General features: G+C 36.8%; 1 protein-coding gene and 1 long non-coding RNA gene across 3 annotated transcripts; both read right to left on the bottom strand.

Annotated features, from left to right (window-relative positions):
- Positions 1-69,451: 69,451 nt before the first annotated feature.
- Positions 69,452-152,902, bottom strand: VEGFC (vascular endothelial growth factor C). The gene is given in 10 exon segments (XM_050896261.1): positions 69,452-70,240; positions 74,760-75,090; positions 75,344-75,453; positions 79,486-79,637; positions 90,445-90,635; positions 92,634-92,847; positions 152,213-152,464; positions 152,466-152,530; positions 152,533-152,801; positions 152,844-152,902. Coding segments are annotated over 10 exon segments (1,758 nt in total). The 3' UTR covers positions 69,452-70,125.
- Positions 152,903-153,434: 532 nt separating this feature from the next.
- On the bottom strand, positions 153,435-185,377 carry LOC127015985 (uncharacterized). 2 transcript variants are annotated; one of them, XR_007766409.1, is made up of 4 exons: positions 185,274-185,377; positions 183,811-183,890; positions 157,412-157,440; positions 153,435-153,527 (listed from the first exon to the last, which is right to left on the bottom strand). It is a non-coding gene; the product is annotated as an uncharacterized LOC127015985 (long non-coding RNA). The 2 variants fall into 2 exon arrangements; XR_007766408.1 differs by lacking the exon at positions 153,435-153,527 and adding an exon at positions 155,118-155,923.
- Between the last annotated feature and the right edge of the window lie 102,981 nt (positions 185,378-288,358).

The following is a 288,358-nucleotide window of genomic DNA, read 5'->3' as shown; positions in this document are numbered from 1 at the left end:
ATTGACTGCAGCTATGCTTTTCATGCTTTGACAAAGGCAAGGTTCTGGCCTGAAACCTGTTTTAAGTTGAAGTGAAGAATAGTTTAGATATTAACAGAATAGGATTGTGGCTGGTTTCAGCTGGCTCAGGGGTTTACAGACTTCAGTGCCTGTAGTACAGCCATTCATGTTTTCCCCCTTCATTCTTCATTTGGGCACTGCTTTGGGATGAAGGAGCATGAATAATAAACTCTCTGACATCTGCAGAACGCAGTAGCTGTAACTCATGGCAGAGGTCACTGGTGGGACAGGAGGTTTGTATTGTGTCGTCTTTTCCTGCTGCCAGTTATTTACTTTTTATAGGTATTAAACGTTAAAATAAAAATGATTGTATATTATAAGCACTTCCTTTGATGAAGTATACAAATGTCATTTGAAACAAAGTGACCTAATTCTATGACTGATTTAGATTAAACATTCCACTGGAGTAGCTTTATGTTAGGACTTGATTCATTTGCATCCCAGCTCTAACTACCATTTTAACTGATTTTCCTATTAACAAAACCCAAATGATAGCTCCCAGGCTAGCCTTTAGAAAAGGCCTTAGGTGAGCCTACTAAATGTGTTAGCTTTAGAAGGGCTGTATTTCATAGAATCATAGAGTGGTTTGGGTTGGAAGGGACCTTAAAGATCATCTAGTTCCAAACCCCCTGCCATGGGTAGGGACACCTTCCACTAGATCAGGCTGCTCAAAGCCCCATCCAGCCTGGCCTTGAACACTTCCAGGGATGGGGCATCCACAACTTCTCTGGGCAACCTGTTCCAGTGCCTCACCACCCTCACAGTGAAGAACTTCTTCCTTACATCTACTCTAAATCTACCCTCTTTCAGTTTAAAGCCATTACCCCTTGTCCTATCACTATATGGCCTTGTAAAAAGCCCCTCTCCAGCTTTCTTGTAGGCCCCCTTTAAGTACTGGAAGGCTGCTATAAGGTCTCCCCAGAGCCTTCTCTTCTCCAGGCTGAACAACCTCAGCTCTCTCAGCCTGTGCTCACAGGGGACGTGCTCCAGCCCCCTGATCATCTTCATGGCCCTCCTCTGGACTCGCTCCAACAGGTCCATGTCCTTCTTATGTTGGGGGCCCCAGAGCTGAATGCAGTACTCCAGGTGGGCTCTCACAAGAGTGGAGTAGAGGGGCAAAATCACCTCCCTTGACCTGTTGGTCATGCTTCTTTTGATACAGCCCAGGATACGGTTGGCTTTCTGGGCTGCAAACTCACATTGCCGGGTCATGTTGAGCTTCTTGTCAACCAACACCCCCAAGTCCTTCTCCTCAGGGCTGCTCTCGATCCATTCTCCACCCAGCCTGTATTTGTCCTTGGGATTGCCCCGACCCATGTGCAGGACCTTGCACTTGGCCTTGTTGAACTTCATGAGGTTCACACAGGCCCACCTCTCAAGCCTGTCAGGATCCCTCTGGATGGCATCCCTTCCCTCCAGCGTGTCAACCGCGCCACACAGCTTGGTGTTATTAAAGCAGGATACATTTCTTAAATGGCTGTATACAGAACCTTATTCTTGTAGGTCTATCTCTAGTGAAATTTTTTGAAGAGACTTGTAACTTAATTTTGAACAATATTAAGACAAACATACTGTCAGTCTCTTTTCTAAATTCATACTTTGTTATTTCTTGTTGTGGTTAAACATACCTTTTGTTCATTCTTAGTATCTGTACTGGATCTCATGGGATGGAATTAATTTTCCTCATAGCAGCCCATATGGTGCTACATTTTAGATTTGTGACCAAAACAGTGTTGATAACATCAATATTTTTGCTGTTGCTTATCACTCGCACAGCATCAAGGCCTTCTCTGTTTCTCACTCTGTCCCCCCAGGGAGTAGGTTGGGGGTGGGCAAGAGGTTGGGAGGGGACGGCGCTGGGACAGCTGACCTGAACTGACCAAAGAGTTACTCCATGCCATATAATGTCATGCTCAGCAATAAAATTGGCAGTGGAGAGTTTTTCCAAGGTAGCCTTTGCTGGGGGATTGGCTGGGCATTGGTCTGCTGGTGGAAGGCGGTGAGTGACTGCCTTTGCATCACTTGGGGTTTTTGTTTGTTTTTGGTTTTCTTCACTTATTAAATTGTCTTTATCTTCATCTGTGAGTTTTTTTCACTTTTACCCTTCCAATTCTCTTCCTCATCTCACTGGGAGGGAGTAAGCAAGTGACTGGGTGGGGGTTTAGCTGCCAGCTGGGGTCAGCCCAACACAGTATTATATGTCAATTTAAAGCTTGTGCGTTCCGTTTTTGTAAGGTTGCTAGAACTTTGACATTACATTGTAGCTTAAAATTTATAGATTTATGAACTTTGTACAGAGGGAGAAAGAGCCCAAGTATAGAAACTAATGCAAACCCTCTTTTCTTGTGCCAAATCTGAAATCCCTTGATATGGCAAATTTCTTTATATGGGTATAAAGAAGTAGTGTCAGCTGCAAAAACAATGAAAGCTTTTGAACAAACTGGGGACCTCCCCAGAAACTTCACTATGTTTAGGTGAAAATTGTTATTTGCCAACTGAAATATACATAAGGTATACTTTATTTCTTCATTAATGAATGTACATACATTTAAGCCAAGATTAATTCTGTCAGTTGGTTTGGATTTAGTGTAAAACAAATATAGGCACAGAAACTAGTCATAGTGCCTGTGCTTTCACATTATATTAAGTTAGTCAAACACTTTCAAACTTTAAACCAATGTAATCTTAAATCTAAAGGTGTTTGAAATACTAATCCAAATTAATTCTTGGTTCCTGATCTCTCTGCTGCAGGGCTCAGAGGAAAATGTAATTTAATAAGAAAAATGGGCCATTGTAGAGGTAAGCAAAAGTAGTAACTTTGGGGGAACCTCCAAAGAATTCAGGTTAGAGCAGGACCTTCTAAACTGTGGTATGTATATCACTAAATGTACTGAAGTGAAATGTGGCAAGGTACAGAGTTAAGCATCAACTACTAATGCTGGTAGTGGTTGCAAGTGTAACTGCTACTACTACTGGAAGAGTTTTGTCAACTCCTGAATGGGAAAGTAAAATTACAAAATACATTCAGTAAAGACAGCTGGGCAAATTAAATGGCAAATAGATCTGTGAGAATGAGAGGCATTAAAAACAAACGGACAAAACCCAACATTCCAGAAACCTAAAACTAATTAGTGGGGCTCGGTCTACATTTCTGTAAGTAACTCACAGGGGTTCTTAGAAAAAGTAAACTTGTAAAAATGAAAGGCAAAAAATATCTGTTATAATGATAATGTTACAAAAACAGAGGCAGAGGTGATATTCTTTCTCTATCAAAATTCTACTCTTTGCAAAAAGATTGATTTCATCAATGGAATAATTTCACCTGTGACGTGCATCAGACAAAGCTTCGCTCAGGCTTTTCAGATCATCAGGTGGTGCATTTAGCTGGTACACTTCAGGTTATTCATTGTGCAAACTTGTCTGCAGACACACTGTTCAGCTGGAATCAGACACCTGAATTATTATATAAAGAATGAGCTATAAAATGCCTTTCCTTTCCAGTGACTGTGAGGAGGAAGTTTTCAGCTAGTTCTTTTCTTTTTACTTTAAAATGTGTAGCATTCTCCTAAAGATTAAAGAGCTACAAGGTATCTACTAAAAACCATTTTTTTTTTTTTTTCTTCTTCTCTGGTATGATCTACAGCTGTAACTCAACACCTTATATGATAGAAAGAGGGTTCTGTAGTATGGCAAAAATTAGAATATATTAAGCATAAGGATACAAAGTATTTGAATTTCACTGGTTTAATAGGTATAGCAATATGCTGCTTCTGTTCTCTTGCTTCTGTTTTGTCTCTTTCTGATGTTGATAATTTTTATGATAATCTGAGCAATGTCAACTGTTGTCTGAGACTGCCATTTGGTTACTTTTTCTTTCCAGCATTGTTTTGGTCACTTCTTTAAGCAAAATGTTATGAATTATTGTCTTCAAGTATATTTAAGATTTTTCTTATTCAATACAATAAATGTGAAAGAAAAATATTTAAGTGCAAATGCTTATACCCTTCCCCAGAAGACAATTTTCATGTGCATTGCTTTGGTTATTGTGATAATATAAATAAAGTTTGCAGTTTCGGTGTTTAATAGATATTATCTGGTTTAGAATCAGGTTTATAATCCTTGGTAATTCTGAGATTTAATTGGATTTCCCACCAGAGGATGAGTTTGTGCAGGTTGTCTCCATTCTCAGTTTTTCTCTCCATCTCTGCTTGCTTTTGGGTGTGTTCTACCCCTACCTGCTTTTTTGTAGGTCTTTTTAACCAGATCACTTAATGGTTATGTGTTAGAGAGCAGTTGCACAAATAGTTATAGCGGTAAAGCTGAGGAAGTGGCAGGATAGAAGTGAATGGGTGAGAACTTGTCAAGTCTGATAACTTAACCAGATACCTTGCCATTGAAATAGCTTGTTTAACTATCAGTGCTAGAAAGAGGTACAATCTGAGAAAATGATTGTAAAGAAAATATATTTAACAAAGTTGAAGGAAGAGGAGAGGGAAATCCAAACAATTTATAAATAGAAATGGAGTATACTCAGAAAAATGTTGACGTGGTAGATTTTTATATACTAAAACCAGGAAAGATGCACTTTCCTATGGTTTAGCTCAAGGAACCAGAAAATCTCACAATAGTCTTTAGATTTGCCAAGTTTGCAGGTTTGAGGTACTAACAGAACAAGTGTTTTCTTTCATATGTTACATAAGTGCACATCTATATATGCGTTGTAGGTATAAAACCTATAATGTGCTAGATACGCTAGAAGACATAACCTAATGGTATTTGGTTAAAAAAAGTTACTGGTTCTTTCTGCATAGTTCACAGTTATTTGTACACAGGCAAAAATATCTGAATGCATTCAATGTTGGCATAAAAATGGATATTAAAATATGAAGATCAAGATTATAGTAAAGCAAAATGGATTTTTATATGTTATAAAAAAAGATCTCCATCGTCTTGTCTGTTAATTTTTTTTCAGTTTAGGGCACATGTTCTGCAGCACAGAGGGATTTTTACAGTTTAGCAATTGGAACATGAAGCTCAGTTGGTGAATTTATGTAATCTAGAAAAAATTTGCCTTTTTAGTTTTCAGCTGGTGAAAAGATAAGTAATGTAGGACTGATACTCCTACATTACTTCAAGTAATACTTGAGGGACTACAGAAGTTAATTAAAATCCGAAAAATTACTCATCTGTTTGTTCTTATGTTTCTGTTTGTACACTGATTTGTTTTTTGTTGGTTGTATTGTTCCTTTCTTTCCATGTGTGTTGTTTTCTTAACTGGATATTGACTTGGTTTCGTGATTTAAAAAATTGCTGGATTTTCCCCAATAACAATCTCTCTTCCTAGATCTTCCTATACCAGCGGTTAGAAGTGCGCAAAATTCTATACCACGAAGCATAAGTGACATAATGCAAATCACTTCCACAAATTTCAGAACAAGGTTCCCTGGCATCCATATGTGATTTAATGCCATACCTCCCCTTTTGTATTTTTTCTACTAGACTCCAGTAGAATACAGTTTGCTCCAAGTAATCAAAAACTTGAGCTTATAAAACCTTATTATTATGTACCCATACAACCTTGTGATCCAATTTAAAGGTAAATTGTTACTTCCCAAGGTTTAGAACTGTGCTTTGATTTCTGCCCACGTCTTTCATCTTTTCTTAAGTCAGATGCAGCCTCTCGTTATATTTAACTGAATACACAGAAAGTGTAATAGAAAGAACATCATCTGGTTCTAACCTGCAGGTTTCACAGCAAAATGGTGAAGACAGTAGGGTTTCAATTTCATTTGTGTTGTCACGTTGACGGATTAGCCAGTGCTTGTCATGGGTTATGTGCCAAGTGATGTCTTTTGAATCTGATTCCAAAGAAAACAACAGGCTTTCCAATCAATGAAAGCCTTGAAGGGGTTCTTCCTGGTTGTTAGAAATAATAGATGACTGAAAAACTCAGGCACATAAAAATGTACACACTGCTGTGTTCACTGCTGAACATATTGGGTGGAGCATATGAAATAGCTTAATATAATCTCTTGATTTCATTAGAAAAAATTTCTCTAAAAATACTAAAATTAATCTTCTGAAAAACAGCTCTACAATATGGTGATATTCTACACAGGTACTTGAGGTGGAATGTATTTTTCAGACCTGTATGAAGGAAATAGCTATGAAAGCTTCTTTTGTGGGGTTTTGTTTGTCATGTAAGTAGGAGCATGTTGCATTTACAGCCTGTTTGCACCATCAATATGTGGGTCAGAAGTTACAGCTTCTCTAATGGGAATTACATTAGAACTGTGAGATTAACCTTTTGATCCTGAAGTCTTTTTTTTTTTTTGGTGATTCTGGACTCACTCCTGTGCATGGAAAAAAGAATGAACACAAGAGCATGAGAAAGTAGAGAAAGAACTAAAGAAGCTGGCAGTATTGCTGCACTGAAGAGGCCTTAAGGAAAGATTAGTAAAGCAAGGTTTAGACTCACATGAACGCCATGCAGTTTCTGGTATCTGCTATTGTGACTATTTCTGATAACCAGACAAACTCATTTAAAGATAATCATTTTCTTTACCTTATGCTGAGAAGTGCTGTTGTGTGTATATTTAGGGCAATTACCTCAACACATAGTTGAATTCTCTCAAGTAGGTGAAATAAACAGGGCAAAACACTACAAAACGTGGAAAACTGTGACGTCTAATGGACTGGATGTTTTTGGTACCCATAAAAATATACACTTTTTTTTACTCTGTCAAGTTTTACCTTGGTATCATTAAGTCTCATTCGCACAATTTTACCAGCATACTGTAAGAAAAATATTTCCTTTAGTTGGTTTAGAAATGACAAATGTAGATTAGATGTAATCTTGTTCTTCTGCAGTGAACTAAAGCAGAGATATCACAAAAATATCACTGAAACTTGTACTGCTGCACTTGTAGAAACGCAATTTATCTGCATCTCTTTCAAAACTGATGAAAGGTTTCATGCGTTGTATTTTGGAGCTTTCTATTCAGTGCACTGTCTTTAACAGCTGGACTTCTTAGATCAAATTCATTGTTCAGGCACAGATAGTGACAAGAAGTATGGGTGAATTAGAAATTTTGCTTCAGATATTTTCAGTCTTCACGTGACATGTTCATGAGGTTCAACAAGGCCAAGCGCAAGGTCCTGCACCTGGGTCGGGGCAACCCCCAGTATCAATACAGGCTGAGGGATAAAGGGGTTGAGAGCAGCCCTGCGGAGAAGGACGTGGGGGTACTAGTGGATGAAAAGCTGGACATGAGCCAGCAATGTGTGCTTGCAGCCCAGAAAGCCAACGGTATCCTGGGCTGCATCAAAAGAAGCATGACCAGCAGGTCGAGGGAGGTGATTCTGCCCCTCTACTCCGCTCTGTGAGACCCGCCCTGGAGTACTGCATCCAGCTCTGGGGCCCCCAACATAAGAAGGATATGGAGCTGTTGGAGCGAGTCCAGAGGAGGGCCACGAAGATGATCAGGGGGCTGGAGAACCTCTCCTATGAAGAAAGGCTGAGAGAGTTGGGGTTGTTCAGCCTGGAGAAGAGAAGGCTCTGGGGAGACCTTATTGCAGCCTTTCAATACTTAAAGGGGGCTTATAAGAAACATGGGGACAAACTTTTTAGTAGGGCCTGTTGTGATAGGACAAGGGGTAATGGTTTTAAACGAAAAGAGGGTAGATTCAGGCTAGATATAAGGAAGAAATTTTTTACAATGAGGGTGGTGAAACACTGGAGCAGCTTGCCCAGGGAGGTTGTAGATGCCCCATCCCTGGAAACATTCAAGGTCAGGATGGACAGGGCTGTGAGCAACCTGATCTAGTTGAAGATGTCCCTGCTCATTGCAGGGGGGTTGGACCAGATGACCTTTACAGGTCCCTTCCAACCCAAACTATTCTATGATTCTATGTTTACTTCCCTGTTCAGTCACTTCATATTCTTGATAAATACTAGGTCCTTCAAATACTAGTTATCTATCATAAACCAAAGCAAATCCACATACCGCTGTCTGATTTGGTTAAAACTATACCATGATAAAAGTGTCAGACTCTTCATGATATTGTTGGGAAAGCTTGAGGGATCATTTTGATTTTTTCATATGACAAAAAACAACCTCCAAATGAGAAGCTGAACACAAACTAGCTGTCAAAGTGACAACCTAATGACATCCAAGCATATTCCAAAAAGTTATGTGGTTTCATATTGTTCAGTGTGTATCATGTAATAATTTGTTTGGCTAATGTGGTAGACACTGCCATTTAGAAAGGATTCCATTTTAATTAGCGATAATAATTTGCTATTAAATTATTTAAACAGATTGTAGCAGCCTGGCTTGACTCTGACTGTTGGAGGTATTAACAGCATTCTGGCTTTTTCTGTAAGAGGAGAAAAAATTATTTTTAGTTTAGAATGCATTCAAGTTTAACTATTCACGAGAAGAGTGCGTAGTAATCTATAGGCTCTAGGAGAGATTACAATGAGAAAGCATGTTGGGAAAACTTGAAAGTGGTCCACCAGTGCAAAATGAGATACCAGTGTAGCATGTTACTTAAAGATCTGCAAATAAGTTGACATTTGTTAATGACCTTACTAATAATAATTTTATTAATGCTGTGAGGCTCCTCCACTCTGAACTGTTTGTTTCTTCTGTGCGTGTATTTTATTCACTTCAAAAAAATGACCCCAAAGAATTGGCATTGGTTCCATAATGCCAGTCATGGGGCTTACAGAAGAATAAATAAAATTCTTTTAATCAAATTGAAGAGGCTTTGGGTTAGGCTTATAGCTAGGTAGGAGTTATACAGGCATAACAACATACTCCTGCTTTATTCTATTTGATGTCTGGAATCCTCTGTGCTGACATTGTTGCTCCAGCAGAAAATATAGGACAGTGAAGAGGAGATGTAAAAATGACTCACAGCGACATTTTCTTGTTTGATATCTGGTGTCTTGGTGGTACAATATAACCAAAGGTGGCTGCTTCGCAGAGTGGCCTACCCTCCATAAGGTTTATAGCTCTCCTTGCCTTTACCCAGGGCTTGGCTTTTCCTTAATGGTACTCCAGAAGTCAAAGCTGACCCTTCAAAGTGGAGTTCTGGCAGGAGTCAGGGATGGTGAAGCTTTGAAAGTATTGGCTTATCTCAGAGTCAAATAGAAGTGGCATGTGATCCTTTTTTCTTTCTCTGCTGGGTCACCAGATAAGTGATCTTTGCATCTTTTGGTAGCCCATTATATATTTATGGTACTGCCTTTCAGCTCCTTACTAGCCAAAATAGACAGCATGAACAATTTCCAAATGAAGACCAAAAAGCGAATCTGTCACAGGAATGTAAAGACAGTTGGTTTAATTAAAAAAAAAAAAAAAAAAAAAGTTGCTTCCCTTCTGAAACATGCCAAGAAAATGTTGGTAGAGTGTTTTATAAAGGGATGTGATGAAATTGTAAAACTTCATAGCCATGTGAGTTATAGGAGCTTAGAGAAGCTGCTGCTTTTATGAGTCCAACTGACAAAAATTACCATTTTTTTCTCCCAACTTTTTGGCACACAAGTCTTTATTTGTAATCCAAGATGAGTTTGCAAATTTCAATTTAAGAGCAAGTTGGGAGCAATTTCTCTGAGGTGAGTTATGGTAGTCAGGCAGACAAGCTGAGAGAAAATAGTATTGAGTACGTGTGAGGAAGGGGGCGCAGATCCTTTACCCATGAAATCAGGTGCAGGTATTTTAATGCTTAGATAAGCAAGGAAATAATGAGAGGTGATATAGGAGGACATTTGTATTGGACACTATGTATTTTCCTTATACAATCCCTGGTGATTTCTTATGGTAATGAGAATACTCAGAACTGAGATATCAATATTTCTTACTTGAATTAAATTGAACTTGATATTATGAGTTTCAGCAAGTACGTAAAGACAACACTGAACTTTGTTTTTCCCAAAATCTTGTTAGTATAATCCTGTCAAATACTGTGTTTTTTAAGTGGATGGTTATAACTAAGTGTCATTTTGCTGCTGTCCTATGAGCTTTAGGTTCTTCTTTTATCCTTCTGAAAATTTGGGCTTGTATGGTGAAAATAACAGAGAAGAATTTGGAGTTGCTTTTTGTGAGTTAAAGTCTTTGTGAGTTCAGTATGATGTTGTAAATTGCTTTCAACCAGTGAAACATTCCAGTGCTGATGTTTGTAACATAGACTATGGCAGGGGCTTCTGTTTGGAATATCTAAATGCAGTGTAAGTTATTAAAATGACATCTTTTCTAGGCGAACTTTTAGGACTATATATAGTCTTAAAAGTTTATTTCTAAATTAATATAATTTCATATTGTCAGATTATTGTATATTTTAATTTTTATAGTAAAAAGCTGTGTTAATTTTTTAAAAGTTGGTATTCTGTTAAAGCAGAGCTTTCAAGTCAATGCTGCAATTAACTTTCAGCATTAATCTGCCTCTTTTGTAATTAAACTATACTCGAAAAATGAAACACTTGAAACAATTTAAGAAAGGAACTTGCTTGAAATACTTGATGAATGTGAATGTGGTCCAGTTTGGCAATCATAACTAAATAAAGAAACAGTCTTGTAACTGTGTTCCCCCCTCTTCTCCGCTAACTGTGACTAAGAGGGAGTGTTTTCTTCCTCACAATAAGAGGAAATCTCATTTGTTACATGGCAACTTTTAATGTTATCTCTGTAAGCACTGTTTCAAGACAAATTATAATACCAAACACAGATTTAATGGAAAAAACATGTATTGAACATGGGAAAAATGTATAGTTTGGCCTTATGAAAATCCCTCAGGTTTTTTTAGGTAACCAGTTCTATATTGAATATAAAAAACTTGAAGAAATTGTTTTCTTTCATGCCTCCAAAGTGTTTTCAACAGATGTTCCATGTTTCATCTTGTAAGTGATACTTTAAAGCCATCTGTGGTGTCGTAAAGGCTGAGGATAGTGACAGAAAATTAAAGCCTTCATTTTAAATTTTGGAAGAGGATCTTGGAACTAGTTCTGATATCTATATTGGTGATCCAAGAACAATTTGCCACTGAGTTTAATAAGCCTGGAATGAAACCTTGAGTCTCCAGTCAGTGCATGCAAAACCACACTTAGTTAACTATGGTAGTTTAAGGAAAATTAGGAGATGTAACACTTCTTAATCTCAATAGTTAAAATATTTTTTGTATTAATATTTTCTTACAAAATGTGATATTGAGTGATATGGCAAATAGGAGTCAACACAGAAGCTTACTCTTGTAGATGACATGTAATGATTATTTTAATCTGAATTTCTGATCCCACATAAACCTGTGGAAATACTTGGATAGTCTTTTATAATATATAATCTTTTTGGTTAGATTAATCTTAATGACTTATTGATAATAAAGATGCTTAACTGATGTACTTCTTATAAAAGAAAGGATAATCATTATCAAAATCAGTTGATTTATGCAAATTGTACAAGAAAGTAAACTAGATGTAAGCACCTCCATTTCTAGTTCTGTTTTGAGGTTTTCTGTGTTCCGCCACTGGCAAGTCATTTAGCCTGTTATACCTCAGGTTCTTATTCTGGAATATGAAGGGACTTATTCTTTCAACAATATACGGTTTTATAAAGATTAATATATATTAGCGCTACTGTTTGGTATAGTTTTGTATACAATTCAAATGCTTTTTTCAATTTCTTTTTGACTTTGTTAAATTAGTTTATGATATATTCTGTTAAATGTAGGGACAATTAGGATCTTTCACTTGAACAAAGTAAAACAAAAAGAAGAAAATATCTATAGAAAATAGAAACTGAAGTAAAAGAACACGAATGTAAGTGTAGTATAGAACAGCTGTGTGATCATGATCCAGAAGTTATTTTAGTGCCTTACTGCGTATTTCTTTCCTTTATGTATTTAGATTTCTTTTCAGTGTAAATTTTACTTTGAATTTTCTTGCTTTGTAATATTAGATTTTGAAGTAATAATTTCACATCCATATAATGTTTTTATTTCTCTTGCAATTGCTGATGCATACTGTTAAACTTAACATTCCTCCAGAAAAGAATCTATGTTGAAATATTGAAATAATAGGCGGTTTTGTTGTATTGGTTTAATGCTGTTTAAATTTGCAGTCAGCAATTAACAGAAGCAAAATAAAACATTTGGTTTGAATTTTGCAATTTTATTTAGTGAAAATTTGTTTGATTGAATTCATTGAAATAAATGGATGTAGAATAAGGGTAATGTCTCAAACGTTGTCTGATCACTGAGGGGAAGGGAGATCATCCATCAGCAACAGGAGCCTATATAGAGAGCAGATACTTTTGATACTTTTTTTTTTTTAATTGACAATATTCTCTAGAAGGTAACAGAAGATACATCCAAATGTTGCCAGAGACTTAGAGCTCCTCTCAGGAAATTGTATTGCTCTTTGGAGGTTATATGTTAGAAATGGTGCAAATGGACACATGATACACAAAACTAGAAAGAGAATCTGAGAAATGGACATACAGGGGTGAACCCAAGTAACCTTACAGAAGTAAAGTTGATTCATTGCTTTGGTGACCAGTATACCTTATGTTTTTCTACTTCTTGCAACTGAGTCAGAAGCACTTTTTATTTTTTCTTTTTTTAAGGAATTTATTCTATAACAGAAATCATAGAAAGACATAGAAAGTAGGCCTTCAAAGCATGTCAACAGTTTGTCTAGTTTATTCTCTTACGCCAAAGCAGTATCATTTATATATTTGTCTTCCCTAATGAATATTTAAGATCCAGCTGGGCACCGAACTCCAGCATCCCTAGACAATTTGTGCCAGTGCTTTGCTGTTCTTACTTCTAGAAACCATCTTTGTGAAACTGAAGTCTTGTTGACTAATCTCTTCTTTACACCCTTCTGTAAAATGATATTACAATTTATTTGATCACCCTAGGATCATCCAAATTTTATAAGACACCTCAAAGGCAGTTACTTTTATGTATTTGAATAATGTTATATTGGCTAAACAAGGCTTCTTCCAGCTTGTTTCCACTAATTTAAGTTATTTCAGTCTTAGTTCACAGTGTTTTCACCTGATCATTCTTGCTGCTAGCGAGCAGAACAGAGGCTAAAATGATGCCTCTATGTAAAACCTACAAAAATTTTTTGTTGCTGTTCCTCGTTCAACGCAAGTGAAATATCTGAAAAACACTAATTAACGCAGAGAGCCTAGAAGAAAATTAACATTTTCAAACAAACACTTGTTGATATCAGTAGTGTTGGAAACAGAAAAGTGGTTTGCTGTGTACTGGCATTATGTTATTTAGCTAGCCATGATAGCAATGCTTGTTAAGACTGGTAGGGCTTCAGACAGAATAATGTCTCTGAATATAAGCAATAAGGATTGTTATGAAATCAGGAAAACAGGAAACATACTATCTGTCAGGCCACTTTTCTTAAGGATGAGATCCTTTAAAGGTCTTAGCATTCTTAGCTAAGAATCTGTTTTCCAAAGAGGGAAAGTGGTCAAAATTCATTGTTTGGATGAATAATAAAAACAAAGCATTCTTTTCCCTGGATTCTCCTTTTGCATCAACAGACAGGTAGATGAGAAGGTATTTCTTGTGTACTTTATAGTAAGACTTTCCATAACTTCATTTTGCAGTTGTTTTATTACTAAAGTTTCAGAAAACCATGCCACTCAGATACTTGCTTTTGTGGATTGTTCCAAATATAATCCAAGTGTCACAGCCATGTTCAGCACCTTCATCTTAAAACAACATTTACTTGACTAGATCTCCAAGATTATATTTAAATTAAATGGTTTTATACAGTTGTTTGAAATAAGTATTTTTTGGAATGATTAGCTGACTATATTATAGTCCTGTAAAATGCAATTGTTCTGTAACTAGTTTTATTTTTAACCTCTAAAAACAGTCTGAGTTAAAATTCTCTTCCTATTTTTTGTAAAATAAAATGCCTAGTATGTGCTAAATTAGAGGTTTTCAGAAATTGTGATTTCTATAGTAATCATATTTTCATTAGTGAATGAATGATTAGGAAGCAAATTCACAGGGGAGGAAAAGAATCTGTGGATTTATGAAAAGCAAAAATTATTGCCTGGATTTAATGAGCGAGAACGATGGCATATTTTGCGCAGTAATTGCAACCTGTTTTATCAAATCATATGGTACGTAAATGAAAGTCTTTTATTGACTGCTATGCCAAAACAAACTAAATTAAAGCGGATGTCTATTCCCCTTCAGATTTATTTCATCTGAAACTGAGATAATAAATTGTTGAAATGAGGCCAGAAAGACAATCAAGATAATCACATCACCATGCCTTAAACAACTACATTCCTCTATTGGAAAGAAGCTTTAATTTCACTGATTAATTAATTTTAATCTGTTTTAATGTTTTATTCACACTGTGTCTTTGATTAAGCTGTACTGGCAGTATTAAATGCTTTGGCAGTGTTCTGATTAAATGACAACTCGGATACCAATAAAGATCAAAACACAGGAACAGCTAAGTCTTATTTCTACTTGAACACAGTACAGTAGTTGTTACCTTAAATGTTCAATCCAGTAATTAGTTTTGGTATGTGCACAAGATGATTGTAATCAGCCATCTTTGCAGGTTATGAAGTAGTAGCTATGTTTTGATATTCAGCTAGTTATCTCTTTCTCAGTTAGATAGCAAACCAAAAACTTACTAGTGTAATAGTAAAAAATATTTTACATGATGTTGTATTGCTCTTTGGGTTTTTCACAAAAATATGAAACAATGTTAGAGATACTGCATGGAAAGTGTAAGAAGATTGATTCTTGCATTGTACCCAGAAAGTCACTGCTGTCCTGTTCTGAAATATAATAAAGGAAACTGTTTCTTGAGACATAGAAAGATTAATTTCTCATTTTGCACTGATGAAGCTGAATGGATTTCTAGGACAATTTGTTTTTTCAAATGACAAAAAAGACTGGAATGTTCAAAGTACAGTTTCCATTAGGTGATAAATATAAGGTTTTAATTTGAAATTTTAACTTCAGAAACTATCTAAATTTAGGAGCTTCTGAACAGCAACTTAAAGTGTCTCCAAGTATAAAAATGAAGCCCGTATGTTACTGGATTAAAAGTGTTTGGGTTCACAGAAGCTTTCTCTATTCCTGAAACAATCATTTGTAGGCTAGCTAGAGTTTCTTACTGGAATTCAAGAATAATGTAATGTGAAATCATTACAGCAGTTACAGCTGGGTGGGTTTTGACAGCCTGAAATTAAACTGGGGCTTGTAAAGATGTAAGTCTTTATCTGCAGTATCTAAGAACTACCATCACTTCTGTTTGAAATATTTATCAAAATAAGCTGTTGTTCAGGCTAAGAAGTGCTGGGTGAAAGATGATCTTCTTGTCAGGACATCAGGATACTCCTGATGAGTACCATGTGATATTCATCTACCTAGTAGTGAAATGTGTCAATATCTTGCACTTGAGTAGATGCTGAAAATACCTTCCTTTCTTTTACATCCAAACAGTTGGGAAACCATGATACTGTAAAGTCTAAATTTGATGGTGGGGAGAGTTGAACCTGGTAAGTCTTCTCTACCTACTGACAGACTGTGCAACAAGTCACCAAAATAATTGTGAAGAGAACAGTAAAATCGCTAGCCAGGGTTAGATTGTTTCAATTCATTTATTTGCTTCTGACCTTAACCTTTTCAAATGACTACTTTCTCTAAGAGACACAAATCTGTTTATTAAAGTGAAAATTTCATGAGGTTTCTGAGGAATTTCTTTCTCTATTATGTAGGAATAGGTGGTATCTTACTCATGCTGGGGAGCAACTAACCACTATTTTACAAAGAAGTGACTACCAACTTACTGTTATCAATAAGGTGTGTGATATTTCAGTGGACACACGTCCCAGGCCCATGTTGTCAATAGTTACCAAGGAAACAATTTTGAGAAACTTTTGAAGCATAATGTCATGTTGCAAAGAACCTGGCTCTTCAGCCTGCTTCTTAAAATCACCATATATTTTCTGGCTTTTGAGGCAGTTGGTAATGAAGCCAGAAACACGATGAATATAATGCAAGGAAACTTCTTTATCAACAGTCATCCCCAAAGTTTCATCTGAAAGTAATTGTTTTCCTTCTCTAGATGGACTCTTCACAACCCAGCCAGTATGGGAATCTCTGATCTTAAATCAGACCTATTAATAATTTTTAGACTGACATAAGCATGTTAAATATTGCCAAATTCACATCAATTAAAATATATTTTGTTTAAGAACTGCATTTTTTTATAACTAACTCCCTATCTCTTTCTCACACACACCCATACACATGCTTTTCATTGTATTTATTAGATAAGATGTCACTTGTGGATATTTCAGCACAGTTTATATAAAGCATTAGTCCATACCCTTAAAACACTCTTTGAATATTCAACAATACTCTGGCTACTATAGCATTTTAAATTCTTGGTACATTTTCCTAATGTCAAAGTTTACTTTACAAAGAGTTGTTTCACTTAGTATTTCTAAAAAAGCAAACAAAAAATGAACATTTTTAAATGTTTTAAAACACTTATTTGAGTTTGAAAGGAAACATGAAAAGAAGGTTAATTAACATTAAGGAGTGTAAATCATGCAACACTTTATTTGTTTAGGTAGGCAGTCAGAGTTACGTGATAGGGTGGAGGCAGGATATCCTAGTCATCATAAATTTTTCCCCTATAATTATGAGCCCTAATCAGCATTTTGTGTGCACTTTTCTTTTCCCTTGTGCAAACACCCAGCTAAGTTGATAGTACTCTTTATGCAGTCTAAAATCCTATAGTGATTAGTGCTAACACTGTTATCTTTGTATGTGTTGCAAAGGCCTAGCTAGCTCAAAGAGGAGTATCAGAATTCATGTGCATAGATAGTTTTCTTAAATTTATTCGTTTGAGCCATGATGAAATGAAAAAGGCTTTTTCTGTTTTTCTCCAAGTCCTATTCTAATTAGTCCTATCTGCATACAGAAATCTGGAAGTCTTGGCTATCTGCTCTGAAACATACATTATAGCTATACTACTGCTTTTGTGACCTCGACTTGAGTAGACTTCCAGCATACTTGCTGACTGCCCATGACATTAAACCTTTATTTATGGGATACAGGGTCTTGAAGGCCTCCTAGGTTTCTATGGTCACAGAACAGAAAGCTGGCTGAAATTAACTGGAGCTTCCTCTCATTTGTGAAGTGCATAGAATGGCAAAATGCTCAGAAATAGCTATGAAGTTTATTAAGATCTCGCCACTCTCCAGATTAGCATTGAGTGTTATTCTGAGGGTCTCTGTCCTGTTTCCTGGACACCATGTGGTTGGGCAGTGCCTCAGCCATAAAGTAGAGACTTCCTTCAATAGAGACTGATGCCTGCCTGCGTGAATACTTTAATTATTTGCCGCTCCAGCTATCCTTTATACAGAGATTAGTAATATCTGAAAGATGGTATTGTATTGTATTGATTGGTATTGTCTTCTGTTGCCCAGCTGAATCTAGTGCCTGCATTTGGAGAGACCAACCTAAATTGTGAGTAGACCAGAGCAGAGTAGAGAATTCCTCGCACACAAAGTTGGGGCTGAGCTGAATGTGGGAGCCCCCGAACTGATAAATTTTGGGGAGAAGAGGTGGAACAGTTTCAAAACAAGAAAAAAATAATTCTGTGGTGATAGCAGAATGAATCAACAGTAATAATACAATTTACTCACTTGGCCTGGCAGCCTTTCAAAGTAAGAAGGTAAATTAGCTGAGCTAGTTAGCTAAACTTAGGGGAAGTCTGAGTAGCTCTGAAAAGGTGCATGGAGATCATTGTTAATACACTGCATTCTCAGAACGCAGAAAGAATTTTTCTTTTCAAAAGTAGTGAAGTAAAAACATTTGTCAGATGCACCTTTTAAGGCAAAATTGTGACGACAATTTTAAACCCAAAATTTGTATTATATCTTTTCATATGTACCTGACAAATACTTGTCATCTATAACAGCAATCAAACTATACTTATTTGGTACCTTAGGTATCTATTTAGATATCTAGCTTTTATTTTATTTGGCCTCAATACTGAGATCCTTACCAGTGCTTAAGAAGAATATTATGAAACTGATAGAAGATACATAACTGAATTTGTGAAAGGACCTGGCCTGAGAGTTATTTTCTGGAAATGTTTTTTCTCAATGCATTACCATTGGTGTTCCTTCACATTCTCCTTTGCAGACTGCAGTCTTTTTCTTTGTGGAATGTTTTTTTTTCCTATTCTTCATTTATTTTGGTTACTTTTTTCCATGTTGTTTCTTACTCTAGCTCATGTCTAGCATTGTTGCTGAAGTTATGAGTAAAGTGGAAACTACTAAAGAATTACTTCTTAAAAGTGCACTGAGTTTTAGTAACTGTTATGCCATTGGCAGCAAAGTAATGGTTGGTGCAGCTGGAAGGGAGAACAGGCAATGTTCATAAGCCTGTTCTAGAAAGGTTACAGCAATGGTTTGAATAATTTTGTGGCTTATTGTTGTGGTTTAACCCCAGTCAACAACTCAGCACCACGCAGCTGTTTCCCCCTCCCAGTCGGGTGAGGAGGAGGAAACCAAAGGGAAAAAAGTAAAACTCGTGGGTTGAGATAAGAACAGTTTAATAACTACAGTAAAATAGAATACTAACAATAGTAATAATGAAATATAATAATAATAGTAATGAAAAGGAATGCAAAAAAAAAAAAAAAAGGAAGGGGGGGAAGGAAAAAAAACAGTGATGCACAATGCAATTGCTCACCACCCACTGACCGATGCCCAGTTAGTTCCCGAACTGCGATCTGCGCCTCCTGGCCAACTCCCCCCTGTTTATATACTGGGCATGACGTTCCATGGTATGGAATACCCCTTTGGCTAGTTCAGGTCAGCTGCCCTGGCTATGCTCCCTCCCAGCTTCTTGCACACCTGCTTGCTGGCAGAGCATGGGAAACTGAAAAGTCCTTGGCTTAAGATAAGCGCTACTTAGCAACAACTAAAACATCAGAGTGTTATCAACATCATTCTCACACTAAATCCAAAACACAGCACTGTACCAGCTACTAAAAAGAAAGTTAACTCTGTCCCAGCCGAAACCAGGACACTTATCTTTTTAATATAGAAACCTCATTTGAGAAGAACACAGGTACTTCTCAGTTGGCAGAGACAGTTACTGCGAGTTGATCTTGCAGATTTCTATAGGAGAGAGACTTTCTTTTTTTGGTCACTTCCTTTGGTCAAGAAGCAGCAAAAATATAAAGTTGGCTCAACAGCAGAAACATAAATTATGTTTGAATATCAGATGTATCCTTGAATATGTTCTCATATATTAATCATATAAAATATTATTAACTTTATGGCTTTTTTCACTCAGGATTATTTTTATAGAAATCGAGATTTTTTTCAGAACAATATTTGTTAACAAAAACTAGTCACTTCAACAGAAAAGTTACACATTTGCTTAAAACACGCCCCCCCCCAGTATTTTTTATAAAACATAAATATTTTCTGACTCGATGATCCTGTTTTACAACCAGCTGTGAGTTGACATTTATCAAGGCTGAATTTATTACATAAAAATATGAAAGCAATAAGTTTCTATAGAGATTCAGTATAAATCAGGTTTATTTTTAAAATAATTATTTAATCAAAACCAGCTGTGTCTTCTAATGCCTGATCAGCCAGAGACTAATAGATGAAAGCTAAAACTTGAATATAATCAAATGTGAATGTATAGAACAATCAAATACTCTTTTAGAGTGCATGCCTGTTTGCAAGTAAATGTCAGATTACAATAAAACTCAGAATTCAAGATTTTTCCAGAGAAAAATAGCATTTAATCAGTTACAGCTCCAAAATGGCATGTGATTAGTTGCTTTTCTAGGTCAACGAAGAACAGTAGTCAATTGTATATAAATGAAAATAAAAGCAAAGCATATCAATAAAACAATTCTGAAATGGCAGATCACAAAGAAGGAGATGAATTTGGAAAAAAAAAATCAGCTGGAAATTACATATGACAGAAATACCAATATGTAATGTTGATTTAGTGTTGATTTAGACTTCACTTACAACTTCATTTCTGTTGAACAAATAAGTGAGTTCAGACTGGTGCATTTGGATATGTTTTAAAGTCTTCCTAAATTAATTTTATTAGAAACTCTAAAACAGTAGGGCTTTTTATTATTTAGTGTGCTCTTATCCATGCTTTCTCTCTACATTGTTTGTGCACCCTTTCTGAAACTGTTATTATATTAGATATACACTATATTCAATGTATTATATGTACAACACAAATAGTATTGTATACTTATGTGCATATGTATATTTAGATGGTGTTATAACTGACAAATTTCTACTTTTTGTTAGTATTTCCTTATCTTGTAGGTTTTCATAGGATATATAGTAGCTAATAAATAGGAGTTAACTACAGTAACTGATTTTTAATTTCAGTTCAGATTCACCTAGGTCTTTTTTATTTCATTAGGATCTTTCACCCTAACAGCTTCAATGGACTGAAGTAGTTGATGATAATGTTTGGTCTCTCCAGTTTCTTTGGGTTTACAAATGTAAAAAGCAAGACAGGTGTTCTGTTAAAATAATCAAAATTCATTTAATATATATAATTACACACATATAATAAATGTATGTATAGTGTATAGTATATACTAATATATGTAATCTAATATTTAAGATGCATGTATATAAATATATACATATTTTCTACATATTCTACAATATTTCTTTTGTACCATCTCAAATATAAACTATGCTGCTCTGGTGTATGTGACTTTTTAGATATAAAAATTCTTAGTCTGGTCTTGTTATTTTGGTTTATGTTCTATACACTCTTCTCATCACTGAAAAAAAACCCAAAATATTTTAATAATCACTGTTGCTGTAGAATATTTTTGTGTCATTGGAAACCATTGATCACACTTCACTGGCTTATGACCTTTTCTTAAACTACATAGCAGTCTAAGTCTCATGCCAGCCTTAGAAAATATTCTTTGATTAGTATGTGTGCAGATAACCAAGTGTCCTTCGTTGCTTTCCTGGGTTTTTATAAGCAATTTTTTGAAGGATAAATATTTTTCCTGAAGATTTTTTGTCGTCTTTTTCCTACTGGGCAATATTGGAGCTGCTTCTCAAAGTCAGTCATTGTCACTGAAGATGGATAAGCTGGTCTGGTCACTTTATGGCACCCAAAAGAGTGAAATAAGAGTTTTGTGGGGGGTTTTGTTTGTTTGTTTGGGTTTTTTTAAGGCTGTGTTTCTGAAGAAGACAGTCCCAAAGAATACTGCATTGGTTAACTGACAGTACTAAGCATAATTATTAGGAAAACTAAGGCGTAGTAACTAAATTGGCTGAGATCTCATTTCATTTCCTTTGTATTCCTGTAGACCTCTACCCTCAGGAACTGAGCTGTTGGTTTTACTTGTGAGAGTAGAAGGAAACGGGATGTCGTATTCTCTTGTCCTCAAGGCTTGAAGAGAGTTCATCTGCAAATTGTTTGGTCTAAAATTTTAAGTCCTGTTGCAAGACATTTGAAAGTGGGGGAAAAACCCCTGTATAGTGTGTGTCTTCCTTCCATTACTTCCTGAATGCCTTCATTAGCAGCCTTGTAAAATCCTGTGTTTTATCAGATTTCATTTATCTGCATTAAGGGTGACCCCATCATGTTTGCCCATTGTCTGCTTGCTCATACATTAACTCACAGCTGTCAAACAAGTAATAGGTGGAGGTCCAGTGGGCTGGTACTTCCTGCTCACTTCCAGATGTACTGATAAAAGAGTCTTTGCTTGGATGTCTCTCAGGGTTTGAGAGGCTGTCAGACTAAGGCTGAAGGGCTGGTTTTCTCCCTCGCCATATCTTTAACACACACACACACATATCTCAATATCAACAGTGTGAAAGCAAAACTCCAAAAGCCAGAAATACAAGCTGGTTTTGATATATATTTTCAGTCAGAGTTTCTTGTCCTTTCTTGAGTCTTAACAAAAAGTGCTAATAATGTCCTGTTATTGTTTATGAAACATCTAATCAGAGGCAATAAAAGTAGTTCTGAGTGACAAGCAAGAAAGCTACTGCCTTAGAATATTTTGGTATTTAAAAATTTCTCCTTGCTCCTTATTCTTATGCGCATCCTCATGGCTGAGTAAGAAAAGTAAATTGAGCACTACCTATTCTATTCTACTAGGGTTTTCTCCTTGATAAGAATATAATGCTGAAATTTGGTGCATTGCTTCAGAAAATTTTGTCAACACAGATGATTATTTAAGATCCAGAAATTATTTAATAGACAAAACCTGCCATTAATTAGAGAGGCAACTGAATGATAATGGGAAAAAAAAGATACTTTTGTATATATTGACTTGATTCCAATCCTCAAGTAATGTAAAAGCTTCACATTCAGAAAATGTTGTATCAGTTTTGACATTGAAATTGGATATCATTAGTATAATATCTAACTAGCTTGCACCGTAGTAGAAAATAATTTAAAAATAATCTTGGCTCTGGAATATTGTACTGGAACTTGGCAGCTCTCTCTGGCTATTGTGACGCTTGAATTGAGCAGCTCAATCCCCACTAGGGTGTTAACTAACTTTATCCACAAATAAATTGAGAAATTATAGGTAATTATAAATGCACACAGTTGGCTCTATATATCTGTAAAACTTCTACATTGTTTGAAAGTCTATTGTAAAATTATTTTTCTGGGAATTAGAGGGTGGGGTGTTTAGTGCTTCAAAGATAAATAAATAGGAAAGGGAAAGGATGTGTTGTTCCTTGATCAATTCCAAGCCCAAGTTGGTAAGCCGAGACTTTTATACACTTGGACTTTAGTAATGGATTGACTGGCTGAGTATAGTTATGGGGAAATGCTAAATAATTAATGCTTGACTGGAAATTTTCCCCAAAGATATTGATCTTCCAAGGTGTAATGTGCCTTCTACTTAAATAGATGTGTATCAGTGGTAATAACATTTGGGAGAGTCCCTCATAAAATTCTGTGTGTAACAGAAGTAGAAAGAGGCGAACTTCTGTTAACCTTTTCACTGCCCACCCATGACCAGATATTTACATTTTGGAAAAGTACACAAATAGAGAAACTAAAGGGTTACTTGGTGCAAAGTGATGCTTTCCATTATTGATGCTTATTACAGCAATGAAGACATTCTATCCAACTCTATCCTGGAATGTCAATGTTGTTGGTATCTCCATGTGAAATGGAGACTCCATTTGGCTTGTTGGGGAGTCTGTTGCTGAAACTCATCTGAAGAGGAGATAGAAAGCAGAAGATGGCCCAGGAGGTAAAAAGGCAAGGCAGACAGGGACAAGCTGGGTGGTTAGGCATAGATCAGAAGTAGGTGCACAGTCTAAGCCTAAAAGTGAGAAAAATTGTCATGGAAAATAAAGTTTTTATTGAACATAAACCATTTTTTCCTATATATAAATTGTGAAATATTTTAAGCATTGACTTCCTTACTTGATCAAAGTTTATTTGACTTTGACAAGTACTATTTTAGCTTAGTTAAGGATATAGGATTTGGTCTATGGTTTAAAATAGACATAGAATATATCTGGTAATGGGATTTTTTTTTCTTAATAAATCTGTTGAAACAGAAGATATTGAAATTGTCTTTCTGGTGGTCAATGCCAGGGTGAATCTTTTCACATTTTTGTGCTGTAAAGACAAAAACCTATTCAAAGACAAGGGGTTTTTTTTTCAGGATGTTACTTCTGAGTCGCATAAAGTATTTAAAAAGCATGCATTGACTTAGGAAAACTTGTCTGAGATTAACAGCCTGCTGTGCTGTTCACATTTTTTTTTCGTTGTAGCTGAAATGTCAGATACACATCTGAATGCAAGTCTGAGCTTGCAGAATAGTAGTATTCAGTAAGAAATTGAAGTTTGTGGAAAACATTTGATCCATTGAATCTGTGGGATTAGAACTAATGAAAAGTGATCTGCAAGACTTTCAGAAGTATTCTTCCCTACATTTTCAGCAGTATGAGTATGAATCAAAGACATATTTCTGCCTTTTTTTTTTTTTTTTTTTAAGATAATTAAATGATAGTGTGTCTCAGTCTGTTTGACAGATAAGTGTGCGGGTATCATCTGAAATGAAACTTGTGGTAGTTTATCAGGGTAGAAGGAAACAGCTAAAAACTTCCTTGATTGTTGAATGTTCTAGATGATCTTTGTAAAAATGGACATTACCAAATATTAATCAGTTCCACCCCTTATGTGGCTGAAGACAAATGATGAAAAATAGCCGGACCTACTCTGGCCCTAATTTCCATCAAGTTTGTACATGGTTTCTTGAGGGGAAAATTAAAAAGCAAACCTCCTTAAATACGTCCAGTCAATTACTGATAGATATCAGATGTTACTTAATAACTAGACTTTATGTAATGGAAAAAAGAATTAAATCTTTAGAACAGAATTAAATGTATTTAAATCTGCAATGGGATTTTATTTGTAGTGGTCAGTTTCCTGTCTCCTTATGGCATCAGACAGAATAACTAGACTCTGTGGCATGTAGTACTGTCTAAAGAGGGTTGCTCTTTAACATTTTGTAGGGAGAATTTGAAGAAAATTTGGTGACTTTCTTAAAGATGGGGAGAAAAATACAAAATGCAAATGTTTCATTTAATTTATTCTTGGGATAAAACAGTAGTCTTTTTCATTTTGAAATGATCATTTCTGCTTTAGAAGTCAACTTAAGTTAAAAAATAAAGGAAGAAAAGGGGAAAAATTTTAAATTCATCAAAATAAAAATTGCAATGACATGTTACATCTTGGATTAAGCTAAATATTTCAGGTAGATTAAAATACACTTCTCCTCCCTGCCCCCATTTAGAAATATCCTTTTTAGAGCTGAAAGACGTTTTTCATTAATGTCAACTCTACCAGCCAACTGCTGTTGCTCTAATTTTGAGAATTTTGGTACAGAAGGAAACACTATAATATAGTTCCATTTGTTCTTCTTTGAGACATCACAGAAGATGGTTTATAGGCAGTTACTCTTCTACTTCCAAAAGCCACAACCTCAGAAATGTTCAGAACAACAGACATAATTTGTTTTGTTGTGGTTTTTTTTTAATCTTTTCTTTTCAATTACTACAGCAGATCTATGGGTGGATATGAGTTACCATTACCATGGGTTGTCATTAGTATTTCTGAAGTTTGTTTTGTTTTGTTTTATTTCCTCTTCAGCTAGAAGTGTTGCCTTCCTTTACGTTTGGCTGATTACAAGCCTTGGACTAAGGCCATCTGGCTTAGTTGCAACCCAGAGGACGTTGACAAGGAAGAATCTTTTGAGCAAATGTCAAAATCTGTAGCTGCTCCCTCAGTTGAGAGTGTCCGCCTGCAAGCTGGTCAAATTGGCTTACAGTAGTTTAAACCTTTTCAGTGTCATTATTTTCTCCTTACTTGAGACACAGTTTTTAATTTTTTTTAGTCTTATGGTGATTTTTAACTCCTGATTAATAAATGGCTGAAAGAGAGATTTAAACCTTAGGTCAGTTCTCTGTGGGCAATCTGTTCTCTGACAGCTCCTTGTGGGCAATCAACCACTAGAAAAAGACTGAACTTACTTTACTTTAGACAGAAGAAGATGAAGTTGGAGCAGAGAGGCAGATCTTATTTGTCAGCTTAAAGATGATGACAACAGAGTTTATGCTTCTTTATGAAAGTATCTTTAGGCATAGAGGAGTTGCAGACAAAGGCTTTAGGGAATAAACCACAGGTTCAGAATAGGGGAAAAGAAGAGATGTTTTCTGGAGGAGTTATGAAGAAAGCCAAATGACAGGTGTGAAATACAACTGGAGTCTCCTCTCTTGAGAAGAGAGAGCTGTAACTGTCCTGGACTCTAATATTCAGTATTATTGTGCAATTCCTTAAAGGCTAAAATACAAGCTTTTAGTTTCCATCTACATACATGACACCAGGTGCTGCTTACCGAAAATGGTGTGTTTGAATTGTAGGTTTCCTGAAAGGGCTTGATACATGCCTGCATAGAAGACTGGAAGGTGGTGGATCACCTAGGTATGGTTGAAACACTCTTACCTAATCTTGGCTTCCAAATGTGAAAAAATTAGGATAAATAGCCTGTTCTTTTTACCTGTACTCATGTGAGAAGGATCATGGTAGTCTGTATGGGCAGTGGCAAGGCAGTAGGTGAGTTACTCCTTTACTAACTGTCCTCATGTTGAATTCTGGTGCTACGCCAACCAGACGTTAATCCCTAGCTTACTATTTAGTGATGATAGCTGTCTCCAAGCTGACTTCACTAACACACCCCTGAAAAATTCACAGGCTACATCACGTGACTAAAAAAATTAACCAAAGGAAACCTATCCTTGTGTGGTTGGGATAAAGACAAAGAGCAGCAACAACTTCATCCGATTTCTGCACTGCACAGTCTCACTTTGAGGGCCTAAAGACTTAGTTGACTCATAAATTTTCCATTATTGTTTTGCATTTATAAAAATATATCTATTTCTATAAGTTAAAATGATGTGGTGTTTCTATATCTAAGTCTTTGTGAATACTTTTACAGCCCAAGAAGGTAGTAAGTGACTTCAGCAGAAGCTTAATAGGCCATCATAGGCAAAATATGTGTGATATTTAGGTAAAATAAGAAATAACTGAATAAATCATTCAGTAAATAGCATCCTCAAGGGAATTAACTCAAGGTCTTGGGAAGACAGCTGTGCTCCTTATATTCATGAGGTTAGCGTTTCATAAGAATCAGCCCAGTTTTGATTCGTGTTTGTATTGCTATTTTGTTTTAATCATTTGTTGCTGCTTCTTGATTGATACTGTTTTTAGTAAGCTTGATTTAAGTGTTATTCACGTAGTACTTGATTGCAATAGTACTTTTTAGTTTTTCAATTTTTTAATTTTCTTATTTTCTATGAAACTCATAAGCCCTAGAGAAAATTTTCACAGCAATGTTCACGTGCCCGGAAGGTCAAATACGCTTCCCACTGATACATTTTCAGGCTTTATTTCCAAATTAATACTTAGCTTCTTTACACAATAATGATCATGCTGTGCATGTAAAAACATGTTTCAGCAGGCACTTAGCAAGTCTTTACAGATGATCCATCTTTTAGCAATGCAGCCAAACACTTTAAAAAAAAAAATGACTTCAGGGAAAAAACAGGTTATATAGTAAAGGCAGAGAAACAATAACATCTTCAGTTGCCAGCATATGTTTATACTGGGTGGGCTATTGGCACAAGTAATCCTGAACTCTTTTATTAAGTGCATTTTTCCTGTAAATTCCCTGTAGCATGTTATATTTTAGTTGATACTGTACCTAACCTGTCTCTAAGGCAACCAGGCTTGCTTTTTAACTTCTAAGAGGGAATATCATAAGACACACATATGGATATGCTAGAAAAAGAGACATCTGTAAGGAATTTAAATACTACCCACAGACTTTTCATTCCTATCCTGCTGTCTGATTCTCTTTGTTTATACATAGGGTCCATTCTTGTAGATCTGACTCAGATGAATATACTAGTCATATGAGTGAAGACTTTATCAAATGATTCAATAGAAAGGTATGCAAGGGATGGAAAGTGAAATGGAGTAGGCATTTTAAATACTCTATACCAGGGAACTTAAAGCTCTCAGGATTTGATGGAGATCACCAAGAGGTCGAATTCAGATAGAGCAAGTATTACCTAGAGAAAATGTAATGGTGTTACATTGAAAAAATCTGAAAGTTCAAAGGCATCAGCAAGACCCTGGTGCTAAAATGGAAAAGGTTTAGACGAACAAGTAGTGTATTGTCATTTTAAGGCCTCTTGGAGGAATGGTCAATTTATTATGAGTAAGTAAACGTATGATATGATTTTATTTAGAATTTTACTTTTACTTTTTACTCGTAGTTTTACTTTGCTGACTTTGCTTTATCTCATACATGAAAAGAAAGTAAGACCTAGGGCATTTATAGTAGGCATTTACATCAGGCAACTTCTCCAGCATTTTCTGTTATAAGAGAAAATTAGGGGGAAGGACTTCATGTTTTTACCTATGCTAGTGTTTGGAGTTTTTATTTTATTCATTTCATCTTCAAAAAAACTTTACTATTTTCTGAGGTGCTGGGTGCTGGTAAATTGGAGGATGGTAAATTTATAGAGTGGGTGAGTTCGTCTTGATGCTACTTTCCTGCAGAAAGGAGTGCCATCAGGGAAATACGTTATTAAACTTCTCTATTAAACAACTCTATAAATTTCACATACTGAATTTCCTACTGGAACTGAGAAAATAATGTTAATAATTATAGCAATGATTAGATAAATAATTGAATAATGACTGGACAAATAAAGCAGTTTTTGCATATTCACAGTGAAAGCTGCTGCAATGTGGTAATTGTATTTCAGTGCAAGGTAGCCTATCCTCTTTCTGTTCCAGAAGGTTACTGTCCCCAGCTCTCATATCTGTGAGGAACTGAAGAATAGTTCAAGCAGAGAAGTTCATTTTTTATTCAAATATTTTTAATAGTATACAAGGAAAGACAGTCTCTCTTTAAACTTTATTTGTTCCCCTTGAAAAGTTTAGTTGAAATTCAAAGACTGGACACATCTTCTGATGGAAGAAGGCTCACAGAAAGGTTTTTTTATTACATTTCATGGTTAATTGATCTTTAATGAATACAACTGAAGAAAAATTGGGGCCTTAGCTGTTCTTAAAATATGCCGCTGTAATACACTATCGCTGAATATTGCCAAGTTTCTGAGCTGTCAAGTGGTCTTTGTACTCATGGCTCCATGGAAAAAAAATTGATTTCATGCCATATGATGACATATAAATAGGAAAGCCTGTTTCCTTGGAGGATATAATTTTCTTTTTACTTGAGAGAATATTTTATCATCACAATATCACAAATAACTCTAAACGTTATCTTGCACTTCACGTCTGTTTCTTTGTTTTTGTCTTCTGTCTTTTGTGATGAATGTGTTCTCCAGGGCTTATTGTGTGTACGCATCTCATTTATGCATGATAAAAATTGCTGCTAGATTTAATTTGATTGTACAGCTGTTTTCAGTCTTTACTTCAGTTTCCTTTGATTGATTCATTGCTTTTCTTTATTTGGTGCCTTGCCGCAAGCCAGATATTTCTGTAACCCATATAAAGAAAAGTGCTAGTATATGATTAGGATATGGTCTTGTTTCACCCTTTTATATCATCACATAGTCTACAGACATGTTAATTTAAATAAGGATTTCCAAGTGGGTATAACTGTATTTTTTCTTATCACTCCATTCCTCCTACACCTCAACAACTCCTACTTCACATATTCAATGAAAGATATTGTCTTGATGATGTATAAATTATTGCCTATCAACTTCTGAGAATCTGGCCTTCTTAACCTACTTAGTACTCACTTCAGACAATTCTTTTTCTCCAAATCCTTAATTTAATTAGAATTTGGATAGCAATGTAGATGAAAGAAAAATTATGTCTTTAAATATTCAGTATAATTTATATCCCCTGAGCTATTTTTCCTAAACATTGCCATATTTGAAACAACATTGCTGTTCTGAACTCCAGTATTTGTCAGCTTTAAAACTTAAGGATGATTTTCATCCCAGTTCCCAAAATGTGTTGACTTTTTGTTGTTGGGATTTGTTTTGTTTTGTTTTGTTTTTTTTCGTGGGAGAATGTTCCCTCATGTTTGAACATATTAGTTTAAAAAATGTTTGGAGACTCAAAGATTCAATACTGATGGACTGTTGAAGTCAATTGATCCATTAACTTATATATTTATATTTTTAAACAAAACTAGTCAATTTAGTTATCTCTTACTAAGAACCGGATACTGCTGTTTATTTTGTCCTGTGATCATTTAAATGAATCATTGTAGCACAAAGTATCATGCCAATAATATTGTCAGTGAAACATGATGTATACAGTTCCCAGAGATTCAAACTTAAAAAAATATAAAAAAGCCCATAGAAATAATACTTTTATTGACAACTGCCACTCCAGATTCAAACTGATATTTCTAAGGCACACTAATAATGTGTAAGGTAAAAGTTACGGTTAAGATATTTTGCTCCCAAGTCACAGATGTTAAGTCATGTATGTCTTCAAGCCAGAAAAATTGCTATTCCTGCTGTAAAAATGGCACAAGGAGGAAAGACAGTTGGTTTGGGATTTATCTGACCAAATATTGACATCCATAATACAGGTACTGTCATCAGAATTAGTCATCTGGGTTCATTTATAGGCAGAAGAAAGAAACAGGCATTTCTATGGCATGACTAATCTCATTCTAAAATTGGTAAGATAAAACACACCCTTTCAGTACTCTCCATTGTCTATGAAGGGACACAGAGGTAACTAGCTCAGGTACAGCCAAGCTGTCGTGTTACTGTCTACAGAGTTGGGAGAGATCACCATTCAGCTACCCATATGTACAGTGTGTAATTGAAGCCAGATGTGAATATATACTACTCTGCATAAATAATACAGGGTTCTATTTTGCTGCTAAGAGTAAAATTTAATTAGATTTTGTTTTTATATTTTATTACATTTTCTTGACCTGCCAGGCTTCTTGTCCAATAAAAAAACCAAGGGCAACTCTTCATGAACTTCTTAGAATCCTTTCTTAAAATCTGAATTACAAGTACTATTATCGTAATTCTCATTCTGTGTTCCTGCTAGGTTATAAAGTTCAGGCTTGTTTTAGCTTGCTAATATAAACTTTGGAAATATATAAAAAAAATTACATTAAAGCGTCTAACAGCTTGGTGGAATATTGTTGCTCCAGAAATTTATGATCAGTGGTGAAAAATAAGTAATGCAGGTAAAGCTGATTGTGATGAATGCAACTACGGTCAGGTTTGCAATTTTCCCCTTACATATTTGGGCTGTCTTTGGTCTTTATTTATTTAGGAGTTAGTAAATGACATATATTTATTTCTGAAAAAGTTGAAGAACTTCAGCTTTGCAGCTTTGTGGTGAAGTAAATTCCACTGGACAGAGGAGACTGCATCTCTGATTCCTTCATAAGCCATCCTTGGAGCAATTTGCTTAGAGGCATTGAAAATAAGCGCACAAGGGGGACAGTGAACAAAAACAAGACCTCAGAGCTTCCCATGGGAAATGTCTTTCTTGTTAGGTCACACAATCAGGCTCTCTCTTGTGCACTAAATATTTGAATCTTTTCAGCACAGAGACCCATTTACCACAGAGGGCAAGGAGACTAGTCCTGTTATAGCTCACTCATAGCTTATCAGTTAGGAAGATATGTTATTTCTTGGAAAGGTACTCTAATCAGAAGGTGATTGTACAAAGGTAGTTCCTACCATTTGCAACTGGTTTTGACCTTCTTCAAGGCAAAACCCCTAATCTAGAAACCTGACTACCTTTATCTTCAGTATTGGGTTTGAACAATGTACAGTAAAAGAGCAAAGCTCTACATAAAGACTGTAAGGAGAAATAGTCATTTTTTGAGCAGCGTTTATGTTCAGCAATAAGTTCACTGTATGAAATGAGTGCAATGAAAAGAAAGTCTCATACAATCATATGCATACTCCCTTTTTGCAATTAGCCTAGACAACTTCAAATTAGCATTTACATATTAGATTTCAATGGGTCTTTTCAACTTCTAAATTTTTAAATATATTTAAATAGTACATATACAAATACACTGTGGAATGCTTGAAAAGGTTGCAGTTTTCCAGTCCTTCTAATTATTCTCTCTTATGGAAAGCAAACAAAAAACCCCACCAATACATCCATTTCAAATCTGGAAGTAGCCGGGTGGTACAACTGAACTGTGACCTCACAAATATGTGAAAATTCAGAGGCTTGCGCAATCACTCTCTCTGTTCTTCCTTTTTAATTCTAGCTCTGTTTTTCCTTCTTGATAAATATGTAAATAAACAACCTACCTTCCCTATCCAGACCTTCCACTGTCCTCCCTTGTATATGCATTGCAATCAGAGAAAAAGATATGAAAGATAATTTATCAAGTATCATTATCAAATTGTGCCCAGGGTTATCTAGGATTATCCTGTTCTGCAGGGAAAAAAACCTAATTGCTCAGTATGGGGTTTATTCCATAGTCTCTCAGAATGCTCAGGATAAATAGAAAGAAGAGGGTGTCCTTTCACTTCTTGAGAAGTCTGAAAACCTAGAGAGCCCATGTTCAGGTGCTTATGAGGGTAGCCAGTCTTGCCGCTGGGCTATCTCAGTTCCTGCAGACAGGCTCCTCCTTCCATGCCTGAAGAAAATTACATTCATTTCCTTAAAAAGAAGGTCAGAGGAAAAGAAGGTCTTGTAGATCCTTTCATTAGGCGATGGAGTAAGTCCTGTCTTGGCACTGGAGCAGGAATTAGTGTAATAATATGTAACACTTCCTCTGGTGATGTTCTTGTGGAGTCAAAATCCATGAATTTAATGAAACCCAGACTGCAATTTTATAATACAAATTACAAGAATTATGAAAAACAAAAAGATAGTGACTTGATTTCAATTCCAAAGGCAAACATAAGTAAAAAATAAAAAAGCTTCTCTTAGGAGCAGTTCCAGAACACACTAGGTGGTGCTGTAATCCCAACAGCAATTGCTGTATATGCTTTACCTGTGCTTTCCTACTGTCAAGGTATAACTTGTTGCAGTTAGCTTTTTACAGATTTCCTAATACTTCTGAAATATTTCCTGTGTATTTTAAGATGTTGTCACTGATCTTTTATTTGGTAGGAACAACATTGAATGCTTTTATTTTTCATGTTTTGATTTTTGGTCTAGTGAAATAAAGTCCAATAGATTTTGATTCTAATTGTACTTAGGACGCAGGTTTTGGACATGAGTTTTCCTTCTGTTGTATATTTTCAGGAAAATTCTGGATGTCATGCCAAAAAACTTCTAACCATCAACATTATAAACTGTGCCTGCATCTGTATTGCCACTTTACCAACATCAGTGACAGTGAATCACACTGCACATAGTCTGGAATAGGAATATCAGAAGTGCAAGAGAACATATCAGATTCAGCTTCCCAGTACCATCCATGTTACAGTCATGTAGCCTTGTAGCCCCATATATAAGGTGTTGCCGTTGCTAGAAAAATGCCATGGGTCTTTGTGTTAAGCTAACGGCATGAGCCTCAGGTTTATCAGGCACTGTCTGGACCTTGTCTCGGTCTTCCTGGAAGTTTGTTTTGGCTTGTTTAACTGTTAGGGCAATTACCTAATGACTAGATGACTGTGAATGATTTGTTCTATCTTTTGCTTAGCTTTGTGCAATTTTGTGGTATGGTGCTTACTGTTATGTATATATTTTGACAGTAGGTAATAATATAACAAAGTTATTCTATGTAGAATGAACTATGTGTGATCCTGGAATAAAATGTAGAGTAGAGGGGGCGGGGGATGACAATGGAAGCCTTTTAAATTATACTAGAGGCCCCAGTGCTATAAACCACTCCATGTGGTTGGTCACTGGTCACCACAGAATTGCAGCCTTGGGACTGGTCAAAACCAGTGTTGGGGATTGCAAAGAGAACAGAGGAGAAGTATCCAATACGTTAAAACATGCTATATATAGCAAATTTGGTTGTAGTGTGGAATTGTAAACCGGTGATACGAGCAATGTGTAGAGCATGCTAGAAAGCACATCAAAATAGTGCTAAATAGACCTTAGAGGGGAGGAAGAAAACTGCAACATCGCACTCCTCCTAGAGAAGAGAAGAAAGCAGTCATCAGGTTCCATTGTAAGCCTTTGTCCTCTCCCAAAAGAAGGGTGAAATAACACCAAAAGTAAGATGTAGATACTAGGAAATGTGTGGACTCAATTTTAACTAGTATTTTGGAAGCTTTTTCTATAATAATATTATTTTTCGATTTTTCTCTCTTTTTTTCCCTGTAATAAGCAGATCTGGGCTAATAATTCCTTGATTAGACTGTTATGATTTGAGCTTTACAGAAAGGAGTTGTAATTTTTAACCTGTAAGGTGTTTCTTTAGCCCATGTAAACTGCACAACTTGTAGCTCAACAAACTGATGTGCAGCTTAGATTGTAATCTGGATGCAGCTTTTTGGCAGCACTGCGTTTTACTTTCCCCTCTTGGGGATCGTTGCATGAGTAGGGGAAAGAAGATAAAGAAAATATTTGGAAGTGGCAGGATGAAAGAATGAGACTTCATACATGCTATGTATGTTTTCAGATGATGTAATGTTTAATAACTCTTCTATAGCACTTTCTCACTTTTCTGTAATCCGAGTATGCGTATTTAAGCAAACGTTAGTAGGGTACCATCGGTATACCTAACGTGGCAACTTCTCTATTCATTGTTAGTAAGAAGAGTGAAAATTGAATACAACTTTCAAAGAAAATAAGTCATTGCAGGGCTGAATGAAATTATCTTGGAAATATTACCCATGCTCCTTTTTATATGTATGGCTTAAAAAATAGTAAGCATTCACAGTGGTCCTATTAACATATCAGTAACAGCTGGAAATACTCTCTAGTCATGATGTGAATTGGGAATGGTGTGGGGAGATGTGAGAGCACTCCAGTTTAACATTTAGATTAATATTTTTAGACAGTTTGAACCTATACCCTAGAAGCAAATCAAAAGAACTATATATTTTTATTAGTTCTACACAAGTCATATATTACTTTACTATATCAGATTTTGTTTAGGTTATTTAAATAGAATTGTTCTCTTGTCATGTGTCCTGTATTAAACTATAGTTACATGTTGACATGCATTGAGAAGGAAAGGTTTCATCAGATGTTTACTATCACGTCAGAAGGACTTTGCTTTGGGTAGGCAAATATTGCAGAAATTAACTCAGCTTAATTAAATCTAAAAATATTGAAGAATTAATAGAACGCTTGTTAAAGTACTTAGTATGCTGTCAGCACTGATTATTTTTGAATTCTCTAAGTTGGTTTTAACACAAAAACTGCCAACCTCCATATCAGGAAAATATTTGCTCCTACTTTTTCTTTTCAGTTCTCTGTCTGAAAACTTGTTTTATCCAGTGTTTTATCTATTACCCTTATTTATTAGGGTACATTTTGAATCACCTTTCTGATGGTATTTTCACCTTATAATTTCTTTAATTTCTGAAAAATTTTAACTTAATTTTTTTTATGTTTTACGTGCAAAACTATACACAGTTAACTCAAAATAGGTGTCTGCACTCAAAATTGAACCAAAATGGAGACACGAATTCAATTTTATTCAGTTTTTTTCATTCTAATCAGAAAGTAATCACCCACTATCGTCTTTTCCGATATTTCAAAATCCATATTAAAAAAAAAAAAAAAAAAATTCCAGTCAAGCTCTCTCTCTTTTTCTGATAAATTTTGAACCAGTTGGCCTACTTCAACGGATTTTGAAAAAATAATAGAAGTCTCAAGGCTATTAAGTTCATACAGGTTCATGAAAAAGAATTTGAATTGCATGTATGGGTGATGCTTCCTGAGTGAAATGCTGTGGTATGAGGTTAGCCAGAGAAATCCTGTGGGCTTTTACGTTGATCCATCTGTGGGAAAAGCCTCAACTTACTAGGCACCTGAGCATCTAACCAGGAGACCCCTAACCATAAGAATCTAAGTGTCCTGAATTCCACTATTTTTGTGAGAGTTCCAGCAATATGTCAAGGTTTATTTTTTTTCCATTCCACAGTGGTAGTGGTGGGGATAAATAAAATTCTGTATTAATAAATAAATAGAAAGCAAACATTTTTCCTAGCATGCTCTCTCCTACCTGCAAAGCTGCTTCTGCTTGAAACTGTAAAATCCTCATCAGCATCTCTGAAACAAAATGTTTACTTTCAGTGTACTGCAAAAACCTAATGTCTTTCTTTTGAATCAGTCTAAAATCTGCTTCCTTAAGCTACTGTGGTGCTTCATGAGAGTTGAGGTCACGTATCTCATGCTTTCATTATATCTGTTTGCCAGGCTCCCCCTCTAGACTATGTATTCTGTGGCTCACCGTGATCACGGTGAAGATGCTTCATTATAGCGACTCAGGCAAAGGGACAATTGCAGTGGCACCAGGAGCTGTAGTCTGTTAGGTGAACTTCTTGAGCACTGTTAGTTACGAGACTATATAAAATCCTTGTGCATTCTTTCCCCCCCCCCCCCCCTTTTTGTAAAGTAGAACTTACATAAGATTCCAGATTAAAAAAACAATCCAAAATTTCAAATTTCCTTTTATTTCTATAGCAGGAACAGAGACCTCTTGTCTTCTCACTCTATGGCTTCTGAAAGAATTCCTTTACAGTTCTGAGTAGTATTCAGTAACTATAAAAGTTTCTTTTTTTTTTTTTTTATCATCTCTTCAGGCTAATTTCAGTAGATGAGGAAAACTAGATAACTTGTAATAATTTGAATGAGCTGGATTGTTACATCATGTAATATAGCATGCCAGGGTAAGGAAATGCCATTTCCCCATAGGAAATTAAAACAATGAACACCTATTTTGAGATGAGAAAGATGCTATCAGTTTATGTAGACAAAAGATCATCATATCTCATAATTTTATGATTACACAATAAATATAATTAAAGATAGAAAAAGGATCTTGTAGATAGTACTTTCTACTGGTACACTGCTAGCAGCTTAATGAAGCAATGTTCAAAAAGTTCTCTGTAAGCAATTTGGAAAAGTTCATATTGCATCCTTCCTTGTTCCGTAACTGTTCTCTGCAAAATGTGATTTTTGCCAAAACCTTTTTAGCTTTAGTTTCACATCCTCTATGTACTTTTTGCTCAGTTGATACAAGGTGAAGGTTCTTTCTGTTTGCTTAAGAAGTAAAAGACATCCATACTTATGTTCCTTTGATATACAAAGACAGGACAAGAGTTAGGCCACTATAGGGTTTTTGTCTTACTTTTTTTTTTTTTTTTTTTTTTTTCCAAAACAAAGGCTGAATACAGGTTGTCATAAGCAGATATCACTTCAGTTCAAAGGCTAAATCTGCAGGGTCCCTCAGACTTCATACCCTCCAGTGCATCTCGCTTTGATATCTCTCATGATACTAACATTCTGCTGGAAAAAAATTAGCTGTTGGTTAACACAGTGAGGTTTGGGAAGACCTAACTTTTATAGGAGTTTGACCAAAATTATGGAATTCTTCCTGCCAAAGATGATGATGTTCAGCAATTGCCAACCTTCAGTAAAAACTACCAAATGTGCTTTTGATTAGTTCCTTGGCATACATGGAGAAAAACCTGCCAAGGGTGCAAGCAAGCAAAACCAGAGAAACTAGGTGCAGCCTGTTTTCCACCTCCCCTGCCCCCAGGATTAATATGATAAAAACAAAGATGACTTTTGTGACTCTAAGACATAAAATGTTTTGGAAGTGCTCAGGTAAGTAGAGGTTTATATTAGTTATAATCTTCTAATGCTGGCTTTTAAAGCAAATAACCTCAGGACCTTATTATTTATAACTCATAACTTAACAAATGAGTTGTTAGTTTGGCTAGTAACAATCCAGATATGCAAACAATATTATTTCCATCTGAGAATAGTCTTTAATGACCTAATCTGTTGCTTTTTGTCAAAGTGCCTAGTGACATTACATCTTTTCAATTTACAATTAATATAGGATAATGGCAAGATTAAAAAAATGGATTATAGGTTTAACTCTGAGAACAAATCTGTAGTTCTATAGAAATCTGTTGAATTCAGGTTTGGGAAACTGCATTCAGAATCCATGCCATAACAAAATTCCTAACATTTTTTGCATGCTAATCACAGATATCAAGGTGCCCTAAATACACTAGCCAGCCTTATCCTCTAGCTTGCAGGTATTTGAAAGTTTTAGCTTCCTGCTTTCAGGCCCATACTTTACTGAAGTTACTGAGAAACTTGCATTAGTAACGCAGGATGGTGTTAAGCTTTAGCTTTTCTATTTAAATCTATTCCATTTTCTTTAGCAGTTCTCAGGTTTTGGAAAACTAGAACCATCCTGAATTCTTTAAAAAAGAGGAGAATTTGGGGGACTATTTAAACTCAGCATCAGACTAGGCTATGTACACTATCAAAAATAGTCATAATTACTGCAAAATAACAATGGATAGTCAGGCTATGTGATATTTATTGATCTTACATCTGTAAAAACTAAAAATGAACATTCAAAAGCCCTTAGGGTAGAAGTCTTACAATGTCACACTTGGTTTATATCAGTGAAACCGAGAACAGGCTCTAAGGAATTTATTTCTACAGAAAACATACAATGTACAGGAAACATGCAAATGTACTCATTCTGTTAACAATTTTCATTTTTACATTGCCTTTCAACCTAAAAGAGCTCGGAAGTTTTAGAAGTTTCACAGAACAATTTGTAAGAGCAGCTTAGATCTGAATTGTGGTCAATTTGCCAAATCTTTATTTTTGTGGCACTTTGAGTGTTTTACAGTAGTTTAGTTTACTTTTAAGGTGCAATCAGAAGGACAGGATTAAAAGACTAAGTTGTTAAACAGAATTATATTCCTGTGGGAGTGATGGTGATACATTCACTTTATAAAGAAAAATTAGAAGGCTCAACAAAAGTAAGAGGAGAATTTATTTGGATAAAACATGTAATATTCCTTTGAGTAAATACAAGTCTTAAATCTTTCAAGCTCTGAAGGTCAGGGAAATCACTCACATGATCAATTTAATTCCTTCTCAAAGTATGTTAATGGGGGTAAGTGTAATGTAGAAAGAAGCAAACAAGGAAGGCATAAATATTTGTGCTTATGTCTGTCATACTGAGTTGAAACTTGTAAACTCAAGGTGAATTAAAATTTTTCTGCTTATTCGTGAGGATTAAGGATGGACCTTGCAAGAATTGGCCTGTCATATTTTAGTAGGAGATCTATTGATTTTTCTCTCTGATTTATTCTGTCCTGTCAAGCTCTCAAACGGCGTCACCAAATCAGAACAGGCTGTGGCTCATTTTTTGAAGAGTTTTCTGGTTTGTGCAATCCAACTGCGATGATAATAGCTGTGACTATTTGCTGGGTTAAAATGTAACCCTGTTAAATATCAACCAAAGGCTTCTGCAGAAGGCTGCCGTCTTCAGCTGGTGCGTGACTTGGCTGTTTACAGAAAACTGACTAGATGTTTCTGGCTGTTTACAAAGTGGCTCTGAAGGTTTACTTAGCAGTGGTCTGCTTTCAACAAAGTTGTGCACGCTATTTCCGACTGGTTTGGTGTTTGGTTTTTGTTTTTTGGTTTTTTTTTTTTTTTTTTTGGACATCCATGAAAAGGGGGAACAGTTTGAGTTTGTTTAGGCCTATGTTTCACTTGTGAGCTGGCTTTAGAGCTTAGTTCAGAAGAAAGCATGTGCCCTTCAGTTGGAATGGTTTCTAGAGGAATTATCTTCTGGGCAGTTATAAAGGGTTTAGATTTGTTGGTACCTACCTCAATTTTGGATCCCAAAGAAGACTTGACTGGGTGTGTTTTAGATTTACCTTTTACATTTTACTTCTTGCTTCTAGTGGGACTTAGTATTGTTAGAAGGTCCTCAGTGAACAGGAAGATGACAGCAGCACACATTTCTTGACCACTTTCACCCCATCATCCATAAAAATCAACCAGAGTAGTTTATGTCTTTTTCTTAAATTGTTCTGAAATATAGTCGTACACATCTAATGATATTTTGTTTCTAAAAAACAGTTCTTCACTTGACTGTACTTCCCTCTCCCCCTCCCCTGCCCCTTGAGTTTATTTATCAATTCACAACTCTGTTGCTTGATATCAAGGCTGATTTCTCCTGTATGTTGTCTCATGCATTCCTGCAGGGAAATTGTCACCCCCAATGATAAATTTATGATAGTACAGTCCTCTCCACTCACAGATTTGATCATAAACAAAAGGTCTGTACCTTCTCCTGCAGGATCAAACAGAAGAAATCTGGATTGTAAGGAAAAGAACTCCTTTTCCAAAACAAATATTTTGAATGACTGCATTGCATTGTAGGAAATACATAACTCTTACATATTCCGTACTATGAATTTTTTTCCTAGTTTTCACTGAACTGAAAGTTAGTCTTTATATTTAATTACGAAAATAATAAAGTGAAAATCAAAGTACACCTGTATTACTCGTAGGCTATTCCATCTCTTATTTGATTTCCTGCTGAGGAAACTAGTCTCTTTGAGGTGGAGAAAATAGGCTAGAATCCATAAGAATTTTATTTAAAAAAAACTAGCAGTCATATTAGGTCAAAACTGTAAAATAAATGTATGCAACTTTTTACATTGTGAGTGGAGTGGTTTAGATGATTCTGGTCCTTTAACGTTCTGTTTTAAAATTTTAAAATTACTTCTGTATGTGTGAAGAGATTTTGGAACATCTCTGTTCTTGGATAGCTATTTTGAGATACCTTTAAATGTGTGACAAAATGTGACGAATCCATAATCTCATTTAAAAATCTTGGTCTTTATTATCCTTATACCATGGATATGAGAAATAAAAGCAAATTGTTTTTACAAGATACAAAATCATTATCATAGAATATCTTGAGTTGGAAGGGACCCATAAGGATCATACTCATTCTTTCAGTGTGTTTGCTGTTTCAGACTGTGTTTCTGTGGTGATTCTTCAAATTTCCATGGCCTCTTCTTCTTACAGGGTACATAACAGAAATTAAATCTTAAAAATACAAAGAAGGAATAAATTAATGACTAATGGCAGACATATGCAATTTTAGTATTTGTTTTCAGAATCAGTGTAGGTTGTCTTAGATTTACCACTTGTAATTACTTAGAATCATGAGTATGACTTCATCAAAAATATGCAGTGAGGAGTGAATAAAATAATAACAAAATCAGTACCTGGATTTCCTAGCAATATGACATGAAATAGTTCAGTGCTGCAATGGGGATGTATTGAATGGCATTCTTCAATCATCTATCTCAAATCTGGTACTACTTGATATTAATTAATGGCTTGAATAATGGAATAAAAAGAATATATAGCATACTAGCAGATAACAATGACCTAGAAGGAAGCTATAAAGCACACAGGATGAGACAGTAGAATGGTTTTTAAAAATGGAATACAATATTACAGAAATATATGATAGAAGGAAAAGTTGTACACTTAAATGAGAAAAATCACAAGGTTGGTGGAATAAGGTAAGTGGAATGCAAAACTTCATGTTGGGAAATATGAAGAGAGGGTTACATATAAAATATGTCAGATGGTCTTTTTGCTTTAAACTAAGCTAGAAGGATGCAAACATGCTTTTAGAAGACACAATTCCATGAAGGAAAATGGAAGGACTTCAGGTTGTTTAGAATAAAAAAAGAGAAGACTAGGTTGAATGGTGTTCCAATAAATACAGGGAAAAACTGCTTGAAAAGAGTATTTTTTTCTTGAATTCAGAGCTGATAACACAGAAATCGGTTGGATTCAAATTGCAATAAGGGAAAGAAAATAAGGCAAGACAGAAAATTATCAATGGTAAGGGCAGATGAATAGATTGCTTAGAGGGTTATGGAATCTCTGTCGTTGTTTATTTAAATATTTCTTTATATTTTTAAACTTTTCTGTTTGAGAATTTTTGTGAGTGTGGGTGATCAACACCTTAACATATGGGAATTTACTAGAAACTATCTCAAGGGCACTTGTAGAATCTTTCCACTACTCTTCTTTTTCGTTTTTCCTGCCTGTGTTTTCAGTCTACATATAGTCTATGATCTTACATATGACGTATTGTAAGTGCAGATTGCCAGTTTAAATAGAGTGGGATAGAATTGGAGATATTTTGTTCCCTGTATGTAGAAAAATCCTCAAGATATTAAAAAAAGGAACAAGATAATTTATCACACAGAAATGAAGAAGCATATTGCTAGATATTCTTGGGTGCTGCGAATATTATGTTGTCAACAGTTCATGGAGTCTTTTACAAACTTTGGCTTGTAAAAATAAAATAAGAAATTAAAAAGTTGTATTGAAGTGCAAAGTGATGTCAGAGAGGATGACAGACTTCAAGCTAACCATAAAATCACTGCCTGGCAGTAGCAACAAAACTTAATTTAAAGACATTTGTAGATGCTTTGAAAGGCATCCCTGGCGTGATTACATTGCAGATAATCAAATATGGCAAGTTCTAAGCTTTTGAGGTTGATATTAGATGGCAGACAAATAAGAGTGAGAAACTAAGCACTTCTGTGTTTAAAAAAAAAAAAAAAATCCCTTAGATGGCCATGGCACTGTATATAAGAAAATATGTAGTCTGTTTAAAAAAGAATAAGGCAAATTGTGACAAAACAAAAAGAGGTATCTTTATGTTCTGGATCAACCTCCATGTCTAGAATATGATGGTATACACCACATCAGATGTACACGCAGTTCCATGCAGAATAGCATTGTGGGTGATATATGCAGAGTAATTCTATAATCAGATATTAAACTAGTATTTTCTAGGACTAAACAATAGAAGAACTGGTTATTTAAAGAAGCAACATGCATCTACTCTTAGGTTCCCAGCTGAAAATAGTTAAATTCAAGTTCATTCCCAGTGATATAAAACAGTCATTATAAACTAGCAGGTTCCTCTGAGCAGAAACAGGAGGGGAGACACAAAGAGGAGAAAACACTCTGTAAGACCTGAAAAATGAAATAATATAGGAGCTTTGCTTGACTTCAAATTCTCCTGACTGGTGTGCATTCTGCGTGTTTCATGCATTTCTTTGGTTCATAATAATTAAGATAGTTTCAGTCCAAGTCACAGAAAAATGTGGATGTGTTGCTTGAGAGAGTTTGATTACATGAACAATTGGTGGTATATTTAACTCCTCACTAAATCTCACTTACTGATTAAAGAGAAAGCACCCTTGATTTATTAAAACCAGGCTTGCAGTCCTCAGGAGCCCAAACAACCCACATACAGTTAGTGATTTAAGTGACTCTTTGATTCTTTTGAATAACTTGGTGTCCTTTATAAAATTTGTAATGCAAACATGATCCTCCAGTACATGCATTGGAGCTGAAATATATTTTCTTAATTAGACAGTATGGGGAAGTAATCCAAATTTGCAAAGATGCTAGTCTAGCTCAATATAAATATTGAAGGAAGTGATGAAGTATTTGTTGTGAAAAATGCATGTGGATAGAGCTGTACTATGGAGCTGGGAAAAATGACCTGAACCTACTAAAATGCTGCACTAGGTTGCTGACCCTTGGAAAACAGGTCATTTGTTCTTCAGCACTGGCTTATGCTTCGTAGCCATGTAACACTCCATAAAAAGTTCCAAAGTCATACAAGAGCTGAAATCCTAGTTCTGAAAGCTATGTATTTGAACACTTTGGAACCTAAATGTCATTGAAAATGGAAGGTAATACTCGAATTTGGGCACACTTAAAAATTATGCTGTCAGCCCAGTCCCTGAAGAACAATGGACAGTTGACATAGCTTTCAAAAGACAATAGAAGGAAATGCCTTTAAGGGAGCTGTTAAAGAAAAGCCTTTTAAAATAGCCACTAAGTCTTTTTTGACTCTGCCTTCAGTTCTGCCACAAGACGACAGCATCTCAGGACGTGACTGCTATGGTGCTGTTGAGGGGTTTTGTACGTGAATGTTCAGTAAGGCTATGGTGTAACATTAGATAAAGGCGTGAACTAAGAATAACAGTAATTTTGCAAGGGAGCATGCAGAATTACTTCTTTATGAAGTCATAGAGGTGAAGAGGGCAATTCTAGCCCATTTTCCTATGAGTCCCATTAAGAGTGAAATAAAATCAAATATTTGCCTTGAGACTTCGTTCCAATGGAAGTCAGCTATGGGGTGAGAAATACGCCTAGACAGAGCAACAGATGTAGTAGGTATCTGCTCCTGCTAACACCATTATGCTGTTGGTATGAGGCTATGTCACCTGCAGATAACTTCTACACACTGCTGTTTAGTGTCACTATCTTGATGCCATCACAGTGTTTCAGTATGTAACTGAAAACATAATTTAGTTGGTAGATGAAATTATAATTCATGTGAACTTTGAAAAGTATCTTCAATTAAGTAAAAATACAAAATTAATCAGCTTTTATCAGAATTGAACAGCATTTCTCATCAGGCTGCATGTAATCAGTATTGCCACATATAACCTTTTGACCATGTTTTTTGTAACTCCTTCCTCACCTCTCCTGGGAAATAAAGAATCCCACAAACAAAACACTGCAAAAAACCCCTCCTCAACAAAAAGCTTTCTACAATACATGAGAAAATGCTCCACTGTTCACCAGGTAGAGCTTTTTACCCCTAAACTCCACATGGGCATACATAATTTTTCCCTTTCTGATGCAGACTGAAATATATGGAAGTCTTGTTTGATATGGCTTCCAAGAAAAGCAGGAGTGAGGGAGGGAAGCTTTAAGGAGTAATTTCACTTATTGTCTTTAACAAACAGGGCTGATGAAGGTCTCACTGTTTTTACTCAGTAGAATAAGTACAAGCAAAGATTTGGGAGATTTTTCCTGTTTAATTTCTGCCCTCTGACTAGCTTTTTGAGATTCTTTCTTTGCTCCTCAAAGAACAGTTTGCTGCAAGCCAAGGAAGGGAACTTGATGTATTTGTTACAGTTTAGGAAGCACATGAAGTTTCACTTACTGCAAATAAATATGTGTGGTGGGTTGACCCTAGTTGGATGCCAGGATCCCACCAAAGCCGCTCTGTCACTCACCGTCCTCAGCTGGACAGGGGAGAGAAAAATATAATGAAAAGCTCATGGGTTGAGATAAGGACAGGGAGAGATCATTCACCAATTACCATCACGGGCAAAACAGACTCGACTTGGGGAAAAATTAGTTTAATTTTATTACCAATCAAATCAGAGCAGGATAATAAGAAATAAAACCAAATCTTAAAAACACACCTTCCCCCCACCCCTCCCTTCTTCCTGGGCTTAACTTTACTCCCGATTTCTCTACCTCCTCCCCCCCTGAGCAGCACAGGGGGATGGGGAATGGGGGTTTGGGTCAGTTCACCACACATTGTTTCTGCCGCTCCTTCCTCCTCAGGGGGAGGAGGACTCACACTCTTCCCCTGCTCCAGCGTGGTGTCCCTCCCACGGGAGACAGTCCTCCACGAACTTCTCCAACATGAGTCCTTCCCACGGGCTGCAGTTCTTCACGAACTGCTCCAGCATGGGTCCCTTCCACAGGGTGCAGTCCTTCAGGAACAGACTGCTCCAGCGTGGGTCCCCCCCGTGGGGTCACAAGTCTTGCCAGCAAACCTGCTCCAGCGTGGGCTCCTCTCTCCACGGGGCCACAGGTCCTGCCAGGAGCCTGCTCCAGCGCGGGCTTCCCACGGGGTCACAGCCTCCTTCGGGCATCCACGTGCTGGGGCGTGGGGTCCTCCACGGGCTGCAGGTGGATATCTGCTCCACCGTGGACCTCCATGGGCTGCAGGGGGACAGCCTGCCTCACCACGGTCTTCACCAGGGGCTGCAGGGGAATCTCTCTCTGCTCCGGCACCTGGAGCACCTCCTCCCCCTCCTTCTTCACTGACCTTGGTGTCTGCAGGGTTGTTGCTCTCACATAGTCTTCTCTCCGGCTGCAATTGCTGCTGCGCAGTAACTTTTCCCCCTTCTTAAATATGTTATCCCAGAGGCGCTACCACCGTTGCTGATGGGCTCGGCCTTGGCCAGTGGCGGGTCTGTCTTGGAGCCGGCTGGCATTGGCTTTATCAGACATAGGGGAAGTTTCTGGCATCTTCTCACAGAAGCCACCCCTGTAGCCCTCCCCCGCTACCAAAACCTTGCCACGCAAACCCAATACAATATGGTACATGGAATTGTGTCCTTTTTGGCCAATCCTATGAGGATAATAATTGCATTCCTGGATATTAAGAAGCCAGAACAAAGAGACTCCGTAGTGGAAACTGTTTTCAGAATGTCTGCAAGCTTCATAAGGTGCATTTCATGTAGAGATTGGTCATAAGTAGGATTGTAATTTCTGTGAAACCAGCCTGTTGGATGAGTTCATATGTGAATATGGGTATTTTGAATAGCTCCATGGGGTGAAAATGGGAGGAGAAGTAAGATCTCTGACGGCATATGCAACATCTTTAGATTCTGGCCCGTGGAACTCACTTCTAGACTTGCTTCTAGATAGTAATTCAAAAGAATCCTTTACCTGAAAGAAATGAATGTCAAACAGTGTATAGCTTTGCTTATGATAGTAGTTCAGATGCTTAATTTCATTAACCACATTTTAGACCACATTCCTTACTTGCTGCTTTTTCTGAAAGGATGGTGGTTCCTCCAGAAGGATGAATGTCTTCTCAGTTTCTCCTTTGAAATGCATATCGCAAGTCATCTTGGCTAAATGCACTGCTCCTTTTCGTGCAATGACAGCATCCTTTGAGGTAATTCTTCCTCCCTGCTCTTCTCATTTTGTTCACTTTCAAAAACAAAAGGTTTACTGCTGGGATTTTTATATTCTTCTTGGGGCTTTTCCAACATCTATCACATAGTATGTATGAGGTGTATGGAAAAGCCAAGACAATGCACATTTTGGAGAAGCAGCAGCATAAAATATAGCTCCTATTTCCCTTTAAAAATATATTGATATTCACTTTTATATTCACTTTAAATATAAATTAAATTTTAAGGGTAAGACATTGCCTCAGAAGAGATTTGTTTAAATACTGACATTAGTGATTTGATTCTGTAGTTGTCTTCAGAAGATGTTTAATTAAACAAATGCTTACTAGCTTATCCTTACAGTTTAGCAGCTGTCAGAATATGTAATTTTAAAGGTCAGTGCTTAGGTAGTTACCTTCTAAATGTCGTTGGGGGAAAAAAGAGGGACAAAGATCACTGCTTGGGTACTTTGCCTTGCTTTGAATGGAAAGAAAAACCCAAACAAACCATAAAGTCTTAACAACCACTTTGCTTTCATCATGTTTTAAAAGGCTTGTGCAAAGCCCTTCTCCCTTATGAAGCCAAGCAGGATTTGTCCCTTTATGATGATTGTCTTAGAGCAGTTAAAATGCAGGAAAAGGAGCTTAACAGCTGTCAAAATTAGTGCAACAACTCCAGGGACTAATAAAAAGAAAAACTGTAATGTTGACACATCAGATAACATCCTTGGGATGTGGGACAACACCTAATGTGCGTTTTGTCTGACCTACTATATGCGTGTGTGGCAGCCCTTGAGTATAGTCATTAACTTGAAGAGGGACATTATGCTTAGGTTTCAAATTGTATATACTACTTAAAGGAGAATAAACATTTTACTGTAAGTCTGGGGGATCAAAACATAATCTGAATTTGTGGAGAGCCACATTGCAGTACTGATGCATACTTAAATGCCCCTTACAAAATGTGTGTGCGTTTGTTATTTCTTCAGTGTGTGAATGTGTATATGTCTAATAATGCTCATATTTATAAAATATTTATTGGGTCTATGAGTGACAAAAGCCAATACATATGTACATATATATTCAATGTATAGCAAGAAATGATAAGAATTACTAAGGATGTGTTCTTCAAAAATATTTCCAGATGCTAAAACAAGCAATAAGAATATTGGTAGAAAATATAAGTATGAAAAAAGCAAAATCGTGTTTTAAGAGGATTTTGTTTCCAAAGTACTGGTTTAATTACCTTGAACTAAACAGGTCAAGGACTTGAATGCAGAAAAGGATTGCAAGTCAAAATGCAAAAAAACCCCAAACCATCACCCTTGTAGGGAAGGTCTCCAGGCTTATCTGGATGAATAGTGACCTGAGAAAGAACCTCTTCCCTCCCACCCTAAAGACAGCATGAAAGAGATGCCTATCTTGTAGGTCAGAGAAAGTAGGAAGAGGTTAGAATTGCCAGAAGTCAAGCTGAAGCGACCTTTGCAAGGAAATTAAAACAAACAAACAAAAGATTCTTTAGATATATAAATAAGAAGAGAATAAGATCTGTTTGCATGAGGTAACCTGTATTGGCCCCAAATTAGAGTAGTATTTTGATTCACTTTTAAATAGTGATACAAAAAAAATCTGCAAAAGCCAGATGGCTAATGGTTATAACATGTGGCAATGGAAATCACCCCCTTAATGATGGTAACAAAGCTCAGAATGTACCATACTCCAAATGGATTATGAGTGGGAATTGGATAGGTGCTTTCAAGAGTTTTGATGTTTCAGGCCTGGTAGCAAGTATTAAGAAAATGGGATGAGGAGTAAAGGAAAAGAAAAAAAAAAAAAAAGAACAACAGAATAAGGTACAATTTCAGTTCATCAAAGATATATCTTCCTAAACTAATGTAATCTTTGATAAGATAACTTCTAATTCTGGTAATGTGATTAGGTATTTTCTAATCTCCCTTACTAATGCTGTTCAAGCATAAGGCATACGCCTTCTGTGCTGACTGTGGTCATTGTGGTTTGTGTTTTGTATTAAACTCTCTAAACTTGTCGTGGAGTAGTGGAGTGTTTTATGGCTTGTTTTGTGCTGGGGGAGCAAGAATTGTTGTTCCGTGGACTCTCAAACTTCTTTTTGCTGGGTCACTTTGATTCTGGGGATGAAACCTGATGCCTGGAGGGAGTTCCCCACCAGGGAACTTCCCTTTCCTTGTATAGGGTGCTACATAAAGTCCTCGGTTTGTGTCTCATCAAAAGACATGTTCTATGTAAAGATACATAAACAGTTAGTCTTGCCTTTACTATTGTAACCCAATGCCTCCTGAATGTGATTCTTGGACTACTAATGGGATGCAAAATAATAGTAAATGGCTTCTTGCTTGCCTGCTGAACCAACCTGCCTTCACAGTGTTCTCATTTGTGGGGTTGAAAGCAGATCTCTGGTCCTCAAAATATAGGAGCTGCACCGCTACTGCTTTTAAAGCAAGAACTAATCAATGAGGCCTGGAGTGGGATTAAAGGCTGTGTTATGAACGCATTATAAACACTGGTTATTAATGGAAGTTACAGCACTGGCTACGGTGAGAAAATCTTGTTCTCCAGGGAGATCGGAGAAAAACTGCTTTCCAAGGCAGAATTTACCTCCTGTTTCAAGTGGCACTGTGGAAAAAAGCCAACAGCTCTGAACTATTTCTTTTTCACAAGCAACTGGAGACAAATTTGATTAGATTTTTTTTTTTTTCCCCCAAGAGATATTACCTACTGCTGACTGACTGTATTCAGAGAAAGGAGAGGATAGAGGACTGGCCAACAAACAGGCTTTCATAACATTTTAACTAAGGGCTGGGATGCCTCCCATCTTGCCCCCCCGCCCCTTCCTTGCTTGGGATGATTCATATTGTAAGTCTTCTAAAAAACCACACACTGCCTTCTCTGAAAGTACCTTTTTGCTATTCTCAGGTAGACTGAAGCAGGCCAATCAGTAACAAAACAATCCCTTGGCTGGTCTGTTTGCCTCGATGCTTTCACTAGAAAATCTGTTGGCTATGCTACCAGATAGTTATAAAATTACTTGCCCTGAAGTATTAAATAGAAAATAGGTGGATTTTGAAATGACCAGAGCACGTAACTGTAAACTCAGATGCTTTCCTAACTCATACATCTTTAAAGTGCATTCAGTATTGATGAAAGGCTTGTAAGCCTTATGGATATAACATTGTTACTGTAAACGTCTTGCATCATCTTGATAAGTAAAAGCAACCTCTGGATGATAATTTAGCCTATTTTAATTTTTAAAAGGGATCTGTATTGACACCCTAATCATGTGAAATGTGCTGGTAGACTTTGTCAGATTCTTCTTTGCAGACGTTGTCTGAATCGTTGTTTCCACAGCCACACAGGCTACACCACAACCTTCTCTCTGAAAGATATTATCTTAAAACCTGTTGTAAATCTAATTGCTTTTTTGGAATTCAGACCTCTGTAATGTGGATTTTGTACGGAGAGCAGATAAAATATAAAGCCAGTGTCAATAGGCTGTGGTAAAATTTTCCCTTCTTAACACATATGTGGTGGCAGGGCATGAAACCAGCAAGAGACCAAGGAAAATGGAGGAGGAGTACAGACCTAGTAATTAGGTGAGAGGAGAGAACTTACATCTCTGCTGGTGCTGTACTTGGGTAGAAAGAGGTTTGCGTTAAACACCTAATTGCTGTCCAGTTTTCAGTAGAGGAGTTTGGTTTGGTTGCATTCAAACAAAAATCTACACTGACTCCAGTGATTTCATACAGGGAAAGCCCTTGGGTTGTGGGAGTTACTCTTCAATCTGTCCTGAAATTGTGGCAATCCACATATTATCTGCCTGTCAATATGGAAGTAGCACACAAGGGAGAGAAAGAGATCACCTCCTGTATGTGATCAGCAGTCAACTTCTTCCCTAACATCACCCAAAATTATATTTCGTGCTGTGGTAGAGAAATGTACTTTGTCCCCCTCCAGTAACCTGGACAGTAAATATGTTTCTTTGGGGGATTAACCCTCCCCATTGCTGATGATTCATATATGTCCTAACCCTAAGAACTCCTGTGTTGTCCTACTGCACTCCCTGCCTCAGCATTGCAGTACTAGGAAAAGATCTTACACCTCCTCTAAACCTCTCTGTGCTCTGCTACTTAAGCCAACTTTTTTCCAAATTCTGCAAGAGTCTTCAGGAGGCTGCTTTGTGGATGGCAGTGGATGCAGGAGGAGTATGCCTGGTATGCCATTTCAGGTGTGACTCTCCAAAGCTCTCCATCTGCAGCGCCTACACGGAGGAAAACTGACTCTCATGACTTGTTCAGTGGCTTCTTGTGGCATGCCCTTCCTGGTCCCTTTGATAGTGGAAGCTGAGCTTAGATTAGAAGTAGTTCAGCACAGCTCTGGCTAGACAAACAAATAACACTGATGCATAGAGCAGGTGAAGCAGTGGAAGAGCTGGTGGGACTCTTCAAGGAGGGTCTGCAAAGATTTGAAAATCTGTAAAGCAGGTTTACGATGTCCTGAATTTCAGTCTGTGTCTATACACACATGGTAGTTGCGTATTGGGTGAAAAGAGTATTACCTTTTCCCTCTGAAGTGAAACACTCTAAAATTATCCCTGGTTTTATTAAACACAGCTGCAACTATATGCTACATAACCTAAAGCTTGGCACACTCAAAAGTCAATGCTAGTAGAGTGTGCTGCAGTTTGCCTGCTCAGGGATGTGTGCTGTAACCATGATGAACCTTTACCTTCGAGAATATTCTACCATATTCTTTCTTTGTCATATTTACTCTTCTACTGATTTATCTGGAGAACACAATTTGCAGATTTTTAACAGTGGTGTTTAATTGCTGGGATATCTTTATCTATTTTTCAACATCTGAGGACTTACATTCAAGATTGTCTTTTATTTAGCAGAAGTTATGGCTTAAATGGAAGTTTTGACTTGGAGGCAAAGCCTGTTGGTTGGGTGGTTTTGGTCTCTATTGTGCTCACAGTTGGATTAGATTGTTTTCATAGTCTTCTTGTAAATATGAATTAGGGTTTTTTTGTGAATACTTGTTTGCCATTGACAGATTCTTGAAAAGTGGTTATAGGTTATTTTTGCTTTAAGAATGTTTTAGTTTGGGTTATATCTTCAGAAACAAAAAAAGAGAAAATTGCATTGTATTAAGTATTTTCATTCCAAATGTAATTTTCATTTCAGAAGAGAAAATTGTCTGGAACATTCGCAAAAGAAAATAATTATTGATATATGGAACATTTTCTGTGTTTATACACTCCTTACAGGTTTAAGGAAATTAAATTTCATTCATGTTTGGCATATCATATGCATAATCCCATAGAGTTCAAAGTCTTGTTTTACACTTCAGCACTGGGAATCGGGATTTCCCAACACAATGCGGTCACAAAAAATGAATTAGCACTGACGCAGAGCTCACGACCTCCTTGGCGCCAAGGGGCTACATTTAGCCAATTTCCTGCAAGGATATAGTTCAGGGGAAGTTTCTCACCGATGCCTAATGTAATTTATATGATCACATTTACTTTTTCTTTTAACTTTTATAGGAGTGACTTTAAAAAAAAATCCATTTTTAATAGTTACTTGAATACCATTCCCTCATTGAAAATAAGATTTAATTCCATTGCCTTTGTATATGCCCTGTTTGACTGTTAAAGTCCAGCGTTTTGTTATTTCAGCAGACTTCAAACGTGTAATAAATAAATTTCCACTGGGTTGGCACTTCCTTTTTGCTTCCTGATGTAGGGATTGATTGTTCTTTGCAAGTCTCTCGGGATTTTATGAGCTTTCTCAGAATGACTGACTTGACCACAAATTCAACCACCATAATTTTCAGAAACCGTTCACACAGAAAAGCCAATAGAGGCAATTTTTAGAACAATAGCGACTGCTGCATATTGTATGAGATCAAATTTCTTCTCAGGTGTAACAGGAGATACAAACAATGATGGAATTGACTCAAAATATTGTTAGTCATGGGATTAGAGTCAGTTGCAGGGAAGGTTGTTAATATGAAAAACTGTAGAAGAGAATATTCTTAGAATAAAGATTTCTCATAAGGGGTGTCTTTATATATGCATAAAAATACTAATGTGGTCGCTTAGGCTACTCAGCAATTTGGAAGTTTAGCAAGTACTATGGAGATGAAACAATATTAAAACTACTTACTGAACCCAGCTTAGGATAAGAAAGTAGTAAAATTTTAGTAAAATCTAAATTAGCTAAGTAATGTAATTGAATAATTAAATATCTCAAACAGAAAAAAAAAAGAAACTGAAGTAATAAAAATGGTTAATTGAGAAAGTAAAAGTGCAGGGTTCAATCCAGGTGGTGAGAGAGAGAGATGTCCAGTGGCATTTTAGATGTCCAAGTGAATCCTGGTCTCCTGTAGACCTTGCATTTACACCTGACAGCCCTGAACTGAAGTGTCAGATATGCTTGATGTCTAAAATGGCAAGAAATAGCTATGTTTAGTCTCAGAAATCACCTTCTAATATTCTACTAACTATTCAATAGTATTAGTGTATACATATATATTTATTTAACTGGTCGGTAATAAAATATTATCTCTTAGTTAATAAAAGAGGGTGAATAAAATCAGTTCTTCGGGATAGTTCAACAGAATTGCTAAACATCTGAGATTTAATATATCCTTCTTTCTTAAGCACTTTTAGCCACAGCTGGCTTAACTTCTCTTCTGTGCCAAACTGCGTGAAATATTTGGGAAGGTGTCTGTGTCCAATGAATCATAGAATCATAGAATCACTTAGGTTGGAAAAGACCTTTAAGATCATTGAGTCCCACCATAAACCTAACACTGCCAAGTCCACCACTAAACCGTGTCCCTAAGTGCCACATCTACACATCTTTTAAAAATCTGAGGGATGGTGACTCAATCACTTCCCTGGGCAGCCTGTTCCAATGCTTGATAACCCTTCTGGTGAAGAAATTTTTCCTAATATCCAATCTAAACTTCCTCTGGCACAACTTGAGGCTGTTTCCACTCGTCCTATCACTTGTTAATTGGGAAAAGAGACTGACACCCACCTCGCTACAACCTCCTTTCAGGGAGTTGTAGACAGCAATAAGGTCTCCCCTGAGCCTCCTTTTCTCCAGACTAAACAACCCCAGTTCCCTCAGCCGCTCCTCATAAGACTTGTGCTCTAGACCCTTCACCAGCTTTGTTGCTCTTCTTTGGACACGCTCCAGCACCTCAATGTCTTTCTTGTAGTGAGGGGCCCAAAACTGTTTCCACGATTGCAACTGTATCATAGTTTTCAGGCTGCACAACGGCTTCCAACTCCTCCTGTTCGTTGCCCATGCCACATGCATTGGTGTAGATGCACTTCAGTTGGGCTATTGATCCTGCCACCTTTTTTGGGTGAGAAGCCCTAATTCCTACGTGACCGTTCTCAGGCACTTCCATGATTTCTAACACATCAATAACCCTTGTGTCTTCGCTGCCACATGGATCTCCATCCCCTACCTCCACTGAGATGGCAGACTGAAGGACCTCGCTAGCACACTGTCCCTCAAACATTGGTGTGCTGCCCCCAGGCTTATCTCTAGCAAGCCTGGTTTTATCCCTTTCCCCCTGCGGTCACTTTTCATAGAATCATAGAAAAAATTAGTCTGGGGCCCCTAGAGCTCATCTAATCCAACCTGCTCAAAGCAGGAGCAGCTTCGGGTTACTCAGGTCCTTGTCCAGCTGAGTTTTGAAAACCTCTAAGAACGGAGATACTGAAACCTCCCTGGACAGCCTGTTCCAGTACTGAAATGAACCTCATTGTGAAATGCTTTTTTCCTTTTACCTAGTCAAAATTTCCCTTGCTGCAACTTGCAATGACTGTGTCTTGTCCTCTCTGTGGACCTGCAAGAAGAGTCTGACTCTGAATGTCTCTTCTCTACAGTCACCCACTAGGTAGTGGAAGAGAGTGGTCAGACACCCCCCTTAGCCTTCTTTGGGCAGAACAAGCCCAGCTCCCTCAGCCTCTCCTTCCATGCCTTCTGTACCACCACCATCTCAGTGGCCTGCCACTTGATTGCCTCCGGTTTGCCCAGGTTGCTGTTGAACTGGGGAGCCCAAAACTGGTCCCAACAGGTCAAATATGCTCCTGCAGGTCCTGACCAGAGGGAAATAATCTCTTCCGTTTTCCTTCTGGCTATATCTCTTCACACAGCTCTGCTTCATTGCTGCAAGGGCACTTTTCTGGATCATGTTCAACTTGTTACCTGCCTGTACAAAAGGATCTGAAGATCCAAAGCTGCTTTTTTAGACTGTCTGCCCTCAGTCTGTAGCGTTGCATGGGCTAATTCCATCCAAGGTGTGGGGTTTTGTATTTGTACTTCATGAGGCTTCAGTCAATCCTTGTCCTTCAGCTTGTCAAGATCCCTCTGAATGACAGCTCTACCCTACATGACATTGACCACTGCCCCCAGTTTGGTGTCATTCCTGAACTTTATCAGTAATGTTCTGTTCTGTTCCATCATACAAGATATTGGTGAAAGTGTTCAATCATATTTGCCTGAGAACTGTTGACCCCTGGTAATCATTATGCACCTAGACTTCAAACTATTAACAACTAGTGTTCAAACTTGGCAATTGAGCTGGCAAGCTGAGTTTTTTCACTTGGTTCAGCTACAAGGATGCTATGGGGACACTGTGTTGTAAGTCTTGTTAAAGTAAAGACACCCACTGCTCTCCCATTGTCCCCAGAGCCAGTCATCTCATGATAGAAGAAAATTTGGTTAGTCAGGTGCACTTTGCCTTTGGTAAAGCCATTCAGGTCACCTAAGAAGCATAAGACATGTGTGGTTCATAATGAATTTTTATTTTCAGACTACATGGAAAAAAGTTTTGTACTTGAGTCTGATAGATTGGCCTCTCTTCCTCTTCTCCTGTTAGCACAATGTAGGACAGGGAAAAATGTCATTATTCATAAAACATAAAAAGACAAGCTGACTTTACCTGGTAATACCAAAGATTGTCTGTAGAGTTAGTGGACTGAGTATTCTAGAGTGGAACAATAAAAATGAATTAGTTCTGTAGTATCATATAACTAAGTTTTTGGATGTCTGATTTGGATTTCTTATTTTTTTAAATGCCTTGACCAATTAGAAGGTTTCTGTGGAGCCAACTTGGCACATATCTGGGTCGGACTACTATTGCCCTATGTCCTGATTTTGGCTGGGATACAGTTAATTTTTATTCTTAGTAGTCGGTACAGTGTGTTTTGGATTTAGTGTGAGAATAATGTTGATAATACGCTGATGTTTTAGTTATTGCTAAGTAGCGCTTATCCTAAGTTAAGGACTTTTCAGTTTCCCGTGCTCTGCCAGCAAGCAGGTGTGCAAGAAGCTGGGAGGGAGCATAGCCGGGCAGCTGACCTGAACTAGCCAAAGGGATATTCCATACCATAGAACATCATGCTCAGTATATAAACTGGGGGGAGTTCGCCGGGAGGGGCAGATCGCTGCTTGGGCATCGATCAGCGGGTGGTGAGCAACTGCATTGTGCATCACTGTTTTTTTCCTTGGGTTTTATTTAATTTTTTTTCTTTTTTCCTTCTTTAAAAATTATATTCCTTTTCATTACATTATTATTATTATTATTATAGTTCATTATTATTATTATTATTATTATTATTGTTATATTATATTTTACTTTAGTTATTAAACCGTTCTTATCTCAACCCACAAGTTTTACTTTTTTTCCTGATTCTCCTCCCCATCCCACTGGGAGTGGGGGAGGAGTGAGGGAGCGGCTGTGTGGTGCTTAGCTGCTGGCTGGGGTTAAACCACGACACCCTATCAGACCTTATTGGCAGATTTTTAAAGAAGTCAATGTTCACCAATACTATGAAGCAGAAAATGAAATTGTGCAGTTATTTCCTATTCCAAATATACGGTAAAACTGGTTATATATTTAAACACAGTAATTGTTGGAAAATATGTTTTGTAATGGTGAATGATGCATAATTAGCATTCCTAGACTTACTATTAAAAATATTTCTGGAAAGCATTTTAAGTGACGCAGAAGTAAGTGTCAAATATGCATTTCATTTATACTTAAAAAAAAAAAAGCTTTTTTATGATAAACACAATATTTAACAGACTGGTTTTCAGTCTTAAAATAGAAGGATTGTTATTGTTACATTACGTATTCTATATGGATTAGAAGCTACGTGGTCATTCTACAGGTATCAAATGCATACTGTATTTTCCATGCTAAGCAGTGTAACTCCTGTTGGCGTAACAAAAATATGTCTGTAATCTCTGCTTATTAATTCCTAATTTATATTTGAATCAATTATTGTTGGAGTGGTCCATATGTGACCCTTGGGAGTCTTGGGTTTTAAGGGAAGCTCCCCTGCTCTTAATGCAGCATGTGAATGGCACTAGCAGAAGGTGGTGGCAGAGGCTGCACAAGGCTGAGGTCATCCTTGGTACAGGTCTGGACCTGTTGCCCTGGGGCACTGGAGGACCAGTTGTCCCCTCCAGCTTCTGCAGCACTTCCAGGGCCTGGGCTTCTCTCAGCTTGTTTGGGAACCTGGCGAGTTATGGCTCTTGGCAATGTGAAGATTTGGGTATGTGACTCGTGGATTAGTGCCTTGCATTTGAAAAATTAAGATGTAGCCTTCCTTTGCTCAAATGTTAAAAAGATGCTGTTGGCACAGTTGGGAATAAGTGGTTACTTGACTGCTGTGCAAATGTTATACTAATGAACGGAGTATAACATCACGTAATTTTCCTACGTTCCTACCACAGAAAAAAACATTGAGGGCTTTGATCCAAAGTAATCATGTTTCCTGTTTTCATCCACCAGTTGTACAGTTTTACCATGTTGTGTGGAAAGACGGCTGGAATTATATATCCTGTATAAGCAACTACTATACAAGTTTGTACTTGGGAAGTAAATGAGCTCAGAAATATTTGTACAGACTGCCATTTGCTGAGAAGAACTGAAACTACTTATTAATTTGTCAATGTATCTATGCCCTATATAATCATGATAATTCAGCCATTCTAATGAGAATTTTTTGCCCAATGGCATAACCTTCAGTCTTCAGTTGTAACTAATGTGGAACTAGTACCTAAAATGAAATTGGAAAGGTAAAACTATATTCAGCAGAGCGCTTTTTCTCATCCACCTGCATGAATTTAGAAAATCATTATTAAGAGACCAGAACTGAGAGTTTGATCTCTGTTGCTCAATAATTAATTCCAAGCGGGAGAAGCTGCATGTAGAGTAGTATGAAGACTGATATTTTCATTATCACAGCTTTTCAAACAGAAGGTGAGTCTAATTGGAGGAGATAGATACTAAATATCAGTCCTGCAATGTAAATATCTGAAGTTCTGAATCACTGAGCTCAATTTTGAGACTCTGCTGCTTTATTAGGGGAGAAACTATGTGATGCCACATTCAGACCTTCTTCATGACAGCTTACTACTATGGAAGACAGAAGAAGTAAACAAGAGGTTGGGTGCCACGACACTGGCTGTGGTATGATCCGGGGTACTGATCTACAGCAATCAGTCTCAGTTTTGGAAGTGGGGAGATTATCTTGAACACGGAACCAGCCAGTGACTAAAGAGACAATGGTGGGACATAAATCACTGTACAGTGATTGTGTATGAAATTAAGTACTGAAGCTAAAAGGTGAGAGAAACTCAGAGAGACTTGAGGTAACATTTTACATAAAATTAACTTCCAGTAATACTACATACAGTATACTTACAAAAAGCTGAACGTATAGTTCTCTTACTGGTTGTATAATAGTAGGTAAAAAAATATGTCTTCTCTAAATCATTCACAATATGTACTGGGAGGAGTGGTGCATCATGGGACACACTTGAAAAGGTTTGGGAACTGCCGCAGTATCAGAGCAAGACTGAAAATCTCAAAGACCCACTACAGGGCTCATGTCTGCTCAGGGTAAAATCTTGTCATTCTTATTGTAAGGAAATCATGATACTTGGAAAGAGATACTTTCTATTCCTGGTAATTTTTTTTTTTTTCTATTTGTATTTTATCTAACAAAATAGGAAGCACTTAAAAACAACAGTTTTTCCCCCGATTTCCCTTCATTTTGAAACTCAAATCTGGTATTTTTTTACCCTATCTACCTATATATACACACATTATATATACATATACACACATACATATATATACATATTTATACTTCATTTATATATACACATTTATACATATATCATATCTGTAGAGATATTATACAAGCTTCCCTGGTTATCTAAATATATCTGTAGGAATTTACCAGGTGTTGTTAAAGGTATTTAGAAAAACAGTTATATTCTATACTTTAAAGGGAATATTCATTTTCTTTTTATTTTTTTTAAACAGTAAGTAAGAACATAAAATATAGCATACTTTTTGGAGACCTCTCACAATGATACCATTTTTTAGCCACAGATCAAGAGAGGAATTAAACATCTTTTTGTTTGACTTAGATGCTGGTACCTAAATTCTGCCTATGAAGCATTTTCCATTTAAAGCATGTCAGAATCTAAGACCTACTTCTGTATGCAGATTCACTGAAATCATTGATTTCAACAGAAAGCAGTGGGAAGGAAAAAAAAAAAGCCTTCCTGAGCTACAATTCTGGCACTCTTGTGGGAAGGGGAAAAGATGGTTTTACTACTGATCTGGGATTGTTATGCATTATTTTTCTTGCTGTTTTTCCTGCTGTCTTTCAAAGAAAGACAACCATTCCCCCTTTCTCAAGAACTGGACCGTGATGTGGATTTTGTTGGATGTGGGTACCTTCTTGCAGTCAGTTGGGATTGTGTAGGAAACTAGTCGGGCATTTGAGTTAGGCATTGAAAACTACCTGTAAGGGTTTGTAATATAAAGGAAGAACTTCGCTTCTTAGTAGGATGTGTATAGATGTGGGGTTTTGAAATTCCATGTGGAAGGATGCACGAACCTAATGGAGCCAGAACGGAGACTGTTGCTCTGCTCTTGTGAAAATATTGGTGTTTCTCACAGAAAGAGTAGCTGTGGGAAAAGGATAGAAATGGATGAGAAAAGTTGGCCAGAGGCTGTATCGTTAATGTTGTAGGGGATCAGACTATATATAAACTGTATATTATATATGAGCTATATATGATATATAGTGAGACTACCTGTCTCACTAGTGCTGGATACGAGATCTTAATACCTGGTCGTGCAACACTTCAAGCGTTTTTAATTCCCATCAAAGTTTGCAGTGAAATAGAGGATATGTCTTGTTTGAACGTTGTCATGGGAATTAGTCTACTGTTTATGGACCGTTTAGAAAACAGCCTAATGCTGGTCTGAAAAGGCTTATGCAAGAGCAAAAAGCCATTTCTATTGGTTTTATTTTTCAATGCATCTGTCATTAAATATTTTTTTTTCATTTGTTGAAAATTTATGAAATATATGAATAGCACTGGAACCATGATTTTATTGAGTTATATGAAAACCTTGCAGAGTTCTCTTATTTGTAGTTAAGCATCTCTAGAGAATATGTTTAACATTGTTTTTTCTATATTTGGCATGAGAGGGAGATTAGATCTGTTAGAAATGCATAATATTTGGCATAATCTGGAAGTAAAACAGGATTTATCAGAATTCTAACTAAAGAAAAAAATTAGCTATTGCAGTATTATTTTTTTAAGTGCATTAAGGGCATATTTGATGTTCTTCTCATACACAGTGTGTCTCAGTAGATGGAAGGATCCAGATGAGTAAATGTCTCTGCTTATGAAAATGTTTTCTGCTCAGCAGATGACGATTTAGATCAGTGATTGTTTTCATTGGTGTAAAGACAAAATAAAATGTATGCAATGCAAGTAATAAATAAACAAAAATTAACATTCTCAACGGGGAAAAACATACTTTCAAGGCTTTAGAGGTAGAATGGATCAGCTCTCATCAATTCCAGAATATTGTTTTTGACTTTGAAAGACAATTACATTTTTCTTCATTTCAGCTAAGATATATTTGGACATGTGAGTGCTAAGTATCAATGCACATGTAGGTTTTGAAGATAGGCAAGCAGAATGTTATCTGATTGCTGCAATGATGGCTTTTTACTGCAAGATAGTATCAAATTAAACAGCTTTCTCATTTAGCAGATAGCTTCATCAGAAACAATGCAAATAAGACTTAAAATAGATTTATGGGCCATGTGTAGATCTCTCATATCTTACACAAACTCCGGTTAAGTATTTTTGAAGCCCACTAAGTGAATTGCTAGCTCTTGTGACTCCAACTCTTCCCCCTTCCCTGAGAATCCTGTATTTTCTTTAGTATTCAAAGTGTGTGATGAGAAGTTAAAAAAGATGAAGACGGATTTTCAACCTTTTTCTCCCATCTGGAGACACAAGTTAAACATTCATCACCTCAAAACATCCCACCAGAATGACTGGTGTCAATGATATGGTATTGCTGATAAGCACCGTGAATATGAGTGTGTTTCATTCTTTCACATCAAGCACTACAATAAAATGTGCTCTTAGTTTGTATGAGCACGTATAAATCCTTGTGAATGTTATTTCAAGAAAGTTTCTTTTGTAACATTAGTGGTAGATACAGTGCTCACCATGCGAATTGACCTGAAGTCCAGAAAACGGCAGCTGTACCAGTGAGTTTTGCACTGGCTTGCGGCAGTTTTACTGCATGGAGTGCAATTACAAGCAGGACTCACGGGGAGGTTACCACAATCAGCCAAAGACGAATATGTGTTACTGTACTGGTGTCAAATTGGAACTTACCCTGACTTTCGCCCTGAGTTTGTACTATGAAATTACTGATAATCTTGGGGATGAATGCTTGACAAAATCTTCATGTGTATAAATAATGCAGTATTTTGCCTTTTAGATCTCTGATTTCTGAACGAAAAACCCCAGACTTTTATTATTGACATAAGAGGAATTACTCCCATCTTATTCACCTCTTTAATAGATTTTAAACCATTGAAGTTTAAGTTCAAAATGTTTTTCTTTTCTGAATTCTTTCAGTGGTTATACCTGACTAAACATGAAGATGATAGCTTAGGAAATGAAAATTTATTACTTTCAATGAAGTATATAGAGTATTAAATAATCTTATCAACAGTTAGCATCATAAACCAAGAAATGCTCTAAAAGAATCAAGTGCACACCAGGCAAGGCTGAACAAGGCAGATGGAAATTTAAGTATAAACAAGTTCTAACTGTCTCAACTTACCCTACAAACTAATGAAACCACAGCAAAAATACAAAAAGATGTGGAGTTTTTTTGTACATTGCAGAACAATTGCAACTCGCAACAGTAAGACTTTCTTAGTCAAAGAAAACAAAACATGTCATATCCTAGATAAGAGAAGCATGGCAAAAGTGAGAAATGGGAATTGGTCACATGAACTAGATGAAGAGGATTTATTCCCGTACTTGTCAAGTCTCCAGAACTATAAACTAATAGCAAGTGGTAACATCCAGGACAGTTTAGTCCCTTCTCTAACGTCTGCTAGTGTGTTACAAGAACATGATAGTCAATTAAATAGTACTGGAATCCAGGTCTTCTATTTTAAAATCAACAACAATAGTTCAGAATATTATATTCTCCATTTCTGACCTGAATTTTATTTACTTATTTCATACAAAGTATAACAACTCAAACAGAAGGGAGCGAGAGAACCTTTTCCATGTGTTTTGGGCATAAAGACGTTGTTAGTACTTTCTGAATACCTACCGCATTTTACCTCACAGGGTAAATAGAGATGTCATCAGTTTATATATCTTGATGAAGTTTAGGTGTATAGTTATGCTGCACTATAGATATTTGCAGAAGTGCATCTTCAAGTTAGGGAAACCTACTTTGGAAACTTGCCTCCTATGAATTGGGGGCAAATGAATGAGGATTTTTAGGGTCTAGGTTTAGGATTTAGGTACTGCTCACAGTGATTATAAAGTCAATTGTGGATATAATCCCTTATATATATTTCCTTTGTGTGTCCTTTGGTTTTCCTCTTTACAGAGTCTTCAGTGATAAATAAGGAAATTTTAAGTGCTGACTCATGAGTATTCGTAAGACTTGACTTAATTAGTTTTTGGTATGGCATTTCACTATGTTGCAAACTCCCACGGTAGGAACAATATAGTTAAGAGACCACAATTTGGTCTAAACTATTCTTTTTTAAAACTTCCTGAACCTTATATAAAACAGTTTTGCTGTTGGGGTGGGGGGGGGTGGGGTGTGTTGTTTTGAATGTACTTAATCTTAATTAACACTTCATTAATGGTGGGATGTTTAATTTTTTCTGTCTTATTTTTTCAGTCCTTTTCCATGAGGCATGCTTTGAGCTTCGCAGTGTTGCTCACTCTCTTGAAAAGCTAACAGAAATTCTAGTAGATATCTGGCACTTCATTTTGTGTAAAAACAGTAACAAAAGTTATGGAAAACACCTTCTCAAGCTACAGAGTTCTAACAGCTGTAGTTACCTATTTGGTAAATGTAAAGAGTTTTCAGGTAGAATATTCATGAGTATATGTAGTTCTTCCCTCCTTGAGCAATCAACAATGTTAGAACAACCTGTAAAGAACAGGAGTGCTTGATGACATTTACCAGGCCTTGCTACGCTGAAGACTGATCACAGTCTTACAGTGATGCCATTAAAATGAATAATACCATTTAAATCAGAAGAAAGAATCAGTGATGTCAGCAACAAGCTGTCTCCTGCAGATGTAATGGTTTTGACTTGCCTTTAGCTAACCTCTTCTTGATGTTCTTCTCAGCAGCCAAGAGAATTATTTATTTATTTGTTTGTTTGTTTTTGCTTTCCTGAGTATTGATTTTTCTTCCTGGGAGTTTGAGAAGCCCCCTAATACAGATGATCTTCAGTCTAAGCTAAAAGCAGGTCCAAGAAGCTGTCCTACGTGTAAGTCACAGAAGCAGCCAGAATCTTGGCAGCACTGGTGGCTGCAGCCGCATGCCCAACTTGAAACCACTCGGAGAGAGTATGTTGGTTTAGGAACCCGCGTACTCTGCAGTTCTGCAGGACCCTGGCTGGTGATAGGGTGAATAACTGAACTGGGACTGTGGGCTGTGAAAGGTGAAGTTTTATTAACCTGCTCGTTGTTTATGGGCTTTTTGTCATATCATTGTTAGAGTTACTAAAATAAAAATAGTTATTTTGGAAGTATTTTCAAAATAAACTACAGTTAAAGAACATAAGATACACTTCCTGTATGTTTTAAAGAACAATGCCAAGTAACTAATAAAGTAAAAGGAAATATTAACTCGTAGATCTTCAATAGCTAAAGACTTGTGATTGTAAAGATTTGTAAAATCTGAATGTTTGTAACCTTAATACAGTATAAATCTAATGCAGTAATGTACTGAATGAATAGATGGAACTTCTAACACTTGGATTGTCTAAAGCGTAACCTATTACTGAGTATTAATCTTTCAAAAGGATAAAATACTGATTTTTTTTTAATATATATACTTGCAGCAATATTAAAACATCTCATCGTTGCACTGTCTGTTCTTGCAAATAAATACATGAAAGTGCTGTCAGACAGTTTTACAGTTCCCCCACAGATGACACTAATATATACTTAATACGTATTTGAAAACTCACTCTCTTATTTTTGGAAATTATCTTTGATAAATGCTTAATCTCTGCATAAAGCATATATTTATATTTTTTTCATAGTTTGGAAATGAAGGTAAATGTTAGTACTACATCTTCCTCTCATGGATGTAACTGACTTGATTTAGCCTCAGAAAAATATTTCAGTGTTTGGTTTTTTTAAGCTTACCTTAATTTTACTTGAGTTTAATTCCAGATAAGCTTCCAGGCAGCATGTCTGCTCGTATGTTTAGATTTTTTATTTTTTTTTTCTCTGAAAGCAATACAAGTCCAAGGTATTTTAGTGCTTCACTAACAGGTTATTTGCTGTATTTTAAAATAAGTGTCTCTTAAATGGTTTCTTAAAAACTGATTGGAGCAACTGAAACCAATATAATATCTACCTTGATACTAACCCATGGACTAACTTGAGCCTAAAGTGTTCTGTGATTCACTAGCTCTCTGCATCCAAATTACTGGACAGGGTGCAGGCTGGTGAAAAGCACATTCATCTTATTGAAGGCAAACTGAGCTCACAAATACTATCTATCCTTAAAAATCGCATTATCCTTCTGGGAAGGATCCTGTGGCCACATTTCATCTGTCTTCACAGTGGTGTAAAGCATAGAGGTGGGTACATCTGTGCTAAGGAAGAGCACAGACATCAGGTTTTTTGTGGTATGTTTGAAAAGTCTCCTTACCTGCCCCTGGGCCCTGGATTTTTTCCATACAGTGCGAATGAGACATGAACATAACCTCAATTACAAGGCTGAATTTAGTTCCAAAATGCCGCGCTGGACATCGTTGAGGACTGCATGAATGCAATGTTAGACTGCAGAGACAGTATCCAGCATCCAGCAGAATTAAAGCTTGTGTTTTGTACAGACAGGGTGATATCATAAATTGTCTTTTATGTTTCAAGTGTAATCTGCTAGGGTGATTTCTGCATCTGTTATTTTTATTTTCAAGTTTGCTTTGGGAGGCTCCTAACTGTATTGATTTTTATTATTATTATTTGCTTGGGGAGATTGGATTTGCACACTTGGAATGTGAAGTTTCAGACTTCTTTTTAACACTTGTTCTTTCATGCATGTATAGTTAAGAGTATCACTAGACATCCAAAAACAGATTAATCCCCATGTTGGCATGATTACTTAAAGTAGAGAGAGGAAAGAGGTCTTAATGGTAATAGAGAGGAAAGCAATGCCATTTTTAGTGAGAGATTGGACATTAAAGGGAAATGGAAGGGTTAGAGTTAACAGTGATACGTGAGGAAGGCTGAAAGAGAAATACAGATATTCTTATGGGGAGACTGAGATATGGTCCAGAAATCTAAGAGAAGTAATTAGTTGAGAAAGGGGGCAAAGGGGAAGAGTTCAATGACCACATACGGCTGATTATAAATGTAGAAAATGGATAGAGTTTGCTGAAACTCAGTTGAAAGGTCAGTGTCTGTCAGGAATGGATACAGTACCCTTACCCAGGAATCTACAAGATGTTATTTTCATGACAATGTTTTGCTGAGAAGAAAAGGGAATAAATAGTAATATACAATTTTCAGAGATTTCCATAGTGGTTTGCCACAAGTAGCAATGCTTATACAAAAGAACAAAGCATTGCGTTTTAAGATTATTTTTTTTTCTGGAATGTGCTATGTTTTGTAATTCAATACATTCTCAAGCTGAAATAAGGTCCCCTGATTCATAGCTTCATACTATAGATAAAATATACATTTTTATAATGATAAATTACTGAAATTTTAGAAACTGTGTTATTGTAAAACTGGTGACCTCTTAATGCTTCCTACTGTTCAGATTCCATTACAACATTTCGACATGAAAATACAGATGAGTCCAGATATGTTATTCTATAAAAATGTTTTGATCTATCCAGAGCTTTTAAGAACTCTAGTGTAATCTGGAGTCTTAAACCAGCATTAAACTGGCCTAATTTTATTAGTCCTTCATATTTATTACATTAAAAAAAATTAAATACCTGGTCCATTTGATCTTAGTATCTCATCACTCAATCAGAAGGTTGTCCTGTGTTCTTTCCCAGAAGTTTTATCTGAAATGGGAAAGGAAAACAGAAAGAGAACAAAAGGAAGCTATTAAATAAATTATCAACTATTATTTTTCATTTTTCTGATAAAGTAAAAATTCTATAATATTAAAAATTATTACTATATCATATTGACTAAATTACAAAAGTTCTGAAAATTCTGAGTTGATCATCTTTAAACTTTTCTACTTGAAGGCAGCCTTTGGACCTCCAAATAATCCAAAATTAAATAATATTTAACAAATTAATCTTTAAAGAATATATTCTTAAATTAAATATAAATTAAATAATATTTAAAAGAAAATAGTCTATTCCTCAGGCTAATCTGTTGAGGAGCTTACTGGCTGCATAAATTATTCCATTCCTAGCTTTTGGCATAGATGTGATAGCTAGTTCTACTTCCAGAAAATCAGAGAGAGAGAGAGAGAGAGATGTTAAAATTCAAGGGCATCTGGAGTTGTCACTGAGATCTGAAGACTGAAAATGAGAATACTGAAAGCAACTCAAACACTAAGCCTTTCAAGATGATACAGTACATACGCAAGATTTCATGCTGGTCTTTCAAATAGAACTAAGAGAATTGATTTACTATCAACTTGTTCAACATGAATTAAACAAACATGTCAGCAGACTAACAACACTCATACTGTAAATAGTATGTTCTTCTGTTAATACAGGTAGAGAGGGGTTGCTCTGCATAATTTATGGTCTTCATATAGTACAATATTGAAAGAGTACAGAAACTGTTATAAATTCCTGACAAAATGCAAGCATAAGTCTGTTTACTATTAAATGTGATTTACTGCAGAGTTACACATGGTCTCTCTCCCCCCCGCCTTGTATTTTTTGTGGAACGTACAGGGGTTTTAGACAAATAACAATATAAGCTTTTTATTCAGCATTCATCAAATATAGAATTACCACCTATATTTTTAGATCTTCTAAGCTGTATAGTTTCTTTTTTATATGTTTTAAGACTACTAAATTAAGATTTGAAATGAAGATGAAAATTGCAAGGAGACTATAATCAAATAACAGTTCAAAACTGAAAATGGTGTAAATCTATCAGCTACTTTATATAATAGATGCAAGGAAGACCTGCTCTGCAGATTATGCCACTACTCTATATTTCTTCATAGATAAATAATTGCTTAAATATAGATAATTTTGTGACAGTACTGAGATAAACAGAATCACATTTTATCACACAGAATGGGAAATCTGTAGCCTATACTAATGATAATAATTGTGATATTTATTGTGTTCTTGTGTACAATGCATTTTAAAAAAACCTGCTATTTTCATGTAAAGCAGAATTGGAGACCCTAATTACCAGAAAATGCTATCAACTGCTTGCATAGATTATTCTACTAATCTGCATACCTTTGAGAACGGTTGACCCGTCACTTTGCTCAGACATAAACCTGATTTGTGGTAACTTTTAGAAGTCAGCTCTTTGCTGTCTTTAAATCTTAGTTTTACTTATTGATTTCTGTAATTTATGTCCAAAAGTCTCAATATTTGGAAAGTTAAGAAACTGAAAAAATTGCATTCAAGAAAGTCATTCTTATTGAATGCTGATGTTTGTAATAAAGTTGGAGCTTCCTGTTCAGTGCTCTCATTTTCAAACTCCCTGCCTTCCCTTCCCTACCCTGATGGGTTTTATCATTTTGGAGTGTAGCATGCTCAGTGGAAATCCAAATATCTGCTTAGCCAGAATGGTTTTATTAGCTTTGTTTTCATGAACTCCTTTCAAATAGTTTAGACATGTAACGTGAGCATTGCTCAGTTTAGTAGTTTTTTTATTTGCACAGTATTGTAACATGCACTTTTTATAGTCAACATAGAATTACTTGTTGGAATGCAGTTTTGATCTGTCTTCACTTGTGCCCTCTTCCTTTTTAACCACAAGTACATATTTTATCAGTTAGATACTGGCTTACTTAGCCTCTATTCCTGGTTTCAGATTTGGTTTGTCCTTCCCCCACTGCCTCTCTTCTGTATTGGGCTTGAATAGAAATTAAAAAACTTATTTTGGGATCTTCACCTATAGTTTTTTTTTTCTCAAGTCTTCATTAAAGTTTGCTCTTTAATTGATTTCTTAAGGTATTTTATGCTTCCTTCAAGCAGCTGACATATAGAAGTGGATGCCTGGATCTTTAGAAATACTGAAGTTTTGACTATTAACCTCTTGCTATTAGATTGACATTGCCAGTTTAGACACTGATGATTTGCAGGACTACTAATCCAACTGATGGGAACTGTGTGTTGTTATACTAGCTAAAGTTGTATATCAACATTAAATTGTCACCCGGAGTTCTACCTGCGTTTGGTTGCTGAGGCAATATAGTAATAAAGACATTCCTTAGTATTTGTATGCCTAAACTGCATCCTGTTACCCTATTTGCATAATAAATAGCTGGCCTCTTAGGAAGAACATTGAGGCCACTAGACATACAGTGGAAAGTGTGAACTCTCAAACTGCCTCTCATCCTGCCTACTTGTTAGACTGTCTCAACCTGCGATGGGGACTGAGTAATTACAAGTAGCTTTCACTCGTTTTAGGAACTCTGATATATAAATATGCAAGAATCTAGAAAAGCAACTGCCCCACCACCAACTTTCTAGGAAATAGTCAGAAATGATACTCTTTCATTAATAACTCTTTTAAGAACAGCTGCTTAGAACCAGCACTGACATCTAAAATTATTTTTACAAATCTGCCCACTCCTGTCACAAAAATCGTACTTTGCAGCTTTGCTTGTTCCATTTCTGCACCCAATAAACTTTCCATAATCTAACAACTTCCTTCCAACTTCTGAAATATTTTAATTTTGAATAGATTGTTCTATGCACATTGCTCTTCCCATGCAAGTTAAAAAAATCTTACCTCTTTTTAGAGTTATAGATGTTTGATTTCGCATTCTCTTTAATAAAGAGAAGTCCTGACAATTTTTTATGTAGAGATTATGTCAATCCATACGAGACTGGTAGAAGCCCTTCATGTCCCCATTGGAATATAAATTGTATTTTTTTTCCTTCAAAGTATTTTTGCACACACATACATTGTTGATCAAGATATCTGATTAACTATATGAAGGAGTAAAGTGCATCAAAGCATTCTGAATTATTTTGTTGTAAATTTTACGATATAGTCGGTAATACTAAATAAAAAGCATAGTTGGCATTTCCACTTTCATACTAATAACCTTCAACAGACATTATTTTTATATTATTCTTTAGGAATGCTAACAAGAAATAAAATAGAAAGTGAATATATTGGAATGTGAGTAGTTGCTGCTGTCCTTTAAAAACAGTCCTCATCCTTGGCCAATGTACAGAATCTCCAAAGTTTTCACTAGTTATTAGTTGTGCTTGCTTTGCTAGTTTCATTCTAGAGACAGAAATATCACTGGGTCATGAAACACTAAGTATAACTCTTTGTATTGCAAATGACATATACAACAGGTATGAGAAAATGGCTGTAGTCTTCCTTTCATAAAAGTGCTTTCTCTTAATCGCCTTTCCCCCTTTTAAGAACCCTGACAATAAAGCTGAATTGTAGTTCCTTTCTTTCGGCAGATGATTAAACATTCTCACCATTATATAATACAATTTCCATTTTATTTTAAACATACTTTGCATGATATAAAAATATTGATCACAGTGAGCTTTAACAATTGTTACTGCTATAAACAGAAATGCTGCACAATGGTTTTAGTGGAAATAAATTATATAGTCATTATCTCTTTAAAAAAAAAAATCACAAGAAGGAGAACCTAGGCTGTTTGGTCATTGGCAGAAAATAAGTCCTTATTGAGTTCTTTACAAAACATGAACCCCAGTTATTTTCTACATTTGCTTTCCACATCTTGAGAAAAGCACAATGAGACTGTCTCTGAAAGCCCCACAGGGTCTCTGGTGAACATTTAATTCCAAATATTAGCAAAGTTTCTGTTGTTCTTTTGTTCTAATGGAAAAATGTACACCGAAATAGCAAGTAGTGCTCTCGTCACTAATTCATAAGTGGTCTTTTCCAATATGTGGGTACACAGCGGCACACTTCTTCACTAAAATAAAATCCAGCATCACAGCGTTTCGTTCGGACTGTACATGGCGGTCTGTAACAACTAAAGAAATGAAAAAAAGTGGGCATTAATATAACATCATCATTTATATTAACCTGGAGTAGAAATCTGTGTGCATTTAGATTGCCATTTCTTGATGGGATATTTAATTCCTACAAATACATATCTTTTAACTTCTGTTTATGTTCTTGCAACTACTTTTAATTGGACTATTCTTCACAAAAGACAATGAAAGAATAATGAATGCTAGTGAAGAGAAACTACTCTATTGCAACAGATACTCATGAATATTTTTAACATATTGCCTGGTTGTAGTCGCATTCTAATCTTGAGTAATATTTTTTTAAATTTGATTTTGAAAATACAGTAATATTTTTCTGTACTCAGATTGCTTTGTTATGACTTACTGCATGCTGCCAGTTTGAGGTGGCAATCCAGAATCAGGTGATAATCAAATCAGCCATCTTCTTACCCAGGCCTGTTTCTCACCTTATTGACTAATGCAATAAGCCTGAGAGAGATTTGTCTATGTATGTTACACTGTGACTCTGATCTTGAAAATAAGAACATACTTCCTTTCAAGTTGCACACTCCTATAGCCACTCTCTGAGGCCACTTCATCTTGCATCTACGTGCATTCTGAAGTAAGATCAGAGTGCATGTTTACGATAAATCTTAAAGGAAAAAGAACAGAAATAGACCCTATTTGATTAAAATAAGTTTAACATAAATAGAGAATTAAACCACAAGTCACATCTACCTAAGAAGCAGCAGAATTTTTCTTCACAGATTCCTTGACTGAAAAATAGAACTTATACGAAGATAATATCTGTGGTTGTTCCTGAACTCTTCCTTTTCCTATTTTATTTTTCTATTAAAACAAGAACTTGACCTAAAATAACCTTACAATAACAATGCTAAATACTTTCTGGTGTATAATGGAGACAAAGTACAAGTCTGGGGTTTTTTTCAGACACTGGCAATGAGTCAAAAGACAAAAGTATATGTTTTGCATTTCAACACAGTTATACTTAAAACTTGTATTTAAATAATGTGTGCCTGTTTGTGAAACACTGATATTATGATCTATTACTATAATTCATACTCACTTCAGTTCAAAGACACTACAGTAAACTTTATTAAGGCAATGTCACTATCCTCTTCCCTTGTTTCAGGCTTGTGGCTACTCTTACTAACATTGCAGATAAGTTAATACGTTGTGTGCTTGTTTTGGATACCAAGTGACTACTTTGCAATAATTTGTTTATGATATGAGGTCTGGATTACAGTTACATTAATTCACGCCAGCTAGTTCAACCAATGAACCTGGCTATGAGGAAAACAATAAGGAATGAGGAAGACTGCAGACATGACATTTATTAACTAGTCACATCTTGTTCAGTGGTTTCAATGTCATTAATCATAGATTAGTTCACCAATATGGTCTCTGTAACTAAGGGAGTAACATTATTTTGTGCCACTTAATATAGATATTTGAGATCAGTGTAACAGCTCATGGGACTCTCTCAAAGCCCTACTGATCCTTTGCCCAATAAAGTTTCGAAACAGTGGTAGAAGGCAACAAAAATGTTTGCCAAAGCATCTAATACTCTGAGCAAACAGACAACCAGCAGTAGGTCTGTCCTGGGGAAAAAGGTACTCCATAGAGATGCAATGGATGAAACACTGAACTCACTTGCCTTTTTGCCTGTCTCTGCCATGAAAGTTAGACTATTTCACACACTGAATGACCGTAAAATGAAATAAGAGAAAGGTAAGAAAAAAAAAGACAAAGCCAAACTCCTCCACCCACCTATGACATGCTGTACAAAATGAAAAGCAGTCACGTAATCATTAAATATGAGGAGTTCACTTTGTTCAGGATGCATGCCTCCTAGTGAACTGTGAACTTCAACCTAACTTACAGCTGAGAGTGCTATAAAGCATCTCTCCCATGTGAGTTTGTGTCGAGCAGCAGTCAAGGTCAGGTTACTGCAGTCTTATCCTTATTTGGGACATTTCAACAGCGCAAGAAAGCCCCTCTCCTCTGCTAAAACGGTTTGCAGCTGAGGTGCCTAGTTATCTGGCCCTGCCAAAACTGACCAAAATAAATTTTTGAGGGGATAGCACAGGGTGAATAGCAGCAGAGTCATTGTAACTACATAAATGTGGTTTCCTTAGGAAACTCTGCTGAACAATAGGCCAGGTCTTTCAAAAGATTTGGGCTGAATGTTGTTTACGGAGTGCTTTCATGTGACAGATATCTGTTTTGATGAGGACAATCTGAGCATGCTGGAGCTAAGATAGATGTTCAGTCAATACGAATATAGTGCTGGGTGAGTCAGGGGCAACTTTCTCTTTATGGTCAGTAACTGATTTTTTGCTACCAAATGCCCAGGTTTGTCATTTTGGGCAGTCTAACAACTCCACAGATGAAACTGAAGTAGAAATGCTACTTTTAGTGGTGGTAACAGCATGATAACCTTAAAAACCAGTATGGTTTATGGTGGGGGTTTTTCCTTTTTTTTTTTTTTTTTTTTCTTTTTTCTTCCTATCCTGTGCTTTGTAAATGACTTTGTATTCCTTTTCTCTGGAGCAGGGTATAACATTAGAGGCAGAGGCATTTTAGGTACAGTGCATAAAAATGTTGGTGCTTCAAAACCAGAACCTACAAGGACTACTTCTCTGTATGGGGAGCTGTCTAGGACATGGCTACAGGATTCTGCTCACGTCTAGGTCTCAGGCACCTTGCACAAACTTACAGAGTGGTACTTCCATTTACGTGGTCTCATAACAGCAAGGATCCTTCTTGCAAAGACAAACAGGATGTTGCAGGGTTTTTATTACTTTTTAGAGAAAGTTTGTGGTGGACAGAGCCAAAATGTGAGAAACCTATGCTAAGTCCTTTCTTCAGAAGGAGGAGAGATTGCATCCTCTATTTTCCTTGACAGTGCTAACATCTACAGGGCTATTGGCTGTAGAGCTAGAGAGTAACACCATATACAAATCTTCCTCTGCACAAAGACAAACTGCTTAGAAAAGAGAAACGGCTAAAAGCATCTTATATCACATTGTCCTTGGAAGTGAGAAAGCAATTCAAACTCTTTATCGTATCCAACCACAACACCACAGAGAAAAGCTGGGCTCAATTCCCTACTTCAAATACTAAGTCTTTAAATCAATAGAGGTGGCATCAGATGTTTCTTATGGCATTTCTTAGCTTTTTAAATGCCTGACTTTTCCAGTTGTGAATATCCTTTTAAAATACACATGGTTTACAAGTGTAGCACTGCTGGAAGTGCACACTAGAGTAGTGCTAAGGCTTTGTGACATGCTAAAGCTCATGTAATCAGGTTGGTTTCTTTTCCTCTGCAAACATAAAATTGAAATAAAAACTGAAGGATAGAGAAGAAATTATTTCTTATGTTTCTAACAACTCTTCTATTCCATTCAAAAGGCCAAACATAGGAAAACAGGTAATGCCAGTTATTATTAATCTTTTCCCCTATTTTAGAGACTTCAACACAGGTCTCATTCCTAATATTAGATATTTTTTCTTTATTCAAGATGAACTAATGTATATATATCTGGCAATACATTTATGCCAACGAATTACATGTTATATTAAAAAAATACATAAGGTTTACTTTTGATAAGCAAGAAATTACTACAGAAGTTTAAATGTCCCAATTTGCTATTTTCCACTTCCAGTGCCTGAACGTTTCTGGAATTGTTATTTGTCATTAATATAATAGAAATAATTCCCATATATTAATAAATAAGTGATCTTTCTGCTCCAAATGGCATTGTTTCTATTTTAACAAATTCACTTTGGAGGAAAACTTTCCTCACAAAATATACAAAGCAGAAATAATATTGTTTGTTTCTCAGAACCTAAAATCATTCATATTTTTATATATAGACTGCTACCGCTACGGGTGTAGCAGTTGTGGAAGGAAAAGCTCCTGTGATATATAAAGAAATTGCAGAGTTTTCTTCCTGACCAATTCCCATTTTAAATGATGAATGTAGGCAGTCTGTTTTATAGTTATATATGTCTCCTTTTCACAGAAATCACCCAGAGCTATAAGACTTTTTATGCACTCATAAATCTTTAGTATCAGTTGAGTGAAATGAAGGATATGCAAAAATTTAGGAAGTGAAAATGAATGGTGGTATCTCCAGAACTAACCCCTGAAATCTAATTAGGAATATTTCAGTTAGTTGAATTGCAATATTCAGTTCTTGGGAAAAATAGAGTGGGATTTTAAGTGGCATAAAAAAACAGGGAGCTTGAACTTACAGCTCATTTTCATCAAAAGAAAAAAGAAAATCACATGAAGTAGTAGTAAGAGTACAAGAAACTAAACATGCTTTAAAATACTTATTCTGCCTAGTAGTTTCCTCTTAGAGATGATAAAAGTCACACAAGATAAAACTGAATTGAAGAGAGGCTTACTGTTTACTTAAGACTACAAAGCAATTCAACAAGACAGCTAATGACACAACCCAAAATTTTATACCTTAAACACAATGAAAGGGCTAAAGACTGAGTTTTTACCTGCATGTCTGGTGATGGAACCTTTTTCCTTTTAAGAAGCATTTATTGGGAGATTCTATACATTCACAGATGCATTTTGCAGGATTTAGTGGCTGATGTTTAGGACAGGACTTTTTACATACACACTGGCACTTATCTTCATCAAATTCCTTGTTGGGCCCACAGGAAGAGGGGAGAAGTTTGTTTTTGCACATGCACTGACATGATGATCTGTCTAATTCTTTGTGAGGTCCACAGCTTGAGGGCCGCACGCCTCCTTTGCAGACACATTGACAGGTTTCTTCATCCAGCTCTTTGTTTGGTCCACAAATATGGAATCCTTCAGATGTGTCTAGAAATACAGCAGAGAAGATGCACAATTATCAGAATTTTGTGTCTACCCATTCACCTATTTTTAAGTGAAGAAATGATAGCAAATTCATACCTTTTAAGGTGTTTTAAGAACAAGCATATGTCAAAAGACAGGCAACAACCAGTAACAGTATTAATAAAGATTCAACTATTTAGTTTTCATGTTTTTAATTTCTCCTTTAGGTACATCGAAACATGGAACTACATTTAATCCTTTAAGTAAAACTGCTTACCAGAATCTCCAAGGTGAGAAGAGAAACCAAAATCATGCTGTGCCAAACATCTGCAAATTTGATTATTCCAAATATGATTTTTTGGACAGGTCTTGTTTGCCACATGACACCTGTGGAATGAAATATACTGTTGATTTACTACCATAAGAACTCCAGAAAAAAAAGTATTCCATTTTAGGTGCTGATTGCTTTTGTTTCCCTCCATTACAAAAACCTTTCTAAGAGCTTCAGCTCATTCATAATCTTATTTTTAACTCCTATCAAATCTGTTCCTAATTAAGGTTCTCCCCACTACAGGAATCTTCAACCATTTGTTGAAGATACCTTCTCATACTTCAAGTTTTAGCTCTAACTTCTAGAAGCTGATATTTGTACTTTCCTAATGTAGTTTGGAAACAGATCTAACCCTTGAATGTAAGCCCCATACAGAAAATAAGCCAGTATAAAAAATATTTGCATGCCAAATACCGCATAGGTGGTAACAGGCATAATTTTCTATGTTGTTTTTTGAAGTACAAAAACGTTTTCACACATATAGATGTCAAAAGACAGCTGATAATAGTTTCTGAATGAATGCTGTAGACAAAACTCTTAATTTCTAAAATAAAATCAGCTTATCAGATTCCTTTCCCCTTTATGTGAAAGTTATGTGCCATTAACTGACACTTTCTCATCAGCCACTCAAATCCTGGACAGCTTTCTTGAATCTAAAGATTTGGACTTCAGCAGTGATGCCTCTTCACTTCAGAAATGAAAGGCAATAAACAATGTAACAGTTTAGTGCTCTTTACCTGACAGAGTTTTGCAGCCAAGGTAGTGGTACCAAAGAAAGCAGAAAATCCTAACAGCAGCTGGTGCCTTTTTAAAGAATGACTGAACTTAGCTAGTGGGTGCACCACAGATAGAATACTTATGTGTATTAGCTCATCTTCCTTGCTTGCAATTTCTTTATCATCACAGGTGACATTACAAATTTTAACAAGTCATGCCTAACTTCCTGCATCCAGGTTGTGTCATTTATTCATTGTTTCTGTAGTACTTCTAAAATCTTCATCTGTTAAGGCAGCACATACGTTACACATTTTAAGTACTTTTCGTTCCCCTGAGCACCATTACTCACGCATTCAAAAATGCAGGTGCTGGGACATTCTTCCGTGATCATCACTCAAGTATACCACTCCCGTTCACCACATGAAACGACTCTTTGCTTGTAAAGACTGCTGTAGTTCAACATCACCCTGCATCACCTCATGTTTTATCAAGCTGGTGTTTCCTGATTTCATTCTGCTAATGATCTCACTCTTGCTCCCTCACTTGGCACATATGTCCTACTGCCTGACTCCCGATTCTGCTTGAGAAATGGTATGGATAATTTACAGATGTATTATTGAATTCTGTTTTAAAAAAAAAAAAAAACAAACAACTCGCACCTGGAACAGCCTAGCTTTAGCTGGGAGTGTTTAAAACTAACTACAGAAGGAAGCCAGGGTGATAGTATGAAGAAAACACCAAGCGCACATGAACCCATGAGAAGACAATGTTGATACAAAACCCAAGTTACCAGAACTTGAAGAGAACGGTATCTATTTCAGCATCAGGGTTGCTGAAAGGAACCAGCAAAAGGAATTGGAACTGCTTGTTTACAAACTCTGCTCTGGTTGCTTGTACAGAAGATTACTGGGGGATATGGCTGAAATTTTAAAATGACTTATTGTAACATTTTAGGAAAGTTCAGGAAGACTAGAAAAAAAAAAATCAGAGGCAAAACCACTTTGCAGAAAATTTCACTGTCTCTTTCCAAATCATTGTCAACTCAACTTAAAAAAAAATACAAAAAAATACTTGTTACCTGTCGGTGTCAGGACAGATAATGCACAAGAGGGGGAAACATTTAATGTGTACAACATACATTCAAACCACATCTAAAATATGCTTATCAGCTCTGTAAGTGCCTACCTACAAACCACAGGAAAAAAAGGTCATCACAGAGACTTGATCTGAATTACGTATATTGAAGGTCCCTCTGCTCCCCCCACCCCAAATCGCTAAACTTCTAAAATAGAGTGACAATCTTCTAACTCAGTTGCATGTCTTGATGACATTCTGTATAAACAGAGAAGAGTACAACTTAAGATACCATTAATCCAGGAGGTATTCTGAAACACTGGTTAACATGAACTGACATGCCTCAGCTCTGCAAGTATGTAGAGGTAGCTACTACTTTTTAGAACGAAAAAAAGGAAAAAAGTGGGAGAACAGGCAAAGACCTAGACCTTAATTCTCAGGATAAAGTTGTGCAGAAAATATATTTTATATAAAAAGAGATTGACTATTTGTACTCTATCTTACATGTCATTTCTCTCTTCTTTCTAACATGTGCCTGTGCGTCGTGGCATAATCCAGCCTTGAATTCTTATTAGATCCCAAGTGTTACTACCCTAAAACCAGAGATTATACTCTTAGGCTTTTCTTTTCAGTAATACATAAGAAAGTCATTACTATATTTCTGTTAAAATGAGCATGTACATAAATACATGCACACATGCAGATCTGCCACTGTGACAAGAAAGTACATTTCCAAGTTTTGGCTTTACAACAGTTTCACTAGCATTCAAACCTATAAATAAAAATGTTAAGGAAAAATAACAAGTTGAAAAGAAATTAAGAACTTTAGTACAAATTAAAAAAACCCTGTGGGATTCTGAAAAGCATCCAGGCACCCACCAGGAACATGCAAGTATCTTTACTTTCCTTTCTAGAATCTAGAAGCGCTCAGCTTGGGTTTTTGGGTTTTTTTCTATTTTATTGTAAAAAGCCATAGATTTTAAACTTAAAGACAGTACTTAACAACAGTAGAGAAGGCCTATATATATTCCCACCTAGTACTACTCTGTCTTACCTTTGTTGAAGCATGATTCCTTACTCACAGGACAGCCAGCTACCTGCGAGTGCTGGTCAAAGTCTTGTATCTGTACGCTTACTTCCCTCTAACTACAGGTAGCTGTTTCCTAGCTAGAATAAACTCTTGCACTGGTGATTACAACTGCTCTTATTCTGGAAGCACTGAGAAGCTGCCAACAGTCAGCATAATTTGACTTTATTATTGACTCTTGGCTCTTGATTTTTTTAATAATTTGTTAATTATGCAAATTAATTAAACTATTAATAGATTTATTTCCTAATATTTTTCTAATCCACTGTTTATGATCCATGTTTTGATGAACAAATCCAATAATTTGAATTCAAACAGAATATAATCTGTGTTTAGCTAGAACATGTCAGAAAACATCCAGACTTTAACTGAATGAAAACACAGAGAAAATGACGTAGCTTACACCTCTGGGCATTCTGCACTATTCACTCACCTTATTAAAAATGTCTACAATTAATTCCAGTTCAGCTTCTAGTCATTGGTTCTTCCATAAAGCAACTGTTAGCCTGTTATGTATTTTTGGCCTCCTAAATATTTATACATCATGAAATCATCACTCAGTCCCCTAAAATGAAGGAAAGGAGTTCTTCAAGTGTTTTAATAACACTTGCTTCAGTGCCAGATTTCTTCTGTGACTTTTTTCATTCAAAATCACCAAACAAATCAATATGCCAATTCTGTGGATTGTCAATTAACCCTTTATTCTCCCTTCCCATTCTGTTTTATTTTCACCTCTGGCATATGAAGATGTCCAAAAAGATTTGTAGTTAAAGATTCCCTAAGAACAGGCCTTTTTTTAACAGCGTTTTAAATAGGAAAATACAGTTTGAGAGAGAAATGTTGTCTACTCCTTATTTGCAAAAGTATTTTTAGCTTTTCTTGATTACTTTTTTTTTAAAAGAAGTTGATTTTATTGATGTTTCCTTTAAGCCTCAATTGCATTGTAGCTCTTTCCATGACACAAACCCCACAAACAACATTATTCTTCATTTTTAAATCATCTAGCCCGTTTATCCACTGGGTAAAAAGGTAATGTCACGTTAGTAACATTGTCTTCATGTAAAACAATACTAGCTCTTTTACAAAATGCATTCTGCTACTACTAATGTGTAGTTCACCTATCTTAATTGTGAAAGCTTCCAGCAATATTTTAGATCTAATTATATAGGCTTGCTCATAATGTGAAAGGAAAGACAAGTCTCGTACTTACTGAGTTTGTGTTGCTGGCAAGGAACGTCTTATGATAGAATGAACTTGTCTGTAAACATCCAACTTCGACATGCATCGGCATGACGTGTGATTGGCAAAACTGACGGTTACAGGTTTGGGGCCATGAGAAAGAGGCACTGTGATCTCAAACAACTATAAAAGGGAAAGCAAAGCAAAGAACTTTTTTTATAGATCAGTAACAGTACAACTAAAAATAATATAAGGACATATAAAAAAAGCTACAAGGAATTTAAGTTTAGGCTTTTGTTCTCTACCATCATTCAGTGGCATTTTCAATTATACCACTGAATAATCATTATGTGCGAAATGAATACAATAGCTATGGTATGACAATTAACATTTTTAGTGTTAAACCCTGTTATGTGCCTGTTTGCTTACTATAACATTTAAACTAACGTTAAAAGAGGAAAATGTACAAAGAACTCATTTTTCTAGAGGAAATGACTTCAAATTGGCAGCCTTTTAAAAAATCTAAACCATAACATTCAGAAGGTGCTTCAAAAGGTTGGAAAACAGGTATAATTTAAAAAGGGGGTAAGCTACAACCTAACACATCAGTTGCACAATTACAAAAGCTTGTGTAAAACACCAGTATATTGGACTTAGATCTAAACGTTTTTGGATGAACAGTTTTGAACTGCAGCATACTGTACTTTTGACTTTCCAGTATTTGCATCAATGCAAATTCTATGGTTACCCTAACAGAATGCATCTTGAACTATTAATTTTCTTTTCAAGATATTAAGAAATATCCACTATTAATAAAATAATCGTGTATGTGAATGAATAAAATCCTAATTTTAGTGGGAAATGTAGTTCAACTGGTGGAAGAGGACAACTTCAGCGATACCTTGTGGAAAAACTGAACATGTGACAACAGACAAACAGTGAGACTCATTTCAGTATTCAATTCAGGACATCTACTTTATTAAATTAAGAAGGTTTCACTATAAGACTCAAATCTCGATAGCCTCCTGAAAAGTTAGTTAGGACAAATACTTTAGGTCAAAGTCTTAAAAACTACGTTTTGGTAGTATTTTTAATAGGATAATAGTGCACTGTTGCCTTTTAGGTGTTTAGTCACTTTTCCAAATATATTTAAGAATATTTCTGCATCTTCTGGGGACTTCACCTACCTTTAAAAACATGATCATTGGTTATTATTCCAGTTTCAGTTGATGAGACTGTATAACAAGACTTTAATTTTTAGCTGAGATCTATTTGCAATGCTTTTTTCTAATCAATAACTTCACAGTATGGCATATAGGCAGCCTGCAAATGTAATCAAAATACTGGTAATTTTAAATGATTCAAAAGACAAAGTACAGCTACAGGATGTCCTGAAAACAGTACCTTGCACTGAAGTACGCAAGTGAGCCTGAGTACTAACAAGCATGCAGGTGCAGCAGTATGGGATGTGTTCACCAAGTACCCACAAGGTAAAAGGGCACTTGTGCAGCCAACAATAAAGCCCGTACTATTGATATACCTAAATTATGCCACTTAAACCTAAATTGTATAAAGCATCATCAACTCTGATAGATATTATCTATTTTAGAAAACAAATTTTGACATCATTTAGTGACTGGATCTTTAAAAAAATTTAACATTGGGGGTGTCATCATACAAGAACTGAAATGGCAAAAGTATTATATTTGCTTTTTATTCTGTTACAGAAGATCACAATGTTATTATTTTTGCTGCAAAAAGTACCACATCTCTTACATTAGTTTTAAATGTGGGGTTTTTTTCCTCACTAGAATCTAAAAATGCACACTGGTATATGTTTACTTCTGTAGAAGGAAAACCAAAACAGAAAATAGCTTCCTGCATCTTTCAAATACTGATGAAAAAAACTATCCATCTAGGGAGCTACCATGAAAAGAGTTTCTCTTGTTAGAGAGACTTCTAGCCAAAGCATATTAACACTTGGATTCTTGCTCCAGCTGCAGAAAAGTAACACTTTTTAAAATTTTGGTCTTGCGTCATTAATAAGATAAAGGCACAAGTCCACGTCTAGTTTAAAGTTTGATACCAATAAAATGAATGCCTAATTCTCACGAGACATACCTCCAGGGTTTTCACTAAGTTCAACACAGACTTCTGGGAAGAGACTTTCTGATCAACTTTTTATTATACTTATAATCCTTTTTGGCTTCCAAACCAATATAGGCTCCTCTACCCTTATCTATTATAAAAGTTCCTTTAAATTAATCACAAAAGGCATTCTTACCAAGATGCCTCATCCAAGAAGAGCACTAATCATAACATGGAGCTATCATTTTCATAGTAATATGTCACATGAAAATAGCTTTATGTACTTATTAGTTTCTTTTTAAATTATCCATCTATTTGAAGGTCATCGTAGGTTTTGTTATAATGCACAAACTAACTAGGAAATTGGAGAAGAGGAAGGTGGTGGTGTAGATAAAGAGAGATAACGGACCTTGTTTATAAAAATAGCTTTCATTTCTGCATACAGTACACATTTGAGAAAATACATGCTGAGTTCTTTGGGTATCTGTTTTTTAAATACTGATCTTTAATCAGATGACAAAACTCACCTACATATGCAAGACTTGTATCTTTTTTTAAACAAGTCGTGCTTTCAGAAGGACAGCACAACTGTTGAGACCTCTGAAAATCTGGACAGCTAAGAATCAGATGCAAAAGCCTTTGCTATATTAAATATCTTGTAAGAAAACTGATTCTTAAAAGACATACATGAATTGAGGGGCAGAACAAAGACTATGGACGTAATTACAATATCACATATGTAAAGATAATCTTGTTTTCTCTGCTCTTTTATGACAGTATGAACTTGCTTTTCCAAAGCTGAAGTAAAAACCCACTATAGGGAGAACTGATAAAACTTAGAAACTGAAGATAAGCGTGATTCTTTGCATGGACCAAACTGCAGCTGACTAGAAAAAAGGGCATGTTCTGTTCTTCCTCTGTTCTTGGAGTACATCAGTTTGCTGCTGCAAAGCGTAGCAGACTCCAGACAGCTGGAGATGGCAGATACAATTCCAAACCACCTAAAAGACGTCCCTGCCAGCCCAAGTGCCCTCCTGTTCAGCTTCAGGAGTGCACCCAGAAAAATTTCACTAAAACACCTGAGACGTACTAATTGTGAGTGGGAATGATGGTGAACATGAATTATCTTAATCTACATTTGTGCTTCCATTTAAACTGTGAAAGGTATCAGTTTAGAGATGAATATTGCTAACAACTTTCCATCACCAATTCAGTGGTGCAATGCAAAAACAACCTAGTTAAACAATGTAAAGGTACACTAGCTTCCTTGACCTCACTGAATTACCTTCAGTTTGTTAACTAAATTCTCTTAATAGCAATGTATTTTACATCACCCAATAGTAGCTACTGTTTATACATAAAGTCAAAAAAACTAAGCTGACTATTTATGTTAGAGATTATATTATATTATATTTGATATTACATTTCTAGCCCTCACTTTTGGAAAGTGCTTAAGATGATACATGAACTAGCATTTTGAAAAAGAATATAAACCAGATATATTTTCATTAATGGAAATGATGGAAGTGAAATACTGGGGTTGGAATTATTGATTTGTTCTTCCTACACTTTTGTCTGCACATGCTATTAGGATACTATATTCTGATGCATACTGAAAAAGGAGATATTTATTCTTCTCTTCTGATAATGAAACTATATCAAGAAGAAATTTCACAAGAAATAAATTCTTGAGAAGTAGTCTGTCACAGAAAATGTATTTAATACTCAGAATAATTCAGTTTAAATAATCTCTGGCATTTTAAAATAAGATCCATTCTAAAGAAAATCTATATTCTGCTCTCAGCTGTGATAGCAGCATCTCTAAATCCAATGAAGCTATTTAAGTGTACGTGAATAAACTCTCAATATGCATAAGCTTGGTTTGAATTATCATCTTAATAAATCATTTCAAATTAGGTAAGATCTGACATTGTGTAATGCTTTCTGGTTTTGCTAACATCTCTAATTTATTTCTTGCTCTTCTTCCTCATCCAACAGAACAATAAGCTCAACATCTGTTGTCACTACAGGGCATGTTTGGCAACATGTAACAGCCAAATGTCAATAATTAGAAAGGATATTTCTATGAGAAATGCACCATAACATCTGTGTATCAGGCTGGTTCTTGACCTCTTTTCTGGCAATATTGCTGGTTGTGGGTACTATTGCTGCTACCCACACTGCCCAAATGGGTACCTCTTCTTGGAGATCACATGGCTTATATTTCTGTCCGATCCCTCATTCAGTAAAGGATTGGTTTTACTGTATTCTTACAGGCCAGAATCTTCTCTTCCTTAGAGAAGTAAAAATAGTAAAAATCAGACTAATTCACACTACAAGGCAATAGGAAAAGACATTTCCTTCAGGTGTGTTCTTCAGGGACCAATGCCTAAAGACAGACATTCAGGACCAAAGACTGCAAAGAATGAGCTTCGTTCCCCAGAAGAACATGAGATCTGACAGCAGTAGGGATTAGGGCAGTTTTTTCAAAGTGGAGAGCTTTTATTGCTCGCAGTTTTCAGAAAAATGTTAGTAATTACAGTACATTAAACAGCAAATTAAAGTATATTAAATGACTATTGCTAGAGTTAGAGGCAAATACTCAAAAGTTAAAAGAAAAAAATTAGACTCAACTTGCCCATGCTGTCCTGTACATTTGTGCTACCAACGCTGCATTGTCAGGAAACCAGTGGAAAACAACAACCGAAGCAAAATGTGATAGCATAACTAAAAAGTATTCTATACAACAAAACAAAAAAAAAATTTAAACCACACAAAATCACAGTCAAAGCTCTGTCCTAACCTCTTCCACAGATGGTAGTATCATAAACGTAAGTCAGTAACATACTGTTAATCTCAGTGTATAACACACACTAATGGAAGCTCCACATAACCGAAGAACAGTTGAAAACCATACATAGTTAATGCATTTCACAAGAACTTAACACATACCATTCAGCCAGTCTAAGGCTGTTTTGTTGCTGAAAGCCAGATGGCAGGTCTTCCAGTCTTTCTCACCATTTCTAATATTTCTCTTCAAAGTACTGTGTTCAGCCCTTGTCCCCTTAGGTCTTTACCCAATATGATGATTCTCCATGCCAACCTCCCCTCATTTCAGCCCAACCGAAGTTTCCCTTTCAGCCACCCCACGAAGCTTGATTTCCCTTCCCTCTTTTTGGGCTCCTTAGCATAATTTTTAGCATTTTGGCACATGCACATCTTGTCCCAGCTACTTTTGGATCAACCAGGTTCCTTCCTTCCCAACAAGATAAAGGTGGGTGTATCAATGACAGGCTCTCCCTAGAAGATGGGATTTAGGTGCCTAGATGTGAAACTGCATCAGATTTTTGTTCAGCTGCAAGTTATAAAGTGTTCTAGTTACAAATAAATACAAGTCTCCCAACAATTCCATTTGCCTCCTAGGTCTTTTTTTTAATACTTGAAAGTATGCAGATTGTCTCAAAGATAACAAAACACACATTCCTAATACAAACAAACAAGTTTGTCACAAATCATATCCTTTACCTAAAATAAGGGAACATGAAATTTTTTTTCACATTAAAAAAACCCCAATTTTTGTTTTTAATGATAAAGCCATATACACTTCTTTCTCACTCTGGTCTAAGAAAAAGCAGAACCACCACTTTTGCTGAAGTTTTAAAGCAAAAAACGAAAAAGTAAAAACAACACATCAAGCTGAGTCAGGCATCTGGCAGAGAAAATTTCAACCCCTATTGTTAAAGAATAGCAAAGTTAGGCTCAGAATGACAATAGAGTTTATAATAGAGTATGTTGGATAATCTTAATATTAGGCTACTTAAACTAGAGTTGTTTACCATTGAACAAGATTATGCGTGACTATAAATGTTTTTTCCCCACTTTTCTCTGTCATGAAAAAATTCAAGAGCCTTGTACAGTAAATGGCTTAAAGAGAAATTGTGTGCTAAAACCATGACAGTCATTGGTACTATATGGATTTAAAAAAAAAGTTTTGGTTGCAGGACATTTTTTTTTTAAATTATTTTTTAAGGATATGTATTTTCTGTAGTTCCCACTGACCATTATCAAGATGACTTTATATATGCCTTTCAACCTAGCCAAATTTGAAACGTTCATCTTCAAAAATGAAGGAAGGTCATTTTTCTTCATACATTTGGATTACACAATCTGCAATAAGGTGTATTTTAGGCTTAATACTTAACCTTCATTCAACTGCACCAGCCAAAATTAAAAGGCAGCATATCCTACAGACCTGAACATCAGCTTCTTATGCTTGTATTTACTGCCTCCCAGTACAGGCAGGTATATAATTAAAGAACTTTTCAGACTAATACAAAGGTAAGTGAATAGATCAACTACAAACAATTTTTCCCCTGGATTTTCATTCTTTTACACATCAGTTTTTTAAATCCTTGAAGATCACTGCATATGCTCTGTACTGTACTTCTCAGGTGAGAAGCACAGCAAGAGGACACCAGGCAAAGGTCCCTCTGAATTGCTCTACCCAACCAGACTAGGCCTTTGGCACTCCGCAACCTGCAATTTCTGTGATGCCAAGTGCACCAGTCCCCCTTCTTCCCAACCTTGTTATTTCTTCAGCCGTCCTTGCAAGAGCTTCCAGGCCAGAGCTGCGTGGTCCCGCAGACCACCCTGTAGTAAGCTCTTTTCAGTTCCCACACTGGCAGCGCTCTTCCTTTAGCCATATATAGAGCTGGAGTGGAGAACAGAAACAAGGGTGGGACCAGAGTCTGGTCCACAACCTAGAGCTCAGCATGATTTTAACCTTAAAAAAAAAAAAACAAAAAATCCCAACCTAACAGCAGGCAGGAATCTCTGAACGCTTGACCGAAAGCACTATCAGAATTCCTGTAAAAAAAATTTCCCATATATTCCTCCTTACTGATCCTTAGCAAGGCATGTATTTTTGATTCACTGCATTGATAGCTCCTTCTTTAGACTAGAAGGACTTCATGTCATACTTTCCAGAAAAACTGTTGATTTCTATACAAAGTATTTCTTTTCTTCAGTCGCTAAATTAATTTATTCAGCACTATCATCATATGTGCCAACTTCCACTGCATCAGCACACATAAAATTATTATTATGATCACTGACTTCTGAAATATAAAATAATCAAAACTGTTACTTTCATATCAGGATGAGGGAAGCTTATCAGTCTAGATACTTCTCAAATATAGGATTTATGTATGATTTTTTTCCCAGATTTACATTAACTACACTATGTTCTTCTGATGGACTGTGGTTTATTTTGCCAAGTTTCCCTTAAATTGATTGACTCTCAGTTTCCATCACTTGTGAACTTTGCACTTCCTAAAGTGTCAGTAAGGCTGGCCAAATACAACCAGTGTAACAGAGTACAATGTGTCTAGAGAGATTTTTAAGGTAAGGATATAAGACTGATTTCAAAACTCTACACATCTCTATACTGGAAAGAATGGAAACAAGCTATCTGAAAAATTGTACATCATCATTATTTATTTTACTATCTAACTTTTTTGAAAAAACAGTATTTCAAGGCTTATGTGTGATACAACAACAGGTAACTTATCTGATATAATACATTTCATATCTGTTTAATACGCTTGGGTTCCTTATTCTATCTTTTTATATTTGAATCACTTTTTTTTCAGAAATTTTAACAAAAAACATTTGGAAATTATACTGATATATCTCCCACTACTAATAGTACCTACTATATCATTACAACCATCAGTCTAACACAGAAAAATGCATGGGAAAAGGCATAAATGGTAAAGCTCAAAACGACTGAAAATTCTTGTGACATGCCTCCCCAAATTGTGTAAAGGAACACCATGTACATCTCAAATATGGCAAACAATTTCAAGCTGTTAATTTGTTTCCTGTGAGAAAAGCTCCTCTAAATCTAATTTCAAACTGCTTGGAAAGATGTTTTCCCTTGAGGGACTATTACTGTAACCATGAAACAAGAAGATTTAGGACCTTTACATCAAATGATGTGAAAGAAGCCAAAAAACTGTCCATCCTGCCAGGAGGAAGAACGGAACGAGATGGCTCTGACATCTGCTCGCTGCTTCCCTTCAACCTATAGGCAAGTACCTATAGGTGGGGCATAAAAAAGTACAGCTGAGGGACAGGCTGTTGCTGCACCAGGTAGTTCCAATCTTTGTAACTGCTGTTGAATTACTCGTGTCATGGAAACAGAACAGCTGTTTGATTAATAACAAATTAGAAAAAAACCCAACACAACCGCACCACAAAACCAAAAACCGACTAACACCTTCCCCATAGACCTTTATTAGACAAGCCACCACTTACAAAGTCAGGCTATTGCAGTGTCACAGATAAAGGAGAAGAAAAAGATCTTTTTATGGCATTTTATGAATTAGCCTAGGGGGTCCTCAAATGTTTTCACAGACCTTGTACCACATCTTAATTAAGAAATTGTCTCATATCCCAATCATGATTGTATAAACACCCCTTAGCAACCACAGAACCAGTTTTTGTGGAAAAAAATGGTATTAAAAGCAAAGCAGATGATTACTTTTCTATTCTTCTCTTAATAAAGTTAAGTAGCTAGAAAGGACGAACACAGCCCAAACTAGAGAACTATTGACCTCTCTCTGGACCACCACAGTGTTCCACAAGCCAATCTGGGAACATCTGACCTAGTCCACTCTCCTAGCAATCAATGATTTGCTCCCCATAAAAATAATTTCTATGCTTAGCTCTTTTCTTTTTAATTAATTTTGATGAAAGCTGATATCAACTTTCTTTAGCTTTTAATGTCTGGAACCAATGCTAGAGCTTGCCCTCGCAGTAAGACCTCCAGCTGAAAAGTTAATTTCCCATTAAGCACTTTTTCTGCAGGGTGAATAGTATGAAGTTATCTTACGGAGTTTATGCACCAAAAATAAAGCTACAAAAATGGTGACTTATGAAAAAACAGAAGATGCCTGGTTACTAACCATTTGTTCTCATTTCATTCAGGAAATAAAAAGAAAACAGTAGTGAAAATAGGTGTGTAGGGTACCTGAATTCCACAGAAGGGTCTTGAATCCAATACTTTTTTCTTCCTAATTCTCATCTGATATAGGGTAAGCTGTGGTCACATAACTTTAAAAAGATTTGAGATGATGACAGATGAAGAGATATAGCTATAGCTCTCTTCCTTTATTAAGGGTTTTTTTTTTTAAAACTGCATTCTGTCAAGGACCAGATAAAACTGGAAAGCAGAAGCAAGACAGAAAACTCAGAGATTAAATTGCTTGCTTTTACAGAATAGGTAAGAAAACAAAACAATGCTATTGCCTCTTTCTTCTTTCTGGTAAGTCCTTTAACATTTTCCTTTTCAGAGTCTCTCAAATCTTTAACTACTCCTACAGCATATCATCACCAATGACATCAAGAACTTAAAAAAGAAACTCAGTACTAAACATTTTCTACTAGGCAAAAAAAAAAAAAACTTCACTCAATAGATACGAACAGAAAGATGAATAGAAAGGGATTCTTTACCCCAAACTGACATGGTGCTCAAAGACCAGGAAATCTGTGCTAAATGGAACAACTCTCTCTGTAACTAGATCATCCTTTATTCCAATAAGCTAAACTTCATAAATACATGCCAAAAAAAAAAAAAGTCATATTTCTTGGTTTCTAACATGAAAATTATATTTGTATCTTTCAAGCAACTAGAATTAGGACAGCTATTTGTGGGAATAACTATGAACAAAATCAGTGTTGCAGTTTTCCTTGTTTAAGCTATTTGAGTTACATTATTCCTGTGCTGTGTGGCTGTCTACCACTGGCTTAAATTTAGGACTGACAATTCTTGGTAGAATACACCTCTTCAGACAGACAGATTTGGTGAGAAATGAAGACAGAAAATGTAATAAAAAAAAAAAGAGTTGGTTTTTTTTCTGTTTTCTTTACGTCCACTTTTCCTAATCCCCTCTCAAGAAGGCTCAGAGCACTAAGAAGTTTCATGATAAAGGAATGACATTTCCATGGGCTACGATTTTATAGTTGGCTATGCAGTTGTGTATCTTCCTTATAAAGATGTACTGCATCTTCAGCCAGATGAATCTAGTTGAAGAAGGAAGCAAGGTTTACACTAAAATTAATTTTCTTCAAAGTAACAGAAAGATGAGGTAAAAAGCAAAATAGCACACAACCAACAAAAAACCTACCAAACACTGTAACAAAAGCAAAATACCCTAGCAAACATTTTGAAGTACGACTATTTTTACATGATTTTTGAGGGAAATGTTGTTGTAAGATAATTGTGATAATTGTTATAGCTACTTAAAATAGAATAATGCATGTATGCTTTTCCTTTAAAGGCAGCTCAGGCTCATTGCATAATCTCTGCACACTCCTACCTGATCACTAGCCCTGAAGTTGAAGAATAAAAACAGCACATACACCTGAGGAAGATGCATTAAAACAAAACAAATAGGTACATTATTTTAATATCTCTTAATACAATGAAGTTCAGTTCCTAAAAGGCTTTATTTGCAACATGTATCCTGTCTGCACATGTCCTAAAACAGTCTTCACTAACAAAATTACAGGCTAGTTTTCCAGAAAGTGCTTGCCTAATACAGCAGGCAAATGGTAGATGCAAAAAAAAAGGATAGAATTAAGTTTCATGGATAATCTCAAAACTGAGAATGGGACGTCATAATTTGCACCACCCCCCCCCCCCCCCCCAAAAAAAAATATATATTTGGGGGAAAAAGAGTGTTAAACACTTTGCAGTAGTCTCTTCAGCTGTTTTTCCTATGTATTCTGGAATTGATTTTTTTCCTTCCTCATAGCAGCAATAACAAGGTTTAAAATATACATTATCATAAATGAATTTGCAAGGAGCACTTGGACTGTAATAAGAGTGAGAACTTACTGTCTTGCTGATGTAATTTGTGCTGATATTCATACACTGGAGTCCTTCACTATTGCAGCAACCTCCACATCTGTGGATGGATACACATGGGGGTTTAAAGAAGGTGTTTGTAGTTGCTCCAAACTCTTTTCCCACATCCACACACACTTCACGTGGCATGCACTGAGTTTTTCTCCATTCAGTATCAATACCTGCCAAGTTATAGGGAATTTCATGTGTTACAAAGTAACTGTTTAAAAACAATACTCTCCTGCAGTAAATTAGTAGGATTTTTTTTTTTTAAGTTTAGAACCAGAATATGCATTGCTAGAGTCACACCCTTTATTCAGTGAAATACACACATCTCTGTTAACTTCTAGCTAATTTTTCTTCTTCATACGGATGTGACAGATTGTCATGGAGCAGAAGAAAAGTCACAGCGGACCTAAGAGGGAACCTAACAAAGCTTGGCAGATCTTACGGCATAGAATTATAGAATGGTTTGGGTTGGAAGGGACCTGTAAAGGTCATCTAGTCCAACCCCCCTGCAATGAGCAGGGACATCTTCAACTAGATCAGGTTGCTCACAGCCCTGTCCATCCTGACCTTGAATGTTTCCAGGGATGGGGCATCTACCACGTCTCTGGGCAAGCTGTCCAGTGTTTCACCACCCTCACTGTAAAAAATTTCTTCCTTATATGTAGTCTAAATCTACCCTGTTTATTTTAAAACCATTACCCCTTGTCCTATCGCAACAGGCCCTACTAAAATGTCTGTCCCCATCTTTCTTATAAGCCCCCTTTAAGTATTGAAAGGCCACAATAAGGTCTCCCCAGAGCCTTCTCTTCTCCAGGTTCAACAACCCCAACTCTTTCAGCCTTTCTTCATAGGAGAGGTGCTCCATCCCTCTGATTATTTTCGTGGCCCTCCTCTGGACCCCCTCCAACAGGCCCATGTCTTTCCTGTGCTGAGGACTCCAGAGCTGGACGCAGTACTCCAGGGGGGGTCTCATGAGAGCAGAGCAGAGGGGCAGAATCACCTCCCTCGACCTGCTGGCCAGCAGCTAAAGCTGTACATGTCCCTTCTCCTGTGCCTGGGGTGAGTCTCACCTTGAGTGAAGTCTGAAGAAGTACTGCAGAGAACCTCCACAAAGTAATTTTAACTGGTCTCACACAGTACTTCACTTGGATACTACATATTAGAAACATTAAATTCAATGCCTACACACTTAACATGAAATTAATTTGAATGCGTTTACTTTGTTAACTACAAGAGTATAATTTAAAGCAAAAGGTTATTATTTAGCAATTATATACATCATATGATTTAATCTGAAAGGTGATATTTGTGCCCAGATTATCCATGCAAATTTGGGCAAACATTTACATCGTGTTATACAGCCTTTTAGCAAATACAATCTTACACTAAACAGCCATGAGACTTGCAGATGTACAGGCCCCTTTATTCTCTCTTGGCACCAGTTTTTGGTAGGCTATTCAGCAAAAATGGAAATTTCACCTAACATGTACCTTAAAGTCTCCATTAAGGTACATGATTTCCAATATCATGTCAAAAAATACAACTCCTGATATGAATCCTGTGTTTCTCTGCCTGCAAGCACTTGCTTAAACTGTAAGCTAATGTACTTTTATCCAGGCCATCCGAAACACTAAGGGGTCTTGACATATTTGTTTAAAAGCTGTTTTTTTCTGGTTTGAGCATAACGTCATGACAACTGCCCTCTTGTAACAGGAAGAAGCTACAAATGGATTATTTGGTGTCCTAGAGCAATAACGCGTGAGACAAGAAACCATTACCAGCCATGACGTAATTGCAGAAAATGAGCCGAAACAGTTCAATGAATCCAACTATTAGTGCCCTCTTTGCTTTCTGCAAAATTGTTACAGCCTCTACAAAGCACGATTCCTTATACCTGAAGACAAACACTTAACTTCCTATATCTCCTCAGCTGAGAAAGCAGTCTATACCTTTCTTACAATGGATGTACCAAAAAAACGTCTGCGGAGCAACTTATTTCATTATGGAAGGTTGACTATCGAAGATTTTATGTTATAGACGTAACATCAAATCAAACTGCTGAGGTTGGTTTACTGGCAATGCTTAGCTTTTAAAATATTTTTGACACAACTGAGAAGCCTTTGGATTTTAATTTATTGTGTGTTAGAACGTGTTTCGTGTCCTGTACTTACTTTTCAGGATCTCTGCATTATAGTGTGCTGCGGCAAATTTCAGGGAATCATCGGATCTTGTGTCAAAGCTGGAGTGTTCCCTGTGGTGTTGCCAACCTCCTTTCCTCAACTGACATTTGAACATTTTCCAGTATTCTGGGTAAAGTACTGTCATGAGTTCATCCACACTGGACACAGACCGCAACTGCTCTTCCAGGTCTTTGCTTGCATGAGCCTGTCAAAGTAACATGCAAGATTAATTACTTTCTCTATTACACAAGGTTTGCTGGAAACTAGCCTGAAAAACAACTCATATATTGTAAAATAAAGTTGCGCTCAAAGGGATCCTCATTATAAAAACGGCTTTTGTCAGTCAATGCCAACAGTACTATATTGACAAATACTGAAATGTTTTGCTTCTGCCACTAATTCTTTATCATACTTGTAGTTCAAAACATCTGTGTGAGAAAGGAGTTATAGAATTAAGCCTATACAAGTACAGTTTGCAGATTAAAAAAAGGGGGGGGGGCATTTTTATCCTGGAAAGAAAAGTTTTCATGATAAAATTTTGAATGCTTAAACCCCAAAATATTTAAATGATGTTCATGTTATTTAATATCACACATTCTTAAAGTAACACCAAATTTTTGCCCATTTTCCTTTAGTCCAGGAAAATCGAAACACCCAGAAATGCAAAAAAGGTTAAATTAGAAAAAAGAAGAAAATAATTCATGTTATTTTGTACCTTTTTAGGCAAAATCTTAATAAACAAGTTCTATCATAAAGCACTAATCATTAAATCAGTAGCAGTCAAGGACTTTGGTACCTTTAAGAATCTGAACTGCACGCTCCCTCACTGCTATGAGTTTCAAATGAAACTCTTCAGGACTCTAAGCACTACACTCCTTAACTTCTTGTCTCACGAGTAGCCTCAAATCCTGTAATCTCGCTTTCTTATTTGCTGGCTTTTACACAAACTCATTACAATTACATTTTCCTAAAAGACTACAACTCAGATTCACATTCTAATTTCTCACTTATCTGGAAGATTACTCTGTCCTCTTAGATGGAACAACATATTGCATCAAAGGACTGCTGTTATTCCCTGCCCACCCTTCTCATCCATGAATTGCTGACTTCCCAAAGGGAAGGGCAGTAAGGAGAAAGAAAAGTACTGAAGAACCTTTAGCCACCTTCTCAGCCTACGTGGCCCTTAGATGGCAGTATGAGACACAAAATATAGAGGTACACTTTGTAAAAAGTGTCTAACAACTGGCTGCAGACTCTGTACAGTTTACTACAAAACTGTTGCTCTAATCCAAGAAACATCAGGCTGTAACAGTGTAAAACACATGTCTAAAACCAGAAAGATGAAACTATAGAAACCGAAATCTAAGATTCCTTATCAAACTCCACTGCTAATAAAAAAGAAATTCTTTCAATTCAGTGATTTTGAAAATTATGTGAGTAAAACAACAGTTCTGAACTAGCTCACTTGAATCAAAACTGCGCCTTGTCTCACAAACAACTAAAAGGGTACAACATGGCACATGCTGTCGCATCCACTTCCTTAGCAGGTGTCCAATATGGGAGAAATGCCTCGGGGTAAGGCAGATTCACAGAACTCATTTCCATAAACACAGTTAAATACAGAAGCCAAAGCTAATACAGATTTCAAAGTCATTTTATATGTCAAAGTGTTATGAAGTTAAAAAAAGATGTTTTCACTAAAGCCTCTCTAACCACAGTGTCATGACAGACTACTTCGTCCTGGGAGATTTAAACAATCAAGCTATCAGTCTCAAAAATGCAGTCACTCAGGACTTCATCTCTTTCCTTGCCTCCATGGGAAGGGTCATCTCTGAGCCAAGCCACGCAGCAAGCAGTATCTGGGGGCCTTGCCTTCAAATTCATTGGCAACACAGAGCATCTCGCTCCTCACCACCTCTGCTCTCCTTGCACGACACCACGCAGGTTCTCAATCAGTGGGTCACAGACAAAAATCCACGCTGAACAAACAACCAATTCGGCCACTGTCTCCTTGCTTTCAGCTCTCCTGAGAGGTGAAAAGAGCAGGGTTTGAGCGGCCTCATTCCTGCCAGACTGTTTCCTGAGGGTGCTACAGTACATGCCCCTTGAGTAACGGGAAGCAGGTCCCTGCACCAGCGCAGTAAATGCCAGCGTCGCAGATGCATGTCTGCCACGTGGTGGGAATATGCGTGGCACAGGAGGTCACGGCATGGAGGCAGCATGTATATCCTGTCACAAGGCTGGGTGCCAGTGCATTATGTAAAAGGCACAGGAATGGAAACTGTGTTTAGTCATTTAGTAGCTGATCCTAGGCGGTCCTAGCAGATCATGACGATCCAGAGAATCCAACCAAAGGTTCACCAACCTTTGAGGGATCCCTTAAAAGCCTGTGCAGCCCACTGTAGACAAAATGTTGGCTATTGCTGTTTCAGATATTCAAGGTACAGACCTAGATCAGCAGAAAAATAAGTACTGAAACTCCAAATTACTTAGTTGATAAGAAGTCAGGGTATGGAGCAGGAAAGAGGTTATATTTGTTAGAAATAATGTGTATCGATGAAATCTGCTTTGGTCAGGAAATCAAGTCACGTCTTTCCAGCTGGGTAGAAAATTTGGTATACACATTAAAATATGTATGAATAAAAGTCAAAACATGGAGAAATTAGTGGCTTTAATCAAGTATTGTATCAAATCTAATAAAGTATTGTTTTCAACTGCATTTCTTCCTGGATATTCCATGGGCCAGAGTGCCATGTGCCTACAACATGAAGTGCTCACTTAATATGAACAAAAGGAAAACAATTTCTGGAGCAGATATATAAAATTACTTTTTTTAAAAAAATGAATTGTCATTATTGCATCTGAATTATTTTGTGCTTAGTTTAATAAAGCCATTTGCTTGTAAAGACGGTTTCAATTCAAACTTACAAATACACTGTGGAAAACCAACTTGATCACTAGAGGGCTTTTGTTCCCTCCCCTCTTCCGATTTAGCAAGAAAGGGAGAAGGAAATCCATACATGTGTATTAAATACAGTACCTGCAGCACCCAGAGTTCAGAAAAAAAAGAATAGAAAAAATATGTTGATTTTTCAATGTGTTTCCAATATTACCTTGACACACAGATCAATGATATCTTCCTGGTACACTCACTGTAAGTCTATGTATTTTTCAGCTGCAGCAAATTACTCTCAACTGTGTCAAATTGTTTAAAGGAACATATGTGTAAGGAGCTTGTGGAGTGATTTAATTTTTTACAACAGTCAAACTTTATTGTTGACATGAACATCAAACGAAATCTTAAATTCTGGTTGATTAGAAGAGTGTGTCCTGCACTCAGTAAAAGCATCAGATCATTAAGGATTGTTAAAAAGAGTTTCTAAATTTTTAAGAGACAAATGCAACTGCTTCTGTAAATATAATAGTTGTCTGGCAACATTTTTGATTTTGTCCAAATTTTGGTTAATTTCACAAAAATATACTGTCTGAGTCCCTACCTTTTATTCCAAATTCTTTGCTCTTTCTTAATTGTGCATTGGCTTTTAGTGTAGAACACTGAAAAAAAAAAAATAAAACCTCAAAATGGTTTTGCAATGGAAATCCAGACTTCGACACCTATTTAGAATTTATGACAAGACACAAAGAAAGTAACATGAACAAAAATGTACTACAAATCAGAGGAGCTATAATTTTTCATTAATCTTACGCAATAAATCTTAGTGAAGTTTAGAAAGAAATACTGTTTGTAGATGCAATTACTGTCACCAAGCTAGTTACTCCCAAATGTAATCTTAAGTTTAAAAAAAAAAAATTTTTCTATTGTCCGAAAGTAATATAACATTAACAAATGTTGTGATAAAAGAAATTCTACAACTTTTAGGACCAAAGTAAGCTTTTTGATAAATGTAAACAGTCTATTGATTTTCATATAATCAGTTGCAGTGCACTCCACATGAAATCCTGGACCAACTGCTTAACGTTTTCCTTTCAAGACATTCTGGGATCTATATTCTACATTGAGAAGGAAGCAGGAAATAGTGCCATCAGTGCCTGCAGAGGAAGGAGTTTTCTCTTCCCACGTTTTCTAATTTCTTTGCTCTTTTAAGTCAGTTAAGGGGTTGGGTTTTGTGCCTTTTTTTTTAAACATCACCACTCCCTTCCTAAGTGTTTATCTCTGTCCTTTGGCTGGCCATTCTACTGTTTTTGTCATTTTTACGTATTACCAATGTTGTCCTGCATTGTCAACTAAAAATGCTAGAAGCTATATTCTGGAGAAAGACGTTGACTAAACCTTTGAGTAGCCAATATATACAAGATGATAGATGATATTGAGCAAAATAACAACTTAAAAATACAAGAATGAATGGAGAATACAGTAAAGACAAGCTTGCTTAATTTCATTTCTTCCACATTATTTCCCAAGGAACAGGGGAAATGACAAACACACATATAAATAAAGCAGTAAAGCTTGATGACAAGCGCTCTCTCGCTATTATTTATTTAACTTAGGAACATTTTATTCTATCAAAGTATGTTTTTCACTATGTGGCTTTCCATTACATGGTATGTCCAGTTTTTCATAAAATTATAGCTTGCAAGGGGAGGGGCAGGATACCAAATAGGCTCTATATCCATTAACAAAATAAAATCTGTAATAGACTTCTACGCATTACAGTATTTGTCTTTCACGTCCCCAGTGTCTGCCTCTATTATTAATAACAAAGGTCAGAACACTTAATATCTGGCAGCATGCTTGACACATAATTGATGGTGCAATGTGCTATAACGGTACTTTACGCATCTGCTCCGACTATACTTGTCAGCTCATTTCATTTTCAAGGATTTTGTTGACAATTCTGAATAGGAAAATGCTGTCTATAGACCCCTCCATTTTAATATGCTTATATTCTGTACTTATTGACTGAAATGTATTAAAAATCAAGTAGTTAAATCCGAATGTTGAAACAGTGTGCAAGCAAATGGAAATACTGCAAAAGAAAAGTGTGTATAAACACATCACTTGCATAATATTTTATTGCAATTTTCATGTATTTCAGTGCTAGTTTTTTGGAAGTTGATGCCAGTAAAAAAAGAAAATATCCTAATTAAATATCTTAGCCATAGTTAAGAATTAAATTCAACTTTTTTGTCCACCTGAACAATCATGCTAGAATAGCCCTGATTTTGATCTCAAATGCATCAATTTGTCACTAGAAAAATTGAACGACTGTCCGCAGTTGCAAACTTTTAAGTTACCATTAAATATAGTAACAAAATAGTGCCTTACAGAAGTGAAACGGTAACAGTGAGCCTAATTTTTTATTTCACGTTACTTTAAATAAGTAGTAAGACCACTGCAGTTAATTTGAACTAAATCAAAACATCATGAGAATAGCAGAGAGATTAGAATTGGTCTCTGTTCCAAAGAGCTTACAAAGCACATCAGACAAACATAAAACGTAAGAAAGAAAGTATAAAATAAATAAAATGACCTGAACTATATTATGCTTTAAGTGACCTCTAGTCATTCTGGCATTTTAAATACCAAGAATAACACCAGGCAAAGAAAACAAATAAATGGGGGGATGGGGGGGGGGGAGAATGTACAAAGCAGATAGGCCAGGAAAAATAAACAAACTTGAAGAGAGATTTGAAAGCAAATTTGTTAAAAAGGAAGAAAAAGACATTGGTTATGAGGATAAGCTTAAGACTACAGAAGTTTCACTTCTGTATTATACATTGTATTTTTTTCTTTTGCCTGGAACATTTTTGGAGAGCAAGATGCATAAAATCCTAAAAAATCATCCTAGGCTTATACTATTTAATATTGCTCTCCTGTTTATGAGTGCAAGCATGTAAGCTGAGGTAGGTAGTGTAAAATTTCCATTTTAAAGGAAATCCAATTTTTATGCAAGTCAGCATTTTCCAGGTAATATTTTATTTAGATAGTCTTAGAAAATGCTGAAAAACATATCTAAGATTATAGATTTGCACAAAGGCACTTATGTTAGGTCCTTCAGTCAAACATTTAGCTGCTGCTGAGGTTCTGACACATGCTTCTTAGCTGGTGCTTATTCCTCAAGTACCTGCATTCCTGAATGGTTCTCAACCTTCCCTAAGAAAATGCCAGTACTTTCATGCATTCAGTGGGAATTACTTATGAAAATACCCTTTTTTGATCTGAGTCTGATTTCCCTGGGAAGCAGAGAGAGAGAAAAAAATAATTGTAGTTGCCTTCCAGAGCAACTCCCTGCTCTGCTGCCCCGTTTCTTTAGAAGCTCGTCTTAGATGGCCAGTTCTCCCAGGTTTCTATGAGCTTGGGCAATTAAGACACTGCTGTGGGTAACATGGGATCTGCTACAACTAGAGATGGTAATGCCACAGTGCCATGAGAGAACGATCTAGACACGCATGCATGTGTGCACAGAAACAGGAAAAGAAAAGGTGTCAAATACCATTCCTGACTATGATGGAAAGCAGTTTTGAGAAAGAGGGTTGGTAGCACCTTAGCCAGACCCTGAATATCTATGACCTTTTTTGAAGCAATTTCACAACTAGATGATAGTAACAGAAAAGGTTTTGTTCTCATGCACCTCAGTCCGATCTTTGAAATTTGCATTGTTCCACAGCAGTAGTCTTCAACTTGTGTTCATAAATACCTGCAGACTATTTATAAGAATAGAGCAAGTCATAAATGCAAAATAAAATAAAAAAATCAAACCCGTTATCAATAGACTCAATTCACTATTCAGGAGCTCGCATTAGATGAGCCCACAAATTAAAGGTCAAAGGCTGCACAGCAGTCATGGAAATTTGTGGGATAACCATTTGCTGCCCAAGTGCAGCTGCATCTGGATTGTTTAATTGATTCAAAGACTCACGCTGAAGCTTCCAGCTAGCATTACAAATAGATTGGGAATCAATAAGGATTTGGATTATTGCTGCCGAAAGGCTTACATCTGATTAAATCTTGGAGACACCAGGCAGCGCAATCTGTACCAGATGAGATTTGTGTATTGTTTTCTTGGTCATCCATAGCTACAGTGATCAGTGGTGACAAATGCGAGGATCACTGTGCGTGACCAGATGCACGACCAGAAGAAAGTAAAAACCATCTGTAAGTAAAAACACCATTTGCAAAGTGAAAATAAAGGACAACATTGTGATGATTGCTGAGTTATCAAGGTGGCTAACAGACACAGCAATCCGCCTGAAAGGAGACAGCTAGCAGCATGAGAATGCCAGTGCCCTCTGCAACACAACCACTGCAGCCAGCGAGGTTCTGGTGCCAACTGCGTGTGCTCCGACTACGAGGCATCTGGGTTGACGCCACATGGCAGTTCTGTAGAATCCGACACATTATAAAAACAGTATGTTCATCTTGAATACTTTTAAGCAACTTTTAACTAACATTGAGGAAAGTGAACCACACAGTGCTGAAAAGAAAACTTAAGTACTTAGAAACTGAACTCCAACTAAAAATTCTGGCTGTAAGATCTTACTCTCTCAGAAAAAGATAAAATGCCAGTTAAGCAATTTTTTAAAATAGTTTGAATACTGCTGGTTTTTTTAAAATACCCTGCAACCTTTTGTTTTCCTTCCAACAGTCAGACATATCTCCTTAAAATCAGTACACAAGAATAAACTGCCAGGCCTTTATAAGAAGATTGTTTATTTTCAGTCTTTACTGAGCTTTCATTGGTATTATCATTACTTTTATTAGCAACTGCCATTAGCTTTGTCAGTAAAAGCAAACAAATACAGAGACAGTTTTTGAAGAAAACTATTAACATGGTAACACTGCAATTACCTATCATCACTTCAGCAGATGTAACACAGGCAGTGAGAATTAAAAACCGTCTCAGTATCAAGCAGAGATTTACTAAGTGGAAAGGTAAGGGACAACCCCTCCATTTTAATTTGAATGCCAGCCCATTCTGAGATACTGCTTGAGCACAGTAGGTGTGCTATGCAAAGACATCCTAGGCTCTAATTAGTTAGTGAGAAGTAAGAGTTCTGGCCATGTATCAAGTGATGGGCTTCAAAAAGGCAGTAGGTATAGTTTTAATGTAATGTTTCCTATTCTACAGGTCAATAGTACATACAAAACGGTTTCACTAAGAGCTGGAATAAGAAATTGCACATTCTTAAGAACATTTCTGAGATATGCTGAACACATAGGCTACAGCATATGGTGCGTTCTCACTGTGATGAAACTATTTAGTTTTCAGTTCAACACTCTTGTTTATTCTTGAATTTTTAACAATGTGGCCATTTATAGGACAGAAGGATTACATGAACACGTCACCTCTTATCATTGTTGTATAATTTCTCTCACTACTAAGTAACTTTCCTTTTCACCGAGTTTTTAAAATCACTATTTAAAGCCCTGAGCAAATGTAAGTAATTCATGGTCTAAATATTTAGCAACAGGTCACAGAAATTTCTTGAATTAATTATACTTTTAAAATGGTTCTTAAAATAAATAATTTCACAGGCCATGAAACAAGATCAATTGAATTTCAAAGAAAAAGTTGAACTTTATTCCTAAACAAATGTCTTAATCTAATAGGACATGATTTCTGTATTATTAAACAAGCCTTGCACAGTTTACAGATCTGTACAGCAATATTAATTAGAAGACCACCTACCTTGTCACATTGCCTATTTCAACAAATATTCCAGCTATAAACACAATACACTACTTAAAACTCAACAAAAAGCTAAAGAATAATGAGCAAGCATAACACAGCAATTCCAGTTGCAAAATCTTTGTTTTAAATTATTACAAACAAGTTTTGTATATATAAAAAAGGAAACACATACAGGCTTTTAGAAACCTTTGCATTTTATTAAATTTTAGAGTTTCTAAGTGTATGCCATTAAAACTACATTATTATCTGATTATTTTATTTATTACCACATTTCTTCAGTTCATTTTACACAAGTCATCAAAAAAAAGTCTATTTGGTAACTCAAAGTAACACGCCAGACTAACACATCACACAGCTAAGCCTTTGGTAACTATGGTATTAAATTGTGAGATTTCATTAATAAACAAAATAACAGAAGCAGCTTTTGGTTTTGCTGTCAAAGTATTACTCAAATATTTTATGTAAAGTTTCTTTGCTAACGTAGGCAAAAGAAAGAGATCATCTGAATTTCGTTAGCCTGAGGTAGGCAGACAATGCAAAGGACCTGCTACCCACCGCCCGCTTGTGCCCACCCTGATAATCTGGGTTTGAAATTTGTTCCAACCTAAATTCTGTGTGGAACATCCTTTGGATCACCATTTGACACCTGCTACAGAGAAGTTACACAGAAGCAAAACCACTTGTTTAGACATTGAGCCTACAATACTTTTTTCCTTGCCTTTTGATGCTGCAGGAAAATATAGCCAGACAACAGAGAAAAGCACTATCTAATCTTAATCTCAAAATTCCAAATGGATTAGAACAGTACAAAGAGAAAAAGATTTATTTTCAAGCCTTTAAGTACAGCATTACATTGAAAGCATTTTAAAACCAAAAGACAATAACAAAATCTTTCACCCACACACAAAGCCATAATGTTCCATTAAGAGCAAATTATTTAACCCCCCAAAAATACAGTACGTTAACACATCAATATTTGAGAACTATGGAATAGTGTGATGGAAGAATACCACTTTATTCTTCCTATGTTTGAACAGCCTGTACCAGCTGCACGCTTTCAGGTACTGCAATCAGCAGCTGAGGTATTCCTCTCCACAGAAAGGGTAAGATGATGTAAGGCACACCTTTGCTTTCCCTGATGGGCTAACTTCCTTGCAAACTACGATATAAAAGATCAGTAGTTCTGTGGAGCTGTCACATCCCTTCTGAACTACGGGGAGGAAAAAAGTAAAAAACAACAAGGTTTTTGATCACAAAGAGAGAAGCAATGCTTGTGTGTCACCGAAGGAGAAAGCTTATTGCACCATGTAAAACCTGACAGGTATTAAGAGATTTGTCAGCAAGGCATGAGAGATGGGGAAAGGCAAAAGAATCCTTGAGAACGGCAAATCCAAGAACTAGATTGAGACTTGGTCGCAATTCCCTTTCATGCAACCAAATCAGGAGAAATATATGTTGCCCATTATTTTTGGCTTAAATTATTCTGAATAGTGTATTGTACTGTAGTGTTACTTAAAAAGGGTCAGGGAACATCAGCAGTATTAAACTAGATCCTAATTTATACTGACAGAACACAGAGTAATCCAATGCTGAACACAGTACGTTATCAGAAGACTTTTTGAAGAAGGTTTGACTGCAGAATGAAGTTTTTGCAAGAACAGATTTACAGAGTATGCCCTGAGCTACCAGATTCCACTGGATTGCAAGAATATGTATAATCTCTGATAGAAGGTATAATATTGCATCTTGAAATCCATGATAGTTGCCATTAGTTGAAACTTGTCCTATATCACCTTGCTGAGTTGCCTGCATTCTTATCCAGGCCCAGAAACTAATGAAAAAGAAACGGATTTATAGGGATTATGTATATTAAAAGGAGGCATACAGAGAGCAGAAGAAAGGAGAACAGAGGCTCTAGTTATTCAAAGTCTGTGGAAAGATGTAAGGATGATGTTTAAAATTAAGCTAAGCATAGGCATAAACCTTACTGTTACATTGAAATATTTTCTCATGTTAAGCTTTTTATCTGCTCTTAGAAGTAAACAATTATTTTATGAAAAAAATAGTTTTTTATCACCGCTTTCTGTATTCACCTAGTCAAAGATCCTTGAACAGAAGAACTTTAAGTAAACAAACCCAGGTATCAGGTTTGTGAGGTGAAAATGGGAGTGAGGGAAGAAAGAGATAAGGGAGTAAAAGTTGGTTAGTACCAGGGTAGTGCAATCTAACACCCAGTCTCAGGCTCAGAGCACCCTGACATTTTATTCTTCAGAAGCAAAGGTACACATCTCGAGATGACAGATTCTAATACAAAAGGAAGAAACAATTAAATCAGAGGGCTCTAGACTTTCTGAATAAAATAGATCCTATCATATTAGTCAGTTTCCTCAAAATAAAAGGTTCCAGACTTTTTCTGAGATTTTAGCAGAAGAAAGTGTCAAAGCAGGAGAATTTATGCAGAAGAGAAATTTCAAATTCTCTAGCACTACCAGAAACCCTTAAGGAAGTGCTTTTGCAAGCATATGAAACCAGTTCCCAAAGTCAATCTGCAGAGATTATTTACAATGATTTGCATGTAAAACCATGATGGAGTTATGTGCACACAAAATTAACGTAGTAGAAGGATTCCTTTGACTTTTTTCCTCAGCAGCTTATTGTGCATACCATGAAGCACACACGTCTTTGCGGGATCACAGTCCTGGAAATTGGAATTTTGGACACACACTTGTTAATACCAAGAGCCCATTGTAGTCCCTGAGGTTGCCATTTACAGGACCAGACCAATGAAACAATTTCTGTCTGTTCTTGTGCACGTTTCTAGCATTTCTTTTACTGCAATTTCCTCAACACTTTGAGACAGCAGCTCTTTTCAAACAAAGTAGATTCAGACACAGGGAACACATGTCTCATTAGGGTAACTGGCAGTGAGAATGACATTTTGGGTATGTTGAATTAAGTTTTGTTTCAAAAGAAAGTGTTTTGTTTATTCTCAATTTTACTTGAACTAGGATCGCAAAAGAGGGAAAAAATGTAAATGAATGATCTTTAAGAACATTTTGTTTCATACTGAAATAGTTTTAAAACAATTTGGAGAGCAATTATTAATGTAGCTTTATAAACATGTATGGCAGATGCTGTTATATATTTTTATTAATTTACCTGGAGGTTATTTCTGACATCCCCCTCAATAATCTCCCTTACTGTCTCACATTTCTGAAAAGTCACATAACTGTCACCCGATATTATTAGGGACAAAACCAGAACAGTATCTATTAAATTCCTGTTTTCCCTGAGAAGGAAAGCAACAAAGAATGCAGAATTTTGCTGTTTCAAAAGACTCAGATTTTAAAAATTTAGCCTTAATATGTCTCTCTGCAATTATTCATATTTGTCATTTGGATCAATTAGAACTTTAACTATGGCATAATTGGGTTTTTTTGGGGTTTTTTTTAGATGGCATTAAAATTGACTGTGCCTTTAAACAAATGTGCCCAGATGCTATGGGTACAGCTAATCACAGGCACAAAGACCCAGTCAAGGTCAGGCTGCAAGTTTGTCTCTAATTGCCCAGTTATACATTCCTTGTTCACCCAAATCTTCTACAGACTTCAATGAGATTTTTGTTTAGTGAGGATTACAGGATTTTGCCTCCTAGCTTAAGTATTGCATCTATACATCACTGTGTGTAGTACGTTTCAGGTCCTACGGTCACAGCATCTGTAGTTTTACTAGCCCTAAATATCATGTTGAGCTTTTTAAGTCTTCCACCCTCCCTTACACGTTAAAACTCACTTTCCTGTTGTTATACTTGACTTTCTTTTGCTCTTCCATGGTCAACATTATTGGACTTTGAAAATTATTTCCCTGGCAGCCAATGTTTGTCCCACTGCTGCTGTATTTTTCATTTCAAACATGCTAATTTGCTTTCAAAACCTATTGACCTAACTACTGTATTAGTCATTCTGCTAAAACACAGAGACAGTATTTTTGTCACCCCAAAGTCTTTCTGTTAAATTCTTGGTTACATTTCAGCTCCTTAATAAAGCAGTCCAGTGATTTTTAGATGATCTTACCAATGCCCATAATAACTTTTGTTGACTTCTCTAAACATTTTTGCCTGTCACAGCATGTTTGTATGATTAATTCTCAATTCCAATTTTTTTTAGATGTTTACATCAGGTCGCCTGCAGTCCTTCCTTAGTTTACCCCACAACATATGTTCATAAAACATTTTTTCATCATTATGCAAACACTACACTCTAGACAAAGTGCATGCTATCATTTTTTATCAGACCAGCTGTACAACTCAAAGGCAAGGGTGTTTCTATGTTGTCAGTTCAGGCCTGTTGGTCTCTTCCTCATCCAAACTGAATGCATGAGGAAACCCAGACACAGCTGACAAGACAGTTCACTCAAGGGCCTGTTTCTAACAGCGCAAACACAGAACTCCACGAGTTCATCTCCAGCATATCCCAGCTGGTCTGGCACCGACGAAGCCCTTCTGCTACCTCCCAGAGCATGCAACCGGCACCTGCAGCATTACGCTCCGCAAACACCTTTTCCAGGGGGCTGAAACACACTCTTTAACTATTTAAAAAACAAAATATACTAGAAAAAACAACAACAACAAACCCCTCTGAACTGATGGACCCTCCAAAACAACAAAAAAGTAATTGTGCCTCAGAGACGTTATATGGGAGCTGAGGGGACCCGTATAAACTACTATGCCAAGCACGTTTGGTCAGCCTGCTCTGGGCAGCATCGACAACCATCGGACCCATACCCAAGCAGCCTGCGGGCTAGAGTTTGCTCCCTACTACAGTCCACAAAGACCACCTAGACATAGCCTTTGCTTCCTTAAGAAATACCATCTACATGAGATACATATGGCGCAACCATTTTCAAAATCTTGATTAACTCCTAATGCCTCCCAAAGTAATGCCTGGCACATGGACCCCTGGAAAGTGAGAACAGATCAATGAAATTAGAAGACACGACATATAATTTACAACATGGTAACTCCCTATGCAGGTCGTATCACAGGGAATCCAAGCAGCTTCAGGGTGCTACAGTTTAGCCTAATAACTTTATTGATCCATATTAATTTTCTGTTGTGTTTCTCAAGGTATTTACCGGATAAATTTTTAGGAGATGGGCTTTTGCTCAATATTGCCTCCCAGGCAAGGGCTTTGTGAAAATGTAGCTACCTCAAGCTCCCTGACCAGCTATATTCTAAACTTTCTGCTGGATTAAACAGAAAAGTGTTAACGCTGAAAGACTTCACACATCACGGACTCAGCCTCTGCTACTGCAAGCACTTCAGGCAAAATACCAAAAGTAATCCAATCAGAGCTGTCCAGGTAGAAAGCCAAGCGCTTACTGGTCTTACTACAGTAAAATGTTATTTGACTGTCTCACACCCTCTGAACTCCCTCACGCTTCTCATCCTATCTCAGGTCCATACTACAGTAACATTCTCAGTGATATCTTCTCCACTGTTGTAGCAGAACACTTTGATATAAATGTAGAATAAAATCTGTGTTAGAGAAATACATGGGCTCCATAATGCATTGTCAAGAAGAAACTTAACTATTTGTTCTATCAATTAGAAAGATGCACTGGTGAGCACTGAACATTTTGATTGTTATGTTAAACATCTAGATTTTAAAACAGAAGTTTTCTAATTCTTAAATGCTTTAAAAAGATTATGCCTGATAACTTCTCCTATAGACTTTGTTTCTACCCAGGCCAGTGGTCTTCAGCTTAAGCTGGTCTTTGGGCAACATCAAATGTTTCTGTTGGCCTCAGTTTTAACTATTAATTTCTGATTTGTGAGCAACACATTAACTGTGCACCACAGACTGAGAAGCTGTGAGTTAACAGACCGATTTTTGTCTTATGAGAGGCCAATACTCCAACATGTTTTTATTAGCAAAGCCTCTTTTCTGTACAACTGTGAATTACAGCATTTTAAAAGAGTAGAAAAAATATCATATTCCCTTATCTATGTTTTTATGGTTAAACATATAATTATTTTCCATCCTCTGGTGTACATGCATTTCAGTATAATTTTATTGTTATTTGAACAAGATTTTTAGAGTAGTTGATGAAAGATGAAGAATTGGTCACATGAGAATCAGAAGCATTAAATACAGTGACACACTGGGTCAAGTATATTCATTTAGTTAAAAAGCCATCAGTTAGTTGCAAGCAACAGAAGATGTATAATCACTGCTCAAGTTTTGCAGTTTCTCTGATATCACTATGTGAGTGATCAGAATACTATTTAATGGGGTCCACTTTCAAGGTTACAGTATGTTCCAATACAATGTGAAACAGTCACTGCCAATCGACATACGCACCAGTATTTTTCATGCTTGAAAAGCACATGCTAGTCAGGAGATTTTATCAGCTATTTACTTTAAACACAAAAGAGCACTTAACTCCTACTGATAAATAAGGGACGCAAACTCAGTGCCGAGTTTGGGACACTGCTACAAGGCTACAGTCAACAGGCACTGTCAGGTCTGGACCACATGCAGAAACAGTAGTTAACTTTCTGGGGCTCAAGCACCAGCCTGACCATCATACTCTTGTCGCCCTTGGCATATACAGTAGCACTAGAGTGCACAGCTAATGGCGAGATGATGTACAGATCAGTAGATGCTTGCTGGCTTGGCATGAGAACTTCTAAGTCCCCTCCAGTCTTCAGTATCATGGTATTCAGTCACATCAAATAAGGGAGGTTGGATAACAAAAACTGGCAGAGTGATTCAGTTCAAAGGCTAGACTGCTGTAATTTAAATGAAAGATGTGTTATCTTGCTATTCTGTCTGTAAGCAACATGGAGCACACATACCGAATCACAGAACGGTTTGGGTTGGAAGGGACCTTAAAGATCATCTAGTTCCAAACCTCCTGCCATGGGCAGGGACACCTTCCACTAGACCAGGTTGCTCAAAGCTCCATCCAACCTGGCCTTGAACGCTTCCAGGGATGGGGCATCCACAACTTCTCTGGGCAACCTGTTCCAGTGCCTCACCACCCTCACAGTGAAGAATTTCTTCCTAATATCTAATCTAAATCTACCCTCTTTCAGTTTAAAACCGTTACCCCTCATCCTATCACTACACTCCCTGATGAAGAGTCCCTCCCCATCTTTCCTGTAGGCCCCCTTTAAGTACTGGAAAGCTGCTATAAGGTCTCCCCAGAGCCTTCACTTCTCCAAACTAAACAACCTCAACTCTCTCATCCTGTCCTCATAGGGGATATGCTCCAGCCCTCTGATCATCTTTGTGGCCCTCCTCTGGACCTACTGGAGCAGGTCCATGTCTTCTTATGCTGGGGGCCCCAGAGCTGAACGCAGTGGGGTCTCATGAGAGCGGAACATAGCGGGAGAATCACCTCCCTCGACCTGCTGGTCATGCTTCTTTTGATGCAGCCCAGGATGCGACTGGCTTTGTGGGCTGCCAGCCTACACTGCTGGCTCATATTCAGTTTTTCATCCACCAGTACCCCAAGTCCTTCTCCTCAGGGCTGCTCTCAATCCACTCATGGCCCAGCCTGTATTTGTGCTTGGGATTGCCCCAACCCACTTGCAGGACTTTGCAGTTGGTCTTGTTGAACTTTATGAGGTTCGCACAGGCCCACCTCTCAAGCCTGTCAAGGTCCCTCTGGATGGCATCCCTTCCCTCCAGCGTGTCGACTGCACCACACAGCTTGGTGTCGTCAGCAAACTTGCTGAGGGTGCACTCAATCCCACTGTCTGTGTCTCCAACAAAGATGTTAAACAGCACCAGTCCCAACACCAACCCAACAGGAATGCCACTCATCACTGGTCTCCACTTGGACATTTAGCCGTTGACTGCAACTCCTTTGAGTGCAGCCATCGAGCCAATTCCTTATCCACCGAGTGGTCCATCCGTCAAATCCATGTCTCCAATTTAGAGACAAGGATGTTGTGCGGGACAGTGTCAAATGCTTTGCCCAAGTCCAGGTAGAGGGTATGAATCAGAACTGGACAATCCAATTTTTGGAAGGTAACTAGCCCTGCCAAGTAAGTGCACATTTTTAAACTGAACTTAAAACTGTATCTTTTCTGTGAATTGAAATTCTTGTGTGGCTTATTTTGACCTTCTTTCAGTAAAGCCTACACTAAGCCATGCTAGTTTGTAGCCTGCAGATAGAACAGAAAATACTTTCCCCCTGAAGTGTCCAGATATATCTTTCCATTCTCAGCCTTGTTCAGATTTTTAACAAATACCTGTCATTTAAGGATGGATCCCTGTTCTCTGCAACCATATGTGGTTGGCTTCCTGAGCTTAATTCCAACATTCCCTTAGAGCACTCCTTACATGAGATGCCTAAAACTCCTCTCAACGGTCTTTAAGACCAAATGACATGTACATTAAAATCTCTCAGCACCAACTGTCTATACAACGATGTTATTTGCGCTTACCAATTCTGTCCACAGACAGACTCCAGCGCTGCCAAACTCAGCACCTTTCTTAGGGCTAAACACACTTGAAGGTAGTTTTGGAGAGCACATGGACATTCCTTATATAAACAGCAACATTTCATGATACTCTCCATTTACAAAATTAGTATTCAAATAGTAACTACAGCGAATACACGGGAAAGGGAGCAACACTGTAAGTCTTCAGTTCCTACAGCTTTGCCCAGTGGCAATACAAAAGACCACACACACTAAAGCCCCATCTCAATTCTCTGAGATAGCCATGTCAGGCAAACATCACTGGTAGGCAGAATTATACCTATTTATTAATACGTCCAAACTTGAAGCAACAGAATTTCTGGGAAAAATAAGCAAAAAGCACCCTGTAACTGACTATACCAATATTCCTGATAAAAGGCTTTATATCTGCTAATAAAAGTAAGGTAGAAGTTACCCTTGTTATCAAATCCTGAATCAGGACGTATACCATGTTACAAAGATGTTGATTTGTCGTTATATTTAAAGTGATTGCCTCAGGATTTATACTTAATCTGGTCTTCAGAAAGCATGAGCTATCCTAGATAGAAATAGATATCAGAAAGTGTACACCTAGACAGAAAATATGGCACATTATTATAAATAAATAGTTTGCTTACAATTTTTTTCAAGGGAATATTAAATAGACAATGCAGTATAGTCAAATCCAGCAATAGTATAAATGGTACAAACGAATATAGAATTATGTATGTGCTCTTTCATAATTTCAGATTTATCACGGATATATTAGTGAGTCACATTTTCATGATTTCAGATATATTAGTGGGTCACATGGAAACATTTTTGATGTGTAAAGGACAGACAATGTGTGGGAAGAGTTTAAGAACTGGGAAATATAATTGTCATTAAAAACGTCTCCCAAATGTAGCTAAAATAGGTACACGTAGCCTAAAACCTGAAATCTGAGTGGCTATTGCTTGCTTTTATTCATGTATCTGCCTTACAAAAGGACATATTTTGCAAATACAAGAAAGTATTTAGCTCCTCTGAAAAACAAGTGGCACAAAGACATGGATTTAGAAGCCAAACTTTTATGACATTGCTAATGTTTGTAGCTTATACTAAAAGTCCAGATTCTGGGACTCATGCAGTTACAAAAAAATCGTGACTTTAAAATATACTTAACATCTCCTGATTAGTGGGCAACAGTTTTAAAAACCAAACCTTAAAGGAACAGAACCACACAGAAAAATAGAAAATTAATCACATTTTTGCAACTTCTATTTTATACCTGACTCCCAATTTCTAGTTATTTCAATACAGCAGTGATGCTCTAAGCATCCAGAATTCAATACTCCAAATGAAAGTCTAGAGAACAGATGCCCCTTAACTGGAGTAGTTGAACTGAATATTGAAAACTGCAATCTCTATAAAGGGAAATTTTTTTATTATCATTTATTCTTTTAAAGAATAAGAGTTGCTAAAGTTTATTACAGGAGTGTATTCTTTCTCCTGATATGCATATGTTTATAAAATACAAATACACAGAGTATAATGCAAGTTATTAATTATATTAACTTGTCTGCATTTGAAGGACAGGTGTTAAGAACAGATTGAGAAAGCTAGTATCTGGAAAATTTCATCCCACGAAGGAGTCACTTTATCTTGAAAGACAGGTGAGCTCTACCACAGACACAATTTACACAGACAAATTATAATTTGTCAACAAATGAAAAAATAACACTGCTGTACATTTCATGTCTAAAGAAATGACAAAAACTGGAGAAGCCTCCCATTCTGTCTCTTGCATTGTTTTTGAGTGTGTGTTATGGAACACCTTCCAAGAAATTCCCCCTCCTACTCCTCCCCATCCTTTCCCTAGATCCTCAATTTTAACATCAATTTCTTTGGGATTTCATCTTCTTTCCTTCAATATTGACTCAAGAGTAGTGTTTCACCCTCTGATCTCATCCCCTTGGATATCATCAGGGAAACCAGAACTCCTATAACAATACTGAAAGGACTAATGGCAGTAGAATAGTAGTCTCCTTATCAAGCCTAGATACAAAAACTGGAAACTGAAGAACAATAACTCAATTTTACAGCAACATTCAAGGTTTTGACATTTTTTTGACATTTTTGACATCTGCACATTCCCCACTGGAATGTGGAGAATTAACCTGATGGTTTCTAAAAATTGGAATGCATGTGTTTCTCTCTATGTGCCTCCTACCCTCCATTACCAAATAATAGTTTGCGTAAACCAGTAACTTTAACAAAACATTTAAGTTGTAAACACGTGGTGTATTTTTATGCTATAAACATACAGCATATTCCCCTAAACTATTATTTGAGTTTGGCAAAAAGGTCTGAACAAAAGCAGGTTTGGGGTTTGTTTTTTTTCTTTTTTTCTTGTTTTGTTTGTTTGCTTAACGCTGGCTAGCACTGGTTACTTTCTATTCCTCGTAGAATGACAGAATTATTCAGGTTGGAAGGGTCCTCCAATGGCCATCTAGTCCAACCTCCTCATCAAACCTCCAAAGACAAAAAGTCTACAACCTCTCTGGGAAACTTGTTCCGATGCTTGATTATCCCCGTAGAAAACCTTTTTTTTCCCCTTATATCCTTTGGAAGCCTCTCCTGTTTCAACTTATAATCATTATCTCTTATTCTAAGCCTGTGCACCTCAGTGAAGAGCCTGGCTCCATCTTCTTAGTAACCTCAAGTTTTGGAAGACCACTATTAGGTCCAATCCTCTCAGACTCTTCTCAGAGGGCACATGTTCCAGCCCATCATGGTGGCCCACTGCTAGACTCGATCAAGTTTATCAACATCTTTCTTGTATTTTTTTTTTTCCCCCAAAACAGTATTCCACATGTGGTTTAACAAGTATCAAATAGAGGAGGATAACCACTTTGCTCAATTTACTGGCCGTGCTCCTCTCGATAGAGCCCAGGATGCTGTCAGCGTGCATTGCTGGTAGGGCACAATACTGGCTCATGTTCAGCTTACTGTCTACCAGGACCCCAAGTCCTTTTCTGCAGAGCTGCTCCCCACCCAGTCAGCCCCAGCCTCTATCATTGCAAGGAGCTCTTCCATCCTAGGTTAAAGACTTCATATTTGTCTTTATTGAATTTCATCAGATTCCCATCAGTCCATTTTTCCAGTGCAGCTCGGCCCCTCTGAATGGCAATCCTGCCCTGAAGTCTATCAGCTACGCTGCCTCCACACCCGCAGTTTGGTGTCATCCAAAAACCTTATGAGGGTACGCTCTGTCTCACCACAATGTATCCTCTCCTCCTCCTGTTAGTGACAAAGATATAAAATAGGACAGATCCCAGGAGTGGCCCCTGAGAAAAGGTACTTGTAACTGGCCTCCAAACAGAGTATGAACCATTAACTACACTCTGGAACCCAAGCTTCCAACCAACCAGACCATAAGATCTTAACTTGAATACAAGAATACTGAGGGAGACAGCACCAAAAGCCTTGCTGAAGTCAAGGTAGTTAAAATTCACTTCTCTGCCCTCATCCACAGATCTAGTAATTTCATCACAGATGGTGATCAGATTAGTCAAGCATGATTTACCCTTGGCATAACCATGCTGCCTCCAAAAGGATCCCATTTCCCAGTTCCTTGAATAAACCGAAGTTTGCTCTATCAAAGGCCAGGATGCATACCCTGCTACTTGCCTTCCTCCCATCAGGATGCTGAGCTCCAGTAATTCATCGTTGCTACAAGCCAAGGCTGCCATTGATTATTTCCTCCTTGGCCAGTTCTTTATTTGTGAGGACAGTGTCACCCAGGTATATTGCATCTATATTAGAGTCCCTTGACAGTCTCCAGAAACCTCCCGGGTTGCTTATATGTGTTGCCCCTCCAGCAGGTATCAGGGAGGCTAAAGTCTCCCTTAAGAACAAGGGTCTCTGAGTCGCTTAAATATGACTTTGTCCTCTTCCTCATACAAACCAAATGATCTGTAACATACGCTCACCATAATGTCACCCATATCAGCCCCTCCTCCGATCCTAATCCACAAGCAACCCATCCACTCAAACTGCTTCTTCATATAAAGGGAAACCCCCATCCCTTTGTTCCCTGCCTGTCTTCCTATATCCATCCATCGCAGTTGTTCCAATGATGCCTTAGTGATATGTCTGCATACAGAGCTCTGCCTTCTCCTGAATGATTCCTAGGTTGTGTGCACCTCTGTGCAGGCAATTCTTCCCTAACAGTCTATAAACCAGAAGATTTATGTTTTGCTTTGGAGTTCTTCCTTAGATTTGACCATCTGCTGATAGTACTTTTCTGTCTGTCATCCAAATTTTGGATTCTTTTCTCCCAACAATTTTTTTCCTTCTCTCTAAAATCTGTTTCTATCCCTCTCCATTCCAGTAAGAAAACATTAATTAAAAAGTGTGTACAGACAATCTGACAAAGTAGCAATTTGCCTGTCAGCTATCACACTTTCAAATTAGCATTGCTACTTTTGGGAAAGCTGTCCTGTGGTAAATTAAAATGATGAAAAAGCTGTGGAAGTCTATGCATTAGCATGTTCAACCAGTATCATATATGCAGGCAATGGAAGGAAAGGCTATTAGCCAAAGAAGGCTAAAATCTCTTCTAACACAGAGACTTTAAAGACTGGAACTGCAAACTGAAAATAGTATCTTGGATTGAGAGAACAGCCATACAGGTGCAGCTATCCTGCACTGGTACTCCAACTACCTCATTTAAAAGTTACCCTAGGGACATCTACAGATTGCAGTACTGAGACTGCCTAACTTCATTGTTTTGCATGGGATACACTCCGGACCAGGACACAGGCTCCCTAGCTGGGAGGTGCTGTTGACTCTCTTGAGGAACAAGAGGCCTTGCAGAGGGATCTAGACAGATTGGAGCACTTGGTAATGATTAATGGGATGAAATTTAACAAGTCCAAATGCCAGATTCTGCACCTGGGACAGAGTAATGCCGGCACAAGTATAAATTGGGAGAGGAGTGGCTGGAGAGCAGCCCTGCAGCAAGGGATCTGGGGGTGCTGGTCGACAGCAGGCTCAGTATGAGTCAGCAGTGTGCCCTGGCAGCCAAGAGGGCAAACCGCATCCTGGGGTGCATCAAACACAGTATAACCAGCCGGTCAAAAGAGGTGATTATCCCGCTGTATTCAGCATTGGTGCGGCCTCACCTGTAGTCCTGTGTGCAGTTCTGGGCCCCACAATTCAAGAAGGATGTGAAGGTCCTTGCATGCATCCAGAGGAGGGCAAAGCTGGTGAAAGGCTGGAAGGCATGTCCTGTGAGGAGTGGCCAGGACTTTGGGTTGTCTAGTTTGGAGAAAAGAGACTGAGGCGCAACCTCATTGCTCTCTACAGCCTCCTGAGGAAGGCAAGTGGAGAGGGAGGTGCTGATCTCTTCTCCCTGGTATCCAGTGATAGGATGCATGGGAGTGGTTCAAAGCTGCACCAGGGGAGGTTTAGACTGGACACTAGGAAGCATTTCTCTACCAAGAGGGTGGTCGAACACCGGAACAGGCTTCCTAGAGAGGTGGTCGATGCCCCAAGCCTGTCAGTGTTTAAGAGGCATTTGGACAATGCCCTTAATAATTGCTTTAACTTCTGGTCAGCCCTGAAGTGGTCAGGCAGTTGGACTAGATGATCGTTGTAGGTCCCTTCCAACTGAAATATTCTATTCTAGTATCGGGAAGTGACCGGTGTTATCCCTTTGAAGCTGAACTGCATGCTGAAAAGCAAGTCTAAAACCATGTTACAAGGAAGAGATTTCTCAGGAAAGGTGACTGTGCTGCACTGCCACAGAAAAGCAGGAAGGGCAGCTGCTTTAACTCTTAAAAAGAGGCACGGAATGGCTTGTAACACTTAGGCTACCATAGTTCAGGGCTTAGATACATAAAACACAAAGCAATAGAGCCCAAAACGTGTCCTAAGCCAGAAAAATCAGCAGGGCCTCAGTTCTGCTGGGGATATTGCCCAGCAAGACACGGAAACACTGAGCAACAGTGAGGATAACCAGCCTCACATCTTGAACTACAATTCCACCTCCTTGGCCAAGCCTGCAGAAGAGCTTTAGAAAACGACGAGAAGAGAGTCTCCTTGCAGGCTACCATTTATAAGAAATGTATGCTGTTTCTCTTCCAGCAAGTCAACTGACTGATGGTAACTTAATATTTACTTAGTGAGTGGAGGTCACTAAAAACCCAAGATGTTATTGACCCCTATAGTTAGCTCAGAGAACCTCTGAGAGGAGGAACAGACACATATCTCAACGTGCTGAAAAAAACAGTGTTAATGTTGACTACTGAATTGAAAAAATATATCAAACAACTTCTGTTGATGGGTTATTACTATAACATTGTAAAAATTGCAGATCACTCATGGCTCCTCATAAACAAAATACTCTCGATCCAAATTTCCAATTGTGAAGCCGCTTTCATCCAGACTTAATACTGAGCACATTTTTTTCCAATTAAACCAAGGAGATAATCCCCAAGGTGAAAGTAAAGCGATACACACATCTGTAGGGCTGGAGTACAGATTAGCCATTATTTTAAATTTATTTTTGAAACAAAGCTGTTATGAAACACAAACAAACATTGTCTGGTGACTACTCCTATATTTATAGACTCTTAAGCAAGACCATGTAACTGTTGAGTGTAATTTCCTATGTATTGGTTGGTCAGAGAAACTTCTTTTAGAAGCTAGATCATAGCACAGAAAAAGGCATAGAAAAACCAAAGATGCAGGACCAAAAGATGCTATGTTCCCCATCACTCCATGAAGCCTTTTTTTCAAAATTCAGACAAAAGCAGGTTGTATAACATTATAACAGCTCTAGACTAAAATCAGAATTATTTCTATAGAGAAGTTCTACTCAGTTTTAAACTCTGGAAAGAAAAGGCAGCCCAACTCCTCTGCTAGAAGTGCCTGCAAATCAAAAAAACCAGTCAAAAATATACTTGAAGGAGCAATTCTGTCTTTACAGCTGTCGTGACCACAGCTACACTGATTTTAGTGGAGTTCAGACTATTTACAGCAGCTGAAGATCTGGTCTTCCAATTTAAATTGTCTTGACTTTGAGTAATTCTGTTGAGGTCACTAGAACAGGGTTACTCAGGACATAAATTTGCCCCAAGGGCTTTTGTTGCCTAAGCTATATTTATATTACATTAATGTATAAACAGAAAATGCCTAACAAGTTCCAGTAAAGCAATTCATGTAATTAGTTTGTAACTTGTGCTTAGGTCTCTCAAGGGTTACTGAGGGTCAAATTAGGGAAACATATTTCTGAAAAGCACAAGTCCTGAAATAATAAAGCTTCAGCTTACTTCGAAGTGGTAGCACCTCTGTCTTATGACTTCTAATAATCTTTTCTAAAAGTAAATGGATTAAAATGATAGAATAAAATACATCTGAAATGATGGAATGTCGTATTAAAGGGCAAATGGTAGTTTTGTGTGTTTCCACAAATAAAAATGCTTTAGTTAATTTCTGTTTAAACTTCAGAACATGAGAAAGCCACAAATAACAACAACACAAAAGTAAGACTTTTTTCATATATTCTAAAATAGAAAAAACAATTCAGATGCAAACAAAAAGTAAGTATTTTCTACTTTGTACTATCTGTAACCTATCCTAGCTTGGAGTTGAAAATTCAGTAAGACTTGCATCATATAAAGCACGTACAAGTTAGCAGGATTAGGGCCTAGAAATTAAACGCCAGTGGAACGGAGCAAGTTGTTTTAAGGGAACTGATGCCACTTGTCATACACATGAACAGAGTCGCTGTGTCTTCTTTTACAAGCAGCAGTGTGGTTTCATTTTTAAAAGACAAAAATTATGTAACTTGAAGGTCGAGAAACAGTATAAGACATGCATTACCTATGAGAATGCCAGCAAATAGGATTTTCTTTTATTAACTAAACCTGAGAACCCTAAAGAGCGACTAAAATACAACTAAAATAAATTATCAAAGGTCACCATGCACCAGTTGTTCATTTGGATAACTATAAAGGCAGATACCAGCCGTTGATAACTCTCATTTATTGAATTTATTAACAAGCTGCAGGAATGTGCTTGTTGCATTACATGACTATGCATATTGAACAAGGGTTTTATTTCAACTTTACTGTCTTCCATTTTACACAGTCCACAACCATTTACACTATGCAAACATGTAACAATTTTTTTTAGATCCTGTTACATCACACATAACATTTATTAACACACCTATTAGTTACAAAAAAAATGAAAAGAAATAGTAAGAAAATGCAATCTCCTTAAGGCCTAAAGAGGACAGATAAATCATGATTTTAAGACAACTACTTGTAGCATGTAGTTCACTAGATTTATATGTTAGTATATCAAACCTCTGGATTTTTTCATGCTAAATATGTAACTCCTTTATTTAACATTTGCTGACAAAGCAGGAACTTTGAAAGTGGAGATCAAAAGGAATAAATAGTCAAATCTGTTTGAGTCCAGTTAACAATACAAAAACATGATGCTTCCATCTATGGCTAGAATACCAAGTGATGTGGGCAGCCACAAACACATCAACTTTAATAAACACCGAAATACATATTTCTGAAATGTGGGCAGAAATGGAGAAATGCTTTTGACATAGCTCATGAAGAATAGCAAACCCTGATAATACACAGGTATTTGTGATGTTGCTTTCAGGTTGCATTATAGTCTTAGATCACAATGTTTCTAATTTGTTTGTGTAGATATATTTCTAATTTGTAACTGTAAATAAAAAGTCCTTTAAATTCAAAAAGGAATTCAAGCAAGTCAGATAGTTCACACTGAAATAAAAGGAAATATTATTGTGTCTGATTTATGGGGGAGGAACAGCTGGCACTTATTATGTCTATGTACTACATCAATCACCAGCAACACAAACTCTGATAAATCTACCTTATGTCCCTATAAATACAAAGCTGTTTTTCCTTTCCTAGACCAGATTGTTAGCTTATGTAAAGTGGTGCAGCTCTAAATCCAGCCCTCTATCTTCTAATCAGTTCAAATGATTTACCAGGCTCAAATGTAACTCGTTTTTCTTTTACAGATTTTTTTTTTTTTTTTTTTTTTTTTTTTTAAACCAAGTGATTAAGTTCTGCACAGAACACTTACAGGATAAACAGCACCGGTACAACAGAGTATCAGCAAGTACCACTGCTTTTGGTCAAAGTTGTAATTACAACAGATACCAATTTGTACATCATTGTATCTGCTACAGCATGTGCTGTTTATAAACTGACAATCTACTGTAACTGGATAGTGACAAGAATGAAAAGAATAAAGGTGGTGGTAAGGTTGTTAACCACAGAAAGATGAGTAGGACATGGCCTCTCACGCTCCGACCACCCAATGTACGGGACATTAGTACTGGGAAACAAACGTGCTTTAACTTTCCAATCTGCTGAGGAAAGAATGAAGCAGAACAGATTGTCCAGCAAGCTTCTGTTATGTGCTTATCACAATTTTCGGTACAGAGGATAGAGAAAACCACTAGAGAGCAAACATTTCTAAATTCCACTCAAACTACATGGGAGGACTTAGTCCAGAATGTGAAGAAGGAAATAGAGTTTTTGATTGAATAGTCCATTAACCTTCAAAAGAAAGTTGATCTTCTACCTAACGGAGAGGAGCAGCTTATTGACAGATTGCGCTGAGAAGACAGATTTATATTTTTTAGGCTTTCTTTTGTCCTATAAAAAAGGTCAATTGCAATCAGGCAGCTGACATGATTAACACAGCAACAAAGAGCTTCAACTAAAATCGGGAAAGCACTCTCCTGCATGTTAATCTGGATGTTTTAAAAATCAAATGACTTTGTCTAGTTTTCCCTAAGATACTTTCAATTTTGACAGAAGAAACAACAGAGCTAGTAGTTGCTATCTTTGAGAAGGATAACCAATCTGGAGGATTGGTGGTTTCAGGAGATTGGAAAAGAAAACCAGAGTTCCTATCCCAGGCTCAACTCCAATTGCACAAATACTAGAGCAAACGACAAACAAGCAAGCTGTTTGCAAGTTCTAGCGGAGCAGGAAAAGAAGAAGAATCCTTACACCCTACTCCCCAAGAGATGGCAGACATCTGATACGGCCGTGTATAATGCACAAATCATGTCAAATGAGTATCATTATCTTTTCCTGTTATGACAGAGAAACGGCTCATTCTGATAAGGAAGCAGCAATAGGGATCAGATGAGTTATGATAAACCCTCTGCATGGTAATAAGCAGCATTCTAACATTTTCACATGGGGAAGAGCCACACTTTCTCCCTGCAAGCCCACAGCCCAGCCTCACTGCTCCCAGCACCCTTCTCCCAACCTTGTACCATCCCTGCATGCAAATGCAGACACTAGTCAGATCCAGCTAGTCTCTGCTGCTAGACGGATCATGCATACTTTTAAACTCACTATTTCTGCAGCATAATAAAAAGGTTTGCAGCCAAAACCTTCTATAGCTGCACATCAAATATTTGTATAACAGCTTCCCCCTCCTCCCCCGCAATGATCCTACCCCATGCATGATTTTGTGAGGTCCTGTGGCCAAAGTGACCCACTAAAAGATACCGATAAGCAAACTTGGCCCTTTCTCCAATGTGTTGCACTGGTTAAAGACTACAAGAAACAGAAACAGTTGTCATGGAGCTGCACTTCCTCTTACAATTATTCTTGAGAAAAAATCTGTGTCATTTTTTCTGCCAGCTCAGATGCCTGACCCTTGTTTTATTGGACAGCTTGCGACCTCAGTGTGAATTACAAGCCTCATCTTATCCACTCTGTAATTTATTTTGACTTTAGTAAGACTTCTTCCTTGATATTCTAAGACGCAGGAAATATGGTCTAGAGGAAGTTACTACAAAGAGGGAAGCAAAACTGTTGGAAAACTGTACCCTAACATTGTTTATCAATGGTTCACTGTCAAAGTGGACACAGCTGTACTTTCGGTGCTGTGCTGTTTAACATATTCATTGTGGATTTGGGTGGTGGAAGAGGGAGATGCTTACAAAATATGCAGCTGACTACTTTGCAATAGGCTGTAAAAACTTTGGAGGACAGGATCAGAATTCAAAAGGAACTTGGTCGATAGGAGAAATACTCAAAGAAAAAGAAAGATGATGAGATTTTGTTAGGACACTTCCACTCTTCAGGATCTTTTAAGTTCTGCCCTTCAAGCAGGAATACTCAACTGGACAAACACAAATTGAAGAAGTTCCAACTTTGTAGCAGCTCTCCAGAAAAGACATCTACGAGTCACAAGCTGAACACAAGTTAACAACTACAAAGAACAAACTGAAGGGACCATTGTTTAGTCTAAAGAAGAGGAGCTTGAGGGAAGTAAAGGGCTAAATACAAAGAAGGAGGAAATAAGCCATCTTCCATATCCATATTATCCAGGACAAATAGTAACAGACTTACATTTACAGCTGTCGTGGTTTAACCCCAGCCAGCAGCTAAGCACTACGCAGCCGCTCCCTCACTCCCCGCCGCTCCCAGTGGGATGGGGAGGAGAATCAGAGAAAAAAGGTAGAACTCGTGGGTTGAGATAAGAGCAGTTTAATAACTAAAGGAAAATATAATACTAATAATAATAATAATGAAATATAATAATAATAGCAATGAAAAAGAATATAACAAAAAAAAGGAAGAGGGAAAAAAAAAAAGAAAAAAACCCCAAACAACAAACCACCAAAACAGTGATGCACAATGCAGTTGCTCACCACCCGCTGACCGATGCCTGAGCAGCGATCAGCCCCTCCCAGCCAACTCCCCCCAGTTTATATACTGAGCATGATGTTTGATGGTATGGAATATCCCTTTGGCTAGTTGGGGTCAGCTGCCCCGGCTCTGCTCCCTCCCAGCTTCTTGCACACCTGCTTGCTGGCAGAGCATGGGAAACTGAAAATCCTTGACTTAGGATAAGCGCTACTTAACACACTGATGTTTTAGTTGTTGCTATCAACATTATTCTCACACTAAATCCAAAACACAGCACTGTACCAGCCAGTAAGAAGAAAATTAACTCCATCCCAGCTGAAACCAGGACAACAGCACACAATATTTACACTGGATGTTAGGAAAAAGAGTTGTGTTGAATAATCTCCTTTTTCTAGAGATCTATAGAGATAAGTATATAAGCAAAGTTCCTTATTTGTCTCGTAACAGTCTTACCTTTACTGTGCCATACAAAGACCTATCATGGCTTTTTTGTTTGCTTTTAATCTAGCCAGTGTCTTGCTTTTCTGCCAGTCTTGTAAAACTGTACCACCACAGATGAAGTCACAGAAAGCAATCAAGACAAACTTCTCTAATGGAAATAGATGAGCATACCTTATTAAAAATTGTTATAAATATTCCAAAATATACGTAACAAACTAAGGACATGCTGATTCAAAATTTCTTTTATTCTGAGGCTTCAGCTAGATTCAGTGGACCAAATACTGCTTCAAAATTCATGTGGACAGCTCTATATGGGACTTTGATTCCATGAAAAAGTGTCCTTGTGTGTAATTAATTATATATATTAGAAGGAAAGTACAGTTGCGTTAAAAACACACAAGAAATAATCCAATAGACTGATTTTTCATTAAATGTGTTGGATATAACCAGCCAACAAAATCTCTTTCTGAAAATATATGAAGTACTTCTAAACTACTCTTTTGTGCTGCAGTTACAAAACGGCCAAACAGATGTTGCTTGGACACCTGTTCCAAAATCAGGACTCTGTCTACCATATTGCCACCTGGTACTTTAAGAGGACAGGAGAGAGGAAAGGGAATAAAAGAGATCATCTTGTGACTAATGAATCAATTCCAAATGCTTGTTTAAGGTGCAGTATCACTCTCACAAACAATAGAAATATAATTTAAAATGTAGGAGGGGTTTTTTTTGTTTGTTTTGGTAATTGTGCAAAATTTATGATGACTTTCAGACTACAAAATCCACTCCAATGATGTAATGCCACATATATAAGCATATATAAAAGTGAACATGGAAGTAGGCAGAAATGTAGTTAGGCTTTAAGCACATAAAATACAAGGGGAGCAACAGCAGTGAAATGCAATCGTTCAGCCAGCCGAACACACCTACGTTGCTGTCTGGCTACTTTTCCCATTCATTAATTCAGATATAAGCCACTCATCCCCGCACTGGGTCTACATAAAAATAGATCTATGGTTTAGCCACAAAATGACCCTCCGTTCTAGCTTGCATCACGCAGACATTCAGCAGAAGCCAGTTCTTTGTGCAAGAAACACTTGTATAGTTGCTTGATTTATTGACCCACTACAAAAATCTTAAGTTCTTTAGAAGGAGAAGAAAATGTAGTCTTGAAACAATACATTCATAATATATGCACCTCAACACCAGCATTTCTAAGTCTCATGCACATAACACTGGGGATCATTCTTAAGTTAAAGCTTTGCATTTCGAATGATGATAGCTTACTAAACAGCTAAAAAGAAATTATGGCATGATTTCAAAAATTATTTTGCCATTTTGTTTAATAAAATATTTTATGATAATGAGGTACCCTTATACTGAAGTAATGAAAAACATGGATTTCATTAGTTTGGTGAAATATAAAGTAAATTGTAATATAAAGTAATATAAAATAATATCTTGCTTTCTCATAAAGTAAGGTAGTTTATGACACAGAAAACCAGAAATCGTACCTCCTTCTCTTAAAAACAAAACCCCAAGAAGCTGGTATGTCACTCTAAACAATGCAGAAGTCCACAAATCATACTAGAAGAAGTAAAGCTTCTAATTAAAGAGAGACCAGCTTTCAAGAAAAAAAGAGATAGCTACACAAATGCAAAATCTCGGTCCAACCCCCACTGAAATCAACAATGAAATATCCACCAGTTTTGGTGGACGATGAACCAAATATATACAAGGAGTGCCTGAATCTATAGAACTAGATTTGAGACACGGTAAGCACAAGTACTGCCTTCATGACTTACCATCCTCCAAAATTCTTCAGCCTGTTGATTATACAGAAAGTGATCTGAAGTGGAAGATGTACAAAGAGGAAATAATGTGAGAGGTATTAACCAAACTCATTCAGCTCTGCTGCCATTTGCAGTAATTCATACGGCCAAGTCCACAGTTAGTCATCTCCTCAAGGGAGTTTACAGGAGCACTTAAAGGAGCCTTTGCTATAGACCTTTTTTGTTTAAATAAGCCCATAATGTAGTGATAATTGGTATTTACATTTAGCATATGTGCGTGGCTACAATTTGTCTTTCCTACATATCATCACAGTAAGGAAAAAACGTAAGCAAAACCAAATTAACCACTATGAGTCAGATCGAGGAGAATTCTTAAAAATGACTGATTAGTAATTTGAAAACAGCCAGACTGCTGATTTTAGAGTGCTAATAATCAGGAAGACATCAGTGGGAACTCTGAAGTTTCCTTCACTTTCAAAATAATGCTTTAAAGCAATTTAACTACATTAGCGGTTTAAACCATAACATCAGAAACAGTCTAGTTGTATTTCCAGAGTTGAAAAGTGAATCAGACGGAAAAATAAATGTTGCATTTAAATAAGACGCTTTTTTAAAACTATGATTTTCTAATCAGCGAAAGTGTTTTAAAGTTCTAAAAATGATATGGGTATGAATTAATCCCATCAAAACATGCTCAGTATCACATCATGGCTTTAATCTGAAGGAGAATTACTGAAAACAAATCATCAGTCTATTTGAGTTGCATGACAATTTAGAGTAAGCATCTTTCATAATAATTATGTCATAAAAAACTGCAATATTTGGCTTTTCAGAAAGAATTCTCCCCTATAATAAAGACACTAGCACTACAGCTCTGGCTGAGGTTACATTTATATAACTGAGCTCGCATGTTTTGCTGTTTTAAACTACTTAATTTTAGGAGAATAAAAAAGAAAATTACTATTGGTCCCACTTTTAATACAATTCAAGTTTAATTTAAAGCACTTGCTAAAAATTTTAAAAATAAATAAAAATAAAACTCTTAAGCACATAACTTTAAATGCTCTCTGAAACAGCTCCATATTGAATCTTAACTCTAGCTAATTTCTAAATAAAAGATAAAGCTCCAAAGACTAACCTCATTTTCTGCATGTGAGAAATTCCACTGCAAAAAGTATCCCCTTATGGCTTTGGTCTAGACCAAAAAATAAGTAAATAAATTTTAAACCTATATATCAATGGCCATATTTTGTTCTTGATGATAGACCACAAATTGTTTGGGTAAACAAGATTATGGTGAAGTGGATAGGGATTCAGTTTAGCAGAACTGCTAAATGGACCTAAGAGCAACATTGCTTTTCTGTATCTCTTTTTCTGTTTGGACTTAACGCCCTTTGAGGCAGGTTTCTGCTCTTGCTCCTACAAGTTGTAGAGCAACAAAAGATGAATCACATTGAAAGGCCTAAATAATACGTACAATGTTAACACAGCTGCAATAATGCAACAATTATTGCTAAGTGAGCACCAATGCATACAACAAAATTACACACACATCACATTTTTTAAAAAATCACTAACTTGCATAGTTTTTCAACCATGCCAGACATGATGTGGTGAGAAGAAAAATACACAAACAGAAACCTTCAACAGTAAAAAGCTTTAAGATTTGCCAGGACACAGTGTTTACGCATTCAAACTATTCTCCCTTTCAAGGTGCATACTCCAACAGCTGAGCAACAGGTATTTTCCTTTCTATTCGTTGCACTTACAAAAACGTAACTCTGTAAGTTTTGACTAAGCAGTAAAGAAAGCTCTGTTAGTAAGAAAACAAATTTGAGTCAACTAAAATGTGCGATCCGTATCACCTGTTTGTGGACATTTGCTTGGCATACATACTAATTTTTAAACTCCTTCCTGATATTATTGTTTTGATTTTGTAATAGCTGGAAAATTGTTACATAACTCATGATATAGTATTACTGAGATTGTAGCAGCGATCAGCTCTCAGAAGACTTAAGCTTTTAAAGACAATTTTTTTAAAGTAATGTAGAGATATCAAAGTTTTTTAAGAACATAAAATGCAGTTGGATCAGTCAGCTATCTGCAAAAAATCTATATCCAAAAAGAACAGTGATCAAAATCACAAAAACAAGTATATGGACAAAAATATGATAAAATATATTACCTAAAGGTGGCTTCACGAAACACTAAGGCTAAGCAAAAGATTGCATTAGATATAGCATGATAAGTCCATACAGCTCTGTTGCATCCCAGTGTACCCAGTTCTCAGGATGTCATCTAGATTCTTCTGTTTGGACTACTGTTTGAAGATGGAATAGAACAAACCACAAAGACTGCAAATCAAAATAACTCATTTTCAGCGGGAAGTGGAAAACAGCTTGACTGCCTGCATTCATAAAGTAGTGAGGAAAACAAATGCACATGGTAAGAGGTTTCAGGAGGGAACGAAATCTGGAACAACAGAGAAAAGGAACATGGTTTCATAGCAAAATAGTATTTTAGACTACTACAGCTCCAGCTGAAGAAGAAGGAACTTCCATCTCAGCAGCCATTTGGAAGCAGAGAAATCTTGGTTGTCCTCCAAAGCTCTCTAAATGGTAGTGGTGAAGAACTGAAGCAGACAAGAGCATGGAAAGGTTCTGTAATAGTGTCTACAACTCCTTATCTTTTTTGGAACCCAAAGGTCTTAGAAACCTTCATAAAACCCCAAGCTGCTCATTGACTCAGCTATCTCCAATAGTTGAAGTGAAGAAGCTGTGCAGTTGGAGTTTGTGAAAGCAGATGTTTAAGCTGCTGGATGCCTGGGGTGTCTGAAAGTCCTCCTCTCAGAGATGAGAGGTACACCAAGGCAAGATAGGCTGGAACACTCTATCTTGATTAAGAGAAGCCTATGCAGATTCATCATAGTGAGATCCAAGCACAGCAGACCCATGAGTAGTGGATTCCTAAACAAACAAACAAAAAAACTCCAAACCTCCGCAAACCCAAATAAACAAAAATCGGATCCAAGTCATGAACCAAAAAGGCCAATATTTTTAAAACTGCCTTCAATAGAAACAATATAGGAAATAAACTTGACCTTTATTAATACAAAAGGGAAGATTTTGTAATAAGTTAAAAAAAAAATACCATACACATGCATTCCACTTAACTTCAGGCACTAAGTAATCTCAGGTTTCCCAATTCCTTAAGTCAATGCAGAGAGAACAGAACTCCCGAGGGCTAATTTAGACTTTGCATAGGTTAAGTTATCCTCTGAAGCTGTTCGCTCTCCCTGATCCCTCTCAAGACAGCTTTGGGTGACTAAGTTTCTAATACAGCACTTAGCTAAATGCCTATAGATGCTGGATTGTGTTCAAAATGCAACTCAGTTAACAAGCACGCTGAAGTCTCAGATGGTAATAACTATTTCTTTGCTCAGAATCTTGCAAATCCCTCATTTTCCAAAGATTCCTGCATTTCTTTAGACTGTGGGAAAAAAGTTGACATCACTCACTTGAAGTTATTCTATACTGCCTTTTAAAATTAACAGATATTAAAAAGAAATCAAATAGCTTATTATATTTTCACATATCCCTATATAATTGTCTAATAATATTAATGTACTTCAATCTTTAATTGACTCTTAAAAGTCATGGCGAAAGAATTTCTTGGCAGTATTTTTTAATTTTTATGTGATCTTGAAGTACACACTTTAGTCCCACTAAAATAACTATTTATACACACACTAGGACTAATTCAAAGCCTCCTAAAACCATTGTTAGGTCTTTCATTAACTTCAGAAACTCTGAATCAGATCTTGAATCTCATGACGACCAACAGAGAGCTCACGATCTTCATGTATAGGGTCATCACCTCAAGAAAATTCAACTACAGAAGCGTAGCTAGTAAACTCAAAGTGGGGATACATATCTCGAAATTACAACTGCTAGCGGAAAAGGGTTGAAATTACCAGTTTGCAGTTTATGTATCCAACACTACATACACAGAGATCAGAAGTATACTTCCACATGCTGCACATATATGCTTTTTTTTTTTGTTATTCAAAGCCTGAATGTTCAAAGTAGGCCTTCAAACCAGTGGTGAGACACCTGAATTAAGAAAGCCTGGCACTGTCTTCACTGTACCTACATTGCATGATACATTTAATCATGGCATTTATTTCCAATTCAAACAAAAAATGTGAAGGTAGTTTGTGACAATGCATGAGTTAACAGCAAATTAGCTACCTAGTGCACTAACACACTGAAGTGGCTGTTGCAACACAGAACTAAGCACAGCTAAAATCCTTCCAAGAAACTTCATGCAGGCTTTCCCAGAGATCCATCCTGCCCCAGCTACGTGCCTAGAAACACCCCATTATTTATCTTAAACAAGGGTTCAAGCACAGATGTCTTCTGACAAATTCAAGACTGTAACTGCTTTCTAACCCTCCCTTCCCATTGTGATCCTTAACCAAATAGCTGGTTGTTGAAAATTACAGAAACTAAACAAAAATAGTTTCTGTGGGTCTTCACTTTCTATAGCAATTAATATGGCTTTACATATACACATAGATAAACTCACACATCAAACAATGCAGAATCAGTTTTGGGGTTTGTGGGTTTTTTTCCCCTAAACAAGAAGAGAATTACAGCAACCCTCATTACCATGCCCATGACTTCTCCTGCAAGACTAGCTTCTTACGTACTTCAAGTCCCTGGCTGGTGCCCACTGCTTCCCAAACAGGGAAGTAGTCTGACCTGGTCTGCCCTCTGTACATGACACTTCAGCTGCGTTCACAGGCTGGGAAGGGGACTCAATGGCTGAAAGGAGTATTTTCTTGAGCAGAAGTGTTTTATATGAAGTGCTACAGGTTTTCCAAGTAGAGCCTCTTAGTGAGGGAATGAAAGGAGGACAAATACCCACAGCAGAACTTCCATGTCACAGCTATTGTGGCCTGAAATCTCAAAGCAGCTCTAATTTACTCAGCAGGCTGCTTCACAGCACTCGCGTTACAGGGGCTTAAGGCTGACCGTCACCCTGTACCCACCTACACTTTCTTTGTGCCTCTCAGAAGACAAAAAATAAAAATCCATTCTAATAGGTTTTTTTCTGACCTATAACGGGAAACACCTGATGTACACCAAAGATGAATCTAACATATTTTTATCACATGCCACAGAACAGCACTCGATCTGGCTACGTTTACCCGGATGACAAAATAAGCTGGAGTTGCGTGTTCTGTCTAACCGTGCTCACTATCCTCAGCTATGACGCTTCACCATACTGTTCTTGCTTACCAGTTTGAATGAGTAGCACGTCCTAGCACCCATTGCACACGTACAGTTATTTGGGACTCACGAAGGAGGGTCGCCAAGGGGAATCCCCCAGGAAGCTGATTACGCTGGCACGCTCTGAAGGCATTTCCCACAGCCTGACAAGCTTGAGTTTTGTGCCAGGTGCAACAGGCGCTTCCATCTAAAAAATACGCTTAGTGGAGGGAGTCAGTGACCACTTTTTATCTATGGTTTAGTGTCCTGAATGCTTGCCTAGGAAATGGGGATCCATTATTCCAGCATAGTTTCTACCAGAAGTTCAAAACCACCCAGTGAGTCTTACCAGATACCCGATTCAGCACGCTGTCTTGCTTCGCACTAAGCTGCTACCCAGGGTCTCAGTGCCTACAGGTTAGGTATGGATATCCTGAGTGCGGTCATGCTGGCTGACAGGATCTGGCCCTTAGGAGCTTGTTGCTCTCTTTCCCCCTTTGTTGCCACTGAAAGATCAGACCTTGATCTTTTACCTGAAAGTATAACCAAGAGTAAAGGCTTGAGATTTGTACTGGGGATGTTGGCTACATATTTTGTTTCCTTCTACGTGTGGATTGGCATGTAAGTCTGCAGATTGGGACAAAAATATGGATCATGTTCTGTTTTCACAGTAGTGCAAGCCCAGAGTAACTACTGACTTAATACATTTGTTTGGGATATACAACTGAGTAAATAAAAAAACATAAGCCAAAATAACTCTTAGATTTATAGATTTAACTTCTTTAGCTTATGATTTTTAAACTCCTTAAATCAGAACAGTCACATGTTTTTCATATGCAAAGTGTATTCGAGGTTGTTTAGCGTGCTTAGTTTAGGAAAAGTGGTGCATTTATACTCAATTACAAAATAAATTACCTTTGTTGCCTAAATACACTGCTTGAAAGCTTAATTTTTTTTCCATTAACAATATTTCCAAATTTATTTTCATCTTCAAACAGAGCTTTTTACTGTTTTACTTAAAACTCCTGGAGGCAATCACAATTCAAACCTTCACATATGCTTCTACACAAAACACAGCAATGACAAAAAACTCTAAAAAATGTAATACTTATTCCAAAGCCAAAAAAGGTCATTTGGACTGAGGTGTCCAAAATTACTGACTGGATTTGGCTCACTAGAATAATTCCTTCTGCACGTAGCTACAGCTTCCTCCCTCCTGTCCTCTTTTTCAGATACTTCTAGATATAAATAAGGGCAAGCTGGGGCTGCATGAATTATTCGCACATCTTGCCCCCTGTCATAATGTTTATGGAAAGATCACAGCTCTTCTCTCTTAACTAGAAACGGGCATGCCATGACGATACCTGCTCTAGTTTACTGATGTATGATGGACGAATGTCCGCTCACATAAAGGCAGCATGTGTGCTTGTAAGAGGACAAGTAAGGACACGAAGGCCATGTAAGAGGCAGCACACAATCTCCAATCACATGATGAGAAATATAGCCATTACAATGAGGAGAGACACCCATATGTTACTCACTGATGAGCATGTCTTGGGATGAAGTCGTGTTTGGATACGTCACTTGAATAAAACAGACTGCTATTATCAGCTGATTTGACAGGAAATAACTACATTTTCATCTTGTATGATTATACCTCATTAATTCCCCATGTTCTCTCACGTCATGCACTAACTGGATCACCCCACCTCAAAATGAAAAGAGGATCTGACAAGGAGACAGTCAACGACAAGAACAACCCACAATGCCAAACTGTGTCTGTATGAGAGCTGTAAAATAAATGTAAAATTATGAATGGCAATACCCAAATGATTATATGCTATTTCTTACAAAACAAGAACTAGTTGAAATCTAAAGAAACAATCAAATAACAGGTTTAAAATAAAGAAAAGGGCAGGGGGGAGGAGAGTTCCACCTCCCCGTCCAGACTCAATTACACAGTGCAACTCAAACTCATTGCCATGGAAGACTGTGGAGGCAAGAGCTATAAACAGCCGTAACAAAGAAGTTCAGCAAACTTGGGGTGGGTGAGTATATAACTGGATAATAAACTTGGTGGGCTAGAGTTACCCTGGCTCAGCCCTAATCTGCTGCCTGATGGAAGCCAAAGGATAAAACTGGAAAAAAGCATCTCTCCACTTCAAACGCAGTCCTTCCATATTCACAACACAATCAGATGAAATACTAACCCAGATGGACTTCAGCATGGTATTTCTAATGCTTTTTTGTACTTATAGTCAGACCGAAGAGGATTTTGGCATGCCATACTATATGTGCCTGTACAAAGGTATGCTGCTTGGAGGGTCAGGTACACCAAAGGAAGATCATCTGCTCCAACCTCCTGCATGCAATGGCCATTTTCATCTATGTATCTCAGCACTGAATCAAACATCTTAGAAACATAAAGGCTCCTACCTGAGAGCATCTAGACTTGACGATCAGAATAGATGCTAAAGTCACCACTTCCCTTGACAGTTTATTCCAAAGATTAGTCACTCTCACAGTTCAGAAGAAACAAACAAACAAACAAACAAACGTCTCTGACTTCAGTTTTTAATTTCTGCTATGCCTTTTGCCATGTTATGTTTTCTCTTTTCCAAAGATTTCTACATGCTTTTCCCAGTTGTCTTTTGATCTGCTACTCTTTAAGACTCCCACTAGAAGTTATTTTCCTCTCTCTCTTTTTATTGTTATGTGTCTCTTCCCCCAAATCCAATTTTTCAGTGCAGGTTCATCTATAGACATCAAAATTGGAGACAGTAGCTCAGTAGCTGTCTTACTAGAGCCACACGCAGAAGAGCGAAGGAGAGTACATCTCTGCTGCAACTCACTGTTGTTCCCTTCTACATGTGTGAGGTTCTTATGATCCCTTCTCAGTGACAATGCTCTAATGAAGGATCAGATAGAAATGTATTTACTATGGCTTTTCAATCTTTCTTCTAGTACTACTTCCCATTATTTAGTCTTCTATCTATGTAACAAGTATATTCAATCTTAAATACTACAAGGCAAATCACAGTTTTGTTTCAAGTATCATGAGTTTAAAGCCTCATTATTTTGCTTTGCTGGACTCATGATTTTACACATTTGGGACTACCAGCATTTTACAACACCAGGGTGAAAAAAGTTTTTGTATGTGATGTAGCAGATAACAGTGACACAGGAAGTACTTCTGCAACAGTAATATATGTTTATTTATTGCCCTCCCTATCTTTATAGGTTGTCATTTTATAGGCCATATAAAACACTTGCAATTTATTACTAAGGTCATTCAAACTAGCATGGTATGACAGTTGAACTATTCTTTAAATTAAAGTTTCCAGGCTTTCAAGAAGACATTTTCTCTAATGCTTTGTTTCTGCCAATGCTCATTGCCAATCATAAATATGAGGCCTGACAGGGTCAGGATTATCATGCTGAAAAAACAAGGCACTCCATTGGATTTGAAGTAAGGGTTTTAATTGATTCATTTCCACTTTCCTTTCTAACGAAGTTAAACAGCCTTCTGCCATAAAAATATGAATGGGGAATACAGTGAGTTGCATTCAGTGTTCCTCATTTGTCATATTTTCTATGAAACTATCACTTGGAGCACTGGGGCAGAGAACTGCACTTCAAGTACAAATCACCTAGGGTTTTTTTTGTAATTATGGTCTACTAAAAGCATCTTTTTTCTATTTAAAGCAGAGAGATGCATTATATTACACTTCACAGTTTGGGGCAAATATGAGAAAACAACAAGGTAACTGTGAAACACTTGTGACTCAGATGAAATAAGTAAGTGCCAGAGAGGTGACTCAGGTCTCGCTTCTCCACTCAGAATAAAACAATTGTTAAAGAAGGATGAAGCAAGCGGGTAGGAGCAGGAGTGAAAGAGACTCCAACTTTGGCATCTGAGTTAGCAGAGTGTAGGCAATTGATTCATTGGCACCGCCACAAAGGTCTCAGAGCGTATCTAAAGGTACATTTGTGAACAGTAACATTTAGTTATGGAACAAATCATTCATATACTTCAGTCTGTGCAGGTCAGGGAATAAAGACCTGGAAAACTACTTGAAAGGTATCAGATTAATAAAAGGAAGGTTATTAAGTCGATTACTTCTGTCTTGTGCGTATCTTTATCAGCTTTTGTACTATGAAGTGATATACCATGCAATACAATATTTTAAGTGAGAGGAACCAAAGTTATCTCAACTCAGCCTACTATTCCATCCACATCAGATAGAGCGGACACCGTGATTTGACCGTATGGTGAGTCAGGCAGCTAACAATTAGAAAAGCTTCTCTAAACGAAGACACAATTTTGGCTTGAAAATGCTTCTTCTAAATAAAAACAATTCTCCTCCTGATAATGCACATTTGCTGCACTCTACTACACTAGATTTCAATAATATACTTACATATGAATATACAGACTTAAAACTTGACGTCTATAAAATATTAATAAACACAGGAAGTGAATATCCTGGAGTCTTAACATACACCTAGGTATGATATTCTCATCAAGACTGTAACAAGTATAATAACCAGCTGCTGAAAAACAGCTTATCAGTCTGCAATTAGAGTCTCTCCTCCACATTTATCACAGTTGGAAGAAAGTTTTAAGCATTGTGTAAAAATAGGCAGTTAACAAAAAAAATATTAAAAATTTGGAAATAAAAACCTATTTTTAATACTCTATTTCCATTTTAAATTTGTTTTCCCCGTGGTTCTGTATTTTCTGAATTGTAACTAACCTATTGGAAACCAAACCATAAAATTAGAAGATATTATTTCATGGAAAAAATTTGAGTAATTTTACTTCAGCTATAGCAGAATTGTTAGCTGACAGTTTTAAGTACACATTAAATATCTTGAAAATAATAATGCATATTTAAAAGGATCTATGTGTCTATATAGACACATTTTGCGTGTGTGCGTGTTTGTGTGTCTATACATATAAGGGTGGAAACAGCATCATTATATTCTATAGTTAGTCCTAAATTAAGCAATAGTATCCAGATACAGGACAATACATTAAAATAAAACTATATGAGCTCAGGAAATTCCATACTAAAATTATCTCTCCTTTAATTCTACTGTATTAGCACTGAACAGGAATCAAGACAACAGCTGGTCTCAGGTATCAGATGCATTGATCTAATACACAGTTTATTTAAATAAAATTAAAATATACTTTTGACTCTCTCAGCATAGAATACGTTATATAGTGTTCCTATTAACCTTAGTTTCTGGCTACATGTTGCTGGAGCTGTAGGAATAACTGGACAGCAGTTCGCATCTCTTCCCTGCTGCTGCTGCTTTTCTTTATCCTTTCACCTCCTTCAGCCACTTGCTATTTATAACTCAGCACCAACCAACCGGATTTAAACATTAAGCAAAGCTCCAGTACTTCAGCAACCTTTCAAGCTTGTCTGAGGACAAAAGCTTCATATACTTAAGAAAAATCCCTCAGCAATTTCAGCAAAGGATATGGAAAACACTGAATGCAACTGAAGAGGGTTGCTGTAGTTACACAGGATAAACGCACAAGCACACACTTATTTAATTTAATGCCCCCCCAATCAGTATGCCCACTTAAAAGCGATAACTTTTGAAACTTGAAATTTCTCAAGAAACCTTGAAACTGTGGCTGATGAGGTCATGTCATGTATTCCTTGTAGGTGCCTGTCTCTGTCTTTTAGTTACAACAGGAGTCCAGACAGCATGACTCAGTTGCTTAACCTTTAAGTTGATAAAGTGAGATAAAGCCAACCAATAATCACAGATGTTTTCCAAAGAATTACTGCCTCCTTCAAGGTGTTTTCTGCTCTAAGGCTATTTTTCCATAGGACATTGCAAAGTGAAAAGAAAATAGGCCCTCGCAGCTGAGTTAACAGTACCACTGTGATCTGAAGTTATTGATCAACAAATGTCCTAGACTGCCACCAAAAAAACCACCCACCTCTACTCCTTCTACTCCCAACTGCTTATTCCTGCCTCCCACAAGTCCTCATCTCCTGTGCAGACACAAGCATATGTGAATGCAAGAGGTAAACCAGACTGAAGAAGTGGTCCAACTGAGTACTCAACCCTCACAACTTCCCTGCACGCAAGCTGTCACTCAGATCATGTTCCCGACTCAGTTCCCCATGCAGATCCCCACATACTCCTACTGGCACTCAGGAAGAGACAGCGCAGGGGACAAATAAGCAAGTGGACAACGGGAACGCTGTTTGGGCTAGTGGCACCAAACTACATAGGTTTAAGTGGTTAACTTCAGCTAGAACTGCTCCAATTTTTCCACTTCTAAGACCTTGTTTCTAGCTGTTTATTCAAAGGTTTTGACAGACTTTAACCTGAAGCTTGATTTTTCGACTGGGGAACAGCCCTAATGCCTGTTTCGTGTCCACATTAAAATAGTGCAGCCTCCTCAATGCAGATTTGTAGCATCTTAAACTGACAGGGAAGTATGATCTGGAGTGACAGAGAAGAGAAAGAAAAAACGAAGGGCGCCTCAGGGGCATACTTTATAATCTTCAGCAAAATTTGCCCAACAAATAAGCATTACAGCTTATGAATTTCCAGTAAAGACTTTGGCAGATTGCTCTGCTAAAACACAAAAAGGTTTAAGGAACAATCAGTACATGATCCCTGAAGCTGCTGAACAAGACTTGCTGTGCAGGTATAGCTCTGGTCTGCAGCCGGTCACGAAGCAACAGCAGTGAGGTTTTTCTTTCATATACTCTCAGTGACTCCAGAGCAGACAGCTAAAAAGGAGAAACCTGAGTGTAAAGGACCAGAAAGCAGAAAAAGGCTCAGTCTGCCCTGAGAAGAAAATGAGAAAAAAAAGGAAGGACACAGAGAGGGAACAGAGCTCGAGTCTGCAGCTGAAACTTGGATCTCAGAAAAGAGAGTGGGAGAAGCAGGAAAAGAAAGCTGTGATCTGAAGCTAGTGAGGGAGATGGGGGGGGGGGGGGGGGGGAGACACTGAAGAGGGACCTGGGTTGGCACTGAATTTGCTAGGCAGAGACAAAGAGCCAAAGGAATCAAAGAGCTGTGACAGCCTGGTGCAGCTTCGTTGCCATTTATTTGCATGAGAAAGGGCAATTAAAGGTTAGAATGATGGGTATGGAGAAGGGAAGGAAGAGATCAAATCATTTCATAGTTTGATGAAGAGGAGAAGCAAGTAGTAGAGAAAGCAGCAAGGAACTAGAGAGAGATTTAAAACACGGGAGCTGCTCATGAACACAGGTGAAAGACAGAAGCCTAAAGGTACAACCTGCTGCCCCCCTCAGCTATTTTAGTATTTACACAATGCTGCCTTGAATGGGCAAAAGCCACCCAAATGTCTTAAGACGCAGGCTTCCATCTCTTCAGCTGGATCAGTTGCCTTACGAATTCACAGCTCTTAAATTAGTTTCAGCATGGCTAGCACGTGCTGCGGTAAGGGAGGTGGAAGCACTTACGCTGGTGCTGCTTATGACCTCCCCATACCAAGCCCCATTCAGTCAGGCGGAAGAACAGGTTAAATAAGGAGGACAGAGCCAGCTGGGATGTGGGGTGACAGTGGGGAGCAGATAAGGGAAAAGGCAGCACTCCCAACACTTGGGGAAACTGGTCACACAGGCCCACTGAAGACTGTCCTCTGGCCTCGGACGATACAACTGTGGGCTTTTTTGTTGATCTTTTCAATGTCCCTGAACATCAGGCAACTCCAAAGAGTTGCAAATCACAAAAAAAGGCAGTTTTTAACTCTAGCATCGTGTAACTTCTGAACACTTGATTTTTATTGAAGTAGCAAACTGTAGTGCATATATTCATATACTACATACATTTACAGTTGCAATGCCTGTCAATACTACTACATTTATCTTGGCTCTAGGCTAGCATATTATTTATGTGGAATAACAGCAAAATATTGATTATAAATCTTCGTATCGTAGCAAGAGAAAGGTTTCCAGACACCAAACTTGTGTCACTGAAAGTACAAAGTAGAAGGTAAGCAATATTTGTTTATATGTCCTTCTATTAGTTTACTAGGGATCACAATCACTTTAATTCCAGTATTTCTGTAGAAATTATTTTGGACAACTACCTCCATTCAGCGTTAACACAAATAATAACCCACCAAGGGATGGGCTTACCAACTGTCAGCATAAGTTTAGCTGCTCATGAACTGCATGGATTTTGTTGCAATAATTAACCTGTTTATAAATATGTCATTAATCAGATCACCCTCTTGCTACGCAGAACACACCCACAGTACTATCTACGCACAAAGAAAGCTGAGTTGGAGCTTAATAGTTAATGGTTATCCTGGGCCACCTTCCACAGGAAGCATAGCTGACTAGTTAAATTAGCAATGCGGTCCAGTATTACCAGCCCTTCACTTTAATATTACTGAATTTTCTACGTATGTAAGGAGGAAAAAAAAAAAAGTACAAAAAAGCAAAATTAGTTTGCTTAGTAAGACCTACATAAACACTCTCATTACTTGCCAAGATTAAGTGAAAAAGACACTTTTATTGGAATAAACTGTTCACATTGGCAGTCGCAGTTCATGAGGATGTGTTTGTGAGGAGGTAACATACCCACAAAAGAATCACTGCAACCAGATACGTGACTACTCCTAATTAATTTCGCTACACAGTAAAGCAAGATCAATGACTAGAAGTGATTCACCTGAAATGTTTTACTTAACATTTAAAAGTACTCATAAGTAAACTGTTGCACAGTCACTATAATCCAGCATAAATCCGTGCTGCTACCAAAAGGAGTACCCTTGTCTTACCTCCCCCATACCAGCTTTTCCAACACATGTAGAGGCAGGAGTAAGAACTAGGGGAACAGGGACAGGCTTCTGGCTGGAGCACCCCTCCTGTCAAATTTATGCTGCAAGTACAGCCTTATTTACCATAGCCCAGATGCAATGCAGTAAATTGTTACTCATATACGCTACCTTCTTCAACTACTATGGCTGGACCCAGAAAGGTATGACCAATTACACCTTGATATCAGTGTTGCTTATAGCAGCATAATTATACTAGAAAATTAATTTATTGCAGACAACTCTTAAGTAAAAACACTGCAATTTCAGTAACAAAAAAAAAAAAAAAAAAAAAAAGTAAGTCATTTGTTCTTCCCAGGTACAGCTCTGCCAGAGTTTGGAATGAAATAAAGAAAGTGCCCTCAAAGAGGCTGGTAGAAATTTCTCACATTGTTGTGATCATCACCAAGTAGAGCCAGAGAGGTTGTGGGGTTTTCTCGTTTGTTTGTTTTCTTTCAATTTCCTAGAAGACTTTGATGCCAATATTGCGGTCCAGCTAAAGCATTTCCATTTCAGAGTATCAGGACGCTGTTTGCAAAATAATTCTGATTTTATGAAAGGACATGGGAAAATAATTGGTAAGCAGTGGATAAGAGTAGTTCTGCCTGAAATTCAGCCACTTTAATGATTACAAAAAATGAATGTTTATTAATTCCATTTTTCTTTCAAGATTGCTACTCAACTATCAGTGCAAGTTTTATAAGATAAGCAATTAAGTCCACATCATAGTAAGACTTTGCATTTACTTCAAATTCCTCAACACTGCACTAACTCATAATGGGAAAGGGAAATTCCCATTCTAATGAAACCAGTTAGCTAATGAACACACCCTGCTCTGGCTCAGAATAAGCTTTCTTTTTAATAGCTTCCTCGTGAGGCAGTTGAAAAGTTAATAAAATATATATACACAGTGATTATAAAAATGTAAGTCTTTACAAGAGCATGTGTTAGTCTGTAAGTTAGGGGCTGTATGACAATGCATGTAATAGGGATTTTGAGGAATTCATTGTGCATGTTATGGAAGGAAAAGAGAATAAAATCAAGGCTAAATACATTTTTCACAGTTGTAATAAAGAATATGCAGAATAATAGCAGAATTCGATAGGTTAGCACAAACGTGGGACAAATATTTAAAAGAAAAAAACCTGATGATTATCCAGAAGAACTTCAATTTTATTCAATATATCACTTGTTAGATAATATCTCTAAGATAATAATAAAGACTTAAACATATATGCCTCAGTGGGACCTTTAGCAAGATGCACAAATTCCTCAGATAGAGCAGCACATGGTACTTCTCTAATGAGGCAGAGGAAAGGTGTCCCAACACCACAAAGAAGAAGGAACAATGAATGCAAGGAGAAAAAAAAAAAAAAATCCAAACCCTAGATGACTTATTTTCTTCAGAAGACAGAAGTTTCTAAGCAGGTAACGCTGGAGGCCTGCTAAAGCTCACATTATATAATCCATATCTGAAGAGTTTCCCTTAATTCCTTTATCTTCTCCCTCCTCCTGGAAGAGGAGAAAGGGAATTAAGGGAAATTTGTGACCCAACTGTTTAGGGCCCAACTCCACCACCTTCCTCTAAATATTCCTGCAACTCTTCCCATACTTTTCTATGGAGTAGGGCATCAAGAGCAAGATAGGATCTCCTGGTTTACCCCTATGCTTGACACTGCACTTGTGTTCACCAAGTGGCATTTGGAACATGGAATTTCCTACAAACAAATCCATAATAAGGGTTCCAGGCACCACAAGCGTCTCGAAAGAGCTATAGATTTGATTCTGACCTATAGGGAAAATACTGCCCAAAGCTGGCAAAACCACAGGCAGACAGCAACTGAAGAGACACCATGCATGTAATAAAGGTCTAAAGATGAAAATAAAATCAGCCTCTTAACGAAGGGGGTTAATATCCTCAGTCCAACAACGGTGGATGTTAGGAGGGTATGAGGGGAGCAAACTGCAGAAAGCAACTAAGCCCGAATCTTCTCCTCAAACAGAACAGCATGTGCTGCTGAGACTGACAGAGGCCAAACACTTGTCTAGGCAGACCATTAGTCTGCCCCAGTGGGGTATTTCTTACATTCTCATGCTTTAGGCTTGGCTTGACACGTATCTAAAAATTTGTAAGCATGGGTAGGTTCCTGATAAATTTGCTTAATCATATGCACCTAGTTAGTGCACATAACCAAGCTCTCACAAATCTTGCCTGACAGTAACATCTTATTGTTAACAGGTATAAACAACCTTTGCAAGATTGCTGGCATATTTCACAGATTACTTTGAAAGCACATCCCATGTCTTGAAAAATCATTAAGGACATTAAATATACAGCTCATGGTTTATAACTCAGAAGATAGCTAGTCCCATTAAATTTCTCACTGTGCACATGTGGCAGGCAGAAAAACACATTCAAAGCATAATGAACACATAAGTTAAATCATCATACCTCATCTTGAAACAGGCCCCTAAGAACAGCTTTTATGTGAATTTTGAGGAAGTAGTAGTAACTACGAAATGCCTTCCCCCATCCAGTTCTTCAGTATAAATACGGGTAGTTCTTTAAAAGAGGCATTTTAATCACACTCACGTCTGACATGTTACAAAATGCTCCCAATCAAGACATATTTAAAATAAATATGTAAGTGGAATTATTAGGAAAGAGAACAAAACATCATTGTGTCCCTACACACATCCGTGGTGTCCCACATCCGCAGTCCTGTGTGAACTCCTGGCTCTCCCCTCTCCTTGTTCTGCAGTCTTAAAGAGAATTAAGAAAGGTCTGAAGTCAGATGATCAAGGGTAAGGAACAGCTTCATTACAAAAAGCAAGTTACATAAGTGAAGGATCTTTATCCTGAAAAAGAGCAATGGAGAGGGGGACTCAATAAAACCACAAGCGGCATGGACAGAATTGTTCCCTGCCTTGTCCAGGACAAGGACTGGGGAAGTTTCATACATAATTAACAGGTGTCAGGCTCAAGACAAGCAAAATGAATGGTTCTTTCAGGTTTTGGGCTTGTTTGTTTTTTTAGATTTACTATTATATATATTAAACAGAACATCCACTCAAAGCCAAACTTCTTGATACAGAAAGGTGTTGATGTCAAAAGCTTCGGTGGGCTCAATAAGCACCTGGATACCACATAGGAGAGAAGTCAACTGAAAGCTATTAAATAAAAGAAAACAAAATAATCCCCCCCCACACCTCATCATTTAAGGCAAGGAAGCCCACAAGCTGCCCTGCTGCCAGCAGTCTGTAAGCACGTGGTGACACTTCCCATTTCTTTACTCAGGAGGAGGTTGTCAGGTAGGTCCTGTAATTTGGCAGGGCCTTGGATGGTAAGGGCATAAATAAAAAGAGAAGAAGTTGTCCAGCCAAAAAAACAAGAGGTACTGGAAGAGTCAGAAGAGTGGCTGTAGCCAGGTACATGTTGCCATGGTTGCCCTTTCACTACGAAAAATATGATGAGCCTGGGGACCCTGTAAACATCCGATGCCTGCTGGTGGGTTTTCCAACTGAAGTCCTCAGCTGGCCAAGGAACGAGCAGCAGATACACGCTCGCACACCAGGGTTTCAGGGCTTCTCCTGAACATGGTCTGTGCGATGCAAAGGCGAAGAAACACCGCAAGTGGAGTACGAATCTCCCAAGCTCTTTCCATGGGATGGTTTGGGGACAAATCAGCTGGATGTTGCACAATAAGCCCCCCACAGGGGAATCAAGCAGGGCAGCTCACAGGACACAGGATTAAAAAAAAAAAACTTTCAGGGGCCAGGACTCAGTGGGCACTGTCTTCTTGCTAGAAGAGACATGCGCACGACCAAAGGGCAGCCTTCATCTAGAAGGACCTGGGGAGAAGGGGGTGCGAGGAGGAAGGTGTGACAGATTGCTCCTCATCATGTGCTGTGCATGAGGTTTCCAACATCACTCTCCAAGTCATCCTCTGCCGCATCAGTGGGGCACACTGTGCATGTTTAGTGGCTGTGCAGCAGCGGCAGTCCAACAAGATTGCCTGTGTTGGATACTGCTGAAAACGGCATATAGGTCTAACCAGGCATTTTGTCTGACCAGGTACAGCCATTCTTCTACTCTTATGTGACTTCAATACTCAAAATAAATACCATAAGCAAACTAACCATGGAGTAAAGCACCAACTTACAGGCTCAAGGGAAAAATACAGATCATCCGTCTGTCATAAGAGATGAGGATTTGAAAATTTCATTAATTTTCTGAAACCATTAGCCAAGATATTCAAAGAGTTTCATTACTACAAAGAGTCTTTTTATGCTATTAATCCAGATTAGTAATGACTGTTCAGTTTAGAGTTTGCCTAATTCTTTAGTTCTACCTGATGCAATAGAACAGCCTAATTCTTCCTTCCTTTGAAGCATGATCCTGCCCTCTGAAAATCCTTCACTGCTCCTTCCCCTACTTCCTGCTCCAAGACCACGGTTCAATGTGCCTTCACTGCCTTATCAGCCTGTCCACAGACATTTCGGAAAGGAAAGTAATCAGAACACCTCTACAGCTCTTTACTCCTTTCATTTGTTTTTAGTGATTTGATCACCTGCTGGCCCAGCCATCTGGAGAAAAAAAGAAACAGGGTTCTCATTAATCTTAAAGATCCTCATCATTTTCACAGTCGATGATCAGAGAGAAATAGGCAGCTCTTCTTGAGTGAGAAAAATAAAAGCATTTTTTCACGCATCACTTTCCACACCTTTTAGTTGTGCAGGCTGCATTTACTCTGACTTGAGCAACATGGTCTTGGAGGGAACCGTAACTGCAGAGACAACCCTTTATCAACCAATTCGCCACTCTAAGGCGGCCCAATCTCAGTCTGAGTCCAGACTGTTCATCAAACCCACCTCCCTCAGCACAGACACAGTGATTCCCCTCCTAAGAGGGGTCCGGACAATCTCATGTGCCCAGTACTATTAACATGGCATTCCTGGCAGGCGAAAGAAATTGCAGTGAGGAGCTGCCCATCTGCTGGGCTCTGCTGAGCCACAAGAGGAGCCCGGACCTTTCCAAACTGTGTGTTCAAAAAAGTACGTTCTTGTGTCTCAGGGTGCACCTGGGAACACAAGACAGAAGGCACAAACTCAGCATCACTAACACTGCAGCAAGTGAGCAAGGAGATCCTCGGAGAATTTGATTTTGAGCCTAACCTCTTGGCTTCTGCTGCCTGGCAGTTTAGATGAAACCTCCATGAAAGGCCATGAAACTTTATAAAGGAGACAGGCCAATACCCACCATATTCAGTCATGTCAGTGGGATATTTAGCAGCTGTTAATGTTCTCCTGAAGGCTGTGCCCTGTGGCCCACACAACAGGGTTCTTGGTATTTTTAAATGAACCAACATTTTGCTCTTCTCTATCCAGCCAGAAACACACCCAACTGGAAAGACAAAATAATTGTCCATCGCTATCTTCCTTCCTGGAAAAAACACTTCTCCATGTTTACTGAATCTGCTGTGATTCAACAGTGCAAGCCTGCTGATTATTAACAAGATTGTCTCGTTTCCTCCAAATCACAGAATATTTCGATATTAATGACATAAAGGAAATAAAATAAAAAAAATCCTTACAGCAAAGAGATACTGAAATCTTAACATGAGTACGTTGACATACATGAATAAAATGAAATGAAGTAAATGGTCACGTTTGTACCACAGCAGCACTCTGCCTGTTATGCAAGATTTGCTGGAGAGCGGGTGGGGTGAAGAGGAAGTTGCAGGCTCCGTTTTAACTGGGAAACATCTGTCCCTAGGCAAGGGACAAACGTCAATAAGGCGCTACCTCACAAGTTTATTTCTTAGTTTCCTTAGACAGTTAATTACACTGCTAATCTAACCGTAAGTAGCGATTCTATAAAAATGATACATACAGTCTCCATCAAGAGTCTTGGTACTACGACATTTACAGGCAAAGTACGTTTCTGTCAAGTGTATCTGCAGCCAGTTACAAACATATGTAACTGGAATGACTGAAGTTACATAATTTTCCTTTTCTGCGTTATTTCTAAGAAGAAATAGTAGGAGTGGTGGTCTCTAAGTAATAGTGAGCATGTAAATAAGCAGAGATTTTATCCTCAGCAGTACATCAAATAATGAATGATTCTTTTAGGGGTACAAAATACAAACACTTTCTTTGACTTCCAGTGAAAGCTACTTTCATGGTATCCTCCTAGTCTCCAATTCACAGCAGCCACAAAGCTGTCGCATAGTTTGCAATACTTCGCAGTTGTTAGTCAAGAAGAATGACAGGTCAAGACTGGCGAATTCTCAGAGCTCCAAAGGCAACATTTTCAAAGAGAATAGATTTTTTTTTTTTTTTTTTTTTTTTTTTTTTAAAACCAACCTCTCAAAATTACTTCCAACACTTGTGGCAAGAAATGCTCTCCCTTTTTTTCTTAAGGAACAAACAAAAACAAAGCTGTTCAAGCAAGTTTTTCCTTACAATTTTCTTCACTTCTCAGGCTTTCCTTATGTTTCAAACGCTTCAGATTTTTTTTCTTTCTCCATGTTAAGTCTCTTTAATATGCATGTAGCACAAAATGAGACCACCTACATGGACAGTTCCTGGAGCTCAACTTTGTTTGAGCACTTTCAAATGCAGTAAGTGTGAATCTGAGTCCACAGATCCCGGTCTTGCTACTTATGAGCTCCATAAACAGCAGAACAGGTTCACAGCAGCGTCCATTTGGGCTTGCTCTGGGTCACAGAGGGCCCAGAGAAGGGAACTTGTGTGTGCCCGCCCTCACACTCCTTCCTCAGCAAGAATCCTGTAAGATCGGGAATCCAGTTGGCAGAGGAACGTGGATCCCACCATCTGCAGACAGCACACCTCAAACAACACCTGCCAGCTTTTCTTCACGTAGCTGTGTATATGGATCCCATACTTGCAGGGTAATGAACATTAGCCACCTATTTGGAAAGGGGTGAACAGCTCTTACTTGAATCATAATAATAATACAGCCCTGCTAAAATTAATGTTTGACCTGGAAGTAATAAATGCTTCAACCTGTAAAACTGCTGCTCTTTGTCTCTCTAATGAGACTGTTCCTTGAGCAGACTGCAGAGGTTACTTACCATCTGTATCTCTCTTGGCCAACTGGAAACAAAAACACCCAAGAAACAAACAAACAAAACCCCCAAATGTTTCATTGTCTACACAAACATGAGTAAGTAGACAGCAGCTAAGGTGTGAAGCTTCACTTGGCCAGTTTTTTTCTTGGCTCTAAATATTGTGACTGATGCAGCAAATACGTTCTGGACAGCTGGAGCAGTCCACCACAAATATATTTGGTCTGATGAATTCTGAAGTTGAAGAAAGCTGAAGGACAGCTAGAGTAGTTTTGCTTCTTCTGAACAATCTCTAATAGAATAGAATATTTCAGTTGGAAGGGACCTACAACGATCAGCTAGTCCAACTGCCTGACCACTTCAGGGCTGATCAGAAGTTAAAGCAAATTATTAAGGGCATTGTCCAAATGCCTCTTAAACACTGACAGGCTTGGGGCATCGACCACCTCTCTAGGAAGCCTGTTCCAGTGTTCGACCACCCTCTTGGTAGAGAAATGCTTCCTAGTGTCCAGTCTAAACCTCCCCTGGTGCAGCTTTGAACCACTCCCATGCATCCTATCACTGGATACCAGGGAGAAGAGGTCAGCACCTCCCTCTCCACTTGCCTTCCTCAGAGAGCTGTAGAGAGCAATGAGGTCGCGCCTCAGTCTCCTTTTCTCCAAACTAGACAAACCCAAAGTCCTTGGCCGCTCCTCACAGGACATGCCTTCCAGCCTTTTCACCAGCTCTGTTGCCCTCCTCTGGATGCATTCAAGGACCTTCACATCCTTCTTGAATTGTGGGGCCCAGAACTGCACACAGTACTCAAGGTGAGGCCGCACCAATGCTGAATACAGCAGGATAGTAGGGTATCTATTGTTTCTGACAATCTTTACAAGTCCCAGAAATTTTCACACATCGCGTGGGGGGGGGGGTTGGAGGATTGCTACGGATCTTTGGGAAAAAAATGAGGAAATAACTAAATGCTGTGTCTGTTCTCAGAAGCAATCCCTTCCGCTGAATTCCTCTCCTCTCTCTCTCAACAGAGCACAATTCTTGGATAAGGAAAGTTGGAGAATTAAACCATTTAATGGTGTAAAGGCTTTTGCTCTAGATGATATCCAATTCCTGAAACTACTTATTTCACAACGCTGCCACAAACAGGTAGGAGTAACACAGGGGATGCCACACCTGTGACACCAGAGAGAAACATGTGTGTCCCCTGCTGCCAGCAGCCCTCTGGTGTCTTCTAAGAATTGTCCAATTCCTTGCCAGTATTTTCCCTTGTCCAGGATAAAAGTCCTGCTGTATTCAATGAGGAACAGGATGCAAAACACTTTCAACAGTTTTTAAGCTGCATCCTCAAGGTTAAGCTATTTGAAAATTGTCACCGAGTAGGTGAAGCCATTATGTGAACAATATAGAGTACTACAGGGTTCAAGGTGATGGCAGTACCAGATAATTAATGTCATTAAATTCCCCAAGCAATGATTTTTCATGGAAGTCAACCACAATCAGGATGCCAAAAACGTCCTGCAGACAATGTATTGCCTTAGTAACTACAGCTAGGAAGATAACATATTCACCCTAAAACAGAATTTACCCATAATCAGCAAAGACTACAATATAGCCAAAATATACCAACTACTACTATTTTTTTTTCCTTCAGTTATCAGAAAGTGCTTTTTCTGTGTTTTCTCCTCCTCCCCGAAAGAACACCATTCCCTTTTGGTTACTTTGCTAAACTGGAGCACCTTACCAAAACATTCATTCACTCCACTGGCAATTGCAGTCTCTAAGTATTTGTAAGGAGTTATAGCCATCTTAGACAAGTCAGGAAATGTCAAAAGAAAAAAACCAAATTACTACAGAGCTAGAGGCATTGATTTACAATTATTACAATGGAAGAGTAGAAGAATAAATGACTTACAGTTTAGCTATTTCCTAGCTAAACTCTGAAAGGCAACAGAGGGGAAAAATACAGTAACACATAAATATTAAGTCATCAGAAAAACTTCTGGTGACAGATAAACACAAAACAAGAAAAACAAGTTGACAAATTCATATACAATAGGAATTCAACAAACAATCCCCCATGGTCCCCCTAAGCTATCAATGTTTTAAATTAAAATTCTGTTGCAATTTATGCAGCCATTAGTGCCTTTGCAGGAGATACACACATACACGGAGGGGAACTTGGTATTACATATCACTCAGGTTAGAAGCAAGGTGGAATTAGGGGAAAAACAAAAGAAAAAAAGGTATTGAATGTTTGTGATAGATAATGAAAACAATCATACCTGTCCTACTCACTAAACAAAATTCAATACCTTACCAAACAAAACTCTTAAGAAACAACTTAGACTTCAAAAGAGCTTACATCTTTCAAATAACAACCTCGCTTGGAATTTCTTATAATTCATTCTACAAACAGCTGTAGCACATTTTTTACATTAAACAAGGATATTAAACTTGATAGGATACCAGTCTGACTTCAGTCAGATTCCCTTTGTTCCAAGCATTTTGTTTTAATGAATCACTGACCACATTCAAAAAAGCAGCAGCTGAACACGAAGTTCTAGACAGACTTCCTATCCTGGATGCAGGGTATCAATGGAAAAGGATTATTACCATCACCCTCAGCTACAACAGCCTGAAGAACAAGTCCTGGTTTGTTTTTACTAAAAATAAGTGGACACACCCCCTTGAAGAACATGGAAGGGTTTAAACACACACTGAACCTAAGTGAGCGTAAAAATAATATTTTTGATGGGATGTCTCTGTATGCCTCCAAACACTGCAGTTATTTAAAGTGATCCCCAAGGCTTTTTTAGAACCTTCAGAAGTGCAGCTATTTGTCAGCAGCAATCCCGTGAAGTCCCTCACGGGCACACAAGTGCGCTTACACAAGATACCCAGGAATGCACATACCCACACCAAGAACTAGAAAGTGCCATAAGCTCTTAGAGCTTAGTATTGTACTCTACTCATACAAAAGGCTAGGCCAAGGTTTAATAATTACGTTCGCAGAAGCGTTGCTTACTCTGCATAATAGGTCCTATTATATTACTTATGTTCATCCCATTGTATCTGATACAAATCGTGCTTCTAAAAAAAGACAGCACCTTCCTGTGTGTGCCTGAAAAAAAGAGAGTGGCTACACACACATGAAAAGGAAAGTTGCAGCAGACAAAACAGCAACAGCAGAAAGAATAACATTCTCCCTACCCGCTCAATTTAGCACTGCTTGAGTACTGGGAGCGAGGTTTATGCTTGTTTTCAGAGCCAAAAATCTAGCCTCATCTCTCACCAGTGCATGTAACATCACAACACAGAGTAAGGCACACTTCATAAACTTACAGGTGGCCATAAAACTGATGGGTTTGAGATTACACCATCAAGATACAGTGACAGGAGGAAACCCCAGAAATTGACACACTGCTTTTCCTCACACTCCCACACTAACAGTTTTTAAACTCCATTAGCCACCAACTAGCAGCATTTTATGATTAGGTCAGATTTCAAATAATTTTAAAATAATAATAATAAAAAGGTATCTCTCAGCTGAGGTAGCATCCAGGATAAATGGAGCTCAAGTAAGCACACCTATTTTCATTGCAAAAAGCAAATCACAGAATCACAGCACAAAAACTGTTCTGTACTTTATTGCTGTCTGTGTAAAGAGGCCCCAACGCCACTTTCAGGGATGTACTTTAGAACAGGCAAGTACATTTTCATTTGTTATTCCTATTCTAATACAAAACTAAGAATCCTTGCATAAATATAGTTTAAAACCACGTGGGACAATTGACCAATATTGCTTTTGTATAGTCACATAATCCTAAAGGTTTGACTATGCAACAAAATGGAGGTGCAGCTACAGCAAACCCTCCCAGCTGTGTGACTTCTTTCCAGTTATTGTTACCATACCACTGTTACCATTATTGTTACCACAATAACCTACTCCTGCTATTGTTACCCTATTACCATTAATGCAGTCTAGGTACATTCTACTGTCACACCTTCATTTCAATAACCTAAGGAGTTTAATTCATGCCCAGAATGCCTATGTAGTCCCTCCAGTTCATTTTGAAACTTTCAGAAAACAAACAATAAAGAATTATTTTATTTATTTATTTTAAATACTTTGCCCTCCCAGGTAGACAGCGTATACTCACCACACATTCCCAGCTCAAAACTACCTAAAGAACAAGAGCCAGAGACTAAACGCATTGTAACAGTTATTAAAATATTCACAAACAGTACAAGGAGCTAAAGTTTCAAGTCACCGGTGTCACACAACTGCTCACCCTCTCCTTGCTTGCTCCAAGCATCCCTGCTGGGCGGCAGGTTCCTGCCAAACTGTGGGAACTCTGGGGGCAGGAGGGCTGATTCCCCCAGTCCCACCTTAAGGAGAGAGAGAACTGAAATACCAGGTTGTCTTCCCCAGCTGGCCACCCCAGAGGAGAGAGGGAGCCGGGGGCTGCCCTGCAGGGGAGAGGCAGGGTGCGCCTGCGAGGAGGTCGCCTCATTAGGGCAACCCCCCTGTGCTGCAGGAAACCCGAAAAGGTGATTTACGGGCAGGATTCATTCCCATCCCACTGAGCGGACAGTTCAGCTAAAAAGTATTAATCTGGGCCCTGTAAGCTTGTTAAATAATGAACTTTACCCTTAGGCTGAAAAAAAGAGAGGGGGGAGGCAGTGTTGCACAAGCTTATCAGTGCCCACTTGCTGCAGAACATGCCCTTGCAAGAGCTGTGTATGAAGAACTACTACTATTTGTAATGCTTCCAAGTTGCTGCAAATCTCTAGGACAAGATTAATGCATAACACTTACTCACCTGCATAAAAACACAATACCCTTATTTTCTGCCCAGCTTTTCCTCCTATGCTGGAGGACCCTCAACTTCATCCACATTTTTTAGAAATGTTTCTAAAGCTGAAGTTCTTAAAAAAGGAGTAAAGAGAAATAAATATATTGTGTAAAGAGTTGACCCAAAAGGCTGTATGACCTGCACTTAGGCATCAGTTTAATATGCAGCAGTATGGCATATGGATGGAAAGTAAAAACAGAGGAAGCATAACATCTATGAACACAAACTCAAGCGATCACGCATTTTTCACTGAAGTTAAGAAAGTTCAAGCAGATGACTTTCTACTGACAATATAATATTTTCCTTGAAACAATTACTTACAGTTTACTTAATCCTTCCATAATTACTTCAGACATTCATCTCAACATTCTCTCATCACAGGAACAAATATGCACAGTACTCACTCACTCAACCAGTTCCAGCAAAAGCAACAAACTCTCAACTAAAGACTTCCAACATGACTAAGTCTGCTTGGATCCAGAGTCATTCTCTCTCTCTCTACTACTCACCAGTAGCCAGGCACAAAAACATTTTTCTGTTAACGTAATCGCTTAACACGTGCTATCCCACTCACTTCCCGGTCTCTTGACCTTTCTTCCTTTGGTTTGCTGACAGTTCCCCTTTTTCCAGGGAGGACTTGCACTTCTACACAACGCACTACAGCGGCAGCTCCCAAAGACTGTGAGGTTTCTTCAGAAACAGAGTGACTGTCCACAACACGTGCGTGGGAACATAGAGCATCACTTAGGAGAATATCTTCACTATCAGCTGTTCTACCTCAGCAGTTTAAGTGTACAAAATCTGCACCATGCTCCAGTCTGGAGTCTTTCTACCTTTTCAGCATAAGCTATTCTGGGGCTTTCCAACTCAAACGCCAGTTTCACCCAGTAAATAACTGACTTGCAGTCATGGGCTGGAAAGACTTGAGGTATTTTTACCCTTCACTAAGTTCTGCATTTTTTTTATAAATAGTCTAAGTGATAAGAGTGACGAGCTGCATTGATTTTGTGTTCCTATTTTTAAATACTTAAGTTTGAAAAATACTTGATAAACATTTAAGCAACATGATCACCGATAGCGCATTAGCATTCAGAACATTGCAATGTAAGCATTTGGCTGTAATTAAAATATTTTAAGAGAGACTGCAGTATACTCAGTAACCTTTTCCATGCAGAATATTATTTGAAAAGCATGAATTCTGTGAACAACGTATGGTCTGCAACAGGTTGAATACCTGAAATAAGTATAGCTAATGTACGCTATCAAAACTTGACTTCCCATGTAGTTACAGTAAAGTCTCCCAAACTTCTATTCAGTAAAACAAATAGTATAGGAAAAAAAAAACAAATCAGAATATCAGCTTAACTTTTAATCCACACGCTTCCCTCCAGCCCCATACTGAAATGAATAATGAATGAGCTAGGTCACGATTGCTTTCAATACGTATGTCAGAAATCTTCAAAACAATGAGACGAGAGTAAGAGTTGTTATAAGCTCAGACATCAAAGATCTTCCTAATAATGCCCCATGCTTATACAACCACATCCTATGCATCATTTTTGTGCATCAGCATACCGGGAACTGCAAAACCACAAGTACCAAAGGTACTTGAATTCTATGTTACGAAACTTCCTATGCAAACAAAAATTAACACAGAATTGTAAGTACTTGTGACTAGAAACTGAGAATTTAAGCCCAACCTTCACCGTCCGCCTGGGCAGAACGAAAGTTTTCAGACTCGCGTCACCTTACACCTCCCGTCAAGTCCGTCACGCAGCAACAACTCACCCGAAGTGTCAATAACTCCAAGAGACTTTTCAACAAACGGAAAGTCTCGGGTTTTGTTGTCATCGTCCCCTCACGCCTCCCTCGCCGCTTCGTTCCTGTGCACAGCTGCTCCTCTGAGCGCTTCTCAGCCCTCCCTCCCGCGCTCCCCGGCTCTGCCCGTCCCAGCCCGCTGCAGGACCCCGCAGCTTCGCCCGTACCGAGGCAGCCCCGGGTACCTCCGCCACCCGCCTGCGGGGAGCGCCCCAGCTGCCGGCGCCACGGCCGGGATCAGCTGAAGCCGCGGGTCGCTGCCCTGTCCGAGCTCCACTGCAACCGGCGGGGCCGCGGCCGGGACCGCTCCCCGCCGGGCAGCCCCAGCACCACGGCAGGAGCAGAGCCCTTGGGCTGCCTCTGCCGATCAGGTGTTTTGCGTTTCTTTGTAAATACAGTTGTTCCCCGTGCAACCTTCCTTCCAGCAACCCTGAAAACCCAGACAATTTTTTTTCTTCTCCGTAAACAAATCCTTCCCCCGCTTTTAAAGAACCCCCCCACTTAAAAAGGCTTCCCCCAAATATTTTCCTCGGTGGGATTTCCAAGCGGTCCGTTCAGACGGACTCGGAGCCACATGCCCAGAGGAGCGAGCTGGCATCTGCAGCGAGGGCATGGGCTTACCTTTGCCTCCCCCGCGTCGGGCTCCTCCTCGTAGTACCCCTGGCCGGACTCGTAGGCGGCGGCGGCGGCCGGCTGCCGGGGTCCCAGGAGCACGGCGCCAGCAGCAAGGCAGCAACCCAGGGAGAGCACCTCCAGCAAGTGCATTGTGCAAAGATGGCAGGGCGGGCGCGGAGCGGGGCCTGGGGCAGTTGGAGGAATGCAGGCGAAATTATGAGGCTCCTTCTCTTCCTCTCCCCCCTCCCTCCCCTCACATATATCCAAGGCAGTAAAATCCGTGGGATGGAGAAGATGCGGTAGCAGCAGCTCCTAGACGCCTGCAGGGGAGTTCCCAACTTTCCCAGCCGCTTTGCAAATTCTCACCAAAGTTATCCGGAGTTTGCCAGGTAAAAAACCCACCAGGAAACCGGACATCCGAGGCTGCGCTCACTCAGGGGCAGGGGAGGTGGAAAGCGCAGAAAGGAGGAGGAGGAGGAGGAGGAGGAGGAGAGGAAGGGAAGGAGCGAGAGAGCGGCAGAGCGGGCCAGTCGCACCCGGGGAGTTCCCTTCTCCCTCCCGCACGGGCCGGGCCGGGCCGGGCCGAGGGGCTCCGCTCCGCCCGCCGCGGAGGTCTCTCCGGACGCCTGTCAGCGGCAGCGCGGCCGGGGGGTGCGCGGCGCCTGGGGCTGCGCGGCGGCGGCGGGGGCCGCGCATGGCGAAAGCGCCCTCTGCCTGCGCCGCTGCGCGGCGAGAGGGGGGCCGGCGGCCGCCTTCCTCCTCCTCCTCCTCCTCCCGCGGCTGCTGCTGCCGCGACGCCGCCTGCCGCTGGCGCTGCGCTGGCGCCCCGGGGAGCGGATCGCCCCGCACCGCGGGTAGAAGGCCGCCCGGGGCGCGTCGCGTCGCGGCTGTGCCGGGAAGGGGAAGGCGAGCAGGCCCGAGCCTCCCCTGCACACCCCAGAGGGGCACAGGCGGTCCCGCAGAGCTGGGCTTGTCCCACCCCGAGCCTTGGCTCGGCGAAGATGAAGCCCGCTGTAGGTCCCAGCCCCGAGGGGAAAGCCAAGTGCCTGGCTTGTTTCATTGTGCTCTGAAACCAACAGATGAAGTTGGGTAAAACACACACAGAGAAATCACGCAAGAAAATTTCTGTTAATCCTGATCAGTTACTTGTTGAGCAGTGTTGGCAGCTTCACTTGAGAGAGTATGCAGCTTTTTTTGGCCAGAGAGTAAAAGATTTTGCCGTGTTAGAAACAGAGTAACCCAAAGAGTATTTATTTGTAGCCTTCCTATCAATGACATCTCTGAGCCATCTTTGAACAGAAGTTACACTCCATTCAGAGCCCTAAATAAAACAGAGCATAGATACTGTGTTCCAGTTACACTATGATTAACAGTAAAAAAAAAAAAGTCAAACAGTAAAACCAAAACAGATTGCACATTGCTAACAAAGTAAGACACTACAGCCTGCTTAAATCGCAGCTACGCTAAAGGAAAAAGTTATATTCCCTGTACTATTATTTTTGCTTGATGTGAACAGCATTATTGAACCTTGTGTAAATATTTAGAAAGCTTTTCAAATTGTTCTGCATCACTTTTATACATCTTTTGGTCACAAGATTGTATGGGAACGGACTGTGGGGGCAGATCCCTGACTGCCTTGGCTGGATGCTGGCAGTCTGCTCATGTTACACTCCTCTTATTCTTCGTGAATCCCATTATGTAACTATCCAGGGAACATTCTGGGGGTCATGCATAAAGGTGTCTAGCAGGCCTTTAGGTACCTCCTGTTCTTTGTGATTTATTACTTATCATTTTCAAGATGGTATTTCAGCTTGCTGCTACACAAATAAATTACTTTGATGCTAGGAAGTAATCACTTCATTTGCAATCAGAATGAAATCTAAAGTTTAAACATAGCTGCATTTTAAAAGTTTTTATAGTTACTAGAAAGTTATCAAAGCACTAACAATTTTTTAACATCTTCACAATACAGTAAAGCAATGAAGCAAAGACAGTGGTAGAAGTTAAGCAGAACAGCTACGAAGGTATAAAATAGTGTACATAAATTAAGAAGCCTATTGTTCTTCAGTGGACCCTTACAGCACTGCAGATCAAAGCACAGGATTAAAGCCTAAAGAGAGCATAGTCCAGGATGCAAAACCCATCTACATAGAAATACAGCGTTACTGGTTTGAGTTTAAACACGTTAAAATCTCTCGGAAACATCACAGACTGGTGTAGAAAGCAAGTTCTTCTGCAGCACGTTAATAACGCCCACCTGACAAATCACGCACAGATAATATTATTTCGATAACCGAGTGCCACGCAAGGAGTGCCTCCCCGTAACTAAATCACAAAACAGGATGGAACATACTGCTCCCGCTGTGCCATCATATCATCAGCTGGCTTCATTATTTATTTCCCGAGTTCCCCAGGACATTCATTCTGTCCCTTTCCCCCCCCCAATTCATAGAACATCCATCACGGGATCAAAGGCTTTTATGCAAGAGAGCGTCTCCACCAACTGCTCTGTATAGCAAGTTTAAAGTGTCATAACTGAAAGCTAGTAATCATAGTCATAGTGCCTCTAGTCACAGTCTAATCATAAGGTTTTTAAAATAAGGTGGTTGAAATCTATGATACTTTATATCTTCTGTTTACAAATAAATAAATATTCCATTGGCTCTGGGACACTTTAAGATTTTCCTCAATTCAGGCTGTATTTCTTTCCACCCCATAAAAGATGGCAAATTTAAAGGTTTACTGATTTAAAAGTATTTTCTTATTTCCCCACCACCTAATGATTAATATTCCTCCTTTTGTCTTCAAATTAAGCAGAAATCAGGCTACAGAACAATAAAGTTCTAAGTGGCACTCAGTACACTGACAGTGAACTGACCTTATAAACACAAACAACTAAAGAGATCCCTAATAGTGTGGATACAGGTCTAGGTCTTGCCCTGTTATGTTTCAATGGCAACAATAGCTACTATTGACAAACAAAGGAAATTTTTTATGTCAGATGTAAGACTCCTTCAAATGAATTCTCTTGATGTTGTTTTAAAATTGCATCAAAAAAATCCAGACCCCATTCTGTTGTTCAAGTTGCTGTAACGTACATCTGTTGAGCACATTCCTCTCCTGTCTCTAGACATACCTGATATGTTCCTTTCTGATACATTCTGCTTCTGAAATGTGAATGTGTTTCAATACCTGTTTCCTATCTCCATTCATTAGCAGTACAAAAAGTCAGAGAGGAACCACTATGAGAAACATGAGCTGAGACTGGGGAATGGAAGAGTGTCAATAGCAGCAAGAAAAATCAGTAGCATGCTATTGTAATTTAGTCTATTTGCTTATTGTAGAGTTAAATGCTACTGTTAAATGTTTTCTTTTCACAGAATGTCATTTCCATTCTCCTTACATTTGAATTTTGTGTTTGATTCAAACCAATCTCCTTTGCATTCTCCTCTTAAATAGACATATAAAGGCATGCCCAAGAGTTAAAATCACAGATAGCATGGTTTGCTTTTGTTTCAACACAGTCTTACGGGTGAGTTTCAGGGGAATTTATATTTAATGTAAATCTCAAAGGTAGAAAACATTGTTCCCTGGGTACAGCAACTCAAAAGACTGCGGAAGTACCATTCTGGAGTCATTCCAAAAGATGAAGGCCCTGTAGTAAGCTTCAGTCCTTAGTTCCTCTACAGATCAGACTCCCCTGTATTTCCTCTAATGCTTAAAAGCACGGGAAGAAAAAATTTGGATATTGATCAGTGTCTTAAATATCAAAGTCCTATGTAAATACTGTAAATGAGCCTGATATGTATAGGGAAGAAAAAGAAAGAAAAAGAAAAGGCATTTCAGATTCAGTGCCAAACTTATGTGCTTACTAATGCATTTTCTGCCAATTGAATCTTTCAATCCCAAATTTCATTACACATTTCTTATCATATTGCTTATCCACTTGGAGTAACCAGTTCTACAGAAGAGAAGAAGATTTAGCTACTGAAAAAGGATGGTGCAGTGGATTTCAGGCTGTAGTCCACTTCTCAAATCCTCTTCTTTATATAAAACATATATGGTTTAGTGGAAACATCTAGGTGTACTGCAGTTTTACTGATGATGTGCATAATGCCCTTCCTCATTCCTCACAAGCACATTTAAAAACACCTTTTTTTTGTACGGGCCTTCATTTAGTATTTCCTTATATGATCCTTAGAAAAGGATCTAAGCCTGGCAGCTTGAAGATCATCTAAAGCAACAGAAATCTTTTCCTTGACTTTGATCAGGCATCCTCACTGTAAAACTTAACCAATGGGAAACTGTTCTACACCAAACCTCCAGCTAGGGATCCTGAAATGTAGCCTTCTCCATTCATTTTCTCCAAAAATATTGCCAGGACGAATAACTTTAATTCAATGAGAAAGACATCACTGCTGCAAAATCATTTTCTGCAATGCTTGACCTAGAAACCTGCACTTTATTATCTAGAAATTTCTCTTTCATTTGGTATAAAAGTTGGTCTGTCTTGAAAATTAATTAACAAGACAAGAATCCTTAGTCTTCAGCCCTTTGACACTGGTTGATATTTAGGGATTACAGGATTATTGGGATTTCTTTGTTCTCAGGGATTCTCCTTCTAAACTGTTAAAATCAAGACTATTAGCATCTAACATTAGAATTTCTCTATGCTACAGACTGGATGACTGCAATAGCATAAAACCCTTGCAACTCTTGCTATAATAAGGAGTTAGTATGATGCAAAAATGGCAGCACAAGGCAGCATCTTAAGAAAAGTGTTTGAATTACCCAAAGCAAATTACGTATCTCTAAAGCTGCCCTAAATTTAGAATGGAGAAAGCCCTAGCACACATTTTATTTAGCTGTCTTACATTAGGATCTTTCTCTTTACCATAGTTTTTCTTCCCTCTTGTGATGTAAGGTCTCACACAAGAACAGGCATGCAGAGAATATTGATTTAACATCCTGTAAACTAATTAATCTCTCCATGGAGTGATGATGTTCACTGTTATAACCTCTGACTATAAACAATAAAATGGCTGACTGTAAATTTATGCTGCCTCTTAACTGAAAGCTGTGCACAATCTAAACTGTGTATAACTGGAGCCATGTCACTATATAAACAAATTTAGATTCAACAAAACATATTAGGACTTAACAGCACACGACCACTACACATACAAACGCTTACCATTTACGTACCTTACTGCAGTAGTCTTCCAAGTCACAATCTACGAGACAAAGAATGTATTCAGAATCTTTTTTCTCCAACTATGCTTATAAAATTTTGGAATGTAACAGGACAAAACAGTCCTAAATCAATTCAAGAGACATTTCCATATAATTGCTAAAACAATGGCAGAAATAATTATTTCTATAAAGAGATGCAGTTTCCACTAACTTTGTTCCTGCATACCTCTTCTCCACTCATATATATTCTGGTGCATTCCCCCCCTTTTTCTTTAGTGCTTCAAACCTTCTGTTCAATACTTTGACTGTTCTGGAAATTAAGAATATGCTAAACCCTTCAAATGCAAATCGCTGATGTATTAAAACTTCAAAAAAATTGTCAAACAGTACTGAGACAAATTCGTTTCCAAGCCCAGAATAGCGTAATGTATTATTATTATGATTCTCATTTTTCCTTGTTATTTAATAGGTTTTCCTTACCAAAGTCAATTCTTTTCTCCTACGTAAAATAGTCTTTTACATATTTGAACAGTTACCCTTCCTTACTTAGTCATCTTGTTTCAAGCTAAATAAGATCAGTTTTTTCCAACATTTCTGTATAGATTTTTATTTTCTAAAGTTCTGCTTATCCTTATAACTGTCATTTGAATAATCTTTAGTTGATGCAGGGGTTATTTGAAAGATGATGCCCAATGCTGAAAAAGTGTACTTCAAAACTGACCTGTGTTGTGCAGAACAAACGGGAGCAGAACAAAACACCTCAACCCATGCTTCTGCGTGTACATTCCCATATGGTATTTGCCTATTAGGCAGATTCATGTTCAGCTTGCAATCAGCTGTAACTCTTGGATATTTTTTGAGGATTTTCTATCCAGCCAGATGTTCCCTTTCCTGCAGTTATAGATCTGACTCTTCCAACGTAAGTGGAGCGCTCACATTTCCCAACAGAATGGTGTCCACAATCTCCTGGTTTTTTTCTAGTAATTTCTTGACTTTATCAAAATTACTTCCAATTTTAAGCCTACCTGTCTGTGCTGTCCTTGCTAGCTAGATCTCATCTGTAAATGTAACAAAGTAAAGGTGTATTCCACCTATGCTGCCCTTGATTCCTTGTGGTCAGCAAAAGCATTGTTAGTGACCAGTTGCAAGGTTTGGCTGAAGGTTGAAACTTCCCTCCTGAGGTGCTGGTTCAGACTGCAGGGTTTGCTTCAGCCCATCTTACCGATTCAGAAACCGAAAATGCCAAAATGTGGGACATTCTAATCCGAGATTCTTGCTTAGGCCCATCTTAATTTTTCACATAGCTGAAAATAGGTGCAGATTAGTTCAAAAATGGTGAAAGAGAGGTTTGTGGTTTGGGTTGGTTTTTGGTTTGAGTTTGTTGGTTTTTTTGGTTTTTTTTCCTTGATACACCAGGTAATGAACTTCCGGAATTTGTAGTTATGAGATATTGGAGACAGACAACTGTGAGGTTTAAAAATGGATCAGACAAATTACTGGAGATCAGGACCATAAATTCATACCCCGCCCCCCCCCCCCCCCCCCCCCCCAAAAAAGGTAAAAAAAAAATATGGTAGGAGTAGGGGAGTACAACATTGCCTACTTAATTCAATGAATGCAGATGCTGTAAAAGTGAAGGAAATAGACTGCAGGAGCAGACAGTCCTGTGTGCTCTTCCTAAATAGCATGTTCACTTGCAACTGTTGGAGACAGAAAACTAGATAGACAGTCTAGACGGATGGTTTGTCTGAGCCAATAGGACATTTCTTATATTTTGAGGGAAACTGAATCAATTTCTCATTGATTCAGGTCCAAACCACAAAGTAAATTTGTTCTTGTCTTTTAGTCTCATGTTCAGACCACGTATACTTAGTCATAACAAAAATACTTATTTTTACACAACATGATTGCACCAGAAGTCAGTCCAACAGATAGGGTTGGAAGGAAGTACACAAGAAATCCAATCTGTAAAATATTATTTATAATCTACAATGAAATGAATAAAGAGTGCTATTGCCATCACCATTGAAACTAGATTTAATCATTCTGTCTTAAAAAGAAAAAACCTAAACCAAAACCCATGTATCTGCTTTTTGGATACATATCACAGAAAAACAGTAAAGCAGATTGATTTATTTATTTATTTTTAAAACAAATGATGAGACAAAGCAAAACAAGAAACCTACATACCAATTTTTGGTCAGGAAGTTACCATTACTAAGAGTTTGAATTGGCACCATGCTTAACTTGGTTACTAAGAAGGTTTTGTTCTCTGCTAAACAATTGCTTAATAAAAACCATAACATGTTCCCTTCAAAAAGTTGTATGTTTTGTGCTGAATCAAGAGTGTTATTGTTGCTATCAGACCTAAGAATACATCCTGGGCACAAAACCAGAAGGATGAGGAGCCACTGTCTGTAAGAAGTCAAAATTCAATCCGTAACCTTTTCATTTTCCAAAAGCTGCTTAATAAAAAAAAAAAAAATTAAAAAAAGGGAATTACAAAGAATTAAAGAACAAAGGTACATTGATATGCAGATTGCATCAGAGGCCACAGGCAATTCCTTCCTTCCATCTAGCCAGGAAATTTCATTTTCCTAAACATTCAACACTGGGTGACACAGATCCAAGTTCCCTGTGATATAGTGAAAGCCGTGCTAATTTCCTCCCTTATCATTAATGAATTTAAGTAATAAGAGACATTCTTAGACCAGTTCTTGGCTGTTTCTTCCTTTCAGCACAACCTGTTAATCCCTCTCCTTTGGCCAGTCTCTTGACTTTCAACACTTCAGGCTAGACTAGGCAGCAGATGCATGCACATGGAACCAGATCATCGCTGGGCAGAGCGGCCTTCAGTACAGCACATCCGTCGTCCTTCTGATTGCTTATCTCTTTGTAACTTGAATTTAAGCAGCTACTACTGATCTAAAAAGCGGGTAGCATGCTGGGCCTAATCTATTTTTTAAATTCCTATCCCATCACAAACCTACAGCTATACTCCACAGGGACACTTCAACTAATCTGTCCCAGCATAAAACTCTTAAGTGCAAAGGGTAGAGCAACAGACCATTTTCAGTAGCAGGTTCCAGCTGTGGAACTCAACCTAATCTTCTCTATTGATAATGAATATAAGCCTGAGTGTATTCAAAACTAAAAACAACCCCCGCTTCTCAGTAAGACTCCCTGCAGCGATGGCATCTTCCCAGGGTAACCAGCCGATCTGGATAGAGGAGGAGGAGGTAGAGAGACAAGCATGGGGGGGGGGGGGGGGGGGGGGGGGGGGGGAAGAAAAAAAGCAGCTAAAATGTGCAGATATTTTATTAAAAAAAGATAGGTTCCAAAATATAGATTATTATATTAAAATAATTTAGAGATGCACAGAAGTCACCTTTGCTTACCTCTTCTGCTTTAAAATTTTAAGTAGTCAGAAAGCCAGCTTTGTCATTACTTTTTTTTGGAGCCAGGTTTTGTTTTTCACCCCTAGTAACCCCAGCAGGTTAGTCATAATTGTGTTCTAGTCCTTTGGTATAACTATAGGGCCACTCACAGCTGTCACACCTAAGCAGGATAGAGAAAAGTCCTGGTCGTACTTCCATCCTATTTTTCTGTTCCCTTGAGATGGGACTGGTCAGGAGCAGCCCCTGTACATGGGAAGGACTGCAGGATGAGGAACGTGCTGGTGTTGGGCCCTGAGCTGCCCCAGCTGCAGAGGTACAGAGGAGGTCAGACCATCGGAGAACCTGGTGAAGTTCAGTGAACCCAAACTACATGGCGCTGCTGCTGCCTATGACAAAGCCACAAGAGAGATGATACAAGCTATACTCTAGTTTTAAAAGCATTTTTATGCTTACGAGGGATTGCAGATAGCAGACGGCTGCACCACACACTTTTTGCTCTTGGGTTACTCCTAGTAAGTCTCTAATGTCTTATAATGAAAATAGATGTTTACTAGTGGATCTTTGGAGTTCTAGTATTCTAGCTGGTAAAATTACATAAAAATTAAAAGAGTCCAAAGGGATATTTGTTTCCACACAGTTCTGAAATGAGTGTTATATTCACCTGATAGGCTAATGTTTATAGTCCACAGTTTTGCTCTGAAATCTTCAAAGCAGCCAGAGGGAATAAGGAGCAATTATTAATTGTAATTATATCCTTTTAAATTTTAATAGGCTTCTTTCAAATCACATCTGATTTTTATAAGTGAATTGTCCTTTTCTTGCTCTTACCCAAGTATGTCGATGATCTATCCAAAAAGGATGAGACTCTCACTCAAATGTGAGAGAGATGTATTCATGTAGTGATATTAATAGCAAGGCAGTTAATATTCGTAGGAGGTCTTGAAAAACCATTTGAGTTTTAAAACTACGGAGGAAAAGTGTATTCCCTTTTTTTCAAACAAAACTTCAAAGTCTAGACGTTACAGTACAGTAGTTTCAAGGGGTTTTCTGCCTATTTATTGTGTGACCTATTGTTTAGTTAAACTGTGTAACATACGCCTTGTTAAATAATAATGCTGAGTGCCAGTAGGAATAAAACAACTTTTTGAGTTCAACCTACTCTCAGTCAAGGTCAAAAAGAGCTGGAACTAAACTCACTGAGTTTTCAAAAGCTTACCTTAAATATACAATATCAAAGTTCATAATCAAGAAGGCTCATTTCATCAGTCAGCTTCATGTTTGCACAGTAGTGGGAGTAATTATAACACTACTCATTCTTTCAGGTTGGCTTGAACACTTGACCTTATAAGCAAACTCCTTTTTTTCCTCCTCCTAAGATGCAAAGCAAACCGTTTGATTTTAACAAAACAGAGCTGTCAGTTTGACATTTCAAAGCACATTTAACTGCTTTCTTTCATTAAAAAGATAGTTTATCTTAAAAATAGAAATTTACAGGCTATTTCTACTGATTTTTACCATACAAAGATTAAAAAAAAGTTTCTGCTTGCTTGACCTTTTCTTCAGTTCATCAGTTGAACTGTATTTATTCCAGCCTCCACAATACACAGAAATCCCCAAATTCATGCAAATGCCAGGATGCCTCAAGGGCACCATTGCCTTGATATTCCTCTTACATCATGCCAGCATTCACTGACACACAGGGCCAAAGAATGTGAAATCCAAAAGCAGAATTACAATTGTTTTCAACAGTAGTCATGTGTGGGCAGATATTCAGCAAAACTAACCACACCTGGAAAGAGTAAAACAAATGGAAAAGGATCTCACCTCCCTTTTGTCATCCCAGAATTAAGGTTCTAGTCTAAAGCCAGATGTCTGGTTGCCCATTACAGTCAACTAAGAGCAACAGGCCCCTTCCAAAGGAGGACCTATTCTCCATTTCTTTGGCACTTACTTTAGGACATGCACTAAAATAGGTTTTTTCTCTGTTGGTAATAGGGGGAGACTATATGCTAACTTTGAGATCCCTAAAGGTACAGAAGGAGAAGTCTCATGCTGAGAATCTACATTGGAAAAATCTGTCCCTTGGGAACCCCAATGCCATAAGGGGATGTCCAAGAAATATAGGAGGAAAGAGGGCCAGGAATTTAAGTGAGGCAAGTAATTAAATCCATGAAATTAGTCTCCAACTTGGCAATTTGACTATCAAAATGAAGCAAAGGTAATAGTGGCATACCTGATAAAAATAAGAGGAGTGTTTAATTGTTGACTAACTGACTTCATGCTTTCATTTTAGATTTATGTCTTGCTCATTCTTTTTAGCTCTTTATTGAACAAAAATTGAAAGGTATGATAGATCTTAATGTTTAGACATGTCAGTAGGTTTTACTGGAGAATTATCAAATTAGTGAATGAAAAAAAAAATCACATTGCAATTGGCTGAAGTCAGTCTAAAAAGTTATAAAATGAAGCTAACATCATGTTAGAAGATGGTTAGTGAATTTGCATAAGATCCACTGGTAGTTTTTATCTCAATTAAAGTTTTGCAATTTTTTTTAAACATCTGTAATTCTTACAAACTGTATTTGAAACGGCTTGTTGTAACAGAGCTATTTTTGCTAATTGTGAGAAACTCAGAAACTAATTCTGAGCACTTTTGATAGTCAGCCACTGTAGAGACTGAGAAGAAAGTATTATTTACAGCAGTAAAAGAAAGATTTATTATTTTTTTAAAAATTACTTTTCATTATAAAGAGGTTTTCCTCTCCATAGGACACAGTCGAAAACTAATTTATCTAGACAAAAATTACATCAAGAGAGGAAAATAATGTTGACTGTCAAACATACTATATAGTGCAAAGTCCTTTTCTGTTTCCATCACCTGTAATACACTGTGATTCCTTGAGTTGGTATAAAGAGTTATAGAGCCAGTCTAAATGTATGATCTCTTTCCTAGAAGTACAGTATTCACACTCTACTAGCAACCAGAATATGCTCAATAATCAGAAATTAAATTTATTACTGTCCTTTTTCTGAATTATCCATAGTTAGTGCTCTTATAGTCAGGGACAATATCCATACAGGGGTCCAAGTCGTGCACAGAAGGGATACTCAAAAGTTCATTTTTTCCTCTATCTGTATCTGCAGTAATCTTCTTTTTCTCCAAATTTCCCATTTTCTGATGTTACCTTACTTTAGTCTGCTTTACAGACTAGTATGCAGTCAAAGGCAACCTCTCAAAGCCCATGAGCTCAGTTACATGGGAAGAGAAGAAACAGAACAGAACAGAGACAAAATTTTTTTTCTCGGATCTGGCCATTAGGTCAGTGCAGTTCGTTCTTTGCTTCACTACTGGGGCAGGTTCTGTACAATTGTCCATGAAGAAGGCAGAGTCAAGTCCTAGAGCTACTGAGATTATTTTATAAAGCCAGGATTTTATGCATTCTTTCTGTACATCAAGCTGGGGGGTTTGGCGGTGGGGGGGAAGAAACGCAAAGTCTAGCATGTGCTAATATAGCAAATGAATATCAAAAGTGAATATTTTGACATCATTTTGCCTAATGAAGTTGCCAGCAGCAAGCAGTGCTGCCATAGATGCTTTGCCACAGCATTATGTAGATCCGATCTAGGAATTTGATGCTCAGACGTCCATTTTAGATCCTTAATGCTCTCATCTTTCCCATGGAGTGATTTCTATTAAAGTACACTGATTTCTACCCAAGACCAGTTTCCCACCAAAGACATTTGGACTGTCAAAATCAAGCAGAATAGAAATAGCATATTGCTAGATGATCCAAAATTCTGACTGAATTCTGAGATACAGTCTTGCTGTTATGAAATATGCCATAAAGAGTGCTAGGTGCTCTACAAAGCGAGAAAGTGGGCTACGGATTAAATGAAGGCAATCGCATTTTAGACACAAGCGGGGTTGGAAAAGCTTAAGAAGTTGAGGTGGAGCAAGAAACAGATAAAGAATAGATTCTAGGTCAGAAAAGAAAGAAACCCTACTTTTCATTTGATCAGTATGAAATCTTTTTAAAGAAACACAAAGTAATTACTTTATTACTGCTAGAGTAATAATTTGATCTTAAAAAGTCTATTTTTCAAATTCTGAGATTACTTTCTCGGGGCTTAGTAGCTCCTCACAAGGAAGTTCATGCTGTAGACTTCTGTGAGTGTAAATATACCTAGAAGAGTCTTCAAAACCTCATGATGGGCCTCATGGAGTTGTTTTTTTGTTTGTTTGTTGTTTTTTTTTTTGGGGGGTGGGGTGGGGTGTATTTTTGGTGGTGGTTGGGGGTTTTTTCCCCTCCAAAGACTACATATCAAAACGTTCTCATTTTACACCCCCACTCCCAAAAATCCTAGACAACACCTCCCCCGGCTTTTTTGCTGCCAATCTTGTAAACTTGGAAAACTAAAAAACAATTTGGCTCTTTCTAGTTAAAGAACCTCTCTTATAAAGGACTACTTTGTGAGAGAAACTTGCTAACAATTTTGGTGATTAATGTGTTATACATAGGTCCAGCTGACTCTCTCACGGCTCCTTTAGTATTTCAGGAATAATGCATTCAAAATATTCTGGTTCACAAAGTGAGCAGATACTGCTCAATAAATAAAGGTTACAGTTTTATCAAGGAAGAAGAAACCGTATTTATAGGTTTATTTTTTTGCCAGAAGAATGAGCATGCCATTTTTCTTTCCTTTTTTTTGCACTGCCACTACAAGCCTTTACAACGTGTATTATTGATAATCATAACTTTATGAGGATTTTCATCTAACATGGTAAAGTGCCTTGCTGGACTCTGTATGATAATAAGGATCTTGATTTTTTTTTTTTTTTTCTTCCCAGTGAATTGGGAGAGATTTCTATAGAACTACTATGTTTTATAGAGTATCTTAATTCCTGGAATTGATATGTGTATCATATAACATACACAAAACATATCCTAAACCTGCCAGGTAAAGAAACGGGCAGAAGGGTGTTTTACAAGTCTGATTTTATTGTAGGTAAAACCACATTTAACAAAACCTCACACAAAGCCTCTTAGATGATGTCATGGATGAACAACATAGCTAATATTAAGTATTAAAATCTAACATCACTTTATTTTTTCCTCTTTCAGACAAGACTTAGAATACTCTTCTGCCCCCAATAAAAAGGAAAAAAAGAAAAAAAGCATCTGAGAAAAAAAAAATACAACCACCCAGCTAGGAGTTGCTAACCTATAGTTTGCTCATTGAAATCACCACAGTACTGCTTGAGGAGGTGAGAAATAGCAAGCATTTTACCCACAATTATAAAGTCTTCTAAGTTGGAAATATAGATATTTGAGACAAAGTGCATTCCTGTATGTCTGTCTCATCGCAAAGGAACTCCTTTGATTCAAAAACATAGGTCTGATCATCGCTGATCCTGGTCCAGTTATCCATGACTGATTATACGTCCAGATCAGCTTTTTGAAGACTACTGTGGAATGGTGTTTGCACTAAGAGTCTCAGAATTTCACAAACTAGTGGAGGACCATGCAGAGTTTCCTTACTCACATAGTGCTATGGTAGTCCTTATACTCTGCATGTATTATGGGATGTTTTTTCAGCAAACCAGATGTGAAAACTCCCCACCAGTTGACCCCTTCCTTCTATTGGAACCAAATTTATGGTTATAATTTAAACAGCACTGCTTTTCCTTTGTGTATCTCACAAGAATGAAATAAATGGAAACAAGACAACTGTGTTCCAGGTATTCTTTCATGTATAGCTAAATATAAATTATTTTATATAAATGGTCTGATTTTCAGAAGTGTCAGGTTTTATAAGAGCTGCTAAGTTTAGTTTCTCTGAATGCAACACTTGGTTTCTCTAACATTTGAGACTCAGCTTAGAAAATTCTGCCCAATACCTCTATACACATTCTCGTTGCAAACAGTAAATGTCTGCCTGTGGATGAGGAGATTCTGTACTTGCCCACCCTAACTTTCTTGTGCAACAAATGCAAACTGCTCAACTGAATTAATAGCAGATTAGAAAGAGAGCCAACTGAGATACAGCTTCCACATGAGAGATCTGTTCTTCCGAGGCACTGTACTTTTAATCTTTAGAATGCTGTTTGTCTCTTACAAAATTATGAACAGCTGGTAATTCCACTGAAATTTTTTTCTCCTGAATTTAGCTGGTCTGCCACAAAATAAATTTCACAGCTGTGGTAGTATTATTTTTTTAAAATGATACCATGTATGTGGCCTTCATCGTTACATAATTAAGTAAAAAGTAGCACATAACCTTCTTTTTGCATTAACTACAGAGGCTTGTGCTTGACTTTTATTAAAACAAGAAAGAGATAGTTGTTATTTACCTTTTTTGCCACTTGCTTGAGGTAGTAATTCTAGGAAGTTGCAAAGACTATAATTACATTATGACATTCATTATGTATTCTTACTTCAAAGAAGAAAAAAATTGCGTGAAGTAACATATCCTATTAATCACAGAGATTTGAATCCATCTAATCTTTCTCTATAATTTTGGCTGGAAATCTATTATAATGTCAAATACTATTAGTGAAGCCTTAGCTACTTAATACATGCAATACACGTTCTTGCATGAGAATTGACTCAACAGAGCTATAAGACAATAAAAGGGCAGCAGGGCCTGTGGCCTCTGCTCTCCAATTCAGTAACATGAAGAAAAAGCGAATTCACTGGGAGCTGTCAACTCTGAAACATCTCAGTTCAACATGATTTCACCAAAGATCAAATGGAAAAGGCTAATCTTGTTTTCTAGACACTTAAATCCCATTTTCCCAGGCAGATTTACCCCCTGGTTTGTCCAAATGTGTCTTAAACAGAATATCTTATTCTGAAGTGTCTTTTTTTTTTTTCCTAATACAACAGGCACAATAGCACTGAATACATCAGTGTCACAGTTATTGTTTCCAAAGATTAGGCAGAAGGCCACAAGACATCTATGGAAAGCAGAAAGCATGCCGCTAATACTCTTACAGTACATTTATATTTCATGAAAATATTTACTTATACTTGCATACCAGAAATTTTCAGCTTGTTATCCTCCCATACTTGTAATCATCCTGTATTGGTAAAAAGCAACACAAACCTTTTTTAGATCTGCTGAGGCCTCTAAGTTCTTTTTGCTTTTGTTTAAATAAAAAGATTGACAGGAGTGCAGTTTTACTAATATTTGGTGAGTGGTTTGTACATGAAAGACATCCTGCTGCTCAGTCATATGCACGCTACCAGAATAGTTAAAATAAAATGAATAAAACATGTAGCCAAAATGTTGCTTAAGATGGGTTACCTACAGAAAAACTGTAGTTATAAAGATTCTACAAATACAGGATTTAAATAGGTATTTTCCCCTTTTGGCATCTGATATTTAGCTCTGAAAGCATTGCTTTGTTCTACTCTAAAGATTTGCGTTCTCCATTTCCATGATTTTTCCTGTTTTCTTTCAGCAAGATTTTATTTTCAATTCAAAGACCAAAGTGTTAAAATGAAGTAAGAATCTATGTTGTACTTAAATAGCAGAAAAGTTTACCAAGTTTTTATCTGTGATCTGACTCAAGTCACAGCATTATAAGAAGCTCCACCTTAGATATGATTTAGAGCTTTGTGTTATTAGCTTGGGGGGGGAGAATAAAGCTGATATTTCCAATACTAGTAGAATCCAAAGTTTACTAAAAATCAATAACAAAATTTTCCACTGTCCTGAGTGAGAAAGTTTCATCCCTACTGTTTTGCTTTTTAAGCAGAACAGTACATGATGAAGAAATCTATAGACATTTTGGTTTTCAAATGCCTTGGTCTTGGCAAAATTGATAGCAACATAGCTCCAGCGTTTGTGGTGCAAAAACGATCTCTGATTCTCCATCAAGTTCAGTCCTGTATTGAAAGCAGGGAAGTGCTCCTTTTCCAACTTGGCATACTCAGCAACGTATCTTTCTATTTCCTCATTCTATAGGAATGAAAATGTAATTTAAGGACAGGATGAGGCTTACAGTAAGTTGATTCTGTCATTGCAAAAATACCTTCCTTTCCATTTAAAAATTACTACTTATTTTGAATAGAAGAAAGCAAGCAAAGAATCTAGGCAGGTAATACTATTTTAATAAACAGCTCCCACAAAAATACTCCTTTTTAAACTGTGGTAACTTCCAGGTGTGTGCATTGAGAAAGGGAGGACAAGGCTTAACTGGTTGTTTTCCCTTTGTTAAAAGAGGACTTTTTTCTTTTTTTTTTTCCCCCCCTCTAATCACAACTGATGGAGCAGGGAAACAAACTCATATACAACTACATGCCTCTGGAAATATTTATACTTAGTTCTGAAAACAAAACAAAAAACCACCAACAATGAAAAAAGCCAAAATATTCCTCCTCCCCCAAATAAAATATGTAGCTTAATGTTTTGTTTTATCTTGCAACATTGAAGAAGAGGAATAGTAATAACAATTACTATATAATAGGGGAAATTGGCTATAAACCCAAGATTTTTCTCTCCAGATACCTAGCATTTACTAGACTAAGATATTTTTTTTCCTGTTAAAAAAAATTTAATAATTCCCCTTTGAACCTGACACAATTACAGATTTGTACAGGTGATTTAGCAGGGTTTGCAAAGCCATAAAACTTCATCAGAAGCAGGAATTCATACCAGCCTCTGTAAAAGCTCAAACAATACAGCCAGAGATGACTACCAGAAACCTGCAGCAAGCCACTACAGAGCATGAACCAAAACCCAAAACCACATATTACCAAGCTTCTTTTCCTTGGTATCACGTAAAATGTCATCTTTATCCGAAACATCAGGTCTTACATAATTGAGTCCTATCTTCCAGGCTCATGCAAAACCACCACGGATTTCTATCAGTAGGTAAGTACTGTTACATGACAAAACACTTAATAAGTACAAATTGAGAAAGACGAGAGTCTATTATTTTCAGGGGTAGTGGACAGTGTATCACCTTAGCCCACAAACTTAAGGTCCAGGAGTTTGTAAGATTGTACATTTAGTTGTAAAATTGCATATTAAATTATTTGAATGACATTGCTTTGACCAGACAGAGAAAAAATATGAAGCGTATAATTTAGTGTTGTCAAGAAAATGTAGTCCTAGCTGAGAATTGTTTTGTGTTGATTCTGAAATTGAGTTCTCTGAAATGAATTTGGATTTGGGACAAAAACTTTCTGGCTGTGAAAAACAGGGATAATGCAAGGAAGAAACAAACAAACAAAACTATTAGGCAGAATGAAGTAAGAGAACGAATAAACTAGTAAAAAAAAGTGATCTCAGTTAAGACAAAAGCAAAAAAACCCCAAAACCCCAGCAGTTGACAGATGAAAAGATCTTTATTTTCCCCATTTAAAAAACAATGAAGTAAAGCAACTATTTCAGCTGTCTTATTGCCACAGTATTTTAACTTAAATTATTAAGGAATGAGAACTAAGTAAGCAAGAGAGGAGACGAGAATAATAGTAATAACTCAGGCAGCACATATGAAATTAGATGAGTTATTTTGCTCATATGTAATAGACACCACTAGAATTTTCTTGTTTATTTTCTATTTTTAAAAAGTGAATATGAAATATATTGTTGTCCAAACAGGATAACTATGAAAACTATGTAAAATGTCAATGAAGGAAACCAGTAAGGACCTGAAAGAATCCAAGCACGTATTTTCTTAAAAGATGCAAAATCTGTTTGATATTAGTCACTTAAAATCTACTAGCTGATCAAATCAAGATATAATTGCCTTCATAGATGATATAGCCTGTATAGGTTAAGTGAGAAATGTTTAAGAATTCTTGTATCACTCATACCACCAAATAAACAATCACTGCCTGCCATCCCCACCTAACAGCTGCCAGAATACACAATGGCCTGCATCACTCCCAAAGAAAGAGAGAATTTTTTTGCAATAACAACCTGTTTGAACCGGAAGCGATTGAAAAGCAATAAAAACCAAACCCATAAAGCCTTTTTCAGACAGCTGTATTCTCAAAGTAATGTTTCTTTTTCAGAGAGGTAAGACATTTTTTCCAGAGGTAAATTCTGACATAACGTGCAAAATGTTTTCCTACTTTGTGTTTTCCTGTTAGGTACCCTCAAATATTTCTGAAATAGATGCAGCTTGTACGTTGAGTGAAAATACTGGGGAAAGAGAGTTTGTCTAGCCTGCTGTCTTGACCCTTACAGTGACCAACAGCAGGTGCCTGGGGAAGATGAAGGCAAGCACATAGCTATACTTCCCCAGAATATTTTCTAGACCTCAGCAAGATGCATCTCAAAAACCTCTTGAGCAGAAATGTTATCTTTTTTATATAAGAGTTCTTAAGTAACTTTTCTTCCAGGAATCTGAACCGTCACCCTTTGAGATCATGTAAATTTTCGCTATCCATTATACCATATGGCAGCTTAATAGTACGTTGTGTGAAGAACCATCTTGGTTTGCTCTGAATACCACTGGTTTTATTTTATGCCTCTCATTCTTATGGTGGAACTGAAATAAATCCCTATCCACCTTCTCCTCTACACTTCCAATTTCGTAAACGTCCTTCCATATACCCTTTAGTTTTTTTGTTTTTTTTTCCCTGAAGGTTCCTAGTCAGTATGCTTTTTCTTCATGCAGAAGATGGTTTTGTACATTTGATTAACTTTGTTATCCTTCTCTAAGCCGTTTTTCATCCATAACTGAAATGAAGAAAAAAGGATTGCATACAGTTCTTGTATGTTTGTTGCAGATTTAAATAATCACAGTGGTGTTTTCTATTTAATTCCTCTATTACATTCCTAATAATTCTTAATGATTAGTAATAAAGAAAGAAATCAATGTTAAGTCAAGGAATATTCCTTATGTGGTTACAAAAATTTGCTCCTGAAGAGAAATCTAAACAAACAAACAAAATCTAAAACAAACAAAAAATATGCTTTCATATTGCAAGTCATACAGCTTTTTATGCTAAGCCTATGGCTCAATGTAAAGTTACAGATGCTATACTTGACTTTAGAATTTAAAAGTAAAGATTAAGTGATGTTTTAAGAAAAGTGTCTAATTTGCTAATATCACAAAACCTGCCTTTGCTAAGAGGTAGTTTTATTGCTTTCGGGATAGCATTCTAGTGCTGCAATGACTCATTCTTCCTAAAGTCTTATCTGACTCATACAGACCATCCAGAAACTTAGTATGAGCACAAGCCTCTTAAGAAATAAAGACACACTAATACTTTAGACCTCCACTCTGTGGATAAGAAAAGACTCAAAACTGCATCATAGCACCTGAAGGGGGCTATTAGTACTGTTGCTGCTAGAATAAGATCAGATGCTACTGTTCCTGTCTCTTTTTTCTGGTTACCCCCCTGGACTGAAAGCATTTTGCTATATAATGGACAGTAACTTGAACTCCTGTAAGAACCAGGGTAAGAAAAATACACTTGCAGTAGCACATTCACCTTCTGTAAGGGCTGAAGGTGATGGCTGAAGATGAAGCATATCAGAGGCAGTTTCACCTGACGAGCAACTGACAGTGACATCTGTCAAATTCATTCAACTGACGGTCATTTCTGGAAAATTACATTCATAGGCAAAGATATGTATATGTAAGATAAAAACATTCAGTTGGGTTTGTGGTTAAGATGTCGTTTGCTGCTGCCAGCTCTCAAAAGATTTATGGTTTTCAGTTTGAGTTCTATATTATACCATAAAAAAATCATTTTCAGTGCTCTTCACTTTGAATTTAGGGTTAGTTAAAAAGCACAAAATCTTAACTGACCAAGTAAGATACAGTCTTGTTGCAAGTCCAATGCTGCCTTTACTTTAGGCATTTTGCTTCAGAAAGCTTAAAACAAATGAAAACCCAATGGAAGATAAGAAATGAGAATGCTTAATCTAGCAGAAATTTAAGATGACCAACAAACTAAAGCAAGTACTAATGAAAATAAGACATCTACTTGTAATTAGTGAGTGTGACACTCACTGAAAGAAATGATCACTACAAGTCTTATAGTTAGATCTAGATACTCTTTTTGAGGACATGTTCTAGGCTACAAAACTCAAGGTAACAAATTCTTACATACTGTGTTATGCTGGTCTAATCAGATTTAAATCTGGGAAACTAGATTTTTTTTTTTTTTTATTCCTTCCCCCCTCCTGCTCCCAGTAAAGCTTCCTAGAAAAACAAAATATTTACTCATTAGTACTATGTGCATTTTTTATCAGACGACCTTGCTCTCATAGCTCACAAAATACAAAATGCGTGGCAAGGACCTGAAAGGCATATTATCCTTTCGGAAGGTATAGGTATGAACATGTGATATTTACTAGTACTTTTTGGCATCAAAATACTCAGCAAGAGAGGCTATAAAACAGAAAACATTTGTTACTGTTTAAGCCCACAGCACTCAAACTTGTAGATAATATGAACTCAGAAACTTCAGTATACTTGTAATCGCATTCATCTTACAAGTTCTGTGCATTTCAGATAAGAGCTCTAGCTATATTAATTACCAAGCTGCCAGTTGTGGCTTCCTGTGCTTGCCACTTCTCTGCTTCTCTTTTTCAGCTGCCCAGCATGAAACATGTGCAAATGCAGTTTAAATGACGTAAATGGGTCCACGTGCACTGTTGAACTAGCAAGCTAATTTGTCCAAGTGAGTAGTAACCAACAAGCAAGTAATAAGCCTCATTTCTGCAACTCTTTACTTCTTGGTTAGTATTTGAAGTGCCTCTGAGGCCCTACCTAACAAGAAGAGTTCTGAAGTAAATACTAAAACTGTGAACTTTCTAGAAGTGGAATATAATAAAAAAGAACAGTCAAGAGCTTCTATTACCTTTTTGGAATCCTATGGTATAAGATACTAACACATTTAAACATGTGTTAAACTACACATGATGCAAAATTGACCAGTATGTAAAGGGGTTTATGATGGCAATAATATCTGTGGTCGTGGCTGAAATTTATGAAGTCTTTTCCACTCATTTATTCTAATATAACCATTTAAGAATAACTAACAGCTGCTACAGAATGAAAATGCTCGAGTAATGTGGTCTTCCAAATACTCATTTCACAACCGATTCCCTTGGCTGACGTTACTGTATATTGCATTGCATTCTGCCTGCACTTTGTAAGCGGTGTTGTTCTAGAGGAATGCATGTGTCAGAGACATGGTTGCTGGTGCAACATGGTGCTCAAGGGGAGGTTGAGGGTGGGGTGCAGAGAAAAAGGAGGTATTTGCTCCTGCTAAAAGTAAGGAAACATTATCAACTTATATTCAGGATATCATCCCTAGAGATTTATCTCTGCTGGAGCAGGATAGGAAATTATGGTACAGTTTTGTAATGGATGAAGCACAGGGCTAATACAAAAGACAGTTTAGCAATCCTAAAAGAGGAAAGCAACTGTCATGGTTGACTCTGTAGTAAAAAGAATGTTTTTATTTGTTTAATAACCACCACAACAGTTGGTTAGTGTATGGTCTGTATTAAACAAAATAGAAGAGAGGACTACAAGAGTGGACAAGACTCTGAAGTTGCCTGCCGCAACTCCGCAGGCAGTAATACGTGTTGGAACATACAACACGCACCATCTAGCGGGACTTCAGACAGAGGCGCCTCGAGATCTTAAAGTGTTCCTAAGAGGGAAGTCCTAAAATTCACCTTGAAAATCCTTTTTCTGCAAATGCAGAAAAAACCCAAATATGAATCTGTTTCTCCTAACTAAGCGTCTGACCATATTTTCCAAATTCTAATGGAAAAGAAAGTGTAAAGTGAAAGACTCCATTGTACTAAGAGTGATAATTTGTCATTTGATGACAAGGTAGAACAGCTGGAAAGAAGTCACACTGTCAGTGCAAGAGGTGGTAAATGCGATACAAATAAGAGCATAATGAGAAAAATACAATTGATGAAGCACAGACTCCCCCTCACCCCCTTCTGGTTTTCTTTTTTCTACTTCCGAGAGTCTGGGATAACAGAGCGAGAATTGAAAATGGGAAGAAACATTTTCAAATCACTATCGTGAGATGATTTACTGTATATGAATCATTAGTAAATATTAAAAAAAGTGATAGTAACAGCATTAAGGAGCAGGCAGTTAGGAAAAGCAACAAAGTGCAACACTTAGCTCATGAGTTAATGAACTTCAGTTTACTGGATGTAGCCTCTAAAAGACAAAGAAGAGATGTTGTAAGGGTCCGTTGCACACTGCCTAACCCAAAGATTAGAACGATTTATTGCTTAAGCATCTATGATGTATAGGGTAAAGGAGTTATCGGGGCATTCAATTTAGGTTATATATGCTAGAATCTGTAGAGTAAATCATTAGAATTTCTACAAACTCTAGATGATTTTCTAATACAGAGTCAGGTCCAACATACAATCTTTCCAGGAGACTGCAGATTAAACACTGAGCCAGAAACTGGTTGCCTAGGGACCAGTAAGTATGGCCTGTTTATATTATGGATGAACAGAGGACATTTCCAAGCGATACCCACTCGCTCATTCTCCTATATCACATACACAGTACATCAAAAGGACTAAATGTTCAGTGATCTTGGTATAATGAGCCAAAGTTAGTAGTAGGCTAGTAGTACTACTCCCAAGAGACACAAGTGTTTATTTGCTATGTGGGCCTGGGAACTCGGGTCATGTTCCTAGTCTTAAAATGACAAATAGCATTACAATTATGGGTATCTTCCAAAGTGAAAAGCAGCCCACATGGTCAACAGACTTATTGACTTTCTTTAAAACTAAATGGTAATTTAAAGTTAGCACTGACCTGTAAGTCCCCATCCCTTCAAGGAAAATTAATAGTTGGATCTAATCTATGAAGGATTAAGAGCCATGTATAAAAGAGATAAAACTTTGTCAGCTATATGAAGGACTAAGAGCCATGTATAAAAGAGATAAAACATTGTCAGCTATAACAATTAAAGTTAAGCTGTGACAATCAGTAAATGCAGGCATGCCATGTCTGTCTCAGAATTACAATTAACCTGGTTATCTTAAGTGACTTTTCATCTTACATTTTCCATGTAAGACTACACTAGTATCTACTGCTAAAGTGTGTCATGCTATGCAAATAAGATGTAGTTAGAAAAGCACATTATGTTCCAATTTACAGTGGCTTTCTGTATCAATGGCAACTTAATGATATCACCAAAACAAATAAAATAGCAACGTGAATAATTTACAAACTGCATACAGAACTGCATCCTAGTTTTTCTTTCCATCTAGGTTTCTCAGTTGTCATCCTACCTTTAGCCAGTTTGGATATAACAAAAGCTTTGAGGGGACAGAGACTTTTTAAAACACCATAAAAACATACATTCAACCCCATTGTTTGGAACTGTTGTTTAACCACATGAACATCTGTTCAATCGCAAGGCTTTACATAGTAAGAAAACATATTTAGCTTAATGAAATTAATGAAAATATTTTTCTGAAGTTTACCTGAGATAACTGGAGCAAAAGTAAGAACTGAAGCATTAATAAATAATTTACAACAAGGTATAGTCATGAATTAAACATATTTGCTTTACATAATCTGCTAATTATTTACCATCACATTCAATAGTGATGCTTTTTCTTTCTACCCCTGCCCCAGCGCTTGAGAAGAAAATATAAGTTTTAATAGTCAAAACAAGCTTTTCTTTGGTCCCTCTTTCCATAAGAAAAGGTTGCAAAAAAAGGGAAGTGTGTGAAAAGTTTGAGAAGGAAGTAGCTCAGAGATTGGGCCCACATAAAAACTTAAGTCAAATAAAATAATTTAATTGGCTTATACGCTAAGTAAGCACGTAACTGGAGCAATATGGACACTCCATTTCTGCAGAATATCTATTAAACACCAAGTCTGGATGACTTTTCTAGAATTGCTACAAGGTCCCAGGTGTAAACTCATCCTAATTGCACTTCACCATGCCTTCCCACTGTATGTCCTGATATTTCAGCTGTACACAGTGAAAGAGACCAACATAGCTGCATAAGAGCAGCTCTTTGCTAGGGTAATGTCAAGGAGAGCTTTTCTGCTCAGAACTGAAAATAAGTTTGTATCATGAACAACTGATGGATAAAGAGCCTCACTCTCCCCATTAACCCACCATTTGCTAGTTCCACAACATAATCTGGTTTTTGCTCTTAAGACCCTATTTTGCTACCAGCCTCCATTCATCAGTAGTGAAAAGAAACATATCTGCAAATTGGAGACCTAAGGAGATTTGATTGACCATCCTCAGAACTATTTTGCCTAATATGGATTTAGGCTATATATTTCTGACAGGGCTCTTAGTAGCATAGCAGTACTCTACCAAAAAAGGAATGTTATGAGAACTAACACAGAGCCCCAAGGCAAGGGAGAGATTCAACTCACCATAAAAATCTCATTGCCAAGAACCTTGAGATATCATCACACAGTGGTTAGCATACTTTAAATACAAAGAGTTAAAATGTTGCTCAGATCACACTCAAGACTGGGAAGGAGACTGCACTAAAATCCCTGTTTGTGTTCAAATTTTTAGCATATTTTTGGATTAATTTCCCTTGCTGCCTGATCCAGCAGCTGCAGTGATAAATTCCAGATCATTTGGCAAAATCCTTTCTTGCATCTGAGAGATACCTGAAGTTAACCAAACTAAGTTCTTATCTCAGGTAACATGTGTAAGTTGTTTATATATACTGCATTATTGTAAGCTGAGATTTTATGGAACGCAGAAAAACCAGCAAGGCTAATTACCATACCCAAAGTTGCACAGGTCATTAAAACCATGAAGATAAATACTATCTTTGAAATCACAGTTTAGGCTACTGCTTACACAGTAACCTAAAGCAACAAATTATTAGGCAAGTGTATCATTCACCTCAGAGCTTGATTGTGACAGTGAATGTATTTTTTATTTACACTCTGGGAGGCCAAGCAGTCCCTGCAAGGTACTATTTTTAAAGGAATTTTTAAAACAATTACTGTTGAGAGAAGAGTCACATAAAGCTGCAGGGGCACAGCACAGGCACATTCAAAAGGTTTTGAAGTGGCCAAACTTTATGTACCCAGAAAGGCTAAACATTTCTTGCTTCTGGGTCACAGGCGATCAAGACCTTTGACCTTCAAGCTATAGATCTCTTACACAGGCAAATTACTTACATTGCAATACTTCATAAACAACAGAAGCTCTAAGTGTCCCACCAGGCATTACAAATAGGGTGGGGTTACACTTGGGATAGATTTGATTTGGATGGAAATGAGTGTCCCTGGGAAGTCTACTTAAGCCTTTTAAATAAAGCCTGAGCAATGGCATGATGATTTAGTTTTAGAATTGTAGATAATGATGCTGCTTTGTTTTTCAGGAACTTAGCTGGTATGAATCAGCATAAACATTCAATTCAGATTTTTTTTTTAAATTAGAAATACTACACAGTAGATGAAAAGGAAAATATATCGGCTCTCCATCTCTAATTTGGTAAAGTGTTTCTTGTTTTAGCTGAATTCAGTATTTCACTGCTTTCCCCTTATATAGTCATAAATAAATAGTTAAAATCTGATGTGGAAACAGAAGAAAAATGCAAATTAGAATAGCAGCTTGTCTAGGTATGTCCAATTCATATTGCCACTGAGTTCTGTAGCATCTTCTTAGTTTTAGGTATTCAGTAGCCTACAATAAGAAAACTTACATTTTAATGGGCAACTAGAAGCCCACACTTTCACCAGAAGAAAGGAACAGTCGCTCCAATTATTTCACTTTTCTCCAGCTAATAACATCCATATATAACTGTCATATTTCAATAGATGACAAAGTGAGAAATGGGATGGTTCCTGTTGGAGCCATTCCCTCTCGCCCTTTAAGTTGCATTATCTCTTATTTATTTCTCCTTCAATTCAGTCTCTTTAGGAACCACCCTAAATCACCAATAATTAATAGATATGTCAATATCCAGTACTCTATATTCAGAGGGATAAACAGAAAGAAGTCACAGGACAACTGCCTATGATTCCGTAGCACTTCACTCAACCTAGAAAGAAAGAGCTAGGCTTAAAAAAAAAAAAAATAATAATAATAAAATCTTCATTTCCTTCTGCTATTTTAATGCTTAATATGTGTTTTAGGCTGTTAGAACACTAACAATAAACAAACATTAAAGTATGTTCCATCCATATTAAGCACATCCATATATGTAGAGTCATGGTCGTTTACCCCGTGCAAAAGTTACAAGATTTGTCCTTCCCTTCAGGAAAGTAATAAGTCACCAAATTCAGCCTATACTTTGAACTGTTTTTCTAGAGCTGAAAGAGCTCCTGAAACAGCGACTAAAAGTTTATTGGGCCAAAAACAGGGAGCAGAATATATATAAAAAAAAAAAAAAAAAATCTAGTGAATGGGGAACTCATTTGGGAGACAGACATCATACCCTTTTATTCAAGGTTTAGGCAACAGTAACCATGCTTCTTCCTTGGGTAGGTAATACAAAGTTAGACACTTATTATTTGACTCAATTTTACTCAAAGTTTAGCACTGATACTTTGAAAAGACTATCCTAAATATCTTAATATCATAATAGCATTAACAAGATGTTTAGGAAACATATGCATTAAAAACCAAGTTTTTCCTGTCCTTAATTGGAGAATAAATGTTTTTTCTCTTTATGCCAGATGCTGACAGTTGTTTATTTTAAAGACTCTGGCCATTTGTAAAAGGAAAAAAAGAGCAGCTTATCCAACAGAGGTAATTGAATTCTAGCAGTAGAGTGGTAACTCTCATTTATATTAGTCTTTCTAAATTTAAATTATCACGGAAAATCATTAAGTAATTTTTACAGTTATCTCTAACGTTGCATTTGTGTCTTGAGTGTCTGGTACAATTTGGTTCCTATTCTACTACCCAGTTCAGCTATTAAAATGTTCTATAATTTTATTACTTATCTCCCCTTAAAGGAAATCCACGTAGCTGATCAACTTGTGACTTAATATCCATTCTATATGTCTAACTACAAGAGGAAGTCTAACCACTAACAGCAAAAACTTGTCTAAGTTTTTGATGACATTTATAAAGCTCTTTGAAAATAGTACAGCATTTAGCCTCAGGCTTTTAGGTAACAAATCTTCCCCTCTTCTTTCATGTAAAACCTTTTCATCTTTAAGATGTTATGGTGACTACCTTTAAGACTCGAGCAGTATATATAAACGTAGCCTTGTCTGTAGGTATAGAAATTAATACCTTTTTGATTGGTATCAAGTTTTTTAATTCACAAGATGAGTACTTTTGAAACAGTATAAGATACTAATTTGAAAAAAACCACATGATCACTACATAGTAGCAGTCTACTAAGTCAGACAACATACTAGGCTTGAGCAATACTTTGAGCTTTATAAAGTTTTAACTTTTTTGAACACTAATTTAACTTTGTGACATTCAAAACAATGAGTTCTCACGCTATTAGATTTCTTAGTGTTAAGCGATATCTTGTTTCCGAGTATGTCTTTTCATTGTGTGCACATTACATTAAGGTCAACAGCATTATGCTAGAAATGAAATTTGAATAGATGTAACAAAATTAGATACTGCAATGAGAAGTATCACAGTCCCAAAGAGTATTCCTTTAGATAAATGTAGATTCTGTAAAGCGTTATGTAGCATATTTCATAGTTCATCTTTAGAGTCTAAATAGTCATCCTATTTTATGTCAAGGAAATGTCACTTTAAAAATTGTGTTAATAAAATAGCTCTGAAATAGGCTATGCCAATATAAATGATATTTACAAGCAAGAAATATCTTGAAGAGTATGTACTTCCCACCACCCAAAACTGAGCTCTCTTTCATTTTTTGGTTTCACTAACCTATAAGGAAAAATTGATTAAATTGGAACCATTTAACAAACAGGAGAGATAACGGGAGGAATACATGGTAGGCTTTGAAAACCGCTGCAAAGATGAAAAGAATAGCCTATTTTCTTTGCTCTCAGGAATAAGACAAGAAGTAATGGTCCTGCATAGCAGAAACGAAGATTCAGGCTAGAAATCTTCTAAGAATTCAGCACCATAACAGATTGCTTGGAAAAACTGCAAATTCTTCAGGTCTGGAGGTTTTTAAGAACATTGCCAGACAAATTTCAGTTAAGAATGCCACAGGTGTAGTTGATCCTGTCTGAGTGCTAAGGACTGTATTAATTGGCCTCAACCTTCTTACAGCTGTATTGCCTAAAATAATTATAACCAGGAGATTTTTTCCTAAATAAAATGAATAAGGTTTAATAATGAATGAAGGGTTAAAGTCTTAAGTCTTTAAAATATTTGCTTTTTAAAGTTCAATGCCAACATAAAGACACAAGTATTGTAAAAAACAATTTAACAAAATCTTTCAAAGTGATTACAAAAGAAAAAAGTTAATAAAGAAATGTATTAAAATCACAAATGATCTCAATTTCCACAACTTTTGACTATACACCAGATTTCTTAAAACTCATCATAACTTTTGTTTCTTGCTGCTTTCTTTATGGACTGACAAATCCCATTCAGAGACCAATGTTTCATACAATATTCTAGAAGAGTCCCATCAAGTTCTGTTGAGAATACTACATTTTTTTCTTGTTGCAGTCTATTTATTCTGCAGTATGACACATAGCATTATCTTAGTTACTAAAGTAGCTTGTAGCAATGCTAATAAAGGTAAGTTTAATTATCCCTAAATTAGTTTAATCCACACATAAAGTGCTTCAACATTTTAAGTGATTCCAAGCTTTTAGGAGATGCCAGTTTTAAAATGCATTTCCTAACCCATTTATTTCAGTTGTCTATTTACTAGCCACATTATATTTTACATCTGTTATCCAAATTGTCTGAATTTCTCTTTCCCTTTATTAAATTTCTCTTTGCCTCTTTATTAAATACTGAGGGGAGATGTGTGCTTATCTAAGAGACTTTAGCCTTAAGTCTCCCTCCCCGATGAAGGGACTGCCTTTTCCTCACTGACTGCCTTGCAATCGCAGACCACATAAAAACTGGGAAGAGAACTGAGTTTAAACAAAGTGAATGATTCTTGCACATTGATGTCCTGCTGCAATGGTCATAAAAATTTAGCATGCTGACAGTCTCTCTGTCCATTTGGATCCACTAAATGCTTATGGCACACACAATGCTTTTGTATGAGAACAGAATAGTCATCATGGCCTTTTGAGTGCTATGTAATTTATTTTTAGATGGTAAAAAAGCATTATGTTTCATTTACTTATTATTACAATGCTGAATATGAGCCACAAAACCCTATAGACTGGCAAATCTTACACTTTTCTTGCAAGAAAGAATTTTGATAGCTCTAAACTCCATACAACTTCACGGTGTTATTACCTTAGCTATTGACTAAAAATCAAACAGGATTTGATATTTTAATATGTGACTTAAACATAGGTATGCTTTATATGATGTACTAGTACATGATGATATGGTAAGGATGGCACACATGAATATCAACAGAGTATCAGATAAATGGAATCTGAATCTTAGGTCCTTTACTTCTAGATTAATATCCTCTGAAGTATTTTTAAATAAATAAAATTAGCACCTACAAGGACAACACACAAGGGAACAATTAAAGAGGCAAGAATATTATCTTCAGAGGCATTCTTTTATCCGATTCAGGAATAGTGTATTCCAAAATGAACTGAAGCAGATATGTCTCTTTCACCAAAAAGTACTCAGATGATCGATTAAGGATTACTCAATTTCCCTTTCTAGCTCTCAAGTTTCCCACACATTCACCTAACTTTATTGCTCTATATATAACATTTGCAGAAGTTTTAGTACAAGAGTTAGTAGTAACTCTTACTAAAGAAACATTTGGCTTTTTTTAGCATGTCAGAGTTGTTTAATGAGATAATAACATTTTAAGATTCAGAAACAAGATTCATCTTTATTGTATTTAACACCAAGTCCCTCCCTCCTTACTGCAAATACAAATACATTTGGACCAACTGTTTTGGTATCTTTTTTCTGGTTAGTGTTTTTGGCCAAAATTTTGCCTGTGCATAAACATCCCAGACTGTTAGGCTGTATAGGATCTAATAATAATAGCACTAAGCCTGACAAAATAGATTACATTCTGCTTTTTTGTGATCTCTTCCACTGAACTTTTCCAGGAATCAGGAACAGTTACTTATCAGAAATCTGGTTGCATAGAAGAAAATTCAATATAAAATCACACATCAAAATAGCAAAAATAATAATAAAAAAAATAATTAAAAAAATCTGTTTAACCACCTTAGCAGTGTTTGTTAATTAGATGCTAACCAGCCAGATCTGTAGATGGGGGTAGGGAGGGAAATCAACCTACTACTTTCTGTGTGTCCTTTCCCTATGTCTAAACTTTAGTTGCTCGCCATGAAGGAGAAAAAAAAGTCAAATTACAGATTACAAACTAGTACATTTTACACATTTAAAGTTGTCTGTTCATAGTATGCTTTGTATTAATTTGTCCAAATCTACTGAGCAGGAAACAATACAGTAATTACTTAGACATTCAGGTCCCAAATTTTCAGTAAGAGCAGAAAACATGATAACAACCTAAAAATAGTTATCAGCGCTACAATCTCAAAGAAGAAAAACACCTTTCTAATGACCATATTTCCACTCTGAGAAGAAAAAAAGGGCACTTTTCACAGGAAGATCTCATTTCATTTAATTTTTTCTCTTCACTTACTCCATTAGTTTTCCTACAGTTACTGATTGTCAGCTGAGGTATAGTTTCTTTCATTTGCCCACCCAACTTCTGTCACTTTAAAAAAACCAACCCACTAACTAAAACTAATTGGGGCACTCAAATTGCATTAGAAAACATCTGCTACACCTATTCAAAATTCTTTTAAAGGCAAGTGTATTAAAGTACTATGATTACCTGCATTTTGACCCAATCACCAAATCCCACAGGATTAACATGACTTTTCACAGTTCCAGAAATTACCCTGGATCTCATTCTATCTACCTGCTAATTCCAAAAATATACTCACCAATTAAAAAGGGGGGATATACTCACCAGAAGAAAGGGGAAAATTGCTTTGAAAGTCTCTAGATGGCACCTATTTAAAACTGTTTTCCACTTGTAAAATCATATTTCTGTAAGAACAATCACCATTAATAAATTATGTAGTGTTGGACATCAGAACATAGGAAGATTCATTTACTGAGGTGAAGTGGTTTCAGTAACAGCTGTCTAGCTAAAACATTATTATACAGAGCAAGGTAATAAGCTTGATTGATTTCAGTGGTTTAGGAAGAGAAAATGTATGCCAAACTAAAATGGTGCATCTGTCTTAACATCAACAGAGCTATACTGATTTCGCTTGCAAATTGTCAGTATATAATTAACAATCTGTTCACTCCTGTTGATCTAGTTTCACATTACAGAAACATTACTCCTTCAGAAATGCTTAATTATATTTCTTTTTCACATAAGCATATTTCTTGTTCATGATCTTAACATTACTTTTTTCTCTATTTTTCTATTTCATGCAGTTCCCCTACTCCCCCACCTAAAGGTTCTAAGAAGTAAACAAAGCACTTAGATGAGAAAACAAATATTCATTAAAGTACCATACATCACAAGACTTACTCCTACTGAAGTAAGAACTTTACCAATAAGTATAATAAAATCAGGTCCTAAATGCACATGCATGCGTGAGGAAGTGCTTCCTCAACAACCTATGGACTAATTCCTTCAAAGCTTTTCTAAACTCCTTTCCCACTCATTACAGCAGAAATTTTGTCATCAGAAGAAATATTATAAACATTAAATAATATTACCTTCATGATTAAAACTCAGCTAGTTTAAAACAGTCTAAAACAGATTAAGTACAATTTGATATTCATCCAGTGACTAGCTCAAGTTTCTTTTGGGGAAAAAAAAAAATTATTGTCCAAATTTCTTTTTTTTTCCAAAGTTGAATCCATATTTTCTGGCAGCATTTTAATTGAAAAATGATATGGATATAAGCCATTTCTGGTACCATAATTTCTCCTATAGAGAGTGTTCACTCTCTGTTCATGTTAACTTTCATCTCTTTTTTTTAAGAGTACTGAAACATTACACCATTAAAATAAAATTAAAAAAAGATTAGGTAAGCCCAATTCCTCTGCAACTATTATAAAGAAATAAGAGTACCAATACTGAAGCACATTTAAAGGGAAACAGCTGTTAAAATTCACGGGCCCTTCTTTACCTCACTCCTACCTACTCCCTACAGCTTCTATGTTATGTGGCCATAACTTTACAGTAACATAAAAAGGAAGTAAATTTTAGCTAAACACACTGACAGAAGGCCCTACTAAACTAGGTTGTTTTTCAGAAAATATAAATCCACCTATGTGACTACTATGTTAGAAGTAAAACAACAACAGCTTTCCTACAAAGAAGTAATCATTTAATCTAGCCCTAGATGGATATTATTCAATCCTTACATAGATATAGACTGTAAGAACCAAAAAGAATCCATAACATACCTATCCAAGCTTCTGTAGAAGAGGTTGTTGTATTAGTCAAGCTACTAACCAATGGATATGACGGCCAACTGGAAAACTGAAGAAGCAGGCTGATTGCACCACAGCTGGGCAGCAGGACTTCATCAGCACGCAGGAACTAAGAGCAAGTGTCAACACCTGAATCTTCCTCTCCCTGCTGCTCAGGATAAACTGTGATTGACTGGAACAGATCAGATTAAGGACAGCTGGTTCTTAAAGACCTACTGGAATGGAATAAAGCTGACTCTGCATTGAAATAGGAGGTTAGCTAATACTGACTATCAAAGCTACTATTTTCTTTTTATTAATCTAGAGGAGTGTAAGGACTTTTTACTTTGTTTAATGATGCTGGGGAATTTCCTAACAGAAATATCTGTGCAAAAATAGCAAGGGAAAAGAGGATTAAGGTATTACTCTTTAACTACTTCTTTGACTTGTTTTATACCTTTTTTAATTAATTTTGCCATAATAGAGGTGCTGACTAGTTTACTTTTTGTTTATTTCAAGCATATGAAGGATGTTACAGTTCCACTATGGACCCCCTAGACAACTGTGAAAAGAAAATAAGGTAGAATATTTACATATGTATGAGGGTAGCCATTTTTACTACAGCCATCTCATAAACTGGTCTGGGACTCAAAGAGATGAGCTCTCTTTGTTTACTGAGGTCATACAGAATCCAGACTCCAATGAGATTAAATACCTCATATGGATGTTTATGTGGTTTCTCTGTGTCCCTTATTTCTCAAATTGTAGAAATGGCTTTGCAAGGCAGACACCAAGTACTTATTATGTTCTTTACAACCTCCACTTCCCTTGAAACTGAGCAAAGTATGCTCTTCTCTTTGCTGAGGTGAACTACTTCTTAATTGCCAATTTCATTTTTAATAGCAGTTTCAAAGCATTGCACTTGCAAAAAACAAAAATTCCAATTTGCATAATGATTTAAAAGTGCTTCTCATGCTGTCTTAGAACCTCTCTTAAGTGCGTTTCATTTCATGATGATGGCAACTGTATCCCCCAGTGAGCCACAAGCATTATTGTGCTGGGTTTTGCTCCAAAAGACATTTAAGTGTATACATAACTTTATCAGTTTTCTAGTTTTATTTTCTTTACTAGGTATGTTCTTGAGCTTAGGATTCCACTCATACCTAGGAACTTTGCTGGACTGGAGTCTGGCTGTTGCTGAATATGTTTGTCCAACAATGACACTTTAATATTTCCAGCTCAAAACTATATGCTTTCACATGCTTGACTGTCAGCTTTTCAAAGTTAAATAAAAATAATGTACTTTGCAGTGCTTCTTTGCTACATTATCCTTCATGTTCAAACAGAGACTTGTCATTTTAGCAAAAAACAGGAAGCTTTTTGTAAGTGATTAGTACATTTTAAAGACAGAAGAAATCACTTGGTCATCTAGTTAGATCACTTACAAGAGGGCTACAGAACTGTTTCATCAGTCTTGCAATAAAGCCCAGTAGTTCTTATTTAAAGGAAGCCTATCTTTCAGAAGGCATCAAGATTTAATTTGAAAACGTTAGAACATAAAGAATGCACATTTACCATTTTTTTTGTTCCAGTTATTAACCGCTGTTATGTGATACATTAAAATAAAAAGCACAAGATGTATCTGGCTAACTTTCAGTCGCTGTTTTTATGTCTTCCTCTATTAAAAGGCCTTTTTAATCCAAGTATTTTCTCTCCTTAAAAACAGTTACAAGTTAAAATCTGTCCACTTTTTGATATGTTTGATAAGCCTTATGTGCAATATTTGCCATGTTTGTCTTCTTTCTTTTGATGGTACAGAAGATCAAAAAAAGTGTTTCCTGTTGGAAACAGAAACAACTAAAAAACCAATCCTTACAATCATCTCTGGTTAAGTATTTGCATAAAAATCTTCTAGTAGAAAAAGCCTTTTTAAATTAATCCTGTAAGCTTGTACAGATTTCAGAAAGGATTGTTGAGTCCAGTTTGAAAGGCACTTCAGAGCTTCAGTCAGAGAAAGAGAATGGAGAAAGTTCTATTTGCCAGTGGTCATTGACACATTATTTTAATGAGTTTCCTTTAGAGACACTTGTATCTGCAGGTATGTAGATGTGATAAGTGCACATATAAAAAGGCTGTGAATCTCCTGCACTTTTGACAGGCTTATAGCAAGCGTAGATTTATTTATTTAAATATATAATTACAGGCGTCAGCCAACCATCCAAAACAAACCAGAATGACACCTATAAATGAGGTCTGCTCTACCTTCACCTTTCATATACAACTCATGGATGGCAATGTTTTTTAATTATAAAGCCATATGTCCCAAAGTGTGGTTGAGTCGAAAAAGAGACAGATGCATGAAAAATCCAAGCAAGTGTAGCCATCCATTTACAGATGCATGCAGCCTGAGCAAGCTGATCAAGATTTACCCTAAGCAACAACAATTCTAGGTGTCCCATAGTTTTTCAGAAGTTTAATTATTATTATCTGTTTGGCGTTATAATAGCGGTAGAAAATTACATTGTCTGATGACCTTAAATGTGTTAATTTGGAAAGTGAGAGCAAAGTTTTCAGTCAGACAGAGAAGAATATGCTCTAGTCATACAATATTTTAAAACAACCCAAGAGCTCTACCTTCAGACTTCACAGCAGAGTTAAAGTTTCACAATAACTTCATTGTTATTATGAAACATCACCAAAAAAAAAAAGACTGCAAGCTTCATATAGGAAATCTTCAGGCTAACTCCGTATGAATCTACACGGTGCAAATTAGAGATATGAGACCAAGTCCTGAAAGGAGCAGAGTCACTGTGCTTGCCCTAGTTGTTATGTACCCCAGTCATGTTAATTAGCTTCTCAGTTTTGCGTAGCTGAAGAGTTTCTGTACAGCTTTCCCTCCTGCAAAGGTAACATGAAGCTTAAGACACAGAACAATTAATAGCTTGGTCAATACCAGATACATCTGGTATTTTACAGTGGTCTTCTGCAAATCAGCTATATATTTTTATGTGACACATTAGCGGAATTTTTATGGAATACATATTTCTGGTTTTCTAACTTTGATTTTTCCACCTGTTCTTTTTTCTTGAAACTGTTGTCCCTTTTAAGCACTATTTTTTCTGATGGTTATTTTCTACTTTTCATTAGAAGACAAAAAAATTATGCAGAGTGCACCACCTTCCTTCTTCCATAGAAAGACCTTCAGCCTTGGTTTCATGCATACGCTCTCGGGATATTTCACATGGACTTAAAAATTGTGAGTCCCTGAGCAATTTGTACACAAGATTTTGTGTGATCAACAAGAAAACTGGGAACTTATTGAAGAGTCAAGACAAAAAACAGCTGACCTAAACCCATCAATAACATCTAAATATTTTGAGGTATCTTTCTTAGGGTAGTGACCTTGTACTGTTAGGTGTCTGTTAGTAATGAAAATATCATGTTGGTATTTTTCTCTTAACTTTTTACATATCCAAGATATAAACATTGATACTTTTCCTTATCTGTTTCCTTATGTGTGCAGAGTAATTGCAGATTAGTTTCTAATATGAAACATTTCTTGTTTGCCTTTATCTGTTAGAGAGAGTCAGGAGGTAATAATGGAGACATATTTAATCATATTTCTGTGGAGATATGTCCAAATTATATTTAAGTAAAAAGCACTCAAAATTGTCCTTGCTGTATCATCCTGTATTTTCATATATTACTATGTTAAAAATACCATGTCACCTCTTTTGTTTTTATTCCTCCTAGTAAAGTCATACCAGTGAATTAAGACCAGTCTACAAAAGGTATATAAGCATATTTATGTTGGCATCAATAAAAACATCCATCATTGCTTTTTAATTAATTGGATTCTTTTGCTTGATTGGACTTCTATCTTCAGCATGCATGGCAAGCATCAGTGGTCTCTTCAGTGTCACTATTTAAAATCACTAAGTGTGTACTTTTTCAGTCCCTAAGTAATCTTCTTGCATAATTTTTAATATATATTTCAACATATTCTTGAGATCTTTTGATAAATCACATAATACAAATTGTCCCTCCTTCATTTGAGAAAGGACGTCAGTGACACCTCTTTTTTTTAAGTCTTTCTTTCTTGAAGTAGTGACTCTGTATTATTATATACCTGTTAGCACTATAGAAATAATTTTCGGCTCCAAAAGGGAGAGTATGCTGACAGTCACTTGTACCAATAGCCTTCCTTACTTTCTCTGTGGTTTCAGTTTTTGCAGTGGAGCTGAAAATCACTTTTGATTTAGAAAAGTTTTTTAGTAAGTAAATTGGTATGTATCTAGGTTTGGATAGCACTGCATTTTCCTTAATTGCATGAGAGTGAGTATAAAATCACCAGGTACTTCCTGACTGTTCAGTTTGCAAATGATCCTGTTGCAGATAAAAAAAACCCAAACTAACAAGCAAACAGAAGAACCCTAATCTCATGTAAATATTTGCCAGTTCCTTTTGGGAAACATGAGTTTTACCTAAATTTCAGTTAGATGAGGAGTGAATTCTCCTTGAGATCTGCAGAAAAGATCTCAAATATCTTGTTATAAAATCTCAGAACTGTAGCTTCAACTACTGCTTTGCACACCTAAGAAATCAGTTTCTCTATGGAAGTTTACTGTTAAAATGACTTTTTAAACCTATTTCTTGTTTGTTAGAGCAGGCATACTAGCAATAGCATACACCTTACAGTGATTTACCTTCTGTACTGGCACACCTAGGAAAAGAGATATCTCAGTTGTACAGGATTGATATTCATCTCCTCCCCTTTTCTCAGCATTAGTGCAGGTATCATAGCTCTTTCCAAAGCTATTCAGTCTCCATCATTAAACATTACTGTCTTCTGCAAAATCAAAAATCTATGGTATTTTTATCCCTGTGAAGCATCTTACGTGCTGAATGCAACCCAAATGATAGTGTGAGGAAAGAGTGCCTCCGGAGGGGTGTTGAATGTGCATAAACACATACTCTATTTTTCTCATAGCACCTGCCCAAATCCTGTTGCTGACATGTCAAGTGGTGAAAAACATTTGACAACATAACTCTCCAGTAAGTCTTGCTTCTTAATTCTTAAGTAGTGGAAAAAGTTCTCTTTCTCTTCATAAATGCTTCTGGACCCATGCAAGAGAAATGTTTTTCATGCTTCTTTAAAGTGACCAGCAAGTGTGTTTGTTCTTTAGGTTCTTCTATCCAATCTATAATTCAGAAGGTAATAAAATTATTCAGCCTCTGTCACAGGTCAAAAGCAGCTTTCCTAGGGGCACAGACTCCTTCAGCTCTCTTTAGAACCTCATTATAAATGTTTCCTGTCTTCTATCCGAGCAGCAAGTGCAACTTCTAATGAAGCCATGAAATGGACATGATTTTAATGTAAAAATGGGTACTTCTGACCACTTTCCCTGCCCCCCCAACATAACAGAATTACAATTTTATAAGGATATTTGGTAGTAACTTCTTCTAGCGAAAAACATAAATTCTTCCCTATTTTCGTCTTATTCTTGTAATAGCTGTTTGAAAATGTGATGCCTCACATATTTTATTTTTATGTGGAATAATGTACAACGCAGCTTTCTGTATATAGGTCTTGCTGCAGCAGGAGTCTATCAGGTATCTTGGAAACATGACTTGCAAGGACAGACTGCAAAAACCTGTGATTGTTTAGGCTGATGAGGAGAAAAGCAATGGCAGGCATGGAAACAGTATTCAGATATGTAAAAGAGGAAGGGAGTAATATATTCTCCATATGTACAGAAAACAGGCAAGAAACTAGAGATTTGCATTTGTCATTAGAAGATTCCAATGGTAGGTTATAATTAAGCACTGAAATAGGTTGGAATATGGAGATATATGACGTATCTGTCTGGGGATATTTAAGGCTAGACAAGCATCCGTCAGGAATTACATAGGTTTAGCCGACCTTGTTTATGGACAGGGGTTGAGCCTGGTAAGCTTTTAAGGTCTGTTGATTCCATGCTTGCTACCTTCCTCTAACAGTTGTCAGTAAGTTGGATAAACACCTTAAATTCTTCAGCTTAGTCAGATACCATGAAAAATAAAGGCAATTTCTGAATATTCTCCATATTCCCTAAAAGTTTCAGCTTTTTACTCTTTCATTTTTCCATTCAGAGATTTTTATTTAAGATTGGGTTCCTCCTGTACCATACATTGTTCATATTATATGTGATCTGAAGTACCTAATCCTTCAGGGAAAGAAGAAAGATGGGCAGAAAGATAATCGTGGAAGACTCAGTGAAAACTTCTACTCAGTGAATGCCAGCTATCAAACCCAAACTATTAAAATAGTATATTCATAGCATTGTATTATTTTGTGTACTCTGATTTAGACAGCTGTACTCTCTGCTGACCCTCCTTGGAGGTGAGCTTTGCCTGTACATGACAAAAACTTAGCTTTAGATTGACCTAACCTCATGACTGAGGGATCATCTGCAAGCATTTCTGAAGCAATGCCTATAGGTAGATTGCTTTTCATTCAGTGAAAGAGATTTGAAAGAAATTAGTGTTGTTCCAGTATGCCAACCACAATAAATGGCTTTTCTTATTAGCAACATGTTAGAGAGTATGTATAATTTTCTTGGTGAAATAAGGGTGCAAAACGAGACCTGACTGATCTGTTGCTCAGTTGAGATAATAGAGTAACTCTCTGACATTCAAATTAAAAACAATAAAATCAAACAGCATATAGTCAGTCACAGCCCAGAAGAATGACTAGGAGCATGAAGAAACCTTTGTATTGGAAATTACCAACATAGAACATGACTGTCTGCCAGAGAGGTGATAGAAGGGGGCATGGTGTTTATATGAATGACAGATTTTTTCTTTCCTATTCTCCATCTGAAATACAATTTTCTTATGCTATGAAGCTGTAAAATACTTAAATATTCAAGTTAATAACAATAGGGTAGAAGTCCTTATTTCTCAGTCATGTCTTAGAAAGATAGGGAAATAATAAATACAAAGGTAATGTAAAACATTTTTGTGCGAGAGATGTGAATTTAATCAGATTAAAAAAATTCACTTATAACTGTAGCTTTTGATCAATGAAAAATACATTTGGTAATGCTGATGAGAAAGAGTTTTTCATTATTAACAGTATTAGCACCACTTTTTTATTAAGAATACTTGCTTTTGTTAAAATAATAGTGAAAAATTACCCCCAAATCCCCTGTGCTTACTTTAGTGTGCCTTGGGCACTTTTTGAACTTTCATAATGCCTTCAAAAGTTTTATAATATTATGCACACCGTTAATGAAGCACATTTATAACAATATTATTTAGAACTATGAACTCAGTGGCTAAATATATTTTATAATTCTGCCAAGAATGCTGGCAACATTAATCATCATTCCTTCTTCTATTTTCCCTATGGAAGGAGGCAAAAAAACATGCTGAGGACTCACAAGAACCCTCTGAGCAAGTTCCCATCTTTTTCTCTTGTCAGGAGGAAATTTTCTGTTATTGTGAAGATGGATGTTGACTAGAAGCCCTGTGGAGCCTTATGTATCATAAAATCAATTTTAACCATGAGTCTATATTTTCAAAGAATACAAATTTTTTATTACGAGTCAATCTTTGACTAGAAAATTTAATTCAGGTGTTGAGGTGGATATTTTTCTTTGCTCTGTTGTGAATAATAATTTATTTGCCTTCAAAATACAATTCTATTTATCCCAAACCATTTTTTAATTTGTATTTGGAATAGCTGAATATGTTACACCTTAAAGAAACATTTTGGCATGGGATGATATTCCTTGGGCCATCTGATATCTGAGGGACAAGAGAATTCATCAGGGACCTAACAGCCTGTAGGAATGCTCTCTTCCTAGACAGTGCTTTACCTGTCAAAAGTAAAAGGCCAAAACTGCTTTGGGAATTTTTCTCAATCTCTTCTGTTGACATTCTTCCAATCTGAGAAAATAACTACGCAAGTTGTGATAAAATGTCCCACATTAATGTCTTTAGAGTAGGTTTTAGAACTGTAAATTAGTGATTTAACTTAGGAAATTCCCACACCCATTTTGCCTCCAGCATCTCATTCTCTCCCTTGCTCTGTTCACTCCCTCCCTCCAGTCATGTTGATGCACCTGTTCAGAAAGTCATGCTATAAACTGGATCACTGAAAAAGTTCTGACTACAACAACAACAAAAGACTATTAATTAACTAGAGAAATTAAAAAAATTACTGTATGTATATTTTGAGTGATTCTACAGTAACTTTGGAAAAAAGAAAAAAGAAAAAGCACTTTAAGCAGACAAATACATTTTCCTATAATGAAGAGATACTTCTTAAAAAAGGACGGCCTAGAGAGCTGGAATGGTAATGGCAGTACGTTTTTCTTCGCCAAGCTTCTGATAGGGCACATAAGAGGAACTATTCAGTATTTACATCAGGAAGTATTTAGGGTCATATAGTACACAGATGTCTATGTAAACCATGGATTATTTTTTCAGGCAGAAAGCAGGTAGAAGCATGATTCAACATTTGCTGTTGGATGATTTATAAAGCTAGAAAAATCAGTGTCAGGAAAAACAATAGGAGCCAAACATGCTGAGTTACAGTCCTCTTCAGTCCTGTTCTCTGGCTAGCTTTACAGGGATGAAGAGCCTCAGAATGGAGTATTGCAACATATGAGAGAAAACACAGATTTATGACTTTTCTTCTTTGACTGTCTCACAGTTCTCAATACTGTTGCAGATTTATTACAGGTCTTCTGTGGTACAGTGATGTTTCTTCATAATGGCTTGACTAACTGCGGAGCTCAACTCTGCTTTCTTTTGGGACTGCGTGGCTCAGAAGGTCATGGGTGTTTTGTGCTTGGCTAAATCTTAAATTGCTAATGTCAGTGAGGATGAAGGGAATAACTGCAGCTGGTATGCCTTCCTTGTATATGTTTTCAGACAGGATCCCTCTATACATTCCATAAATGCTTTCAAAATCGTTTCCCATTAAACAAACCAGCATGTGCTTAGGGATTTCAGTAGCTGGCTAAAAGTAATTTTCTTCCAATCAAGTCAGTTTTAAAAGGGTATGTGTTTCCTCTATTGTAAACATGCTGTTATGCTTTGGAAGACAAAGCCCTAGTTTTCCTCTCCCCACTGCTCCCTCCCCTTCTTGAGTATACCCCCTGCTCTGGAATGCAAGACTTTTTATTCATGTCTTCTTTCATTCCAAAGTTTTCAGAGCCATGCCATATTGGTGGGAACAGTGAAATCAGGCAGCATATCATAACTTTCACTTAACAACCATAGCTCAAAGGAGACAAAGATACAGAGTGCAGGACTATGTTTCTTGCAACCAGGGAGTGTTAGAAAATAAAGCCTTTCTCCCCTTTTCCTACACTAAGCTCATACTGTAAAATTAAAAAAAAAAAAGTATGAGATAATGAGTAGAATAATTAATAGCATAATGAATAGAATAAAAGCATTTGTTACTTTATGCTGTCTAAACAGTTAAATTTTATTTTGGTGCAAATAAAATTATTGTAATGTAATAGATTTTATTTTTTCTTCAATAAAAATTTACATGGACATGCTGTAGAATTGCCATTTCTAAAAGTACATAAATAAAAAAAATGAAAAAAGAATTTAGGAACTGGGAAGGCTTTGAGTTATTGCAGCCACAGAGTTTGAAGGAAAACCCAGGAAGATTGAACTCTTTTTTTCTTTTTTCTCATGACCTGGTTTTTATTCTTCACAGGCTTGTGATTTCAATGAGAACCATGACACTCCCTGAACACGTATCTAATTTGGACTGTAGTGTATGCCATAATATGTCCCAGCAGGAAGATGTAAACACTGCCATAGAGAGTAAGAGAGGGAGTATTGAACAGAGGATATGAAGTAACACTGTTTATTTATGTTCCAGATCACAGTAACTTAAATACTCTTCTTTTCACATTTAGTAGCACTAATGATACGTCTTGCTAATATTAGTGTGGTGCACTGCCAACAGCTGGAGGCCAATGCATTATTGGAGAGTTCAAGGACAAACTACAGAGTATAGTGCATTTAGGGACCAAGCTTTATTGCCCATTAAATGGCTGTTAAACAGCATCAGAAGAGCAAAATTTTTTCACGTATGTGTGTATTGCTTGAGGTTAAATTTCAGTTTAAAAAGGAACTTCTTTTTATTTCAGATAGAATGTACATATTATACTTTTCATTGAAAAACCTATAGCTCATTCTGATTGGATATACAGTGTGGGACAGATTTTCATATCTGTTTCAGATTTATCATCTCATAGTACATTTTTTGCAAGACAGAATTTTTTAATTTTTATATATGGCTTTGAGGCTGATAATTTTGAATTTAACAGATTATTTTTATTTTGTTTAGAACAAAAAGTTACCTAAGCAAGAATCAGTGACAAAACCTCAGTAACAAAACATGTATTGACAACTACAACTAAAATTCATACTTATACAGGCAAATTTTAGGAAAAAAATCTCCTTTTCTGTACCATATGCTCCCTACAGAATGCCTCCCTGAATTGTTGAAATTGGTATAGTTAGGAAATAATACCACTTACCTGCTCTTTCTACCACACAGTTTCAATTGGTGAAGGATTCTTTACACCCTGTTCTAAACCACTTTTTGCTGCTATTAAGTTTAAGAGCCGCGGGGGCCCTGTGGAGATAAAAGTAGCTATTCAAGTGCAAGGTCATTAGGAAAACCTGGAATTTCTAAGTTAGTTGTTATGCTTTCTGTTAGGAAAGGTACCTTTAAAAATCTGTTTCAAGAGCCATGACGTCTTATGTGCAGCAGGCCAAATCCAAAATCGGCTGTGTTACTACTGAGTTAACAGTACAATAGAATCTCGATTCCAGACATAAAAGCAATATTATAAGAGTACAAGGAACATGGAATTTTTTAATTTACATTCATAAATTACAGGTTCATTAATTCATCTAGGAACTCTGTAAGAGGTCATGATTCCCTTCGTACCAAATTTGCTTTGCTACATAAGTGACAATTATCTCCATTCTTAATGACAGGGGCAGAAAATGTCTGATTTCATTGAGCAGTTGCTAGCAGATGGTAACACCTCATCTAGCTCTCAAAAAAACCTGAGACTGGAAGAACAATATTCATGAATCCTCCTCAGTTGTCAGGCTGTCCTAATCCTCACCCAGCTAGTTACTAGTTTAAGGGATACTCTCATCTTCCTCTTAGTAACCATCTTCCTCTTCCCAAACCCTATGAGTGAACACTTAAAGGAGCTATTGTATTTTTTCCTTTCTGCAAACTAAACAAAGGTCCTTACCTAACACTTCTCTAAAGAACACAGCAATACAAGTGGCTAACATAAACATTCTCCTTGCTAGTAGCTACAAAATGGTGAAAGAAAAAATTTACTATAGAAAATTATTCCAAAGTACTAGGAGCTTTTTTTAGATCTTATGAATCACTATAGCACCACTCTGAATAAACTGAATATTCTTTGACTTTTGAAATCCAGAGTCAGATCTTATTTTTACATATTCTTGATTCCTTTCTTAATCAATGGATCTCCTTGCCAGAATAAGTGCTGTTTCTACAGGGAAAAGGTTTATAAAAGTAAGTAATCTAGCAGTTGAGTGAAAATACAGAATTCAACACATCCAAACCCTGAGTTATTGTATATCAAGATCTGAATTGTGCACGAAGTGCCTTATCTTATTATTAGCCTCTGCCAGTAAATAGCACATTATTAGCAGTTACATAAGCATCTCACAACTGGTCAGTTGAAAGCTGTATTATACTGCTAATGTAAGAAAAAACCCCTAGAAATAGTAAGAAAATCTGTTACATTTTATAAGAAGATAATAAGATATGAGTGTATTATTAGGAATAGATAGACACATAAAAGAACCTATTGCTTAAGCTTAGTGATTCTCTTTGAGTAACATATCACTTAGACCTTCAGTATTGATTCAAACTGAACTGACTCCTTTGGGTTGTACCAGTCAGATCTGTTTGATCTAATCATCCTTCACCGGTAGGGAATGAGAGGAATCATGATGGACAGGGAGTATTTGTTTTGGTTTTAGTTCTGATAACCAAAATTGGATCCAACTGGCAGAATGTTCTTTCTGACATTTTGCATGAAATCTGGTCTATCCTTTGCGTGGCTCTGAAATGGAAGTTATAATGATTTGCTTGACAACACAAAAAGCAGACATAGTGTCTGTCTTGAAGATCTTATTATAGATAGCTCAAAAATACTGATCAATAAATCAGTTCTCCTTTACCAAGGAAACTTTTTACTGAAAGTGACCACCTACAAAACCCCCAGTCGAAAGCAATAAAATAATAATAAACTTATATGAAGGGTAATCCTATTAATAGTAAGGGTTAAACCTATATGGAGGACAACCCTGTTACTGTTGTTTGTATTTATAGGACTCAGAGGAGAAAAAGAAAATCTGAGAATTCATATGAAACTGTAAGGATGAGGAAGATATTCCAAATATAGGAACAGCCTTCAGTAGGGCCCTAAGTGAAAATTGGAGTGTGTGAAAAAGGGATGGAAGAAGGAAAATTGGTTGATGGAATGAGGGTAACAAGGAAACACTATTGTGAACAAGAACAGAGTTACATATGGTTAAAACATGAACAGACCCACAGAGATAAGGACTAAGTGCTCAAAGAAGAGAACAAGTCAATGCTGAAAGTTAATCAAGATGTGAGTGCTAAATGTGGATATTAATTCAAGCTGTTGCTGCCTCAGTGAACTGGAGATCAGGAAGGTAGCAATGGGATAGCCTAGGTGACTAGTGACTAAGAGTCACAGTCAATACATGTGTAAAATACAACATGGTTTTAGCACCTATTCCTACATTATTATTTTAGGAAGGATGCTCCTGACAGCTGTCCCCATTAAAGGATCTACAGCTAACCTGTTCTTTGAAAGTCCATGCTGCATCCCTGTTTACCACCAGATCACCTGTGGTGTACCCATATGAAACTGGCTGAGCTGACCTCAAGGATGTTGGCTATACAGTGCTACTAGCAGTCACACTATCGATTTTTATCTACCATGTTGATATTTGACTCCAGCATTGTCCTATTTCAGAGGACTTGCCTGCCTTGGCTGGTCAGAACTTGCACTAACATTGTGCCTAGAGATGTACTAATGAGCTATTACTAACACCCTAAATTAGACACTGATGGAGAACACATGCTGAATTTGGCTAAAGCTTATCTTTTTTGATGCTCTTGAAAGACACCAGTTTTTCTGGTGTAAAGCTACCAGTCTTATGGACTGTACTATGAAGTTACACTCATTTCCTTTCTTCATTAAGATGTTTTTATATCATAATGGCATGATGTGCAGTACATGTTTAGAATCTAAATATTGAACAAATCAAGTGGAAGAAAACTGAACAAATGCAATTATGACAAAGCTTACTTCCCTCTGACTTCCTCTCGGTTATCATGAATATAGTTGTATCTTTAAGAGTCCAGTCAGCTGTGTCCAGCTGTTTTGTCAGGACACATCATTAGCAAATTCATTACATCAATGAAAAAATGTATCTGTTGTCTTTCATTTTTTTGAAGAGTTTTGTACACGAAAATAGGTAAAAAAATGAATAAGTGTTAAAGAACTTTTTTTTCATGTGGTACAAAATGTAAACATAAAAAAGTGCTATGCTACTTAAAACAAATATAAAACTATTAAAAAAAACATTCGGTGTGTTCTTAGACTCCTGCAAAAAAACAAGTTTCCTTTTTCTGATTTCTCCTCTGCATTCACACAGACTTAACAGGCATCTCCCTGAAGTATTTTTGGCTAGATAAAAGAGCTTTACAGCTCTGGGGAAAATAACCTTACTATTGCTCTTAACTATCCCCTTGATACTTTCATAAAAATGTTAGACCAAACAGAATCTCTCCAGGAAATTCCTAAACTCTAACCTTTTAGGGTCAGAGAATGCAGCAGACAGTTTGTTGTCTTGAACAGTGACCTCAGTGCAGTCCTACTCCAAACAAACTTTTAGATGTTATCTATGTATTATCTCAGGGGAATTCAGTGCTAGCCCTTAGAGATCAACAGTAGCACTTTTTGTACCACTTTCTTCACTTTCTACAAAGAATGAGGAAATGACTCTCGAATCCATTAAGTTTCAAGTATGTAATTATTGATTCTCTTAGAATAGCCCTAGTTATGCAAAAATTATATATTGCAAATTATTTTTGAGAAGCTAAAATGTGCAATATTTCAGTCTTTATGATGCGAATAATTCTGAAGCCAGAGCAGTTTTTGTGCATATTTAGGATATTATAGGACTGAAAGAGATTTTCTGGGTAACCAAGTACATTTCTCTTGTAATACAGAACATGTTGTATAATTTTTTTCATAAATGTAGGAAATTCCTTCTTAAAAGTAGTTTTAAAAGAGTCCCTTTCTTTCTTCATATAAGACTTTATCAGATAGAATTTACCTCAGTATTCTTAGATGAAATACAAATTAGAAAGCCTTGCAGAAATCACTGGCTTTGTTCTTTTATGGAAATAAACTTCTATGGAAAAATGCCTAGTTTGACATTTTTTGAGATTTCACATTCTGCCCACCAAATGTTACATATTACTTATTATTCCATTAACACATAAATTATGTAAAAGAAAGTTTTGCCTATATATTTATGATTCTAAATAAAAAAAAAAAGAATCTTGAAAAAGCTCTATATAGAGAGGAAATTATTCGGTGGGTTTGTCAAATACACTAAAGCCATCAAACTAATAACTATTGTTTGGATGAAATCATATACTAGAATAATCATAAGGTTCCACAATAATAATGTATTCCTTTTGGTATAAATGAGTTTTCAGTCAACAAAACAGGTTGTTTGAGAGAGACTCCTGTGAATTCTTGGGGCTTCTCAGGACAGGACACATTCCAAACTTTGATCAATCTCTTCTAGAAAAATTATTCAATGACATTTCTTGCTATTTCACTCACTATTTTCTCCCAGAAGGCTGAAACTTAAAGATCTCTGTACTGCTCCAGCTGTAAAAGCACATCTGTCAGTTTAAATTAGATAGACAGCTTCCTATAGTCAAGGGGCAGACTAATGCCATTAACCTTCAAGCTTTACAAGAACTTCTTGGTGTTCAGTTTTCAAATGCAATATATAGCAACTGCATGTGAAGATGATAAATGCCATGAAGAGTCAACAAAGTACATAGTATTATTTGTGAGGGACTTTAGAAGAAAAATTTTTTTTTTAGGTTTTCATAATACTTTTAATGCTGATACAAAATTTTAGAAGTATGCATTTACCAAGTAGTAGATTTTTAAGGAGAAATATGTTCTTTCTTGTTTAGTGTAATCTTATAAACCATAGACTAGATGGGAGCAGTATTCAGCTGGACAAGAGAAACCTCTCTTGAATCTCTAATCCTTGCAGTGTTTGTTTGTAGTAGTAGAAAACATATCTATGTCTTTGTGGTATTCTTACTTGATAGCCAGATAGAAGGAAGTGGGAATCAAAATGACATTTTTCCCCCTCCCCATTATAAGCTCTGTGCCTGAAACATCCTGAACATGATAGGAACAGCCTGAATTATCTGGGTAGCAAGGAAATTTGCAATGTAGTAACTGCTGCACAGTACTAGATAAGATTATTATGCTTTCCTGTGCCTTCAATAGTTTAATAAAGTTGGAGATCCTTTGTACCTGTCATTTATAGATCCTCATTAACAGATCATGTCTTAAACAACAACCACATGACACAAGATGCTTATCACTGTCACATATAGCATAGCTCTCATGACAAAGGTGGTTTGTTTTTTTAAAAAAAAAAGATACATGTGCGAGCTAATGCTAAGTGGAGATAGAAATCTACAAATTAACTGCTTGAAAGAAGCAAAACGCTTGCTTTGGAGCTGAGGGAAGTGTATAATCATAAGCATAGGTAAGTTTAGTAAAGCTGGAATTCATATATGATGTTATCATGTGAAAAAGTATAGAGAAGTAAAAAGGAGAGGTTCAATAAATTAAGTGTTGCAGCCACCCCTTCTCTAACACAATAAGAACATATGGAAGTTTCAAAATAAATCAGTTGATTATATACATTCTTCTTTATTGCATTTCAGTTTGCACTTAAGTTGGATGTAATAAATAATGAAAACAATGAGCTCAGTTTTAAAAGGAGCTGATGAATCCTTCTGTGAAGTGCAGAGAACACAATCCCCGTTCCCACTGACTCCTATGGTATCTAAGGACATTCAGTTATCTGAGTGAGACCTAAATGAAAGAAGTGTGGCAGACAGCTTAATGCAGAATGTCCGAAAAATGGTCCTCAGGAAAAAAACCCCAGATGTGTCAATGAATATAGTAATATAATTCTTTGATTTTATGAGCCAGACATATAGTTCAGTCCTGTGGAGTGTCCTTCATTACTCAAAACTGCCTTTTCAAATCGGGTCTCTGATGGAAGAATTCAGATTCAATAAACAGTTGCGAAAGTTTTTTGGTACATACATTTAAGACTATTTCCATGCTGATAATGAAGTCTTATTGATTGCACTGTTTACCTGTCAGATTAGTCCACTGTTGCCAACAGCAAAGCTATGCTCCACTGGAGATTATTAGTTATCAGCACAAGGTAAATGAGCATTTTTTGAACAATATTAGTAGTGAAAGGAGAGGAAAAACACAGCAGTGTAAATACTGCTTCATGCTAAAGACAGCATGAACCAAAATACTGTGATTAAAAAAATCTTTTGCAAGCCTTTAAGAAACATATAATAAAAAATACCAAACATTTCCAAGTTAGAAAGATTTTCTTTTAAGAGTCAACAACTGATGAAGTTCTTATTTTTTTGTCTTAAGACTGCTGTCTGCACAATTTTCTTTCTCTCTACCCTTAAGCTTCTCATTGGTGAGCACACCATACGTTTTGTAGAGTGAACTTAAGAGATCCATAACAATTTGATAAAGCATTATCACTAGAGCCTAAAGAGACAGTTTGGATCGAGCAAGAATAATGAATTCTCACTTCTTTTCAAAATGCAGTGTAAGTCCAGTTTCTATCTGTAGTTTCTACCCATATTCTACATGGGTATGTGTGACTGCAAAACTTAAGTCCGTGATAACCACTGCTGTAGCCTCTACACTCCCATTATCCATAGTAGAATTTCTTGTCCAAAATGGTCAGTTTAATGGAAATGGGGAAAGAAAACTCTTCCATAGACAACAGAACTAGGGATCAAGTTTTAGTAGAATGGCTTTTGTTATCTCGCTGCTTTTAGCTGAAGACCTTTACCACTAGACTACAAGGCCTGCTTGCTTCTGTGACATTCTCTCTGACCTAGCTAACTTTTTTCCCCCCCGTAACAGAATAGTTTAAATAGGTGGGATGGAAGCTGTACTTATCTTTTCATGACCTATATGTTGGTCATTAGGACAGAGATTAAAAGGCTGAAAGAACTTAGTTTCAGTTTTCTCAGTCAAAATAGTGTATTGAATCTGGGTCTTTCTTATCTTAGGAGAGTGTTTTAACCAGTGAGGTACTGTATAAAAGCAAAAGTGAGAGGGCATCACTATCACCTCTTCTGGACAGGTTTTGAAAGAAAGGATACAGACAGCTATCTGAAGAGTAGGATTTGGGCTGTGAAGTTTGAATGGAGGAGGCACCTCTCTGCAACACTGAGAAAAACACCTAAATATAAGATAAGAATTTTAATTAAACCACATTCCTGTTTTCAGGATTATGTTGGGCCAGCAGGAAGTGCCTCTCTGCTCCAAGTGTTGGTGATCATTTCCTATGCACTGTATAGGAACTGGGGGGCAATGAAGTGAGTTAGGCACAGAGCTGCTCAGCACTGTAGCATCAAGCTTGTTTGTTTGTTTTTTAATCTAACCTTAAGTTCCATTCTAAATATTACACAGGGAAACTAGTAGAACCAGAGACTGACTGTGTATCTGCCAAGTCACAGTTCCCTGCCATAACCACAAGACCAACGTTCCTAATGAGGAGCTACAACAGACATGAGTCACTGTGGTTGTGGTTCTGCAAAATAACATTTTACCTTCTAATTTAATAATTGTCACATTATACTTATGTTAATTTGTACTTTTGAATAATGGTTTGTATTTGGCTTATGATTTTTCCCTCATATTATTTGTTTCAGAGAAACTGCTAGAAAAGTTCTATTTCAAAAGAAAATATTTCTTATAAATTGTATATAGTATATCTAGAAACAAAAAAGCAGTTTCTCACACTTCTTAACATTTAAACTTCATTATTATGATATTTCAAAAATATTACTAATATTACATAAAGCACATTCATGCAAGTAGCCTTTCACTAGAATAATATTTTTAAAATCTTTGTAAAATAGATGTTGAATACTCTTGGCATGCATAAATTTTGGCTAGATGAAATGACTTCTAAAGGCTGCATCTCACAAGTTAGACAAGGAGTTATCAGTGACCTGACATTAATACATGTTTTGTTGTTCATTTATTGATGCTGACAACTATGCTCTGTAGTTTGTAATTTTTCTTCCTACTTTAAAGATGGCAGATTTTCCAAATACAAAACTCTTAAGAGAATTTTCCTAGGTGCTTATCTATTAGTATCACATAAATACCACTAAAAGTTCCCATTAAAATAAGAAAACAGAGCTGAATTTTTGATCAGTTAAATATTTGGACAGCTCAGTTGAACACTAAAAGTCTACGTTTACCAAGTCAGTACACAGTGGTATCTGAAACAGTAAAAGGGTAAAAGGCATTATCTTAAACCCCACAGTGTGGTAACTGTTGGGAAATGGGCTGTCTTTTTAAGTAAAGACAGCTGACCACTAGGCACTTTTAGCACAATAGAAACATAGCTGGGTTTAGTCCATACTGAAAATATATTCTGAGTTAATTGAGTTAGCCTGTAAGCAAACATCTCTAATTCTCTTGCTAACCAAAGCAGGAATTTTTATGTGTCTTTTACATATTATCAGTAATCTTTAACGGAATGTCTTTACAGCTACGTAATCTACAAGAAGTGCCAGAGAAGCCTGTCCTTTTGCCCTCTTATTTATACCTGATTGCTTTAGAATCATTACTGACTATTGATACTAAAAACTGTGGTAGGTCAAACTGATACAATGGTATTCTGGTACCTCTTTAAAAACAATTTACAGATTACCCTCAAATCCCTCATAATTTCTTCTAGTAAAGGCCACATTGAATCTCAGAAGAAATGAAACATGGCAAATGTGTTTAGCGGAATTTAGAAATCCACTCAAGCATTTGCTACTCAAATGATGTTTCAGGCTAGAAATACATGTCTGTTTTTCAAGGAGGAAATCCCAAAGAGTCCTTAAAGAGAACTAGTTTCTATATAGTTAGAACCCACCCCCAGTAAAAAACTATTATTTTCGTTTCAAAATATTTTGCAGTCCCAATCTGAACAGGGCCCTGATGTACTATGCAATCTGTAGAAATAAGGTGTACTTTCTGTACTTAGAATAATTTTACTATCCTGTGTAAAAGAACAGATATTTCAGTAGTGACTTAATACACACAATAGAAACCAAAACACTTCCTACTATACAGGCAGGTTTCCTGAAGTAGTTCTCTACGTTCAGTACCCTTTCCTTTTGCTTACTCTTCTCCAATGTTCACATCATTTGACTATGAAAGAGGGTTTTTTTAATATTAAAGTTTCATTTAGATAGTGTTATGCTTCTATATTATACTAAAAATGAAAACAAAGCAGACTCCTGCTAATTGAATCCTAAAATGTCCCAGAATACCACAAAGGCCAGCACCACACAAAAATGACTAACAAGTTTAAATCCCACACATTCCAAGTGCTCTCAGGTGCTTTTTTTCTCTAGCAGGGGTACAAGCAAGCAATACAGTTTACAGTTCGTTACGTTATCTGTTATATTCAGTACATGCAGTAGTTATGCTGAACTGTGGTAACAGAAAACTAAGTAACCAGTAGCGTGCTCCAAGTTGAATTCAAGCTTTGCCAAAAATAATGTACATACTTCAGCATATTTTGGCTGTACACCAAACATGAAACAATTTGTACTGGACTATTATTTGTTGAATTAATTGTGTTATCCAGCTACAGATTTATTTTCTTTAAATGGAAGTTTGCATATTTTCTTTTCATGTAATAAGATGATATGTCATATAGTATAAAAATACCAGAATATGAGATAGCATCACTTGGTATTATGTAATGTTCTAAACTTAACAGTTTCTTTCATAAAGAGTAGGAAAAGATTTATTTGCTGTAGGAGCCTAACTCTATAAAGCTAGACTCTGTCGACCATAGCACTTAATTGAAGCCTTTTGTATTCAAGATGATTCACATGCATTTATATATTGTTAATACAGAAAACCATTATTTCATTGACATATTATGTAAATCATTGACACTACATATATATATATAAAATGAACTATAAATTGCATGAGGTATATGATATATATGTTATATAGTATATAGAATATACTATATAGTTTACAGTATACAGTACATAGAATATAGTATATATAAATATTATATAGATTGATCCGAACCTGTTGAAGTGAATAGTTCCTAAATGAAGCTTCCTTAAATAAACTTTATTCAAAGTCTTAGATAAAAAAGGCATGAACGGTACTTAGAGATTCCCAGTGTCAACAGATGAAAGAAAAGGGGGATTTCATGATCAGAAGAATTCCTTGATATTGGTATGGGTTCCAACCAGTTAGTATCAGAATAAATCCCAACTATAACTGACATTTTCTGATCTCTGTATCTCTTACATTAGTCAAAATCCAATGAGAAGTATTTAACACAGGCTGCAGCCCATGTATGGTGACCAAGCATAGAGAGCAAAAATTATATTAACTACTAGCCAACAGGGAATGCATGAAACCAAAGACAAGTATCTTTACACTCAACAAAAATAAATAAAAAATTATCAGAAATTGGACAAGAAAAGTAGTTTTTCTCCTTTCCTGGATACATAATGAGTTCTATCAAACAGAATGAGAAACATAATCATCCGAAACATCTTCATCCTGCCTTGCCTATTGCTGAATGACTAGGCTGCTCTGCTGGTGTGTGAATTCTCTCGGGTTGAAGACATAGTAAACACATCTTGCAGTCACAGGTCAGCCTGGTGAACTAAGTTAATCACAATAAAGCTTACTGTTCAAAATAACATTATGAATCTTCAGAGATGATGCAGCACCTAATATAAGTAGCGAGATCTAGATGTGACTGGACAAATACGTATAGTTTCTATAAATTTAATCTTAAAAACAAATAGGAGGCATTTCTGCCTCTACACTCCAGCCTTTATTTGATTCTTACTATCGCTGTCCAAAAACACCCCAGGTGATTTTCCCCTATTCACCAGTCAGGACTGGTCACAGATGCCTCTTTCTCCTTTTCTTGTATCAGCTCATGTTCTCATTTTTCTCTTCTCTCACGGTTTCTCACAGAGCTCCTGCTAGCTGCCTCCTGGAATTAATGATCTAGCGGGCACCTTTGCCTTGCTCTTGGCTCCTCAGTGCTGCTCTAGAGTTCCGAATAGAAACTTGCAAGCCTGCCTTTGCTCCACTGCGAAGCATCTTGCATGCATGTTTCAGTTTTGGTACAGTTCCACGCATTCCATCAATCCATCCCTTTCTCCAATACATTCTCTGCTATTGCTGTGAAAGGAGTAACACCTACTAATGCCTATGCAGTCCTAGATTATTTCTTTCTTCTCATGCTTGAGGAAAACTAGCCAGACTTTGCAGTCTGGTGAAAAGTTGCATGGGCTGGTGATTTACATATTCATTTACAATTTAGGAGGCAAAGTTCCAGTCCTAGTTGTGTCTCTTGCTGTTGTGTGGCCCTGTGAAAGTCATTATTGCCATGGTCTTCTGTTCTGCGATCTGTAAAACTGGCACCTACCAGTGAGGTATTTTGTGCTGTGTGAGGGGACAGTTTATAGAGAAGAGCTTGAAATTAATAACATAGTAAAGAAAAGCTTAACAAACGGACTTTGCCATAATTACGAGACACTACTGTCAGGGTGCAGACTAATGACTGGCAACCTGCAGACTAGGGAAGAAAGTGCTCAGTTCATGCTAGGAATATTATCGCAGCCGTGGGATATTTTTGTTGGAAGCATTATTTCGTTTTTTATTGGAAGCTTTACCTGAAGAGATCATCAGAAAAGTGGGAATGCGAAATCCCACTGACTCAGTGTGACCTCTGCTGGCCAGAGTCCTATGTTAGCAGAAAGCAAATGCGCAACTCAAATGTAACCTTCTAAACACCTGTTAAACTGGTCATATATCAGCTTTGAATAAGGGTCAATTAATATCCCATATATTTGTAACAAATTTCGGACCTCAGTGGAAAATTTCTGGCACTTGTTGTTTTAGAGTATGAGAAAATTTTTAGTAAAATAGAAAGCAAAATCTAACCTGAAAAAGTTAATTTTTAAAAATAGAATATCTTCAACAAGTAAATGTAGTAGAGTATTTTTACACTACAGCCAAAATCAGCAATTTGGTAAATCACCATAAGGATTGTAGCAAGTTATGGTCACTCTCAATAAACAGTTAAATAGAACTACTATATTTTTAATAGCCAGTAAATAAAAATATCTCTTTCACTTAGATAATGAACCCTTTCTGCTATACTGAAGTATATATCCTGTGCTTTTGGTGTAGGTATTTTGTGCACAATAAATGATTGCCAATTCCTTTACTTCTTCAAATCTGTGTAGTTTTAAGATCTTCTTAAACTTTTTGCAGCTATGAATAACCATGTCAAGTCACTTTGTAGGGAAATGAAATGCATTGGTAAAATTTTATTGTTAATAAATAATGGCCAAAATAATGGTAATTGTGCTTCCGTCATTGTCACTCAGTATTTAGTATTTCAGTTGGTAAGTACTGATCAGGTCCAGGCAAAAGCTATAGGACTGTTTCAAATACATATAATGAAGAAAATTGCTTTGACATCCACAATTGCTAATCAAACAGCCCAAATGCATGAAAGCTTATGGCTTTTCAATCCTCTAACTCTTTCCTGCATTTAAGACTAACTGGTGAAAGAAGAATAAGCAAAACAGTAACAGAAATGACTGGAGTGAGGTCAGTAACTTTCATCTCATTATGAGGAGTTTTATTAATTACTGAAGGATAAAATGTCATTTATGGGCTAGATTCACAGAAAAGTTAAAGAAAGAGCACAAATGACCTAGCTGTGTATTTAAACTTTTTTTGATTGAACTTTACTCCAAAATTTCAGTCTCAGGGTCTGACCCTGAGAGTGCCTAAAATCACTGAATGTGTAAGCTTCTGTGAGTGAAGATAGCTACTCAGTGAGAAATTTGGTTTTTGGCACACCTAGAAATGTCCAAAATTTAATTGAGCAAGCCATTGCTTAAGAGGTGGGAAAAGAGCTCAGTAAACTTGCAGTTGTATTTAATCTCCAGTAAAATCTTATTTGGCTAATAGGTAACTGAAAAGGCAGTTTGTGAGTGTGTTTTGACTGCAGTGCTAAGTCTCTGATGTGTAATCTCACTGAGTTTTTGAGCATTTGGCACAACTGCCATTTTTAATGAGAAAAGCTCAGGCACACCTAATTGCAGGATTCTGGATTCTCATCTAAACAGGCACCTAAATTATCGACAGGATAAGAGGGAGATGTCTTCTAAGCTTTGCATGTCTAAATGTGCAGTGTGCAGTGCCTTGCAGAGTTATTAACTTGCTTATCAGAAGCAATAGTATTGTGCTGGGAATAGCTCGGCACCTGACTTAATTAGCCTGGATTTTCAGGTGAAGTACGGCATTGAAATGAGTATCCTCCTTCAGGTATGAGTCTGCATCTGGGACAGAATCCTCTCAGGGTCAAAGCTGGGCCTTAACCAGTAACAGAGTGGTCTTTGATGTTCCTATTCTACCTTACATAGTCCCCTATTCAGTGCATGTGCTATAATGAGTTCTGTTATAGTATCTAAATGAGCATGGGAACTGATGATTCTGATATACATTGGCACACCTGAGCCAGGTTCATACAGGTAACAGAACACAAAACACAAGCACTCAAGCTTTAGGACATGCAAGGAAACAGCAAATTAATGCTCTTGAAGAGTGTACACTGGTTGCTAGCATAAGATAAAGTCTATACTGCTCTCTCTTTGCTATTATTGATAGTCACAATAGCTAGATTAAGATACGATAGAGTATCTTCCCAACTTCATTCAACTATCTACCTATAGTTTTTCACCTAATTCTGCATCATTAAGGAAGGTTGGATGTGTAATGCAGATTCCATAACAGCTGGGTATTTTGACAGTAAGAGATGTAATGCTTAAACTTTTGTGGATCTAGTCTTAGCTCGACAACTGTGTTGCTGATGCACTGAGTGTGTACCATTGAATATTCCAAGCCACATGTAAGTCCAAAAAATCAGTGTTTAGTAGTGAGATCCATTTCAGCAATTTCAAGACAAAAACCAGTCACTTTTTAGTGACTGGTTAGAGTCACAGTTACCTATTCTAAATACTTCTTAGTTACAGTTCATTCTGTTTTATCAACTTGACAAAAAAAATTAATACGAATATTGAGAAATTAAAATTTTGATAAATTACAATGAATGTATTTTATCAGGAAAAGAATTCAACAATTACTATACAGAAAGGAAAACATGAGCCTACAGCTGACCGATGCTTGTGCAGCAGCTAATAGGGTTAAATTTTTGTAGGGGAATTTTAAAGAATGTGAGGGATAATGTTTCCCTTTAAAGTAATCTTGGAACATACAGACATTAATCTCATACTTACGGTATCCAACAGCTTGGTCCTTGGTAGTAATTAATAAGACCTCTTTTCAGTTGCTGCTAAAATTAGCTTAGTCATGGTTTCCAACTAATACGTCTCAACTACATGCCTGCATAATTATGTTGGTTGATGTAACGTAAATTATAGCACTCATAAAAATAATTACTATTTTGTAGCATGATATAAAATATAATATCTTTTTACTGTTTGACAAAAAACCTTATCAATGCAACCATTTTTCCCAAGAGGAGGTGATATGCTGGTACTCAGAAAACTGACAATGCAACATATCACTGCATTCCACATCCACAGGAGAGCAGTCTATGATGTATGTTACAATGTCATAATGTTAGATAAGCAAACAAGAGTTGTTTGGTTCAACTGCTTAGAAAATCTTGTCCTTTGTCTCACCACTGTTTATGACAGAGATGTTTTTATCAGGCATAATGAAATAGTCACATATGATGAACACTGTAAATCAGCAAAACATCAGCGCAATTGCCTGTGTTGTGCACACTGCAATATAAATTAATGAAATGAGATAATTTCTTATGTTAAAAATAATTCCCTAGCAAATAGAAAACAAAACATTTAACCTAGTGTAGATATTTAAGAGTTCATATAACATTTTAGAAAGAGGAATTCAAATATTCTGTGTTGGTCCAAGAATTAGGATGATCTTATGACTTTTACAGTTGTTTGGTATCCCTAAGAAGAAAGGCCAATCAAGACATCATTAATGCATTTTATTATTTAAGAATATGATCAAATCAAGTTTGTAATTCAAGCATTCCAGTGATATTGCATACTCTCTTGTTACTAGGATTCCACTGGCATAATATTGTCTGTAATACTTGAGTGTTTTTCAGTCAGAGTAAGTGCCCATCCTCTACTGGTGGGACCCCATCCATTAAAAGTAAATACACCTCCATTAGCAACCTCTCTCTGTTATATACAGTTCCTTAAAAACAGGCAAAATGAATAGGCGTGACTATGAAATCTAGGACTACATTTTCCTTTCACTTTTTAATACATGTTGTGATAAGGCTGTTCTATAAATCACTGCCTTCTTTGTCTATTTGCTGCAAGGCCACCACACTTTTATGAATAACATATAACTGAGCATAGAGAAAGGTGCTTTAAAAATATATTATCAGTACTCCTTTAGTTTCATTTTTGGAACTGTCTGTAATACAGATTCTATCTGAACTACTGACCTTCTCCCATAACAATGAGTGCAATGTTTCATGTCAGTGTCACAAGAAGTTTGAATTCCTTCTAATAACAACAGCTCTGACTTCTCTTTTCAAACATATTTCAGAATCTGAACTTCATGTTCCTACTTGAAAACATAAGTAATGTGAACAAATATCTTCCTATTCTGTGGGGACTGGGATTTATGATAAAAGAAAAACAGGCACTAGGAGCAATGTGTGCTCCACGCATAAAAAGGGGTCAGCTAAACCACTGTAGTGATGGAAAACAGAGTGGCCTTTGATAGATGTATAAGTATGTATTTCTTCATCATGAGAAAAGGAAACATTCTGGAGTTGTAGAAAGATCTGTAAGCTCTAGCACTAAAATTTGTTTCAGCTCAATACACATCAGGAATGCAGTGTACTAATAAACTGTAAAATGATGGAGGAATGAAGGGAAAAAACAAGGTCTAAGTTTACTTCCAAAGGATATGGACTAATTTTGTTTAAACTCTGACATACTTCTCAGCCTGTTAGTGCCCAAAAACGTCATAATATTTTACCAAGACCCCCCCAAAGCAGTATAAAGATTATTATTCATTTAACTTAGATGCCATGGAATATTAATATTTTAATTTAAATCTTTCTATAATTTCAGCGTTATGATTTATTTCCACAGAAGAATATCTAAATCCTCAGAATTACTTAGGTACCTAAATCCTATCTAGGCACATAATTCCCTTTTTGACAATACGCCTAAATATCTTAGCTTTTTATTGAGGACATAAGCTTTAAAATTTTGCTGTACTTCATTTTTCCATTGTTGATGAGTATTTCCTGTGTGAAGTACTTTTATGTTATGTAAACTTAAAGGAAGGTTCCACTTTTTTAGCACTTAACAACTACCTTTTTGCTTAAGAGTTTCAGAAAATAATTCATGATGACTGTTTCAGAAAGGTAAACATTTGATTTCAACGTTAAATGAATAAAATGAAAAGGTAAAAAAGTTAAAGCTAACCACTGTTCATCCTTTCTAAATACAGACACATTAAGACAATGACACTTAAACCCTTATGACTGCCAAATTAGTTTATGGATGTAAGATCAAAGCATGTTCAAACTTGATGCTGTTGAATTCAAATTGTTCTTCAAAATAATTTCTTATCTCAGATTTCTGACATCTTGAACATGGCCATTGTATAAGCTTAGTTACTTAGCTATATTTTTGTCATTTTGAGTAGATAACATTGAAAAATATCTACCCTGACTATGGTTTGTTTGGCACTAAGTAAAAACTGTAAGAACTGTTCAGATGGTAAATTGTGATAGGGCCATTTTCTCTTAGACTATAATTCAAAAGAATGTATTCACACCAGTATCTGATATTTGATTCTGTATCTATGATAAGCTGATATAAAGAATGTCCTGAGATCATCTAATGTGAATTTGGATCAGCTGCACAACTATTTTACAATTCTAGGGATCAACTATTTTCTACTCAAAATGTTGCTATGAAGTAAGCACATTCTCTTGAATCTGACCTGTTTTGATTTTATATTTAGAGACTGCTTTTTGATAAACTTTGCATAACTAACACAGATGTTTAATATCTTCAGTGATTTGATGACATATAATTTCTTGGACCTCTAGATCTCATTACAGTCTGTGCTTTTTAGATAATGATTGTATATTATACTTACCATAATTTTTAAACTTAACTTTGTAGGAAGAGAACAATTTATCTGAGTGAGAAAGGATATCTGGACTAACAAAAATTTAAAATACAGACTGAAGTTGCATGATTTATGAAACTTTCAGTGTTCCTATCTACATGAATACTCCCTAGATTTTTCTTGTTGTTTGTGAGAGACGAGCCAAAATTTCAACAATGTAGAAAAAAAAACCCAGCTATGTAGGTCAAACTCTACTCTCAATTACACCAAAGCAATCCAAATTTCACTAGATGAAATCACAGATTAAAAAAAGGAAAGCAGAATCTAAATTATTACTTCCAGATAAGGAAGTTCCTAAAAATTATTCCCTTAAATTTTAGAGCTGGAAATACGACCTCTTTCTATTCTAAGAAAGAATCACTATTTCTTAGAAACATTATCTGGCCTGGTTTAACATCAGACATGTCAGCCACATCATTTCAGCTAAAAAACATTCTGCAGTGGGGGGAGTCCAAAATGTTGTGTTACTGCCTCAAACCCAAATGTTGTGTTAAGTGAGTAAGAATGCACAGTATTTCAGTGATTCCTTTTCAGTATATCCCTCATTTCCTACTCTCCAACAAGCAGAATTTTCTTGAAGGATATCAAGCATCTTCTGTTATTTTAGGGCATGTACATGGTGATGAACAAATCAAATAGAATGTTTCATAGGGTAAAATTACATTTCAGATTTGTTTTTTAATACTGTAGATGCAAGCTTTAACTTAGCAACCTGATAAACAATCAGTTAAGTCAACTGAGAGATTTTGTTAATATTAATGGACATTTTATCAGACTCTGGATCTGGACAAAATTTATCAAAATCATTACTTTCCTGAAAGTGAAATGGGTATTTTTGAAACTGTGACTATTAGTGTGCCAAATCTCTGAGCTTCACATTAGTTATATGATGAATATCCCACATAATTAGCCACAGGCCTGTTTGGAAATCTCAGTCTGTTTAAGAAATTGATTTTATCTCTCATGTTATTTACAAAGGGTTGTCCACTTCATACTTGACATGACATATACGCATATAAAATTAAACATGTCTGAAAGTCAGGCTCAGTAAACAAATTCGGAAAATAAATTTCATACGCACAGAAAAGTGACTTGACCAAATGCCGTTATTATTGAAGACTGACGAGTTTTTTAATCACTTGCTCTTGAAAATATCAGCCTCAACAGGCAGGATATTTTTGCAGATATTGAAAATTGTCAGACACTTTAATTACTTCCTATATCTCCTAATTTTTTCTCTCAAAACATTTTAATGACTGAGTGCATTGCCTTTTGGCTTTTATTCAGAAGCTAGAAATAATCCAGAAGTTTATTTATAAAATTTGACAGCTTGTCTCCTTATGACCCATGAAAAGACTGGATTTGGCAAAATGATCTGAAGAATTAGCTTTCCCTAGATAAACAACAAGATGCCTGCCACCTAAGAAAATCCTCCTGGGAAGATGGATTTTCTTTAAGCAAAAGTTAGAATGATTCTGTTATGACTAGCATAATATAATGACCCAGTTCAAGGTATCTGTTAAAACAGGAGCAAGTACACACTCCTTTTTAGCTCTCTTAGCACAGTATGTGATCTGATATCCAAAGAGAACTTTTTAAACTGGAATAAAATCTTAATTTACATAGACTGACAAATTACATGTAAACTGTTTCCATGTGCAGTGGAAACTGTGTACTCATAATTTTTGACAAAGTATTTCCCTAAAGGACAAAATTCTGAAACGAATATTCTTTAAGAAAAAAACCCAGATCTTTTCTAGAGGTGCATCCTTAAAATGATTGCCTCAGTTCAACAATTAACTGTACTGATAAATCTTGAACATTCTGCTAGCGTTACTTTGTTATTTATGTAAATAGTATGTGTCAACAAAATATGTTAAGACCATGAGAAAAAGCTAAATGGTACTACAGCAGATTTTACACTGCTCATAACTCTCTTGTGTCACTAAGCCGAAGTTGCTAATGTAAGACAACATCCCAATTTCCCTAAATTGAGAATCTGCTATGACACATCTATCAGAAAATTTAGATATAAGGAATAATTTACCATGTGTTAGGCATTCCAAGATGACAGTGGTGCATTCATCAGACAGACTAGTATTCTTTTATATGATAAAAAGTATATAAGCTTAATTCTATACTTAATCTGTGAAAATAAACAGTAAAATAATACTTCACATACAACTTATTTTTAGACTAAAGACTGTAGTGATTTTAAAGTGTCTAAGAACCTTCAGTTAAATTCTATATCTTGTGAGAATTTTAGCATAGTGCAGTTAATTTTTAATGGGGTCAATATTGTTACTGTTTCTAAAATAGTCTTTCTTTTATTTTAATGAAGCACCAGTAATACTTATCACTTCTGGAAATGAAAGACAGAATTGCTTTAATCCACATATCAGTAATTCCCAAATTCAATATATTTATACAAAATAAAGATGACAATCGACTCTTCTAAGAGTTTCAAGAGTGGTCCATAAAGTCTTGAAAGTCTTCAACGTGTCTTTATTCTGACCCATGAAAAGACTGGATTTGGCAAGATGATCTGAAGAATCAGCTTTCTCTAGAAACAAGATGCCTGCTACCTAAGAAAATCCTCCTGGGAAGATGGATTTTCTTTAAGCAAAAGTTAGAATAATTATAGCATAATATAATGACTCAGCTTAAGGTACCTGTTAAAACAGAAGCAAGTACACAGTTCTTCCAGTCTTTTTCAGGTTTTGATATAATATGAAAACATGTGCGTAAACACATACCTTGCAAAACTGATGCCGAAGTGGTTTTTTTCATCTGATAGCCCGACTCAATTTGTATTTTAACTTCTACTACTATCAGATGGAGATTGAGAGTCTTATTCTAGATTTGTAATCCATCACTGAAAATTCTTAAGGTTACAGTATTTTTGGGATGGTTTTGAGATGTTTTGATAGCTGTACATTTTGAAAGCCCTAGTGACACTGCTACTGGCAGTTCTTGCCAAGCATTCAGTGGGAAGTTGGCATTTACTTTTTTTCCCAAGGCTGTATAAATGTCTGGTTGTTTACATTGCTGTTATCTCAGGAAATAGGCCAGAGCGTACTGTACTGTAGTTCATGTGCCCTTATTGGTATTAGTAGAAATTACAATAATGAGGGACTACAACTTTTTTTTCCTCATTTTATTTGTGATATAAGATCTTTTTTTTTGCTGTTTATCACTTTTCATATTACTTACTGTATTTTGCTGTTCTGCATAAAATGTGATAAATTTAGGCTTAGTATTACTTAGCACGATATGATGAGTATCTACCTGTAAAATATGATTATAGTCAAACTCAAAAATACATGCCTATTAATTAGGGATATACACCTGTCTACAGTACTAAAGTAATCTATATACTCTATATCTAAAATACATAATGCATGTGTGTATATAATGGAATATAATAGGAGATATACTACTACTATTCACCTACTCACAGACAACTGGTAAAGTTAGGGAAAGTGAAAGCTGACTCTTCAGAAAGTATATTCTTCTATTTGCCTATTTGTTTTTTAAGTCTTGTTTTTGCTTTCACCTGCCTTTATTTGCTTATTGTGACTAGCAAAACTGCTAAGGCACTTTCCATAAGTATGAAGGTTTCCTTGGGTGCACAATGTCACAAGTTCTTCAATTTTCAGGGGAGTGTACAAAAGTAGAGCTTTTGAATACTGGGCTTCTAAACAACAGTGAAGCCATTCTATAGCAAAAGAATATATGTAGAGGTGATTTTTGGATACTTGATATAAAAGATCCAATGCAGAGGGATTATCTCTACGTTAACTGCTGGACTTACTGGATACTGAAATGCGTTAAAGGATCAGAATGAAATGGGGAAAAAAAAGACAGAAATAAAACTCTGGTTTGCTTGTGTTATTATTTTAGACAAGGGTACTCCCAATTAACTACACAAAAATCCTGACCAAAGTATGAATTACAGTGTTAATGGACCAGATATTTCATAACAGTATTTTACTTACAAAAAGGGCTAGCTTCCAGAGACCTCACTTACTTTTCTTAGAGCCAGAAAAAAATCTCAGCTCTTAGCAGGATGTCCCAAAAATTACAGACAGAAAAAACTTCCTAGGACTTCTAGTTCAGCTCTATCAGTGTTCTTATAATTCTGTATCTGACCAAGCTTGAACATTCTAAGGATGGGATTTCTGTCACTTTGCTCAAAGTCCACTTTATAATAATGATGAAGTCAAGATCTAGCAATAGCACAAAGCCTGTGCAATTAGTAGTAGTTAAAGGTTTTTTTAAACACTGGGGAACTTCTTTTGGCACAAAATAACATTGTTTGTATTTCATACATGTTTAACTTTGGGGTAGAGAAGTTGAATTAGAAAAAGAAACAACTATTGCCTCTTCAGAATGGATTTTCCTTTAAATTATATCACATTTTTGCATTACATGTTTAACAGAAAACCCAAGAAAAATCTAAATTAAGCATTTATTGTTGGAACATTTCTCATGGAACAACTGATGCTATTTCTAGTGGAGAAAATTGACAAATCACAATTACATTTGGAATTTATCTCTTTTAAAATTGGGTTTCAAATATTTTTTCCATTTTCTTCACTTTACAAGTCCTCATTCATGAGGGTTTGCAGTCTAAATTTCACAAATAGAACTTGTGTTAGCACTTGGCATGTTTCAAAGGTTTTTTATCTCATTTCCTGCTTTTAATTTCAAACAAACTTCTGCAATAAGCAGTCTTTGGCAGCATTTTGCAGTAGCCAATTTGCTTCTGCAAATACTAATTGAGAGATTTCGTGGATAAAACCCACAGTAAATAGCTGATAATCTCAACTAATGTAAAGTATTTGCTGTAAAATTGTTTGCAGAGAGATTTTGATGTCAACATGTTTCTTCCTGGATATTTTGCTTTACCTAGAATACTGTTTTTCTCTGATTCAGAAGGCAAGCCTAAAACTCAGAGAACATCAGAGAACAGCCATGTGTAGGTGTGTTTTTCAGTCATTGTGATAATCAATGAGTATTTTCTATGGAAAATAATCAATTTAGAAAAAACACAACTAGACTAAAAATAGAAAATAATTCCTTTTCCAAAGGTACCTGTATCTGGAACAGAGCTGTTCAGATTAGCCAACATATCTCCTCATTACTTGTGGATTAGTAATAAAAACTGGTCTGAAAATGAATTTTTTATTTATCCCTAGCAAATATCACTGAATCATTGTAATGTGTGACACAATATTAAAACATTATGTCCATGTTCTCTGTAACAATGTAATATATGAAATGTGTTGGAACAATGCTTGTATTCTACAACAACAATGCATGTATCCAACAAATTATAAGTAAGGCTGAAACCATGTCTTGATGTTAATGCAACAACCATCAATGCCTTTCTTTAAAAAAAAAAAAAAAAGTCAATTTAAACGTTTCTTTAAATTGTACATGTAGCAACACATGAGACTCCACATGCCTTATTTGCTCTTCACACTGTCCTCCTTTAGGCAATGCAAATGCATGTTTTGCATTTTTCCATTAAAGGATGGCTTTTCTATTCCACTTTGGGAAACATTTGTAGGAGCCAGGCATCAGAATTCAGCAAATTATTTTAAACTAGATAGCGCTGCCTTAAACACAGCTCTACTTAGCATGACAAGAGTCCTTTCCTATAGTCTAGCCTATTTCCATGCTCCTTGCAAAGCATCAATTGTTTCTAAAATAAGATCTTTTCAAGGACATCTAAATAATTTCCTGTCACATCCATATCTGACTCTTACCAGTACACCAGTATGGAATTCAGTTATCAGCTGGGAAATGCAGACATACTAAACTTCAGTCTGTGCTAGGAGGTATTCTGCATGTTGTTAGAATGGGACAATACCAGAAATGACATGAATGTTAATGGCAGAAATATGAAGCACTTAAGTTATTTACTCAGTATGACATTTTTAATGAAATTTTTGCTTTCTGTCTGGGTAGTAAATGCAAAGCCAGACTTTTTCAGTACTTCAGCCAATGTTACAGGATCTTCCCTTACAGAGTTTGGGAGCCATTCTGGCCATAATTCTTTCCCAAACAGAAAAACCTTTCACATCACAGTTCTCTCCAGATATTTTGTATCTCCAGTGATTACTGGGAAAGTCCAGAAGAGGTAACTATAAATGGCATTCTCTGTGAGCTGCTCTGAGAAGCTGTTTGTTTTGGTGGGGTTTTTCTCCCCCTGAAGGAAGGAGGCTGACTTAAAAGGGAAAGTCGTTAGATAGAAAGAAGCTCATATACAGACTGAATTTTGCTGGAAGTATAATTTCAGTGGGTTTAAACTCTGCTAGGTGCCAGGCAAATGTTGGTGTTAGGTGCTGTTGTCTGCCCTTCTGGAATCCTTGTTTAGAACAGCTCCAGGATGTGCTTAATGAAATTATTCTTCAGTATTTAAGAAAAATTTTATTATAGTAGAGAATATGCCTGACAGCACTACAGGTAGATAGCCTGGTTATTCATTACTACTCTAAGACCGAAATATTTATTTATGACTGAAGGCTCCATTATGGAAGACACTGGACAGAGAAGTAAGAAAGAAGATGGTTCCTACTCAAAAAAAAAGCGAAAATTGAAATGTAGAATATGTGGATGGGAAGGAAAGAAATAGATTAACAACATGTACAATTTTTAGAAAACAGTATTTCAGCTTTCCTGGTTAATATTAAACTGCTATCACAGCAGAGAGATCATCAAAGGGGAATATTTCCATGCAGAGGGAGTGGCATATGGAGGGAGAGGGAAAGAGCACTGAAGTAATTGAAGGAAAAATGGGCACATAATTAATAACAGTTGACATTATTCGCTTTGGAAAACTGTGGTCTATAAAAGGTGAGTAGGTTTGATACTGAGACTATGGCTAATTGGTGACTGCTGTTATAGACAAGGGCAAGAATGGTGTCGGTGGCAGTAGACACATCTGTTTAGGCACTCAAATGACTTCCATGGCATTTTAACCAATATTATTTTAAAAGGAGTCATTTTTGAAAACACGGTCATTATCTTTTCAATATTCATCAAGAGAGACATCCATCAAAACACACTGTAGCTAATTATAATTTCAGTTCCTGTGCTATAAGAAACTAGCTTACGGCTTTGAATCTAATACCTTTGTTCATCTTGCTTGCTGTGTCCTCACATTCACTTACTAATTCACCGTGTCTATCTTCAGACTTGATCTAAAATACTTGATTTTCAAACCAGACAGGTATGAATCTGAATATTTCCAGGTAAAGGTGTTCAGAAATGTTTATACAGGTGTCCACTAATTTTAACGCAGATATCTATCACCTAGTGAAATCAGTAGCTGCTGCATTTCACAGAATTAGATGCATTAAGAAGGATAATCAAAATGGTCTGAATGGGCAGTCTCTTAAACTGACCTAGAAGTAGGATGCAGTCCTAAACCTGTACACTCCTTTCCTGGGAGCAAGGTGATAAATTTCAGTTTTCCTTGTTTGTGTTTGTACAGACAGAAGAAGAACCCAAAACAGAGGGAATAAGCAGAAACATATGGCTCCTGTGTAACAAATGGCCCAGTTAAAATAGTCAGGACATAGCTTCAAATCTGTACTTTACCTAATTTGACACAGGAATTTCAGCTGAGGTCATTTATCCTACAGAAAGTGTCTTTACTGTAAGACTTTCTAGGTGTTCTGAACTTACAATACATCTAAAAGTAAAAATAGTTGACCAATACCTGGAGCAATTTTATTCTAATCTGCTTTCATACTTGTGGTCAGAACATGCCTACAAAATTGAGTCTACTGAGGAAGGTGCTTAGGCTGGGAGTCCTTCTTTGGGACTGAGCTTCAGCTAAGATAACAGCGGGCTGGAATCAGAACTGGTGTTGTGAACACAAACTCATGGGCAGAAACTGAAATGCAGAGAGACTGTACCTGCCTTCGGAGAAGGGTGGCAGTTAGTGATATCAGTGTTGCCTAAATGGGTAGTTAAGTGCCTAAAGTGGTGTATATTATCACTAAAGTACTTTTGAGGAACCCAGCTGAGTGAAAATCCAGTTATACATCTATCTCCAGGTATCTTCTAACTGAAACATTGTTTCATGGCAGTTTTATTTTGGTCATATTTTGACTTTATCTGTTCTTTTCTCAGCACAGTATTTGTTCTAGTAAACTCTGATAAAAAGAGGTCAGCTGTGTTGTTTATGTAACTTCTATTTCTGTCTTATTCATGTTCCAACACTACCATTACACTTTGCAATACTTGAGCACAGGATTATGAATTCTTGTTTTCTGGCATTTCTCTTGAGCTTTCTGACAGTAAGAAAAAACCAAGTAGAGAGTCTGGAGGAGGTCAACAGTTTACAACTTTTTATTATTTTAACAATAATAGCACTGCAATTTTGCTCAGATTAACATGTCACTAGCATCATCAATCTAAAATGCAACCCCTTCCAGGCATCCCTCACCAAGTAAGTCAGGAAATACAAAAAAGATATATGTTTATATGTACATATATGCATTTTTGCAATCTTCAGCAAAGTAACTGAAAGACAATAGAATGGACTTGTGTCTGCTCATTATAGCTACCAAACTCTTTATCCTAAACTGTTCTTTGCACTCGCTCTTTTATAGAATATGTCTGGTGCTAATTTGACTATAGCAAATATTTTAAAACAACCTGTACAGGTCAGGTTTATGTATAGATCCCATGATGGTAAATGTCTGCCCATTTCTTCTTTATTGTATTCACTCTTCCAACATACCTTTGAAGTAGGTATCATTATTAATCCCCTTTTATAAAATACAGAATCTACAGATTACATACACAAAAACATTGGACTTTCAAGCTGTAGGCACTGCAACATTTGTCTTTTAAAATCCCATGCAAACACTGCAGCGATTAATTAAGCAAGTCAAATGTATATCCTTAAATACAGCCTAGGAAGAATTAAAATGGAATTCAGAATGGTTAGGGTGTTGAGCAGAGGTCATCTGAGCTATGGATAAGCTATACTCTTTGAACAGCCCCTATTCTACTAGAAGTTGGTTTTTTATCACCAGAACGAAATCTACAATTTCAGACCAGCCTCATGGTGAATGCTTCAGTCACAGTATTTTCTGCTTCTGCTCTGGGACAAGTGTCCTCTTATTCATTGTGGGAAAGTTTCTCTCTGTACATCTTACCTATTCTGGTCATAAGTAATTCAGTCTGCTTGTGTACTGAAATTCATAGGCACCTCAATTGAATGATTCCAGAAAATTAAAAGCCTAATATTTAAATAAATAATTTATGCTGTGATCTGCTTTACTGTACATTGCAAATAATGGTGCCACTTGCATTTGAATTTTTCTGTATGAAGGCTTTTCTGATGCTCTTAAATATTTGAAGCATTGATGACAAAGGAGTTTCTCATTTTCTGCAAAATAATGTATATTCTTTTTGTACAGTAAATAAACGTTATGAAGGGCCTTGGTTATATTTGATACTTCTACTGAAAAAGATTTTGCCTAGCAACTCACTTGACTATCTCACCTTAGCTATGGTAAATATCCAATTAATTCATGTCACCAGTATATTATGTTTCTCTGATTATCTGAATAAGACTTTCCATATTAATTCCATACTAGCGGGGCTCTAAACAGCTAGACTTCGTCTAGTTGGCTCTGAAATGAACTATAAAATATAAAACCTGTATTTTCAAGGAAATGACATGAATATCTATTAAACACAAGTAGACCAGCTCTGCCTCATTAAATCTCTGAGATGCAGACTGTTGCAGGGCACAGAAATATTCCTGGAAGGTACCACTATCTATCAGATTGTTCTTGTATTGATTCTAGACAGGTATTACTAGCTATTGTCAGATGCAGACAGCTGGGCTAGATGGAATTTGGTTTGGTCTGGTCTGGTACAGCCATATCAAAATACTGTTATTAATGAACTTGGGCTAGTAATAGCTCCTGTTGTAGGACAATATAATCATTGTCTTTTTTATAAACTGGGATCTGAAATAAAAGTATTTGCAACCTCATCCAATACCAATGTAGGTTAACAGAAGTAAACAAGTTACATTTAAGTGCAGGCTCTATGTCACTTGACCAAGGCCTCACAGCAAATCCACAGTAGACATCTCAGTCTACGTGCTTAATCCCAGCCCAGTGCTTCAACAATAGCTTTAACAACTTCATTGACTGCCTTTCTTGTATTGCACATTATGTAGTTAGGTAGAGATGAAGGCCTTTTAAATGCATATAAAGCCAGCTTTTCTTCATTTCTTTCCAAAAAAGCAGGGAGTAATTAAATATCCTCAGCTCCTCCAGTGGGAAAACAATTATTCTCATTTTAATACCAATCTTTTTAATTTTGAACATGCTTTAAATTACCATATATTTGCCCAATTTACTAGTTATGTTTGTATCCAGTGTGAGAATGCGTGGTCTTATTTACTAGCAAGTGCACTGGAATGACATTATAGATTTTCAATTTCTGAGGTTTATGTGAAACTTCACTGAAATGAAACTCAGTAAAACTGGAAAGGCATAAACCCACAGATTTCACAACTTTACTACACACAATATCATCAGAAATTCTAACAAGAAGTTAGAAACATCTCTCAATGTTAGAACTGTGCCTCATTTCTGCAACATATGCTTGGTAAGAGTATGACTCAGTATGAACAGAAAGAAAAAACAAAAAATGTTGCTTTTCTTTCCAGACGAGATGAAAGTCATAGAGCAAGACTGAAGGGAAAAGGTTGGCCAGAAGGATGTTGGCTGGAATTTCTAAAACGGAACCTTCCTTCATCTGTACTTCATGTCTAAAGCTTTGTATTCACCCTTGGCTTTGTTTCTAGTTGGATGGGAAACGGTTTTACAAAGCTATTTTCTCTCAAAAACAAATGAGATTTCATTAAGGGACAAAGAGGGAAAGAAAGATTAATCTGGCAATTTGCCTGATTAGCTGTGTGGAATACACTGGTCATGTTATTCTTACATTTCTCTTGTGCCTACTTTAAGTCTTGTATCTTTTACTGCATATGTTTCTCATCCTCATCTTTCCTCTCTGTCAATGGAAAAAGGTTGCCATGACAACAAATTTATTTTTTGATATATTTTATATGGAACTGTTCACATATTTATACATTGCTTTTTCTACTTCGCATTGGAAAATATCAGCAATCCATTCTTTCACACTGCCAAGTGTTAGCTATAATTATTTCTAAATTATGATTTGGTAGTTGGAACTAGAGATACTCCAAGGACAAAATTCGACAGAGACCTTGATAAGAATGCCAGTAGGAGCAACATTCACACAGAAGGGATTATTATTTATACTGATCATGGGCTTGGCACTGAATGACTTCACAGACTGAATAAAGCTTACAAAATAAGGCCCAACTGCCTAGTCACTAAAAGGCCTATCAGTGGTCTCTTCGATTTTTGTCCCACTTTACACACACTGAAACCAATGGCAATTTTATAGTTTATTGCTGATCCTCTGCACTGCATTTACTTAGAGTCCACTTCACTGAAAAGTCTCCAAGCACAGGCAGCGAAGCTAAATAGAAACACTGAAATGAATATTCTGACTGACAGAGAAGATCTGTAGGAGTAGGTTCCAAGTTAAATGAAAATAGTTTTCCTTGCCACAGCAGCTGTGTATTTCATTTTAACTGGCATAAATATTTTCAGTATAAATGATCATTTTATTTTTCATAGAAATATTCAAATTCAAGCAAGAGAGAAGTATTGAAGGCTGTATTAAAATTTCTCCATTATGATTTTTTTCATACTATGAGGGTATTAGGCAAAATAAAAGAATAAGGAAGCAGGATCAAGGCCAAGTTGAACATTTCTGTTCAGCACAGAAAGTTTGTAATAAGATAATTAAGTGAACTGAAAATTATGATAGAATGTAGGTGCTCATACTGGGCTAAGTGATCATTAGGAGACATTTTTAAAGATAATTGAAGGTTCACAGACAACAATTCACCAAGGAAATGACCAAAAAGATTGAAATGTTGCAGAAGAGTAGATGGTACTCTACTGATATACCTTATAGACAGATCTAGGAGAAATAAAGAATATTTCTGTTCAACTAGTTGGTTGAAATTCATTAACCTGTTGAATCTTGTGATACGAAGCACAGTATTGATTCAAGGATCCTAACTATTTTTCGTGTTTTGAAAATACACTTTTCAAAGACAAAAGATTGCAATAACTATTGGAAAAACTTCAGTTTCTTCTAGTATTAAAACTTCAGTTTATTCTAGTATTATTTTTAGAAACAGGCTAAATTTAATATTTTTCTCAACATTGTTTTTTGATGGAAAACAGATTTTTTCCTAACATATCCTAACAGAATTATTTCCTAACATATCTTTTCTCCATGGAAACTTAGAGCTGTTGAAAAACAAAATCTTTATTTTGTTAAAAATAAATATATTCTGGCAAAATTTCAAAGTATTTTTGTGTATACATGCTATTGTACTGACTGATAAAAGATGTAGTTTAATTTTCTCTTTTCCCATTCTCCTTTATGTACCAAGCACTGCTCTCAGACAATTCATCTTAGAGTAAATTACTTTACAAGAGAAAACCACAGTAAATCAAAAGATAAATAGTCTTACCAGAGAGCCCAACATTTAGAGGAAAAAAGGTACCTACATTGTCTATCAAATACTAAACAGAAATTACATGAGAAATATTTGATATAGCTATTTCCTTCAGAAAGGTGAAGTTTTGTTCTCATTACGTAAATAACAGAGAAAACTTCTTTTCCAACAAGCTTTAGTTAAGTCATAATTTTCTGATTCTGTTAATGTATAGCTGCATAAAGAAAAGTGATGATTTTATATTTGTATACGGAAGATCATATATTACTTGCAGTACTGTTAACGTTTCTTTCTGGAGATCCACATGGTGGATCACACCTACTGAGAATGTAGCTGACACTGGTACTTGGATCAGTGTTACCCAGAAAAGTTCTAACAGAATAAAGACAACTTTCTTTGGCTGCGGAAAATTAACCTAGACACTGGAGTCCAAAATTCTCTGTTGATATTTAGTAGCTTTTTTGCTGTCTATGTAGTAACAATAGCCAAACATTTTTCTTGATCTATGCTTGGTTAAGAAAGTAGAGCTTTCTTTCTGGAAATGGATGGAAATGTTTGAATAATACAAACAATCTTCATTCATATATTTATGAGTAAAAAGTTCAATCTGCAGGTATTTTATTACATTCCTAAGTACTTGGATGATTACTGATAAATATTTTCAATGTGCATAGCGTGCCCAAATGTTCATGAAATGTAGAATGAATGCACCATGACAATTCAGTGGGATGTACAGATGCTATTTTTTCTGCTTAAAGAGCTTCTGTCAGAAGCAGAAAAAAAACACCTTGAGATTCAGGTGATGAGCCACATCTACTAGAAAAAATGAATAGCAAGTAGGTGTATTTGAAAGTTCATCCAGTTCCTAATTTGCTGTCAGTAGGAATATTCTGCTATGTTCACAAAGTATTTGGAAATTTGCTGAACCATATAAATACATGAATGATATATTTAATTTTGTTTCTAAACATGTCTAAGAATCATCCTCAGTGTATTCCAGAAACAGCATAATACAGGAAAATGGCATGAAGGGATCTGAAACTAAATTTCATATAAATTAGCTGACCAATGTACCTCTTAGCCATTGCCTGATATTACTGCACTACTTTGGGCCAATAAGCAGTTAATTATTTATACAATGTGGCAAAGCATGACAAAACAGAGAAGACACTTCCCAATAATGGCAAGCTCAGTGTTTGTGGCATTTACTATAATGCAGGAACCCAGTGTTTTACCAACCTCACTGGAGTCTTATGGACAATTAGGAAGTGTAAGCTGGGTCTATTTTTCCACAGATTTGGCTAGAAATTGTAGTCTGGATCTAAGAAACACTTTTCCAATGAAAATGTTCTTCCAAAAAAGGTTTTATTTTTGCCAAAATGACATTTTCTTAGGGGAAAAATATGAACATGTTCCCAAACAGTTTTAGAGATGATTCATGGCAATAAGCTGCACTTACACTGCAAGACAAAGACGAGCTCTTTAGTTAACCTGAATTGCTTAAGCAGCTAAAGTAACAGACTGAAAGTTGAAGAGTATTATTTCAGAAATATTTAGAGACTGACACAATATTTCTTACCATCGTGAATCAATTTTGAGTGAAAGTCACTAATTAGACACAGGACTATCTTCCTTGTGGATTGTTCTACCATACACAGCCTGTGAGAGTGAACTGTTGGGAGTCTGACAGTATATAAAAATGAAAAAAAACAGGACTATCCACGTAACTTCTTTAACAACTGAAAAGTGGTATGAGATAGAGTCGAAAAAAACTTTAACTTGGCCTCTAACTTTGCCAAGAACTCATTAACTGGAATAAATTGTTCAGCAACCTTCTTACTGAGTGAAATAAAACTTTTACAGTATTATGATAATACATAGCTAATCTTAACTTAGCTGTTTGCTACTGTATTTTTTGTCTCGCATTTACACAACAAAGTTGAAGCATCAGAGGTGTCATAGAAGCATTTGACTTCCTTCTGTCCTGAGTGGCCATTTCAATAAGGTAGAGAAGAAGAAGGAAATAAGGTAAGTATAATAAAGAACTACTGATTGGTCTTCGGTACAGGATCCAAGCAGACTCCATGACAGTTCAGTTCTTGCAGCAGTTTAACTAAACTTCTCCAGTACAAGACCTCACCATAGAACTGGAACTGAATCAAACCTAATATGTCAGATTTCCTATTCTGTTAATACATATTCTTTTACTAATGCGTCTCTTTGCTTTTTGAACCTCCACAAACTTTTGGCATTCCAAATGATACGTGAAAAAGTGCCCTGCTGCCTGGTAATTTAATCAATATTCCTTGATCTTGTATTGGAATACATAGTGAATGATCTACCCTCTACTTATTTTCTAACTTTTGATTATGTTTTTGGGATTGCTCCTGAGCTCTGACGTGATGTTACCATACAATTCTCTCTCATAGCTTCAAGATGTTTTTCCTGACAGTGGATATCAATTTTTTTTTAATGTGTACAGATTTACATTTAACTGTATTGAATTTCATCTGCCTTTTTACTGCTCTTCACTCCATAATTTCAAAGCTTACCAAAACTCTTTGCAGTAGACTTAATTTTTTATTTCCCTTTTATTTCAGCAAATGAATTAATTTATAATAGCAAACTTTTTGCTTACTTGCTACTCTCCATTCCATATAAATTTTAAGTACACTGGCCCAGAAGTTGATGTCTGTGGAATCATAAACCCTCAAGTTTTGATGTCTTTTTCTTCTTTTTTTTTTTAATTTAATTTTTTAAAATTCTGTCCAAAATGTTCAGTTTCCTTTTTCTTTCATTTTTTTTGTTTAATGTCCAAAACTGGATCAATTCTACATAATTTGTTCATACTTGAGCTTGTCTTCACTAAGTGTTTTCAGCTGATCTTGTCTTCACATTCTCTAGCTTCTAGGTCTTCTAGGACTTCTTTCCTAGTCTTTTTTCCTTCTTTCCCAGTCTTTTTCCCTACATCTCTGTAAATGTGTCCTTGCAGTGATCTACTTGCTGCCATCTGAGCACTCTTTTGTCCTTTCTTTCTCTACCTCCTTTTCTTTTGCTTTACCACTTTTTCCCCTCTTCTAATCTGTCACTGTGTATTAATTATACCAGTTCAATTCATCCTATAATGTTTTTTAAATCAATACCTAGCAGTAGAAACTGAATAGAAAGAGGATACTCTGCAAGAGATCTGAATAAGAGGGCGACTTAAAACATACTACCAACATCAATGAAAACAATCTAGAACATGACAAAAAACCTTGTTGCTTAATAATGTGATGGGGCTGACATCACAGTTTTGGCCAGAGGAAAGGAGTAAAAAAGGTAGCGACTGTGTATTAGGGAATGAGAATTTGGCCTGGGAACAGATATTTCAGGGCTACTGAACAATGTTCAGTTAGATGCCAATGACCCTCAAATCCCTTTACACTGTGTGTATAACTGCTTTATGTATTCATAACTTGGCTTTCATTAGCCTGAGGGTATGAACAAGATTACCTCATCATACATAAATAAATAGTATTTATTTAGCATAGTTACTTAATAATTCTTGAACAAACTCCATGAATCTTTTAAACATATGAAATCTTCCAAGACATTTTATTCTGGCACAGAGATATATTTTCAGGCATTCTGATAAGTCTTTGACACTGGGGTGAAATTTTGGCATCACTCAAGGTAATGGCACACCACCCACTGGTTTCTAAAAATCCAATTAATAATATATATTGTAAATATAAATATATATAAAAATATAAATATACATATACACACACACAGAGTTCAGAAACTGATTTTTGTTTTATATAATTTTGAGTAAAAATAATAACTTCCATTCTGTGATATTGTAACTGATTTCTTATCTCCTACAGCCACTGGGACATTACAGAATGTCATATATGCATTCTAAGTAGCAAAAATGACGTGACCTCTAATGAGATTGCCCGTATATGTTCTTTTGGCACATTGTTCCTGAAACAATACATAAGTTTTAGATGAACAGTTATGACATATTGTAAACTTCACCATGATGAACCAACTTTATAGTATTTATTATAAGGGATTTCCTTGCCATGATGGATTTTGCATTTATTTGGTGTGAAATCTAAGTGGATAATTGAAATTTGAAATAAGTCCACTGAATTTCAGAATAGTGTAAATACAATAGAGCAAAAATTCGATAATGAGGAGAAATAAATGGTTTGAATAAACCAGCTGTGATGCTGAAAACTCAGTGAGCAGGCCAGCACTTCAGCTGGTATAAATCAGCGAAAAACCATTGAGGTAATCTGAGCCACGCGAATCTCTATTAGACAAAGATTTGATCTCCATTTTCTTCTTCTTCCTCCATCTCATTCAGAATGAATTTCAAAGTACATTATTAAGCATAATTTTATTGTATATTTTATCTTCATTATGCTTGAATAATTTACTGGACTTAGCTACGTCATACAGACTTTTAATGATCAGAAAAGTGTGTATGATTAGTAGCATATGTTGGGGTATGGAAATTCTAAAATCAACTGCCATTTGCAGTCAGGTTATCTTTCGAAGATAGAAAAACTTAAATTTAGCTTACAGTATATTTTTATAAAATTTTAAAATAAATTTCCAATTTCTCTAATATAGCCTGAAGATGAATGTGAGAAAAGCAATACTGGCTATTACCACTGTTCCCAACACAAATACACAAACTTTTAGATTATACACCCTCTTCCAGACCAACATCCAATCCACTATAAAACACCCAGACATATCCAGTCTGAGGAGTAGTTCAAAGATCAATCATATTTAGAAAAATGTTGGCCCATATTTTTAATAGAGTATGACAATTAAAGCACATTTCTCCCAATGTTAATGAATTATTTCTATAACTTGCACAAAAGGTCCATTTTACTTTCCTCTGATCTTACTCATACAAACATTATTAACAATATTCCTTTATCCATTTTAGCACTTATTCTGAGAAATGGTTTGTGATGAGGAATTATGTAGGGCAATTAAAATGCTATGTAAGTAATAAAAATTAGATTATACAACATATAAATGACAGGAGTGTTTATGAAACCTACATATGGAAACAAATTCTAGAGATGAAGTATAAAATCTCATAGGTCACAAAGCCACTTTAAAGATTTTAATAAAATCTAGTCCATCAAACTATCATTAGGGCAAAGTATATTAATATAATTTTTTCCATGCAATTTTCCATTCTGTAGCAGCATACTACATGAGTACATGACATAAATGGTCAGGTTGGTAATTTGTTACACACACTGCACTCAAGGTTTCCTGTATTAAGAAATTCTTTTCTGAAAATGGGAAGAAGATGTATTCTAATGTAAGTGACCTAATGAGAAGCAATTTAGGAATAAAAAATTAAAAGTTCTACTTATATTGCTCTTAGCTACCACAGTCTGTTTCAAAACATGTCATGATTTAAACTCCAGTTGAATCCAACTTGTGCAAAACCCAAGGACAATAAAAAGCTAAGCTTATTATTGCCGTCACTGAAATACATGGGAACTTTTCCTATTCAGCTTTAGTGAGTAAATCATCATTAATTAAATGTATTTACTCAGACATGCATCTAGCTTTATATTACAATGATAAGATAAAAAGCAAGAGCCTCACTTAAAAGCTTGAGGATTCCAAATTATTAAATGATTTGAAGTGTCTAAAAATATAGATAGAGTTGGTGTTTCAAAAGCTCAAAGTTAAGGAGCCAGGAATCTACCAGAGGCATTTGGACAATGCCCTTAATACCATGTTTTAACTTTTGGTCAACCCTGAATTGGTCAAGCAGTTGGAATAGATGATCATTGTAGGTGCCTTCCAACTGAAATATTCTATCCTATCCTATCCTATCCTATCCTATCCTATCCTATCCTATCTATCCTATCCTATTCTATTCTATTCTATTCTATTCTATTCTATTCTATTCTATTTCATTAAAGAACCCCAAGAGAACTATGTGTCTCGCAAAGTAGTAATGATCACATTATAGAGGAACAAACCCCTTTATGTTTTAGGCACTGTTCCCCTAAAATGCAACGTTGTCTGAAAACCCCCAAATACTGGTTGGTAGTGGTTGCAGTGTTCCTCCTGAAAGCAACAAATACAGGTTTTTGAGGTCAAAGAGGTAGACACAATAGAAAATGTGGCTATTTGCTATGACAAACAGACTGTCAGCAGTTTTTTCTTTTTTGTTCCATGTCAAGTGACACTATGGCTGTCTCAGTAAGAAAAAAAGTGTTATAACTCAAGCCACTAGACCTCAAACCACTTTAGTCCACTTATGCATCTACTTAAGGAACCACTGTTTTACACTGCCTATTTAAGCTAATAGAAAGATTGCCAAATAGACTGATAGAGTTCCTAATAAGACTTAAAATCCCCAAAAGATCAGATAAATAAGGCTTATCATTTATAGAAAACAAGTTCAGACATAGTATTTATTTTGATTACTACAGTATGTTCAATATTATAACACTGAACTAAGAAGAGTAGGTAAAAGTCAATGTTGAATTTACACCAGAATGTAAGGCTGGTGCTAGTTTCTTTAGGAGATGTAGGAAGGCTTTTTTTTAATATCAAGTCAGGACACAATCTTTTTTCCATAAATTACAGTACCTAACTGATGTTTGAACTGGTAAAAAAAATAAAGCACCATTTTAGAAAATATCTAAAAAACCGAAGCTCTTTTAGCTTTACAGGGTTAAAAGCACTTTTTTAAAATTTTTAGTTAATTTTCTTGACTTTTAATCAAGTTTATAATAAGTGTCAAGAGGATTTTGACAATTTATATGAAAATAATTATTTGGCAGGAACGTTTTTGATTTGTGACCCCATGAATGCAAATTGCAAAAAAATAATTTTAAGTATTATAAAACTGACCCTTAGCTCACTTTCGATGCTTTTTTTTTTTAGATTTGTATCAAGCTAACTCAGTAGCTTCTTTTTGAGAATATTTAGAATATGAATATTTATTAAAAGGGAGAAACTACTAACAAATGTCAAACAGATATTGGATAAATGTTATACTCAAATTAAATGTGTTTTTCATTATTGGCTATCTTTCTTTGTTTCACTTCGTTATTTGTTTGCTCTGTGTTTGTTATTACATTTGCTTTTTACCCCAACATATAGAGAGGAAATTTCCTGATATTTGCTTTATAAAGCTATCACAGTCCATAATGACACCATAGAACTATCTGCATTCCATTACTGCTTTTATGAAATTGTGTTGCAGTCTTCCAGAACAAAAAGGAGGGTTGCAAACTGCTTACACTAGAGTATGAATCACTTACCTTCAGTTACAGAGTATGCGTGGAAGTTACAAGAAATAAAATTTGAATTTCTTTATCCTATTTATTATGAAAAGATGTAACTGTATGTACAACAGCATAATATTTTACTAGTTTATGAAGCCAGTTAGATTTATGGCCATGGTCCAGGTGGCCCTTATATTCAAATACACAAATTTTCTCAGTGGAATTCTTAAAATTACTAACATGGTTGAAGTTTATCACAGCACAAATACTTTGCTAGGTCAGTGCTGATATGATGCTTATGTTGTGAGCCACTCCTTTCTCTCACATAGAGGTCCTAAATTGCCTAATCCAGGAGTACAGCTTCACTTCAACAAATGATAAATAAGATATATAACCTGGCCACTGTAGGAAATTAATTTCATTTACTGTGTCCGGTGAGAGGTTACAATGTAGGTGATCATAAAGAAAATAGATATATCTGGTTTTGACAAGTCAAATAGAATGGCCAAAGAAGAAAACAACACAGCTTGTGCCAATGAATAAAGTAAATACAGTGCTGCTTCAGATAACTCACAATGCTGATTTAAAATTGTTATGATTTTTCTCAGTTGCCCAGAAACTATCATGCTATATTAAATTTATCATCTCTACATAAAAATAAGAACATATATCCTAGACACAGACTCAGATCTCAGTATTTTCATAAAGTATTCTCCAGAGAAAATAAACGCTGTGATTTATCCTTCTAAAAGTTGACAAGATTTCAAAGGAAAGAAAATGTTTATTAATAAAAAATTAAGTTCTTTTGACAAACTAGTCTACTGATTAAAAAAAGGAGGTTTTATAGCTTACATCACTTTTAAGAAGATATGGAAAATCATTAAAGATACAGTTAAAAGATTTATGACTGCAGCTGATTATCAGAAGCCACTCTTTCACCATAAATACAGCATTTATTGTTTCATAGTAAATTTCTATTAACCCAAATAAAACTGCTTTTCAAACAAGCTATAGTTCTAAGTGTCTACCTGATTTCTGTATCTTAAGCCATCAAAACACATAAACTATTAATATAAATAAATAAATAAATGTATACAGCTTTTCATGTATGTTTCCTACCTTGACTCCCATTGGCTCTACCACCTGTCTATTACATATACATCACATAGTTTTTTCTACTACATAGTCTGTTTTGGGGAGAGGACTTCGTATTTTAGATGAATTCAGTTGCTTTCATTAGAATGAGTCCTGCATCAGGAATGGATAATTCTCACTGCTACTGGAGTTAAAAAAGCATAGCTATGATTTTTCTAAACTGAAAGGTATATGTCATATTCATGATAATTCTATTTTTGTGCTTGTTTATGTATGCCCTTTACATTCACACCAGGTTCTATTCATACCTGTCCTGTTTTCCACATCTGTAAAGTAGTCTCAAAAACTAAAGAAAAGATGGGAGAAAAATATTGATTTATTAGTTCTAAATGAACAGAACTGTGAAGTGACTAAGCTACCAATCAAAACATTACTTCTTAAAACTAGCTTTATTCCAGTATAACATTTGTTATTATATGATGCTTCCTTCTGGCTTACATATTTATATGCAATTGGATAATTCTCCTCACATATCATAGACTTAGATATGCATTTATGTTAATATCTCAAACTAGATATTCAGACTATGTGCAGCCAGAAAAAAAATCCCGTGTACAGGAATTGCAAAAATTGTAAGAATTTACATGAAAATCAGTTTTTACTTTGGATGTCTTATTTCTTTGAAACTTATGAATTATTTTCCTCTTTTAACTTAGCTAAACTCTTTAATACATTTTGAATCTGCCTCAAAATATCACTTATAATATATTTTATAGTATATTTTGTAGGACAGAACATGCAGTGAAAATTATCTGTATTTGGAAGGTTCTCATTACTGTTGTAATCTTTTTTGCAGCATAGTATGACTGGACCAAAATTTAGGAGAATTATGGAATATTGTTTTCTTCTAATGTTATGTCTTTTTGTTCCTGGCTGCTACTAAGACTCTCTGTTTCTGCAATCTGAAGTTGTAGCAAGAATTTTATTCCCTGTTTTTTTCATCTGAAGTGACCTTTGGCAGGCTTCCTCTAGCACTGAACCATATGCATATGGGTCATCCTGGATTGGAGGAAATAATTTCCTGTAGGAAAGTTGTAAAATCAGGATATTGTCTTCCAGAAATATGTGAAAATATACATATTTTGGCTTGTATTTCGCTTTCATTCCTATGAGCTTGTCCAATATTGCACTATATTTTACAAATTCTGATTTAAATTCTTTCCATTCAACAGGAAGCCATAGCTTTCCATTTCATCCAGCTGTTGCTTCACTTGGTTACACATTATCCAGAGAATGTTACTGTGCTCTCATTTTCCAACACAGAAGAAAACTTCTAGCTGTTTTGGTATACTCAAAAATTTGAGTAGAACTTTTCTATAAATTTATAGGAGAGATGTGGAACAAGATGTGTTTACTTTAGTAGTAATATATGTCTAAATTTGGGAGGTTATTTCTGAAGAGAAAAAGTACTGAGGAAAGGTTTCCAGTTCATGAACGGCACTCAGCAGGAAACACATAGTGCTGGGAATATGCAGTGTTTTCATTATATGAAATCAAAGGAGTCTGTGAAATACTGGAACTTTTTCTCAAAATCAGTGGATACCAGAATTGTTTCTGATAAAACTTTGCTTGTGTTAGAGTTTCCTAGCAGATATCTGTCAGGTTTCCTACATCTTGCTTATTTGTGTCTCTGTATCTTATATCTGTATCCCTGGCTGCAAACTTCCAAGATGTCAGCAGACCACACTGTATATTTAGCCAAAGAAACAATTTTCATAACATCAGTGATGTCAAGGCTTCCTCAAATCTTAGCTCATCAGCAAATCTGACTGGAAGTTTTCTAAGGAAACACAGTTTGACTGGAAAATGCCAGTTCATCAAACCTGAATATGGTTTATAAAAATTAACATGATTCAGTGAACCACAGACAACTCACCTTACAGTCTACTGGAAATGCCATACATCTGGGTTGGCGGTTCACAGAACCACAGTATGGTTGAGATTGGAAAGGACGTCTGGAGGTCACCTGGTCCAAACCTCCTGTTCAAGCAGGGCCACCTAGAGCTGGTTGCCCAGGACCATGTCCAGACAGGTTCTGAATATCTCCAAGGAAGGAGACTCCACAACCTCTCTGGGCAACCTGTGCCAATGCTCAGTTACCCTCACAGTAAAACATGTTTCCTGATATTCAGACGAAACCTCCTGTGTTCCAGTTTGTGCCTGTCACCTCTTGTCCTGTCACTGGGAACCACTGAAAAGAGACTGGTTCCATCTTCTTTACACCGTCCCTTCAGGTATTTATATACATTGACGAGATCCCCCCGAGCCTTCTCTTCTCCAGGCTGAACAGTCCTAGCTCTCTCGACTTTTCCTCATAGGAGAGATGCCCTTACTTATCTTTGTGGCCTTTCACCAGACTCTTTCCAGTATGTCCATGTCTCTCTTGTACTGGGGAGCCCAGAACTGGACACAGTACTACAGGTGTGGCCTCCCCAAGTCTGAGTAGAGGAGAAGGATCACCTTCCTCAACCTGCTGCCAACTCTCCTCCTAATGCAGCCAGATGGTCAGCCCTCAGCAGGTACTGGTGCATTGAATTGTTCCTCCCCAGGTGCAGGACTTTGCACTCCTCTGTTGAACTGCATGAGGTTTCTATCAGCCCATTTCTCCAGCCTGTCATGGTCACTCTGGATGCCAACATAACCCCCTGGTGCTTCAGCCACTCCTCCCAGTTTTGTATCATTTGCAAACTTGCTGAGGGTGCACTCTGTCCGATCCTCCAGATCATTAATGAAGATGTTGAACAGTATTGGACCCTGTATTGACCCTAGGGTTACATCGCTAGTTACTAGCTCCAACTAGACTTCATAGCACTGATGACCACCCTCTGAGCTAAGCCCTTCAGCCAGTTTTCAGTCCACCTCACTGTCCACTCATCCAGTCCATACTTCACCAACTTCTCTTTGAGGATCTTACGGGAGACAGTGTCAAAAGCCTTATAGAAGTCAAGGTAGACAATATCCACTGCTCTGCCCTCATCTACCAAGCCAGTTGTTTCATCATAGAAGGTTGTCATGCTGATCAAGCATGACTTCCCTTTTGTGAAGCCATGCTGACTCCTAATCACATTCTTGTCCTTCATGTGCTCAGAAATGGTTTCCAGGGTTAGTTGTTCCATCATCTTCTCAGTGATCAAGGTCAGGCTGACCAGCCTGTAGTTCCCCGGTTCCTACTTCTTGCCCTTTTTGAAGACAGGAGTGATAGCTACTTTCCTCCAGTCTTTCAGCACCTCTCCCAGTCACCATAATCAAGCTCTCTCAGCACTTGTCATTACATCCCATCACAGTCCAGATTTGTGTATGTCCAGGTTGCTGAAGTATTCCCTAACCTGATCCTCTTCCACCAAGGGTAAGTGTTCCTTGCTCCAGACTTTCCCACTGATCTCCAGGGCCTTGGATTTCTGAAGGCTGGTCTTACTAGTAAAGAATGAGGTGAATAGGGTATTCAGTAACTCAGCCTTTTCCATGCCCTGTGTCACCAGAGCCACCACCATTCCACAGCATGCCCATGTTTTCCCTAGTCTTCCTTTCGCTATTTAGGTACTTACAGAAGCCCTTCTCATTGCCTTTGACATCCCTTGCCAGATTCAACTTCAGGTGGGCTTTGGCTTTCCTAACCTCATTTCTGAATGCTCAGACAGTGTCTCTACATTCCTGCCAGATTACCTGTCCCTGCTTCCACCTTCTATATACTCCTATTTTATCTTTGACTTTACCAGGAACTCCTTGTTCATCCATGCAAGTCTCGTGGCATTTCTGCCTGACTTCCTGCTTGTCGGGATAGACTGCTGTTGATCTTGGAGGAGGTGATCCTTGAGTATTAACCAGCTTTCTTGGCCCTCTCTTCCCTCCAGGGCCATGTCCAATGGGACTTTTTCAAGCAGATCCCTGCAGAGGCCAAATTCCGTTCTCCTGAAGTCCAGGCTTGTGATCTCGCTTTTTGCCCTGCTCCCTCCCCTCAGGATCCTGAATCCCACCATACCATCGTCGGTGCAGCGAAAGCTGCCTTCAACCTTCACATCCCCAACAAGCCCTTCCTTGTTTGTAAGTACGAGGTCCAGCAGAGCAGGTCTCCTCATTGGCACTTCTGTCACTTGTGTTAGGAAGTTGTCATCGATGCTCTCCAGAAACCTCCTGGATTGCTTATGCCCTGCTGTGTTACCCCTCCAGCAGATATTGGGGTAGTTAAAGTCCCCCCTGAGGACCAGGCCCTGCAAATGTCAGCTCCACAACAGCACATACCAAAAGTCTTTGTAACAGTTTCTAGACTACTGTGCCAGTTGAATTCTTAAGGCTTTTGATATTCAGAGACTAGAGAACTAAATGAGATATTATTGGGCATCCCATGTTGCATACTGGCCAAGACCATGTGGTAGTGAACTCTCTAAAGAGCAGGCAGCAGAAGCATTTGCAGGGGCTGGTTAAAACTTACATGTTTTTTTGTCAGTATTGTAGCTCCTACTGGGAACTCATAACCATGAATGTGATACAGATCATGAAGACTTCAGTCTGCTCTGTCTGCGAAACCTATTCTATAGGGTTTGTGTGGTATACCAATGCTGTTGGAGAATATGAGCAAGGATTGCTTTAGAAACTTCTAAAATAGATAGAAAAATCATATGGCTTATAAATATATATTAAAACTTTATTCTGATATTTGTTATTTACTAATAGAATATTAAAGGTTTATCTAAGTTATGAAGGTTGATTAAGACTTTCCGATCATTATCATGTATGAATATTACAGCAGCTGAGTGATTTTGTCTTTAAAGACCACACATTTTTTCTAAATTAGACAAGATATATTTATTTCTAAGTATTTTTTTTTTTAGGATTTGCTTTTAAAGACCATTTCCAGGTCTCTTTTCCATCTCATTCTACTGTTCCTTTTTAGTAGCATATCAAACAGAATTTCTGCTTTATGAAGAGTTCTGTCAGCTGAGACAGAATAGGTTTTACTTGGTCAGCACTGTCCCACTCTTTCTGTAGACAGATTAACTCCTTCTCTCTTGTGAATGCTATCAAGTCTTCCATTCTCTCTTTTTAAATTATAGGACCTCCAATCTCCCTGTCTTCAAAGAGACTCATAAGTTCAGCTGGCTTCTATTGCTCTAGGACCAACATCCAGACCTCTCTGATTCATCTTTCCCTCAGCTTAAACTTTGCATACCATGAATGTCATCAGAGAGATACGGCAGATAACATGAATACTATGATTCTTTGGCTTTCTTTTGCAATATTTGTTGCATGTTTCTCATGCTTTGGAAACAAAGTCTTCAGCAGCCATTTTTAGCTTTTTTCCTTGATGAAGACTCTCTGGTGACAAAGAACTCAGGAAGTCACTGAAAGAACCCTAATGCAGATACTTTCCTGATCTGTAATCAGAATATTAGGTGATAGCTATTCACCTTGTTCTATCAAATTTTGCAGTGTTCCACAAAGTGTAATGAATCTGAAAGCTTAGAGGGAAGTTCAAAACAAGGCATATGTAACAAGACAGTGGCAGTAACACCTGAATTCCAATGGTCTTCAGGGAGGTTTGCAACAGGTAATGAGAACCAGCCAGCTAGAAATACTGGATACATAAACAGAGGTGGAATTTCTGAAAAGAGGAATCAATTCATATAGATGAGGAACGTCTTAAGGAAAATAAAGCTTCCATGTCTGTCTATAATGTGTGGATAACAGAATACTACTGTGCAATGTAAGAAAACTTGGTAGAAGCAACTGGATGTTATTTGTAAATATATCTTTGTGCCTACCTTTGCAAATCAGGACTGTTGAGGACAATGCTATGATAACATCACTAACACAGCAAACCTGTAAGAACTACACAATATACAAACAAAAAAAGAGTTTACGACCTTTGGAAGAAGCGGCAGGCAACTCAGGAGTACTACAAAGACGTCGTGAGGTTATGCAGGGAGAAAATTAGAAGGGTCAAAACCCAGCTAGAATTTAATCTGGCTACTGCCGTAAAAGACAATAAATAAGGTTTCTATAAATACATTAGCAACAAAAGGAGGGCTAAGGAGAATCTCCACCCTTTATTAGATGCAGGGGGGAAACATAGTGACAAAGGATGAGGAAAAGGCTGAGGTACTTAATGCCTTCTTTGCCTCAGTATTTAATAGTAAGACCAGTTGTTCTGTGGGTACCCAGCCCCCTGAGCTGGAAGACAGGGATGGGGAGCAGAATGAAGCCCCCATAATCCAAGGGGAAATGGTTAGCAATCCGCTACACCACTTAGACATACATAAGTCTATGGGGCCGGATGGGATCCACCCAAGGGTAGTAAGGGAGCTGGTGGAAGTGCTCACCAAGCCACTTTCAATCATTTATCAGCAGTCCTGGCTATCCAGGGAGGTCCCAGTTGACTGGAGGTTACCAAAAGTGATGCCCATCTACAAGAAGGGCCGGAAGGAGGATCCGGGGAACTACAGGCCTGTCAGTCTGACCTCAGTGCCGGGGAAGGTTATGGAGCACATCATCTTGAGTGCCATCACACGGCATGTACAGGACAACCAGGTGATCAGGCCCAGCCAGCATGGGTTTATGAAAGGCAGGTCCTGCTTGACTAACCTGATCTCCTTCTATGACAAAATGACCCGCTTAGTGGATGAGGGAAAGGCTGTAGATGTTGTTTACCTGGACTTCAGTAAAGCCTTTGACACCGTTTCCCACAGCAGTCTCCTGGAGAAACTGGCTGCTCATAGCTTGGATGGGCATACTCTTCGCTGGATAAAAAACTGGCTGGATGGCTGGGCACAAAGAGTTGTGGTGAATGGAGTTAAATCCAGTTGGCAGCCGGTCACAAGTGGTGTTCCCCAGGGCTCAGTACTGGGGCCAGTTTTGTTTAATATCTTTATCAATGATCTGGACAAGGGGATCGAGTGCACCCTCAGTAAGTTTGCAGACGACTGCCAAGCTGGGCACGAGTGTTGACCTGCTTGAGGGTAGAAAAGCTCTACAGAGGGATCTGGACGGGCTGGATCGATGGGCCGAGGCTAACTGTATGACGTTCAACAAGGCTAAGTGCTGAGTCCTGCACTTGGGTCACAACAACCCCATGCAACACTACAGGCTTGGGAAAGAGTGGCTGGAAAGCTGCCTGGCAGAAAAGGACCTGGGGGTGTTGGTCAACAGCTGGCTGAATATCAGCCGGCAGTGTGCCCAGGTGGCCACGAAGGCCAATAGCATCCTGGCTTGCATCAGAAATAGTGTGGCCAGCAGGACTAGGGAAGTGATTGTCCCCCTGTACTCAGCACTGGTGAGGCCACACCTCGAATATTCTGTTCAGTTTTGGGCCCCTCACTACAAGAAAGACATTGAGGTGCTGGAGCATGTCCAAAGAAGGGCAACAAAGCTGGTGAAGGGTCTAGAGAAAAAGTCTTATGAGGAGCAGCTGAGGGAACTGGGGTTGTTTGGTCTGGAGAAAAGGAGGCTCAGGGGAGACCTTATTGCTCTCTACAACTATCTGAAAGGAGGTTGTAGTGAGGTGGGTGTCGGTCTCTTTTCCCAAGTAACAAGTGATAGGACGAGAGGAAACAGCCTCAAGCTGTGCCAGGGGAGGTTTAGATTGGATATTAGGAAAAATTTCTTCACCAAGAGGGTTGTCAAGCATTGGAACAGGCTGCCCAGGGAAGTAGTTGAGTCACCATCCCTGGAGGTATTTAAAAGATGTGTGGATGTGGCACTTCGGGACATGGTTTAGTGGTGGACTTGGCAGTGTTAGGTTTATGGTGGGACTTGATGATCTTAAAGGTCTTTTCCAACCTAAATGATTCTATGATTCTTTCATTTAAAACATATAAGAATTTATACAACAAACTTAATATAACAAACTTTCATTGTTGAACCATGAAGATACAAGAAAAGACACCATGTATTCATTACTTGAATTTGGCATACTAAGACATTATTTAAAAAGAATATTTCCTGAGGAATAGTCCTTCAATGGTTTATAAATACAGATTTTTTAAATAAAGTTACTGAAACCGGATGATATACTTTTGGACATAAGATATAGTTTTAAACACATCAGCAGATCTAAATCATCTGTCCAACAATACAGAAGTCAGAATTCTGACTTCTGGTACTTGAGAAATTACAGAGGTTATAATAAAACTAAGAGATGAAAGCTTGAACTGGTATCATAGCAACTCCAGTAGATAAGTTTACATTTTCTCTTTAGTATTGAGCTAGGTTGAAAAGTCTTAAAGATAGTAGACAATCTGTTCAGAGTTCTGCAGGAATCAGATGCTTGAACAACAAAGTGTGAATGTTTTACGAAAAATGACACTAAAGTAGATTAGTCCATCTGAACAGAGAAGTAGTATTTATGGTGGGAGGAAATCCAGCAGAAAAGCTTAAAGCCAGCCTCAATCAGAATGCTTGAGCTACCAGGGAAAAGGGAGGGGGTGTGTGGGGGTGTGCGTGTGTGTGTCTGCCTCCCCCAGCCCCCCTGGGTCATATTACCTAAATTCATCACAGGAATGTTAAGCACATTGCTCTGGAGTAACCGATTGCACAATGTTTATATTCCACCAAAAGTTGAATAGAGGGACAACAGAATTCTTTTGAATTCTTTTACAACTCTGAAAATGGAAACTTAACTGAATTTGCTTTTGTTGTATGGTTACAGCAGTTATTACTGATGCAAGCCAACTCATTTTACAGAGTCCGCTTGCATAGCTGACTTCTATGTGAGATACCTGTGCTATCTCTCAGCTGATTAGCTGGAGTGTCGACTAGCAGTGTAGCTATTGCAGCTCAACGTACAGCTGTGCCTGAGCCAGCTTACTTTTGACCCAGTTTTGAAGACTACATGGGATTCAGACTATCACATATTGACTAATTTATCCCGACATTGGTGGAAACTTAGAGAAAAACTAGCAAGGATCTACTGGAAGACTAAAGTTTATTTTAAAAAGCAGTGTAGGTCATGGTTGTTGGTGCCAGTCCAGCTCTATTAAACCTGGTGCCAGAGCCAATGATTCATAACTGTTTGTTCAACAAATGTTAATCTATGCACGTACAGAGATTACCTCAATGAGTTTAAGTTGAAATACGAAACACCAAATACAATTTCATCTAATCTATAACTCTGTATTTTTGTTACCACCTGTAGTTAGATTACTATATCAACTCTTTTAATATACCCACAAGCTTTGAGAAATCAAAAAGAACCTAAGCTTTGCTAGTAAAACTTTGGAGTCCCTTTCAGGCAAAACTTCTTTAATAGCCAGCAAAAAAGGAGATAAATGAATGACTAGCAAATATGTGGCAACTGTCACTTTGTTAGGCATTATAAGGACAATAAATTAAAAAAAACACCCTTCCCTTATTAAGACCAGTGACTAAAAGAGTAAATTCACACTTTAGGCTCACTGAAAACCAGTTTGAGTAAATTCTAGGAAGGCATCCATGAGTAGGAATCCCAAATATAATTAAAAAAAATTTGTTTATAACACCATTAAAAGAAATAGGAGTAGTATGTCCAGCTCTCACTGGGAGTAATAAATCCAGTATCTCTCATTAGACTGTAGTGAGAGACACATCATAAAAGAACACGACAAAGTGAAAAGATGAGGAGCCATCATGGAGCTTCAGATAATGCTTTTCATTGTAGCCAAGGTGAGAGATGCTGAGCATTACCAGTAAATTTGGATGCATATGACCACCTCTCTCTTTCCCAACACTGCCAGGGCCCTGAGGGCACCACTAGGCCCTACTGTCCCTGCCTGGCCCCCTCCAGGGCCATCAGTCCCTGCCCGAGTGACACTGCAGCAGGGCGAGCCCCCTGCTCCCCACAGCCCTGCCTGGCCATGGTCCCTGCCAAGCTGGGCCCACATCCCCAGGGAGGTGCCCAATGCCCAGGACTGGGGCTGCTTCCAGTTGCCCCCTGGCTGTCCCACTCCCTGGCTGGGGCAGTGGGACAGGCCATGGCTGCCAGGCCCTGCCCTGCCACCCCCATGGGGAGCCCCCAGCCCACGCAGTGCCTTTACAGTAAGCAGGGAATACAGGCTCCGGACTGAGCTGAAATGGGGCTCCTCCGCCAGTGGGTCGGGATTTGTGGTGCAGCTTGCCAGGGCCACTAAGGCCTATTAGTGCACTCAAGATCCTGATACCTTCTTTTGGTAACAATGTAACAATTGAAATCTCAGTTTGCCACTCTTAAGCTAACTTAAATATGTCTAGACTATGCTACAAGCTGCAAAGTAGTCACATGGAAAGATTCCTGAAGTTAGTTCAGAAATATCAGAGTTTACTGTGATACCCAGTTTAATGCTCTATGTTTTCCAAAGGGATAAAAAAAGGTAAAAAAGTGTTTTGATGTTATTGGCAACTCCAGTGAATGTCAAAATGTATTGCTGGACTATAGCTTCACTTATTTTCACTTTCCAGATGCTATATTAAGAATGGATTATAATTGCTATTGTACACTGTGTCAATTAAAAAAAGAAAAAAGCAACAAAACTCTTCTTGCTAGCTACCACCTTTAAAAGCCTAAGAAGAGACTCCTGTATCATTAAATATTTTTCTTCTTCTAGCTGTATCACTGCTGCTATTGCTTTTCTGTTGAACAACTGTACTGTACCTGGACATTTAAAAATCATTACTATTTTGCCCTTTAAAATTATTATCATTAGGGTGGTATTTCCTACACAGGCATACTCTAATCACATATAAAATCACATGTATTGGGTTTACGTTGCAAGGTTTTGGTAGCGAGGGGGCTACAGGGGTGGCTTCTGTGAAAGGCTGCTAGAAGCTTCCCCTATGTCTGATAAAGCCAATGCCAGCCGGCTCCAAGATGGACCCACCACTGGCCAAGGCCGAGCCCATCGGCGACGGTGGTAGTGCCTCTGGGATAACATATTTAAGAAGGGGAAAAGTTACTGCGCAGCAGCAATTGCATCTGGAGAGAGGAGTGAGAAGATGTGAGAGCAACAACTCTGCAGACACCAAGGTCAGTGAAGAAGGAGCGGGAGGAGGTGCTCCAGGTGCCGGAGCAGAGATTCCCCTGCAGCCCCTGGTGAAGACCATGGTGAGGCAGGCTGTCCCCCTGCAGCCCATGGAGGTCCACGGTGGAGCAGATATCCACCTGCAGCCCGTGGAGGACCCCATGCTGGAGCAGGTGGATGCCTGAAGGAGGCTGTGACCCCGTGGGAAGCCCATGCTGGAGCAGGCTCCTGGCAGGACCTGTGGCCCCATGGAGAGAGGAGCCCACGCTGGAGCAGGTTTGCTGGCAGGACTTGTGATCCCATGGGGGACCCACGGTGGAGCAGTTTGTTCCTGAAGGACTGCACGCAGTGGAGGGGACCCATGCTGGAGCAGTTTGTGAAGAACTGCAGCCCATGGGAAGGACTCACGTTGGAGAAGTTCATGGAGGACTGTCTCCTGTGGGAGGGACCCCACGCTGGAGCTGGGGAAAAGTGTAAGGAGTCCTCTCCCTGAGGAGGAAGGAGTGGCAGAAACAATGTGTGATGAACTGACCACAACCCCCATTCCCCATTCCCCTGCACCGCTGTGGGGGAGGAGGTAGAGAAATTGGGAGTAAAGTTAAGCCCGGGAAGAAGGGAGGGGTGGGGGGAAGGTATGTTTTTAAGATTTGGTTTTATTTCTCATTATCCTGCTCTGATTTGACTAGTAATAAATTAAATTAAACTAATTTCCCCAAGTCGAGTCTGTTTTGCCCGTGACGGTAATTGCTGAGTGATCTCCCTGTCCTTATCTCGACCCATGAGCCTTTCGTTATATCTCCTCTCCCCTGTCCAGTCGAAGAGGGGAGTGATAGAGTGGCTTTGGTGGGCACCTGGCATCCAGCCAGGGTCAACCCACCACACCACAGAAAGGAAACCTGAGCCAAACTTGTACAATATATCAAGAATATGTGGCTTATTAAAGAACCTGTCTAAACTCCAACAACTAGAGAGAGAGGGACAAAAAGTAAAAACTTTCTAGTAATTTTCATTTTTGTAGTATTTTGTTAGTCACCATTCAGTCTCATGGTTTCTGATCAGATGTTCATGTCTACTGCAGCTACAATAAGTTTGCAATAGATGCTGAAGATTACTGAACAATCCAGGATTTTTCCAGGATTTGAGGTTGACTGCGATTGTTTTGGTTTCTGGGCATCAGTTGAATCATCTCCAACAGGCTGGATTCATGCCCAGTGAAAGTCTTTTGTGTTGGTACCAAAGAAATGCATGCATCTGAAATCATTAAATCTTTTTGAAAATAATTGCTTATGTCTACATGCAGAATAAACAAAACAATGAAAGTAATCAAAAACTTACTGAACAACTTTAATACACACAGTCTAGATTCTTTGGGCAATAAGGCATAAATTAATCCACAGCATTGTGAAGGGCATTAACAAATTTAAGGAGTGGGGAATGGAAGCATATGTTTCAGAACTATGCAAGACAGTGAAAACCTAACATCTACGATAGAGTCTATGTTTAGGTGGCATTTAGGGAAACTACCTACACAACAAGAATTTGGTTAGAAGGAAACAGGACTAGTTTGAGGGAAATTGTTTTTGCTTTAATTTAACAGATCCAAATGTTATTCATCTTCATGTTTTCCTGTAGAAAATGGTACCATTATAAGCATACTTGGCTAGATTTTTAGCAGATATCAATAATTAGAAGCACCTTTGTGGTTTTGTTGCACATCCTTTGTGAAGAATCAAGAAATGTGTGGATATTGTAACTGAAGAATGTAATTTTTCTTCATGATTCTGTAAAAGATGTTTTTCAATATTTTCATGAATATTGTGTACATGAATATGGCGTTCTTCAAACAAATACATCTAGCAAATACAATGATAGTATTAGTCACTGTTTGAAAAAAACTAGGCAGATTGTTTATGAATTTTAACTTGCCATGTGATGAATGCAGTGAAATGCAATGAACAGCAAAACAAAATAATTTGAAATTTAAAGACCTACTGAAGAGCTGAAGAAACATTTACTGGCAGTTTTCATTCAGTAATGAACAACTGAAAGCATTTGGCACAAGCGACAGAACCCTTCAGAAGCCTCTATCCAGAGAAATCTGCAGGAAAGCTTCCCAGTTATTCAGTCTGGTCACTTTAGATTAGGACCACAATTTATTCAGCTGTTTGATTGCCAGCTGTGGTTGATTTCAATCACATGTAACAATAGTTCAGGGGCTGTATCTGAAAAAGTATTTTGGCATCTAAAATCTATGTCCAAAAATGTAGTCTACAATACCATACTGACTGAGCATCTAGACGCTTTTATCCCACTTGAGCCCGTCTGCGACACAGTGAGAAGGTGGAGTTTCTGGGGATGCTTGATCTGCCTCCAATGAAAATATAGTCGTGCATTCTTTATGGGGTAAATTGATCACAGAAGGAAGTTTTAGTTAACAAGGTAACGGTCAGAGCACTTGCCTAGGCAACAAGAAACTAGCACCAAAACATCCTACCACCTCAGTACCTCCAATAACTGGATTTCAGAATAATTTTTCTTTCGTTACTTTTCTTTACTGGTAGATGCATCTTTTTTGTTGTTTTTGTACACTTCAGTATGAGTGGAAGAGAAATTACAGAACCTCTTTGATGCTAATTTTGAATTACATTTTACTCAAATTGATCTCAGAATGCATAGAGAGACAAATTTAGTCATTCACTTCCTTGTGTGTGTATAATCCCTGTAGGAAGAGATTGTTTCTCATAAATACTGGGAATCTTACGGTTGTCTGATAATCACATATAAATACTAAAAATCATTGTTACTGGAGCATCACTGTTGCATGTACAGGACCTCTGGGGAAGAAGTCGTGGGTCAGAGTAATAGTTTATATGTTTGATTTCTATTAAATGATTTTATTGGAAGGGTGTTATTGAACACCACTAGCACTTTAATAAATGGCCTGACTATAATCAGCACAGTATTGTTCCTCTCGAGGCTGTCCAGCAGCCTATGATAATATTAAATGATTAAGGTTAGTGTACTTATGAATCTTATACTGAATATGAAAATATTTTCTTTTGACAGCAATGTGTAAAAAACTATTCCTGGCAGTTGGTCATATACAAATTGTAAAATTGTCTTATTTTAAGTTTTATATGACACCAAGTACATTTTTCCAGTACATAAAATCCATTTCACTATGCTGTGAAAGACTAACAATGTAGCATCTGAGACTTTGCACTATATCACTTGCTCTGTGACATTTAGTTCATTTCTGGAAAATTGACTTGAGTGGGGGAGCACTGAAAGCATCAGCTGCATAAGTTCAATGTTAATGGCATTCTTTGACCTCTAAAACATCTTTCACTGTTGGCAATAAATAAGTGAATTTTACTGTAATAATTTTGCCATATTGTAAATTTGTCCAGTGGCATGGGACTGCTACTATTTAACAGGAAGGGACGTATACTGTTAGGTCAGGAAGAGAGCAGACTATGTAAATTAGGTTGCCGGGGGAGGATGTCTAGGTTCTCTACTGAAGGCTTTGCCCCGATCCATGATGTGTGAGCTATCAGCATGACATATGTTACATTTCTTTCTTTACTGAAAAATTTAAGAGGTTACATTAACTTCTAAAGTTTTTCAGATTACTCTGACATATTCTACAGGCAGGAGCAAAAGCTCTGTACATTTTTTAAGGTAACCAAAACCCCGTCCCATTAAAAGATCTTCTTCTAAGTTGTTTACAGACTGGGAGAAAAGATCTGAGTTGTACAAAAAATGGTTGCTTAAAGATGTGAAGGAAACAGTAAAGGGAAGTATATTTGACAAGAAAACAGTAAGCAGGGTAGGAATTTGAGGCTAGCTAGGCAAATTGACCATAACAAGGAAGTAAGAAAGTGGGAACACAAATTGAAGAATGAACTCAAGCACATACATGGGACTAAGAGGCGGTGAGGATAGATGGTATTGACTGTTGGGACTGGACTCCTGAGGCTTTCATGCTTCCCGGTGTCATACAGGGGACGCCAGCACTGTGAATGAAGAGGAAGGATGAGGACTCTCACTGTTGGCTAGCTACCTAATTTGGTTTTGGATTTCCTTTTTTGGTCCTAGATGCACCATATTACGCCTTATGGGGTATAAGCTATGAAACCCTATGACTTGAACTGTGAGTAAGTGAATTCATGTGCTAGACTGGTCTGGCCAAAAGGGGATTGAGCCCCTGTTTGTCGTGCTGCTTTGTTGTATTTCTTAATGAGCTCATGAAGTAAAGTTTAAATAGCAGAGTGCATTGTCCTGTAAATTTGAGAGATGCTGATTTTCTAAAAGAAATTAGAGGAAGAGCTGGTATGGAAAGATTGAATACAACGACTGAAGAAAAAAACAACCTGGTATATTAAAGGGGAAAAAAGATTTTAATGGGAAACTGAGGGATTAGAACAGCTATTGCAAAGCATTAACAGTATGGAAGAAAATAGAAGGAAATCACATGGCAAGAAAGATGACCAAAAGCCAAACGAACCATCTGATGATTACAAGGTGGGCATACGTAGCCAGTGTTCCTGAATCTCTTCTGTTCCTCAAATGACTACCAGTATTTATGAAACTCACACGCTAGAGAGCACACTTTCTTAAATATAGGCATACATCTAGGAATCTGTCAGCACCTTAGCATGATTTTTTGTTCTCTCTCCAGTGCTGGAACTCTTGTGCTATGAAATTACAGGTTCCCAATCAACAGTACTAGATGATGGCATTGCTATTCTTGCCTTGTTTCCAAAGAAAACTGTTATACAATTGCACTGTCTGTCTAACACCTTTTTAACCAACTGGTCAATGTCCACCAATTTTTTCAGAGAGGAATTGGTCTCATTTTGCTACATATTTTGTGAAGTGTAATGACTGGTCAAGAATACAGACCCCATTGGTGCTCTGCTGGGAAAAAAAGAAAATGGAGGGAGTCTAGCTGGTGGTATTGTGCTTGGCTACGTAGCTCCTGCTAATCAGTATACATGCGGCTTTGTAATGTTGAGTGTGTTCGTTGATTTTCTAACTGGGCAGGAGGTAGGAAGGAGGTAGAGCTACTGCAATTTCATGGGGCTAACTATGCAGAATTGAAGGCATCAAGAGGAAGTAGCAAAGAGGCTAGAGATATTGGGAGACCTGAAGGCAGGAACAGGAGTCACAGGACACCAAAGGTAATGGGAACTAATGGGAAGAGGACTCCCTGATAAGAATCAGCATTCAGTACATTGTTCCCTCCAGCCCATGAATTCTGAAGCCAAGCTTCATTGAATTCCTGCATCACTGAAAGCTAAAACGCTTTTTTTCTAACTCCCAAGAAATGGCTCACATGTACACTCAAAACCATACAGTGAAGGAATATGGAGTTAGAAAACCTTAGATGTAGCCTCCCAAACTCAGTTTGTCTTACATTGGGCAGTAGATGCCTAGTGGCATTTCTAAAATATTTTGTGCATCTCAACTACCAAAAGACCTTTGAGACACCATTTCCATTTATGAAAACATTGTTCAGTTTAATTTCAAAATTCTGTATTCTGTAGATAAGCAAAGAAATACCATTAATAAAACCATTAAAAGGCTCTCTGCATGATAACGAATTGTACTTCTCGTGTTATACATAAGTGCATTCCTCCCCTGCATAGTGACTAAAATGTTTTAATATTGTAATTTAAATACTCTGTAGGCTTCCATTATAGAGACTGCTAGTTAGGCTTTCACTAGATTGTTGTGGGGAACCAAGTTCTTTCTTGGCAGCAGACTAATAATTTTTTACCTAGTTTCTCTAGAAGACAGCAAGTGAAATAATTTGCCTCCTTTCATGTGGTTTACAAAGGCCCAAAATACAACGTAGCAACAGAGGGGAGTGAATAATAAAAGTAAGACAGAAGTACCTAAGTCAGAGAAGTGAATGTAGTCAAATCGTTGACTGCATTTTTCTTCATTTTTCACAAAATATTGATTTCTTACTTAATAAACTGGTTTTCTACTTCTTAAACTTTGTTTATTTCTTGGCTCCTTCTAAGACTAAGATTACAGGGAATGGGCTGCTTGGCAGAAGTTTTCTCCTGTTATAGTTTATCTCACAATTCTAGTAACACTTGGTTCTTGGCTAACTGAAAATATGTTTCCCTATAGTTGAGACAAGCATTATGCAAGTTATAGAAAAATCAGCCCTGTGCTCTCCTGCTGTCTTGAAGATCTGTATGGTATTATTCCCAGGAGTACAGAGTGATTTGTATGGAATTTATTCATTTCAGACCACCACAGAGTGGAATAATGTTTTTCAACAAAGTATACACACTTAATGCTATCACTTCATAGTCTCCTATGTAAACAACAACCGATTTCTTCAAGTATTACTTTGCACTGACTGTGCAGTGGTCATATTAAACATCTTTCCTCACAAATTATATAACTCTCATCTGGTGCCTCAGCCTTGGGATCTCTGCCATGTACTGCTATATCTATCATTGGTTTTTTGGCAGAAACCTTTTCTTTTACCAGCTTTCAAACTTCAATGCATACTTTTTACATGTTGTGATAAATATGCACTTTAATTCCTGCCTTGTGCCAAGGTCAGAGACAAACAGTTAACTGTTGCTCTGGCTTTGACAACTCTTTAAAGACTTAGTAATACAATTCAGCACCAATAACATTTCTGTCCTTTGCAAGGCATCCATGAAAAAATTTGGAAAATAAACTGAAATTAAATATGTTATTTTTTTCAAGTTAGGAATGTTACTGAATATAGCAGTTTGTATAAATTCTATTTGTAACTCAAGAGATGTGTGTCCATTTCTAAATAAGCCTATAGTGAATATGTTCTATGTGATTTTTTAAGGAGATTATAAGCATAGAGTGTTTTAGACCTATATTTACCTGGTCCAATAATAGTGGATCAGATTCTCTCCCACCTCACATATTTGTAATCACTTTCCCCTGTCTGAACTGAATGCACAGCATGGCTATTCTGATTATGTTACACGTTCTCTGTAAAAATGCAAATAGCTGTGTAAGGCACTGCAGAATATTATCTACTCTTTCATTTTAAATTATCATCATTTAATTGTTTCATACTTCTTTCTGCTAAAAATAAGTCAAAATATGTATTTCTCAGCTAGGAGAATATATATTTTTCAGTTGTGTTCAGTTAGACTCCTATTAAGTTCAATATTTCTTGTGAGCCTACATTAAACATTTACTTATTTTTCTGGATCAGAATCTTGATAGTAGTGAACATGTCATACAGGTAACATTAGAAACGGATATAGAGATTAAAATATGTGAGATGACTTTCAGTCAAAAGCTTTAGAAGATCAATGACATAGTTGTCAAAATATGCCGATGCCTTTTTTACAGTGTGAAGCCAGCTTTGTATGTCCATGTTCACTAAGGTTTTGCTCTGATAAACTGTAAATAACAAAAATTGTCAGATCTGAATATCCAAATGCTATTATTTTGCAGTTTCCTTTTTAGGGTAAAATAAATAAATAAATAAAGTTTTGCCAGTGGAAACATTAGAAAAATTTTAGAGTTGAATTTTGGAACTGTCAAAATGAATTATTTAAAAATGAAAAGCTTCTCTTTGACCAATTCAGCAAAGTATGATGACTCAATTGCATTGTTTTGAGCAGCTGTAATATCCTGTGCCCCCTTACAACTGCTTTATTTTTGAAAAACAGAGTATGTCAAATTATGTAGTGTAGCTGGAGCAAGCAATCCATCACAAAGCTCAATACCCAGAGAAAATCGTTAGCAACAGGTACAGACAGAATGACAATTCCCACAGCTCATTCAGTAGTTTGGGTAAACAAAAAAGCTGGGTGGAAATAACAAATTTCATTTCAGTTTAATAAATTAAAATATGTAGAACTGTGTTTCTCTGATCAAAATGAAATACTTCAGTTTATTTTCTGAACAGAAAAAAAAATCAATTTTGAAGAAACAGGCACTCAATTAAGAAAAAAAACCCGAAAAAGTCAAAAGAGCCAGGAAAAATAGGAACTACTTTTGTTATATGCAGTCTTTCCTCTTATCTAAGCTACATAACACTAATGTTTTAAAATTAAAATTACAATTCTACCGTTATTTAGAAGAGAAAACAAGTTGTATCTCGATATCTCAATGCAGTAAGAAAACTTTCGTAGTGTTATTGAACACTTATATTACTTTATCATCTAATGATATCCACATACTGCCAAAAGACTCAAAACAGATAAAATATACCAAAAAAATCCCTTTGCTAGAGAAGTATAGAAGCTTCCATAATCTTTATTCAGAGAAATTAACAGTCCAAGGAGTCTCTTATAAGTTCAGATTATAAAAATTATCACTATTTTGATAACTGGTAAAATAGATATTGCAGCAGTATCTATCAATTAAACAAAAAAGTATTTTTTTTCTAATAATATGTTATTTAATACATGCTTGGAGCTTCAAGTTTAAAACATTAACAGATTTTTTATTCATTTCCATTTGGAAAACATTGATCAACTTTCCCCATGTTTCCTGTCTTGAACTGAGAGAAACCCCTGCTAAAATAAGAAATAGAGTTTGGCAAATGAACCCAGGGGAGTTTGGAGGCTGTGAGACTTCATCTTGAGAAGTTTAAGATATTATATTATTTCTGGTGAACTGAGATTAAGAAAAAATTGTATACTATTGCACTATTGTATAATAGTAAATGAAATGCATTTTTAAAATTAAAACTTGGGATCAGGTTAATGCTCAACTAGAAAGGAAAAAAACCTGATTGAACTGTTGGAAAAAATCTGTTTTCTTTCCTTACAGTTAAAACACTAAGGAAAGACACTTTTAGAACAGTAAAGTGAACAAGGTAGACAAGCTCATTATTTCCACAAGGGAAAATCATTCTCTTCCATCTATTAGAATTGCTTTAGTGTGAGTTGTTTGCTGTAAAAGCTCAGTGAAGAATGTATATCCGGTTCATTTAAAATCTAGAAAGGAAAATGGTTTCAGAAAAATATTCTTGATGTTTGTCATAAAACACAAAATAAAATCCTTTAATTTAGTGTCAAAGTAAACATGTTTCATTCATCCAGAAAAAAACCTTTCTGAGTCACAGTCAGACATCTTCCAACAAGTGCCCAACTTAGGTATGAGAACTTCTCCATAGTGAGCTGATATCTGGTAGATACCACCACTCAATAATACTAACGCCATAGTAAATTTCTGATGTCTAAGACAAGAATCTCTACTAGGTAACTGGAATCTGGCAAATTATGTTTCATTTTATGTATTCTAACCATTTTGCTTAACAGTTTGTTAAGAGAGTACAGTTGTTATGCCCAAACAGAAAAGAAAGTACCTCTCAGAAAAAAGAAAAAACAAAATTACCTTTTCCAACATAGAATAGTCTGTTTGGAAATAAATAAATAAAGAGCATTTATATTTTTAGAATTACTTCCACTACTTTTTTTGACTAGAACTCTATTCATAGTACTAAAGTGTCAATTTAAATTATTTACTGTTTCAAAAAGTTTTTTACATATATCTCTCAATAATGACATTAAGGACACTAAGCAGTCAAAATGAAGGAATGAATTAATGACTTCCATGGGGTTTAGATCAAGCTTTTAATTGCCACAATTAAAAAAGAACCAAAAAGGTACAGTATAAAAATAATAATAATTATTAATTTAAGGTTTATGGAATATTGTCCTCAGTCTAAGCAACTATCAACGGTTCTTTGAACCACAATGAAAATGAAATGTATAATTTTGTACATATTGGCACTGCAGACAAATTTTAACTTAGCCCAGAAATCTGCATGCAAATGACACTTATTTGGCAGTGCAAAGTTGATGTAGGAACCTTTGATACACAAAACATACCTCTGAGCATACATAAGTGTAGACTTTTGATAAAAAAGTCTAGAGTATACTTATAATTTAATAAAATAAACTGAAGAGTTGAGAGGTTCCTGCATGCAAGGTATCATATAATACTTGCAAATCTGGCTTTTTATACTTAAATTTTTATTTAGCTGCTTACATACATTTAGCCAGACACTTTTTAATCTGCAGTGCAATTTACAATCTACTGCCATCACAGCTTCTTTGAAAAACAATCCACTCTAGTTATAAAGGATGCATTGCTTTGGTTTTGTTTGAGAGATCGTGCATCATTTCTTATTCACAGATGTCTCCTGATTATCACAAAACCGTCTATTTTTTGTAACACCACACAAATGTGCTAGGTTATGGTTTTACACTCCATGGAGCTATTATAGCTGTTATTTAATTTATGCAGCTAATATAGCTGCATTTAGCAGGCAGAATGAAAGATAATGCCATGTATTTCATGTTTACTCATCAGCACTATCATTTAGAAAAAAAGTAATGGGCTGCGAATATTACAAAAAGAGATAAAAACTGCCAGTGGATTTTTGCTTTTTTAGAAATAATTTCAAAGCATAAATTTGGACTAAATGTATTTCACATTCAGCTTTCAAAAAAGAGTTGCAACTCCTTTTTACATAAACTGCTTGTGAACTTTTCAGTTCCAGTAGCAAAAAAGCTTTCTGTGCAGATTCATAGGTACTGATGTGTTTACTTCAAACTATGCCTCATGCATTTCTCAAGTAAAACATACAGCTCTCTTGAGAAAATACCCTAAATAAAATAAGAACAAGCAGCAACAATTCAAAATAGTTTCAGCATACTAATGATGGATATGTATACCTTTCTAGTTACCAGAGCTTTTCCTGTCTTCTAGCTCACCAAAGTACTCCCTCCAAAGGCAGCTTTTTCAGGAAAAAAAAAAAATTTCACACAAAGTTAAAATGTAGTGATGCATCTGACCTTCTTACATTCAGGGTTGAAACCCTGCCTTCCCTGAAAAAAACAGCAAAACTTTCAGTAATTATCCTGACTTGATTTTTTATGTTAGATTTTCCTTGCACTAGGGAATGTGGAAATATAATTCATATTTATATAACTGCTCCAGTAAGTAACTTTTCATAGCAAATTTATGCTTCTGTTAAACTAAATATAATATTTTTCCCTTTAAACAACATAAACAAACTCTTAAGATGCTAAGTTTATTTTCCACTTATGGTAGACAAGAACTAAAGCTTCCATTACAATAAAGTATATTTTAAGTGGATTTTAGTACCATATGAGGAATAATTGTAAAAGGTGCTGTCCTTCAATCAAACTCAGAAAAGGACTTCTATGGTCTTTGAAGCAAATTATTTCTGTTTCACAAATGGGTGCTAATCATAACATAACAGCATCAAGGGTATTGTAGCAATCTAATCTCAGATGTAAAGGGATGTTTATGACACTAATTGATTAGTTATACAAACAGCAGATATTTTTTGGCTTTTCAATATAAATAAGTCATAGTAATCCTTGTATTTAGTACTACAAAGCTCTGGTCAAATGCTGCATGTATACTGTGTCATTTGAAAATGTAATTCATGGGGAAAAGGCTTGTTATAATCTAACAAATACCTCACATATGCATTTGGCAGATTCAGTGGGCAGTAGACAATTATTCCTCTCAAACTGCTTCACAGAGATGCTCCATATCTCTTCATAGCACTGCATTTTGCCATATACATACACCTTGATAGCTTTGCTGATACTGGTACTTAAGAACTCAGTCTGATTTGATTTTCATAGGGAAAATACAGTTTCTAAGAAAGTATCTCAGTACAAACTTCCTTACAAACTTTTTTAGTGTTTCTTACGCTAAAGACTTGTCCTGTTTTTGGCTGGGATAGAGTTAATTTTCTTCTTAGTAGCTGGTACAGTGCTGTGTTTTGGATTTAGTGTGAGAATAATGTTGATAACACTCTGATGTTTTAGTTGTTGCTAAGTAGCGCTTATCTTAAGCCAAGGACTTTTCAGTTTCCCATGCTCTGCCAGCAAGCAGGTGTGCAAGAAGCTGGGAGGTAGCACAGCTGGGGCAGCCGACCTGAACTAGCCAAAGGGGTATTCCATACCATGGAACGTCATGCCCAGTATATAAACTGGGGGGAGTTGGCCGGGAGGGGCGGATCGCTGCTGGGGCATCGGTCAGCAGGTGGTGAGCAATTGCATTGTGCATCACTTGTCTTTTCTTGGGTTTTATTTCTTTTTTTTTGTTATATTCCTTTTCATTACAATTATTATTATTATATTATTATTATTATTAGTTAGTATTATATTTTATTTTACTTTAGTTATTAAACTGTTCTTATCTCAACCCACGGGTTTTACCTTTTTTTTCCCTCCTCCCCATCCCATTGGGAGGGGGGAGGGGGAAGTGGCTGTGTGGTGCTGAGTTGCTGGCTGGGGTTAAACCACAACAAGACTTTAGAGTGAAAAAAAAATTTTATGATGCTTTGTGAGAAGGCAACCCTTTCCTAAGTAGGTGTGATAAAAGTAACAAGACTTTTAGGAATAACTATTTATTGCAATTGTTGCCTTTGCTACGATTTGTAAAAAAAGAAAATGTAGTGCTTTATTCAACAGTCTCAACATGAAGCAGCCCAAAATTTGGGCACTTAGTGCTAATACAATAATATCTACTTTCAGTTTAAAGACTATGATGCAGTTTCTACTTAGCTTCACTTTGTATCAGCCCAAAGGTGAAAGTTTGAAGTTTAGTATTCATAAGGTCACTTATTGAAAATTATTACAAAAATGTACGATGAATATTACAATTGATATTGGTAGATTGAGGAGCAGTTCCTTCACCAGGAAGCAAGTGGTAAGCATGAATTATTACCACATAGACTGGGACGCCCATCAAGCAAAGGTACAAAGTCATTATTTGAAAAAAGCTCAGGACCCTGAGGGAACTACCAACCCTTACTGCCCCTGCCTGACCTCCCCTAGGGCATCCCCCCACCGTGCCCACAGCCCACACAAATACGATTTTGGGGCTAGTAAATGGTTACACGTGTTTAGGAAACCTCATAAAAATCAGTCCTGTAATTGAATCTATTGTTGTGACTACAGGTGATAATTTCACCAGAAAGTTGCAAACATAGTGCTGAAAGGATCTAACCAAGTTTAGTTCAGATCCTCATCTGCTGTGATGCAAGAGTCCTAGCTGGCTGTAAATAACATGCAAGAAAATCATCAACACGTATAAGAACTTTCAAACCATAAACATATCACTGTCTTTAAACATATTGTTTTCTTGATAATGTATTTGATGAGCAAAGATAATTTGGCTGCTGTATTTTTTGTACTGAAAAAACAGTAAGTTGCTGTAGCTACATAGGTTAGCTCAAGCACATGTATCCTTTTTAAATATCCAAAACAAAGAGGTGGTGTGGGTGATTTTTTTTCTCATGTTCTGAAAGTATCCATTGTTATATTCTAGTATCCCATCCACTTTTTCCCCATAAATAACCTATAAATAAATTAATAAAATTTATTTTAATTATTTGTAGATGATACAGTCCAAGAACCTGCATTGTCATAGGGCTCTTTGAACAATCTGAAGTGAACTCATCACTCACTTATCCAGAAGAAAAAACAGATTTCTACCAGATTAAAAAATACAATCCTACCAAACATACAATATAGTTGTATAAAATACTAGTAGAAAAGAGGAAAATAACCATTGTTTTGGAATTCCGAAACATTCTTAAGGTACTTACACCACCTGCAGGCTCCAAAAGTGAATAAAAGAAAAGGCACTGTCTTTTCCTCTATGTTTAACAGTATTTCCTATTATATTTTCCCTTACACTTACAGCTTTCTCCTTTCAACTAAGCTTATCATTGTTATATATTTCATCTTTACATATTCCTTTCCATTTTACTTCCCTATATTGTAAACAAGTTGAATTTAAGATAAAATAACACAGTAGATACTGTAGAATATTCTGATAGTTCTGGATTGTAACTTTCTACATTTTGTTATTTTAAATTTTTATATAAACTCTTTAAGCTACAATTACTTCCACATTCATCCTGGGAAAAGCAAAAAGGGCATTTCAACAATTTATTTGACTGAGATTTATTTCTTATGTTTACCTTGATTTCTATTAAAATATTGATGGATTTTGTTGAAAACCTCTGTGACTTCTGGACAATTCTTTTGGCTTCAGTTTTCAGTATGGCCAAAAATATATCCCAAAATTAACTACTTGTTATATAAAAGCCATTGAACTTCTGTCATTGAAAATGGAGTTTAGTTATTTTCCTTTTCTGTGAGGTTTCTGAGATCATTATTTGACAAAGGCAGATGTCTTTTTCCAAACAGATCATTTTATGTGTGTATAAACAATTAAAGAAAACATCCACATACCATATGTAGATTGAATATAAATGACACGCACTGAGAATGCCCTGTTCCTACTTTCCAAAAGTCTCATTTTTCAGTAGACATAATATCCTCATTAATTCCAGCTGCTGGAGGAATAGAGATAGTCTCTAAAACAGCCAGATTCCAAGCCAGATTTATGTAAAAGTTAATTCCATGTAGGTGATACTGAGGGGTGGGGGTGTGTATGTGTATGTAGGGATACAAAAAAGAAACTTGTGGAACAAAAATGACAAGAAGAATCTAAAGCCTTCGTATTGTACTGCAAACAGAATAAGCTGAAACTTCCACATTATTGCAAGAAAAGCACGTTGTAGAAGCAGGAAAACAATGCAATAAACTGTTCTACTATGAGTGTCACACAAAAAGTTAGTAGTAGATGGTGAAAATGTAGTGGCAGCACATGGTTACTTAAAATTATCAGTGCTAGGGGTATCAAAGATAATTCAGGAGTTAGTCTGCTCCTGACATCAAATTACAAATCTGAAGATCCTCAATTTCTTTTGTGTAAACCCTGCGTTCCTTCTGCTGCTCCTGGTAAAGAGATGTGATGAAACAACATTTTAAACAAGTGAAAGTGGTCATCATGGCTGCAAAGAAGTGTAGCAGAACTATCAGTGTGGATTTCATGAATTATTTGTCAAAAACAAGGTAATTTCTTAGAGTATTTTGAAACTATAATTATTAACTTTTGAAATACTTATGTCCAGTGCACCTCACTGGGAAACAACCATTTCAAGCATTCATATGAAATAGTGGCCAACAGATTGGTAAATAAAGATTTCCTGTCACACTATTTCAGGACATCTAAAGTCACATGCATCAAACAAAGCAATATTTCATAAACTGTCTATCTGAGCATGTCTGGAGAGTGCAAAAAGTTGGGTTTCCCACATCTATTTGCAGGGCTAATATTGTTTGAGTTTGGACTTCTTCCAGAGTTTGCTTTTTATTTTGCCAAAAGTAACTATACTATTGTCCTATTCAGGCTCACTTCTGTCACCCTGGTTTGAGCAACATATGTGGCTGGGAAACTGATTCATATGGTGCTGTATAATTCCAGAAGCTGGAAGACCATAAGACTAGATCATAAATGTTCTGTTTTGTAAGTTAAATATTCTTTTTATTATTTAACTAATCCATTATTCAATTTTGGATTATTTGACTCGGCCTGTAAGTAGGCTTACCACAGGCTAGAGATGAGCATTTATCCTTGCAGTCAGCAAATCGCTGTTCAAAACTCATAAATTACTTCTGCTGCAAATTCACGTAAATGCAGGCCCATTAGAGGCAAATGAAAGCAGTCTGATTTCTTTTATATGCCTGATAAACAGGTATATAAAAACAGGTATTAGGTCATTGAGCTACACCTGGACACAAACTGTCTCCATCTGCTTTGTGCATAGATTACATTGCTACTTGAAGTCAGCTACAGCAATACAGTAAATGGATGATTCACATTAATATGCAAATTAGCCCACATCCATAATATTCTCTCTTTCCATACGATTTGGTGTTGAAATAGAATCAGTTAATTCAGAAACCAGTCTATATATAGTCTACCATATATAATTCCATCTATATTTCCCAGGACCATGCTAAATTAGAACGTTTTTCTGCACTGCTGTTTTCAGAAGTATGTGAGCATGGTTTTAGATGATGGCCACAAGCTAATGGATATTACCTTCCATGTGCCAAGTGCTCCATGACTTTTGAATAACAAAAAAAGGATTTAATTTCTGCCTAGAAATGCAACTGACTACATATAATCATTAGCCCCTTTAAAATGGACTGAAAATAACCTAAAATACCCCAACCCTGTTGGATTCGGAATCCATTTTTTTAAGTCTAGTATGGTATCCTGAATGTCATTACTTCATAAGTTAAAGTTAAAGCAGTAGCCACTTTAAAAATACAAGATGCAGTTTGAATATTTTGGATGAAGCCAAACATGAAATGTTTCTTTTGCTGCGTAAAATTAAGGATGTATGACAGTTCTAAATAAATCTTTCCATCAATTCAATGAAAAAACCTAAGGATTATGCTTTGTATCATCATAAATAACACTGCACAGATCCAATAAACGACAACCGTAGGTCACAGAGCAGGGATGGATAGTAAGCTTTTTTACTAATTCTGGGGCATGTCCTTCCTACTTGAACCATCTTTCCCTATTGAAACACCAACTAAATATTTAATATTTTTTTTTTCTGCAGATTCAGAGATATTGTTGCTACTAGCTTTTGGCAAAAAGCCAATACAGTGTATTCCAACATTGCCTTTATTTTGTGATATAGCTCTGTTGTAATGCAGAGAACTAAACCGATGATGGAATCTTTTCTTTGGGCTCTGGAAAGCTCTTCATACAGTAAAACTATCCCCACTTTAAGGGCTTCAACTTCATAGCAATTGCTCCATTAGTCCAGTTAGGAGGTCATCTGGGAGTGTTAAAACTATATTGTGTAACCTGAGTAGCCTGTAGGGCATGATATACGTCTCCCATTCACACAGTTCAGAAAACAGTGTCTACTTATCAGTAGCCAGGTCTGCCTCAATCATGAATTCTAATCAGAAGTCAAGGAGATGGTAAATATTTCTGATACTCATGAAGTTCCCTTTTCAGAGAGAACTGCTATTATTGCAGAGTCTTACATAACTGAAGGCTAAAGCTAATACATCTTTCTAAAACGCAGTATTTGCGTACACACTAAAAAGAACTTGGAAGAGTTTGTGTAACATTGCCCCCTGGTGAACTTTTTTGTAATATTACTATTTCAAAACTGTTAAAATGCATTTTTACCTCTGTTATTGTTGTATTGTATTCTTTTTGATGATGAAACATAATTCCTTTAATAATAATAAACCTGTATGCATTTAAAGGCAAAATACTCAGATTCCATTAAATAGGAAAAGGTAGAACATTCTGAAGTTATTTGTTATTAATCTCATCAGTGAGGTTTCCCAGGCAGATGGGCAATAGCCCAGTGTTCCAAACACACAACCACTTTCATACTTAAGGTCGTATCAGTAAAAAAATTTAAACTGACCCATATTTTTATGTAATACTATTGGACATGGCATAAAACGTAGTACCTCATTTACCGGACCACAATAAAATAAAAGAATAAATAGTTCTGTTGAAGAAAACATAATTAAACAGAATACTCTGTGTAAAATATAAGCTGAATTTTGGCAGGACATTAAACACTGCAGCTATAATTCTGCATACAGTTAAAGTTATTTTAACGGCTTGGAGCAGGATTATGCGTTGCAGTAAGAATTACTCTGAATTCCATTCACTGCCTATAAAAGATTACTGCTAGGCTTTTGGTGATATTAACTCCATCAGAAACGTTAGGTAAGGGACAGACATTTCAGAAGTGTTTGAAATCCAATACCTCTTATTTGGTTACCTGTGTTTTTCAAAGAATTTCCTGGGGTAGAAAGAATCGATCTCTTCAGGTACTTAAATGTGATCTCTTTTCTGTAAGTAATCTTGTCCTAGGTGTAACTGCTAAATATTCTGAACTATCCCTTCCCCTATACTTACGTGAAATCTATAGATCACTTGCCTGGTTAATGACAAATTCTCAGTCTTCATGAAAATGAGTAGCTGTAGTCACCTGTCACAACAGGAAACAACAATGTGATTTTACATATAAATGTGCATGTATACTTATATACACACACGCACACAAATATATATAAAGCCATTACACCAAATTATTTTGAAAGTAAAACAAGTTTTTCATTGGATTACATTCATTTTTTCCTCCTTTTTAGTGTTGTTATTTTGCTTTTTACCTAAAAATGGAAGCTGTTGTGAAAAGTCATTTGGCACCCAGGTGGCAGTACTGTCATAGAGGAGGCAGAGCCTACATCACAAAGACCTTGCTTTAGACTCAGCTTCTGAGTGGGCACCATGCCAGTCTAACAGATGGGCATCAGTAATGGCAGCAATGTGCCCTTGCATGTGCCTGTGCATCTACTGCATTTGCCTAGGGAAAGGCTTTCATCCAAGATTGTCCAAACAGCTGTTCATTCTGAGTTTCTATCCGTATTGTTAAGAAGACATGTCAACACTAATCCATTTTTAAGCTAGATTAATTATTTTAAAAAAGAAAAGTAAAGCAGCTTTTCAGCTGGTAGAGTGTGAGCAGAGAAAAGTCAGTATCTTTACACAAGCACATCAACTTCATAAGGCTCTCAAGTCCAGCTTTCAAGTGAAAGAAAAACTGAAAAGCCATGGTTTATGCTTAAAACAAGGGAGTAAAGCTATGTCATCATGAACAAACCTAAATACAGATGAGACCTAGTTTAGCACGTACTCCAGCTGGATGCCAGTACATTTTTGTTTCTGTGACCAAGTGGTGGCTACTTGGACAACCACTATTCCACATAACAGTTCTTAGAGGTTTCATGCTCCCCTTCTAGTCTCACTTTCTGGTGGTTTCTTTGTTATATTCTTTTCCTAAATTCGACACAATGTGATGGGGCAGGAGTGAAAAGAGGAGGCAATGATCAGACAGTGACAAACCATTATGTGCCTCACAGTGCCTTGGTACCATGCCTCACAGTACCAAGCCTAATCCTGCTTCCACTGCAGCGATGGGAAGAAAATGAATAAATTGACACAAAGTTTTCTGGTACTCCAGAATCTGCTTTCTATGTCCTTTCTCTTTGGCACTAAATCAGGACCTGCTGTTCCACAGTGGGAGACTGAAAGGCCAGAGCTTTTCCCATAGACTATTTATTTAACTGAAATCCCATATGACCAAAATCATACAGACGAGATGCTGGTCTGTGAGCTTTCCAAATCTTGGGGCTTTCAGACTATCAGTTCATACAGTTAGACAGTTGACAAATTACAGCCCTGAAGTTACTGACATTGTATCACCACTTTATAGGCAACAAAAGCTGTAAGGCCTGCTGGTTCAGCAGCTCTAAAAGGGTTGGCTGAATGCAGGGATATATGTAGTATCCAGCAATTGCTACATTATCCTTCCTAAGTCTTCCAGATGACAACAAAATGTAGGCTCCTGTGGCTGATTCGGCACACTTAGCCTGCAGGGTTGATATGGAAATGTTGATTCCTGAAAATTGCCAGGGTTCCCCTTGGATTGCAGGGCCTGTATAAAAACCCTGTCCAGTTATGTGGACCTCATTTGTGATTATGTATATCAATTCCTTCTAAAACAGATTTATTAGATGCTAGAAAAGGTGACAACATCACTGAATTAACGACTAGAAATCCAATGTAGATGTTTCTCTGTCCCTCAATAATAATTTTCCTCCTAATTTGTATGTATTGCCTTCCCAGCCGTTTTTATTCCCTATGTTGAACCTGTGTTCTTTATATGCAAACTAAATCTGGTATGTACCAAAAAGGCCTTATTTAGTTATTTTTCAAAGACGGATTGAAAAAAAGAGTAGTATGTTTCAGTCAGAAGACATCCTTCTAGGCCAGGCTCCATTTTAATCCTTTCCTTCCAATGGTAATCTTTTAGGGGGGTAGTATACAATCTACACTAAGAAGCAAAATGAATAGAAGCAGAAAAGTGATAGTATTTTCATTTTTAAAACATTAACTCTTTGGGGAAATGAAGGTTTTATTCTTATCTTTTATAGCAGCTGAATTTCCTTTGCATGCTGCTGACAGTATGTTATCCACCAGTTGGAAGACACAGGTTCCATTCTGACCCAGTGCAACGGAAATGTTGTTTTAGTTTAATAGCCCACCAACAGCTCTTACAATGAGTATTTAAACAAACAGACAAAAAATCCTCTTCCAGAGCTGCTTTACCAAACAAGCTCATGCTACTAGGCAGGAACTTTTTAGGTAAAGGAAAGAGGGAAATATTTCCAAATTCCCTTTGTATCAATGTTAAATTGTTTGTTTTGTTAAACACTTGAATGTTGATGTATGATATAATCACATCACAAAGTTTGATGTAATTAAACAGTGACCTCTGGGAAACTAATGGACTTCTGGAAAATATCCATCAATAAGTACATAAAAGATATGTTCCTTTCCCATTGAGTTAATTCACATGGCCTTCACTGAATTTCCAAAAGATCATATCACATTCCAGTTTGGACTGAAAAACAAAAAAGGTTCTTCACATGACATTATTGCTTTAAAAAATCTTTAATGTATGTAGAAATGACCCAAACAGTTAGCTGGAACACATTTCAGAAAATGACTGTACTCCTTTCTCCATGATGTCAAAACCGTCTTTGCCACCTATCTTCTTAATGTTCCTTGAAAACTCATTAAAGCATTTACAAATAAACTTTCTACATCAAAAACTAGGGTATCCATGCAGTGTTTTGTTCTATTGTGAAAGCCACAGCAATTACAGATTAGTCTGGTAGATCTTTGGCTCCTATCTCCCTAATTTTCTAAAGGCAACATTTTCTATTGTAACTCATTATTATTTGTTTCCTTGACAATCTTTCTCATCTAGCCTTCAAGGCACAAATGACTATGGACTTGGCAGCCCTAAAACATTTCTCATCAAAAAAGTCTGTAGAACATTTTGTTAATTCTCTCCGTATTGGTGTCAACACAGCAAGTGGGGAAAAAAGGCGGCAGAAAGAACGTATAACTCTTCTCCTGCTGCTTGAGGAAACGAAGTGTATGTGTATCTGTATATACACCTGAAAATATTCCTATATATGTACATACTACAAAATATTCTGTGCTGTTATTTGGGCAGCATAGTGCTGGGACATTGCTCCCCAAATCTCTGCTCTTCCTTTCCCCCTAGCATGGCAGTGAGATTTTTCACTCTGTTGAAATTGCTTCCTGCATGTAAATGGTGTACTTCTAGTAAAGCAGAGTAATATTTGGTCCTCTAAATTATACTCAGCTTGACTAAAAAAACAACTGAATAAAGTCATTCTGACTACTTCAACAAGCTTTGGAAGTGTCTTTTATGCCAAGTGAAATTTGTGACTGTATGCATAGCATTATATCTTACATTTTTGTTCATGCACAAGCACACTCACATACATTTATCCAGTCTTCTGTATGGACTGTTCTACACTCCTACCACAATTTTCTTTTAGTTCCCAAAATGAAACCACTATGATCAAGAATGCTTGGAAAAAAAGGTGGTATATAGGTATAAGAAATTCAAAATTTACTTGAAAGGCCAAAGAACTTTCATACATAGATTGTTTTTCTTCTAATATTATCATTGTTAGTCATTACTTTCATGTCTAATGAATAGAAAAACTTCCTGCTTTTCATAAGCAGTCTGCTGTCAGTGCCAAACTCTTGGCTTGTAGTTGATATTAAGGGTCCAAATGCACTGCGTGCTGTGGCTATTGTTGAGAAGGCTAATTCCCAATAATAGTAAACCTTGGTACCATTTTCAGGGGCAACAGGAAGCCTAATTCAGTGTACTCCACTCCTCAGTTCTCTGCCTTTGCTCCGTCTTTTTTTCTTCCTCATGAGAGAAGTAGCAGCCCCTCATTGACTAAGCCTGCTCACCTTCACAAGACACTCCTGAGAAGCTATAAGACACCTGTGCTAGAAATCACAGCCAATGCAAGCTTTGATTCTAGGCACTGTGAAAGCATACACAAAGACAGGTTTGTTTCTAGAATTTACAATGAGAGAATAGACAACAACAAAGCATAAGAGAAAAGATACATTATCTGTGTCTTCCAAGGGAAGAACTGAAGTGTAATGTGATTTACTTGCTACAAGAGATAACAAATAATCAGAGCCCAGAAGCACTTCTGCCACAAGACCATCCTCTTTGAATTCTGTTTGCTACCATGTGTTAAAAAGACTTACAGACACACAGAGGGGATTCTGTAACTCAGTATCACTCTGATACTCTGATGCAGGATTTTTGGTGAGGGTAAATGTTCCCTGGGTCTGTTGTACAGAGTAAGAATGGGACCTAAAGAAAGTGGGGGAAAAGAAAGAGGAAGGGAGGAGAAGTGGTAGAGAGATTACATGCTTCTCTTAATTAGAGATATGTTTGGAACATGCACCAGCCTAGGCTTCATGTTTTGAGGAGGCAAATAATACCAGGCTTTTGATTTCCACCTGAAAAACATATACAAACCACATGCTACCCCTTCACTTGGTGCTGTGAAGATAAATTCACTGCATTGCTAGGCACTCAGAATAGAGAAATGGGGAGCAGAGATGCACAAGGTAACTTTTATAAATTACAGAATCTAGCACTTTTTTTACTTCACTCCTCTACTTTTCCTAAAAAGGTATTAGGGAAACATATAATACAAAGTATTTTCTCAACTGAATAATTTCAATAATATGCATTTCACAACAAACACTTGTAAAGGGATCTTTGTTTAAAAGTTAGCCATGTGTTACATTAGGGGTGTTAGCAAAAAAGGCAATTGTTAAGCTCCATCTAGATAATGGTGTGATAGTGGAAGATATTACTCTTAATGTCAAATTTCAAACTGGTGTTTATTAAGATGAATTTTAAAAAAGAGCCAGTAAATTTATTTCCAGTATTCCTTTGGCTTTCATAGCAAGAAAGAATGTTAACAATTGATTTGAACTGGTCTCTAAGGTCTACTCAGGGACACTCATATTAAGTGGTGTAAACATTCAATTTACAGCATTTATTTTCCTTGAGTTCCCTTTCCAGTTGTGTGTACTACTAAATATTATATCCTGGGTGACAGAGGAAACAGGTGTATAGCATTCACACATTACTTTCATGAAATAGAAACTCTGAAAGCTTACCAAATTGACATTTTAATCACCATAATCAGATGGTAACTGAAGCACATTTCACCCATTGCTTTCAAAAATGTTTTACTTAGGGGCTACTGAAGATATATGTCCATTACTGACTGCAAAGGATTACAATATGGTGCAGTCCAAAATGTAATTCAAAATTCTTTAACAGTGTTTTAGCCTGATGGTCAGACAGTCAACTGGAATTTGGAAAACCTGAAACTTAAGTTTTTGTTTTGAATCAGTGTAGTAAAGCTCATCTGAATTCTTGTACCCGTCTTGCTATGGGATCTCTCTTTCTTTTTGACCAGAAATCCCATATTCTGATCTTTTCAATAACACACAAACCACTGTTGAAACTAAAAAATTGTTGGTTTTTTACAAGTTGCCATTTTCCAAATTAAGAATCTTCCACACAGTTCCAGTTTCTAGTTCTCTTTTATTTCCCTGTTTTCTAAATGTTTTGTTAGTTGCTTACAGAGAAATACTACTAGGGTTTTTTTGTATAGTGTTCAAAAAACATTTATTTATGTTGCTCAGACCTTGAAGCAATTTTCTTTTATGTTTATGCTACTTAAAAAATAGAATTAGTTATCTATTGAAATATCTACCTACAATTTGTAAAGCAATGTAAAACTCCACAAAATATTATCCATGGAAGTTCATAAAACACATTAATTCCCCTGTGAAATCATGCAAAATTCTTCTTAAAAATCAACAGCAAGTTATAAGTGAACAAGACAATGGTCTATTGTGGTGCAGCAGGCATGCATTCATCTTCTCTTAAACCTCTTGTCCCAACTAAAAAAATTCCTATGAGTATTAGGGAGGGATTTGATTTGGAACAATCTTAGAGTTCTTACCTCAGACCAATCTCTGTTATGCCAAACTTGTATTAAAAAAAATTCTAACTGTTCCTGAAATCATGACCAAATGAACTCTTGACTATGTATATGGCAAATCAAATTACGCCTTTCTATTTAATCAGTGTAGACAATTATTTTCACTAGTATTCAAGCCGGGATATGCCGTTCATCCCAGGTCTCTAGCTAAACCCAAATGTCTACGTAAAGTTTAAATGTTACAACAATGTTCAAATCCAGCTATTTTTGTCTGTATGGATGACAAAGGCCTTTCTCCAGACCTTACTTTGATAACTAAAAACTTCTCCCAATGCTTTTACGACAGTATGTTGCACCCAGAAATTTATCCTAGAACAGTGTTTCCTAACAACATCATGTATGTGCTCCATGAACTAAAAATACAGAAAAAAGACAAATGCTGGGCCTTCCTTATGTTCCTCGATTTTTTAAAACATTCTGCATTCCTTTTTCTTTGATTTTCATTTAATTTTCAGCATTTTTTCTGGCATACTTAGCATTGATGTATGTGTGTGTGTGTATGTGTATGATTGCCTACATATATAACATAAAATATATATAAGGTAAAATATTATCTTGCTTAACAGAACTAATAAAGAAATTTAGGATTAAGTTACATAAATTATGAGTGGAACATCCGACAGAAGCATTACCCCCTCAAGTTTATGTTATTTATGTAAAGGAGACTTCTGGACATAATAAAGTTAAAATTGAGTCCGTAGCATTCAGTGTTTGGGTATCTTAACATCAGCCTGAGGACACTAAACAACTGTGCTGATGAGAGAGCGAAGTATGTACATGAGAGGAACAAATTACTACGAATGGAGACTAGATCTGCAAGATTTGGATACTGGTCCACATTACAGTTTTCAAAGATCTTGGATTTAACATAGGATGAGTATACAGCAGTACAGGTAGGTAGGAAATTGACAGATAAATTTGGGTTCCTCACTGAAATCCACATTTCCTCACCATTTATGCTTTGTGTAGCATTTGGTTTCATTTTCATATAAATTCAAATGCAACAAACTAAATATTGTACTGAATGTATCCTTTGCCCAAAACAACTGCAACCAATATTCAGAAGGAAAATTTTAGATATCTTACTCCTTTTTAAATTATGAAAGACCTCCCTATAATAGTCCCCTTCTGCCTTTTGCTATACTGGAAAATATTTTCTGCTACAAGCTATTTAATGCTGTTGCCTGGCAGGACATACCCATATCTCAAGATACATGGTGAATGCTGGCATACAAATTGCTCTTCAGCTGTTATGAATTTCTCTTTCTTGTAGTATTGATTTCCCAGGGAAAAAAAAGGGACAAATAACTTTTGGACATGCTGGGTATTATACAGCAGGGAGGTAGCATATTCCCTTTATTTTTGTTGTCACTGCCCCAGTTTCATTTAACAAATTGCTCAAATAGATTCATTCGCTTAAGATTTTGTATATGAGATCCAGATGTTTTTTATCTTCAAGAGCTGACTCTGAGGACTACGAGGTAATGACAATAATAGCTAACACCATTTATCTTTGTGAGGATTATAATTATATCCTCTACTTGTTTTGGATAGTTTGCTTTTCACAAGAGAAAAGAGAACTCTGAAACACAAAAGCACTTCTCAACTTCTGGAAGAAGACCTGTGTATGCTTTTTCCTCTGCACTCCCCCGAGACATATACATATTCTGGCTTCCCTCAAAAATTAGAGCATGTCGATTCTAAAGATGTAGGGTGATCCAGCAGGTACCCCTGCTGCTACAGCAATCAGGGGGAAAAGGACTCCTGCATGCAGTGCAAAGTGTTCCTGCCTGGCACACAGGGCAGTCAGAGAGGCTCCCCCCCAGAACAATGCGAAATGCCTGGATGCATGTGTTCAGATTGTCAACGACCTGCCCAGAGTGTCCAAACTTAAAAATGATCTGAAGCAAAACCATGTGTTTTATAGCTTTTCCAGAGCTGCAATTCTTTTCAGTCAGATTATTTCTAACTTTCCATTTACTGACAACTATTCTTTCTTCATTCACCTATTTAAAACAGAACCCAAAATGAAAATTTATCCATTTCCAATACCTTTTCTGCTGAGGTCCATAGTGTCTCTGAAAATAAACTGCAATTTCTTGTTAATTTCCATTACATAGCCACGTAAATCCACTGAAGGCAGCTAGAAGAAAAGGAAATATGTGTAGTTTTAGAGTCATTTAGATTATGATACAAATACTTTACATTTTTAACTCAAAGGATTAATTGCAAGCATTTATTTAGCAAACATTATTTGTAAGTGATCACTGCAAAGATATGGATAGAGTATTTGGATAATCTGAATTTTAATCAAAACTGCTTTGTCTGCACTGCCTGGGTGCTTTATTTGGCTCCATGGATTTGCCTTACCGCAAAAAGCACTTAAAGTTGTAAAAGAAAAGTTTACAAAAAAGAAAACAGGAAATTTCTTTCTTGTACCCTTTCTTCTTTTTCAGAAAAGGAGGGTCTTTCTGTCTCACATAATCTTGGCATAGCTTCTAAGATGATGCACACAATCATTTCTAATAAGGGCTGTAAATTATATCTAAAGCACTACTGTACTATCCCTTAGTATCTGAGTTTAAATGAGGGTTTCACCCTGCTTGCATGCTCATTTACTCTTCAGCTGAAGAGATTATTTTGTTTGTTCTCAATTAATTTTCACACTGTAGAGTTCAGACCTTAAAAGTTTCCATCTCTCTCTTCTGGCTGTGAATACTGATGATGTAGCATATATTTGTCTCTTCTATTTTCAAGAAAATATTTCTAATGCTAAATTTTACATCCATAGTCTATAGCTTGTTGCACATTATGCCCAACCAGATGGCCAGTGATTTTCTAATGATAACAACAATTTCATACCTAGTTGAGATGCCTTGTGTTTTTTATTAGGCCCAGCCAACTGTATTATTTCTGCCAAGAAATTCCAAAAAGGTCTCCAAGGCTTTTCAGCTCCAGTGGTTCATAAAACCAATGTGAAAAATTAGTTTTGAGGACTTATGACTACCTTCCCATAAGATCAATCCTTCCCTTCTATTTCTTGTTATATGCATGTGATTATATTTATATTGCATTATGAGAAATCACTGCTAGAAATTGGAGGGCAATTGAAATCTATACATTTGGTATGCTTTTCAGGAAAGGTATGAGAGCTAACATAATTCTGTACTTCCCTGGAATAATTCTCTTTTTGGTAATCTTGCCTGAGAAAAACATGGCAGCATGGGCATTTACCCAGAATGTCCAACAGTTCAGTTGGTATAGCATTTGCACCATATCAAGAAATGCCAGAGAAGTTTTCTATGCATCTGCAGACAAGCCGACTGGCCCACATCATGGGCCTTTTGCATCTTGGATTTCTTCAACCTGACATATGCAGTGGCAGTAGCCTGTGTACATGCAGTAAGTCCTGTGGGCTTGGTATGAGATACTGAAAATGCCCAGATCGCTTGGACAGGACATGTACCGGACATCCAAACCATAAACCTTTTGCAGAATCTCTGCTGGCTCAACGGTTTGCACATAACTTCTGATTCACTCACATAACTCAGATTCACTGCACAGGGTTTGTCTCCCTGAAGTGTAGGCATGTACAGCACAGACAACATCTGTACTAGTCAATCACAACTTGGTCTGTGTCCCATGGAGAGAAACAGGTACTTTTGGGGTGTCATTCACCTAACCAAATATAGTTGCTAACTTAATGTGAAATGAAGTGGACTCCAGATTCTGTTGACTATGTTGACTAACAATCATTGACTATGAAAAGAGCTTCACATGACAGGCTAAGTAGTGGACATATAAATGTTAGGGGAGATTAACTTCATCTTCTTTATTTGTGTGACACAGAACATGGTCTAATGCAAAAAAGATAATACAGTTAAGTAAAACTTGCAAATTAGATTTATCTGATGTTTAGTATATAACATATATGTTGCAAATGTGAAGTATACAGGTGTTTGTTTTGCCAAGATTAAGTAAACTGGAAATCCAGAATAATTTTGGAATTATCAGTCTTTGATAATTTATACTTATGTATCTAGAGATAATTGCATCCTATTTCACATAATGTAGCTCATTTACCTCATTTCATGTGATGAAAAACATTCACATGCTCTACTTCTAAGATTCCATGCACTATAAATACTCCTTTCTACAGGCAGCTTTTTCCAGTTCAATCTCCACATCTACACTCGGTTCTGATATTTTTACTCCGAAAGCACTCTAAATGGTGTTGTGATTTAACCCCAGCCAGCAACTAAGCACCATGCAGCTGCTCACTCACTCCTCCCCCCTCCTAGTGGGATGGGGAGGAGGATCAGAAAAAAAAGTAAAACTCGTGGGTTGAGATAAGAACGTTTTAAGAACTAAAGTAAAATCAAATATAATAATAATAATAATAATGAAATATAATAATAATAATGAAAATTAATATAAAAAAAATCACAACAAGAAAAGCCAAGTGATGCATGATGCAATTGCTCACCATCCACTGACCGATGCCTCAGCAGTGATCCACCCCTCCCAGCCAACTCCCCCCCATTTATATACTAAGCATGACGTTCTATGGTATGGAATACCCCTTTGGCTAGTTCAGGTCAGCTGTCCTGGCTATGCCCCCTCCCAGCTTCTTGTCCACCTGCTTGCTGGCAGAGCATGGGATACTGAAAATCCTTAACTTAGGATAAGTGCTACTTAGCAACAGCTAAAACATCAGCATGTTATCAACAGTATTCTAATAAAATTAACTCTATCCCAGCTGAAACCAGGACAATGGTTTCTTTGTGGGAAACTACACTCAGAATTCACATATGATCTACATGCATGTAGGTATTCTGTTTAGTTAATTCTATATTTTTTAGACTTACCTATTTCTTCTGTATACAAATAAGGTTTTTACAACTCAAAAAGCAGCATTTTTAATCCGAGTATATCAACCAAATTTATCAAAATAAATAAAAAAAAAGAAATGTAAACCTGAGCAAAGTTACAGTGATTTAGAAGTTTCTCTGGAATGCTAATTAATTATCTCCTTTCATTGTGCTTGCTTGAACTGATAATTTTTGCAATTGAATATTTGTAATTATCAGGTTATTTTATATATATATTTATTTATATATATGAAATCACATAGTTTCACACACAAAAGCTTTAAATATGCAGTTTTTGTCTATAAGAAGAGTTTAACAGAAAAATGTTGACGGGTTACAGAAGTGGAGCTTGTGAGATATGTATAAGAAGTTCATTTTTTTCTTAATCAGTCTCCATTGTTGGTTTGATTATCCAGGATAGATTTTAATAAATATTTCTAGTATTAAACTCTGCACTTCCCCTACATTACTCTGTTGAGAATTCAACAGTGAAAAACCCCACACTGAATTAAATAAAAAATCAAAAGAATAAAGCCCATAGTAGATCAGCATGGATATGTCAATTTGTCAAGATTTTACAACTTTGAAAGCATCCCAATTTATTTACTAAAAAATGTATTAAGACTAGATTCTGCTTGTGTTCTATAGCCAGTCCACTTGAGCTTCCTCTTTGTTCTTTTTATCATTAATCTACAATTTCTAACAGATTTTTTGCACTAACACCATTTCATGTTAATGTTCTTTCAGATAATGCTTGTATCATCGGTCAGAGACAGTAAACGGCTCAGAAATGCTACAGGAGTTAAAGCCATATGAAATAGGCTTTCTGGACCAATTTTCATTTTCATTAAGCAGAAATCACATCGCTTTCCAAGTTGCTGAAAGGAAAGGATGTACAGAAATTGATTGGGCATCAGTTACATCTGTTTTGGATTTGGAATATTTACATAACATTAGAAGAAAATAATACTTTGAAAACATATTTTTTGTTATCAATTAATTTTTTCCATTAATAATATTCTACTTCAGCCACTTCTATTGGGCTCTATCTGCCTTTGAATATTCAGATTCCTGACTTCTTTTGTTGATTATAAATCACTTTTTCTTCCTCTCAACAAATAGCTATTTTATTAGTGATTTTTTAAAAGTCTGCTGCAATAATACATCCCAAAACTTGGCAGTTACTAAAAATGCTGAGAAATATAAGGGCAAGAGAAGAGAGGTTGTTTTGATAATCTGTCATCACATAAAATCATATATGTATGTTCATCCTACAGAAAATATGGTATGCTCAAAAGCAAACTAAGCTCAGAAATGCACACATTAACTTGCGCCATCATTTCTAAGACACTGCATTAAACTCTTTACTTGTTTATTCAGTATTAATTTTGTTGCACAATACCATATTTTGTTGCACAACACAGCTTCTAAAAATGTGAAAAAGCACAAAGATGTGATTAACTGTTGGAAAGCATGAATAGATAACAAAATAGTTAATACTGCATAAACAATCCTGTGCTAATATTCAGGCACTTTTGCATATCTGATATATTTTAGTCATTCAGACTCACCACCTCAGTACAAAATACCAGCTGTCACACTGTAAAGGGGTTTTTAGCATGTTAGATTTCTTTAATAACATTCTGGAAATATTTGACTTGTCTGGTTTTGCCTGCTTACACTTCCACTTTTGCAGATTTTGGACAGATGAACATAGAAAAGCTGTGTCAGGACTCATGGCAAAAGATAGCTCTGAGAGCAACCTTCAGGGGATGCTTGTTAGAGCAAACCCTAAGCTGTTCTAACCTGGAACAAGAAATCAGAGCCTGAACTAGATCCTGGCTAACTTCTCACACTGCTCCAACCTGCAAAAAAAATCTGGTCTATTGACCCACACAGAGCACAATGGTTGGTATTCTGAAGAGCAACTAGATATTGTTGTGCCTGATGCATGACAAACTGTAAAAGAAAGAGACAGAAAAATGTTACTGGAGTGCCTTTGCAAGGAATTAAATAATCATATGTTGCATTACCAATACAGCCAAGAAACAGAACTGCCCAAAATAAAGGAATAGATACAAATAATAATAAATGTGAACAAAAAAAAAAACAGTTTAGGGAGAGCCAATTCATAGGGATTTTCCTGACTGAATTAAGCTGCTTGAAATAAAATGCCAGCAATCTTGCAGTGAATAGGATAAGTGCATTTTTTTTTGCCATTTGGTTTTGATACATCAGCCAGCCAACCCAACTTGCTGTCATTTCAAAACAAATGAAAGTGGGCAGCCAAATCTATCACCCACACTTGCTCTAACTCTGAAAGAAATGACAGATTTAATAAGGCTATTTTTCTACAAAGAAAATTGTAATCAAAATGTTGGAATATTTTTACTCAATAAATACAAATACCTGGAGAGTGTTTGCAAAAATTGAAACTTATGGCATATGTCACAAAAAAATCAAAGTATTAAGGTACAGTGTTCATGTAACAGAAGAGATCTGCTTATCTTTTCTGTACAGTGGAACACTTGCTATTCTGCAACACTCACTACTCTTGTCTGCCCACTGCCATACCCTGCAGTGATGATATTGCCAGTCGTCACATCCCTATGTTAACTGATCTTTAATGAAAGTCGATATACATGAGGACTGTGCTCAAGAAGCAATCCTCATACCATCACCACCATGACTCAGAATCAAATAACTGATTATTAAAAATAAATAAAAATTTTGTCCTGGTTTCAGCTGGGATAGAGTTAATTTTCTTCCTAGTAGCTGCTATAGCATTATGTTTTGGATTTAGTATGAGAATAATGTTGATAACACACTGATGTTTTTAGTTCTTGCTAAGTAGTGTTTATACTGAGTCAAGGATTTTTCAGCTTCTTATGCCCAGCCAGCACGAAGGCTGGAGGGGCACAAGAAGTTGGGAGGGGACACAGCCAGGACAGCTGACCCAAACTGGCCAAAGGGATATTCCATACCATATGACATCATGCCCAGTATATAAACTGGGGGGAGTTGGCCAGGAGGGGCGGATCGCTGCTCGGGAACTAAGTGGGCATCAGTCAGCAAGTCGTGAGCAATTGCATTGTGCATCACTTATTTTGTATATTCTAATTCTTTTATTATCATTATCATTATTATTATTTTCTTCCTTTCTGTCCTATTAAACTGTCTTTATCTCAACCCAGGAGTCTTACTTTTTTTTCGATTCTCTCCCCCATCCCACTGAGTGGGGGGAGTGAGCAAGCAGCTGCATGGTGCTTAGTTGCCTGCTGGGGTTAAACCACGACAATCCTCTAACACAAAGTTTTGTATTTCCATCTGCTTTGAAAAACTTTGTGGAAGTCCAGTATTTCATGGCTTAGACTGGAATAACAAACATGTAAAGTTTGTTCAAGATATGCTACAGGGAATTTTTTAAACTATACCTCTGTCTGTTTCTAAACAGATTAAAACATCGGTTTTAAAAGGGGACAAGTAGATTTTACAAAGCTACTTCTGATCATCACGTGTTTTATGTTCTGCCAAATGACTGTCATACACGTGAAAGAATGTTCTTCAGCAAGAGAATGGAAAAACTTCCCTATCCAGTAAGCCATCAATGACATTTTCTTTAACATGTCATTTTAAGGTGTGAACAAGGTTAATTCCACATTCTGCCAGACAGCTGACATTTTTGCAACCTTTCTTAGTGTTTCATCCTTACTAAACTACTGAGAATTACTGAGAACGGAACCCTCACTAACTACAGTTTTTCTTTGTATCCGGAAGCAACACTAAAAGTTTCATTGAGAGAAATTTGATGGGCGAATTTAGGGTATTATCATACATTGCACTGAATGACTTGTCTGTGGATATTTCTAATCTCCAAATAAAGATATTTGGTATTCAGTATTGGCAATCTAAGATTCTCAGAAAAATCATGCCCATACATCTAGACACAAACTCTCCTGATTTTTAAGGACATCCATATTCAAATCTGAATCTGAAGTATGGATCTAGTTCTAATTTAAAAATATTTTCTACTTTATTCACATTTTCCTGAATAGATAAGCTCACTTTTCACATGAATCTTACCCTTTTTGGAGAGAAGCAGGTTTCTAGACTTCTATACCTACCTTAATACCATATCATCACTAATTCCTACGAACCATATGCTCTGGCTTGCACATTGTGGATGTTTTAAATGCTAATACTGAAACTCATCTGGTGGTTCATCCTGAATGGATACAACATTACGTTCTGGAGAGCAAAGTTCTAATTAAATCACAAAGAAAGATCTATTTTTTTATATAAGTAACAGCCATTATATACATTATATATAAAGCTTGACTGGAAATAAATCTTGGATTATCATAAAATGGGAAAAGCACTGTCAACCTTTCCCTTTTTACTTAGACATCCTCCTGAAATATTCTACTGATGAAGCACAACAGGAGGACACAAACGCAGCAGTGTCATCATGAGCAGAAGCTGGCATTTTGGTCAAAGCGAGCCTTCAATACCTCAGTAAGCACAAGAAAAGTAAGTTCTGAATAAGAAACATTATTTTATACCATTTTATAAACACTATCTGGGGCATTCAGCTGAGCTTTAGTTCTAGAGCTCTGATTTTCTTAAACAGACCAAAAGAATTTCTGTAAGTCAACTCAGATCTGCTGTAATGACAAGACATTCCTAAATGCTGTAGCAATATCGGCAGTCAACTCAATTCCTACGTTCCTCAAGAAATCCCAATTAGGAACAAAACCAGTATTGGGGATCTAGCTTAAGGTATGATTAAGAAAAAAGAAGAGCCATATATCTACCTCTTCAGATCTAGAAATTAGACAATTTGCAATATAAATTAACATTAACCTTTTTTGCCTTCATAGAATCTTATGCTTCCATTAAGAATATGTTGGTTACAAGCGGAAGAGTCCAAGATATGTGTAATGCTAGAAGAAATGGACTTTTCTTTCCTGTTTTGGTATTTACTAATAGGAAGTTTATTTCAAAACTTACTTCATGGTTTTTCAAAGGTTTTTAAAGCTGCAAATATTTTTAAAGCTCCAAATCCCAAAGTTAAGCACACCACTCCTTCAGTGTCAAATTATGCCTTAATATTTTAATATCATTTTATTTGTTTCAGTGGATATGAATTCTGCACATGAATGACGGAAGTTGGGACTGAACTCACCAAAGCATTTAAAAGTATGCTAACTTTTAAGCATTAGCTCTTCTGACTTCAAAGGTCTAATCAGCATCTGAAATGCTAAACCACTTTAAATCAGACCGGCACACTTAGTGACTGGAAAAAAACCTATTCAGTTAACATGCAAAATATTTAGTTGTATCTGGTTCTTTTTTAAAGCACACACATACTCATCGCTCCCAAACATAATGTGTACACATGCATGCATGCATATTCCTCTAGCACAGGACAAAGACACAACAGGGATGAAACTATTCTGCAGTTTCTAGACATGACAGCAACTTGCTGACATTCAGTTGAATACCTCTATGAAATATGTGAGAACTTACTGCTGATTCAGTGTACACCTCTCTATATTAAATATTGTGTGATACTCTATTAGCATGAATATATCATTGCCTTTCTGTTTAAATGATTAAATTCATGCTGATAGACTTTTATTATTCATTAAAATTTTGAATGAAAACTACAGCTTCATTTTAAGAAAAACTGAAAGATAAAACTACTTAGGAGAAACTAGCATGCAGTGGGGCAAACCTGATGTAAACCACACTGTAGGTCAAAAGGTGTCTCTCTGGGCTTTGGTTTCAGCTGTATCTTCTGAATGTGACTGACAAAGCTAAATATATCACTGTGTTAGAAAACTAATACAGCACGTCCTTCCTCCTTTTAAAATGACAAATGCTTTTGGTAAAGAAAAATAGATGGGACTTGATTCTCTTGCTCACATAGATGTATCTTGTGCCACCTGAAATGTCCTAGGATATCTGAGACATCACTGCTGCACTGTTACATTATGCTTATGGGTTCATGGGATACCAGTGACATCTGGAGTGGCAGCTGAAGACCAAGCAGGATACCCTAGAACATCTAGGCGCACTAAATGCTTATGCGAGGGCAATTGAATCATACCTTTAAGAGCAATCAAGCCATAATTTTTCAGATGAGTAGTGGGGCTTGGAAGCTGTTTTACTCTTTTCTTTTTATTAACAGGGGCTTGCATTTTTGCTCTTGGATTATGTCTGGTGGGTTGGTGAAGGTGGCTGTAACCCAGTCCCCTAGTTCCAGACTCTTCCTATCAGTGGTGTCCTGAGACACAGTAAATAAATGTTTTTAATCCTGCTTCTGGGATTGCTTGAAGAAAATGTTTTAAGGAATTCTAGCAGAAAACTCACAGTTCTTGAATGCAAAGGTATTTCTACATAAGTAACTTAAGAAAACATAGCTCTATTGAGCTATGTACTCTTAGAATTCGTAATACACAAATTCTGCTCAACTACTTGCCTGATTTTCAGCAATCAAGCAATAGTGTCAATAAATAAATAAATAAATAAATCTTTCACAGCTCAATGGTTATGTTTTGGTAACTTAGTGATGCTTGTATCACTTCATTCTAGAAAAAATGCAGAAAGGTCCAAAAATCAAAAGTGAGATGATTTGTAGCATGTAAGTCACCAAAATATGATGGCTATTGAGGTCCCTATGCTCTACCTACCAACTATCATAAGGAAGAAGAGAGCCTGCACCCACAGTTGCTTGTGAGGCCAAAAACAAAGGCAGGGAGCTCAACTGCATCCTACAGAAGCTCTAATACACTAGTGAAAAAATGAGTTGGAATTAGTCCCTCTTCATCCAGCTTTCCCTCACAGGCAAACCTGTAGCAAAGAAAAGTGTAATTTACTGTCAGCAGACAGCAGGGATTTGTGCAACTTCCACTCTGTATTGTGAAATCTTACTGGGGCTCCATGACCTATACTCTGCCAGGGTCTCCCGGGATCTCTGGGAGGCTGCTGATTATGGAACACATTTCCTTTGCTTCCAGCACACTCTGCCCTCCAGCCTGTACTCTTGCTTTAGCGGTGAACTTTTACCCCCATCTTAGACGAAAACAAGCAGAAAGGTTGTGAGATTTCTCCTGTCCTGCAAATGTGACTGATAGGCAGGGGAGATGTTGCTGTTAGCTTGAATGCAGAAAAGTGTGAGGTAGAGTATAAAATAACAAATGGTATGTTATATATAATCTCAATCATAGTTACCTAGCTTTTACACACTGCTTTCCATCTGTAGACCATATGACATTTTACAAAAAGGATTATGTTTATCCTTACTATATAGATGGAGAAAAAAATTACAAAGGATTTCCCAGGATCACAACACAGTTTAAACAAGAGCCAGAAGAGAAGTTAGACCTTGACTGCCAAACCTATGTCCTGGAGACCAAATAGCTACTCCTGCAATTTCTGGACAAGCCAATTTTGATGAGATGTTGAGTTAAGAGTTATTTTATTTGTTCTTCAGGTTAATTAAACAGGTTTTTTTAAAGTAATGACATTTTAATATTGCCCTACACTGACTGTAAAAATAAAAATCAATCATCTTTGCCAAAACAAATTATAATAGCATAATGAAATACTCTGCAGCTCAGTTTCTTCAAATTATCAGTTGCCCGGATACTGCAGTAAGTAACACACACTCAGAAAGGTCTCAGCAGTTACAAAGTATAGTGTTAATTTTATACGGTCAAGTTGAATAATGCTGAAAACAACAATGGCTGAATTTTCATAAGCTTGATAATGCATCCATTGTCAAAGGCTGGACACAAAGTTGAATCAAATTACAGGGACTGTTCTTTTGCCTTACGTAAAAATGATGAGGGAGATGATAATATTTTAACATTAAGATGAGAAATACAGATTTCTGTTCAACAGCCGGCAAGCTGTGTGTATTCAATAAGAGCTGTCATAAAGAGGTTGCCAAAAATTAATAAGCTTCAAGAAATAAAAGCACGGTTGCAAATATTTTGTGTAGTTTGGAGCTCAAGTAACATGGCAATTGGTGAAATAGTGAATACACTGCAGTGGGAATTCAACTGATTACTAACCAACACTTTTGACAGCAGGAATAGACTAACCAGAGTAACAAATTTGTTTTATAAAGAAAGTAACATGACTTTATAAAGGAAGTAACATTCCTATGTGAATGCAAAAAAGGGGAGCTATTCAAGCATAACACTGAGATGACAGCTTCAGAAGAGGAGAGTATAAGAGTTATTTTTCCTAATGAAGGAAGAAGGGTGGACAAGATCTCAAGAGAAAACCGAGTGGTTCACATTCTGTCATAGTACATTGATGGTGATGGTACAGCATGCCTAAGGAGCTGGATAGAAGAGATGGATATAGATGCAAGGCCAAAAAAGAGTAAGTTTGGCCCATATTTCAGAACTGGTGACAGCAACTGTATTTGAAACAAAATATGAAGCAGAAGTGTCAAGTAAAGCTCAAGAATTAGCCAAGAAATATAGAAATAAATGATGCTACAATTGAATGTAATTGAGATTTAACAACTGATTAGAATGTAACTTTTGACTGGGGAAAAATTTCAGACTTTGGAAATGCATTTGGAAACACGAAGTTGCACTTGTGAATAAAGGTACCATGAAAAGTTTTAACTTTATGTTAAAATAAATGTATTTTTTTACATTTACATACAAAGTAAAAAACTTTCTGTAAAAATAAATAAAAATTAGTTTTATTTAATATCTGATTAATTGTAACATTAAAAAGAAAGCTGTAGGAAATGACTGTACACTGAAGCAACTCTTGAAAGACCTTATGTGATTTATAATCTGAAGTAGTATATAAAGTGTGAGATGGATGCTGAAGTGCTCTTGATCAATTCAGTATGGTTCGCTTCATGACTGAGATTTCAAACAAACATGTAGATGATCAAAACTGGCACTGAAAAAATGTCAAATAGGGTATTGATCTTCCTTACATTATGAGTTGTACCTGATTTATAAACCACATTCCAGAAGGCAACATGTGACATATGCGTGATACCTCTTTTATGTTTGACATACCATCTGCTAATTTGTGTTCCGTAAGTGAAGTTCTTCCCTTAGGTATGCAGTGGAATTCATGTTGTACTAGATACAGAATTAAGATACCTTAAAATAGCAAGTAAAAGAAAGTCAAACAAAACAAAGTACTATATAGTTTGAAAGCTATTGACTTGGGATAACGAAAAGGAAAGGAAAATGTCCCTAAATTCATGTGGCAATCTTTCTCACTAGGATGACTGATTTTATTCCAGTTCTCATTCAATTCCAGACACAATCAAAACTAGATGCATGACTGTGCTTTATATCGTTCAAGTAAATATTCCTTGCTAGAAAGACCTTACAGGATTTTACAAGAGAATTAATTCTGATGGATGCATGAAATTGTGAGCAGATTTAATTTTATATACCATGTCTGGTGTGTCTTTTGTACGCTTGATCCTTAAGATCCTTTCTTCCAATATGCTAATGAAAGTAAGAAAGATCTGTACTTTACTGAATATAGGCATGAGTTTAACAGCATTTTTGAATGGCACCTTTAGCTGTGTCCCTCACGTAAGTGATTAAATGCTAATTTTACTGATACCATAGGTTTAAGGACCTTCTTCTTATTGAGCACTCTATATTTTAATATTCACTTCATATTTTTTCACTTCATAACTTAATATTTATTTCATATTTTTTAAGGAAAAATTGCTACATGACATTGTTTTGATTATAAAATAATTCATGAGCAACTCAAGTTTAAGAAAATGCCTTTGAACTACTGAAACTTTTAATACAGAAGCCAGGAACCTAAAACTGTAGTTCCTGCTACAAGCTTCTATTATACTGAACTCGGCTCATGTTCTCCGGTTAGTATCTTGAGGAAACAATGCATTTAGGAACTCTGTTTCAAAACGCTAGGGTTTTTTTGATAGATAGTTACAATTTCTATTAAGTTCAGATCTTTTTTTTTGCCAAATTACCTGTTAATTCATTGAGTTTGCAAAAAGGGTTTTATAAAGCAACAAACAATAGATCATTTAGAACAAACAACAAAAATATTTTGATTACTACTATCCAACAAGTTCTTCATTTGAAATATTGCAAATAGAGGAATTATTAAGATTAAGCAGACAATAAAAAGAAGCTGTATGTACTACATGAAAACTAGCATTTGAAACATTTGTAAATATATGGACACTTTGAAGTGCCTTTAAGGAAGAAAGAACAAAAAATATTAAATATCAATAAATATGATGCTTTGATACTACAGAAATGCTGTATTTACAAACACATAAGATTTAATTAAGCCTTCAAGTAATTCTACTGCCTTTTTCTTTCCTACTTTTCTATGGTACAGTCTTAAAAACTAATCTCCATCTTCCCTGATGGCTTTTATTCTTTGAAAATATTTGTCACAAGACTGTAAAGGAAAAATTGTTCACCTGGAAGCAGCTTAAGAACTGTTTGCTTTGATTAAATAAGATAAATTCTTAGAAGACATTAACAGAAGTTTACATCATGATTTACAGCTGAATCATCTGTTAGAACTAAAAGGGGAAAAAAAAGTGCAGAAGGATTCAGAGACAATCTACAAGAATATGTTTATACTCCTTATCCAATGAGTTTCTCTTCTCCTGTCATTTTACTCATCAAGTATTGGTAAATGGCATTATGTTCCACAAAGGGCAGTAAACCAAATTTAATTCTTTATCCAGGAAAATATTTCAAATGAATTTATATTGATAAGCATAGGAATTCTGAAGTTTATGCAAGTGCTTTAATTTAATATTGTTGGGTTTATAAAAGCTACCAAAAATAGCAGATTATAGAACATAATATTATGATCCAATTCCATTAATTTGGGTATAGACCATTTTTTTCCATCCTTGCAAATTCAACTTTATTTTTTTTTTAATCTGGGATACATTAACATAAGGTATCTCTGCCAGATAAGCAGTGGTGTGAATTTTTCAGTCAAGATGCTCAGAAAAACCCACCTCATACTCTGTACTTTATTGCCAGATAATAATTAGGAAGACTAATTAATTTAGTACATCTTACATGCCCAATTATATTAAAAGCATGTCAAAATAACAAGAAACTTAAACACTCAGATGTTAGGAAATTTGAGTACTGAATTTTTCCCCTTTATTTATTATGTATGATAGTCCTTAGTTTACCTGCTATTTTTTCCAATGGGACTTTTATCAATGGCTAATTCTTAAAGAATGATTCCTAATTATGCTCTTTTATTGTCAATGCTCAATGCATGTGCCCAAGGCTTGTTTATTGCCTACTGTTCAAATCTGGTTTAAATGCGGGATTAGGCTCCTCTCTTTTTTTTTTCCTTCTTTTTTTTTTTTTAGAATACATCGTTATATAATGCTTATTTCAAACACTTTATGGGCTAGAGGAAAATAAGGGCACATTTTGTATCACTTGTTATCCCTGTTGTTTAGACTTTCATCCCTGCCTTAAACTGTCATAGTCTGAGGAACTTGGTATATACCTTGTTCCAGGACAGGGTAGGATTCAAGAACCACTATGCTGCATCTCCTCTAGTACCTAGCACTGTACGTGTGTTCCTAATTACCTTAACAAAAGCCAACATGACTGGATCTCTCAGAAAATGCAATTCCAGGCATCTTTTTTTTTTAAATAGTGATACTCTTTCACTTCTACTCCTATCATCAGTATGCTGTACAGATTGCACAGTGCCATCATCACCAGTTTACAAAGATACATATGTATACTTGAAAATCCGACCTCCCAGAAAAGAATGCTCTACTCATGCCCTTCTGCACAGCAGGATTAATGGTGCGAGAAATTAAGTTTTGCAAGACAGAGCATGACTTTGTCTTAAGAGTTAGCAAATGATCCTGTTCCTGCATGGAAAGAAGATGCAACTGTGCCCTTTAATTATGGGGCTGGAGTTATAGAAGAAACAGGACTTAAGAACCTTTCAGGTGAAGCCTGCTGAAAAGTCCATTAGGCTACCTTGATGTCCACCAAGACTGGCATGACAATGGAACAGTAAGTAACCTTTGTGGCTTATGTAGTGACGGCTATGTTAGGCCAGGCTCAGTTAAGGCATTTGGAACATCATCTATGCCATTTGGGAATCCTTGGAAAGAAAAAGCCCATATGACTTTGCCAGTTTCATCCACTCAAGCTATTTAAAGGAGGAGAATTTAGAAGGTGGTCTTGGAAACCTTGATCATCTCTTTTCCAGAAAGTGGATTTGCCTATCTTACATTGGTTAGTCACCGATCAGTAGGAGGCATGGGTTGTAAAACTCTAGGAAGATGCTATTCTTTTGGACTCAGATTCTTGGATCAGGAACCAGGATACAAGTAAGTAATTTGAAGCTAGACTACAGAATCCTACTCATTTTCATTCTATTTTGGTTTGGTGAATTTTTAATTCTTTACAACAGCACAGCTTTCACAGGAGAGTTACACACAAGTATATAGATCCATGTAATAAGGGCACTCTTGAGAAAGGCAGAAATCTAAGAAATCCAAACAATCCTCTACAGATTATTCCACTCATGGAGAGGAAATAATTGAATCTAGGTCAACTAGATGAGATCTCTAATCACCAGGAAAAAAGAACAAAATATCACCTATGCAAAAATGAGCTTGCCTGTAACACCACTGCCTGTTTATATCAAAATTACTTATTTTGGGAGAAAGGAAGGGCATGAACACTTTTTAACAGGGGGAAAATTGCATCCTGTGCAACCATCTTAGAGCTTAACCCATATCTTTCAGATAGGATATTTGCTCAAGTAGAGCAGTCTGGCCTGGGCATATTGATGCTAAATGTTCAGTAACTTGGCTGTCCGAGATGGACTGATTCCTCTTTGAGACACCTAATTTTGTCCATGCATCAAATAAGAAGGCTCAGTGTCTAACTCATTTTGGACTGCGTTGCAGAGCAGGTGCCTAGAACAGAAGTGGTACAACCCACAGCACGGCAGCACAGAAATCCTGTTTTGGATACATTCCAGAGTCTTATTCTTATTCTGATGAGTCAAACCAATTCAAGCATTGCTCATGTAGAACAGTATTTGCTGAAAAGAGCTCTGAATAGGTGAATAATAATAACAACAACAACAATAATAATAATAAAAATGATGATGATAATTCTCCAGCTTATTTTCAATAATGCCAAGAAATTCACTTCAAATTGTGAAGTTTGGTATTCTATTGAGTGGGGGTGTACTGGGCTTTAATCTGGCTATAGGCAATTAAATTTTGGGATGATCTTTACACAGTATTTACACAATAATTATTTCTCTTTTTCACTTGCATTCATAGCAGTGCTGACAAAATTACCTACATTTATTCTGAAAGATTTCAAGTTATAGTTTCAGTAAGACTGATCTCTATCAACGACTAATTTATCACAATCATTCAAAAATTGGAAGGTGAGAGTACAGAGGTGAAGGTTATTTGACCTTACTTAACCACAACAGAACTGTAACCTGAGTACCTCATTTGATCTTTTAAATCAATAGATAAGGAGCATATTGCTTTCTCAGCAGAGACTCCTCATGAATAGTAAATAATTTCTGTTTGCTTTCTCTTATCTCTTCACACCACAAAATTTTAATCACAAAACTTGATTATTTTGGGAAGAGAAAATTTAGAGTGATTTTTTTAAGTGGTAAAGAACCATAAGCATCAAAGCAATAAACTGCCATGGCTGTTAACCTTTACAATTGTATAAATAAACCAAAATTAAGTTGTTTGCAAATGGGCTTATTTTCTGGCATTTATAGACTGGAAATAGCAACATTTTCTTTCCATGTCTCTCAAACCTCAAATTATGTGTCTGCATATGCAAAGACAAGTATGCAAGAACTGCTCAGTTGACATTCTTAGTGAGATGAATGAGAACTTCACCTGGGCAAAAACTGAGTAAATGGTCAGTATCTGGTTCAAGCTGTTTTAATAGTATCTTTCATACAAATGTTACCTTTTATCCATACAGGTTTATAACAAAATAAAGCTAAATATGCATTTTAAACTGCGTTTAGTTGAAGCAACTTAGACAATCCATGGGTTCCTGTGCTTCAGAAAGACAGAGAATTCCTTGAGGCTCAAGAAGAATGCACTTTTAGAAATGTTACTATGTTATTCACCCTTAAAAGCCAAACAGCAAGGTGGGGCAGCAGTATGACTTTGCTTCCCTATTACTGCTTTCATGCCTTGAAAGATGGGCTAGCTAGTACCACAGGGGAATTCACAAAACTGGGGCTATAAATTTGGTAAATTACAAACTAGGGGAAACCTGTCTGCAGACCCTATAATCTTTCACTTCTTATAAAATGCTTGACACATTAATCCTACTAAAGATCTGCTCACACAGCAAACAGATTTCTAGTTCTCTCAGCAATAATTTAGTGTGTATCTTGTCAGAATTTGCCTTACTTCTGTATTGTATCTATCTAGCTCCTTCTAGAAAAAAAATTGTAAGAGAGTAGTCTGCATTTTAGGTACAGGCATTTGTACTA

Source organism: Gymnogyps californianus, chromosome 4 (assembly GCF_018139145.2).
Source record: "Gymnogyps californianus isolate 813 chromosome 4, ASM1813914v2, whole genome shotgun sequence".
NCBI classification, from domain to species: domain Eukaryota; kingdom Metazoa; phylum Chordata; class Aves; order Accipitriformes; family Cathartidae; genus Gymnogyps; species Gymnogyps californianus.
This window is presented reverse-complemented; position numbering and strand designations above follow the sequence as displayed.